Source organism: Mesocricetus auratus, unplaced genomic scaffold, assembly GCF_017639785.1.
Source record: "Mesocricetus auratus isolate SY011 unplaced genomic scaffold, BCM_Maur_2.0 Super-Scaffold_100029, whole genome shotgun sequence".
NCBI lineage: Eukaryota > Metazoa > Chordata > Mammalia > Rodentia > Cricetidae > Mesocricetus > Mesocricetus auratus.
The window spans coordinates 8,976,900-9,265,257 of record NW_024429210.1 but is presented as its reverse complement, the minus strand read 5'-3'; the positions used below and the strand labels follow the sequence as shown (position 1 = coordinate 9,265,257).

Below are 288,358 nucleotides of genomic sequence, written 5' to 3'. Positions count from 1 at the left end.
TATGTGGTCGATTTTTGAGAAGGTTCCATGTGGCACTGAGAAGAAAGTATATACTATTTTATTTGGGTGGAATGTTCTATAGATATCTGTTAATCCCAATTGGGTCATAACTTCTATTAGTTCCTTTGCTTCTTTTTAAAGTTTCTGCCTGGTAGTCCTGTCTAGTGGTGAAAGTGGGGTGTTGTAGTCTTCCACTATAAGTGTGTGGGGCTTTATATGTGATTTGAGTTTTAGTAATGTTTCTTTTATGAATGTGGGTGCCTTTGTATTTGGGGCATAGATGTTCAAAACTGAAGCTCCGTCTTGGTGGATTTCTCCTGTGATGAGCATGAAGTGCCCTCCTTCATCCCTTTTGATTGATTTTATTTTAAAATCTAATTTGTTAGATATTAGGATTGCTACCCCTGCTTGTTTCTTGGGTCCATTTGATTGGAAAATATTTTCCCAACCCTTAACTCTGAGGTAATGTCTGTCTTGAGGTGTGTTTCTTATATGCAGCAGAAGGGTGGGTTCTGTCTTTGAATCCATTCTGTTAGCCTGTGTCTCTTTATGGGTGAAATAAAACCATTAATATTGAGGGATATGAATGACCATTGATTGCTCATTCTTGTTTGTTTTGGAATAGTTGAAGGTGGTGGAATTATTTGGGGATTTCCACCTCTTTCCTTTTGGCTGTTGGTAAGGTGGGATTTTCTATTTCCTATGTTTTTCTGGTTATAGTTAACTCCCTTGGGTTAGGGTTTTCCTTCCAGAACTTTCCGTAGAGCTGGGTTAGTGGATATGTATTGTTTAAATCTGGTTTTGTCATATCTTATTTTCTCCATCTTCAGTGATTGAATGCTTTGCTGGGTATAGCAGTCTGGGCTGGCATCTGTGGTCTCTTAGTGTTGGTAGAATATCTATCCAGAACCTTCTGGCTTTCAGAGTTTCTATGGAGAAGTCAAATGTGATTCTGATAGGTTTGCCTTTATATGTTACTTGGCCTTTTTCCTTTGCTGCTCTTAATATTCTTTCTTTATTCTATATGTTCAGGGTTTTTACTATTATGTGGCGAGGGGATTTCCTTTCATGGTCCACTCTATTTGGTGTTTTGTAGGCTTCTTGTACTTTCATTGGCATGTCTTTCTTTAAGTTGGGAAAGTTTTTTTCTATGAGTTTGTTGAATATGTTTTCTGCCCCTTTGAGGTGGGTTTCTTCACCTTCTTCTATACCTATTATTCTTAGGTTTGGTCTTTTCACGGTGTCCCATATTTCCTGGATATTTTGTGTCAGGGATTTGTTGGACTTAAGATTTTCTTTGCTCGATGAATCTGTTTCCCCTAGTGTATCTTGAACACCTGAGATTCTGTCTTCTATCTCTTATATTCTGTTGGTTATGCTTGTATCTGTAGTTCCAGAATGTTTGCCCAGCTTTTCTATTTCCAGCCTTTCTTCAGATTGTGGTTTTTTTTATTGTCTCTATTTCAGCTTCCAAACCTTGACTGTTTAAATTGTTTCTCATAATTTTTGCTTTGTCTTTTCCTCTCTTTCTTGCATTTGTTGAATTTTTTGGGTTGTCTTCCATTTCTTGCATTTTTTGGATTTTTTCCTCCATTTCTTATATTTTTTTGGTGTGGTTTTTCTCCCGTGTCTTTAAGGGCTTTTCTCATATCCTCTTTGAGGGTCTCTATCATTTTCATGAAGTTGTTTTTAAGGTCTTTCTCATCTTCTTCCTCCTCAATGGGCTGTTCAGGTCTTGCAGGTGTAGACTCTCTAGTTTCTGGAGGTGTCATAATGATTTTTCTGTTTGTGGGTGTGTTTTTATATTGTCTCCTTCCCATCATTTCTTCCTGTGGGTGCAGAAGGAGTCTCTTCCTCCCCTGGTGGGTTTGTGATCACAGTTCCTTTCCAGTGGGTGGGAGCTGGTCCAAAACCCTGGTGACTTTCCTCTTTCGTGGATGCAGGCTGTCCCAGTATTGGGACCTTGGCAAACTCTGGATAGGCTGAACCCTCCCCTTGCCTGTCCCATGGGTGGAGAAGGGAAGCTGGCAGTCTCTGGGCGGGTTGGGATCTGGATATGCTGTGTCTCAGTTCATTTCATATGTAAAATCAAGCCTTGCTTTTTCTAGAGCTACTAGGTCTCCAGCTGAGAGAGTTTACATTGCTGACAGTCTTCCCTCTGAAAGAGATAAATTCACAAAGCAGGTTTAAAATGTTTCCCAGGCTATTGTTACACTAAGACTTCAAAAGTTCTTGTTTCCTGAACAAGATTTTTATCCTTTAAATATAAATATCAAACCTTACTACCAAAATGAATTATCAGTAAGCATTTATGTGCAGGTAGGATGCGATGTGAGTATCTTTGCATGTAGCATTAAATTTTCCAGCAGTGGAAGGTGGTTGAAATGCGCTCAACTCACTGCCTACAGGATGTAATATGAGTAGTGTTGATTAACACTTAGATTCAGAGATTTTGGGTGGGACACACTCCTGGTTTGGATGTTTGGAAAGTATAAGTGGTAAAGAAACTATGGTGGAAAAGGAAGCTTCCAGGATTTCTGGAGAACAGGAAAAAAGCAGAGGGTGGGAATCTAGGGAGGCCAATGAGTAAGTACAAAGAAAATGATTTATATGTAAGAAAATTCCAGAATTAAATCCATCTATTTGTATGTTAGATTCAAACGTTAATGGTGGCTGATCAAGAACAATAAATAAGTTTTTAATTCCCCTAAAAAAAAGACTTCAAAAGTTCACAGTTTTAACATTAATCAATGGTAAAGCATTGGGTATTATGATCAGTCACAAAGCTCAATATTTTAAATTTCCTTTGGTTGTCTTCTAACTATAGAAAGAACTTCTTAATCATGCCAAAAGCATCTCTATCCAATCTGTATATCCAGCCCTCTGGAAAGAGTTATAATGCTTCTAACCCAGAATCAGTTTTGGGTTCCTAAGCTTTTGCTATGACTCAAAAGCATGAGTCTACTGCTTTCTCTACAAGGTTGTTTTCACTACAGATTACAAACACTGGCCATGCCTAAAATTCTAATGTCTTTTTATAAAGACTTTTAAAGAAAAGTCTTGTAAGCTTCTGGGAGTCATGAGACTTGGATGCACCTGCCACAGGCCAAAAGGACTCCAGGTAAGTACTCCAGTCAACCAGCAGCCTGTTTTTCCACCTGTCTATTTCTGAGGGTGGGATCTCTCCTCCTTTTCCCTGGTCTTGGGACTCCCCTCCCCCAACTGCCAGGCCCATGGACCTGGGCATTTCAAGTGTACACCCAATATACAAATTTTCTCCTGAGCTCCTTAACTTTACCTTCTCTTCCTAGTCCATCTGCCCCTACAGGTTTTCCATCAGCTGTAGACTGCTCCAAAAATGCCTGCAAAGTACCAGCACCAGCTGCTCCTTGGAACTTACACCCCAGCCAGCTTCAAAGTGGCTTGCACTTTGTCTGGGCAGCAAGCAAAACAGATGTCCCCAGCCCACACTCCTCTCTCCTCCTGTCCGTTGACTATCATTCCAGCCTTTCTTGGTCCCCCTGATGATGACAATGCCTGGATTTCAGCAAGTAGCAGTTATTTGGCCCCTTATCATCAACAAAAAAGGCTGGATTGTCAAGTCTCAAACCCAGGACAATTCTCACTGAGCACTTCTCACCCCACACCCTATCCTAAACCTCTCCCTCCCAAGTTACTTCACTCATCCCAGCCTGATCCCTATGTAACAGCCATTTTGGCTGTGCTGATCGCTTGGCCTTAGTCAGTGCTGTCTTTCTTGGTCTATGGCTCCTCTCTCTTTTCAAGGCCTGGTTTAGTCTTCCGGCTGTGTACAACCTGGGCTCTTCCCACTGCCTGCTTTCTCCTTTACAGCTACAATAAAAGTCTTCTTTATACTTAGGAGTAGTCATGTCCTCCTTTTATTTCATGTTTTTCATTCAAATAATAGACGGATGCAGCTTATGCCTGAAGAATCCTCCCAAGGAATTTGTTACTAATCAATACATGTTGGGGGAAATCTTCCAGGGTCCTAAACTGGGAGATTGGTTGAACAAATAATGACAAATCAATATTTATCTCTGAGAATTTATAAAAAAAAGTGCTATGATAGCATGGTACACTATTTATTACATGTGACGTTATTATAAAAATGATTACAAAATGGCCTGTAGTGCGTGTTCTACATTTACAACTAAATCTTTGAATTTATACACTGAACACTGATTAAAAGAACAGATAAACAGATACCCAAAACATTGGTTTTGATTTTCTTTTTCCTGACAGGAAGGAATATTGACAAGACTACTTGCTTTCTTTAAGAGGCTAGGGCCTGCTAGATTTTCAACAGTGTGTGTGTTTTAGTTTAAGAGAGAATTTTTGAAGTTCAGAACGTGTCGTGTTGTTATACTTCCTTTTTGTGAAAGGTCTGAATGGATCCACAAGCAGAGGAAAATAGCGTGAAAACCATCATTTTCCCATGAACTATGCATAACAACTGCTTTCCTCTTTTGCCAACTTGTTCTTTTCCTGAAAGTTTTTATTAGCAAACTCTTTTTGCTGTGTGTGACTGTGCACACCTTGCGTCCTGAAGGCTCTGTTGCTTTCCTTTTTCACTTGCTTACCTTTTCCCTCTGAAGACAGCTCTCGAATGCTGAATGGGAAACTTGCAGGCAGCCAGTGAGCCCCAGACATCCTCTCAGTGCTTGGGGTACAGGAATGCACGGGCCCTGCCTGGGATCTAACAGTCCGGTCCACATGCTTACACAGCAAGCACTGTCGATCATAGTGGCATCTCTCCAGCCCTCTTACAGAACTTGGAAATAAATTTTTATCTAGAAACTTCATGTATATAGATACTCATCCAAGCTCTAAAAATAAATCATTCTCTCATTTGAACATAGCGAGTGATGTTCTTATTTTAACAATTATTTGTAGAGATGGTTGGACTCATCTTTGGTAAATACAATTTACCTGTACAAATAAATCCTACAATTCTATATTATGGCTAACACATGAAGACCAGGCTTGTGTGAAGACTGTATGTATTCATCTGCAAAATGGGGCTCTCCTCATTTGTAAATTAAAGAAATTGAGGTCAGGCAGGTGGTCCATGCCTTTAATCACAGTACTAGGGAGTCAGAGGCTGGTGGATCTCTGTGAGTTTGAGGTCAGCTTGGACAGCCTGGCTACACAGAGAACCCTGTCTCCAAAAAACAAAATATAAAAAGTAAATAAAATAGTGAAATTACACTTAATATTTTTAAAAATCAAGTTTTTGTTGGAGACAAGAAAGGAACAAGTTGATTCCCAAAATTAAAGAAATTTTAGAATGGAAGCTGTATGAGTTACTGAATTAAAGAAAAACTGAAATTGGATAATTTAAGATGGAGATATTAAATGTTTTTTTAATTTTTCCCATAAATAAACTGCATATGACTTCTTGTTTGACTAAGGTAAATCAAACCAGTTTTGTTCGTTTGATTTAAAGCAAATCCTGTCCATTTCCCAGAGACAAATTTCTGTATTAACTGTCTCCAAGGACCCTTGACTATTACATTCTTGAGACCAGACACTCTAGGTAGACCTTGGCAAGAACCCATTCAGGGACCCCTCCGATGACACAAAGAGGCCTCCACCTCCTCATCTCCATAATAAAGACCAACATTCCACATGCTTTTTTTTCCACTGAGAGGCTCCTTGGGAAAAGTGGATTCAGACCCAGCATGGGAAGCAGCTCAGAGCTCCTGGCTCAGTGTACTGACTCCAAACTGCGCCTGCCTCAGAGGAGCCTCGCTCATTGTTCAGGTTCTATTCTTGTTGGATTCATTGTTTAGACAGGGAAGTCCCCGCCCCTGCGTGGGTCCCAATAGTGACAGACTCACTAAAGACATTCTCCCCCTCCGCTCACCCACCTGGACTCCCAACACCTCTGCTCCCAGGCTCCCTGTAGAGAAGGACCCCAGATCTTCACTGTTTGCTCTGATTAGACTTCGGGCTGTGAGCAAGCTCCTTAAGGAGCCTGGAACTCCAGTGAGTTTGTAAAATGGACTAGCAGGACCTGGCTGTCCTGGAAATGCCACTGAGACAGTTCATCTAAGACTTGTTTTCCTTTTCTTGGGAAGATGATATTCCCTGGGGATTACATGTGTTTCCAAATACAATCGGTCAAAAGTAAAGGCAAAGCAAGCAAAACTCACTTGTCCCAAGACCTCGTCCCCAAATCTGTGATTTGACTTCTAAGAACTAGTCTAGTCCTGTTACAGTGGCCTTGGAGACCACTGAGGATGGATATGAGGACTCTGTTGAGGATGGGATCTACCTCTGCCCTGGATGGACTGCTGCAGCCAGACCTTATAGCAGCTGTGGTTGTCTGAACATGGCCTGTGCAAGATCAAGCTAGTCAACATCCTAACATGGGGGGGGGTCACCTCTAACTGAGGACCAGTGGATGGTAAATGAATTCTGGAGGAGTCAGTTCTCTCTCTCTCTCTCTCTCTCTCTCTCTCTCTCTCTCTCTCTCTCTCTCTCTCTCTCTCTCTCTCTTATTTAATTATTTATTCTTGTTTTTTTTGAGACAGAGTTTTCCTGTGTAGTTTTGGAGCCTGTTCTGGAACTCACTGTGTAGACAAGGCTAGCCAGGAACTCACAAAGATCTGCCTGCCTCTGCCTCCCAAGTGCTGGGATTAAAGGCACCCTGGCTGTAGTCATTTATCTTTAAGGGTATGGTTACTGGTAGATCAACCACACTCCAATGAATGACCCCCATACTCAAGAGTATAGGGGTAGCACAAACTGGACTTGGTAGGTTACAAAATACAGGCACACAAACACACACACACAATTGGGGGGTAGGGAATATAGGGATGGATTTGGGAGGTGTTAGGAGGAGACGATGAGGTGAATATGATCAAAATACATGGTATGGAATTCTCAAAGAATTATTTTTTTAATTGTTTTTTAATTAAAAAAGATTCTTGTTGTCAAGCCTGATGGCCTGAGTTTAATCCCCAGAACCCACAAGTTGCCCTCTGACCTGCAAACATGAACTGTGGCATCTGCACGCACAAACACATAAATTTCAATATTTTTTTGAAAGAATGAGGTAGGTTTGTATGTACCTGAGCCATCTAAAAGACTTTATGTCACAAACCTAAGAACATCTGCTACAAAACAAGTTAAACAACAATGAGGATTTCTTGGGTCACTAGGTAGAAACCCTTTAAGGCCTTGGTTTCTCATTGCTTTTCTTTGTTGTGAAGATAATAGCTTCATCCCTAGCCTGAATGGCTCATAGTCCTCGGAAACTCACAGGATCCTGTGTTTCTGGCCCCATTCTGAAGGAGAAGGAGTTCATCTGCTCCATCATTCTAAGCACAGCATCCAGGTTCTCCAGGACTCCGTGGGTTTACGTCACAGGCTGAAAGGAGAGCACAACTGAGTTCTAGCTTGTCAGCCCAGGGTTATGTGTATCTTAGATGCTGTGTAGGGAGGCAAAGAGTTGCAAACGAAAACCTGAGTATTTTGCAAAGAAGGACAGACTGGTTCTAGGTCCCAGCCACTCGATGTCTATGGCATAGAAGTGTGCAATTGCTTCCAAAAGTCTGTGTTGAAGTGAGAAGGCACATTTAGATACATAAGTCACAGGATGCTATTATTTACATGAAAAGTGTGCTTCATTATGCATCGGGTACTTCTAACAATAATTTTGATCTCATACATGTTCATTCATATGTGTATGCTTGAAAGTACCCATGAGAGGGAGAAAAAAAAGCAAACAAATTTCTAAGCCAGCAAGACATTGAGTGTTTTCAAGGGAGCATTGGGAACGAAGGTGCCTAAGCAGCATTAGCGTGAAGGAACTTCACTGATGGTCCTTTCTTCCCACTCGGAATGAGACTGTTCTTCAGGCTCTGGGGAAATGAAGAATATTCAGCAGAAGAAAAAATCACTCATCGTGCAAATGGCAGGATAATAAATTATATATGTGTGCATGTGTGTGTTTGTACAAATCATCCTCAAGCATCACTTATCCTGAAAGAGTTTTCAACAATGCCCAAGAGCTAATCTTTGGAAATGCTACAGGTGATATAAATCCAAGGATATTTCTTTTCAGACCGAGACTCAGAAATACCTAGGGGGGCTACTCAGTCACTTGCTCAGAACTGCAAGGAATTTTGACAGTTTTTGATGGTTTCCTGCATGCCTGCTACTTGCTAGGTATTATATATTCATGAAGTTCCGTCATTGGTGTAAAACGAGTCTTAGAGAGTGGAAGAGCATCTGCGTTATAGGGATGCCCACCCCGAAGGATGAGAGAAATTTACATTGCTATAGAGTTACTGAGCAAGAAGCCAGCCAGGACTAAAACAAATGCAAACTGCCAGTACTATGCTTGCAGAAATAAAATTAAAATATGTGAGTGTATCTGGTATGAGAGCCTGAATGCAAAAACTGGTTTTTGCAATAGATTAAAGGGTCTCAAACATTTTAATAAGTAGAAAGTTTACCAATAAGGAGTACTGAGTTTAGAAATATAAAGCAGTCAGGACACAGGATCGATCCCTTGTGACATAAAGGGAAAAAAGGCTTCTCAAGGCACTAACTCACCCTCAAGCTCCCCAAAATGTGATGCCTGTCTCTGTGCACAGCAGTGATGACGGGAGAACAGATTTGAAAAATCACACTTGGAACGTGGGAAATTATGAAATATGAGACGCGGGAGAGAGGAAAGCTACCTGTTTTTGGTATTGGGGGGGCGCGGGGAGGACAACGACTCCACTTCCATGTTTGTTCCTTGGGAAATAAATGCAAATGAAGTGAGATAGTCCACTGACCCCAGCCCCAGATCCAGAGGCTGTGATGCAGTGTGCTCAGCATTACTCACCAGGGCACTGGCTGGTAGGAACATTGCTTTTCTTCCTTGCTCTATGGAGGAAAACACAAGTCGTATTCTTCACGTTGCATCTGTGCTTTCTGTAGGTTAAACATTATTGTTACTAATACTAGAGTTATTTGGGCTTCCTCTTTCTCTGCTTCATTTTATTATGTACACTATAACAGACTCACCAATATGTGTTAGGGGGGAGAAAGTAGAAGAAAGATTGCAGGTGAATTACCTATTTACATTAACACTGTGTTTAAACGTCTGGCAAGCCAGCAATTTTATCTCTTCAATATTGTCCTAGCCTGTTAATGGTGACTCCGTGGCATTTTAACGAGCTGTTTATTTGGCAAAACAGTCACTTATAATTTAGCTACTCATTTGGTTTGTTCCTGCTTTAATTCTGCTTCTCCATGTTGGATGACTTTAATCTGGGTCTCCGATCTTCACGTACAAACCTAATACCTTTTTTAATGGCATTTGTTTTAAAGCAGAGCGAATTTCTTTTGTGTGTGTGTGTGTGGCCTTTTTTGATAGAGGCAAAAGAAAATGGGACACAAGGAAGCATTTTGAAAGCAACTAATCATAATTATCTGTAATAAAGTTTTGTTTTCTGGGAGGATGAAAGTAAATATTTTATTTAGTTAAACTTGTAAAAAGAAATCCAGTCATATCTCTCAAAACCACCCTATAATGAGATGTGATTCCTTTGGAAAGCTAAAGGCTGTGAGGTCATTTGAACAGGCTCTGGTCACTTTTAAAGCACTGATCTGCAAGAAAGATGTTTGAAAATCCAGGATCTGTCATCAGTCCAAGCAATGGAAGGGCCAAGGAGAAGAGAGCCAGGAACCAACCTTTTGACACAGAAAGTAAAGTAACTCCTGACTTATTCTAGCCAGCCTGCAAATGAGGAGGCTGAAACCCATGGAAATGCTTTCAGTTAAAAGGACAACTTTTCTTTGTCAGCTTAAGAAAACACATTAATAAATAAATAAATAAATGATGTGAAACCCTGATCCAGCACTCACACATGGCAGAGTGTGACTTTGGATACCTGGAACTTGTACCTTTGAGGGGGAAGTTCTATCTAAAGAGGAGGGGCCAGGATTGAGTGGGAAGAAGGGTCAAACACAAATACATATTGGCATTGTGTCTCAATACTGTTCATTGTTGAGTTCTGTTTGCCTCTTGGCTTCTGCGTGTTTGGTGGAGGGTGGGGGAGATCATCTGGATCCATTTAGGGCTGAATTTCCTAAGTGCCAGTGAGATAAACAGACCCAATAACACAGTTGTCACCTGAACAAACCAATGTTTGATCAATGGTCCATTTGCCTGGTGAAGTGTGAACCTTGTCTGAGAACAGAAATGACAAATATTAGTAAATTATGATCACCAACTATCATCGGGCTGTTGGTTCATTGCCCTGTGTGCAGTGAATGACAAATCGGGAATCTATACTTGGCTATAAACGGTACCACAGCATGACCAGATCATTGGCTTATCGATTCAGCTATTCCATGCCTTATGGACAGACTGAATCTCTCTTCTGGAGCCCTTGAAGCCCTAGTGTCACTTTCCCTCCAGAAGCTCTTAACACTCCAGCCAGTTTCAAGTGGATATGCACCATCAGTGGATATGTGTTTGCAAAGTAGGAATTACACGTTATAAAACAAAGTAAATGTAACTATAAAAAGGTGTTGCAAGCAACTTAAATTTTATCTGTTATACATGCAAAACAATAAATCCTTCCACCCCCACTGAAAATAATATGTAGAGTTTGTTACCACGTTATTAACATTCAAACTCTTGGTTTAATTTTGAAATAAGTCTGTCAAGTGTAAAGAAGTTATTCGGCCAAGATGCACATGTATGACCAGGAGAGATAATTCCCACAGCATCGGATCTGCGCTCCTTCTGGTCATGCTCTGCCGTCCTCACAGAGGTTTGACTGACATTCTGCAAGTGTCTGCCCCCGCCCCCAACAAATGAACCGGAAGCTGTGGGTATTCCTATTCTTTTTTTCCCCTTTTATTGAAAATAATTTTTATACAATGGATTCTGATTCCCCCCCCAGTTCCTCTCCACCTCCCCTCGCATCTGAATCCACACCCTTTCTGTTTCTCATTAGAAAACAAACAGGCTTCGAAGGAATAATAATAAAATAAATGGAAAACAACAAATTGGAATGGAACAAAACAACCCAACAAGAAAGAAAAAAAAAAGGCCAAAACAAATGCATATAGATGCAGAGACACACAATTTTTTTGTTTTGTTTTCACGAGACAGGGTTTCTCTGTATTGTTTTCGAGGCTGTCGGTCCAGCCCCACCTCGAACTCACAGAGATCCGCCTGCCTCTGCCTCTCCAGTGCTGGGATTAAAGGCGTGCACCACCACTGCCCGGCTTCAGAGACACACAATTTAACATGCATGTTATCACATAAAAAAAAAAAAACCCGAACCGGAAGCCATCCTGTGTGTGAAAAGAACTTGTAAGGTCGAAAGAAGTGCCCTGACTTAGCGCTGTGAGACAGAGAGCCTCCACAGGGGCCACCAAGTTTGCTTTGCATTGTCTACCGCTGGGCATGCGGCTTGCATAGAAGAGTGGTTCATTTCCCTACTGAGACTCCATTGGAGGAAACTGATTTTTCGTTTGCAAGTGGCTATCCACTGGGGACAGCTTCTAGGTTAGGGATGGGGGCATTTGTCTGTTTCTCTTTTCAGCTACAGGGCTTCATTTGGTGCGGACCCATGCAGGACCTGTGCGTGCTGCCTCGGGCTCTGTGAGTTCATCTGTGCGCCAGCCCTGTTGTGTTCAGAAGGTCTTGATTCCTTGGAGTACTCCACCCCTCTGGCTCTTATGCCTCCTCTTTCAGCCTCCTCTTCCACAGCTACCTGAGCCCTGAGGGGACTTAGCAGAGACATTCTTTTTAAGGCTGAGTGTTACAAGGTCTCTCCCTCTCTGTAACTTGTCTGACTGTGCGTATCTGTTTATTCCTATCTGCTGCCCAACGAAGCCTCTCTGATGATGGCTCAAGGAGGCAGTGGTCTATGTGTTTAGCAGAGTGACATTGGGCGTCGTTTTATTGCTACATTCCTTTAGCAGGACAGTAATTTTGGATTTTCCCCTAGTCCATGGGCTCTCTAGTCTCAAGTTCGTGGTCACCCAAGCTGGAGGGGGAAAGGGCCAGCCAAAGAAACACACCCTGACCAGGGCCAAAGAAACACACTTGGGCCTATAACCAGAGCCAAAGAAATGCACCCTGACCCTGAAACCAGTGTCAAAGAAACACACTTTGTCCCTAGAATCAGAACCAGTAATAGAGATATGCCCTAACCCTGAAATTAAGGCCAAAAGTCTAAAATGGATCAATAAAATAGACACTTTGGCCCTGAAACCAGAGCTAAATCTGCTCCTGACCAACTAAGCAGAAAACCAGCCAATCCCTGAGCACAATATCTAGCCAATCTAAGCACACGGGACTGAAATCTGACCAATCCCCATCCTGAAAAATCTTCTCCCTGGAAAAACTTTGCCCCCAAGAAGCCCTGCATAAGCACCGTGCCTGTTTGGTTTCCACCCTGGCAGAGACAGCCACTCTCCTGGATTCTTTCCTCCCTCCTAATAAATTTCTTGAATGAGATTTGGGCGAGACTTTCTTTTGCTGGAGCAGAGACCCAGACTGGGCAGAACTGAGGGGAGCAGGGTTGTAACACTTTAGCAGAGTGTAACTCCAGGGGAACAGAGCCCAGCTGTAACAACTGAGCTGGGGAAGCTGTCCCCTGCTGGAACAGAGCTGTTACAATGGGGATGCCTTTCCCTGCCTGGAGCAGGGCTGTAAGCTGCTACTCCTACTGTGACCTGTGGTAGTCCTTGGCTCCCGATTGCCAGAATACTTTTCCACTGAGCTGTAACATTTGCACAAGCAGCACTGGATATAGGTCCCATCTCATGGAGTGGGCCTTAACTCAAATCAAACAGGAAGGTCAGTCTTGTAGACGGAAGTGTCAGTCCGTAGCTGAGTTGGTGCTTTCTCGTTTGGTAGCACGCAGAGTGCTTTCCAGTACCATGAACACTACTAGTCCATAGGGGTGAAGACTTTGGGTATGCACCAGCTTGACTTCTCCGTGTTCAATGAGTTGTATGGTTGCTGTCTTCAGCAATAGGGCTTTGCCTTCAGTTTGCAGAGAGTCACCAATATCCTTGGCAACAGCCTGGGTTGTATGGGGGAGTGGTCTCATAGGACCCCTTTGGCCAACAATTCAATTAGATGTAACTCATTCCCAACACTGGAAGTTTCATTAGGTGATAAGAGATGTTCATTTGGGGCTCTGTCTCTCCCCTGTTATTTTGGGGATTGCATTCAGATTGCCTTCATATATGTATATATTATAGGAAGCTTCTACTATATTAGGTTTCCACATAACCCCTCAAATGACCCTTAGTTTTGGCTGTTGCTCCCTCATCCCCTTTCCCTTCCCCTCTTTGTTTTATCCTCTTATTCCTGTCCCCCTACCTCATCCATCCATAACTGTCTATTTTATTTCCTCCCCTTAGTCCCTTTCTGTCTACCTATGGTTACACAGTCCGTAGCTTACTTATCAATGACATAATAGTTAACATTCACTTGTAAGTGAATATGTACTCTATCTTTCTGGGCCTGAGTTACCTCATTCAGGATAATATTTTCCTAGTTCCATCCATTTACCTGAGGATTTCATGATTTTATCTTTTTAATGGAGTAGTTCTCCATTGTATAAATGTGTCACATTTTCTTTATCTGTTCCCCATCGACAGACAACTAGGTTGCTTCCAGTTTCTGACTATTATGAATAGAGCATCAGTAAACATGGTTGAGCAAATGTCTCTGTTAAAGGATGAAGAGTCCTTTGGGTGCACACCCAAGAGTGGTATAGCTGGTTCTTGATGTAGATCCATGCCCATCTTTCTGAGGAACCACCACACCGATTTCCACGGTGGCTGTAGTGGATGAGTGTCCCCTTCTTCAACGCCCTTCACAGCATGAGCTGCTGTTTGTTTTCCTAAGGCATCATCAGTTCAAAACCCACACAAGCTTTCCATCTGGAAGTCTTTAAATACATCAGAAACTTTTACTTTGCAAGTTGGGTATACATAGGTAACTGTAGGGTAGAAGTAGGTAAATCAGAAAAAAAAGAAAACCATAAGAATAGTAAATAAAATTCACATGACATACGCATCCAAGCAGCTTTTCACAATGTTCCCGCCAGGTTGCCACACTTATTAGCAAGGCAGAGTGAAGGTTCGGTGTGGAGAAAACACGAGTTTTGAGTTGTCTTGCTGGTGACTTTGATTCTAGGTTTATCTAGACCTAAGCTGCTGTTGCTCTCACCTTGCAATGAAACGCTGAGAATCTGAGGGCAAGTTTCCGGGTATCTTTGATCCATAGTTGTCTGGGTGGAATCCTTTCAAGCCATTGCTCACTTAGTGAGAGTTAGTATCCGTCATCATCAACAGCTGTGCTCCCCACGGAGAGAAACCTGCAATCTGCATGAGCAAATGAAAATGCCGTGGATGAGCCAGAGCTTCTGAGGGTTTCTCTCAGGACACTTGCCCAATCAGGGAAATCGTGGTGAGCATAAATGCACTTACCCGTGTTGTGTCATCTACAGACGCTGTATTGGTTGCATTCCCACTGCTGTGAGTGATAAGACACCCTGACCAAGGCACTTTAGAGAGAAAAGTTTACTTGGGATGTAGGGTGTCAGAGGATGAGTCTGTGGTGGTGGGGTAAAAACGGAGGCAGCTGGGGCAGCAGCTGAGGGCTCACAGCCTGAGGAGGCCAACAGAGCTAACTCAACATGGCCTGAGTCTTCTGAAACCTCAAAGCCCATCCCTAGTGACACACCTCCTCCAAAAACTCCATGCCTCCTACTCCCCCTCAAACAGCTATCAACTGGGGACTATTCCTGCCTATATGGACGCTCCTTTTCATTCAGACCACTACAAACACAGAAGGTGAATGTCTGCCTGTCTCTGTCTTTCTTTTTTATTTATTGTTTTTGGTTGGTTGATTATTTTTTTCTTTCTGAGACAGGGTTTCTCTGTGTAACAGATCTAACTGGCTTGGAATTCGCTCTGTAGACCAGACTGGCATCAAACTCACAGAGACCCGCCTGCCTCTGCCTCCTGAGTGCTGAGATTAAAGTCACTACCACTGACTTGGATTGTTTATTTGGTTTTAAGACAGGTCTTGCTGTATTTTTCTGACTGGCCTGAAACTTGCTACGCATACCAGGCAATCTCACAGAGATCTACCTGCCTCTGTGTAGAGAGCTGTGAAGTGCCGCACCCTTAAGATGGCGCTGGCTTCTGCCTTCTGCTAGCCCGACAGCAGGTGCTCTCTGTGATAAACACCACCTGTATTTGGTTAAGGCTGGATATCAGGCTTGCTTCCGAGTACGTGGACCTATCTGCATATTCCACGTGGCATACCGGGGTTGGTGCTCCCCGGGAGAAGAAGATTGTTCAAGGTTCCTGAATAAACTGCTTAAAGAAGAGTCTGGGCATTGCGTCTTCCTTGCTGGTCGAGGCGGGTGTGACACCTCTGTCTTTCCTAAGTGCTGGATTTCACTTCGTACCCAGTCTAATTCTTACTTTTATTAAAACTATTATTATGGTTTTATTATCACATCTGCCTCCTTGGATCAGTTTACAAAAACCACTTTGGAAACTGATATCCTACCCACTTCCTGTGACTTTAGAGCTGTTCTCTACCTAGACTACACACACACACACACACACACCAGTGATTTTATATTTGCCAAACTGTTGTTACTTTGGTTTCATCTTCGGTGTTGCTTCTTACAGAGCCTCAGATTGCCCCACCCTCTATTAAGCCAGGTATCTTTGACATAAGCCCTCAGAACCTTCATGTAGTTTTTACTCTTTACCTCTTTACTCTCTTGGGGGCTCAACACTTAGCTACCAAATAAATATACACAGAGACTTATCATTTCTTATAAGGGCCCAGTCTTAGCTTGGTTTGCTTCTTGCCAGTTTTTCTTAACTTTAAATTATCCCATCTATCTTTTTGCCTCTGGGCTTTGCCTTTCTGTATTTCTGTATATATTTTCTTTCCTTCTTATTCCATGTCTGGCTGTATGACTGGGTGGCTGGCCCCTGGAATCCTGCTCTCCTCCTTTTCTCTTTCCTTGATCTCCTACTTCCAGATTTTCCCTTCTTTTTAACTCTCTCTTCCTGAAAGCCCTACTTACCCTTTTTCCTGCCTCACTATTGGCCATTTCAGTGCTTTATTAGACCAGTAAGTGTTTTAGACAGGCAAAATAACACAGTTTCACAGAGTTAAACAAATGCAATGTAGAAGAACGTACAGATCTTTGCGTCATTAGAACAAATGCTCCATAGCATAAACAAATGTAACATATCTTAATATTCTACAACACCTTCTGGCTTATCTCCAGAGCCCTACACAGAGCACATATACAGACATGCCTGCATTATTGTGAATGGCCTGCTGCTCTCTAGAAACTGTATGCTTTTTGAAGGTTCGTGGGACATGTGTATGACAGATGAATGAGCCGTGGTTAGCTCCAAATCTGTGACTTATCTATGACTCCCTATGTCTACCTTGCCATGTTATTGAAGTTGAGAATAGAATAAGAACAAAACTTAGAGGTTTTAGTGATATGGAAAACAACACCCTCATTCAGATAATCAGATTCCCTGAAACAAAAAGCCATCTTAGAAGGGGCAGGGGAGTCAAAATGTACGAAAACCAATGTTTAAATAGCACAGTGAAGAACATGGGGAGAAAATTTTTAATGTTTATTTATCTTATGCATGTAAGGGTTTTGTCTGTGCATATATATGTATGCCACGTGTGTGTCTGGGGCCACTGAAGTCAGAAGAGAGTGTCTGACAGATGATTGTGAGCCACCATGTAAGTGCTGGGAACCAAACTGAGGTCCTCAGTCTGTGAGTCCTGCACAGGGGCACAGGAATAACCACAGCACAGGAATAAGCACCGCCACAGGCTGGAAGCAAGAGCTCCTATTTCTAATAACACCCACTCAGAACTGACCCATCTGTGTAGCTGCTGTGGACTTTGAGCAGCTTGCCTTGTTCTGTTCAAAACGCTGTCTCAGGAAGATTCCTCATTTCTTGGTCTTTCTCTGAAACCCCAGTTCACTGAAATCCCAGCAATCCCCTCATGAAAACCTACTTGGTGGAGCTCCCACTGCCAGAGAAGAGCAGAGTTACAAGTCCACTGCCCTGGAAGTCTTGTCAACGATATCCGCCGTGCATCATGCTCTCAATGCTAGTGCCTGCTGAGGAGCAGAGCACGGACCAACAATCACCAGAAACAAACAACTCAGCCACAGCTGTCCACCTATGGCTTGTGCTCTAATTCAATAGCCCTGCTTTACAAGGTGGCAGAGCAACTGGAGTTCCAGGGGGTCCACACAGGGACGCTGGGAGGAACAGTAAGTACTTCTAACAGCCAAGCCATTGCTCTAGCCGGTTGTGAGCGCATCTTATCCCAGGAACAGGAAAAGAAACACAGGCCCTCGGAAAGCTGCTTTTTGAAACAGGAGGGGCTAATGCTCACAACTGGTCATACGTGCTGAGACTAAGTGATTCTTATGTGCTCATCCCTAAATGATCAATCTATATCACCACCCAAATGCTCGGGGCACCTACTGGAAGACTGTAAGAATTGCAGGATGACCGGGCATCATTGGTGGCTCATGTCTTTAATTCCAGCACTTGGGAGGCAGAGGCAGACAGATCTCTGGGTTTGAGGCCAGCCTGGTCTACAGAACGAGTTCCAGAACAACCTCCAAAGCAATACAGAGAAACCCTGCCTTGAAAAACCAAAATAAAATAAAATAGAATAAAAAAGAGCTGCAGGATGGGGAGGAGTGCTGGGAACTTCATCTTCTGAGCGTACCATGGTCATTGCACTTGTGATCTCAAACACCTGTAAGTCACCTACAGACGATGCACACAGATGCAACCTGTCAACATTTGGTCATGGATGGAGGAGGGAACAAATGTGGCCCCACCCCTAGCCAGGAAAATATTGATAGTTAATGGCTGCTAGGAGTTGGGAGCTGTTTTCTTCAGGATGTAGCCACTGGCAAGTTGTTCATGATCTAGTAGATAACCCCACACTAATTCACGTTCAAGCATCTCCAATTAATCTTGGTGACTGCAAAAGAAAAGAAGGCATACAAGCAGAAGTACAAAGTCAGGAAGACAGGTTCTAGAAGGAATGGGAAGGGATAGGAGAAAGGCATGAGGGAGGGTACGATCAAAATGCATTGTATACCCGTACAAAATCGTCAGAGAAGACGGTAACAGCCTTTTAAGCACACACAACCGCAGCTGTGAAGAGGGGTATGAGGCAAGCCTGTCCTTCCACACAACTGGCCAGCCTCCCTCCACTCAGCTGTGACATCTGTCATGGCCCATATTGATTGCCAACTTGACAGTACCTAGAATGACCTAGAAAACAAGCCTGAGGGGCTTACATGGGTTAGGTTAGCCAACAGGCACGTCTGTGACAGCTTTCCATAGGGTTAGTTGAAGTAGGACAGTAACTGCCAAGTGTGGGAGGCACCCTTTTCACGGGCTGGGCCTCGCGCTGAAAGAGAGGGAGGAGAGCTGAGCACCAGCATCCATCTCTCCGCCTCCTCATTTCCAATGTCCTGTGACCAGTGGCCTCAAGCTGCTGCCATCGTGACTGCGGAACTACAAGCTAATGAAAGAAGGAAAGGAAGAAAGAAAGAAAGAGAGAGAGAGGGAGAGAGAGGGAGGGAGGGAGGGAAGGAGGGAGGGAAGGAAGGAAGGAAGGAAGGAAGGAAGGAAGGAAGGAAGGAAGGAAGGAAGGAAGGAAGGAAGGAAGGAAGGAAGAAAGGAAGAAGCGACTTGGCACACTTTGCAATCATACTTAGATTGGGTCTTCCATGAGGAACTTGTTTCTTCCCAAAATAGCCAACGACGGAGATTGTGCAAACATTCCAATGTAAGCTGGGTCCCCCTGAGGTTACCAGGGCTTCCATCCCCTGGGTCCGGGGAGAAGCATGTGAGCGCCTGGACCAAGTATACCTGACTCTCACACACACCCTGCTGAGCCTCCCGCTTTCCACCCGCTTCGCGGAACAGGTCCAAGGCTCTATGATCACGGAAAGCTCTTGCCAATATTTAGATGTCCTTAGTGTAGCAGATGGCTGCAGTAAGATGAGACCCTTCTGTGCCTTACAGCTTCAGCCCTCTTCCCCTCCTCGTCCAGCGGACCCAGCGCACACTTTGGTGTCCCTATACAGTTCCACTGGCTTTCAAACGTCCCTGAGGGCCTCAGCCTAGAACAGCCTCATCTCCTCCCAGCCTCTTGTCCTCCTTCACTTACACAAACAGGAAACCACCTAGCAACAGCCCATTTCGTCTTTCTGCTGTCTAACACTATTTACTGTTTAATGTTAGGTTTGTCTACTATCCAGATTGTGTGGAGACCCTGTGTAGACTGGCTGATCTGCAATCTTACATGCGTCTAAAATAAGGCTGGAAATTCTGAAAAGCTACAAATGAGAAAGTTTAAAAAGCTGTAGGTTCCATATTTTATTTGCATGATTTATGTGTGCTTCTCTCATTCCTTCCAGGGCTCAATGTTTACTGCTCATGAAAAGAAATTCAGCATTCAAAATTAGTAATGAAATTCATAAATATTTAATGTTAATTTACAAGCCCAAGAAGAATGAAAAATTCAAGGTAGCCAACAAGTACAGGCTAACAAAAGAAGAAGAAAAAAAGCTGGTTTCTACCATACAGTGATACATCACATCTAATAAAACATCTTGAACAAATGAGGTGCAAACTCAGACAGATAATTAGACTGTCAAATAGGAATAGGTGGGGTGTGTGCGTGTTTTAAATTAAAAAATGAAATTCGAGGCTCCTTTGCTTAATGAAGCCCAATTCTTTCATCTTTTAAAATGATTTAAACTAAAAACTGGAGTTTGAGGGGAAAGGAGATTTAAAACCTCCCTTCAGACATTAATAAACACTATCCCACATTCTAAAACTATTAGACATAATTTGGCATAATTGCCGATCTTTCCTGAGCGAAGGCAGGCACCTCAGTTGTGTTAATGTCTGCATTCTTTGCACAAAGGGAAAGGCCGCCCCATTGGTGACTTGAGGTTCATGCTTTTAGAGAGGCATCATGACACAATGTATGCTTGGCACCATGTGTTGAGACAGAATTTTTATTTTTCTTAACTCACCATAAGAGTGGAAACATCTTTCTTGAGACTGAAAGACATTTTCTACAATTCCTTATTGAAGAAATTGATGTAAGGACAATGAAGACATTTGTTTTTATTTCCTCTCAGTCAAATTCCATTCTGTTTTTCAAACTCTAAAATTGAGTAGACCTCAAAAGTATTTCTCTCTGCAGACATACGCTCTCTTGCAGTGACTTCCTGGCCAACTTGTCTCATCTGTCTAATTCAGATCCTAACCCTGAAGGCAGATACCATGCACTTTACAGTGTTTTCTTTAGCACAAACACTGAGCTGACAAGTTCAGTAAATCTTAAGCAGCAATGGATTTTTCCATTGCCATTATCTGCTGACTCCTGTTTGTCTGTGCTGGCTCCTAATTTCAATGCTTGTAGATTTCTGTCCTTCTGTGCCATTATTGGAGTGGGTAGGAATTTTCTAAGTCAAACTTTGTGTGTGTGTGTGTGTGTGTGTGTGTGTGTGTGTGTGTGTGTGTGTGTGAACATTTCCCATCACACAGCCAAAGGAAAGAAAGAAGACATAGAGCAGAGAGGAAAGTAAGGCTTGCTCAGAACACCGTTGACCATATTTGTGATGACAGTTTGTCAAGATTCACCGATATTTGCAAACAACTTGTGTAGCATATGCTATCTCTAACACCCATGGAAACTATTCCTATCCTATCCAACTTGTCAAAATAGCAATAATCAACTTAAAGTACTTCAGTGCTAAATGACTCATTGAATTCACTCATGGAAACATTTGATAGTTTTCTGAAGCTCCTTCGCCTTTATGTGTGTGAAGAAACATCAAAATTAATAAGAAAATCAGCAGCCGTGGTTTTCCCCTGTTGGTAGGAAGCTGTCCCTGGTCGCACGAACTTGTTAGCAGAGATTTCTCCAGGACAGCCTGAGACTACCACAGAAGACAAAGCCCTATCAGAGGAGGGCACTGAAATTATACTTGAGCTGGACCTCAGCAAACAGCACGCTGGGGTAAGTAGCTAAATCAGAGTACTTTAATTACTGTGGGAACTTTTATTTCCAATTATATACCCGTGTAAACTTCCAGCTAAAAATCGCATTATGTAGAATCCTTTTTGAGAAAACAAAGACTTCATAACTTAGAAAGGGGGATCACACCATGCTTGAAGTTTGCCACATAAAAGGCTTCACCATAGAATTTATTTTGTGTCCATTAAACCAGGTGCCGGGAAGCCATGCCTAGCATTTCCACTGCTTTTCCCCCAGAGGTTTGTTTGCTGTCTCACAAGAGACGTGACATGCCCCCTCCGGTAACTGATTTGATTATATCTGTTTGTTAACTAAGGTGATGATGTATGTCATGTGGGACATTCGGTGCTCTACTGGTGAAATCAGGTGCTGAGACCTCTGTCCTTGTAGCCTCAAAAGATCTTTAGAAACTTACCACAAGGCTCAAGATGGCTGAGACTCCAATTCTTGCTGCCTGGGACTAAGACTCTGAGTATTTTGCAAGTTCATATTTCAAAAAAATTTTTTATTATAATCACCTGCCATGTAACTTGAGTATAAGTTGTCTCAATTGCTGTTTTACAACTATAGGAAAGAAAATCTAAGAAAGAAAATTAAACACATTTATTTGTTCCAGACATGAAAACAAACTATAGGAAAAAAAATTTTTTCTGGGGCTTTCTCAAAAGTAGAGCTAGGTACAGTTTAAACAAGTGATTCTTTCACTTTCTTAGGCTTTCACAACATCCCCAGGAAGGTTACCACCTGTGATTAGAAAAGAAAAAGAATCTTCTAATCAGACCATGACAGCACACGATCTGCTAGATGATTTGCATAAATCCTGGTTTATAAAACAGGGCATCACAACATGTAAAGCAGAGGCAATCCATAACACACCCAACAGAATAACACTTCTCTGATAATAGGATATCCCAGAAGCTAAAACACAGCTTTCAAAAATTAGAATCTTACAACTTTTATTATAGACAGGCATGTGCCCTGCTTCTGATGACAGAGCTTAAAATAAACAGTTTTTTTCTTTTCTTCTTCTTTTTTTTAAATGCCTTTGCCTTGCACTCTCTGAGATATATTTTTAAATTAAGTGACCAGAAGGCATTACTACTGGCAAAGCATTAGCAGGGAAGAGACCACCATAACATCACCAATGAGACACTGAATCATTTCTCCTGTTAGTGAAAGTCAGAGGCAAAAGTTCTAAAATTATACAATTGCAAAAATAAATCAAGTTAGCATGCCATTTCTGCTTTTCTACATTAATAAATTAACCATGTAACATTGTTCAAAAGTATGTCAGTTACGCATATAATAATCTTTTAAATTAATGAAGTGATGACGCTGTTTGAAGACACCCATGATTTACAGGGCTGCTTTTAGCTAATGTTAAAAGCCTCTCATTTAACAAATTACCCCCTTGAGAAATTACCAAAAATGAATATTTTCAATGCTAAATGTTTCAGGGTTTACACTTTTTCAATATATTAACAAATGGCAAGGGAGACATATTTTTCAAAATAGATCTTCTTTTACATATATTTAATTGAAATTAATTAGTGTATTGCTTTAGGAGAAAATGATCCTACAAGATCATTTGTGGGAATTTTTGTGAAGTAATAAAGCTGAATTTAAACAATGAAATCCATCATATCTTCACAAAATCTGTATGATGGATTAGGAGTCATTTCAAGCTTTGTGATTAAATAGGAACAATTCTGCAGAATCCACATTCCTAAGATACAGCAAGAGCTACTCACTTAAATTAATTGATGCCTTAATTCTTTGTTTGCGTTATTAATCATGCTTAAAACGATATTGCTAATAAGCTCCATCATTTTTGTAATGATCTGCATATTGTTCAACTTTATCTTAGCATTTCTCTGTGGTTTTTCAGATGTTATTTTAACTCCATCATGAATAATAACAATCATTTCCATTGTCTCCTGCCTTTACGTAGCCTTGGAGACAGGTCTGAATATGAGAGAACTAATGTCTTATGGAGAGATGTTATGCAAGTTCATTAGGAAGACGAGAATGAATTTCAGTCGAGTCAGGATGTGTGAGACCAGGAAGAGAAGTAGTTACATACAAGTAACCAATGTGTTCCCTGTACTTAGGGTTTGTTTTCCTAATGTTGAGCCCGATTTTTATCCCACCTCTGAGTTAGTAATGCGCCTGGGACACTTGGCCATTTCTGTTTCAAAGCATTTGCTGGTGCAGCCCTGAAATCAAGGTTAATTAATTTGTGCTCCTTGAACCAATGAATATAATTTTCAGCAGCCAGATGTCAAGGAAACAATTTTTAAAATTCTTATAACCAATTGCAATGCAGTGGTGGATAGAGTGCTGGTATTTGAAATGATTTTAAGGAATTTTCAAGTTTCACCGTGCACAGCGAGACAGGATTTTAGGCATATTATTTTTCTTTTTAAAATGGCTTGAAGAAAGCACTAAAAAGCCTGGGAAATGTAAGAGTTTTAGGGATTTGTTTATATAATATGTAGCTATAATAGCCTACAATTATTTGAGTAATAATTTTCAAGAGTCAATTTTGAAGAGTTAATAATGAAATATTAATTTTCAAGAGTTAATAATGAAAACGAAAGTGTTAAATCCGAGTGTTGAAATACCCATGTCTAACTGTGGAATGTTTGCAGAAGGGTCTCCATTTGCCATGATAGCTACACTTTGATTTCTCATTCTCATATCTCCAGATGGGACTGCCCAATCCACAGGAATGCCCCTACATTTTTAAAGAATTAGCACACATGCTCTACTCTGGCAAATTGCACAGAGATGCATAGCTAGAAGTTTGAAATATCAGATAGTGTTAGCATTGAGATTTATTTCCTGGAAGCAATTCCAATGAGTAAGAAATTATATGGGCATTGAAGTTGATAAAAATCCTGCACTGGTTGAACTGAAATCTCAAGAGAGGAGGGAGTGACCAGAAGAGCCCCCAGAGAATCTGTGAATGTTCATAGAGGAGCGGAAGACACTACTCAGGGAGGGATAATTTCAAACTGCAATTGTCACTCCAGACAGATCAAACCTTGTGCCTCAATCCATACTAACTCTGGTTTTACATCTCTGAATCTCAGTTTTACATGTGTTTAAAATGGAATCGAGTATGACACAGTTTGCAAGCCAGTAAGTCTTTGACTTTTTACAGCACAAAGAACAGCACTCTGCCACTGCTTTTCAAAATAGAGTGCAGCGTGCCTCACAGACACGGAGCCAATAAAATGCTCTATTTATTGGCGAAGCATTAACAGCGTCTCTTATTTTACTCCTGTGACCCTCTTTGGCAGTTAGTCACACATTCCAATTGAGCAGACACCACAAAAATATCCCTCATGTATAAGGAAGGAGAAAAGGTCTAATTGGCCATCGACCTCTCTCTCCCAACTCCCCTGGAATCACAACCCAGTGACTTCCAATTCATCACCTGGGGGTAGGGTGGGCCTGGGCTCAGGAAGAAATCTGGCTAGGCTGAATCTTAGATGCCCAGCTGCACCCGGAACTGCCACTTCAGTGAGCATTTGAAAGCTAACAGTGACTACCTCAGCACCTGAATCAATGCTTGTCAAAATGTGCTACACTCAGCAGCAGGTATTATCAATGCAACATCTATTACTTTGGATTTCTTTAATTTGCTTTTACTACTTTCTATATAGAACAGTAGTACTGAAATCCCCATTTATAGTGACACAAGATCCCCTTTAAAAATAAATGTATGTTTTAAAGTTTTGTTGTTGGCGGCAGTAGTGTTTTCTGGTTTTGGTTTTGTTTTGTTTTGTTTTTAATTTAGTCATGCAACCAACAGCACTAAGAGGCAAAGATAATGAAGATATATGAAAATGATTTTTTTTTACTAAGGATGAGAAAACATTAAGTCAGAGAATTCTAAAGCTATTGTTGGGAAAGAGTAATCATGTTCCCTTGTCATCAATACTTTTTTTTAAAAGTAAGACTTAGAGTCAATTGCTATATTTTGACTCAACCTCTTCCTGGAGTATGGAAATAGGTAAAATGTATTGTCACCTGTTCTATAGATGGAAACACTGAGAACCAGAAGGTTCAAGCATTTCACTAAAAGCCACACAATTCCCAATGATGAAAGAGAGATATGAAGCCTAAAACCTAAGGCTCTTTTTTCCAGGTTAGCAGGCTAACTATTCAATGGAAGAGGTCACATGGGGGTTGAACATGCTTTTGTATGAAATTTGAGTATTGAGTTTAAAAATGGCATGTTAGTGTATTTTCCAACTCTATAACAGTCACAACAGAAAAATTCCATTTTAGTGGCATGGCCATGAACTCAACTGAACTAATTAGTTCATAATGCTAGCAGGAGGTTAACTAGCTAATGGTGATAAAACATTTTATTGATGAAAAATGCCATATTAATTGCAAAAATTACCATTATTGTATCATCGTTCAGTATTTATATTCAATGAAATTATAGGTTAAAAATATGAATATCATGCCATTACTGTTCTTCTGATGAGTACCTGGACTTGAAGAGCTGGGGTTTAATCTGACTCCTGCTTGAGGTGATACCGGCTTCCTCAGAGGGGTCTGCCAGTTTGGAGTATAGAGATATTCAGAGACAAGCACACTCCAAATGTACTGCCAAGAATGAAATGAATAAAAACAATCCCTGGCTCATCATGAACTTGCTTAAAAAAGACAGACAAACAGACAAAAGGGAAGGAAGGAAGGAAGGAAGGAAGGAAGGAAGGGAAAAAGAAAGAAAAAGAAAGGGACGAGGGAGGGAAGGAAGGAAGGAAGGAAGCAAGGAAGAAAGGAAGGAAATAGAGAAATTATAATTGCAACTAGCAGAATTTATAGCCTCCATGTTATATTCAATCATTAGTCTGTGCAGTGAAACTAGAAATTGTTCACATCCTGAAATGAGAAGGATTCCTCAGAAACATACATACCGTCAGCTCTGGGCACTAGGGATCAAAAGTACTGGGAAAAAGAACTGTGTCTCTATTGAACACAGGCATTTTTCTTTCTGTCTAGCCTTTCCTAAGCAGTGTAGTATTAAGAAAAAAATGATGGTATTGCATCATATTTAGTATTATAAACAAGTTAGGGGTTGTTTGTGTAGATAAAAGTATGGGCAATATGCATATACTATACCATTTGATATAAGGGGCTTGAACACCTGGGAATTTGGTGTTCACCAGTATCCTGAATCCATCCTTACTGAAGTGAAGGGAAGACCGTATTTTCACATGGAATGGTCAAGGTCCACCCCAAGTATAAGTCCCCAAAGTGTACAGAATGTCAAGAGGCCTCCAATGTCACCAGCAGTCAGCATATGGGGATCTCAGACCACATTTAATTAGCAAAAAAAGCACCTAGACAAAAAAAAGCTCTGCGTCCCCACAACTTCCCAGTCAAATAACCGGTTTGAAGGTTCTCTAATAGGAAGTGTAATTTTTTTAAATAAGAATACTGTTTTTCAAAAGAATAAAAGCCCTATAATAAATGTCTTTTACGTTTTTTCTTTCGATACACAGACAGTGACAACTTTGATCTGCGGTGGGCATGGGATCTGAAATACAGCTCTCTGAACTGTAGAGACACAGAACCTAAACTCAGAGCCCATTTATGCAGGCATAATTAGCTGAACCCCCGACCTTTCATTCTGAAATTAGCGAGCATTTTCATTTTCCATATGCAATCACTTACTGTCCTTTTTCTGCTATTAATGTTTCAAGAAGCAAGGACATTTAAATGAGAAAAGAATTCTTTTAAAGCCCTCTTTTAATTTGACGCTGAGCATCTGAGCCCATGAAGCGAGTGCAGGAAAGCCCTTGAAACTGCCACTTTCCAACAGGAATCTTCTCAGAGCTGAGGCAGACCAGGAAGAAAGAGGTTGGTCCCCATGTCTCTGTCCCAGCAGGAATCTTCCCAGAGTAAAGGGAAACCAGAGAGGGAGTTAGTCCTTGGTACACTACTCTGCTGGTACACTCCCTGTCTTTTGTTTGATTGTTTGGTTTTTTTTTCTTCATATCTTTTGAACAGGGTCCTCTCAGAAGATAGCTATGAAAACAAAAAAGATGGTTTATAAATGTCCCTCTAATAGAAGGTCTTCCACTCACTTCAGTGCTACCGTGGGATCTCAGGCCTCAGAGAACTTGGGAAACCGTAGACTATGACTTGCTAAATGATGTGCGGCTTAAAACCTACTCACGTTGAGAAACATGGCGAGCACTTGCTTGTGTCTATAGCCTTGTTTTAAATAATCTAGGAGAGATGTAAAGGATTAGAAACTGGCTGCACTGATCCGGCAAGGTGGCTCGGTGGCAAATGTATTACACAAAGTCGCCATCTGACCTCGTGTGTGCATGTCACACACACACAGGCATGCAAATAACAACTTTAAAATGCCTTTAATTGCCTATGCTTTATTTACTTAAGGTTTGCCTTGCTAAAGTGCAGAAACCCGCCCCATTCATCAGATCATGTTCTCATTCCCAAATAGCCATAGCCTGTCTTTCCCTTTCTCAGAGCGGCTAGCAAACACCTCCCAATGATTAATGCTCCCAAAATAAAGGTAAGTAGTTGTTAGCTGTTGAGCTGTCAAACCTATCCATACACAGCAAAGATAATCTCAGTGAGGCAACACATAGTCACCTCACCTAGGTGCCCGCAAGGCAGAGGCAAAGGGGACTCTCACCAAAAGACAGGACGGAATCAGATGGGCTCTGCCAAATTTCGTGTCTTGACATTCCGAGAGAGTCTGGTTGCCTTGGCCTGGGCTGGGGCTGGGTGGACCTGCACACGTGTGTGATTTAGGCTGAAAACTCTTTCCAGACTATGTTAGGCATATGTCAGCTGTTCCCAGGACCTTCCCTCTTTCCCTGCTGTTGGGTAGACCACACCAGCCCCTCTTCCTGCTCCGCTCTACGTCCTCTAAGTCTTTTTTAGAAGGTGGTAGCTAAAACTTGGGCAAACCTTTCCATTTCAGAGTATAAGAAATTCTAGGGTTTTGTGCCATTGACTCCTCTTTGTCTAGCATAGTAGTTCCCAACCTGTGGGTAGAGCAACGCTTTTACGGGGGTCACCTAAGAACATTTGTGTATCAACATTTACATTATTATTCACAGAAGTGGCAAAATTACAGTTATAAAGTAGCAATGAAAATAATTTTATGGCTAGGATCACCACAATGTGAGGAACCATATTAAAGGGCCACAGCCTTAGGAAGGTCCAGAACCACTGCTCTAGCAGCTCGTAAATGCAGGCCCCTGGAATTAAAAAGCAGACAGCAACATTAACAAGAGTGAGGAAAGAAACAGTTTGAAGGTCCTTCGGCTCTGCCAGAGTAAGCTGAAGAGGAAGTGGAATTGGGGCGCCAATCTCAGAAGTAGGTTTGTGTGAATTCAGTCCCAAAGGGAGAGAAAGGTGTCTCCCCAACTTCAGACTGTTCTAACTTTCCTTTCTCACAGAAGGGTAGAAACAACCCTCTCACACACTTGCGAAGGTCACAATCAAAAGGCAGGCACACCTAAGGTTACAGAGTGCTGTTTCTCTCCCAAACATATTCACAAACACCACAGCTGTGAGAAGGGCTCAAAGACACACTTTTAAGGGACGGTTATTGGAGGCATTCAAGGACAATAATGGAGAAGAAAACAGAAGGAACTCCAGAACACAAGGCCTCTAGCACCTGTGTCGCCAGGGAATTATTAGATACAGTCCCCCTCCAAGCCAAACAAACACTGCCCTCACATTTGAAATGGTGACTGATAGTTTGGTCACTATCCACTGTGCCTGTAATGAGCTCATTTTTTGGTTGCATGCATTCATGCTTTGTACTTTGGCATTTTGTTCTTTGTTCTCCCCCTCTTTGTAGCTTCTCTGGTTAGCTGGATGTTTCATGTAATTCTGTTTCGTCACCTTTCCTAGGATATCACGTATGATCTAACCTAAAATGTTTCCATAGTTCCCCTTGAAATATGCACTTTCAAGTGACACAAGTTGAAAGAAAGATCTAGTCAGACCAATTGTGGACAAAGACAACTTTAGAGAATGAAGAGAGTCAGCATCAGGCTAAAGGGTCCGTTTTCTAAGAAGCTGTAATAACTTACCGTGTTTAACTGAGAGCAGAGTATGAGAGCATAAATTTGATAGAACTGCAAGGAGGATTAATTAGGGATGCCAGCGCCCCTCTTTTGCTAACTGAGACTGGGGCAGGCAGAAAACCTGTACAAATACAATTGACCTGAACAGTCAATTTACATAATTGATGACTAAGGAATACTCCTTAACACAGCGGCAGGGTACACTTGCTCCTTAAGCTGCCATTACCAAGCAGACTACGTTTGGGGTCTGAAGACATACTTTAACAGTTTCAAAGTTTAGAAATCATAAAAAAGTATGTCCTCACACCAGAAATCCTTAAAGGTATGTGTTTGGGAAATCCATACAGGGAGATGAATCGACTTTTTTTTTTCTGAGTAACACAATTGTTAGAGAAATATGTCTCAAGAGAAATGCTAAGCTGCTTTGAAATTAAGTCTGTATATGCAATTTTCCCAAATACCAAAAGCAATCCTGACCAAAAAAGAGCCATGCTGAAGGCCTCTTCACACCTGACTGCAAGCTGTTCTACAGAGCCATAGGAACAGAAACAGCCTGATACTGGCAAAGAAAGAGACAGGTAAATGAGGGCACAGACTAGGGGACTCAGAAACAAATACACAACAGTCACCCAAGGAGTCAAAAACATCTATTGATGAAAAGTCAGCTTCTTCAAGAAATAGTCCTGGGAACGCCGGATATTAGATGTAGAATAAACTAAGCCCCTACTTGTCAGTCACTCCGGACAAAATCGATTCAAAATGCATGAAAGACCTTAATTGACTTGAAAGTCTTGAATTGCTAGTAGACAACATAGGGAAGATGTTTCAGGACCCAGGCATAGTGAGTATCTATCATGGGATTTGTTTCAACCATAAAGAACCAAGTTATATCCTTCACAGGAACATGGCTACAACTGGATAATCATATTAGGTGAATGAAGTCCATCTCAGAAAGACATCCATATTTATATGAAAATCTCCTCATGTAATCCAGTACCACTTATAGTGAAAAATGAGGGCAGAATAATATAGAAGAAAAATGAATAATAAGCATACTGGATCACTAAGATAATGTACACGCATGCACATGCAACACCTTTGTCAAAAAGACTAATCACTCGGGAAATCACATCAAGAACTCACAACTGGGATCCAATAAAATAAGTGAAGATACATCTGACAAAGTTGGAGGAAACCTTTGCTAACTCCATATCTGGCAGAGGTTTAATATCCAGAATATATGAAAAACTCAAAAAGCTAAGTGCCACAAAGCCAAACAACCAAGTCAGTAAGTGGAGTAATGCAATAAAGAGTTCTCAAAAGACGAAACTCACGCCGGGCGTTGGTGGCACACACCTTTAATCCCAGCTAAAACAAATCATCTAAGATTCTACCCTAGGAAACTAGAAAGAAAATAAGTGTGATTTTTAGCCTAAAGATAACAAGGGAAAAGAAATAATCAAAAGGGAAAAAATCAATGACCTTGAAGAACAATAGAACAAAAAATGTTAAATGCAACTGATAAACATCTAGTCAAGCTAATAAAAACAAAGGAAGGTGGCCTCAATCATCTGGTGTCAGAGTATAAGCTGTCATTACCGCCAACCTAGGACCGTTAAAGTAAGGGATAGTAAGGGAATACCACACTCAAACCTTTGCACCACATTGGGTAAGCTCAACAATAGGAAGGCAAACTGCAAATTCCTCTCTACATGATTTCCAAAAATGCCCAACATCATAAGTCACAGCACAGAAAGTGCAATCTGTGCATTCCCTTGTTTGTTAAAAAGTGCAATTTACAACTGATAACCTACCCAAAAAAAAAAACATCAATTCTAGCTAGATGATTTCATCAGTGGTTTCTACTAACCTTTAAGGAGGAAATAGATATAATTCTCCAGCCTCATCTAGAACTAAAATCTGGAGGAAAATTTCAGCATTCAGCCTGTAAGCCCATAATTACACTGATATCAAATCATAAGAAATGGAAAAAGGTACACAGACATTTGTTTGGAGCCTAAAATCCTTAACAAAATACTAGCAACTTAAAGACAGTATGTATAGTAATAATTGTAAACATGACCTTGTGAGATATGCATCCAGGATGCAAATCTGGTTTGACTCAAAGGTCAAGAATAAATAATGCAATCCACTGTGTTAACAGATTAAAGAACTCAAGAAACTAGACACCAAAATGCTAAATAATCCAATTAAAAATGGGGTACAGATCTAAACAGAGACTTCTCAACAGAAGAAATTCAAATGGCTGAAAACATTTAAGGAATTGCTCAACATCCTCAGCCATTGGGGAAATGCAAATCAAAACAACTCTGAGATATCACCTTATACCTATCAGAATGGCTAAGACCAAAAACACTGATGGCAGCTTACAATGGCGAGAATGTGAAGTAAGGGGAACACTCCTTCAGTGCGGGTGGGAGTGTAATGCAAGATGTAATTTCTTGTACTTTCCAAAAAGAAATGAAATAAAAGTCTAAACCATCTTTTAAATTTAAATTTATTTTTTCTTTTTTTGTGCTTCAAAGGATCCTACCAAGAAAATAAAAAGACAACCACAGAACTCTTCATATTTGTACATCGAACTTTTAGGTTTTATATAGAGATTATAACACTCAGCCTTCTGTTACTATGACCAACAGATACGTTGAGATCTTCTTACTTGGGTTCCTGCCTCTGAGGAACCTCATCACTAAGCTCTGTTGCTTTGGGCCTGAAAAGCATGGTGACCTGCTCATGACCAGGAAGCAGAAGAGAGGAAGAGGAATGGGCTGGGCAGAGCATAATATATTCTGAATTATGTAATTTTTAAGTAAATTCTGGGATTTTTGTTAAGAGCTTCATAACAGAAATTACATTCCTACATTTCCAATTAATAGCAATAATGACAGTAAAAATGAAAGTTTAGTGTAGTTTAAATTGCCTTTAAATTCTGATTTTTCTGATTTTATTATTTCAAATTTTCCTTAGACATTTCCTATGGATGTGTAGAGCTCACATTATCAAGGAGACAAAGATGATTTCAAAAGAGAAAATCAGCTCACATGCTTTTTTTCACCCCAGTAGAAAATGATTTTATTTCATTTCTTTTTAGAAAAGAAATCATATTTTGCATTACACTTTTCTATTAAAATGTTATATCAAAAACTGTGTTATATAAACTTTGAATATCTGTTGATGCTCACAAAGGGAAACTTAGTTTTCCCCAAATGGAGTCTCAGTGAGTAATATTAACCACACTTGAGGGCAGGCCCCATGCCCAGCAATAAACAGCAAATACAAAATGAACTCAATGGTATTTTTGGAGACTTTTTTCTCATATTGCTTTGTTGGGGCATTTTTGCCTTGATGATCCTTTGCTTGTATACTGTGGTTTCCAATTTTATGGGTTTAGTGTGTGTGTGTGTGTGTGTGTGTGATCTCTTTTTCCTATTCTGGTTTGCTTGTTTGTTTAATTTGCTTGCTGTTTTCTAAAATGAGAGAGAAGGCAGGCCTGGAGTTGGAAGGGTGGAGAGAATAACTGGAAGGAGAAGAAGCAAAAGAAACCAGAATCAAAATACATTGTATAAAAAACAAATACTTTCAATTAAAATATTTGTTGAACAAATTGATGAAGTATATGGAAATTTCAAGATAATCTTTGAACCAGAATGAATAGACAATTATTTAATCCTAGATTTGTTTTTTAATTTGAGGAGTGTGGCTCCCTATGTTTTCTATATAAAATGGAGAATGATGCCTTTGGAAAACGATCCTTGAAGCAATAAGAAATATGTACCAAAGCAGAAAATACCAAAGGAGAAACAAATTTAGATGAACTAAATGCACAATGCAAATTGTAGTAGAAAAATAAAATCAAAACGAATACTACGCTAACCAAAAATTACATAGAAAACTATCAGCATTATTTACAGTCTTAAAGTATGGTACTCTGTAGGTATTAATGGCAGTCCGTTTGGAATATTTTCTTATGATGAGAAAGTTGGTTCATCTTTTTCAAAGGCGGAATTAAAAAATTCAGAGCTATGAAGAACTTTCTAGATGTTTCTGGGAATGCTCATATGCAATTTGGTTTCTGTGAAATGACACGATGCTTGTGCAACTTGGCATTTTCATTGAGAATACGGAATGGATCTCTTTTGCCACATACAGATTTGCTTGATGTGTTTCATGGTTGGCAACATACTATTTGATGGCTGTACCATTATCTAGTGAAAAATGTCTAGTATAACAGTTAGCCTTTCTTTCCTTTCTAGGATGATCCCTTCATAGATGTATCTCAATCTTTTTGAAATGCTAAATTCAAAGCTGTGAGCACTAAAAGCTTTGTGAGATCTGTTTCCTGCCAACAATGGATCTTAGTTTTTCTCCCATACATGAGATGACTCCCTTTTTTTTTTTTGTTTCTCGAATTTTGTGTGAACAGAGTCATTTCTGTTGCAATATTTTATTATTTATTTATTTATCTGTGTATCTATTTATTTTACTTAAAGCTCTTCTCCTCTGCTGCATCCCCTCCATTAGACTGTAGTTCTATTTCTGTTTGATTTGCAAGCTGGGTTGTAGTTTGGAAAAATTGTTCTTTGTAAGAGTACTGCCATAAATAAACCATGTTCGCTGTCTTCACATGGGCTAAGGTATTTTGTACAGTAATGAATACTGGATTCCTGTTCAAATACCATCCACCCATTCACTTAACCTGTATGTATTATGCTTTGCCTCTGTATTTAAGAAACAATGGTGACTAAAACAAGACCCGAACCTTGTATAAACTTTAGGATGAAATGGACACAAAAGAGTATGTTATTTCAAATGAAGGTGATCAACATTACTTACTTGCTATATGTCACTTGTACCATAATTATGCTTGGGGACCTTCATGGCTTCTTGCTCACACATATAATCAAATGTGACAAGTATTTTGAGAAAGAGAATGACATGAGAATTTTGTTCTTTTTAATAACAAGTGAATGGCATTTACTACTGGACCTCATTCTCCCTCGTGACAAGGCATAATATATCCTAATTATTGTTTAGTTTTATTTTATTCTGGCCACTCTGGTGTTTGAGCCATAGTGCTGTACATACTGTGTTGTAATTTCGGTTGCTGGCAAGGTGAATTCCATTTTCATTTTCTCTTGGATTTCATTCTGGGTTCTAATGCTTATTCATTTATATGTAGCTTGTTAATGGCCTTATGGATATTTCATTGTTTATCAAGTAACTGGTGATGATGAAATATTTTCAGACTTCCAAAGTGTGAAACAAATGTATCTTCCTGTTTTCTGTCTCCTTTTTCCTTCTTCTTTAACTTTGTTTTGGGTGTTTCTCTTCTATTATATAAGCTAGCTAGTTTTTCTTTTCATTTTGTGTTTAAGTGTATGAAGCTAAACACTGCAGGCAACATAAGTGTATTATTAGAAAAAGCAGGGAATCCAAAGAGAACCTTCCTTCCATGGGAGTGGCAACAGGAAGCTGGCTCTCAGGTAAGAAGTAAGTCTATTTTACCACCTAGCTTTGGAAATCATAATGTCTGAGCTTTCTTGAATAGACCATGTTCAGTAAGAAAGAAAACATGACAGATACATTTGAATTCCACATTCCTCTCCTACCAGAAAACTAAGTATTTGTGTCCTTAAGGTGGTACTGATACTCCCATGTATTAAAGTTTTTCCTCTTAGTATATTATGTTCATAACATAATAAAATTGTTTTCACATGACTTTACTATTTATATAAATGTTATCCTGTTATGTATCCTTGCCAAGTCATGGATTTTTTTAACCCAGCATTACTTTCTAAGATACATCTTTCTTGATAAGCATCACTCTAGTTAACTGATAGTTGGAACGCTAGATTCTTCTGCCTGTAGACAGTTCCAAGTGTTTGTTATGACAGCTTTCTGCAATAGCATCATTTTTGTGCGTATTGCTGAATGCATGACATAGCTATTTTTTAAGAAATGCATTAGTGCCATTGTTAGTCCCATGAAGAAGACATCACAGGTTGTGCTAAGCCACTCACCAAGGCTGTCCACTCACTTCCGATTATCCAAGTCCTTGAGTTCCCTTTGGTCCACATCCTCTCTACCACCTGCTATTGCCACTTCCCCCACATCTCTTTATTTAGTTATTATTGAAAATAGATTCGTCTCTCATACAATATATCCTGACCGCTCCCTCCAGCCCTCCCAGCTTCCTTCTCACTCCCTCGGATCTGTTTCCCCTCTGTCTCCTTTCAGAAAAGAGCAGGCCTCCAAGCGACAACTATCAAACCCAACAAAAACAAAATGAAGTAAGATGAGACAAAAGCCCTCACACCAAGGCTAGACAAGACAACTCATCAGGAAGAAATGAGTCCCAAGAGCAGACAAAAGAGCCAAAAACACACCCACTCCTACTGCTAGGACTCACACAAAAACACGAGGTTAGCAGTCACGACACACAAGCAGATGACCTGGTGTAGACCAATGCAGTCCCCATGCTTGCCAATTCAGTCTCAGTGAACCCTAGTGTGCTCTGCTTAGTTGGTTGAGTGAGCCATGTTCTTCTTGTGTCTCACGTCCCTCCTGACCCCTACAATCTTTCCTCTCCTCCTGCAAGATTATGAGACATGGACCCGAGGGAGACCTCTAATTTAAACTTTCTCTCTGCACAATGTCTGGCTGTGGGTCTCTGCATCTGCTCTCATCTACTTCCGGAAGAAGTATCTCTGATGACAGTTGGACGAGGCTCCAATCCTTAAGTGTAGCACAGTATCATTAGGAATGATGTCATTCCAAAGTAGCTGCACATTCGCACTCTCAGAAACAATGGAGGAGTGTTCCCTTGTTCCACATCCTCACCAGCATGAGCTGTCACTTGTGGTTTGTTTGTTTGTTTGTTTGTTTGTTTTTAATATTAGCCATCCTGGCAGGTGTAAAATGGAATCTCAAAGTAATTGTGTTTTGCATTTCTCTGGTGGCTAAGGATTTTGAGCATATCTTTAAGTGTCTCTCAGCCATTCGAGATTCCTCTATTGGATATTCTTTGTTTAGATCTGTATCCCATTTTTTCAAGTTGATTAATTGGTTTGTTGATATCTAGTTTCTTCAGTTCCTTATATATTTTGGACATAGTCCTCTATCAGATATGGAGTTGGTAAAAAAAATAGTTTCCTGTTCTATAGGCTGCCTTTTTGACCTATTGACAGCGTACTTTGCCAGATAGAAGCTTTTCAGTTTCATGCGGTCCCATTTATTAATTGTAGGTCTGCGCCTATGTTTTGAGCGTTCCATTCAGAAAGTCGCCTCCTGTACCATTGTGTTCAAGGCTATGCCCTACTTTCTCTTCTATCAGGCTCAGTGTATCTGGTTTTATGTTGAGGTCTTTGATCCACTTGGACTTGAGTTTTGTGCAGGACGATAAGTATGGGTCTATTTACATTCCTCTACATGCATATATCCAGTTTGACCAGCACCATTTGTTGAAAGATTCTTTTATTCTGGTGTGTATTGATGGCTTCTTTATCAAAATGAGGTGTCCAAAGCGTAAAAATCTGGGTCTTAAATTCAATTCCATTAATCAATGTGTCTATTTTTATTACAGTGCCATGCATTTTTGTTATTCCAGCACTGTAGTAGGGATGGCAATACCTCCAGAAGTTCTTTTAGTGTTCATGATTTTTGTTGCTATCCTAGGTTTTTTGGTTTTTCCACATGAAACTTAAAATTGTCCTCTCAAAGTCTGTAAAGAATTATTGGAATTATGGTAGTTATTGCAATGAATCTGTAGATGGCTTTTGGTAGGAAGACCATTTTTGCTATGTTAACCCTACTTATCCATGAGCGTGGGAGATCTTTCCATCTTCTGACAGACTCTTCAATTACTTTCCTGAAAGACTTGTACTTTTTGTCATACAAGTCTTTAATTTGCTTGGTTAGAGTTACCTCAAAATATTTTATGTTATTTGAGGTCATTGTGAAAAGTATTGATTTACTGATTCTCTTTCTTTTGCCATTTTTATATATAAGGGCTACTGATTTTTTTTAGTTAATCATGTATCCAGTCACTTCAATGAAAGTACTTATCAGTTGTAGGAGTTCTCTAGTGAAATTTTTAGGGTCACTTATATATACTATCATATCATCTGCAAATAAAGAAATTTTGACTTCTTCCTTTCTGATTTGTATCCCCTTGATCTCCTTCAGTTGTTTTATTGTTCTAGCTAAGACTTCAAGTACTATATTGAATAGATATGGAGAGAGTGGGCCGCCTTGTCTTGTTCCTGATTTTAGAGGAATTGCCTTGAGTTTCTCTCCATTTAATTTGATGTTGGCTACAGGCTTGCTGTAAATTTCTTTATTACATTGAGGTATATCCTTCGTATCCCTAATCTTTCTAGAATTTTTATCCTGAGGAGTGCTGTATTTTGTCAAAGGTCTTTTCTGCATCTAAGGAGATGGTCGTGTGGGATTTTTTTTAATCTTTTGGTGTATTATGATGAATTACATTGATTGATTTTTGTTATACCATCCCTGCATCTCTGGGATGAAGCCTATTTGATCATGCTGGATGATAGTTTTGATGTGTTCTTGAATTCGGTTTGCAAGTATTTTATTGAGTATTTTTGCACCTAAAACCTTCTAGCCCTGGCATTTTTGTTTGTTTGGTTTGTTGTTGCTTTGGGGGGACTTTTAGTGACTGCTTGTACTTTACTAGGGGGTTACAGATCTATTTAAATTGTTTATCTGATCTTGATTTAATTTTAGTAGGTGGTATCTATTGAGAAAATTATCCATTTCTTTTAGATTTTCCAATTTGGGGGACTATACATTTTTTGGTTGGTTGGTTGAGAGGTTTTGTTGTTTTGCTTCGTCTGTTTTCAGGGTTTCTCTGTAGCTTTGGAGCCTGTCCTGGAACATGCTCCATAGACTACACTGGCCTTGAACTCACAGATATCTGCCTGCCTGTGCCTCCTGAGTGCTGGGATTAAAGGCATGTACCACCACTGCCTGGCCCAACTGTAGGTTTTAAAAGAATTTCTTTATGATTTTCTGGATGCTGCATGTGTTACTATGTCCCCATTTCATTTCTGATTTTCTAAATTTGAATATTCTCACTCTGACTTTTGGTTAGTTTGTATAAGGGTTTGTCCATCTTGCTGATTTTCTCAAAAACCAACTCTTGGTTTCATCGATTATTTATGTTGTTTTCTGTTACTATTTTATGGATGTCAGACCTTAGTTTGATTATTTCTTGCCATCTACTCCTCTTGGGTATTCTTGCTTCTCATTGTTCTTGAGCTTTCAGGTGTGCTGTTTCGTAGCTAGTATGAGATCTTGCTATTTGCTATTTTTTTTTAATGTTCACATTTAGTGCTACGAATTTTTCTCCTATCACTACTGGCATTGTGTCCCATAACCTTGGGTATGCTGGTTTGTAGAATTCTAGAAAGTCTTTAATTTCTTTCTTTATTTCTCTCTTGACCCATTTTTCATTCAGTATAGAGTTGTTTGGGATTCCATGAGTTTGTAAGCTTTCTTTAGTTTCTGCTGTTGTTGACTTTCAGTTTTAATCTGTGGTGGTCTAATAGGATGCAATGAATTATTTCTATTTTCTTGTGTCTATGTGGTCAATTTTGGAGAAAGTTCCATGGGGTTCTGAAAAGAAACTTTTGTGTGTGTGTGTGTGTGTGTGTGTGTGTGTCTGTGTGTGTGTGTGTGTGTTTGAGTGAAATGCTCTGTAAATATCGATTAGGTTCATTTAGTTTATAACACTTAGCTCCAGTATTTCTCTGTTTAGTTTTTGTCTGGATGATCTGTCCATTGCTGAAAGTGAGATACTGAAGTATCCCACCCAGTGTGTAAGGGTTAATATGTGATTCAAGCTATAATAGTCTTGCTGCCGGGCGGTGGTGGCGCACGCCTTTAATTCCAGCACTCGGGAGGCAGAGGCAGGCAGATCTCTGTGAGTTCAAGGCCAGGCTGGACCGACAGCCTCCAAAACAATACAGAAAAACGCTGTCTCGTAAATACAAAAAAAAAAAAAAGCTATAATAGTCTTGCTATTACAAAAGTGGTGCCCTTGTATTTGGGGCATAGATGTTAATAACTGAAATGTCTTCAGGGTGGACTTTTCCTTTGATGAGTATGTAGTGTCCTTCCCTATCTCTTTTGATTAGCTTTGGTTTGAAGTTTATTTTTTAGACATTATAATGGCTATTCCAGCTTTCTTCTCAGGTCTATTTGTTTGGAATATGCTTTTCCTGCCTTTTACTCTGAGGTAAAGTTAATGTTGCAGTTGTCTTACTTGGATACAGCAGAAAGATGGATTCTATTTTCACATTCATTCTGTTAGTCTGTGTCTTTTGTGAAGGAATTGAGACCAATGATACTGAGAGACATCAATGACCAATGATTGTTGATTACTGTTCTTTTGTTGTTATTGTTGGTGGTTGTGATGTGTGTGTGTAGGCATGTGTGTGTGTGTGTGTGTATGCGCATGTATACACACTTTCCTTCATTTGGTTTTGCTAGAGTGAGATTATTTTATTTCCTGTGTTTTCATGGGTAAATTTAACCTCCTTAGGTTGGAGTTTTCCTTCTAGTTCCATCTGTAAGGCTGGATTTGTAGACAGATATTGTTTAAATTTGTCCTTACCATGCAATATCTTATTTTCTCCGTCTGTGGTAATTGAAAGTTTTGCTGGATATAGTAGTCTGGCCTGATATCTGTGGTCTATTAGAGTCCTCAGAACATCTGTCTAGGCCTTGCTGGCCTCTAGAGTCTCCATTAAGAAGTCAGGTCTGCCTTTATATGTTACTTGGCCTTTTCCTTTGCAGCTTTTAATATTCTTTCTTTGTTCTGTATGTTTAGTGCTTTGATTATTATGTGGTGAGGAGACTTCGTTTTCTGATCCAATCTATTTGGTGTTCTGTATGCTTCTTGTACTTTTATAGGTATCTCCTTTAAATTAGGAAAAATTTCTTTTATGATTTTATTGGAAATATTTTCTGGGTTTTCGAGCTGGGTTTTTTCTCCTTCCTCTATTTCTATTAGTCTTAGGTTTGGTCTTTTCACAGTGTCACAGATTTCCTAGATATTTTGTGCCAGGAACTTTTTAGATTTAACATTGTCTTTGACTGACGCATCCATTTCTTCTATTGTATCTTCAATGCCTGAGAGTCTCTCTTCCATATCTCTTATTGATGAAGCTTGCCTCTATAGTTCCTGTTTGGACTCCTACATTTTTCATTACAGAATTCCCTCAGTTTGGTGTTTTCTTTATGGCTTCTATTTCCATTTTTCTGGTCTAGAACAGTTTTCCTTTCCTTCAACTGTTAGTTTGCTTTTTCTTGGCTTTCTTTAAGGGGTTGGTTCAGTTCCTCCAACTGTTGTTTATGTTTTCCTGGATTTCTTTAGAGGATTAATTTCCTTTTTAGGGACCTCTATCATCTTCACAGAGTTGGTTTAAAAAGACTTTTTGTTGTGCTTCAGCTATGTTGGAATATTTAGGGCCTCATTATTATTAATTATGACAGCTAGGCCTTATCGTGGGCTTGTTCCTAGCTAGTTCTTATAATTTAAATCAACCCATATTTTAAAATTCATGTTATTTTACATAGCTCGGTTACCTTCACTATGTGCTGTCCTTCCTGCTGCCTCCCTGTCTGGATGGTGACTCCGCCTTTCTTCTTTCTGGAGACCTGTCTGTCCCTAGAAGTCCTGCCTAACCTCTTCCTGCCCAACTATTGGCCACTAGGCTCTTTATTAAACCAGTCACAATGACACATCTTCTTCCCACAGTGTGAAGGAGTATTCTGTAACAATATGGGTTTGGTATGATTACAGGACTAGCTGCTGACTTCCGGGTTTCTCTTTGTTGGGTGGGTGTTTTTGTCCCTTAATTTCTCTTTCCTCTCTGGAGTTTCAGGGAGTGTGACGGCTGCATGTTGCCTGCTTTGTTGGTCTGCTTGGCTGGTGTGTTCACAGGGAAGCCGGCTAGGGTTGGGGACTAGGCCAAAGCTGCCAGTGGGAGGAGAGAGAGACCAGAGGGGATGATCTGTGGGATCCACAGGAAGCATGCAGGGGGGTGGGGAGAGGTTGTAGCCTGTGTTCTATTGCAGGTCTGGGGAAGAACCTGAAGGACCTGGTCTGCTGTGGAAACAGGCCTGAGAAGGTCTGTGGTCAGTCTCCCTGGTCTTCTGCTATTCCCATTTTTTAAACTCTTTGCTAATTCACGAGAAAGAACTAAAATGCCCATTGTATCTTACTTGTATTTAACTGATTCCTAACAGGTTGAGCTGTGGTGATATTTTGTTATGTTATAACAAATAAAGCTGGTCTGAAGGTCAGCATGCAGAGCTAATCACACTAGTTAGCAACAGAGGCCAGGCAGTGGTGGCACACACCTTTGATCCCAGACAGAGACAGAGACAGATGGATCACTGTTAGTTCAAGGCCACCCTGGGTTACATGAAATTAATCCAGTCTAAAAGAGAAAAAGAGTTCGCACAAAGGTGATCCTAGTACTTGGGAATCACGTGCCTTTAATCCCAGCACTGGGGAGGAAGGGGCAGATGAATCCCTCAGAGTTAGAGGCCAGCCTGGTCTATGGTGCCAGTTCCAGGACAGCCAGAGCTACAAAGAGAAACCCTGTCTCCAAAATCAAACAAACAAAAAAGTTTTTTTAAGTTGTTTATGTTAACTTGTCACATGCGCCTTAATATACAACATGCATGATCTGCCTGGTATCTACCTACCTATGATCCTGGTAACATAGCACTAAGTATAATAGATTAATAATGAGTCATAACATAAAAGTTCAAGTCCCCTACCTTCTTCTTTCTCTTGAAAGTTGTCTTCCCTATTGTCCTCTGATAGAGACTGTCACCTTTTTGTCTGAACCAAGTCTTTTAGTTGGTGAGTATTTTCTAAATTCTATTCTTAAATTTATTTTTAGATTTAAAATTGTTTTTTCTGTCATGGTTATACTTGTATTTTGAATATTTATACCTAATTATATTATATTTTGTTGACACTGCACAGCATATTTTTAATGTTCTCATTATATGGAACATAACTGTTTTTTAAGTATTGACTATTTCAACCAACCTTGTTGAATTCTTTTTTTGTTTGTTTGGGTTCTTTTGGTTTTTGAGGCAGGGTTTCTCTGTGTAGTTTTGATGAATGTTCTGGAACTTTCTTTGTAGACCAGGATGGCCAGGAACTCACAGAGATCTGCCTGCCTCTGCCTCCCAAGTACTGGGATTAAAGGTGTGAGTCACCAAAGCAGGTCTCCTTGTTGAATTCTTATCATGCTCCTTAGTCGTCTTAAACTGTCAGATAAAGTAGACTGTGAGAGATTTAAATAACAGATTAGTATCTCAGAGGTCTTAGTGCTCAAAGTCCTAGATCTGGTCTATCAGGGTTGACTTCAGAGGACGGATAATCTCCTCACTTTCATATGATGTCCCCTCTGCACCCAGCTGAGGGGGAGAAAATGGCAGTGATGTGTCCTCATCTTAATCCTATCAGCTCAGGGCCACACTCTCAAAACCTCGCTGTAACTACCTCCCCAGAACCAGATGTGCTGGCCATGCAGTCACTCTGTGAGACAGGGAGGGTAATTTAGGTGTGGGATAAGATAACAGCTCATAGCAAGTCCTGAGATTTTATTTATATGATCTCTGTATTTCTGTGTAAATACTTATATAATCTTCCTTTTGCAGTATTAAGACCACAACACTAAGTAAGTCAACTGAAACTCTGAGGAAGGCTGTTTCTCCACTAGGCATAACATTTATATAGGTATGTTCTTTACTTGTTTATTTGTTTGTTTTTTAACTAGATAAGCCACACCAGTCTAGTTTTCTTCCTCTGTTGGTAATATTTTCTTTCTTAAATGTAAGTGGCAATTTACTTACATCTAACACATTCTCTATTCGAGACTTTTTTAAGTTTTATACGTTGTTTCCTAGCGAGCAGACATGTAAGTAAGATTTTGAAGCCAGCCTTAAATTCCTTGGAACACAGAATCCCAATAGAGAAGACAGGAAACAAAATGGCTTTGACAATGTGCTGTTATTTTACGTGGCAGCTGAAAGGCTGGATAAAATGGAACAGAGTAAAAGGTAGAGGATGGTAGGAGGTGAAGCCGCTGAGACAAAATGTGAAGGGGACCAGAGGAGGGTTTTAAGCATGTGTGTCTTTATTTGCATTTTCAAAACACGTTCAGCTGTCACATGGAGAAGTCATTGCAGACAGACACGCGAAAGTGAAACCACCATCATAGGCTGTCCCAGGTGTCCAAACAAAGCAGCTGAGCATGGCTAAGGATGGAATGGCTTCAAGAGGGAGGAAGTGGAAGACATCTTGGGGGAAGAGCCCATGGGGGATGCTGGGCGGGGTGTACACAATTTAGAGAACAATGAGGATTCTCGCTGTGGCTCTGATCCCATTTCCAAATACGCTTTTTCATGGGTAGCTTCTAGCTACTTTTCTAGATGCTTTGCAATTTTAGTTTTATTTAATGATAATCTGAAGAGTAGCACAAAAGGTTTTAACTTTTCAGTTGTTTTTGTATTAAGGTGAAACGTGTTTTGACATTAACGTTGCTATTTTATTTTTCTTGCCTTTCTGTACCTGCTCTTTCCACTTCCAGTTTTCATGAACGTCTAGATGCGGTTGTTGCTCACTGTCCAACACACAGATGCTCTTGTCTCCACTGCAGTTTCCAAGTGTTGTCTTAAGAAGTTGCAAGTGCTGATCACATAAATAGGCTTTATCATAACTATAATTAACTGAGGCTTGATGAAGGCAGATCTAAACACACTTTTCTTTTGGTCTGGACTTGGAGTGTTTGGGTCTTTCAAGTTCCCACAGCCTTGCCACTCAGGCCCAGTATGTGGATGGATCCCTTTGACTGGAAGTCCATGTGTCTTCCAGGGTTGCTCTCCATTTCTGTCCTCTCAGGGACACCATGAGCTGCTGCTGGGCTCTTTGGTCTTATAACGCAGTTTTAAATGTCTCCCTGTGAACTTGTTTTCTTAAACATTTACCCTGTTCTCAGGAAGCAAAGATAAGAACTATGATTTTTTTTCCTCACCCAGTTCAGGAAACAGGGGATACCTGTTTTGTCATCTTTTGTCACCTTGTCTCAAGATAGTTTTTAGAAAGTAAGACAGGCTACATACAGGTCCAGAGCTCAACTGTGGAAGACTTAGGCAGCACACGCCAGCTCCCACAGCACAACACACATTCTCGTGGAGAAAACTAAACTAAAGAGGACCAAATACCTACACCCCCGAGAAATAATAAATTGATGTTTCCTCTGACACTCTTTTGATCTTTTCTTGTCTACTCTGGACACTTCAAGGTATTGCGAACTGTGATTCCCTTGCATCATTTTTGGAAATCGATCTTAACGGAGACTAAATCTCTGCTTGCCAAGAGGTTATTCTTATTCCTCTGATATTTCCGTGGTCTGAGTACAGCCCTGCCAGGTAAGGTGTGGTACGAACGCCCGTGGATGAGATCAACAGCCAGACTCCCACCGCTATTCTAGCCAGAGAGAAATTCAAAATCGTTTGTCCTTATTATTTCTTCTGCCAACAATAGATTTCTAGACTAGATGATGAATTATGGAAATTCTAAGATTCCATGTATGCAAAAGGAGATGTTTTAAAAATAGGGACAGGCCTCTTAAAAATGTGTGCCTATGCATGTGTTCGTGGATCCCTCTTACCATTGATGCACTCTTAATGTGTGTACTCTGGCAGAACAGCCTACGCCACGCACCAAATCTCAGCATGGAGAGTAACGGGAGCAACCGAAAGGGTTGGTGAGCTCCACCCAGCCCCTTTGCCTCCTTAGAGCAGGGGACCACTGTCCTCTTTCCCGAGTATCTTTTCTATAATGTTAAGTTTCACGAAGAGTCCCCAGAACATACCTTTCCACTGCCCCCACCTCCAAATGTGTCTTCCTGCAAGTTTTAACAGAACTCTAGACTTTGAAAAGGTACAAGTAAAAATGTTGAGAAAGAAGGCCACCTGTAACTGCTTTTTGCAATTAAAAGAAAAAGAAAAAGAAAATGGAGAGGGGGGAGAAAGTACACTTTGATTTTAGAGATCTTGAAAATGCACAAAAGCAGAGAAAGTAAACACTTTTCACCGTCTTATAATCACAGTTACTATGTATACTCACTTCCACTTTTCCCACATGTATTCAAATATATGTTTGAGTATAATAACTGTTTTCAGCTTTTCTTCTTATTTCATGATCACTTTAAACTCTGTTATTACTTCTTCAAAAGCAACATAAAACTTCAAAGCTACCAGTATTCCTAATAAAGAAATTCACAAAGAAATGGGGACAACTCAAAAAAAAAAAAAAGGATGAGAAATAACTGCCAATTAGCTATATGCTATAGCTGGAATGTAATAAAACACAATTTTAAATTTAAAGATTTGTTTTCCCCTGTAAACTCTGGGAAAGATATTCAGACCTCTGGGTTCAGTGCTGACAGGTAACTCACCATAATAATATCCATTAAAATTTTAATGTCTTACTGAGACTTTTAACATGTCAGGGTGTGGTGCCCTGGGTGGAAGTCAGAGGCCAACTTGAGAGAGTCTGTTCTCTGCTTCCTCTGCGTAATCCCGGGGGTTGAATTCAGATCGCCAAACTTCGAAGCAAGAGCCTTTACCTCCTGAGGCATTTTGGTGGCTTGGAGTTGCATTCTGTTTGCATGTTTGTTCTATTTTTCAGTGCAGCCACGGAACTCTCTAGCAAAATGATACTTTCGGAACACACACTTCAACCAGGCAGAAAGCACACATTCCCACTGAAACCTTCTTCCTCATCTCACAAATGGGCAACTAATAAATAATTTTTGATAAGTGCTTTAATAAATTGAATGTCTAAAATACACATTAATTGAAACTAAAGTCTATAGTAGTACTTTTAGATCCTAGCAAGTACTTTCTAGGATAATTGAGTATCAATTCCATGCTTTGGCTTTTGTTTTGAAAGGCTTGCTGCTTATACATGCTACTTATACATGCTTATACATGCTACTTATACTGAGCAATTACAAGAGTCCATTCTCTAGAACCTAGGGTAAATCTCACAGACCAACTTGACCTAAAAACTTAAAGTCTACAATGATCTCATCCAAACTAATGGCACACCGTATCCAGTTTTTAATTATACTGCTGCTGTTAGAATGGCTGATGGCTCTGCCCAGGGTGCATTGCAGGAGAGTTAGACCCTTCCGTCCTGCCCTGAGCCATCTCACTAGAGCACGCTGCCCTTTTCTGTAATGCCCCATCAATGTCAATGCTGGGAGCATTCTGATCCTTCTGATGGGCCTTCAGCTTCTGGTGAGGGAACCAGAGGAAAGCTAAGCACCGTACAAAGTCATTTGCAAAGTAATAACAATGTTTCCTGCTCAAGCCATACCTCAGAAGAGATTTAATTGGACCAAATTACCCCATCCCAAGAATAATACTTTATACTTTATGTCACAGTGATCTCTGAAGGGTCTTGAAGAGATTTATGAATATTGATTAAACATCAGCACATCACTTTGAAGGAGATGATATTAATGCTGTTACACTGAACCCAAAGAAGGATGGTTGCCTATCCCAGAGCAAAGCAGTCAGGAAACAATCCCAATCTGCCTGACTCGATGTCAGGACTATTGTCCCATAAGACTACGAAGCTTTGGGAGATCTTACTTCCATGGCATAACTAAAATGGTCAAAGAGGGGGAAAATTTATTTTCCAGCATATCGTATAATTGCCACAAAAGAATGTATGTTTGATTTCTAGAGTCAGAAAATATTCGAATTCTTTCTCTTGATCCCCCGAGATTTCAGCTGGACAAGTTCTGTTTATAATTAGTCTGCCCTCCATTTTCCAGTTATAAACATTTGGCATCAGCCGAATCACACATGAAATTCGAAAATCACTGGATCTGGGAGGAATATCAAAAAAAAAAAAGCGGAGTAAAGTCTTTCTGATTTCCAGATGAGAAACCTTGGGCCCAGGAGGGAATGAAAGATGAAAGGGGTCTCATTCCAAACAATGGCGAGGCTCCACCGTTGTTGAAATGTCTCTGGTTATACAGCAAGCCCCCACACGGGACTCTAAGGGCTTCATTCCTTAATGTGGGAGGCAGTGGACTCAAAGAATACTTTAAAGAATAGCTGAGGTGGTGTGAGTAATTCTGTGAAAAGTGAAAGTGATGGCAAACAGACTAAGTTTTCAGCCTTTTCAGCCAGACCAACACACACACACACACACACACACACACACACACACACACACACCCCTCTAAAGGACAACTCTAGGGACAACTCTAAAGCTCTAATATGGTTGCTGTAACTGCCCTCAACAGACTCAGATGCTACCAAAATGAACAGTGTATGGGGAACCATCCACTCTAGCGTCAGCCCCCCACGAATGCTAGTCTTTTCCTCTAATCAGCCTTCCCCAGCCCTCTGTCCATCTCAGAAACAGGGGTCTGAAATTACATGTCCTTTCCGTGTACCTCCGTGTGCCTTAACAACTACAAAAGCAGATTCTGATTGTATTTGCCGAGGCTTCACACACTCTTATCAGATAACTTCTTTTAGCAGTTAGTAAACTATTCTTTGGCCTTAAAACAATTACTAATGTGAATATGTGTACTTTGAAGATTATAATCAATTAACTATGTGTGAAATCAGTGGAAGCCTTATACGCATGCATTAGTCAGATTAACAGCTGCCAGGTGAGCCTGTGTTTGGGAAGAGCCTGGAAGAACTCCCTGGGATGTAGATCCTGGATGATCTGAGTGCTCGCTGGTCGGCATCCCTGCTTTGGGAAGGTAAGCAAGACTTGCCCTCTTAATCAAAACACAAGATCTGTTTGTTGTTTGTTGCTGTGGCTTTTCTTGTTATTAAACGGACTGCCATGATCCAGGAGATAAAACCATTTCAGGAACACTTCTGCTGCTCAATGACCATCCTAACACTGCCTTCACAGTATCTCCCCATCACTTGCAGCTTCAGAAATTAAGTAAAGAAACAAAAGGAAGGTGATAAACAAGTGTAGGCAGAGTGTCTTCACGCACCCAACTGCATTTTTAAAATAGAAGCTATGACAAGACAGATTAATTTTGCTATTCTCTTTGGAACACACCAAATGTCTAATATTTAAATATTGGTGACACCACTCTCCATATCAAGCCATTCTCAACATGGTGAACTCTTTCCTCAACCCACAATCAGAGATTTCATTGCATTGTAAAAGAAAAATATTTTTGGAAATGAAAGTGTATCTTTAACATTTCCAAACAAATGAGTTCATATTCCATAGACGCCATAGTCATAAGTATGTCACATGCAAAAATGATACCATATAATTAGAAGTGGATTTAGACAGAAAGACAGAAAGATGAGCTGTAAAAGCAGATAATTAGTACACTGTTGTAATTGGCAAATACTTGTCAATCTCATGGTAACTGTGTTCAGAAAAGGACTTCTGCCAGTTGACTAATTTTTCCTGAAGGCAGTTTCATCCCTCTCTTTAAGTGGAAAGTTTGAATAGCTGTCTTCTCAAAAATTGCATTATTATATTTCATAAACCGATTTATGTTGCAAAGTATTGCTGCGTTTTAAAGTTTGAAAAGATGTATCAACTCTAAGAACCGAATAAATATTATGCTTATGAAATGAAAGCACTATATTACATCTAATAATCAAATTTAAATGTAAATTTAAGTGTGTTCTTTCAAAAATAAACATTATTTTCTGAATGAAAAGTGACTTTAAAACAAAGGGAAGTAAACAGTTTTCAGTGAATGTGGATAATCAGTTCAAAATGCCTGCACGCTGCAGAGGGAAACTTTTGGCGATGTATTCCAGAAGTCTGAATATTTCTAATTGTGAAGTAGACGACAAGGAAGGAGGAGAAAAGAATTTAAAATTTTAAGCAAAAAGAAATGTTTTCTCATGTTCCCTCCCCAAATATTTAGCAGAATGCAATCATACATAGGGATTTTTTCCCCCAGATTAATACCAGAACTCAGCACACTGAGTTCCCAGACACAGCCTTGCCTAGACTGTGCATGTCCTTAAACCTCCCTCTTCTGTAATATAGGGGGGATGTGTTATGCCAGGAGTTGGAGATATAAAGGAAGAAGGTAGATCTGGGTTGTGCTTTGCACATAATAGAATTTATTAAATTAACAATAGAAACAACATTTTCAGCTTAATTACTGACTAGCATTTTTGGGGACTGACAAGTCACTTCGACCAACGATAATCATGTTCTGAATCCAAAAGCCATAGAAGATACCCACTATAAGGAACAAGACCCAACAGTTAGTAAAATAGAGTCAAACTGAAATTGAATGGGGCTAATGTAATAAGGACAGCCTGACGGTGGTACAGGTAAGAAATCTACAACAGTCTTGTCTTTTTTTTTTTTTTTGTCACTATCAAAAACCGTCAGCAGCAGTGAGAAAAACAAGCATCCTCTGAGACAGTTCTTTGGGGGCACTTGTCTTCTTAAGCAATTTCCTCTGTTCCGAGAAAACAGGGGTGGAAGGCTGGGAAGGTGTGTGGCTCAGCTGGAGTGTTTAAAGTGTATAAATGGCCCTGAGCACTTCCCTGTGCCAATCTCTGACAACCGTGAAGAGTCTCTGATGGACAAGACAGCGATTGTGCAACTGATGGGTCTTCAAGGCCCAGGGAGGACACACCTGACTCACAGGCTTCCAGTGACCCCTCACGTCTGTTTCTGGGTCATGGATAGCTTGAGAGAACTCATCAAGAGTCTGCACTTGCTCTAACATGGTAGGTATGCTAGAGACTGTGTTCTTCCATGGTAGGTACATTACAGACAGCATAGTGGGAATAAGCCATGTTAAAAACAAACAAACAAAAAACAGCAACAACTGGACAAACTGCTGTAACAATGCCCCCTTTGGAATCACTGTAGTGGAAAGGTTTTGATGCAAACCCAAAGGAAAAAAAGTAATGGGGGGGGGGAATGCTAATCCCAGCAATAGGAATAGACATTTTTCGAAAGTGTTTTTAATCAACTCCCAGTATGGGGTTAACCAACTATGTCAACAGAACTGAGTTACAGATTCATAGGAAATAAGAAATCAAAAAGAGGAAAATTTTGAAACACATTCAAAATCTTGTCTTTCGGAATAAAAAGCTGACTTGGCGAGGAGGAACATTGTTCGGCACCTTCAAGAAACATGCCCAAGAAAGCAGCCAATGAGATCACTCAAAATACAGAACTTCCAAGCCTAAAAGCCAGAAGTTTGAGACAGCCCACCTGTCATTATAAAGCCACAAAAATGAAAAAAATATTAATACTCAAGGGGAAAACATAAAGATAAATACCTGTGAACTAGGGAATATCACCATCATGACAATTTGGTTCATACCAGGTTTGGCTGTCAGGAATTTGGTTGGTACCAGGTTTGGCTGGTGGGGAGGGGGGTAGCATGTCCCGAGTAACCAGTAACAATTGCTTCAACACATGAATTTTAAAGCATCAAAATTTGACTTTTGAAGCAGCTGTTATCAGAGCATGTAAGCCATTGTGCTTGGGTGACAACTGAGATCCACCATACAGTCACAGGTATCAAAAGTGCCACAGCTTTCCCTGTTCTGCTCTGAAGTTCCTGGTCCTTAAGCACTCAGGTTGTCCCAAAGAATGCTTTTGAGTTTCATCTTCCTTAGTTTTTGTTTGTTTGTTTGTTTGTTTTAACATGGTCAAGTGTTTACACTGCTTTAACCAAATGTTAGTTAAACTCAGCTCTATGTTTGAAAATAAATCAACTGGAATAAAACCTTCAAGCAACTGGCCTTTAGTTTGTTAAGAATCACGACCATTATTAGCCATAAATAAATGCAATACAGGGCTAGTGACATGGCTTAGCAGCTAAAGGTGCTTGCTACCAAGGCTGACTACCCAAGTCCATCGTGGGGACCCACATGGTGGAGAAAGTCTGTCCTCTGACTTACACACACACAGAAATATTTTATCACCACAGAGAGAGAGAGAGAAGAATGAACACACTCGCACTCACAGACACAAAAATATCTAAATGAAATTCATTTTTTAAAAAAGTTAAGAAATGGAATCCATATATAAACTCCTCCTTATTTCGCAAACTCGGTTTGCAATGCCAGTGTGAAGTCGGGTGACAGAAGAGCCTCCAGCCCTTGTCTGGCTAGTGGAGGAAGGACTGGGTGTCTTAATGTCTCAAATTCTAAGAGGTGTCCAGACAAATCAAAGGGTAGCTGAAGGAGCCTGTGCTTTTGACAGCTTTCAAGTTACCTTTCAGCAAGGGCTCAACTGTCATTTTCAAATGTGCAAACCAATGTATAGAGGTTACTGTGCCTGGAGGTATTGAGAAAGACTTCTGATGCTTGATTTTCCTGCCAGGAAATTTTCAAATAAAAAGGAAGGTAACTGAGAAAGTGAATTAATTAACAAACAAAACCAAAGTAGAAACATTTAAGCCTTTTTTTTGAGAGGGTGGGGGAATAAAACATGTGGATTCCAGATTGTAATATTTTCAAGTATTTTTTAATGAGAAATTACTCTCATTCCTGCAGAACTAGGTATATTTTCTTAAAATCATTCATTATTATCATAATCCTGGATCTTACAAATGTCTCCAATTGTAGTGGTTAGACTTCAAAACAAGGCCTTGTAAGATAGAAACTTCATAGAATTCACTGATATGCATTGTTTTGCAGTTAGTTTTATAAGATTCAGTTTCAGTTTTCCAAAGTTTAAGTGCAAAACACTGGCTTAATTTCTTCCTAATATTGGAGTTCGTTTTTCCTCCCATCACCACTGCTCATTTTTTTCTCTCTATGGAATGTTCTTTCCATGGTCGCTATGTGATATTTGCTGAGCGATACTTGGCCATGCTGATGTAGAAGCAGAACCTGCTTAGAATCTGGAGCCCTGCACAGACTAAGACCTGGTGATATGATCACTTCCCAGAGTAAGAACAAACAGATATGGGTGTGTGTCTCAGAACAAATGGCTTAAAGTGTGTTAGTACATTCATTACTCTGTATGAGGAAGAGCATAGGAAAAACATGCTTCTACTATATGATATGATATGAAGTTTCACTTTCGAATACATTTGTACAGTTTGTTCTAGGTGAGATGGTTTTAGGAAGAGTAAATAGTGGACCCAGCTACGATGGTGCAGATCTTTAATCCCAGCACTCAGGAGGCAGAGGCAGGAGGACCTTTGTGAATTAGAGACCAGCCTGGTCTACAGAGCGAGTTCCAGGACAGCCAAGGCTACATAGAGAGACTCTGTCTCAAAAACAAAACAAAATATTAAAAAAAAAGACCGACAGACAGAATAAATAGTAAGTCAGACTTTGGATGTCTTTCAGGCAGGGCAAAAACAGTAAAACTGGATGTCAATAAACAGCCAAAGTCAAATCAGAGAAACAGTCCTTTAGAATAAAATTTTCCAATGGAATTCCGAAGCATCATGCACTCAAGTATATCTCATTATTATTTCTAGTAATAAGTATTTTCTGCATTTTGAAATGACATTATCTGTGTAATTTTATAACATATAATCCTTGAATGGAAAAAACCACACTTAGAAATCAAAATAAGCCAGGTATAAGTCATGCACACCTTTAATCCTAGCGCTGGAGAGGCAGAGGCAGGTAGATCTTTCTGAGTTTGGGTCTATCCTGGTTTACACAGTGAAACTCTGTCTCAATAAAAATAATAATAAATCAAAACAATGTGATCAATGCATATTATATGTGGCTAACTTCTTTCAGTTCACGATTAGCAGGCTAGTCACTCACCACGGTCATGGAGCCAAAGAGCCTCTCTCTGCCACTCTTGGTGACTCTTGCCTGGGAATATTTTTGCAATTATTCTTCAGTGTCAGTCTACAAAAACCCCTAGATGCTTACAAGTAAAAGAACTCACAGTACAGTGTGTGCATCACAAGGTTCTGGGTCCCTCAAGGGACTTTGAAGAAATGTGAATCCACTAGTATCTAAGAAAGCAACAAACTGTCCTCAGGGCTGTTCAAGGACACAGAGGGGCGCTGAAGTTTATTTCCCTGGGGTGTCAGACTACTTTTTGTTACTATTCCACAAGCAGAGAAAACACACACACACACACACACACACACACCACAAAAAAGTAAACTGCATAGGGTCTTTAAGAAATGACAAAATGTATGCATGACCATGATACGAATACCTGCAAGTTTTCTCTACCCAATGTCCAAGACAAACTCCAAGGCAATCAGAAACTTAGACTAAAAGGCTAAAGATAAGCAAGACATGGAGAGAAAATGGAAACTATTATTTGTTTTTAAGAACAAATCTTGAGGTCAAAATAAAGATTTTTAGCAGTAGCAATGCTTAACTCCCTAAGCATACTGGCCTCTCTTTCGTGGGCCTAGGGAAACCTGGATGGCCGGTGGGGTTCAGAGAGGTAGAACGCAATGCTGTTTTGTGACTTTACACCTTAACGTTGCAAAAGGTATTTCATCTGTTTGAAATCTACAGTGTTCATGTTTGAGTTCTTAAAGGCAAACTGCTAATGGGGGAAGGCCTAGAAGGCCTGAGGTACCGGAGTAAATAACGCCTTGAATGTCCCTGCTCTGGGACCCCAGCCAGCTGACCTTGGAGTCAGTCTTCGTGGGGAATCCACCCAAAATTTCTAGACTCTTCTTTGCCCATCCCAAAGGAACTGGTTAAGTGCGAGCCCAGGAAGTCAACGGAGAAGCCTGATGGCGGTTATGTTTCCTCTCCGTTGTTGTTGCTGCAGTGGTGGTTGCTGTTTGAGGGGGGATAGGGTGCCCTAGGAAGGGTCAAGCCCTGGGAGAGTCCCATGTTGCCACCAAATGCAAACTCTCCTTCATCTCTTCCTGTCTTGACCTCTCTGCCTCAGGGTCCTCGGCAACTTAGGAGGATGATGGCTCACAGAATCTAGCTCAATGATGGACTCCTCAAGCTGGTATATCACTCTCCAACACCATAAACACCCCGTCCTCTGCTAGTCCACAAGCATACACCCACCTCCAGCCTTCTTAGGAAAAGACAGTAAAGATTTCTGGTGTAGTTGTGCTTTTTATTTTCCCCGAAAAATGTTGGGGGGGGGCGTTAAAAAGAATATTGAACACATAGAAAAGAAATTGGATGTCACTTAACCTCTCTGGGTATCAATCAGCTTGTGCATCTCTGAAATGGGCAGATAAGTGCCCTGACACCTGAGCCCTCAAGGGCTCAGCATGGGGGGGAGCAGGCTGGTAAAGGAGGGTCTCGGGCAAGTCTCTTCACCCAACTCACTAGGGCCTTGGCTTTTCATTGCCTTGACGATGGCAATGCTTGCCTCCCAGACGTGTCTGCCCTGGCCCAGCGCCATTAGTCGCCCCCTGGCCCTTTCTACAGGCTTTTTCTTTTGCTTCCTCGCCCCAAGAGAATTTCTGTCTGTAAATGTGAACGTGGAAACGCAGGCAGCTTTGCCTAGCTATTTCTGAAGGTGGACAGTGCAAGTCTGACCCGGTCCTTGCGCTGAAGAGCACAATCTCATTTCCCGCCTTTGGCAGCGTCCAGACTCCAGCTTTTGCGTGGTTCCAGTCTGAGCAACTCTGGGTCTCCGGTCCCGGGTCCCACCGCGTCTGTCCCCGCCCTTGTTCTCCGGGCTCCGCTGCTCCCTGCCTGCGGTCCTTCCTCCCGCGGCACTCGGGGACTCCCGAGTCCCAGTGGCGTCTCCGCCTCCGTTCGCGGCAGCAGGAAGCCGGGACAAGGACGCGCGTGGGTCTCTACGCGGCTCATCTGAGCACATGGAACCCCAACTTCGGCTCGTGCAGTCTCTCCCTCCCAGGGGGCCGCAGCACAAGGCACCGGGCCTCCACATCTCCCGCGTCTCTGATCTCCGAGCACATGACCTATAGGACCGACTGCCTGCCCGAATGATGCTTCGAAGGAAGGATTGTCCAGGATCAGAGGCGACAAGCTTCCCGGGCCGAGCGCTCAGGAGTCCTCCGGTCCCGCTAGCAAGAAAGGAGCTCAGCCTCGCGTAGCGGAAGACAGAGGCCTGAGTCGCGCACCCTGTCCCCGGGTCCCCAACCGCCTGGCACGGGGCGGGCCACTCGCAGCCTCCAGGAGCGATCCTCTCTCTCCGGCAGAGGCCGGAGCTCACCCCTACAGGAGAGGAGGCAGCTACCTGCTACGGGACTTTTCCTCCTCTGAGGCCACCCGACCTCTCCCCCCAAAGGACGCTTTATCTCAGAACGCCCTTGCGCCCAGCCCAGTGTGAGCAGACTCCCAGCTCCTGTGGTTGCAAGCCCACGGCCTGCTGCATCTCCACCCGACCCAGGGTGCGCGCATCCCCGGGGTGCAGGCAGGGTCTGGCCACACGCACCCGCGCAGGCGGAGGGATACGCGGTGACCGCCCCCACCCCACATTCCCGGAAGTGGCCGAGGAAGTGCCCGTGAGTGAAACTCTCCTTTGGGACCTGGAAGAAGGGGAGCCTGCAAGGTTGTAGGCTCTTCCTCCTGTTTTCAAACTGACCCTACGTGGCAGAGGGTTCTCGGAAAAGTGTGATTTTTCAGCAACCATAACCGTAGTCTGAAGCTATTTTTTAAGAGAAGGAAAGATGGTATTTGTTTTTCTTTCTTTCTTTTTTTAATAAAGGCACAGAAAAGTACGTTTCCAGATAGTCACAAATTAGTAACTGCTCAGCAGGCACCCTTCAGTGTCTTGTGCTTTTCTCCTGGTGTTTCTCCGCACTGTTAGAATTCGCTGTGATCTGCAGGAAGCCTTCAATGTTTTTCTTATTCATTAGACAACTCAATGAAATGTTAAAATATTTATTTTTGAATAATCAGGATTTTTTTTTTTGCCCGAAGGTTCTCACAAAATGTGTCCTTTTATTCTGTGTAACACGGATGGTAAGCATGAGCGGTCAGCCTCATCCAGTTGCTTCAAAGGTAAATGTTTGCAATTGCTGCCTGCTTAGCGGGCCTGCCAGACATCTCCCAGCACTCAGTAATTCCATTATTAGTGCAGAATATATCGGGCTTGAGCTCATTTGTGATTACTTCTTGGAAAAAAATTCTAGGTTTCCCAGCTATTACAAGTAGGATTTTGTTTATTTTTAAAATACAAGTTAAATGGTTGATAAAATAATAACCATTTGCGGTTGGAGGTTTTAACCCCCCCCCCACCATTACCAACACAGAACTAAAACCACCTCAGCCTTCTGACGGCCATGCAAGCAGTCACTGCTTTAATGCGGTCAGTGTCAGTCCCAGTTCTCCGATAACCTTGATACTTAATGTCACTCTGACACAGTACCACATCAAAGCATACGTCTGAATGCACCCTTGAAATACATTTATGCATCCATAAAATGTCTTGCACTTCTTTTTCACAATTATGTTTTCTATGCACGGTTTCACAGCTGGGCGATGGTGGTGCACACCTTTAATCCCAGCACTCAGGAGGCAGAGGCAGGCAGATCTCTGTGAGTTCCAGGTCAGCCTGGTCTACAGAGCCAGTTCCAGGACAGCCAGAGCTACAAAGAGAAACCCTGTGTCCAAAAACAAACAAACAAACAAACAAAAAAGTTTAAGTTGTCTCTGGTCACTTGTCACATGCTTCTGGCTTGATTTCACAAAGGCAGGTGAACAATTTGAAGAGCCTTCATGCCAAAGTTTTATGGAGCTTTGCTCAAAACCCATTGACTTCTCAAAATTATCTCTGTATGATCATTGTGATTCCTTCAGAAACTAAGTCACTGTCGGAGGTCAAAATATGCTCCCCCATCCCAAGGCTTACACAGTGCTAGGGCTTCCTGCACAGTTTTAAGTCTAACAGAGCATGTTTGATGCGTTTAATGCTTACAAGAACAGAAACAGCCTCTGCTGTGTGGAGGCATCTGACTTTATCCACTGACCTTTCTCCCTACACTTGCTTCAGACATCAAAGGGATGTGTGCAAGCATTTTCTCGTTACTGGTTTCGTCCTTGCTCTATCCAAAAGTGACTTTTTTTGACTCCTGAGTAATATTATACTCTGGGGGCCCAGCATTAACATGTCCATCCTGCAACATCCAGTTAGGAGGTAGCTTTTAACTCAACTGTCAAGGAAATCAATCCCAAGCAAACCACCCACAGTTTCTTTTCTGAGAAGTTGAGCATGCCTCATCTTCTATGGCTTTCCCCGCATTGACTGAGAAAGGGAGATGGGTAGGGAATAAGACTTCAATGTTGGAATTAGTCAAATAGTTTGTATGCACCCAGACTTGATACTCTTTGGTTTGAAAAAAGCAACTATAATACCTTTCAGTGAGTCCCAAGTCCTGTGATCCTCTCTTGTCAGTTACCAATATCACATCTTACCCTACCCGCCCCCAACACACACATCCCTCTCCCCTCCCCCACCTTGGCCAAATACTGGACAGTGAAAAGTTTCAAGTAAACAGGGCTGCAATTTTTCTATTGTCCAGCAGACGGCACAAAAGATCAAGCCTTTGCAGAACAATCCAAGGTGGTTTGGTTATATTTGGAGTGGATGCCAGTGGCCTGTTCTTTTAAAGAGCCAGTCAGCCAGCGGGACTGGATCTGTACAGCAGAGATCTCAAAACTAAAATTAACTTTGCAAAACTCTGAAGCAGAGTGACATGAAAACATTTTTGTGTATCTGTACAACAAATGCATTTTCTTCAGAAAATACACTAATGGTTAAAATAAAGAGATTTGTTACTGCAGATTTTATTGACTATAAGCTACCCTTAAGGAAATTAAATTGACAGGTCAAAATTTTTTTAAAAAGAGACACCTCAATTTTGCTTAGCTTCTAACGGGTAATAATTTGCCCTGGGCCTTCAAATTTTTGTTACTAGAATATATCTGTTATGTTCTTTATTATATTCAAAGCAAAACTCAACTCCAAACATTGAACATTAAATTTTAAATGAGTTTGTATACACATGTATATATAATATGTTGTAAATAAGAAGAGAGATTCTCTTGAAGCTTTGTGTATAGCTTTTGGGAGGTGGGGCTTTGGAGGCTAAGTCCTTTAGAAATAATAGTTAAGGCCCCCTTCTCTATTGCAATGTACAGCTTTGGTTAATATTTATATTTTAAAAGACCTTTATTTCTTTCCATTCTGCAGAGCTAGTTGAAGTTTGGGGGAAGGCAAAGTGTAGGCTAATAACTCATTTCCCAGTTAATTTTATTAAGAATTTATAGCACTGTTTAGAAAGTTTTAAGACAACCATAAATTTTATTAGGAATATTTTATTAAGCCCTCTATTTAATTAATAAAAGACCTCTATAAGTTCTGAAAATGTCAGAGCTGGTAATTATGTTAACCAGTGTAGTTTTCCCCTCTCTAGAGACCAAAGCTTTTTAATGCTTTGAAATAGAGAGTAAGGCAAGCAACCAGACTCCCAACATTTCTTTTTCCTGGACTTTTGTTAGGCAGTCAGAAGACGGTGAGTCAGGCATTTTCCCTGTGATGGTCAGAGTGCTGAAGCTGACCTCTCATTGACTTCTGAACTGGACCCAGACAGTCTTTGTTTTCTGAAGCAAAATGTAGTAAACAATTCTTCCAGCCCTTGTGGCCTGGATTGCTTTGGGACACTTGATTAACGTCCTTCCTGATCCTCCCCTTGAAGCCCTCTCTCCTATCACCTAACCTGGTTTCTCCCTTTAATAGCCATCTAAATAGTTTATTTCAGTTTTCTCACAGTCATCCATTAGCTTTAAATTCTTGGAACTGTTCTCCTATCACATCCAGGCTCTTATCTCCAGCATTCCTTTATTATCTTCACTAGATTTCAAATCCATTTTCTTTAAACTACCCCCCATTTCTTCTTTTTTATGCAAATGCTAATGAAGGGGTACTATTTGGAGAGCAGAGGACTGATAGTGTTTTTCTTGAAGCACAAATCCCAAGCTCCCACACTCCAGGAGAACCTCAAGAACAACCACAGCATTTTAACAGGCATCTTCAAGTGAGGTGCCAGATGATAAGGCCTTATCATTTTGTGAACACAGCTGCCAAACTGCATTGATTAACAGACTTTATTTGTGTTGGGCTGGCAAATACACACACATTTTACCTTCAGAGGTGTCTCTTCAATTTTGAAGAGTTTGGGGTCTGACTCATCGGTGTGAACTTTTGAAACACAAGCCCAGTTCAGGATATGAACTTTGCAGAGTTCCTCACAGGAGAACAGAAAGTTGCAGGGAATTCTCTGAGACTCCTAGCAGCCAAGATGAATACTGCTTGCCTTAGAGGCCTCCCAACAGGGTAGGTGATAAACAATGGAGACTGGGGCTCAGCTGGCCTCTTTCTTAGTCCCTGCACTCTAACTTTGGGAAGAAACTGGGAGCCATAAAGGGAAAATAGAGGGTCTGCTGCTTCAAAAGCAAGGCCAGCAGCTAGGGCTGAGCACCAGCCGTTTGCCAAAATCAGAATGCTATTGTCTTTAAAAGCTAAACATTTGAAAATAAGCTTAGGGTATGTGCATTCCAGAACAGCACACATCTAACAGTAATTTGTGTCGCAGTGACTTTCTGAGATGTCTGGAACTGCCTCTTCACCTTTCCTTTTAATAGATGATTAATTGTTGCCTCCATAGAACAGTTTTTTTTTATGGTTACTATATTGCAACTCCATACGTATGCAATTTCTCCCAGCAAGACCCAACTGTAATAACTGTTTGCTAATTGTAAAATCCTTATCCAGAATGAGGTTTGGGCAAACAATTCATACTACTGTAATTACATTGTAAAAGTGTTTTAGTCACTCAATTGTTCCGAAGTAATCTATGAAGGGCCTGGAAGTAGCACTGGGTTCAGGTTCACATTAATAAATGGAAAGTTTTCAAAACTAGCAGGGCTTTATTTTAAGCTCACAAGTCCAAACTATCCCAGTCTTTAAGGGGAAACCTGTGGGAAGGCTATTAAAGTGTATTTTAAAGGTAACTTGACCCATCACGGTTAAAATCCCACAGCCTTGCCCTTACTTTGAAGATTGTGCTTGTTTGAAAAGTTTCTTACCTGTACGTTCCTTTGCCTCTTGGTCTGGTAGCAAAAGAATTTACTGAGAACCAAGAATCCCAAATAAATCCTATTCTCAAAAATATGTAGTTTATTACAACTGACCGTGTCCAAACTTGAAAACTTTCACGCAGAGTTAAGGAAGCTCTAAGCCCATTACTTAAGTCGGCCAGAGACTCCCTTGGATTCTTAGAGACTAGGTTATCTACATGTATTTTACAGTAAATTTCCTCCCAGCTAAATTATACTTAGAGGATTGCCTTCGCGATTCATTTAAGGATTGTGACTTAGACGTGCTCAAGGTTGTGGTGTCTGGTTTGAAAGTCCTCCCCAATCCCCACCCCCACCCCTTGGGAGAAGTGCCCCGCAGGCCTCCTGGAGTGATGACACTCACACCTGGTTGGACCCAGCAACCGTGGACCAACACTCAGGTGCTGGTCGCATTGGTCTGGAGTTGGGGAAGGGCTCTCGGGCTGTTTGTCCACATCAATCGGTTCTATAACTCGCAGAGAAGTGTACTGCCTGGCCCAGCCAGCTCAGCTCCCCCAAACTTGGGAAAATCTATTTCCCGAAACCCGGGGGCAATTCACCTAGCTTTTCCATGCCGGATTTTGACGCACAAGCCTGCATTAACCTTCCAAATGACACAACAGGGAGTTTGTGCAAGAAAAAAGGGCAGAAGACTATCGTGAGAAAAGCAGATCTTCAAACTTGAGTGTCGAAGCAAAAAAATAAGAGAAAGAAAGGAGACACAGAGGCACACGATAAGGGGCCTCTTATTGTTTTGAACAGTCGGATCTGTTTCAAGGCAAAGCCCATTGAAGATTTGGGGGGAACATATGTCAGCCCTTCAGGTGTTCGTTGTTGGGGGCGGGGTGCTGTGCTGGAAGCCCGCAAGCCAGGTCTGCTAAGCTTAACCGACACGCACGGCTGCTGGAGTGAACCAGCCCGGCCGGCGCTGACTTGTGCAGAGTGCTAAAAGAACTATGCACGTTGCCTAGCAGGCCCCTGCTCTCGATGGAACCAGATTCCACCCCGAGGTTCTTGTGATTCCCCGGTGTCTCCTGCTCCATAGAAGCCCATTCAGTAGAAACTTGAGTCCTGCCTGGAGAATGGAAAGAAGTCTTTGACTTGGAGCCTAGGAGTTGGCTTCAGTACGTTTCAGAGATGCTAACCTTTTCCAAACAATCTTCCCGTGAAGGGAGCCTCCAAATCTTTTTCAGAACTCTCTGCGTAACCTTCCCCCGCCCCTGGAGTGAGGGTTCGGTCCGCAGCTGGCGATGGGATGGGGGTGGGGGCGGTGGGAGCGCGGGCCGGCTGCTTTGAGGGAGTGAGCCTTTTGGCCACCTTCAGGGCGGGAATCCGGAATGGCAGTTTGCATTCCCAGCAGATCGAAGCTCCCTGCTGATCGATTATTTGATAATTGATTTTCCCCGCAGCCAATGCGCGGCCGCCTGGGCGGGGACGCCTTCCGATTGGCGGAGCCCTCTCCACGGCTGCCTACCGAGATTTGGGTGAGCTCATTTTCCAGTCGACCACAGGGGGAGTTTTCTGCGAGGGTTCAGCTTGGGGGGGGGGGGGGATCCTCTCCGAGCCCAGCGAGCTGAGAGCCTCGCCTGGGATATGAGGTTTCCAGCTACTATCTAAGCGATGAGAGCCAGGCGCAGAACCATAAAGAGTAAAATAGCCCCACTAAATAGAATAACTGAGGGCAAGAGCTGAGTGAGAATAAAAGCCTCACAAAACAAACCCCCCAATGTTAAGTCCGGGGTGTGGTATTTCAAGGGAGAAAGTTAAAAACCAGTGGCTGTTTTGAAGACTTCAAGTTGTGGGCAGGGTCAGCTTTTGTCTGAAATCTCAGCTTCCGAAGTGGATTTCTTTTTCTCTGGAACTGGGAGTTTTGGCGGGGTCGGGTCGGAGATAGAAAAGCAGAGGGATGGAGGTCTGGGAGGCCGGCCCCGGGCGTCGCCACTGAAGGAGCTGGGATGCGCAGCCTCCCCAGGCCAAGGCAAGGCCGAGGCTGGAGCCCCGTCGCGTCGCCCAGACAAAGGCAGCCCCGGCCGTAGCTCAGCAGAGCTCTGCAGCCGCGCCGCGCCCCGGGCGCACAGCTGCCTCGCCGACCGACCGCGCGACCGAGAAAGAACCTCGGGTCCCGCGGCTCCCAGGCCCCGGCCATCCGCGAGGTCTGGCTGCTCGGTGCTGGGGTTGAGTTTCGCTCTCCGGCGGTCATAAATAGCTCGGTGTTTGTAAACAAGCGCTGGGGGCACATTCCCGGCGCTCAGCTCATTGTTCCCTCCCTTCCTCCCTCACTTCGCGCTGGGGCTGAGGGCTGCCAGGCAGAAGAGGTGGTGGGGGCGTCCGGACTCAGAGTGACAAAAATGCAAGCGTTTCCTTTCCTCCGGCCGTGCATCCACTTCTGACAGCGGGAGGGAAAAAAAATCTCAAAACAACAATAACAACAACAACAACAAAAAAACTCTAAGCTGGGTCTGCAGAACGCCCAGGCGACCGCCACCCCACGTTCTCGGGACTCCTAAGCTGAACCTTTCCCAAGACAGCTCCAGCTCCTCTTCTTGTTCTGGCTTTGACTTTTCTCCTTGGGGAGTCTAGCAGAGAGTCCAGTACTTTTGGCATCACCCCCACCCCGAAAAAAATACTGGCAGACCCCAATAATTTCGAGGAAAGTCTTGAAGTCTTTCATGAACGGAGCTCTGACAGCAATAACTCCGGCATCTGCCTGCCCTGCGTTTATTCCTAATTTATTTCAAGAGTCCGCTTTGAGAAGAGAGGCTGGAAGGCGAAGGAGTGCCAAGAGCACGGGACGGGAAGCCGGCGGTCCGGAGCTGCAGCCTGCATCTGTGTGTATGTGCCCTGGGCGTGTGGTGTTAGTGCCTGGGCGTGCGAATTCATGGAGCGCCTTTCTGCCTCTCCAGTGCGGCCAGAGCTCGCTTCGCGCACCCACCCCTGCCGAGGAGCCTACTTGCTGCAGCCCAATGCATTGTGTAAGACGCGACCTGTTATGGCCACCACTACTTCCGGGTTCTAGCATTCTGGTCGGAATCCACCTCTCCGCCTGTGCAACACACACTTTACACACGCACGGCGACTGCAAGCGGGCAGCATCGATCGTGGCTCCTTTAAGACAAACTCAGACAGACATTTTTTTAACCCTCCTCTCTAATCTCCCTTCAGTGCTGCAGTTGCAAAGAGGGAGAGAGAAAGAGAAAGAGAGCGAGAGAAGAGAGAAACTGATTAGGAATTAGGACTGATTCAAGGAAAGCAGGCGCTAGCTAGGGCTTCGTGCATTTGAATATTAACATTTGAGGTGTTCTGACCAGAAGAAGACAGAGCGGATGATCATTCATTCACCACGTTGACAACCTCGCCTGTGATTGACAGCTGGAGTGGCAGAAAGCCATGAGATTTGGTAGTTGGGTCTAAGGGGCGCTCTTTTTTTTTTTAACTGATTTTTTTGGGGGGGAGAAGATCTGCTTTTTTTTTTTTTTTCCTCCCGCTGCTGTCTTGGAACCGGAGCGCTTTTATGCTCAGCGACGCGGGCGCCTTGCTTCAGGTCCGGTAGACCGAAGATCTGGGACTAGTAACTCACATTGCTGGAGACGCAAAAGGATTTTTTCCCGTGCTTCATTTTTTTTCCGAGGGAGTTTGCATATTTGTTTCTTTTCACACTGGCCTTAAAGAGGATATATTAGAAGTTGAAGTAGGAAGGGAGCCAGAGAGGCCGATGGCGCAAAGGGTACGTATTAAAAACAATTGTGGAACTCAAATGTGAGATTAAATTGAAACGTGGCTGAAAGACACTACTGCTAAGTTTCCTTTTTTTCTTTCTCTCTTTTTGAATGAGACTCCTGAAGCCGCGGCCTAAATCGACAGGTTTACTCAATGCATTTGTAGCTTTATGCCTGTTACTTGTGGTTGCTAATTCAAGTGATCAAGTTGTCTATAGATTCCTAACCAATAGCTATATAAAAATACAAGCTCAAGGAATCACCTGTTTTAAAAGAAAAAAAGAAAGAGGAAGGGGAATAAAGGTTACATATCCAGTGCTATAATTTGAGCATTTAGGAACTAAAAGTTTAAAGCTATGTTTAATTGAAATAAACAGCTGGGAACTTCTGCTGTATTATCGATTATGCCCATCTTTAATATCAGTAGAAGTAGGTAGCATTTTTAGGTAAGTAACTGTTGTAGTACAGTGAATTTTTGGTTGGAAAATTATTCATCTTTTAAAAGTAATTTTAATTTGCATGGGTTTTTATGCAAGATAACAAACCTGCAGGTTTTTCTTAGATAAGTCCTGTGCTAATTGGATACTAAACACACAGCTACTCACTTTTAAGATGCAATACTAATTTCCCCAATATTCCTATTTGAATGGAAATGCCTTGAAAGTAAACTCAGACAATGACGACCCAGCGGAGGTGGCTTCTTAAAAGAAAGGGGTCTGCAAAAAGGCTTCCTTGCATAATTTGTGTCCTGGCCCTCAAAGCCCTTTTTGGAAAAGAAAGTTACTAGCTGACACATTTTTTTCTTTATTCGCTTGTTTCAGGCAAATGTCAGCATTCTTCCAAACTCTCTTCACACCTCTGCCTTGAAGAGGATGAAAGTGGCAATTCATCCTCCTTCTCTCTCACCTTTTCCAAATCTTAGAAAAAGAACTTGCCCGGAATAAAACAATTAGAAAAATTCAAATAGCTGGATTTATCGCAGACAGTAATGACAATCAAATTGAAAGCAGCCCCCCCCAGGTATTTACTTTTGAATTTGCTTAAAAAGTGATGCTTAACAATTGCCTCGCTTGACTTCTACTCTAGGGGAGAGTTTGTGGGGGTGAAAAATAAGATAGAGGGTAAGCTGCCTCCTTTGTAGCTTTTCTTTAAACTTGGAGGGAGCCTTGCCCAGCTGCAGGTCCAGCTGTAAAGTGCAGCACACGCTGTCTGTGTACACTCCAGTGTCACACATATAAGGGGCCAGTTCGTTTTGTATAATTTAGCAGAGTTTGTTTTGGAAAGCAAAGCAAACGTAGTGTCTTGCAGGACTGCCCAATCCCATGCTGGCAGGGAAATAAAATGAGAAGCCTTTCTGAATTCACGTGCTTGGCACAACTATTCCCATCATAACTTAAAAAAAAAATCCCCCGGATGAGAAGGGGCTGTGGAGCTAGGCGGGTCTGCTACACTGTCCCGGCACGTTTTATTGTTGTGATTTTCGGTTTCCTCCTCCAGAAACATGCGTGTTGTACCTTCCGCCTCCGGCAGAATGCCTCTCTGCCGTTCCTTCTTCCTTCCTCCCTTCCTTGCCAAAAGATTTTGGATTTTTGAGTTAGTCTATATGGACACAAGTTAGGACAGGAACCTTCATCTCATATGACTCTAACTGAGAAGTTTAGGTTTTTTTTTTACTGTTAAAATTAATTTTTACGGTAGAAAGCTCAACTTTAGAGATGTAAGGCCACGGGATTCGGGTGGAAGGATCCAGCTGGACTGACCTTTTATAAGCTCGGTGTCCTAAGGTTCCCGTTTACCCGCATGGCCTCTGACCCTTTTCTTCTCTCCTGTTTGTCATGCAGTACGACGACCTACCCCACTATGGGGGCATGGATGGAGTAGGCATCCCCTCCACGATGTATGGGGACCCGCATGCAGCCAGGTCCATGCAGCCGGTCCACCACCTGAACCATGGGCCTCCTCTGCACTCGCATCAGTACCCGCACACAGCTCATACCAACGCCATGGCCCCCAGCATGGGCTCCTCAGTCAATGACGCTTTAAAGAGAGATAAAGATGCCATTTATGGGTAGGTATAATGGGCCGGAGTTAAGGACTTGAGACGCGACGCTGCCTCCATTTCCTCGAGCCCTTGCAAGCGGAAAGTCAGAGCTCTCTAGATTAAAAGTACATACTGTTGGCTTTTCATTCACGTTGCAAGGGAATTGCAGGCAAGCCTCCACCCGGCTTCCATCTGCACTCGGGGCAGGCTTAGCGCCCGGCTTGGCCGCCACGTTGGCCGCAAAGGAGTCCCAGTGCCGGAGTGACTGCCTGAAGGGTCCGCATCCCCTCTCAGCAGATACGAGACCTTCCTCGCTAGAGTTAGCTCCTGAGCGTTGGGGGTTTCAAAGTGTAGGCGCCTTTGTGTTGGAAAGAAACTTTTAGTTTAAAGGAAAATCTTTTAAGCCATTGATTGTTCTGACTTGTGGAGTTTACTCAGCCACCGTATGCTGGTTCTGCTGGTGCACAATAAAGTCAGGACAGCTGCAGGTCAGACAAGGGGACATGTCTTGCTTAAGGAGTTTGTTCAACTGAAGTCAAGGAGAGGGGCCGCTCTGAATTGACACAGACATTTAGAAACTTCTAGACGCTTTGGCACTTTGTGTTCAAAGGCGAAACACCTTCAGGATTTAGCTAGAAGTGCTTATGGGATGCTCTTCTTCGGGAGACTTTGTGGCCAGTGTTTGCTGTCTTCCCTTCCGTCGGCCATTCGATTAGACCCTGCGCTAGAAACCCCTTGAAAGTTACTTGTCTTTACTGTGTGCTGATGTTTGGGGACACTCGCCCCACTTTTATTTTTAAGCTTTATTATAACTTATTTCACTTTTCTCTCTTTTTAAAAATATTACTATTGACCCTCGACTGGGGGGGTCTTTCTGCATTAGTTTCTGGTCCCTTGTGCAGTGGGCTTGCTTAAATTCCAGCCTCCTGTCTGCAAATGGTTTAGAGTCCAAGACAGAACATTTGAGGTAGCTGTGAAAGGGACCCCAAACTGTTAAATTCCCAGCTGGGCTGTGAGAGCTAATAAAAGGCTCCTTGAGCATTAAAAGTCTCTCTCTCTCTCTCTCTCTCTCTCTCTCTCTCTCTCTCTCTCTCTCTCTCTCTCTCTCTCTCTCTCTCTCTCTCTCTCTCTCTCTCTTCTTTTTTAATGGGCTGAACCGAGCGACATCTAGGCCTTTTAGATGCTTAGATGCTAGTCACTTTACCCCACTCTAGACGAAATGTAAAAGCATTTGAAGGAACTTTCTTTGTGGGACTATGGGGAGCGTCTGCGAAGGGAGGGCAATGTTGGGGGGAGCCGTGGAGGACCCCCTGCTTCTCGAGGGCTGTGAGGCAAGGGTCGGTAGGTGCTGCCCTGTGACAGTCGGTCCTGTAACCACAGAGGCCCTTTCCTCAAGTTTGCTACCGAGATCCCCTGAGCCTGGAGATCTGTGCGGTGCCTCTGAGGAAGGCAGAGTCTGGCCCTCTCCCACCCCACGGCCCGCGCGCCTTCCCCCGGCACCCGGTCCTGCTAGTGCGGCAGAGGGACGAGGGTTTGTCGCGGTGCTAAACTTAATTCAAAATGGCTGCTGGAACCGCTTGGGTTTTATTCGTAGCAAATGTTGCCAATTTCTCCGGCCAGATATGCTGAACTGATCCACAGACACGGTCCAGGGCTCAGGGCCTCCGACTTCAGAGCCCTAGGAGCAAGGGGGAGGTGAGCCGTCACCTGGGCGGGGGGGTGAGCAAAAGGGCAAAAGCCGATGATCAGATCACCCCAAGGGTCTCTCTGCCTCGAGCTACTCGGGTTGTTTCTCTTGGGCGCCTTTTTTCGGTGACTCCGGACTAATCATTGTGTTGTCTGTGACTGTTGTATTTTCTTGCAGACACCCCCTCTTCCCTCTCTTAGCACTGATTTTTGAGAAATGTGAATTAGCTACTTGCACCCCCCGCGAACCGGGGGTGGCGGGCGGGGACGTCTGCTCGTCAGAGTCATTCAATGAAGATATAGCCGTGTTCGCCAAACAGGTCAGCAAAATAAATGTTAAAAAAAAAAGTAAAAAGAAACAAGAAAAGAATGCTGTCGCCCCCCCCCGTCCCCCGCTCGCGCACACATGCACACACACATACAAACACACACAGAGAGATAGAGAGATAGATATATAGAGACATGTCTCAAAAGTGGCCAAAAAAATAGTCTCCCTTCAGCCACGCGTGGCGGTGTTACAGCCTCCCTGAGATTTTTCGTCCAGTGAGTGTGTTTGCAGATCATCACCCATCTTCACACCCACTCACCATACACAAGCTCACTAGGAAATGCAATCACGAACTCCATGCTGTGTGACTGCTTTGGAGTGGCGGGCGAGCAGCTTTCCGCATAAGCGGAGCTCTAGCTGAAGTCAGGGAGCGCTCTGGGCTGGTCTCAGGCCTACTGGGTTCACACTGAAGTGCTTCCCTGAGGGACGAACTTGGAGGTGGCATCCTACCCCTAACTGTGTAAATGAGGCTAGAAAGTAGGGAGGGCAGCTGACTTTATTTCATTTTTTTTTTCTTTCCCCTCTCCTTCTCAATTGTATTTAGATTCGCGCAGAAAAACCTCTATTCTCTTCGAATCCAGAACTGGATAACTTGGTAAGAGCTGACCCTTCACTGCTTCCCCTATCTGTCCACCCAGCCCCCAGCCCTGAGCTTTCTGAACTGGTCTGCCCATAGCTGCCCGTCGACTGCAAACGTGTTTCTATCCATGGACAAGTGTTTGGGGACTGGATCCCGGGGTATAAACTCATCTCAGAGGGCCCAGGAGCAGCGGCTGGGAAATGCTGGCTTTTGTTTTTTACGATGGCCAGGCGGCAGAGCTCTAATCAGCCTGGGGATTTATCTCCCCGCCTGTCAGCATGTGTGCTTAAACCTTGCGGACTTCTAGCCTTGAGTCTCTCCTTCATTAGGGCCACGATGAGGGCAGAGTCCCGACTCCACCCCACCCCCCAAAAAACAACATCAACCAATTGGTATCAAAGGTGCACGGACAGAAGGCAGGAATAACTTTGCAAAGTGCAAAGCCACTCTTTGGGGACAATTGGGGAAAACTTCCCCATAACTTCTTCATAGGAAAAGTGCAGCTTCGACAGGGGCCCTTTGGGTTGCCTTGGGGGCAATAAGACTCGGGAGGGGGGAAGCCATGGGGGAGGAGAGTGTTTATGATCCCCACTTAGATGTTTTGTTGTTGGTTTAGCTATTTTTTCTCCTTAAGAAATATAAACCTCTAGATGGTACCCAGTCGCTGCTATTAAGTTTTAGTGTTATTGCCATAAATCAAAATAACTCTATTTATGGGGGGAAGGGGTGAGTTGGAGGTGCTAGAGCTGTGACAGCCAATTTTCTGCAAACTGGGAGTAGAATATTCATTCTTTCTCTATCTTTGCAGATGATTCAAGCCATACAAGTATTAAGGTTTCATCTGTTGGAATTAGAGAAGGTAAATTCTTTATTCCCCCTTTCCTTCACTTCCATTTCATCCCAATCACACGGAAGGGAGGGTTCAGAAAGACTCAAGTTCAGGCTTCCAAGATATTTGCATAAATGTCTATTTTTTCCTGGTAATTAGTGTCAAGGCCAATCTTAGCGTCCATTTCTCTTTGCAGTTTAATTACAATTTCAGCCACTGACACTGGGATCACAGACACTCTGGCCTCCTGTACCTTGCTGGCTTTGTGCATCAGCTGCACCGCTCGGCTCGGTACTGGCACCCCAATGCATGCTCAGAATGCCGGAGTGAATTTGTTTTACAAGTTAATGCCTCTGTGTGTGGGTTTTTTCCCTCTTACTCTTCTACTCCTCTTCTTTGCTACCTGGGCCTCGGTGGGGGGATTGTTTTAGTGAGTTTCTTGAAGATTTGATATCAGTGGTAGGTCAAACTCAGAAGGGATTGGGGAAAGGACAAGCGGGCAAAGGGTCCTGGGGAGGAGGGCATGGTAGACATTGCTCAGAGACAAAGCAGGGTTGATAGTCCTGTCAAGTTCTTAAATCTGTGATCCAGCACACACCTCACCTTCACACTCAAGAGAGAGTGTGGGGTAACTTGATTTTGCTGGCTGTTCTATAAATCTCAGCAATAAAAACTTAATGTATTGTAATTCAAACTAACATTAAATTGCAAGCACGCCGGGTTTCTTGTGAGCTTTTGAGTGTAAGGGATGCCTGGATTTTGCAAGAGTAGACTTTACTTAGACTTAAATATTTTCAGTTGTTCTTTTATTTCTTTTTTAAAAATCAATTTAGTAAGTTTTGTGGCTGTATTTTTTCACATATTGGGCAAAGGCAAGTTGATTTTGGTTGTCAGGCATGCATCTTATGTCATCACAATACAGGTGTGTGTGTGTGTGTATATGTGTATGTGTATGTGTGGTGTATATCACATGTTTTCCTTAGGAACTTTGGGGAAAGCTTTGTGGTAAACTAACCAGATGAAATTAAATAGTTTACCTTAAGTGTCACCCATGCAGGTCACCTCTGTAATGGCTACAGCCCCAGGAGCAGATGAATTTAACATGGGTGTTGACTATGTTGTAGCCTGTGAATCATCTTGTCACTGTCAATTTTCTGGGATATCTCTATTTTGCAAGAAAAGAAAGTTATTCCTAATTCTGTATGCGTCTGGGGGTCTCTAGAGGACAATTGCCCTGTGTTTCCCCTATTTGGAAGTTTGGATCTCACAAGGGGGGTGGACTACACTTGTCAATGTCGTTTATGCACTCCTGATTATATTTCCATTTTTTTATTTCTGTCATAATGTAGGTACACGAATTATGTGACAATTTCTGCCACCGGTATATTAGCTGTTTGAAAGGGAAAATGCCTATCGATTTGGTGATAGATGATAGAGAAGGAGGATCAAAATCAGACAGTGAAGATGTAACGAGATCAGCAAATCTAACTGACCAGGTATGAGACTTTCAATTTCAACATCCCTAAGAAAAAATCTGTATGCATATTGCTTGCTGGATCACTACCACCTCCTTTATGATTTGCATATGATTAAGTCCCTTTTAGATACATTTCCATCAAAATGAAAATTTTTGAATAATGTGGCTATTATTGCTTCATTAAGGCTGGCTCTGGGATTCGACCTGGAGAGATGAGCTTGTAAAAGCTTCGCCTGCAAACTTGACCTGTTTCTTGTCGCTTTTAATTTTTGTCTTTATTTTATTTACCCTCCATAATAATGGGAGTGTTAACTGCCAGTGGCCACCTCTGCGTGTAGGGCTTTGTTCATGAGCATTTCCCCCCTTCATCTTGAAGAAAAGAAAAGTGTAGGGTCTGCTTATTTCTTATTTTATTAGGAATAAGTCCAAGATAGGTGGTCTAAGGGAGACAGTGAAGGTCTGAAATCTAGCAAGCACTGGCTATTTTCTCCCTGTCTACACGCTTCATTAGCCTGTCTTGTCAGTTTTCCCCGGCCGACCGCTTCTAGACCTCACTGAACATTGCTTTGTGTGGTATTCCCTGCAAGCTCGCCCATTTTATTGTACTTAATAGAAAAAAATAAAAGCAGGCCGAGGTTAGAAAAACAGATAAATATGGACTTTTCTCCTCCTCCCTTCCACTCGTCCTCCAGCTGGTATGTGCTCTGAGCTTCCTGCCTTGGCAGCTTTTGGCAGGGTTAGCGTCAAGGACGCCCTGGCGACTCCCTGGGTGTGGAGGGCAGGGGCCCATGCATTTGCTCTCCACCGCGGCTCTTTCCAGCCTTCCCTCCAGGCCCCCTTTCCTCTGCGGTGCTAAGTGGGGATGATTTTTATGTGGAGTTGGGGGTGGAGAATTTCTCTCTGTCACTGAGACGCCACCATTTGCTCCCAGTCAGTTTCTCTTTCCTATTGCTGTGTCTCTGGATTGGTCCAAATGAGTTGGGGGGGGGGGAGTGAAAATCTGAGGAGTGAGTGAGATGAAACACGGTCCTGGACAGCTCTGGAGAGGATGGGTGCTATGAGTCTAGAGATTTAAGTAGTGGACTCCTCTGTCTCTAGCACCATCGACAAAACCCTAGAGCTCTTTCTTATTGGGGCTTAACATGTGTGTGGCTACTTGGGGGTTGGGGGGATGTGGCTAACCTGCCTTTGTTAAGTCAAACCCCGCTGTTTTTTCCTCTGGAAGTTTTATGATGGTCACTGCTGGCCAAGGACGTGTTGTTCCAACTTCATTCTTAGCGTCACCTTAAGGTATTCTCTCAAAATCCGTGACTAATCCTGAGCGATTCCACAATTTGTGCTGAATTTCTTCCTTGCCCACGAGTGGTATGGCAAAGTAGAACTCTAAAAGGCCAACAGGAGAGGTCCTCACTACTGTTGGAGAGTTGGAACCGGGTCGGTGTAGACCGGGGTCCAGAACCCGCAGTGAGTGCAGATCAAGGTGGGAAAGCCGCAGGCGGCCCAGACGCAGTGCCTCAGGGTTCCCAACCTCTTTAGGGGCTCAGTCGTCAGCCCTGCTTGTTAAATGCAGATTCCACTAGTAGCTGCTGTTGAGTAAAAATTGTAATCCAACAAGCCGAACTAGAAAATGGGATTCTAAAAGCTCCGGAGTGCTGGGTACATAAAGCTATTTGAGCAAATTACAAGAACCGCTTAGGGGCATGAATGAAATCAACACTTTAATTGCCTCCAAAATGAAGATTTATACCCCATTTTCTCAACGAATCATTATTTTATTAAAGTCAAAGATAAAGGGCCAAAGTTATGGGGTTTGGGAAGCATAGAGGATATAGAATTAATGAAACGTCATTGAGTTTTCCCTACTCCTTCACAAACTTCCCTTACTCTGTTTCATTAGTCTGAGATTTTCATCGGCTAAACACGTGCCTTTTATTCTCCCTTCCTACCTACAAAAGAATCGTGCAGGCGGTCCATGCTGATATGGTGTGTTCCTTAGGTTTGTCCGGGTTCTTGGCGCTGTTGGCTCGTGGTGTGTGAGCTTACCGGTGTGACCCTTTGGGCACACCCAGCTCTGTCATTTGAGGACAGCAGTGGATGTGTGTTCTTCTTTTTATCCACTTCCAAAAAGCCAGGAGCCAGTGTGGCTGGAAAGGGTCTGGGGAGGTGAGTTCAGTGTGTTTTGTTTGGAGGCCAGGTAGGCTGGCTTCCCTCTCCGGCTAGGTGAGGAGTGAAGGTCGAGGGGCCAGAGCCACCCCATGGTCTCCAAGTGTGTGTTCCGAAGACTAGGGCAGGCTCCCGGGGGATGCTGAACTCCCAATGTGGAGCCTCAGGGGCCAGGCCTTTAAGGGGCTTAGCTTTACTCCCTGTTCTGGAAGGCGACCCAGCCTGCTTAGGACCCGCACTGGGTGTCCTCGGGGACTTGATGCTTCAGGAAGGCCTAGTTAACTCATTAACCGCTCTGCCTCTGGGGTCTGCTGGCAGTACAGTTTATTTTATTTTATTTCCCCCATCCCCTCGGAGGGCGCGAAGGCTGTCATCTTCACTAGGCGCTGGGATCAACGATTTTGATGCCAACTGATTTCCTGGAGGACTATTTAAGTCTGTGGGTATTCACTTGGTCGTGTAATGTCGTAGGTCCTACAACAATGTAAGGCCTTTTTTTTCCTTTTTCTTTCTTTTTTATCAGATTAAGACACCAGTAGAAGTTATAATCCTATTCTCCCCCACTTCCTGGTGGTTCCCAGTCTTCTCCACTCTTGGAGGCCATCTGTAGGTCCCTTGGCCTTGCCTAGTGGTCGCCAGCCTCCTGTGCGCCCTCTCCCGACCATCATGCTCTCTCTGGGCACAGACTCTCGTGGTCCCCAGGGGTTGAGGGTAGCTGAACCAGAAGTTGCCCGCCTCAGAGGAGGAGATAAAGGGATGGGTTGAAATCAGAGAGCGGACAGAAAGGGAGGCGTGCAGGCAAGGGTTTGACTGGGAGGCCACCAGCCAGGAAGGACGCGGGGCCGAGGCTAGGTGGAACTGGGGATTAGGGGTCCTGGGTAGAACCGGGGGCGCCAGGCGGGGCCACCCAGATGCTGGATTTAAGGAGGTACTCCGGGAAGGAGCCGTCGCCTTCCTTCCCGGAGATATCTGTTCCTCTTTATTCCCGTATCTAAGCATTTTTTTTTTTTTAACTCTGAGGACTGAGGAAAGGAGCGGGGAGCTTCTGGGGTGGCCACGTCTGGAGAGAGAGCAGAGATTAGGCATCAGCAAAGGCCCAGCTTCTCCCCACCCGGAAAGCTGGACGCTGAGAAACGGTGCCTTTGGATTACAGTTTTATTCAACAGCAGCCCTCCGGGGGTCCTTCTCTCAATCTGCATTTAACAGCTCCTGGGCCAGAGCTGGCGGCCGGAGCAGGGCGCCCTGTTGCGTGTTAATCCTAACTGGCCCGTGACATCCAGGGAGAAGTTCTGTGGCTTGCTGAGATGAGGCACGAAAGCCCCGATGGCCCGGCAGGTTAAAAGCCAAGTGCTAGCAGGCTTCCTGGAGTGGGGGTAGCCTGGAAGCGAGGGCAGCCACCGCAGCCCCAGGCCTGGCCAGCCCAGGCTTCAGGGCGCCAGTCGATTAGGCCTAGAAGATCTGGGGCTGATCTGAGCTAGTGCGGAGATTCCCAGTGGGCCTGGGAACTTTGGTGGCGATTGTTTTTTATCTATTTCCGAAGTTCAGAATGCCCTTTCTGGGGCGTAGTTTGAGTTGAGGTTTTAAAACTGAAGTCAGACTTGACTGAAAGCCCTTCCTCACTCCAAAGTGGCATGGGGAGTCACCCTCAGGAGATTTCAGTTTTCTGATGGTAGAGGTTCCTGTAAGGGGACAATGTCCTTCATGGCTTGAATCGGCTGCTTAGACAAAAAAAAAAAAAAAAAAAGAGAAAGAGAGAGAGAGACAGAGAGAGAGAGAGAGGAGGCATGAGGCACAGATGTTTACTAATACAAAAAACGTCTGCAGTGCATTTTCATTCACTAAAAGAAAAAAAAACTGGACACAAACGGGCCCTTATCAGATAGCCTGTTTCACAGTGTTTACATTTAATACACCTTTTAAGAAATTGTAAATGCTTCATAAGAACTTACTCCTGAATCTCTCGATGCACAATCCTTGCAAGATATAGGGTCTAGGCATTGTCTAAATGCCACTGTGGATTGTTGTTGTGGATTAGGCGGTGTACCCTTAATTCATTTTTTGAAGTATGTCAAAGGGAAATTACGGCAAGATTCTCTTTAATGATTAAGTAATAAGGTGTTGACTGCTTGTCACTACATGGGCTAATTGGGATTCTCATTCTGGATCCTTTGTTGCTTTGAATTGAAAGTTACTTGTTTAGCAGGTTTGTTTTTATTGTTATTTTCTGCTTGGCTTTTATATTTATGTATGGTTTCTGAGTAGACATAGATTGATTTTTAATAGGGGTGTTTAAAACATTTAAGAAAACAGTAAGAGGAAAAAGTATAGGGTCTAGTCTATGCAAATAGCTGAGATCAATTATATTGTTAAATGTCAGCCAGGTTTAAATGCTAATAGTACGTACAACCACTTTTTCATTTTCGTAGACCTCCAATCCCTCTCTGCCCCCTCCATTTCCTCCTTAACCCCTCCCTCTTGCCCTCCTCTCCTCCCAGTAGAAGTCCCAGGTGCAAGTTCCACAGTTAATAGAAAGCAATGATACTAATGCTACTTTGTACAAAGCAAAGCCATAACTGTAACTACTTCTCCTGGTTTAACTAGCTCTAAGGCAATAGGTCACTCCAACAGCAATACTGCTCCCACTGGAATGACTCCATTGCTCACCATTCAGAAGTACATAGCATAGTTGTGTCTACTGTAACTATTGGGCTGTTACAGACTCATGTTAGGAAATGAAGAAACTTGAATAGTAAAGAGAAAAAGAAGCAAGAAATAAAGGATGGAAATGTGGGTTTGCTTTCCAAAAAGCCACCGATGTGCTAAAATTGTCCGGCTCTGACAATAAATTTTGAATCACTTTGTTTTCAGACACTCGTATATTCATATCTTAAAATGTTTGTCATAGCCCAAAAGATGTAAAATACAGCTGTTGCTGAGCAATGGAAGGAAAAATACTCATGGAAACTTCAGACTCAAAAAATAGGCTGTGAGTCTGTAGTTGAAAACTGGTTATGAAGGCCAGGCAAATGGGCTGAAGTGACTTACTATTGTTATATAGGCAACATAGCATCCCTTCAAGTGCATTTGAAGAAACTACAAAGAATGACAACAAGTTTTATTGAGATTCTCACCATAAATGAAAATATTTTCAACATGTATTCAGATTAAACATTTTCATATTGGCAACTTATGGTTTCCATTGCCAAAGCAGTATTTTCTTATGAAAAGTAAACATGTCAAAAATGTGAAATTGTCAAGTGTATGTGTGTGCTTTGTGTTTGTGTTACTAGGGGTTGTGTGTGCGTGTGTGTGTGTGTGTGTGTGTGTGTTACTGGGAGTTGAACCCTACCAACATAAGTGCTCTGCCCCTGAACGACTCCCCAACCCTAAAGGTTTTAATAAATAATCATTTAATCATCAAACACAACCCAAGGATGTATACAGAAACTTCTAAAGGAAAGTGGGCATGCAGCCAAATTCCTATAGGGCCTACCAGGGAAAATCAAAAAATGAACATGAAATAAGACTTCCTGTAAGGAGGTCTATAATTCAACATTATTTGACTCCACTGTCAAGGAAATAGTTGAAGGACAGTAAACTGATATGGTTCTCAGTCATTTTTTGTTACACAGTCTTAAATGTTTGCAACTGTCACATTTTACATGGCCTTTTTTTGGATTATGACATCTGTCATATTTGTATTGAAGTAATACTCAAATTTATGCTATAATTGAAACAAAATCTTTTGCTATTTCTCCTAAGGATAAAAAAACCTGATATTTTGAATTAAATACAATTATGGAAAATGCTCCTTTACAAGTAAAGAGATGAAAGCAGATGTATAGGACACAGTTTATCTGTCAGCTGTACAGATGTTTAAGGTTTTCAAATATCCTGAATAAAAGAGAACTGTAAATCACAGGAGCTTGCTGTTCTTGCTTGGCAGGACATATCCAGCTGTGATACTTGTTTAAAGTCACATCTATGGCACTGGAGAGATGGCTCAGTGGTTAAAGCAATTGTTATTCTTCTAGAGGACACAGCTTCCATTCACAAAATCCACATGGTGGCTCACAACCATCTGTGCCTGAAGATCTATGGGATCCAATACCCTCTTCTGACCTTTGCAGATACCAGACACAGTATACATACAGTGTACATACGGGCACATACAGAGTACATACAGTATACACAAAATCTGCATGGCGGCTCACAACCATCGGTGCCTCCAGATCTAGGGGATCCAATGCCCTCTTCTGACCTTTGCAGATATCAGGCACAGTATACATACAGTGTACATACTTACACACAGTGTACATACATGTAGCCAAAACACTCAAACATATAAAATTAAATGAGTCTTAAAAATAACAGAAAGTTGGGGTCTAGGAGATGGTATGTGGTTCAACAGTACAGCGCTCATCTAAGCATGTGTGAGGCCTTGGGTTCAATTCCCAGAACTCCAAAAAAAATGTTATGTAAAATAAAAGTTAAAAAAGCTCAAAACATGCTGGGCAGAGGTGGCTCACACTTTTAATCCTAGCACTCTGGAGGCAGAGGCAGGCTGATCTCTGGGAGCTCAAGGCCAACTTAGTCTACAGAGCTCGTTCTAGGACAACCAAGTCTACACAAAGAAACAGTCTCAAAAAAACCTAGTAAATGGCATGAAGTACACTTCATACAGTAACTGAGAATGCATTCATTTAAATATTTGTCACTGGAATCCAATTTCAATCAGTTTAATACACTCAAGTGCACAGAACTGAAGCAGTTGGTAGTACTTTACTGAGCTGCCTAGAATACTTTCCCAGACAGCCTCCCTTAGTCTAGAAAGTATGCTCTCATTAAAGGAGAATATAAATGTGTAGATATTGTGGAATTATATTTTTCACTTGTTTCAGAATTCCTAAAATCCACTAAAGGACAATATAAAGTATTTATCCTCTAGTGAAAAAGGCTTATCTCTAGAATTATTCAATTATATACCTGTCATTTATTGTTCGTATAAGTAGGTATAGTTAAATACAAATTATGGCCAGAATCAAGTCATGAACTTTTCTGAAGATATGAAAGGGTGCCATTGTGATTTTTCCATGACATATGAACCAATGTATGTGAATAAACTAATGGAGAATGAATAACTTATAAAATGAATTTTATATCACTTATCATTCTCAGAAATACCTTTCTACAATTGGTTCTTTGGCACTCCAGGACTCACAGTTCATAGAATTATGTTCACAAGCAAAGGACTTGCCTATGCAGTGTGGCGCCTCTTTGAAAATCTTAAATGAAAGTATGTTCTTCTGCATACGTCAAGCACTATTACAATTTGCATGTGTACAAAGTGTGCCTTTAGAAACATCCACAACCTTTGATTAGTTTAATAAGATTAATCAAGTTTCATAACTCTGCTGCTTTCTTTTTCGTTTTACTTAGCATACACTCTTAAACTGTACAGTGGGTTTAAGCGGACGGCATTCTGAGTCATTTAGAATTTATGACATTTGCTTTACTGTTAGGTGGAAAAGTGGAAAGTTTCAGTCATGTTTATGCTCTGGGATTGCCAACACTGGTGTACAGATAGATTGCCACATCTCTGTGCTCTTCCTCTTGTGGTACGAATGGCTGATTTTGGTGACTGTATTCCTAACTAATGTCCATATTTGTTCCCGTATTCATGATCTGCTTTTTATTCTGAATTTATATTCCCATCATGTCCCATAGAAACACTTTAAAGTGAAGTGTGTTTTAGGACTATTATGAAACTCTGGAAAATGAAATTTATAAAGAAATTGACACAGCCGTCAAAGGACAAAGAACGGAGCAGTTTGACGAAAACTTAGAGTTTTCTTATACCACTCAATTTATGAAATGCGTTTCTTCTCTTAAGACATTTAGAAATGAAAAAATAAGAATTTCTTTCACAATAGAACACTTCTTAAAACTCTGTAGCTGTTGGGATGTGTTTCCCAACATTCATTTAATGATATAGATAAGCTATAATTACCTGCGACCTATAGTATTTTCTGTTATTCCAAAGTTATTCCTGAGTGATTTGAAAAGTTAATTTCAAACTGAATGGTGTACAGTGTCTGATATTTCAAGGCATACTTGCACTGTTTACATGAAATGGTGTGTTTGTCTGCAGGGCCTCCAAGGAGAGATCCATCTGGGAGGTGGGCTAATGATTTCTATAATGTAAAGTCAAAGCAAACTAACTGGAGCTCACGAGCTCCTCGGATCGGTTTTAAACGGAGCCCTCTTTTCTGTTTATTGGAGTGTTGAAGCTACTCTCCCTGAAGTTAAGACCAAAACAAAATCTGTGTCCTCCATGGATAAAACTCATACATCGTAGCTTAAATCTTTATTAATCACAAATACCAGCAATATATATATATATACATACAAAACTAAAAATAGCATTAGGTGGGGGAGATGTTATCAGCTGTCACTGTAATCAGAATAGAGGGTTCTATAGTAAATGAAGCTGCCCATCTGGGGTTTAGGTAGAACATGGCTATCATATGTGGAGTTGTCTTTAGTCCCCCCATTGAAGAGAATTTATAGAATAGATTTGTGATAACTAGCCACCGAGTATTTCTTTATTTGAAATTGTCATTTGTGAGTCTTCTGAGTCACCATCTTGCCTTTCGCTCTTGAACATGTCAATAGATGTATCATTTATTTATATTTCATCACTTGCATAGTTTATGGAATTACCCTACAATTCTACCAAATGTATGAAGCTTTTCTTTGTAATACAGGAATGGCCTTTTTGTTCCAAGTGACATCTCCCTAAGTGGATAGTAAGATGACCCCCGGGAAAGCATACTGCCCTCTTTCACATAGCCATTCCTATCCATGCTTCATAGTTACAGATGCAAATACATGGGGCCAGTATCATCTTTTTGTTATTGTTGTTTGGTTGGTTTTGAGATAGGATCTCCCTATGTAGTCCTGGCCGGTCTGTAACTTACAATGTAGACCAGTGGTTCTCAACCTTCCTGATGCTGTAACCCTTTAATACAGTTCCTCATGTTGTGGTGACCTCCAACCATAAAATTATTTTGTAGCTACTTCATTACTGTAATTTTACTACCATTATGAACCGTAATATACTTATCTGATATACAGGGTGTCTGATATGTGACCCCAGATGTAGACCCACTTGGCCTCAACCTCACAGAGATCCATCCACCTGCCTCTGCTTCCTGGGTGCTGGGATTAAAAGTGTGCACCTCCACACGTGGTGGCTATCTACGTTTTGGCTATTGCGATTTTCTTGGCCATAGTTTCTAATAAAGAAAATCAGGAACTTAACATTTTCAACTCAACTTACTGATAATTTTTTTAAGAAAGTGATTGAATAATAGATGCATCTAGCTCCCTTTCTTTCCGTGTTTTCTCTGTCCCTATCATGTGCTGAAAATTTCTGGGGAATTGCTCATCAAGTTTTCACACTTGGCCTATGTATTTACTACATTTAAGGGTTTTACAAGCTGTGTTCAATAACGAAGTGATCAAAAAGCTGGTAGACTCACCGTGTCCTGTGGCGATAGCACAAAATGATAGTGGCCTGCTAACTGCTCATGTTCCGTGCTCATCAAGTGGTTTTGTTGATGATCAAACATTTTTATTCTAATAATTATTCAAATCCAGCCACAATCGGCGTCTGAGTGAGTTTACTATAAACAGTTCTATTCTGCAGTTGGGAATTTGTAGCAACTCAATTTTGTTTTCCAAATTACCCTGCCCTTCCAATTAAGCACATTGTTCTTCACTCCACTGTTGGGACATTCTGGAAGGTTTGCTTGGCACCCTAACAGTGAGGTGTGTGAGTGTTTAATATTTATTAAGGCCATGTAAAGAACATGCCAATAGAAAAAAAGAGGGTAATAAAACATTGATAAGCCAGTTATGAAGCTTTGCCTCATGTCTAGGACACCTGACACTTATATACTCAAAACAGTGAGAATTAGCCCAGGATGCTGTTAACCTGGGATGTGCCCTGGGAAGAGCCAGCCCCCTTCTGAGCTTCTCGGAATTTTCAGCAAGGGGGCCTCAAGGTTTGGCACCCTGGCCTGGAACCCACATATTTTTTGCTGATCTTCAACTGAAGAAGGGCTTGAATATAGAGAAGTTGGGCATCCTGGGAGCAGAAACTCAAATTCAATTTCAGAAAGCTTTGAAAAGATCCTTTCCGTAGGCCATATCTGACATGAATCATGGAAAAGGGGAATAGTCTCTCCACCTCCAAATTTAATACCGCTAGGGAGTTCAAAGATTCAGAAATCCTTGGAAATAACAGATTCAAACTTGGTTGAAATTGTAAACATCTAGAAATGCTTCTGCATTTCTGTAAGCAAATTAGACTAGATTTTATCATAACGTCACAAGCATAAGTGCTAAGTGAAAGTTTCCATGATGGGAGGAGTAAACAAGAGTGTCTTGTAGCTACTTCCTTTCTCTTCCTCAGATACAAACTGGGAGCATTTCTGGCGGGAGACTAGAGAAATAGAAAAGGTGAAATTTTGGAAACCCTTGGGAAAAAGCAAATGAGTTTGCTGACTTCCACTTACAGGCAGCTGGCACCCCAGAAAAGTACAGTCTAGGGACAGAACACTCAAATTTGAATGTGGGCTTTGCTTGAGAGGGTAACTTAGTGCACCTTGGGGAGCCTCGATTGTGTAGTTTGTGAAACTGGGAATAGTTCATCTCCACTCACCCAGTCACCATGAGAACTAAGGAGAACCATGCAAACTGTGTCAAATAGTGCCTCCAAGCACTGTATTAAACAACATGCTTTCTTTTTAATTACACTCCGCTCATCCTTCAAAAACAGCAATTGACTTGACAAAAGGAGGCTGGGTACTGTTTGACGGAGGTGTTGTTTTATAGAACATTTTATAATTATAGAGCTTCCAGAAAAATGTAATTGTTACTTTGAGTAGGTCACTATTATTCTGATATCAATTGTGAACTAAAAGGAGACTGATCTGGGCACACTCTTGTAATCCCAGAACTCAGGAGACCGTAAGGTAAGAGGATGCAGAGCGTGAGGCCCTGGCTGCAGAGGAAGATGCTGTCTACAAACAAACAAACAAACAAACAAACAATCCTCCAAAACCACCCTCCACCAAACCAACCAACCAATCAACCAAACAACCAACCAACCAACCAACCACCAACCAACCAACCAACCAACCAACCAAAACCCAAAATCAAAGCAGCAAGGTGTGGTGATATAGACCTATAATCCCAGCAATGGGGAGGCAGAGGCAGGCAGAGCTCTGTGAGTTTGAGGCCAGCCTGGTCTACATAATGAGAAGAGGGAGAGGGAGAGGGAGACGGGGGGGGGAGATGGAGAGAGAGAGGGAGAGGGAAAAGGAGGAGAGGGAGAGGGAGAGAGGGAGAGGGAGAGAGAGAGGGAGAGGGAGAGGGTAGGAAGGACCTCAGAAAACTTTCTGAGATAGTGTAGCAAATCACTGAAAACTCCGTCATATGATACAACCCAGATGGCAGTACTGGATGAATCTTGTGCTAAGTACTCTCTCCCAATTCCTAGAAGTGAATGGGCTGTGTTCATGCACAGCTGTTTGTAAGGTCTTGTCTGCTTGGGCTAAGGAGGCAATGTTTTAAGCATTGGGGGATGTTCTTACTGGTAGACTGCTTGCTTAGGAAGTTGTGGTTTGTAGCTGTTTCATGTAAGACACATTTGGGTTTATCTTAATTTCTTTGAAGGGCAAGTATCATGTTTCAAGGAGATAATAAAACACTGGCACACAAACAATCTTATAAAAGGAACTATAACGCTGGGTATACTAGCATTTAGTTTTAGAATCTTCCCTCACTGCTAAATAGAAATGCTAGAAAGGCAGTACAAATTTCATTAGAAAGCTATTTGATAAATAGAGACCATGGCTTGAAATATTTAGAAATAAATATTTGCAAATACAGTGGTACTAGTTGGATTAGAGCTTTATTTGTTTGTTTCAGTCAAAGGTTAAATTCTGTGTATTACTGTTCCAAGGCATGATTACCAAACCAACAGAGAAAAGGAAAGATTTTTTTTATTTATTTACTTTTGAGATAGAGTATCACTATGTTATCCACACTGGCCTTGAACTCCTGTGTTCAGCTTCTCCTGTGGTTGGGACACATTTCATTGTCTCTGGCGCAGATACTTTCTTTATGAGACTCTCTGTATTCAGGCTTTCCTTTTTTCTTCTGTTCATGGCATGTGACTCCCCTCCAGCTTCCTACTTAGTAGAATTTGAACATTTAGTGCACTTGGATCTTCTCTAAATTACTCACCTATCCTTTGTGCCAGTTTTGAGATTTGGGTGAAGCTGGTTGTCAATACTTGTCCATTGCCCTTTAGCCATGATTATTCTTTTGCCTTGTAACTTGTTGGACGTATTCCTGTAAAAACCTGTTGTCTTCTGAGACCACAGCAAGGGCTTCGTGGGGTGATGTTAACAATGATTCTCCAAATAGAAGCAAGGCAGAGACTCCATCCGTGACTCGTGGATTCATCGGAAACGCCTTTCGAAACGTTCTGAGTGGTTTTTTTTATGTTTGTAGATCTTTGATTTGCTTTGTTCGTTTTTAAATTCATCTATGAATTAACTCAGCTATGCACATTAATAGTTCTGAGAATTTCCAAGTAGAGAAGGGAAATATGCCAGCTGTTGGAAAGCAGGTTTTTAAGAAGCACTGGGAAAGATATTAGATCTGGGCTTCTGCTTACTGCTCCTCCTACCTGTCAGGGCAACCAGGCCCAAGGTATTGGGATGAGAATACTGCATGGGCATTTAGACCAGGTGATGTAGATAAGAGCTAGCAGAACTAAAATATCTGACGGCCAAGCTGCTGTAAATTCCATTGAGATGTAATGTAAGACATTTAAAAATCACTCCCCATGTTGTTCTGCCTTACGCTTCTACACATTGTGGACACCTATTGCTGTGTTTGCACTAGTGTGTGCACATGTATGTCTTTGTGCACTTAGGTTTCAATGACTCCTGGAACTCACACAATCTCACCTGATAGAAAATTTTCATTTGGAGATGAAATACTCATTGGAGAGTTTTTATCAAAGACAAAAAAAAAGCACAGAAATTCTTTCTCCTCTGCATGCCTCATTACACAGAGATAGGGGATTCAGTGTTGGGAAAAATTATCATTTGTAGGACTAACTTGTGGTGTATGTGAGCTGGAAAATATAGAACAGATGCTGTCCTTGTTTCCTACCCACCACTGCTATATATCATATATATGATATCTGTATCATATACACAATATAATGCGTGTGTGTGTGTGTGTGTGTGTGTGTGTGTGTGTGTGTACAATTCACCAAAGTTGCCTAGTCATCAGGGTTTCACACTTGTACTCTTTGTGAAGTTACCAGTTAGCATCGAGGTAGTGATTGCTATGCCTTAGGAATGTCTAGATAGCCAACCAGATGTCTCTCTACATTAAGAGTTCACAGTGGCAAACACAGTAGGGCTTAGGCTCTGAGTAGAGGAAGTGTGAGTTTGATGATAGCCGCAGACCCTGGGAGAGGATGCTGAACTTCCATTGTCTTACCACAGATTTACCATCTGCTCTAGTCACCAAAATTAACCCTTAAGCCTCTGAGTAATGAAGTAAAAAAGACTATTTTATTGCCATGTTAAATAGGGGAATGATAAGATCCTAGACATGTGAGGTGGAAAATACCTATGATCTCAGGTATTCAGAAGATTGAGGCAGGTGGATCTCTATGAGTTCAAGACTAGCCTGATCTACATAGTAAGTTTTAGGACAGTGAAGGACTCAAAAACAAAGAACTTTGCAGGCCTACAGATTGGGGGGAGGTGGTGAGGTGTGAGGTGAAGGAAGAGGAGAAAGAGAGAAGAGCAAGGGGAGTCGGTGAAGACAGTAGGGTCAGGGGCACCCAGGAGACATCTTTTTTAAAAAGGCAGCAGGTAGTGTGTAAGAGTATCTGCTGCCTTTACAGGTGACCTGGGTTTGGGTCCCAGCACCCATGGCTTACAACTCCCACTAACTCCAACTGCAGGGGATCCAACACCCTCTTTTGACATCTGGAGGCATTGTGGTTGTGTCTTGTATATATAGACAAGCAGGTATATGCATGCATGTGAGTGTGTGAGCACATGCACACACGTCCCTGTGCACACACACAAATAAAATAAAATGGGATATAGCAAGACAAAGTAAAGCTAGCATTCTTTGGAAGAAGAGTGTGGGCCACCATTTGGGATTGTCTTCTTCTGTCACCAGCAGGTGCTTCCCACTCTTTGCCATCCTTCAGCAGGAGGTATGGACCTAGAGATGCTTAGTCTCAAATGTCCTGTTTAATGCTTGAGGCATTTCTGAAAACAGTTGAAATGTTTTAACCTTTATTATTAATTTTCATGTGCATGGGTATTTTGCATGTATGTTTGTTTGTGCACATATGCATACAGGCCTGCTGTGGTTGGAAGAGGATGTTGGATTCCCTGGAACTGGAGCTACACATGGTTGTGATCTCCATAACTGGAACTCTATATAGGTGCTGGGAATCAAACCCAGGTCCTCTGGAAGAGCAGTCAGTGCTCTTTGCTGCAGAACCATCTCTCCATTCCCTCCTCAAACATTTTACTATGATCCTTCACTTCACAGCATCTCTGTGTATCAAAGCATTAATTTTTGAATGCTTCTGACATTTATAAACAACTACAAGCTTAAAAGGGGACAACATAGATTTACTCCATTAAAACAAACAAACACAAAACAAAACAAAGCCTGGACTTCCTTTGGTTAAACAATTTTGTTTAGTGAGTTTCAAGAATCTTTTCAAATGCCTACAAAGAAGTTCACACTTTTTCTGAACTGCCTACTCAGAGGAACTGTAGACTCAGAGGAACATGTTTTGAGAACAAACAAGGTTCTCTCAAATTCCCATAAAATGTAGGTGTCTAATAAACAGTGACTGCATGGTGAGTTCTGGCTACGAGGCAGATGCAAATGGGTCTATAAGGATACCTGTAGCAGTTGCCAGTTTATCAAACTCTGAATCCTCATACCCGTGAATGTCTCAGCATCCCTAATTCCCCACTTTCAAGTCTGCGCTGGTAAATAGGACCCTGTTCTCACTGAAGTGGTGGTTCACTTGACATCTCCTTCCTACTTGCCCTTATGTAATTGCATCTTTCTGGCCCCTTTCCTTGAATGATATCTCTGGTTAAGGGGATTGTCAAGAATCACACTGGCTGATACCAAGTGCTTCTAAGAACCCAAGGAGGACATCTTAGAGGTGGGAAGTGGAAAGAAAGGTGACTAACTCTGGCTCTCCTAGTGTGGTGGGATGGTGCCATCCAGCAGCTCCATTCTCCAGGATAATGAGGATAATGAGTCAGTGTGAAGTTGTGTGTGGTGTGTGTGTGTGTGTGTGCATAGCATATGTTGACATGGGGATTTTTTGAGTGGGTTTGTACATGACCATCAAACACACGAGCATGTGTCACGTGGATTGGTGAGTCTCCTGATCTGGAAGGTTCTAGCTCTTCTGGGTCACTAGGTAGTCTTTGCTAGAGAGCCCTGGTGGTTTGAGAGCACATGTCTGTGTGTAGACAGCCTTCAGATTTTTAACTCTGCTTATTTCACTGGCTTCTTCATAGCACCCAGAGGACCTTTTCTCTGTCAAGATCACCACACTCAGTTGTCCACTACTTTTGAGGGAGACCAGGAGGGGAGAGTAGTTTCTGTTGTTGTTTTTTTAACAATAAAAGAGATTTAATTCTAGTTCAGAAAAGAGGATTTTGATATGAGTGATGACTTGGGAAGAAAGATCAGGCTATTTTGAATGCTATTAAGTGATTTATAGCATTAGATACCAAATTAAACTTGATGGGGTGGGAAGAAGCAGACCACTATGAAATCATGTTATTCCAAGGTGAAAATAAGATCAGTTTGCACTCTTTGAGAACATACCAGCTTGGAGAAAGCCTATCCTAGTTTGCTTCTCTGTTGCTGTGATAAAGATCATGACCAAAAGCAACTTGGAGGAGAAAAGGGTTTATAGAGCTTACAGTTCCATAGCACAGGGCATCGTCAAGGGAAACCGAGTCAGGAACTCATGGCAGGAGCCTAAAAATAGGAGTCTGGAGACAGGAGCTATAGCAGAGGCCATGGCAGAGCCCTGCTTGCTGGCTGACTGACATTACGGCTTTCTCAGCTTGGTTTCGTATGTAATCCAGGACCACTTGCTTGGGTGTGGCACCATCCACAATGGCTGGGCCCTTTCAAATCAATCATCAATGAAGAAAACGCCCCAGAGGCTTGTCTAAAGACCACTCAGATGGAAGCAACTTCTCAATTGAGGGTCCCTTTTCCCGGATACTCTAATTTGTGCCAGGTTGACAAAAACTGGCCAGCATGAAGCCCAACACAAGTGTTAATCATTCTATCAGCATTCTATCCTATGACCTGGGTTATGCCCGTACGTAGGTGTTTCAGGGTTGACTGGGTCAATGTGAATTCCCCCTATTAGACCTATAGTAGTTGTCACTTAGTTGAGTGCTGCTGTAATGCTTGCAATATATGTATTCTATATCTGGGGCACAGTTTTATAGTGTTTTTATGTGATTTTTTAGTTAGTATAAAAGCAGTGGACTACATCATGACATTTTCATACATGTACGCCATCCACGCCCCATCACCATTTGTTGTCCCTCCTTGCCCCTTCTACCTTCCCTCCCTTCAATTGCTCCAGGGGGACAGCCTTTATTTTTCAATGCTCCTTTTACAGATAAGGCCATTAAGGTTAGAGATGTTATGACTTGTTTAATGTCATGTAAGTGGTACAGCAATGTTTTAGGATCTGCCTAATTCTGTATCTTTTATCCTTTCCTTCCTTCCTTCCTTCCTTTCATCCTTCCATCCATCCATCCTTCCTTCCTCCCTCCCTTCCTTCCTTCCTTCCTTCCTCCCTCCCTTCCTTCCTTCCTCCCTCCCTTCCGTGCTTCCTTCCTTCTTTCCCTTCATGTGCTATGCTGCAACCAGATATTAGCGTATTTTACAAGTACTTGTGGTTGTTTTGTAATGTTTAATATATGCAACCATGATATTATGTACAATTTATCAGAGAAATCCTCTGTCTATTGATTAATCGATTAATTTTCTCAAAAATGTATTTGTGAGGCTGGAGAGAGGGCTCAGATGTGAAGATCATGTAGTATTTGCAGAGGACTGGAGTTTGGTTCTCAGAACCCCATGTTGTATAGCTCACAATTGCCTGTAACTCCAGCTCCAAGGGATCTAACACCTGTAAGGGACCTGCACTCAGGCGCACGTACCCACACAGAGCATGCATGCATACATGCACACACATGCTAAAAATATGTAAAAATGCATTTGTGTGTGTGTTGTTTCCTAGGATGGGAGGGAGATGCAGAGACGAATGAGACATTCTGAAGGGCTCATTGCAAAGAATTACAGATAGGTACAACAGGTCACCACAGAGCAATGACGTCACGAAATGAAGACGTGGGGATGAGGTGGTTTGAGAGCTCCAGGGAAAAGAGCCTCATCCAGGGACAGCGTGTAAGTGTCAGAGTAGGCTGCGTCTTCAGGGCAGAGCAGGTCATGGCAAGCAGAGGAGGATGGTGGGCTGAGGCTTGGAGTGACAAACGGCAGAGTATTTTACGGAGATCACATGTGGCAGTGCTTGCTGGGATCCGAGGAACAAGGAGAAGAGCGGCCCCCAGAGAGGAGCTGCAGGCTTTGGGAGTCAGGCTAATGAATTTAGATGGTACTCTGTGGACAGTAGAGAACAGGTCATTCACACCATTCCCTGAGCTCAGGCACGGGCAGGGCTACGCTTGATACTCAGGATCCCACTCACATGAGAACAGCAAGGCCATCCCTGCCTCCATGGAGCCCGAGCTTTAGTGAAACTCAGCTCTTTGGAAGCTGGGGAGATTTATGTGACAGTTATTTCGTGGTAAAAGTGGATAAAGCACGTTGACTCACTCTCATAATGGGGGAGGAGGCACAGACGGTTATTGGCTTTTTGTTTTGGTTTTGGGGGTTTATTGTTTTGCTGTAGCTTTGTTGTTGTTTTTGTTTTTTGAGGCAGGGTTTCTCTGTGTAGCAACTCTAACTGACCTGGAACTCATTTTGTAGACCCGATTGGCCTCGAACTCACGGAGATCCGCCTGTCTCTGCCTCCTGAGTGCTGGGATTAAAGGCGTGCGTCTCCACACTTGACAGCTATTGGCTTTTACCTCGGCAGGGCGGTATGATAAGAATTAGCATGGAGAATAAAACAGAGCAAGTTAACCAAGCTGTTGCACACCTGCAATACTAGCACTCAGGAAGTGGAGGCAAGAGAATTGCCCTAAGTTTGTGACCACCCTGGGCTATACAATAAGCTCTAGGCCATCCACTGAAATCCTGTCTTTAAACAAACAAGCAAAGCAATGACTAGGAGGCTTTGGGGGAAGAGTCTAGCCTGGGACATATCGATTGAAGTAGACGTCTTTGCATAGAGGTTGTTTATCACATATTTGGTTATATAAACCAAGAAGAATGAAGAAGAAACCCAATAGGTCAGTGGTTCTCAACCTGTGGGTCTTGACCCCTTCAACAAACCACTACTCCAAAAGCATTTACATTACTATTTGTAACAGTAATAAAACTGCAGTTATGAAGTAGCAATGGAAATAATTTTATGGTTTGGGGATCACTACAACAGGAGGAACTGTATCAAAGGGTTGCAGCATTAGATACAAGGTTAGTTCATGTATGTGCTAATTTACACTACACTAGTGAAGGAAATTTGCTCAAGAGAAATGTAAATGGTAAGGAGAGGCCCAGTCCCACCAGAGCACCTCAAATTCTAGGGTGTACGAGTCAGAGTATATTTTAAAAGTGAGGTTGCTGACATAGGGCTGGGAAAATAAGAAACAATTCTAGCTAGCTCCCTTAGCATTTGTTTCAGCCAAACTTCAGGCATGGGTTTTTCCGAGCTCTTAGAAGAGCAGTTTGAGCAGAATGAGCTCCTGTCCTTGTCCTGAGAGGTCAGGAGAGGTCATGGCTGCCTGCTACCAGATGACAGCAAGGTCCCCTCTCAACAGAAAGGACCTGCACTGAAGCACTGGAAAGAGAACAAGCCAAATGAGGATTTTGCTTTATTCTTAAGAAGAGAAGCAAACAAACAAACAAACAAAAAACCAAAACAAATAATGCAAGTGTTTGAGCTGCCGAAGCAAGAAAAGATGGGAAAAACTGTGACTTACTTCAAATGTTTTAAATTGCTGTCTTCTGAAACCCCAGAATTAGGAAAAAAAAACACACGAATGGAGTGAAGTCATTTTAGATGTAACCCATAATATTTACACATCAGCCAAAAGGAGCTTTCTGATGGAGTACTGCTTTCAGCTTCTCCATTCCACTTGGGACGTCCTGTTTGGAGTGTACCGTCGCACTGCCCAGCGTTGTAGACTCAGTGGGTTCAGAAGTCGTCTCCTCTCTGGCTTTTTGTCTAGGCTGTAACTACCTCTCAGGTTAGTGAGTCTTACACTTTTAGAGTCACATATTCCCTTGAGAATTTGGTAGAGAGTTATAGACATTACCACCCAGGAAAATTGTGCAAGTGTGTACTTAAACATAAGAATTTGTAAAAGAGACCCCCATCCCCAAAATATCTCATAGGTGGTAGGTAATAGGACTTCAGGTTAGGGCCTTTGTTGTAGTGGTTTTTCTCATAGATGAGAGCATGGCCACCACTTACTCTGAAATTACAGACACTGAAGCCAGCAAGAAGCTGAGACTTAATCTGGGCCCATGCTTTAAGTCCAACTCAATGCACTGTTGATTCTGTTCTGACAACCTTACTTTTCAAGTGGCCCCAAGCAACTCACAACTTCACAGATTTCTGCACTTAATCATATGCACATATTTTAATTTTCAAATAATGATGCTGTTTGGTGAGGCCACATATAGTAAGAGACATGTGTGATTCTAACTGAAACTCCCTGGTAGATGACTTTGGGGGCAATTCTTTCTGATTAGGGCTGTCTTACATGTTTATGCTGAAGGAGTTCATGAGCTGTTTCTGATACTTGCACTTTAATCTTGCTTAATGAACTGATGGAAGCACAGTTCTTGTTCTGTTTTGGTAACCCTGTAGATTTCTTCCGATGCTCAGTTTCATGTGACTACGCCATTCTTGAAATGCTAATATACAATGCTAATTCAAGAAAGGACCACAAAAGTTAGATTTCATTTCAGGGAGCTGTATTCAGTATTCACAGGCCTTCTGCAAGAGTATGGCTGTGAGAAGAATGCTGTTAGATGGAAAATACGGGTGCCTACTTTTGGCGAACACACAAATTTAAACATATAGGTTGCACAAATTTTGGATAAACTGAGGTGGAATCCAACACTTCTTGCATGAATGCCTGTATAATGTGGCCATAGCTGTGAGAAAAGAGGAGCCCTGCATCTAAGACCCAACACAATGAAAATGCAATGAATCGGAATGCCTCACAGATCATAGCGGAATCAGAATTTCCAGCAAGGAAAATCTTTTCATGGTGAATTAAGTGGTGGATGAAGAAAAATGGTGATGAAAAAGGTAGGCACAGATCACAAACACTGAGCTCAGGGCTCACCGCTGAAGATTTAAGAACCTTAGCTAAAGCTATGCAGAATAGAATGTGGAAAATTGAATTTACTAAACAATTAAGCATTGAATTAATCTACATCCTGCACAGTAGAAAAGTGGGGGAGGGAGCAGAGCAGAGCTGAATAAATCAGTAGAGCTCATTAAAAGATAGTGAATATATCAGGTCTGTTCTGGCAGAAAGGAGGACAGCTTCCTGTCTGACACGGAAAGATTCTCTGGGTCTACTACGTCACCTTTCTGGAGTCCTGCTCTTAATCAGATTAACAAACGTGTTGCTGATGAGGTTAGTCTGCCGCCCTGTATTTTAGCTTGTTATTGCTATCTTTTCTATTAATTACAAGTCAGATCACCAGTCAACAATAGTAGTGAGGGACAACATAAAGAAAATGAGAGGACCCAGGAGACATCACTCTCAGGATCTCATGCATCCTGAGACTCCCACGGGCTCCTGCAGCCTCCCACATGCCTTGCTGGTCTTTTGTTCAATTACAGTTAATGCAATAGTTTGCCATTTTCTCCTTCTAATTATATTTTCAAGTGGGATTTGTAGCACACAGAAAAACATCCTTTTACATGTCGAGGCACCGGGGTTTTGTGCCTGGCATTGTCTGTCCCCTGGGTGCTGTACCATTCTCTCTGCAGAGCTCTGAATAAACAAGTCCCCCTTTTAGAGCTGCAGTTGTACAAACTGAAAATTTATGCATTAACTGTTTGCATTCTGAGCATGTGTTGCAGATTACATCTTAGAGTGTTCTTCTGGTAAGCTTCAAAATAAGTGTCTGCGGAACACACTCCTCTCACAGTTCCCATAGCTCTCAATCACGGAATCCACACGTCAATTAGTGCTGGTGTTGAGAATATGCATAATGGGTGACTTAAACACACAAGTGATATGTTCCGTGGCTTGATTCCATTTTGGGGGTGGCACCAGTCTTCAGGCCAAGGGTGGGTTGAAGTGTCCATTAGAGGAGCATTGGGTCTCCCTTGGGGTTCCAGTGCAAGAGGTCTTGTGGACAGGGTCTTCGTTTTCTTGGCCCTGGATATCTGAATTGTTTGCTCTTGTCAGCGCTTTTTATTGTCTCTGGGATGGGTAAATGCTTTTCAAGAAATAAACAAAGAACAGTGACTCTGCTAGGCATATTCCACTTGTGGGAGGGCCAATAAACTTCACTACAACAGAGTCACGAACCATGACCGCCTATGACTGAAATGATGTATACATATTTTACATGTAAGATCATCTTGCCTCCCCACTAATAATCTTGAAGACAAACATTACTTCCCAGCCAAGACCCAGCCTTGTATTCTGCATCAGGCCTAACTGCAGGAGATGACCAGTGACTCATGAGGCTGGTTTTGAAAGCAAGCACTAGAAGCTCATTCAAGTCTTGTCTGGTGATGAAGAGAGATTTGGGAGAAGTATCTCCATGATTGTTTTCCCTAAGAATTGAATTTGCAGTCAATCTGAATGTTACTTTCAAATGCACCAGTGATAAGAAGCAACATCTGTTTTCTGTTCAATAGTACAAGAAGGCTCGGCATGGGGTGGAATGTACACAGTCCATGTAAATCTATTGCTAGTATCTCTTTGTGCCTCTGTGCCTGGTCCACTTGCTGTGTTCCTCCAGGCAAACAGCTGACACACACTGGCTGCTACAGTCCTAGGTGGCATTGTGAGATCTTTAAAGTCCCACCAGGTTTGTCTCCTAGAATGAAGCAGAGGCCTCTGGGAACACAATGTTAGAGATCATTCCTCCCATTTTGCATTTCTAGAGTGGCAGAGTACTCCACCAGAGGGTTAAAAGTTATAGTTAGACTCAAGCCTCAAGCAGCAGCAAAGTGCCCCCGTGTCTAAAATGTCTTTGTTTCCTTGTTAATAAAACATGCAATTACTTACAGACTAACTATTACAACCTGGATGCGGAGAGCGGCAGATTTTGAGTATACCTACGCAGCCCTGAGCTAGGACCAGTTTTGTAGACGAGTGGGAACGATGGCAATGTTGTCCCCTGTAGCCCCTCCCCAGTTTGTCATTGTCTGATGGGATCACACCCTGTTAACAGATGGCTTTTACTCAGATTTCTGATTTGTGCCCCCACAGCCCTCTTGGAATAGAGATCATGATGACACGGCATCCACTCGTTCAGGAGGAACCCCGGGCCCTTCCAGCGGTGGCCACACTTCACACAGTGGGGATAACAGCAGTGAGCAAGGTAGGAGAGGGGTTCTCATTCTCCCTTGCTTCTTGCTTCGGTTGTTAAGGGTTGGAAAATGTCAGGAAGTCAGTTCCTATCCCTAGAGCTTCTCCCAGAACATAAGTCCCACATAATGTGAGAATCTGTTCACCATGTTCAGTCTCTGGCCTGATTCTTCAGTGCCATCCCAACTGCCTGTCACCTGGTCACCTTCACAAATCAGCAGAGGCAAGATTAGAGATATCGATGAGAAGTTCAAATGTGTACAAATAGCATGGCACTAATAACCTAGTGTGATGTCCTCGGGGTTTTTCAAGGGATCATAAAGAAATCTCCACGGAGAGTCCCAAACAATATTTAAAGGTTCTTAGGAAGAGTTGATGACCCCGCTCAGTGTAGAGGCTCTGCCTGGAATGCACCTGGCCCTCAGTTTGACCCCAGCACTACCAAAAGTAGTGCATACATGTTGAAGTGTAATTCTTAGAAGGCAATTTGGCAACCTATGGTTGGTTTCCCTCTGCGTTGGGTCTGAGGCTGGGGTTTTATTTGTTTTCTCTGAGGTTTAGCTTCATTGCAAAGCCAGATTAGACACAGGAGGAAATCCACTTAGTTATGTGCTGCACTTCAGATGTATACTTTTGTCTACACGGGGATGTTCATGGACATACATGTTTTACAACAGCTAGTAAGAAATAAAGCTTAAGCATCACAGATGTCTTCAGCAACAAGGAAACTCAGTGTCCAAATGTTTTGGAGGAGGACCTTACTCCTGTGGATTTCGTGTGTAATTAAGGATTTAAAAAAAATTAAAGTTTGCATCTGGCTATGAAAGACTGCTTTACTGAAGTTGCCTCCCAGTCCACAGGAGGTACAGTTTTAGAATTTGATTTTGTGATCATTTTTAATGGAGTATTATTCATCAAGAAAGGAATTTGGTTGTCTAACTTCACTGGGACACATCAATTAGAACTACAAAGTCTATAATGGATTTAGCATGATTGATTGGAAAACAGGAGCAGGAGAGCATTTTTTTAGGCATATGTGTGGTATTTTCCCCAGAAATATCTTCTGCAGATGTAATTTTAAGCATTGGAGACATTTAGACATTTTATTGTTCAAAAAAAAGTTGCTGACTTCATCAGAAGTAGAAGCCTAGTAAAAATGGAGCCTGCAATAGTAAACCAGTCCAGAGCTGAGGCAGAGGCAGGTAACCTCTGACCTCTGACTTTTACTGGAAAATGATATGCAGCAGAAATCCAAGAGGCATTTTTTTCTTTCAAGTGTGTGTGTGTGTATGTGTTATGGGTTCAGTGTTCCGAGTGTGAGGGTGGCGTCAGCACTTTCCATGGGAGGCCTGGCTTGAAGAATTCTACTTACACTATGAGTTTTCCAGGTGTAAATGCAATCTAAATTCTTTTTCCTATAGCTACATGGGGTCACAGCCTAGAGTTTTGTTTGTTTCATTTTTGCTTTCGTTCCTTGCTTTGAAGAACATATTCAATCCAAGAATCAGAGGGTCATTTAGCTGAGGAAGTATAGAGCTTAGAGATGCAATGCCCAAGCTTCTAAACATGATCAGAAGAGAGGATTTTTGGAGAGCAAAGATCCAGTGCTAGGTCCTCCCCCTATAGCTGTGACCAGAAATTAGGAGTCTGTGTGTTTCTTTCAGTGGATCAGTGATCTCTGGGAGCTTAGTTGAGGATGACCTGGTTATTTCTAGGAGCCACGTGCCCTGCGTGGGACCAGCTTTTCACTCCTGCTGTTTATCTTTATACCTCTTACACTTACAGGCCACCACCTGTGGGCTTGAAAGGGCATTTTCGTATAAATGATCTCATGTGCATGATCTTGGTTGAATCATTTGTAAACAATCCCAGGTTTGGAGAGACGGCTCCAGTGGTTAAGGACACTGATGCTCTGGCAGAGGACCTGGGTTCCATTCCTAGCACCTGTGTTAGACAGCTCCATGACCTCTGTATCTCCAGTTCCAGGAACCTGACACCCTCTTCCGGCCTCCTTGAGTACTGTACACATGAGGTGCACATACAGATGGGCACGTACACAAATGTATATGTAACAATATATTTAAAAATTTCAAAAAATGAATAGGAACAACCCTGGTAGCAGACAGAGCAGAGGAAATCAATATATGCTAGGTAAGGTTTGGGATATGCTGATGTCCCCAGGCAATGCAGACCCACCTGCTACAAGTTTCCAGCATCTTCCTCACCTGCCCACCAAAGAACCTAGTCAATTACCAAGTCCCTTCCACTCTAACTTGTAAACAGCAAGAAAAGGATGGATAGCTCTAGTCTTCTTTGCTTTCCTGGTGGATTTTCTTTGGCACACAATGTTATTTCTGCCAAACGCAGGATGAGGTCTGAAAGTGTTGCTCAAACAACTTGTGGGCATTTCCATGCTAACCTGGACCCTTCTAAACCTGTTTCCTCATCCCAAGACCCGTGGAGCTGGGCCTTTGTACAGCCTCCAGATTAACTGTGTGCTACAGCCTCCAGATTAACTGTGTGCAGTGGCGTTGTATGCTTTCCCTGTCTGCCTCTTCTGGCAGGCATGGGAGTAAAAGCTGTGCCAGCATTTGGTGCATAGTACGTATCCTAAATAGTTATTTACATACTTTGAGTCCATTTTAGTCAACTGGATAAATAACGGCCCTCTTCAAAAGATTTATAAAGCCATAAATATGTCTTCATACGTACCCAATAGACACAAATAACTCAGTCTGTCAAGACCATACCCAAAGAGGTGTTTTCCCCACAGACAGCAGCAAATTTCACATTTCAAAACTTTCTCCATTACATTGTCTGAAATGAATTTATTTTTAGTTTTCACCACTTTACTAGGGTACCTGTGGAACAAAATAAGTAACAGACAGACAGACAGACAAAAGTTCCTTTGGCTTTAGCCCTCTATTAAACAGCCTGTCTTCTGCATAGTGTAAGTCACTAAGCAGCAATGCACATTTCAAATGAGTCCTGTGTTTTGGAAACTTCAAAGAAAGTAAGTCAGGAAAATCTTAACTTCCTGAGAGGTTTGGAAGATGCAATGGCCCTTCCCTAAAGCTCCCGCAATTTTGGTGATTTTTTTGAATGCCTGACCTTTTTTCATACTAATAACTGCTTTATAATCAACAAAATATTTTCAGGGCAAATTTCGCATAAGGATAAATGAACAAACAAATATATAAATCCACGTGTAGGCATTCAAAAGAGAATATAGATAAGGTAGATAATTGTGAAGATCCTGAGAATAATATGGTTCAGGAACTTAGTGTTAATTCATGGTTTGCATAAAATGTCAGAGTTGGATTTTCTTTTGTTGCTGTGATGAAATATCCTGAACCATCTTAACGAAGGATTTATTTTTATTTTGTCTCACTTTTTCAAGGGTTGAAATCTTGAAAAAGTCAGGCTCGCTTGCCCTCCATTGCTTCTGAGGTTGTGTGTGATGAACATGGCATGCAGCTCGGTGGGGAACAGTGTATCACTTCGTGGTAGACAGGAGGCAGAAAGACAACAAAGGATACAATAAGATAAACCTTCAGGGACATGACCCTATGACTACTTCTTCCAAGCAAGCCCTGCCTCCAAATCATCCATCCAACTATGAATTTGTCAATGGACTAATCCATTGATGAGGTTTCAAGCCCTCATGACTATTCACCTTTCGAACAGCTATCACCTAGTGACCAAACCTTTAACACTTGAACCTCTTGAGGGGACATTTCATATTTAAATCATAACAATATCTCTTCCTCAACTGAAATTACTTATCTTGACAACTCTTCCTGTGTCAACCACTTTCATTTTACATTAACACTTGTGACCCTCTCCGGAAATTAATTCTTTAGCAGTGAAACCCCTTAAACTGGCACTGAGAAGGGAGGGCTTCACGTCTATGGTTTGGTAGAGGATTCTGTTGCTGTCGCTATGACATCGATATTGTCTGTTCTCTAACTCCCTTCAAAGAATTTCCAAAGACATTAGAAAGATTTTTTTTATCCCCTTGGCTCTTTGATAGCTTCCCATTTTGCTGGAGAAAAAGGAAGTAGAGGAGAAATACTAGACAGCTCCTGTCAAATTCAACCCTGAGATCTCAGACTCCGGGCTGCTGGGCAGTGCATTAGAACAGGGTGTGCTGTTAGAACAGCGCTCGTGCGCAGTGCATTGGAACAGAGCGTGCTGTTAGAACAGCGCTCGTGCGCAGTGTGGCATTGGGCAGTACACGTTGGCAGGTGTACATTTTCTTGCATCTCTTTTATCCTTCTGTGCATGGCTGTCTTGCTGAACAGAGCAGGGCTCTATTGTAGGAAGTCGTTTGGAGCAGAGTGCTAGTGCCTCTTCCCACTAGATCCAAGCTCCTTACTGCAACCGTTCCGCCCCACAAACAGCTTTAGCAGTGATTGGCAGAATTATGAGTTTGGGCGTGGCTTCTATTCTTTTCCAAAGTAATGAGAGCTGACTATCTGATAATGAAAATAATGGCACGGGATTCGGGTGTTGTTGGCTGGGTAGGTATTTCCATTCCCTCATCATGTGGACCAGGTCATGGGGGAACAGAGAAGCTATGAGATTGGTTGGCGTTTGAATTGAGGTTCTACACTGTTGGTCTAACCTTAGAACCCAAGTTCCTGACTACCACATACTATGGCACACGGTATTCTCATGTGCCTTATGAACAAGAAAATAGGTTAATTGCCAGACTTTTTCTGTTGTCAATACAGTCACTCTTCCCCTATGTCTGTACTGGCCCAGTGCTGGGCTCTGTCATGGTGACAGGCATGCGATGGGCGGAGTCAGTGAGATGCAGGGGTATTGCTTTGCTGGGGAGTGAGGACCTAGCTTTGTATTCTAAGAGGAACGATGACTGTGCCAGTTACAAAGGGAGCACAATGATTGATATGATTAATTTGTATTCTGTATTAAGAGCCTTACTATATTTCGCACCTTCAAAGACTTATTGAATTGAGAATAAGAGCTTAGAAAACAAGGCAGAATATTTCTCTTGCAGAACATTTCCCACTTAAAGCTCATCTGATTTTCCTCTTTTGTGAGGCTAGAGAAAAAGTATTATTTTGACATGGAAATTTGATGAGAAACATTTCAACCTGAAAGGACTTTAATGACTGACTACTGGAAGCTCTAAAAACCCCTTGTGAACTCCTTCTGGGGGCAGGACTCCAATCAACAGGACCACTGAAATACAAAAAAAAAAAAAAAAAAAAAAAACAAGTAAAGTAGTGTGTTTCTTTAAAGAGGATGCAATTGAAAAGCTCTGCCGTTCCTATATCTTACAGTATCAATAGCTGTGATGCCTCCCACCGCCCTCACCCCCTCCACACCGGCTTTTGTATGAGTTCAGGCAACAGAGAGGCAGAAGGCAGTTCCCTGTGTTATTGAAGGGAATTTCAAGGCTTGGGAGGCCAGCAGGCAGAGCTGCTGGAGAGGGGGTGGCAGACTGAGGGAGGTGGGGAGGGGCCACATTGTGTTCCAGATGACTGAGCAAGGATTTATATACCAGCTCGCCTTTTTTTACATGAAGAAGAAAAGTAATAACAGCCCAAACCCGAGCATTTGAAACAGTCAGCTGTCCAGTGAATAATGGGATAGGTGAGAAGGAGCTCCCTGATTGGATGCCTTAATGAGCACACTTCGCACAGAGTTGGGGCTGCAGTTCCCCTTGACCTTTGCCCTTTATTGACCAAACTGACACTTCATTTTTCACATACTTCCAATTATGGCTTGGCTTAAGTGTAACCCTCCCTCCTTTATTTCTTTCCTATGGACAACTTGAGAGTGGTTGAGGCCACAGAAGATATTTTAATTTGAAAAAGTACCCTTAGCTACTCAGGTTTAGGTTGTAACCTGAAACTGCTCTCTGTTTGCAATTTTTCAGATGAAAACGTCAAGTTAGTACTGCCTGTTTAGAAACAGTTATCTTAAAAAAAATCCAACTGGTTTTAAAGACAAAATATTTGTAACTTTAAAAATGAAAAGTTTTAAAAAAGCTTCCTTTCTTCCTTTCTCCTTTCTCCTCCCTCCCTCCCTCTTTCCCTCCCTCCCTCCCTCCCTCCTTCCCTCCCTCCCTCCCTCCCTCCATCCCTCTTTCCCTCCCTCCTTCCTTCTGTCTGGTGGGGGAGGGACTCACTGGTCGTATTTGCTTGTGTTTGCTCCTAAGCATTTCTTCTCTCCTGGGACTACTTGTATTTCAATGACTCTCTGATGTAGTTTGATTGAAACACTTTGGAGAAAAGGAGAGACTACAGCAGGACTGCTACCACAGACACCAGCCCTCAGCTTGGGAGCAATCTGCTGCTTTGGCTCTGTATGCTTGCTACTCCACGGCAGACTAAGGCAAGGCCTTTCCATGTAGTGACAGGCAGAATGGGAGAGTAGTTTCCTGGTGGGAAAAGTCAGGCATAAGAAGGAAAGAGGAAGTTATTATATTCCCCTTATCAGAGGACCCATGTTATTACCTTATCACACATGCTTAATTTAGACATGTAAAGAGGTGTTTCCCAAGAATCCCTCCTGGTACACTTACCTTTCCTTTTGCTGACCCATCTATGTGAGCGGTCCTTCTCATTTCTCTGTTTGCTTGATGACTAACATCACAAAAGCAAGTCATCTTAAAGAAACATTGCTTCTCCATCTCAAGTAGTAATGTGTATTCTAGGGTCTGAATTTGGCTGTAAACATTTTCACTGGAAGTTCATCTCCTGCCTATTAGGAAATATCACTGGTAAACTGGAGGTTGTTGCTTTTCATCTTAAATAACCAAATAATGCACATGAGATTATGGACAGCCAAATAGAGTTCCCTTAATAGAACTCTGTCTCAAAAGTGAATGGAATGTTACCTACTTTATTATTTAGCCCTCTGGCATATCCATGGCACATTTTTGCTATAATATGGTAATAAAAGAATATATAAAAGACAGACAAAGGTTCTGTCTTTCTCTGTAAGGTGACCTCTGTTACCAAGTAACTGCTTTACTTATGAGCTTATTAAAAACTCAAAAAAAATGAGCTTTTCATACTTCACAGGCATTGATGTGAAAATGAGCTGTCCTGTGAGTAGTTTTCTTGATCATTTTTAGAACAATTGATTAGCCAAAGAGCTCCTGTCATTAGTTGACATTGACTGATAGCAATTTGTCCCAAGCTCTGAAGGTCAGTTAGATAGCTGAAGTTTCAGCTTGCCTTTGATTGACCTCTGCTGATTCCATTCTCCTATGATTGGGCTTGAATAGGTCTGACCCTCGACGGGCACAGATAGGACATTAGTCAACAGGGTCATTTCTTAGCTTCTTGTTGATGGTTCATTTTTATTTATGTGTGGACTCTGTATTTTTGACCAGCTTTTATATTTTATTTTTTTTGCCATTTGAAAACTACAGTATTTATTAAGTGTGTCTTTAAATCCACAGTTCTATTTTACTTTTGGTTTGGATTAACTAGGATGCTTAGTTTGCTGCTGGCACTGGCCTGTGTCATCTGAGTAGATAGTTACTGCTGTAAGTCGTGTGTTGGTGTTGTGTTGTTGTTGCTGTTGCTTTTAAGGGGTGCAGGTTGTAGCATGACTTATAAACCCTGCAAAACCATGCACAAACTCTGTGGAGTCTCTGGCATTGATTACTTTGTCTTCCAAGAATCATGCACTATTTTTAATAAGGGAAAATGGACTGTAAAAAGTTACAAATATGCTGTTATATCAATGCATCCTCTAGTTTCGCAGCCAGAAATTGATGCCTTTGAAAAGAGGATATTTATTTCTTAGTTTTGCCCCATTGGTGGTCCAGCCAATGTGGAGTATATTTTCTAGTGTAATGGATCTGCTATGGATGTATATAATATTCTGGTCTTTCCAAAATTATAAAGTATTTTCCAAAAATACCTTGCATAGAGAGAATAATTTTGGCACTTGTATTAATGAGATGAGTTTTATTGTTTTATGCCAACAATAAAAATGTTCCTCCTAGTTTTAAACTTCTAGGTCTGAAGTTCTAATTATTTAGTACAGTCCCTGGGTAAGGCCTGTCTTTTCTGTTGTTACTTCTCATTGTTTCTTCCCTGTCCCTTCTGCACCGGGTCTTAAATTGGAAAAAACAATGACTTGCTCTTCAGGTTGGCTCTCCTAGACATTCCAAGGCCACCACACAGCCTGGCACAGTTTAAATCTGTGTTTTAGTTTCTAACTCAAGAAATAAATGAGGAGAGAGTCCATTGTCCCAGGTGTGGATTCTTCACACTGCGTCATTCTTGGCAAGGCACTCATGAGGAAGTTAATTTTAGGGAAGCATTCATTTACCATAGCCCAAGGAGAAAAAGAGAGTTTAGAATTACAATCTGTCCTGTGGACATGCCAAAACATTATCAGGAGGTGCAGGGGGGGTGTGTAAATTTATATGTTCTAGTCAAGTCATCAGAGATTAAGTGTGTGCTGGATGTCAGCAGTGAGCTACAAGGATGAGCAGGTTATTTATTGTGTTTGTCCTTAGGAAGCTTGTGTGTGCTACCAACAAAACCAAGCACCTGGAAGTGAGATGGTTATTAAATACTATGTATTCTTGGGAGCTGTGACTGCACTTAGTGCTCAGTATGATCATGGCCAGCCCTGACCAACCAGCCTGACACCAGGGCTCATCGTTGCTTTGCTGCCATTAGTTACCTGGCTGCCAGTTTATACTGATCTTCTTCAGGGGATTTTGACATCTTGAGTGAGCCCCTTTGGCAGTCTGAAGAAGCCAGTAGATACTTTGCCAAAGTAATATTTTTTACTAATATACTAAACTATGTAGAATTATATTGGACACCACGTATACTGAAATCCCATTATTTAATAATCTTCTAATGTAGCCACTAATATTCATTCACTAATAAGGCCTTCTTTTGTCTAATGCATTTTTGAAGTAGTAATGAATGTAAAGCATGTGTTATGTGTCATGATGTTTGTAACAGTCACATATATAAGTATGACTTCCACTGAGAACAGGTCACGGGTATTGCTAAAAGTTCCAGAGTCTATTACTTGGTTATACACACTGATGAAGGAAATGCAAATTCTAATTAGAGATCATGAGGATCGAGTAAAATGTGAGGATAAAAGTAAGAACCTTCCTAGTTCCAGTTAGTTAGAACCCTTTAGTTCTAGCTATAGTTGTTCCTGGGCAGAGAGAGGGACACTCAGCTAAGGTCAGGATTTCTAGACTTAGTCGCAGCCTGATCTCCAGGAGGTTTCCCATCCCCCCACCCCCTATCCCCGGTTTGGAGCATAAGAGCCTCTTCTGCTCTGCCCCAGGATCCTGTGTCCTGGTCCTTTACCGTATGCTGAGGCGAGCATCCTGGGAAGGGCTGTGTGTTCTTCATCTTTAACTGTCCTATGCCCAGCACAGTTGCAGAGGGACAGCTGTGAATGAACACTTTCACACAGGAATCTGTCAGAGTGTGAGTAGATGCCAAGGTGCCACTTGTCTCTGAGATGCCGTTTGGGACCCCAATCAGGGAACGAGTTTCCAGGAAGCTGTTTCAGAAGTGTAGACCACTTTTCTCTGTGTTCTGCTTATTTCCACCCCTGGACACTGTCCTATGCCACCTAATGGGCATCTAACAAAAAGATGGATGGAGGCAGTCACATTGTGGTAGGGTGCACTCTGAGGGCAAAAGAAGGGTGACCATTACCCTAGGAGGATGCTCCTATGCCCTCTGTCCTCCCTAGTAGCAGATATGGTTTCCTCTGTCCCCAAGTTTACCTCTCTCTCCCCTATGAATGCTAGCATTAATTAAGAATGGTAGTAGAGATTTTGGCAGTTGGACTGGCCAAAAAAAAAAAACACCAACAATAAATTTATGCCAAGCAATTTCCTTAAAAAGATGTGGGTGTTGTCTGCCTCTTGTATTGATTGGTCCCTGAAGTGTAGTTGGTAAAGTTGAGTTTTGTTCAAGTGTCTGGCATTGTGGATTAGTTTGGTCTTGCAGATAATTTTCCGTAATTAGTTAACCTGAAAACATTCTATCTGATTAGCACAGTTAGCTTTGGCTTTCTCCCATTTGCCAAATATTAACCCATACCCATTCCCTTCTAGACATCGCTCACAACAAACAATGGTATGCAACTCCTTTTTTACTTATTTCTATATCAGAAAGAGAACAACAGGATGCTTCACAGCCAATCTTCAAGTTAAATCACTATCTTGTAATTAATATTGCTTTGATAACATGCAACTTGGAGAGGAAAGGGGTTTTGTCTGGCTCGTAATTCCTGGGTCATACTCTACCCTTGACAGACAGATGCCAGGGCGGGAACTCAAACAGGGCAGGAACCTGGAGGCAGGAACTGAAGCAGAAGCCATGGAGGGAGCTGCTTACTGACTTTCTCCCCATGACTCGGTTAGATGGCTTTCCTACAGCACCTAGGACCACCAGCCCAGGGGTGGCATTGCCTGCAGTGAGCCGGACCCTCCTGCTTCGGTCATTAATAAAGAAAATGCCTTGCAGACTTGCCTACAGGCCAATCTTAGGTAGGCATTTTCTCAACCGAGAGTCGCTCTTCCCAAATGACTCTAGCTTATGTCAAGCTGACATAAAAATAACCAGGAGAGTCAGCATAATATATCTTCAAGGAAAGGGAATTGAAAAGTAAATGCAGAAAACATCTGATTTCTCTATAGATTTGTTACTGGACAGACAGCTTTGATCAATGCAGTCCCTGTGGAACTTCATCTGTTTTCAGCTGATTCCTCAGCACCCCTTTCAGATGCATTTATGATACCTAGACATCCCTTTTCTAGTTTGGTACCTTGGGATAAAAGATTACACAGATGTTCCTTGATGTACAATGGGATATGACCTGATTAACTCACTTTAAACAGAAAGTATCAAAAGTAGGCAATGTGTCTGGTACGCCTACCCTTCTGAGCTTCATAACCGCACAGCGTAACACATCCTGGTGTGTTGCCTGCTCACTTTCACATTCTTGTGGCTGACTGGCGACATGACTCACTGCTGCTGACCCAGCATTGTGCGACAGTGTACTGCTGCATACCACCAGCCCCTGAAAAGATCCAGATATGAAAACCAGTGTCTGCTGAGCATGCATCACTTCCCATCACTAAAAAGATGAAAAGTCAATTGTTGATTCCTAAGTTAGTGTCACCTGTATTGAACTTCAAGATACCTATCTATTTTCTATGTTATTATATGGAAAAATGGGAACATTAACAAAAGTATGTAAGTATAAAATAGAATACAATTAAGTAGATTAAGAAATTAGAATGAAAGCCCGGTGGTGGTGGAGGTGGTGGTGGTGGCGGCAATGGTGGTTGCGGCACATGTCTTTAATCCCAGCACTCAGGAGGCAGAGGCAGAGGCAGGTGGATCTTTGTGAGTTCGAGACCAGCCTGGTCTACAGGACCAGGACAGCCTCCAAAGCCATAGAGTAATCCTGTCTCAGAAACCCCCACTCCAAAAAACAAACAAAATAATTAGAATGAAACCAGGTATGGTAGCAAATGCTTTTAATCCAGCACTTGGAAGGCAGAGGTAGGCTTGGTCTACAAAGTGAGTTCCAGGACAGCTAGGGCTCTGGAAGGAAGGAAGGAAGGAAGGAAGGGAGAAAGGAAGAAAGGAAGAAAGAAAGCAAAAGTCTTGGTACTGGGAATATAGCTCAGTTGTAGATTCCTGACCTATCGTGAAGCCCTGGCTTCCACGTCCAGCCCCACATGAAACTGGATATTGTGTTGTGTGGGTGTTCATAACCCAATAATGGGCAATGCAGACAGACAGAAAGGAAAGTCAAACTCATCCTCAGCTACATAGTGAGGTTGGGTGCAGCCTGGCTGGGTCCCATTCAAGTGAGGGGCAGAGGAGTAGTAGAAGCTGTTAGTCCTGGAGTAGGACAGAAGAATGTGTGATATACAGTCATGTGTCACAGCTAGAAGGTGACAGCTAACACCTCAACACAGGCATGCAATACAATAGGCTAAAATATTTATAGTAATATGGAAGTTGTTCAGGATGACAGGACCTGTGATCAAAAAGAAAGTGTCCTCCTGTCCTCACACAGGGAGCCCTGTGTGATGGCCACTGACACCCTCAACATCTGTAAGCCTCTTCCTCATCCCCTCGACTCCCAGCTCAGTGCTACAAATGTAAAAACATCCCATAAATATTTGATTACTTGATCTGACTAGGTGTGCAGCTCACACTCAGTCAATTACCGTAAGTGGAAGTTTTCTGCCCTGAACACCCAGTCCCAAATAACCGACTCAGAGGCTTAACATTACTTATAAATGCTCCGTCCAAGCTCAGGCTTGTTACTGGGTAACTCTTGACACTTAAATTAACCCATTTTTCTATTTATGCCTTGCCATGTGGCTCATGGCTTGTTATCTCATTTTCTAGACGTCCTGCTTGCCTGGCAGCTGGCTGGCATCTCCTCCAACTGCCCTGACTCTGCCCTTCTCTCCCAACATCCTCCCTGCACCAGACTGTCTCACCAAGTCTTTCTGCCCTGCTATCTATTGGCCAATCAGCAATGAGCATGATCCGTAGCAAATTCCTATTCTTCACACCTTTGTGTTTGTTAAGGTGTTTGTTATCTTGTGACTACCAGGAGGGCTTTCCTCTCTTTTCTATTTCCTTCTGACCGTTTCATGGGGGAGCCAGGTCCACTCTCTAGAATTTCCTCCCTCTCCCTGGGGCCAGGCCAGAGGATAAGAGCATTGTTGTCACTCTGTTCCCTACAGACAGGTTAATGGAGCCAGAGTTATTGAGATACTGAGGGAGGTCTCAGGTACCACAGTCTTTAAAAGGGAAATTTCTTTGTGAATACTTTACCCAATAAAATCAGGACTGTGAGCATTTGCATTACAACATGTTACCACCAAGAACATCCCCTTTCACAAAAGAAAAGGTTTTAGCAAAATAGGAATTGTTATGTATCGAAAACTATGTTACCAAATACAAGAGAGGTGAAAACAGCCAGGCATTGATGGCGCATGCCTTTAATCCAGCACTCGGGAGGCAGAGGCAGTCCAATCTCTGTGATTTCGAGGCCAGCCTGGTCTACAGAGCGAGTTCCAGGATGGCCTCGAACTCACAGAGATCCGCCTACCTCTGCCTCCTGATGCTGGAATCAAAGGCGTGCGCCACCACCACCACCTGGCTGGTTCACTAATTTAATGAGCTTCAAGTGAACACGGATTGCACTGCTGCGTAGTAAGATGTGAATGTTCTAAGTTTCAGTGGAAGAGCTGAGAGTTCTCCTAGAGCAGGGGGATGCGTATGAATGAATGCGCTCTGCTCAGTGCAGGGAAATAACAAAGATGCCTCCCCACTGGAGCGGGTACAGCCTGGCTGCTGTTTTTCTGTGGCAGACATTCTTGTCAAGCCTGAGTGGAACTCACAAGTGCCATCACTGGTGCCATCGTCTTTTTTGGCAACTAATGTGTTTCGCAGAATTGACTCTAGGGGCAAAAACATGTTTTAAATGACTGATTTCCCACCTCGCTCCTCTAAGAGAGCGGGTCTCTGATGCAAAGAAGGGGCAGCAGGAGGAGGAGAGGATGAAAGTGTTTGTGTAAAGGCAGCTGCATAGCCTAACCCTGGAGCTGTCAGCCTGAGCTGAGGTCAGGATAGAAGGAGGGATGCATTCGACACGAGGCCCAAGTCAAAAGGCCCCGTATGGGCTCCTAACACATCTAGTACTTGTTCAAGAAGAAAGAGTGTCCCTAAATGCAATCTAGTTGTGGTGTGATTCAGGACTGAGTACAGGAGAGATCCAGGTGGAGTAAGACGGGCAGTAGGTTGCCCATTCAAATGTGGAAACTGAATAAAGCAGAGGAATTCTGGAGTGGGCCGGAACTGGGCTGGATGGATGACCATGCAGCCGTGGCTACGGAGATGTCTGGAATGGCATCGAGATCTCAGAATGGGGGATGCTTGGATTTCAAGGGCCAGATAGCAGTCACTGAGTGCCTCCTCCTCCTCTTTTTCCTCCCCCTCCTCTTCTTCCTCTAGCCTTGGTGTGTGTGTGTGTGTGTGTGTGTGTGTGTGTGTGTGTGTGTGTGTGTGTGTAGGTCAAAGAGCAGCTTGTGTGACTCCTCTCTTTCCACCACATGGATTTTTTGAGATTGAATCCAAGCTGCCAGGCTTTGTGGCAAGTGCCTTTACCTGCTGAACCATCTCTCCAGCCCCTCTGTCACCAAAACCTTCCTCTTCCTTCTCCTGGTTTTGTTTGCTTGTTTTGAGACAGAGTCTTCACCACCTAACTCTGGCTATCTGGGAATTCACTCTTCAGGCTGGCCTTGAACTCACACACACTGGCCTGCCTCTGCCTGTTGTGTGTGCTGGGATCAAAGGTGTGCACCACCACACCCAGCCCCACTGTCTTCTTAAGTGCAGCCTCTGGCATCTTGAAAAGGTGCTCAGATACCAGCTGTCTTTCTCTGTAACCCAATGGCAGGGCTGACACGTACAGCCCTTCCTGAGGTGGCTCTCCAGCTCCCCGCTGCTCCTCTGCACTTCAGTCTCATGGAGAAGTGGTTAGCTTTGCTGTGGGTCCAGGGCCTGGGCAGAAAGGAAGAGGCCGGCTAAGTTATCATGGGAATTCATGACTCATTTCATCAATTTACTGCTCTGGAAACCAGGTGACTTCCTCCTGCTTGACAACTGGCTGATGAGTGTTTCCTGCACATCCTGGAGTGAGTGCTCTGTTCTCCATGGTCTCCCAACAGATGCCCAGCCCAGTGCTGCTCAGCCTCACCCACTTTGTACCTGCGATGTTGGCTTTTATGCCCCATCTTCAAATTACCACCTAAGACTAGTAGAATCCAGAGATAGATGGCCTAGGCCTTTGCTCGCTGATTAAACCGATTACCTTTTGGGGGCAAGAATGTTAAAAAAAATGGAGCACATCTTTAAAATACTGAAACAGTGTTTGACTCAAACCTTACCTTAACCTGGGATTTAGTATGTCTACATGGAAAATTCTGTTTAAACATAGGCTATGTTGCATGTTTAGAATCTTTGTGTGGCTTTTAGTTCTGTTGTATTCTGAGGTAAAGGGTTCATAGGCCTTTAGAAAGATTACCCTATATTTTGTTCACGCTGTTAGGAGTGAGCGAGCTTGGGAAAATATGAATGGCTTGACTAAATGATGAAATGTTAAAAGTTATACACCGAGAGAGGCAGTATTACTTTTCTACACTCCTTAGCTGTTTTTCTTGGTTTGGATTTTCACAATTGAAGTGTAGGTAATAGCTTTCGTGCTGTGGATCAGAGCCACTGTCTTAGATACCATCATAGCCCTTAGGTTCAGTTTCCATTCTTCAGATGGAAGCAGTAGGGTTAGTGCATCTTCCTCTGTAGCTAGTGCAGGCTCTACTTTTAATCTTTAAGTCAAATATGGCGTGGAGTCGTGTGTTGCCCTGATCTAAATGCACGACTCCTGTTGTTGCCAGTGAGCTTCGTGATGGATTTGAAAGAACTAGGTATCTTCTGTTCTAAATATCAGATGTTCTAGAACTGAAGATGCTGAGCAAATTCTAGCACCTCCTAAGTTAAAATGAATCATTTTTTAATATGTGGTGGCCTTGCTTTCATAAAGAAAGAATGCCACACAGTTCTAAGTAGACACACACAGAACTATAGAGTTGCTTTTCCAGCCAGGGGAACCATCTAGGCTCTGGAAACTGGCTGGCACAGTAAAAGCCATGCTGAGATGACTTACATAAAATAGCACTTAAATAGAAAAGAAAGGAGAAAGTTGAAAGTTCTTTTCATTATATGATTCTGTGCTCTTCAGGGCACATGTCATTTCTGGTGAGAAATTCCAGCAAGTGCCCTCTCATACTTCCTCATTCTTATTGCCCTCATGGTGGGAGTGGTGTGGTAATATTCATTCAGAATTCGCTGATGTTTGCACCTATAAATAAATGCACTCAAATCATAATTGTTATAACAGGACTGTTTGATTACCTGGCAATGGCCTTGTGCTGTGATAGCTTTTGGATCACCTGATCCTTGGGAACATTTGACAGACTTTGAGTTTATTGCCCAATTGAATGTCAGTAGCAATCTCAACTAAAGATAAACAAAATGGAGGACTTGTTGACCTTGAATCCTTTCCAGAAGGGATCCGACTTGAGGGCCCTGTTGCTGTTGGGCAGATAAGGGTTATAAACAGTAGTTTAAGGACAATGCCAAGTTACAGGATGTAAATACCCCATTTGCTATGATAAGTGATCATAAACATATATTCCTTTTGTTATATTTTCTTTATTTGCCTCTATTTGGGCAGTGGGGAAAGAACTTGGGTAAAAAACTTCTTATGGCTTTTTAATGTATGTTTGCACCAGTTGTTATAATTTGTGAACGCTATAGGCAGTGGGAAGCCAGTGCTGCTTCTGTGTTTTGTGATACTCAATAATATGCAGTCTTTTGGAACTCTTGTGTTATTATAATATTGTATTTCACTGATTAAGATCTTGTGAAAAATGCAACAGAATTTTGGTGTTCTTTCTGGTTCTAATTAAAACATAAAAGTGTGATTGCATAGTGTAGTCTCACTAGAAGCAAAGAGATAAAAAGAAAAAAAAGAGGCAACCCAGCAGTGTATGGTGTGTGTGTGTGTGAGTGTGTGTGTGTGTGAGTGAGTGTGTGTGTGTGAGTGAGTGTGTGTGTGAGTGAGTGTGTGTGTGTGAGTGTGTGTGTGTGTGTGTGTGTGTGTGTGTGTGTGTGTGTGTTGATTGGTACTTTTCTTTAGGCATAGCGTCTTAGTTCCAGGTTTGAATCCAGAAATGTGGAGGCATTAGGGATTTCCACTGGGTGGGGCATCAAGCACCCATGACCTGCCCCATTTGCTCTTTAAACCCTCTCTGCACTTTCAGTTAGTGGAGGAGTACTTTGGCTCAATGCCAGCAGCTTCAACTTTTGCTCTTAGAATGTTGTTTTGATGCAGAGTGTAGTGATGGCTGAATTGATTTCTGTGCATAAACAGTGGCCTAGATTCTTGCCCTGTGGAAATCCACGGAATTAAGAACTCTAGGTTCCTAGAGTGATAAGAGGTAAGCAAATGATTAGATATGCGTGCATGGGAAAATTAAGATGCTCACAGAATGAAAATAAGGTTTATGTAAAATTTGCAAGTTTAATGTAAGTGGAAGTCACTAATACAACTAACAATTTAATGCTAATATGTGAGGGTAAGTAAATGTAATTCTAATAGTATCCTATTTGGTATGTTTTCAAAGAGTTCTGAGCAAATTGGGTTGAAATATTTCCCTTGAAAATATGGACTGCTAACAATTGTGACCCCTTAGAAGTCTGTATGGAATGCTGGTGACTTGAATTTCTCTTTACATAAAAGGTTAGGGCAGCATGAAATAGCAGAATCTCAATCAGAGCTTGGAACCTGAAGCTTTCTGGAATATATGTGTTAGGCTATAACAAGCTGAAAACTACACCAATGCATTATTTTTCATAGTCTACTAACTCGTATTATTTAAGAAATCAGAATATACTTTTTGAGAAAGTATTTGACCTTGTAGTCTGTCTTGAAATACATTTTTAACTGGTTGTCTTAGGCACATACTGAGTAGATAATAGTAAGAACAGGTGATTTGAGCAAAAATTTAAAATATCAGGAAAGAAAGTCACATCATCTGTAATCAGAGGGGCTGCCTTCCTTTCTTTCTGTCTTAAAAAAATCCAAAGAGTCCCGTACCCTTTGTTCAATTTCTTCATTTATAAACTTTTTCAGAAAAATAGCTGCTTCCTGCCTTCTGCCTTTCTGTAGAATGCTCATGAAGAGCAATGAAAATATCTGCAATGGCAGATGCCATCACAGGTTGTCCTGATGTCCACTGCTTGTCAGGTGATAGTACCACAGGTTTGTTTGTGACTATGGTAGATACCCTTCCCTGCCACAGAAAGAGTGCAACCTGGAACACTAGAAATGACATCCCAAGGACTGCCGGTGACTCTTAGTTGACACGTTAGGTTAGAAAAGAGCAGAGTGAGCCTGCTGCTTCAGGCATCCTAGTGCCACAGCAGAAGGGTACCCGGACCTCTCAGTTGTGTGGTAGGGAGAGGCTGTCCACTTTCCTACTTCTAGCTGCTAAAGGGTGAGCCGGGCATGTGAATTGTTTGTGGTTGCCTCCCTATCCTGACTACAGAAGACTTCTGCATTTTTCTGAGTGCCCATCATTATGTAGTTAACTCCCAGTCCACTTTGTGGGAAACTTTCTTTATGGTGAGTGACTAGCATTTCTTGTCACTTCCTCAAATTCCTTCCTGCTGCCTGTCACCACTGCCTTGGACTTATCAGGGCTGAGCTTTAGCCAGCTAGAACTACTCCAGGTTCCTATTTCAGAGGAACAAAATGATAGCAATGACAAGGCCATTTCTCAGCTTGCCTTCTAGGAGCCTGTGAGGAGAGCAGGCAGAGACAGGAACGAGAGTCGGGGGCCATTGGCTTCATGTCCAAGCCTGGTACGCTCAGGCCCTCTTCCTTTCTATCTGCTCTGATTCTCCATTGATTGACAGCCCTCTTTACTTTGATGTGCATCAGATATAACCACTATAGTCTTAACCTGAAGAGGGTGACATTTACCTGAGATTCATGCCCTTTCTCCCACTGAGTTTGACTGCAATAATTTTGAGCCTTTTAGAAAAAGTCTTAAGAACTGGGATTTAGAGGCTCAGAGATATAACACCCTTTCATTCTGACCCTGATGCTTAGGAAGCTTTTATCCACCACCTACTATGTGCCAGATACAATGCTACATGATGGGAAAATTTTCTTAAGTAGTTTTTTGAGTTACACCACCATGCTGTATCAGGACAGATGTTCATGTCCATTTTGTGAGTGAGAATTGCTTATGTGTAAGTGGGAGAACAGCTGGACTGGAATTGCCCTGGCTGGTTGACCCCTCTCTTCATTCTTGTACTAGGTTAAGGACTAACCCAGTAATGAACACACATTGATCCTTGAAACGTGTCCAGTGACTCTCTGGTTAGTTCTTGCATTTGAAAGAAAGAGGAGGCTAAATGCAGGACGCTCGCTCTTCAGAGGGAAGGCAGCAGTCATGCTGGGTGTGTTGTGTTTGATTCTTCTGTCTGTTCTCTCACTTGCTCAAGCACAGAGCCCTTCCTACATAGCAGCGACTGTGCTAATCCTGGGGTAGTAAAAAGTAAACAAAACCAATCCCCACCCTCAAGGAATTTGTAACCGAGTGTTTGTTTCTCCCCTCATCCGTAAATTATGAAATTTCCTGAGCTAATATATATTCTGATGCTTTTGTTTCCCAAGTCACCTCCTGTCTTTCAACAGTGAGTTCTCTCCAAAAACAGTAAGAAGATTTTAGCATCTAGTCAGAACTGAAGCAATCTTCCATTGATTTCTTCTCCTGATAAACAGGCTTTTAACAAATGAAACTCTAACACAAGGAAGTTTAACTTATTTGGTCAGACAGCAGCCTAAACTTACCCATAAAATGAAGGTACTCTTTGTACCTACTTACAAGAGTGCCAAGATTTATATCTAAATGGCAGTATCTGGCAGAACACAGGACTGTAGGCGTGATCACCAGTAGCCAATAACTTATTTTTCTCTGTGGTGAGAGAGATGCTCTCATTAGCATCACTGTTCATCTGAGTATGGGTGAAGGCATAAGAAGAAATTGAGAATCTGTTGCTATTTTAGTGTGTCATCCTTTTATGAGGGATTTCTTGAAGAGCTTTTGTGTCACGATAGAGGTCACTCTAGCCTTGGGTCACTGAGATGTCCACTCATTTGCTCTCCAGGGACATTCTAGGCTGTTGCTTTGATCTGAGGAGGCAATGGGAATGTGGCTAGTAGAGAAGAGATCTGGATGCATGGATCCTTTAAAAAAGAAACTGCTCATGTCTTCTACACTGTATATTAAAGAGTCTGTAAGAAGAAAGTGACTTCCCCAGTGTCAGACAGAGAGGTACATCCAACGGTGTGTCCCCTTTGATCGTCAGATTGGGTTAGGGCTGGGCGACCTCTGTGTCCTACGGGGTGGAGGAAGACAATTTCTTCAGAGGAGTCAACTTAAGATGAGAAATGGATTTGCTCAACAACAAAGTTCTTTTTACAGTTTTGGTCGCATCTTGTCACAGTGATCTTTTGTCCTTGCAGAGGCTATTGGGAAATATCAACACTTTGAATTTCAGAATACTAATGGTTACTTGGTAAATGTTTAAGAAACAGCAAGCCAATGCTTAGTATAACAAATACACTTTAACAAATACTATTCACACACACACACACATATACACGTATATTTATGTATCTTGAAAACTAGGTTTTATAGCAATTATAGTTAGTAGATAAAATCCCTAATATCTCTGGTCTATTGAGAGTAAAAGCTTGATTCTGGGAGGATATGGGGAGAGAAAACTAGATCTGTAGGAAGGTTTTATTTGCTTACAGTCGACCAGCCTCGCCACTCTATCCACTTCCGAGTGATTGGTGGTGAGAGCCGCCCCCTCTTCGTCCCCATGCCTTGCCCTTTCTGTCGCCCCTCATCCTTCCATACACGTGTAGCGTTGCAGTCTAGTTATGATGCAGACATAGTTCATTTCTTATTTTGATGACTTAACTTGCCTCTCCTAACCGTTTTGTCATGATACAGTTGTGCTTGGAACTTGAATCCTAGCTGCACATCATTCCATTTCAAAGGAGTAGAGATGTGTCTTAACTGTTCTGTCCATTTTTAAGGGAATTCCTTACACTGATGTGTGAGCTCCAGCCCACTGAGGCACCACACACTAAGAGTGTCTGTTAGACACTCTGAGTCCTACAGCTGAGGCTATCAGACTGGAAATAGGAGATAGAGGATGAGATTCGTAGACAGTGGTGCTGAGACTTTCACACCTGCTATTGGCTAGCAGTTTCCTGATTTCTCAGTATAAATATTTTCATGCATGGAGAACAATAGGATGCATAGTACCCTAAAACACCATAATGTACCATAAGCCCTTCATTTTGCCATGTTTGCTTTCTCCATATACTCAAATATATACATATCTGTATATACTATTATACTTTCCTTTTAAATAAGAAATTATAAAATAATCCAATTTTTGAGAAGAAAGACATTTCGGCTAGACATAGCCCCACTCATTAAAGCCAAATCACTATTTTAACATTAATCTTTCAGCCAAATACTAAAAAAGTTAAATAGAAATGTAAAAAGAATACAGTTGTTATTAACTCATCCTTAGATCAGACCTTTATGGTCAATTTCTGTATTTGCTCATCCCTAAGTTAACAATAAATTGATTAAGGTTTTTGTGCCACATTATCCTTTTTTCTTTAAATTTCTTTTCTTTTATTAAAGATAGATTTTTTTTCTATCATGTAATGTATCTTGATTTAGGTTTATCCTCTCTCGTCTCCTAATTCCTCCTCGCAACTCCTCCCATCTGGTTCTACCCCATTTCTGTCTCTCTTTAGAAAATAAACAGGCTTCTAAAGGATATTGATAAAACAAAATAAGGTAAAACAAAACTAAACACATCAGACTAGAAGAAAAGAAACAAACAGAAAGAAAAGCGCCCCCCCTAAAGGCACAAGAAGTAAATATAGACACAGAGACGTCTGCTGCAGGAGGGAGCGTCCCTGATGGTGGCCGAGCAAGGCACTGATCTATGAGTGCAGCGGAGTGATGTCAGGAGTCATTTGCTGCTCCGTTCTTTTAGTAGATCGGTAGTGTTTGGACCCCCCCACCCCCATCCCCAGATCCCTACACTATCTAATTTCAAATTCTCAGTCACCCACTCAGCATTGTGTATTTGTTACACCCCCACGGGGCGGGCCTTAAGTCAAATCAGATGTTGGTTGGTTACCCCAGTGAGCTTTCTGCCACCATTACCCTAGCCTATCGTGCAGGCAGGACACCATTGTCAATCAGAGGTTTTGTGAGTTGCTTGATGTTTCCATGAAACATTATCTTTCTTACATGTCCCAGACTGGCCTCAAATGCTTGCCTCAGCCATCAGAGTCCGGGTATTATAGGAATGTACCTGGCTCTTCAATTCTATTTTAGACAGCTGTTTATGTAACTTTCTTGTTGGGAACTTTTGAGTGTGTTTCTGGAGGTCTCATGGTAGATTCTGAAGTTTAGTGTCCTGGGACTTCAAGTTCCACAGGCTTTAGGTCAGACAAGTCGTGTAAGTTTACTGCGATGTAATTTATTCTGTAAATAGAGGATGGCGATCAGGTAATTCAGGGCTGAAATACCGAAACCCCTTCAGTAAAGTGGAGACCCTTAAATACATGTTTTATATAGAGACTGAAGCTTGTGAGAAGGTCAATACATTCTACAGAATTTCATGATCAAGGAGGAGAAGGTCTGAATCAAAGTCTGAGCTTTGAGGAGAAGGTCTGAATCGAAGTTTGAACATTGATGGCAGCATTCAGACAAGTACTGAGTATTTCCAAGACTTTTCTGAATACCTGGGATCGAGGTAGTGTTGGAGATTTCATTCCCTTGTGTACAAATAGGGATGATAAGGCCCTAGTGCATCTCAGCCTGTTGATTAACTAGAAAATATGGAAAATATGTGATTGTTACTGAAATTTCCAGGGATTTGCCCATTTGGGTTTCTGTTTTCTGTGCCCCTCACCACCATACAATATGCTTTCTATAGGAGGGGGGTGTGGGTCTGGAATGACTGGGACAGATGAATACATTACATCATGCTCAAGATGGTCTTAGTTAGATCACATAGTGGCTTGCTCTGCAGTCTGTGGAGTCTATATGTTTTTCTTCTTTTGCAAAATATACAACCTGAGAACCATATGAGTGTCAGTACGAGATGAACTTTGGAGAAATCAGCTTTTCCTGTTGAACCTTTCAATGGGCTAGGAATGGTGGTGCACAGCTTTAATCATAGAGCTAGGGAGGCAGAGGCAGGTGGATTTCTATGAGTTCAAGTTTAGCCTAGTCTATATAGTGAGTTCCTGGCCGTTGAGGGATACACATTGAGACCTTGTCTTAAAAATTAAAAACAAACAGTAACAACAACAACAACAAAAGAAAAATGGACTAGGACTATACTCAGTATAATACTTGTCTAACAAACATAGCATTCATTAAGGCTCTGAGTTCATTCCCCAGCACGGGGGGCGGAGGGGGGGGAAGACAAATTTTTACATCTGAAATAAAATTGATAAATAATTTGCCTATTGATAAAAATCATTTGGCAATGCCAGAATTGTTTGTAGTTTGTATTTAATCTATGGTAACAACTCAATAAATCTCAGCACACAGGAGTGAGAGAAAGTTCAGTCTGGTTTAGGTTAGTAAATACTGCTACAAAATCATGTTGGTGTAACATCTGCCTTAATAAATAAAAGAGTGAGACAGAAGATAAAAGACACACAGAGTTCCTAATGTAAATAGACCCCTGTGGCTTACCTGCCAACTCTGTGTTTTCAAATTTAATTCTTCCTGATTTTTTAAAACTATTTGATGAGAAAATTACACTGCTACAGACTGACTAAATGGGATGTATTATTCGAACTCCTTTCATTGTTTTTGAAAATCTTTGTTTGTGATGTAATCCTTTCAAAGAGCTATCCAGCAGCTACTTTCCTGTGTAGAGAGGAGACCGTACTATGGGCAGATCCCTTTCACTTAATCCTCTAAAAACGCATACTTAATTCCTACAACAGAGGGCTTTTTAACAAGCTGACTCTGGTGCACCCATAGCACCCAAAGCAAGCCCTGGTTACATAAGAAGGCAGCAGTGTCCTGCTTTTTGAAGCTCATAAATAGCCCACTTGGTACAGTAACCTGTGTAAAGATTTGGACAGCTTCGTGGCGGAAACACTAGGCAGTGTAGTGTAGCACGCACGCGAAGGAAGAATTTTCCCACTGATTGCTCCCGTTGGCATTTCTTGGGGTTACACCGCACTAAGACGCCTCTGCAACCGTTAATCTAAACTCTCAGCCAATAATTTGGTTAACTTTTGGAAGCCGGCAGGATGTGGAGCAGGCAGAGGCACTGTAAGAGAGTTTCACTGTGGTCCCAGTCAGGTGGAGAATACTGTTAGGCATTGTGCTAATTTTAGCCTACAAAGAGGATGAAGATAAACGGTAGTGTGCTGTCCTGGTGATAATATTCAAGTGTAAAATACTCCATAGAGAGTCCTATTGTCTCAGTCAGGGAAGCTTGGGTGAGACTTAAGCAAATTTCTGCTCAGTAGCTTTATAAGAAATAATGAAGTAAAACAATTCTCAAATGTAGGTAGATGAAATCTGCTAAATTTATTTTGGCTTTATTGACTTTCATGGGAGTTGACAGAATTAGCTTTGGTTTATATTTGATCCAATTTTATCTATTTTTCACATGTAAATCTTACAAATCAATCTGAATAAATATTGATCTCTTTCAGAGAGGCAAAAATGTAGTTTGGACTGCACAAAACTACTTAACAGACAGCATCTCTCAGAGCCCAATAAAGGAATAAAGTGATCTGTTCAACTGGTTTAAAATAACACTTTAAAAAGCCCCTTTAAAAATGAAAAAGTCAAAATCTATTACCTTTGCGTATTTGGTACATCCCAGATCTACGGTCTCACTGAAGAGCGTCTGACCTATTTATTTGTCACTTCATAGTAAAGGGATTGCTAGCTTCCTAAAAACTGAAAAAAAAAAAACCCAATGTGCAGAGCACATTTGAGATCAGGCTGTGTAGACGACTTTTGAGGGCGAGTTGGCTGGCAGCTTTGTGTTAACAACTGCTGAGAAGTTTGACCTCCAAGTGACCTAGGTCAAACAACCTCCCCAACTCAAGAGCTCTTCTTTGACATGGAAGAGGACTAAAAGAGCGCTGGGGGCTTGGATGGTGGTAAGGACATGCAAGCTGACTTTCTGAAAGTTTTAGTCCACATGTCTGCGGGGAGACCTGGTGGCCAAGGAGCCCTGCCCCCTGCTTCTGTCTCTGCCTCTGTTTCCTTCAATGGCGGTGGCCATGCACAGGGTGCCCCCCAGCACCCGATACTACCATGTGGGGTATGATTCAGAGTTGAATGAATAGGCTGGTCGCCACTGATGGAAACTTTTGATAGCGTGTCCAATAAAAGCCCTGGCCAGGAGGAGCTGGGAAGGCTTCCATTGTTTGTCCCCACACTGTTTTTATAGAGGTTCTCACAGGAACAAATAAATGGGAGTAAATAAAAGCAAAATAGCACCATTCCTCATATCGTGGCCTCACACATGCTCGCAAGTCAACTTCGGCAGGAAGCTAGCAGAGGCCTGTTCCCTACCGCTTGCACTGCATCTTTATCTCTCGGGTCATTGTTCACCGCTGAGTGCTTAGACCTCAACTTCCCAAGTAAAAAAGCTTCCTGTTGCTTTTAAATATAGTTTCGTTAGGACAAGAGAAAAAAATTGCATCAAGGAAGCCAACCTATTGTGGGGCAGTGAGAAAGTAGGAAGGGGTTCTAGTCCGATGTGGCTATGAAACGCTGCTCAGTAGCAAGGGGCTGGCTACCCTGGGCTCCCTAGCAGCCTTCTGTGGCTACACAGCTGTGGGAACCGTCTCCTGCCTTCTCTGGAGGTCAAAGGTGGAGCGGGACAATGACAAGTCTAGTGTGCCCTGCCTCACACCTCCCCGGCGCTGTGTCCATTTCATTTGTTCTGGGGCCTTGTCTGTGCTTGGACTTCCCTGTCCCTTTCCCATCCCAAGTCGGAGGAGAGCCTCCCTTCACTACTTTGGCTCGCCGTGAGACCCTTTCAGGTCGCTGTGTTCTCGGAAAATAGTCGTGTGCAGCCCGTGGAAGGTACATCTTTAGTCCACCTCAACAGGCGGGGCCTGCTCCGAGATTGCCTGCAGTTTGGGAGGGAAGTGGGGGGTGGTTTTTCCTTCGGGCCTGGCTCTATAGACAACATTGTTTACGCAGTTTCCACTCTCCTGGCCCTCTGTTTGTGCAGGCCCCCAAACACAAGTGTTTTGAATTTTAAAAATTAGTGTGTGCTTCCAGAACCAATCTGTCAAGTTAGTTCAAGAAATGCCGTAAGAATGCATGGTTGAGAGTTTTACCAAGTTCTGGCTTTCAAAACTTGCTTCACAACCATTAAACTGTTGGGTCAACAATCATAGGATGTTTGGGGCTTAGCATGTCTCTCTAATCCCACGACGGAAGCAGTTCATTTGGATCCCCTTCTCTTGTGCGCTGCCTGCTACACACACACACACACACACACACACACACACACACACACACACACACACAAAACCAAAAAAAGCAAAAAACAAAAACACTCAAAAGATTATTAACATCACCGGAGTCACCCTTTTTGAAGGAATTTCCACACTGCTAGGATACGGATAGCCTTATGAAAGTAGAATTTACTGTAGGTGTCTGGTAACAAACTTGTCATAAACTGCTAGTTGTACAGTGAAATACATTTGAAAGGAACAAGGTCGCTAAAATGCAAAAGAAGCGAGAATGTGTGTGTGTGAATGTGTGAGTGTGTATGAGTGTGTGAGTGTGTATGAGTGTGTGAGTGTGTATGAGTGAGTGTGAGTGTGCGTGAGTGTGTGGATGTGTATGAGTGTGAGTGAGTGTGTGTGAGTGTGTGTGAATGTATGAGTGTGAGTGAGTGTGTATGTGTGCGAGTGTGTGTGTGTGTGGAGTGTTGATGTGTGAGTGGGAGGGAGGAAGGTCAAGAGGAGAGCGGCTTTAGGGGCACTCTAGTGTGCACGCGTGAGAGAGAAGTCTTTGAATAGTCTTCGTCCCACAAGAGCAGAGGGGACAGCCAGCTGGTCATGTATCCCTGAGCCTTAGAATCTTTGTGATCTGGCTCTGCCTACGCAGACACAATCCCGCAAGCTCTGCAGGCATCCCAGAATGGCACATGCCCACAGGTTGTTTGGGCCCCTGAAGACAGGGCGAAGACCTCTCCGGGAGGCTTCTGAAGTGGAACTGTGACTGGATTCTGCGATCTCAGTCCCCACTGCAGCTTGGTTTCCCGAGTTCGAGGATGCACATGTGTGGCCAGTGCAGACTTCACTTGGTTTCTTGTCCCTCCCCTGCCCCTGAAAAGCTGCCTCTCAGACAGTAAAGCTAGGAAGGCTGCTCTCGCTCTGAGTGCAAGTCCTCAGGCGGGTCAGCCCAAGCACCCCAAACTCCTCTCAGCTTGCAGCTAGAGCCGCCCGGAACAGGGCCACCAGGAGCGTCCTGGAAGACTGCAGATCTTGCCATCCTGTTTGGATGTGAAGATGTTTTTTTCTAGGTGCTAGTGACATGTTACTGGAAGTCTCCCTGGTTGCTTGAATTACAATTGCACCTGAGTTGTACTACTGAATACACTGGGAGTCTGATGCTGCAGTTTTACTTTATCCATACACATACACATAGGGGTGTGTGTGTGTGTATGTGTGTCCTGTCTTCATAAAGAAGAGCCAGAGGAAGCCAATACCACAGCAAGTAAACTTCAGGATTGTTTGAGGACCATGCTGGCAAAGGCTCATGTAGCAAATGTATCAGTCTATGATCCATGACACCCAGACTCAGTTCTATAACCTCAGTGTTCCTGAGAGATCACCTGCAACTCTTTAACACTCCATGGTAGCTGTGACCAGTGGGAACACTGGTTTTTACTTTTCCATCGTCTAATTGAAAGCCTAACATCTTTAATTTCTGCCCCTCTTCTGTAGAACTCCTCCAGCGATGAGTTAACATTTGGACAGGAGCGTGTAGTGCAGTTCCATTCCAGCTCATCACCTTCTGACTTATCATGGGCCTGTTACCTTCCGAGTGGGATGTTTGCTTCTTGTTTTTCAGTTATGGGTTAGACCCCACGTCACCTTGACTGGGCAGTTTCCATCTTGTTATTTTTCTTGTAGTGGTTTCCTTAGAAACAATTCCTCCTTCAACTCTATCTTCAAAAACTGACATTGATTTTCTCTCACCATCATCTCAATATCAATAATAAAATACGACAAGAGGTTATAGTTACTTTTCATGTATCCTCTGTGGAGTCATTTAAAGGAATACCCTCTGGTCATGTTAATTTCTTCCCATTGCAAGCAAACAGGAACAGAAATTTTCCAATGACTCTACCTATGCTGCACACAACAGTACTAACTCTAAGCTATACTGTCTGCTGTTGTCATTCTCTCTAATACAGTTCCTGATACAGAGATCAGCTGAAAATGCCAGTGTTCTTCATTGAATGTAAAATGATGATTTTGACTTCTTTTTTTTGAGTGGCCTATACAGACCCATTTAAGAAAAGAGAGAGTAAGTGGCGGGTGGGGGGGGGGGATTAAGCTTTATCACTTTATCTGTGTTCGTTTGATGACAATATGAGCAGAAGTTTAGAAGTTCCTGGAAAGCTTGTTATGTATATGTAGGTGGTGATGTGACAGGCTGTGTGGAAATACAGGTTTAACCAGGTGAGCGATGCTAACTAACACTTCAGTTGTTCATTTGCAGTGAAAGGAAATGGCAGAGGGTTAGAGGTGCTCTCAGCATTTCTTCTGCTCTAAGACAGCTGAGTCAACCCATTCATCCATTGTCCCTCATGCAGAAATGAGGATTGAGCAAACTCCTGCAACATATATGACCCAATTCTTCCTAACTTTTCCTATAATGACTTCTGTGTGTTCCAGATTTGTGTGTGTGTGTGTGTGTGTGCGTGTGTGTGTGTGTGTGTGTGTGTGTGTGTGTGTGTAGTGGAACAAACTGGGGACAAGAAATTTTAACACTTTTCTGTAGAGATAAAAGTCTTTAAAGGCTGTCACTCTTTTCTATGGCCCCTATCCTCTGTAAACTTCCTTAAAAACTCTTAAGAAGATATAAGTAGATTTGGTCTTGGTTTATTGTTCTTTCAACCAATGCTGCTTACTGGTGTCGGTTCTTGAGGAATCCACTGAGCAGAGTTGCAGACGAGCCCACCATGGGTGGAATGTGCCACTACTTCCTGGGGAAATGCACCTACCCTTGTCCTGGGTGAGTACAAGAGGTTGACAGAAAGAAAGGGACATCTTCACAGCTTGTCATATATTGCCCAGTGTTTGCATCTTTAGTGTCACCAATTGTCACACCACTATTCTGAATCACCTAGTCCCTTCTCACCAACAACTTTTCTATGACCCAGGGAAGAGTGTCTCAGTGGAACTGAAGCACTTCAAAAGGATGATACAGAAAGTAGTGACTGGCGTGTGACTTCAGTTCCAGTCGTGACCTGGAGTTTAGACAAAAATTCATGTATTTGGGGGTGGCGGTGGTGGTGAGGGTATTTGTAAAGATGGGGTCCAATGTTGTGAAGTCACTGTTTGACCATTGGGAATTTGTCCTTGATTCGTGGCCAACTTCTAGAAGGTCTTGCCTGGAACCATCATCCCACATCCTAACAGCCTGCTGCTACAGAACACCCACAGTCTTTTTCTAAAAATTATACATTATTATTTTTAATAAGAATGACAAGCAAGTATCAAAGAGAGGCTATGAGCATGACCTCTTAAAACAGCTCCTTAATTTCATCTAAAACAGTCTCATTTGGGGCTGGCGAGAGGGGTCAGTGGGTAAAGGTACTTGCTGCACAGGCTTAGTGACCTGGATTGGGTCCCCAGAACTCACATAAATGTGGACAGAAGGACCTGCCTCCACAAAGTTGTCTTCTGACTTCCACCTGCAAGCTGTGGCATGCATAACTGCCCACTCCTGTCACCCAGTACACCCATGGTAATTGAAATAAAAAAAAAGAGAACAATCATATTCTCCATCTTGAAAGTGTCTCAGCTTTCCTGGCTTTCCATTATATTTCTACAGCATGATTCTCAAAAATTGGATATATTTTTTTAAACTAGATCATACTTGGGTCTTTCTCCTTTAAAAGAGACATACCCAGCTCTGGGCCAGCAAAGACCTGCTGTCCGCAGTTCCTGTTAAGTGGCTCAGACCAGACAGCTCTTCCTGCATTGCCTGCATCACACAGGAGGAGACTTGAAACCAGATGGTTTTAGAGAAGCTGAGCTTACAGAGTGTGTTTCTACTCCGTGCTTCTGAAAGACAGGAGAAGAGTGAGGCACAGGCAGGAAGGCTGTATTTCCCACACCCGCTTTTGGTATCCAACATGGAAATAATTCTCTCACAGATTACCTGGGTCTGAACCGATTTGGCACAAGTAACCGATTTTGGATTCCAGGTGAGAAGGCAGCAGGAGATGGTGAAGATTCGCAGGGACTTAGTAGATAGAACGCCACAGAGCCATGGGGCCCAGAGAGAAGGATGGGACAAAACTGAAACACCCCCATATTAGGAGGAATGCAGCTTTGGAGTGCTTAACCTGGGTATAGAAGTTGGCCTCTGTACAGACAGCTGGGTGGTCCAAGACAGAGTGTCCAAAGGGTTTAGCAAGTTCAGGCCTGGCATTTTGGCATACCCAATCTGTTAGGTGGGGCCAGCAGCAAGGAATTCTAGGCCACAGGCCAACTCAGAAGTCAGACAGGCCTGGGATTGGCATTCTGTTTGTGAGGACATGGCCATTGCTCTGGTAAAGAGGGGTTGGGGGAGAGGAACGCTATAGACTTTTTTTTTCCCCAGTTGAGGTAGAGCCAGGGTCACAGTTGGGTCTCCAGCAAGGTTGAAGTTTCTATACCTTCTTGCTCCAGGTAGATTTCAGGTTGCTGTGACATCAAGGCTGAAACCCCTCTGTCAACTTCACATCTTTCAGGCTGTGCAGAACATAGTTCCCATGGTGACCACCGCTGTCCCTTGGTATGGGGGCCCACATGAATTTCTGCCCTAGCTGGTGTTTCAAGACGTAGCTAGCTTGTTTGTATTCCTGTACTCCTCTCCCTGGGGGAGGGGAGAACATTCCTCTTGTGGCTCAAAAATGTTGGGGAAATCTAGAATAAAACAAACCCCAAATTTCTTTTTTAGCTTGCAGTCTGCCCTCATTTCCCTCTTCGAGTGCTGGACAACCTCAGCCTGCCATGTGTGCCCAGTGTGAACTTCCAGTGTCACAGGGCCAGAGGGAAGATGGCTGCTGGCTTTCTGGTGCGGAGAGATCCTTGAAGATGCTAGAACGAAGCTGGGAAGTCCGCAGACATGTTTTGGCTTTCTCATTAGTGGCTTCGCCCAGACCCTGGAGTAGGAAGGGTGTGCGCTCCGGCCGGGTAGCTTCCCTTCTTTGCTTCTACCTTATAAGTGGAGTTCGGTTTTTGTTTTGTTGTTTTGTGTAGTGGTTCAATAGGATTTTTGTCCTTGCTTCTTGGAGGCAGGTTTAGGCAAATTCTTGCGAGGGTTTTTCAATGCAACTGTTCTTGTGAACTGTCTAGATCTGTGGCCATTTAGCGTTTGTCTTCTTTGTCCTTTTCAAGGCTTTTCACACTGAGATGGCTTTCTCCCTCTGACTCAGGTGCACTTACACACCACCCTGTGTCTTCCCTCCCTGACTAGAAAATCAGATAAGATTCCAGGGAAGTTTGCAAAGCTGTGCTGGCCTCTAGGGATGAATGGGGGGAAGGGCTGCTGACACCCTTGAAGAGCTTCTAGAGGTCAGGGAAAGGCCGCTTTGACCTTATCTCGTCCAAGGAGGTCTTAACAGGGAAGGGTGTTTCTGGAGTGATTAGGGTGTTAAGGGCTGGTTTCAGACCCGAGTTCAAATCTACAGAGATCTGCATTCCCTTATCTGCAGCAGCCTGTTTGTTCACAGCCTGCCTCCACCGGAAAGAGAGGAAACAGCTCAGAAAAGAACACCTTAAGGTGGTCTCTGAGCAGTCAGGGGTCTGCAGTAAATGGGCTGCTTCTTGAAAAAGCCATAATAAAACAAATCTGGTTTTGTGTCTGTCTTTCCGTGTTGGTATGGGGAGACAGGGTTTTCCCGTGTCTCTCATGCTGACGTCAAAAAAGGCTTCTCTTGCCTCAGCCCAAGCTTGGGATCTACATACCACATGCTAGCTTAAGGATTGTTTTTTAAACATATGCAAAAAAAAAAAAAAAAAGAGTGCTTTCTTTGCATCTTACCATGAACAGATACATTTTAACTTATAAAGTTTTCCCAGTAATTTTATCTAAGATCCTTGCCTAGGTCACAGAACACTGACCATTTGCTTTCAGCTTGTCTGTCATTCTGTCTAGACCACATCTTCTTCTACTTTCTTCACAGCACACACCTTTCTGCTGGAGAAACTTTTACGTGACCCAGGTGTATAAAGTAGATGTACTAACCAAACATTTACCTGTAATAAATCACATAAGAAACTTGCTCGTAAGCAGTTCTTTGGTATGCGTATAATTTTGCCACTTTGTTAAAGATGAAAGTGAATTTGCATAGTCATAAGATGGATAAATTGGGGAGTGGACGGGTGATTGATTACCCAGAATGCTTTGGCTCTAGCCTCAGTCTTCAGTACCACAAATGCACACACATGACCTGGATGTGCATGGTTACTTTTCCATAAAGAATGAAATTGTGGTTGAGTGTCTCATACCACAGGAAGCAGAATCTTCAACAATTTTCAGAGGGGATTGATGTTTTTTTTTTTTTACTCTATAATCACTAGTGATGAGAAAGGCTGTTTTACCTGACTTCCAGAGGTGGTACTCCAGGCATCAGGCTTGGCATCAAATGTACTGACCCACTGAGCCATCTGGCAGATGCTCATTTTTTTTTTTTGATGAAAATCAAGTTATCAACCCAAACAGCAATTTGAAAAAGGAAACATAATACAACCCTGAGGTATACTAATCTGATGCGTGCTGATGAGTGATGGCAGGGAAAAGGCTGCATTTTGTTTCCTGTGATGAAACTGCTGTGTTTCTATAAGAGCAGAACATCTTTGTGCATATACTGAAAACACTGCAGTCGTTAACCATGGTCTTGAGTCTGAGTGGGGTGTTTTAGGCTTCATTCTTTGTGAGCTTTCTCTTTACAAAGTGTGCTTGTCTGGTGTCCAAGCCAAGAGTGCAGTGAAGTTGCACAGTACAACACGGCTAGGTACTCCCAGAAACATCTGAGGTTCCTTTTGCATTGAGTCTGATTAAACTTTTGATGATTTCGTGTTCCAAAATCTTTTACTCTTAACAATTTTTTCATTGTTTTTTACAATCTCTATATTCAGTCACATGATCTCATAGGGCCATGGCTCACAATTTAAAGAGCTATGATCCAGATGAAGATGAAAACTATTTCTCTAGAGTGTATCCTAATTTTCTGTCTCAAAGATAGAACTTTGTCAGTAAAAAAAAAAAAACAAAAAACCCTCTGCCATTAACAACAGGATAGTTTATGGATTAACTATGGTCTGCGAGGGAACTAAGAGCCTATGCCATCCATGGTCCTTTTCATATACGGTTTCACTTGCAATAGTTTCAGTTAAGCCGGGCGTTGGTGGCGCACGCCTTTAATCCCAGCACTCGGGAGGCAGAGGCAGGTGGATCTTTGTGAGTTCGAGACCAGCCTGGACTACCAAGCGAGTTCCAGGACAACCTCCAAAGCCACAGAGAAACCCTGTCTCGAAAAACCAAAAAAAAAAAAAATAGTTTCAGTTATCCATACTCCAAAAAGAAAAAAGAAACCATTAAGTGAAAAGTTCCAGAAATAAACAGTTCATAATTCTTGAGTGAATTTGATTGCAATCTACTGTTTATAGTTGTTTAATCTCATGATTAGTCATTGTTATTCTCTTCTGGTGCCTGCTTTACAAGTTGAGCGTTATTATAAGGATGCATGTATAGGAGAAAACAACAGCATGGAGAGGGCTTAGTAGTTCCTGGGCTCCTGGCGACTCCTGGGATGCTAGGGGAGCTTGTGTGCATTAGGGAATACCGACCTAGTAAAAATTTCTCATCGTCACCGACCCCAACAGCTGCCTGGTTTCCTGATGGGCTATCTAGGAGGCATGGCTACTTGCTTTTCTCTGAAGCACCCTTGCTTACAAAACTCACAAAAGGGGTGGGGAGGGTCAGGAAAAGAAAAACAGAAAGGAAAGGAAGCGTGCAATAAGAGAGTGCAGAAGATATTTAGGAGAGATTTCGGCCTTTAGGAATGTAAATGAATGGAAAGAGATGACAAAAGTTGCAGAGATTGCTTCAGAGTTCTAGAAGAAGGGTATAGATTGGTGTCCTCTGCTCAGAGAAAAGTCCCCAATAGGGAAATGCAGACACACACTCTCATTGAGCTCTGCCACCACTGCTGGGTGAAGTGGCAAACAATTTTCCAAAACTTTTCTTCCCATGTGCCCAGCAATGTCTAAGATGTAAATACATAAAATGCCAGGATCACTGTTTGCATAGGGATGGAAGAGAGGTTTGGGGTTTGAAGAGGTCGAATAATACAGAGTAGATGCTAAGTGGGGATGCTGGGGTCTATCTGGACCCTCATCATCTGACTTCGATACCTGTGATGTAGGAGCGAGATAAGGTACAAGGAGTTGAGCAGACTCTAAGGTCCCTAACAGACAGATTGGTTCTCCTTTACTTGTAACAAGCCTGTCAGTCAGCCTTGCTGATGAACTGATTCAGAATGAGGGCCAGCAGGTGCGGGGATGTTGTTCGTTACAGGAAGTGGCCAGAGCCAGTTCCCGTGTTTCTCTTGAGGGAGGTGTGCGTGTCACCCGGCTCATTGCTGGCTGTATTTGTCCAGAGGGAAAGATCCTTTGTAATCTCATCAGGAGGCTCACACCCTACGGACAGGCAGTACAGCAGCTACAAGGCCCTGGGGCAACATAAGGAATACACTGGATCTGAGTCGATGGCTAACAAGATTGCTAGGCACCTCGTGCACTAGAAAGTGGGAGTGGTCGATTTTATCTAGAAGAACCATTTGATAAGTAAGGATACTTACTGTGTCCACCGAAGCTAAGTTGCCAGTGTGCACAGTATGCTTATTCTGAAAGGCAAGCACTTGTCCCTAATTAACTGAGTCACTAGTATGAGTGGCACTACAAGTCCACAAAAGGACTCGAGCCTCCTTAATCAAAGGGAACAAGCTTAGGTACAATTGTAAATGCATGCTGGGAATTCTCTGCTTTGGAAAACTCTTGAATCTTTTAGGTGGTGGCTTCACAAATAGAGTCCTGAGTTTTTATCTTTTCACTTGTCCTCCTTCTCAGCCATTTCTTCTTCCTCAATTGTGTTTAACACACTACACATCTCCTAATTCTTCTTCAAACACCTGCTGTTTCCTATTTCAGAGCTTTGCCCCAGTTAACTTTGTAAAATGAATGGAACTGGACAGCGTGGATTCTCTTCTCTCCCTATCCATCCTGGGCCTTTCTTCTTCCCTAGCATCTTGCCTTGGCAACATTTTCCTTGTGGATCCCTGAGCTCTCATCTTCTGGGCTCCATCTTCAGAAGGCTGCGGGGCCGTGCCACACCCTGTGCTAACACCTTCCCTCAGACTTCCTTGACTGCTAAGAACAGAATGAAAAGGCATCAGGGAGGAAGAGGAAAGCACCTGGGAGTGCTTGAGGGCTGATGTCCAGGAAGCTAGAGAGTTGGAGGGTGCTACACATGAGGGAAGAGAGAGCACCCACGTGAAAAGCTTCTACAACAGCCATGTCGTCCTGGCTTCTCTGTGTCACTCAAGAATGTTGTGGTCTGCATGAACAGAAATCTTCTTTTTAAAATGTTAACAACTTCTAGGGATTACTTGGTGAAAATATTTTAAGACTGTAACACATCCTGTCACATGCGACTATAACAAATATTTTAATATGATTTGAAGTCAGTAGACACATGAGTTATGGTTCTGCGGTGTGTGATTCTTTTTATGAAGTCCCTGAAGCATGTAGAGGACTATTTTTCACTACGCTGGCATTCCCCGGTGTAACTGCTTCGTGAGTTCTTGTTTGTTTGTTTATGTACGTATGTATGTATTTATTTATTTATTTATTTATTTATTTATTTATTTAATCTCTTTATCGTTCTGTAGTTTTACAAAGCTTTCAGCCTGCAATCTGTGGGGCAGGAAAGCAGAGGAGGAAGCTTTTAGGAACCCCTCTGGACAGTGAGCATAGCTCCTCTGGTCATGAGCTTTGCCACAATGTATGGTTCTAATGCAGTTCTTCTGAGACTTTTTTTTCCCTTTTCGAAACAGGGTTTCTCTGTATTGTTTTGGAGGTTGTCCTCGAACTCGCTCGGTACACCAGGCTGGCCTCGAGCTCACAGAGATCTGCCTGCCTCTGCCTCCCGAGTGATGGAATTAAAGGCATGTGCCACCAATGCCCGGCCTTCTGAGACTTAATTAGGTAAAAATCACCAGTGCTGAGCTCTTGTTGGACCATACAATGTTGCTTTAGTTGGTTTCAAGTGCTGTGTAAGGATCAGGACTTATAAAAAACACTATCTTATCATTCTGTAAGTAGCCAAGGTTGTGGAAAAGCTTTTCTTTAACCTAGACTTTGGAAACTGGCTTTTATCCTACTTTTCAAGTGCATTCTATATGCCTCAGACAAAGAAGTTCTATCTTTGAAATGTACACACACACACACATAAATGCATACATTCCTGATAACCACTAAACATGTGTGTGTGTGTGTGTGCATGCACATGTGCCCATTGCTTGCCTGTGTATAAGATTCCATGTTTAATAATATTTTCCCCTTTAAAAATATATTGTTGCCAGGCAGTGGTGGTGCACACCTTTAATCCCAGCACTCAGCAGGCAGAAGCAAGCAGGTCTCTGGAGTTGAAGACGAGCGTGGTCTACACGGCAAGTTCCAGGACAGGCTCCAAAGCTACATAGAGAAACCCTGTCTCAAAAAACAAACAAAACAAATATATATATATATATATATATATATATATATATATATTCATGGCTGCATAGATCCTTCTAGACATTGAAACACACGATTCACTTCTTGGGGAATCAGTTTCAAGACACAGTGGTGTGCATATTAACTATCTTTACACAACTGCCAAGGCCTTGGTTCTCAGTGCACTCTCTGAGTGGCTGATTCAGAACATGTTTTGAATGGCTTTTCTTTCACACATGCAAATGTGTTCAATTGGGGGTCTTTCCATTTTGTCCTGGGGTTAGAGTCAATATCTAAATTTAAGTAATGTCTTGTAATGTGCTCACATCTGCAACTGTCCAAAATTCTATTAAGAAGTTCTACAGTTTTTGTGAGGATTTTCCATGGTGTTTAGTTGTTAAAAGCAATGCTGAAAAGATTTTTAAAAATGAGTAAAATCTTTTTTTCTTTGTATTCCTCATGCTATTTGTCCTGAGTATAGGAAACTAATTTGCTGCTGTTCCCCTAAGGGAGAGTAAAGTCAAACAGATGTATTAGATTTCTAAAAAAAAAAAAAAAAAAAAAAAAAAACCATAGTATTCTTGTCTCAAAAGACCCAATTACAATGATTCCAGTGGGTGAGGGGAGCTTCGAAAGTGTGCGCGCTTTCTGAGTGCTGTGCTGCGTCTGTCCACAGCACTTTATCTCGGTGAACAAATACATTACATTGTCACTCGGTCTTGAGGACATGATACGTGCAGGTTTTAGCAACTTCAGTGGACAGTTCTTATATCCTGTGACTGCAGGGACTCTACAGTCTTCGTTTAATCCCGCCAGATGCTCTTTGAGATTTTGGAATGTTTTTGTGTCTATGCGTTTCACAAAAATTCATAAACATTTCGATTCGGGATCTTAGCTATTTGCTTGGTTTCTTTCCACATTTCTCACCCCATTGCATTTTATACATTACTTGTGTTGACAGTGGAGACTCATGAAGTGATAGATGCTTAATTGAATGTGCTATTTATGCCAAAGAAGTGATTCCAAGTTTATTTCAACATGCTGGCAATCCCCAATATGCAAACACCCAAATTATGACTGACCTACATATATACACGGCTGTTCTCTGACTCATATTTTCACTATATTATATCCACAGGATCATTCACAGTGATGACAACGTCTATAAAAAAAAACAACAAAAAAATCCTGACACATTCAGGAACACAGCTCCCTAAATCTGGTCGGGAATTAAGGGGAGAAGGTAGCACACTGGGAGTATGTGTGTGGTGAGAGATGGTGATCAGTTTTGAAATGCACTGTGCTATTTCGTGAGCACTACATAGACTGACTCTAAAAAGCCATCCTTTCCACCAACACCAGCTATGGCTTTTAAAACCCTTCCTCACGTGAACTGAAATTCTGTCACTTAAGGAGTCAGGTTGACTTGCACTGACACATCTTACTTTATTTACTTTTGGCTTTTGAGAGGAGATGCAACCCTAGACCTCAAGATGTCGTTGAGGATGCCCTTGAACTTCCACGGCCTCCACCTTTCAAGGGCTGGGTTTACTGGCCTGTCCCGCCATCCCCAGCAACAAATCTTACCTTACAATCCATAGTTTTTTTTGGGAACTTGATTCCTTTCACATCTGATGTGAACATCCTCAGGCTTCCTACTAACACTCTGGCTTGGCCCCACAAGGATGCAAGGGTGAGCATTGGGCTGACGGGAGAAGATGAAGGTAAATTCAGAGCAGAACAGGGGTAAGAAGGAGCAGAGCCTCCCTCAGTGTTGGAGCCCTTAGGAGTTCTAAGGATGGGGTGCTGGGCAGTAAGAGAGAGACACAGAAAAGGAGAGGGTTAAAGACAATTGTAATGTTCAGCTTTTGCCCGTTAGAGAAATGTAAGAGGAAATGGACTTCCTCCTGAGGCTGGCACTTGTCTTCCTGCGCCCAGGACTCCCAGGTAACGGGGCGTTTACTTGACCTAATGTGTTGCTTGGCTTTTGATGAGCTGACCTTGAATCCTAACCACAGTCTTCACTTCCATCTCTGTGGAAGTGTCTTCAAATATCCAAGAGGCCTAGTTATCAAGTCCTGTTAGCATGCCAGGTGTCTAAGTTAGATTCTGTCTGAATGGGCTTATTGCTTCCCCCGTCCCTTACTCCTTTCTTTTTCATTTTTAAGGCCTTGTTACTTCATTTCCTTAGTGTTTGTGTACATGCATTCACACATGCCACAACATGAGTGTGGAGGTCAGAGGGCAACCTGTAGGAGTCACGCTGTTGACAGTGGGATTGTTAGGCTCGGCAGCTGGTGCGTTTACTCGTTGAACCATCTCTCCAACCCCACCCTGCATTCTCCAGTCTGGAAGGGGAGAATGCGTGAGATAACTAGAAAGGGACACAATGGAGTGAAGCTTTATTTGATGACATTTGCGTGATTCTGTGGGACACAATGGAGGGGGCTCTGACAAGTCCACGGACATCCCCAGGCAGGTCAGGATTCCCAGAACCCTCGGGGCTCACAAGGTGTAACTCTTCCTCCCTGAGCTGTGCAGTGTCATCGTTCCACTGTCCCAGTGAGTTCTGTGGCTGGGTTGTGCTGTGCGAGGGTTCTGGTCTGCCCTTCCTGTCCTATCGCCTGGAAGGCTGTCTTCTGTTCTCCTCCCTTGCTTTCCACTACTATTCAGGGTTTTGTTCAGGCTCACTCTGGGTCAGTTCTCTTCATGCGCCCTTGGATTTGAACTTTTAAAGCCGTCGGACTGAGTACACGAGTTTGCAACTATATGTTTATCACGGCGATTATGCCGCTTAGCTTCTGTGCCCTCGGACTGGAATGCTCGATGGCAACCCAAGCTCTTCCTGATTCAGTTCCCAGTTTGTGTCCCCTCGAGTCCTAACCGTGCCTGTCTGTGCTTCGCCTCCCAGAGAGATGAGCTCAGAGCGCTGTGACATGTGCAGATGTGCTGTTGGTCATGTGCTCAGCCCAGACATGGTCCTAGGGCCAAGGCGGGGGTGCCGTGTCCTTTGTGTACGCAGTGACAGTAACAAGGGCTGCAGCGGATGATGAGTTTGTGTGTGTGGGGATCACTTTGAAAGGAGAAAGTGAGAGCAGCACCTCGTAGAAGCAGGTGTTTTCCGCAAGCGTTGAGTCATTACCTTCTCTTTCTGTGGTCTGCTAAAGGGTAGAATAGAATTGAACTCTGTCCAGAGTCACTAGCCCATCCTTGTCATCATTTAACAAAGTTAAATTCGCCTGGAAAGTTAAAATTTCATAACCAAATTCAGTAGAGCCAAGTTTTGGTAACATTTATAGATATTTCCCAGTGTCAGTAATATGTGTATTTCAAGGTGATTTCATCTTTGTTTCTTTATTGTGGTGGCTTTGAGATAGATAGGGCCTCACCATGCCAGTCCAGCTGGTCTTTTTCAATGAATTGTCCTCCAACCCTTTTCAGGTGCAGTAAATCCAGAGTGTGCCAGTGGACCTGTCTGTAGATCTGGCCCTCATGCTTAGCTCCTTCTTTTCCATCAGTGCCGTTGGTGTTTCTGTACCATCCACCATTTGTAAGAACATGCTTTCACTAGAATCATCTCAAACTTTTCAGGGAAGTTGTGCATTAGCAGAACCTGCTTTCCTTTTTTTTTTTTTTCATTGTTTTCCCTTGGCCAAGTGGGAATTACTTTGAACTAAGAACAAGGAGTTTGAGCAGAATCATAGAAGGGAAGAGATGAAGTTAACAGAACCCTAATTAATATTAAGCACACAGTTATCATTGATTTTGATCGCTGTCTGTTTGTAATATTGGACTCTGATTAGAAGAGACCTGAAGTATACTTGGTTTCTATTTAAAACATAAGCTGGGCATGATAACATGGAATTTTAATCCCAGCACTAGGAAGGCAGAGGCAGGAAGATCTCAGTAAGTTTGAGGCAAGAATGGTCTAAATAGCAAGTTCCAGGACAGCCAGAATTACACAGAAAGACTTTATTTTCAAACCAAACAAACACAACAAAAGTACTAAGACTTAGGCCTTGGGATTCGCCTTTATATGTCTGCCGAAAATTCTTCCCAGCGTCACCTAAAATCGAACCCTTGACATACCACAGCCCATTGGTGACATATTGCTGAGGCAGGTGTCTGGAATGCTGGGGGAACGATGGGGGCAATTTCTTGGAAAAGCAGAGAAAATCCAAAGTCCCAAAGATTTTAGATTTATAGCAGGTTTTACAATGTGAGTCCTGAGTTCAAGACCAGGACCAAATTGTCTGCTAAAAACAGCTGAATTTCTTTGCTACAGAAAAACTGGGAAATGAATAAAGTAGAGACTGTACACATTTCATCAGAAAAATAAAGAGGAAGCAAATAGTGTTTGCTTTACCTTTTAATGTTGAACTGAGGAAAACTGTACTAATCACAAAATCCTTTAGTTAGGTAAGACATTTTAAATGACAATTGCAGGAAGCACTGGCCTATTTCTTTTTCTTTTTTCTTTTTTTGTTTTTTTGAGACAGGGTTTGTCTGTAGTGTTTTGGAGGCTGCCCCAGAACTCGCTCTGTAGACCAGGCTGGCCTCGAAGTCACAGAGATCCTCCTGCCTCTGCCTCCTGAGTGCTGGGATTAAAGGCGTGTGTCACCACCGCCCGGCTTCATTGGCCTGTTTCTGAAGGGCCAAGGCAAGCATTCTCAAGCACTCTGACACTGTGACTGCAGGTGTTCTTTGCCCCTGATGAGCTCTAGAGCCTGAGAACACTTTGTAACCCTGTAGAATGCATATCTTAGGCTTTCTACTTTATCAAGTTTCATGTGTGTGCATTTCCCAAGACTTTCACTCATATATGTCTTGAAAAGAAATGTAATGGGTGAAAATCAATGCCATGCTTTCTCTGCACAGTGGAAAAAATATTCACCATTCGCTAATGCACATTGTTCCCTTTACACTGTGATGACACTGGCTTAGAAACAGACATGAGTATGACTTGGCCCCTGCTGTGTTGAAAACATGTCTAAAAGTTGGTGGTCTTAGGAGACTATGATGTTTTGGGTGGTTCGGGGAGGTGAATGTTTGACAAAAAAATAAAAACATCCAGTGTTGGGTGGAAGGGACAATGGGTCATTAAGTCAGCCAGAGTCCAGGAAATGCTTCATGTAGGAGATAGCAGTAGAATGTGGCCTTAAAGGTCACCAAGAAGCTTGTCACCGCGCTTGAGGAAGGAAGGGAAGCCTACTTCAGTGAAAGAAGCAGCTCCAGGGACCATAAAGAGCTGAGAGCTGCAGAGTACAGAGAGCTTTCCACAGGCACGGGACCACCGGGCTGTGGGTGGCTGAGAACACTGAGCCTTGGCAAAGTCTCTGCTGAAAACACACCCGGGAGAGAGGCTGTGAAAGTCTCTCCACGCCAGACTAAAAGTTATGACCTCCATCGTAAAGGTGGAGGGGCGCCATGGACGGCCGTGAGTGCCAGGGCACTGTGATCAGATATGTATTTTAGAAAAAATGATGCTGCCGGCTCCTGTGCCTCTGAAATGAAGACAACACAACTCCTGAGGAAATCTGAGTTATCCTAGCTGATTTCCGAGGAAGAAGTGTTTGTAAATCTTGCCATTTATCCTCTTGACATAACACAGAGGTGTTATTCTACCTGACTTTTGGGGAACTGGATACTCCAGGGTCCAGAGAAGTGGGCTTGGGGTGAGTTTTTACATTTTCTAACATTCCTGGGCATCAGGCACCCTTGACCCCTGAAAAGAAACCTAACCTTTCCATATTGATGAGACATTTGCCCCAGTGACGACTACGGAGGCTGGACCCACCCTGCTGGGGTGGCGGGAGAGGAGGGTATTTTTCCCTTTCTAAATTTACTGTAGAAGATCCAAAGAAAAAGGAAGCCCTTTTCTTTCTGTCCACAGTGACAGCATATGACAAAGAGCCCCTCTGCAGGAAGATTTAGCCGTCTTCAGTTGGTTTTGAAATGACCATTGAGACCATTTTCAGGACAAAATGAACTTTGCCCAAGTTTGAGAGCTATAATTACAATGACATTGATTATTGAATCTAGGTACATCTGAGGACAAGACACTGTTTTTCCTAAAGGCTGCAAGAGAAGAAAAGTAAAGGAATAGGGTATAACCCCAAACTATGGGGTCTCCATACAACATTGCAAATGAAAATGTTCTCGCATCTATGATTGTCTGGTAACTTCCATCAAAAGCAGGGGGTCCCAACCTTATGCCTCCTTGTGCCCTGGAAGTTGAAAGTTCACTTCCTTAATTAGGAGTTTGGCCTCTATCCCACATAACCGACAACACGCAACCCGCCTTATTTTTACCTGATGGCTCACTGTCAGGCAGAGTTCTCATCAGTTAGGCTTTGTTTTTGCCTCCCTCCAGGTAGATTTTGGGAAATGACAGTCCTGGGAGAAAAGGCGGAGATCGCTTTAAAAAAATAGGAGCGGAGCTTGGACCTGTCTGTAGAGGAATTCCCTGCTGACCTGGTCATTCTGACCTATTGAATGGTCCAAATTCAATAAATGCCGCTTTATCCTGTCTTGAAAGGGAGGAGATAGCAGAGTCTAAATGCCTAGACATGCTTAAATAGTCAACTTGGGATGTTTGAGTTGAGCGTGTTTGAAATCTGAGCTCTCTGGCAGCCTGGGAATTGCCACAGGTCACCTGCCTTGCTCCACAGGGATAGGCCCAGGCTCACCAGAGACTGTCCATAGCAGAATTGTAGTACGAATTCCTTTCTTTGTTGGTTGGCCTCTTTCACTAGACCATGGCCTATAAAATTTTGTAAAAACAATCCTTAAATATTATTTGAAAGGGCAAATGGCCCACGCTGAAAGGTTTGACAGTTTGACATATAGTGCGTGGTTTTGATAGCTTAGAAACTGCCAAGTGTGGCCAGGAGTCTCCCCCTGCTTGTTAGAAGTCTGGTGTTGGTGGACTAGTATCTTTTTGCTGTGCACACTTCTTTTGCTTCTTGCAATCTGACAGGCAATGAGTCTGCTTCAGTGATCTTCAATCCTTTTAGACTAATTTGTGAGAGATCAGAAAAGCTAGCCACCTTAGAATGCAGCGTCTGAAAGCACCAAGCCAGGTACCGCCAATTAATCACAGCAAGGTGGAATCCTCTGGAGTCCTCTGATAGCATCAGATCCTATGCCCAGAGAGTCACGTAGGTGAGGGAAAGAAAGGAATGTGAGCGGCCTGGTCTGCTCTCATCAGAACCTGGCAAGTTGCAGGGAGTGGATTTCTGCATTAGAATATTGCATATGTGCAGCAGTGTGCAGGAAGGCAGCCATGGCTGCCTGTGCATAGCCAAAGGCCATTTTCAGGAGCCTCTGGCCCCTCAGTCACTGGCCTACTAGTTAATTGCCACACGGACTTCATGACACATGGGCAGATAATATGACATTTTCGGTTTCTGTCACTACCAAACGCCACAACGTTGCTTGCACTAGTTGCTAAGAAGCTGTCAGAAGCCATTAGCAGTTGGCTAAAGTCGCCCTGTGGCATTTCCTCATAGCATCAGCAAAACGAGCATAAATCACCCACTGGAGCCCACTGCTACCCTAATGAGGCCGTAAGCTTGTTTATGGAGGAGCATCATTTTTATGATTATTTCCACCTTTTCAGTTTGCCTTCATTTGGCGGCAGGAGAAGTCAGCACCAGGAATGAAGTCACCGCTGACATTTTACAAATGGGCTTCGGAGCCCCTGCCTGCTGCCGTGTGGTCGGCCGTGGTTCTCCAAGTTTGTGTAGTGATCTTAAAAATAAAAAAAGGAAATAAATCCTCCCGGGACCACATTGAGGTGACTGTATCAAATTGCGGAGTGAATTGAAATGCTAAAGGTACAATTGACCATTTAGACTCTCCTCTGAGGTCGAGACGCTGCGAGATCAATTTTCAATTTTAGAAAGTGGAAGAGGTTAAACAATTTATTAAAATCTATGAAAGTGTTTGCTTTTAGAATACCCTGTTTTATTATGCTCTTCTCAGCCCCCATCTTCTCCATTTCCCTAACCGTGTTGGGAAGGAGCAAGGTTTATTGTTTTAGGCGTTCTGAACATGCAGCAGTATTTACACTGGATTGAAAGCATTTGCTTCCAATGAAAATCTTGTCTTAGATTACAACCCAGCAGTGTAATTTCCCTCCCAGATGGGAGTAAAGTAGCTGTATTTGCCTAAAAACAGTAGGAAGAACAAACTGCATTAAGCCAGGGCTGTTTTTGGCTTGAGCTAATGATGTAACAGAAGCCTTTTATTCAGGAGAGGTCACTGCCAGGGACTGAAGGGGTGATCCGGCTCCTGCCTGAAAGGGTTCTCCATTGTATCTACATAAGTCTTCACTTAAAAAATCCTGGCCCTAATGCTTTTGCTTTCGTACAGCAGAAATAAACAGGAAAGGTCCTGGAGAGTGTTACACGTGGAATACAGAAAGCCTCCCTCTGCTAATGGAGTATATAATTCAGGTGCCCTCAAGGCACACTTTCAGGAATTCTTTTGCCCGAGGTAATGGGAAGCTAAGGCTGCTCTAAGGCCTTGATTATCTATTAATGCACAAAGCTGGAAAAAAGTCATCTCCACTGGATTACGGCAGATATTTCCATAAATTATCAATGAATTCTCTCCTAGGCAGGCACTAGACATTGCTTGCTAAATTAATCTGAAGGGGTTTGAGATGGATAAAAAGGCTATTTTTGTGAAGGTGGAAACCTATCATGGAGAGGTGGGGAAAACAGTATTGTTAGGGTAGCTTTTCGTTTTTAATCACTGATCGGGTCATATGTTTCTTTTCCTTGGCCACCCCTTCTGCAATATCGAAAGTGGATCAGCTATTGCAAATGTGAATGCTGTGGAGTTGTTTTCTTTTCTCATGTTTCTTTAATGAATTGTTATTTTATGTGGTGAATTGCTTCTCTGTAGGAGCAGCTTCTTTAAATACTGGACTTTGAAAGAATGAAGTAGGCAAGCCCTTAGGGATTTCCCATGAAATACTTGGGTATGCAAATAAAGACCAGGCAGCATTGACTTAGGTGTGTGGGTGTTTGGCTCACCAGGGACCCCCAACATCAGCACACCCAGCCATGTGACCTTGAAGCACAGGACTTTCTTCATTAGTTGGATGGGCTGTGATGGTTTTGGAGTTGGGAGGTCTTTCATGATCTTTTTTTTTTTTTTTTTTTTTTTTTGGTTTTTCGAGACAGGGTTTCTCTGTGGCTTTGGAGGCTGTCCTGGAACTAGCTCTTGTAGACCAGGCTGGCCTCGAACTCACAGAGATCCGCCTGCCTCTGCCTCCCAAGTGCTGGGATTAAAGGCGTGCGCCACCAACGCCCGGCCTTTCATGATCTTTTCTAGGGGGAAAAAAACCCCACCCATTCTATGAGCTTGGGCAACTCTCACAACTTTCTATAACGTGAAGTGCACTAAAATTATAAATTTTTGTAGAAGTTTACAGTACTAAGCTCTGCCAGAACTCATGGTGTGGTGAAGCTCTACTAAAAGTCAAAATGGCGGACTCTTGTCTGCACCTCACTGATGGGATTTATCTCAGGACACATCAAGGCAATGGAGAAACACCTGGGGGGGTCACTTTTCATGTTACAAGGGTGGGTTCCCTGAGAGAACAGTTAAATTGAAGCTTCATTTGCAATACAGCTACTATAGATGACAGAATAAGTGAAATCAAACTAGAGGTTTCTTGTCGCACTGAGGACCTGGAGTAGAACCAAGAAATGGAGGAGGGTGAAACTGTGTAAAAAAAAAATCTGAGTGTGAGTTCCAATAGGTAGTCATCAGCCAAATTGTGTTACCAAAGTGTCAAGTTCTTTGGACCATAGGTTCCCAGTGACGTATTTAATGGGGTGAGTGTGCCCTGGGGTGTAGTCCTTACTGCATTTCTAAGCCTTGCCACTGTAGTTCTTCATTCTGGGCCCAGATCAATCCATCCATTCCCAAAGCCCATTAGTAACATTCACAGACAGGACAGAGGTTTCAGGTAGCTCCCTGGCGGGATGACCTGTCAGAACACTGCGGCTGACCAGTGTGGTGGTTTAGTCTGCTGCTGTTTGTCCTTTGACTTGGTGCAAAGATCAAACGTAGGCATTTCTCTTTTAGATCTTGTGACTTATTTTGGTTCCTGTGATTACAAGGGTAACACTTTTTTTCTCATGTTGTCAAATATGGCATTATTAAAGGAAGGCTGTATTATCATTTCATTGAGTCATGGAGCTGAAATATTTCCGAAAATAAACAACTCCAAGTGTTTATAACAAAACCAGTAGGAAAATTAGGATCCACTAGGAATATGTTACCAGGTGACATATCAGTGTGCAATACTTTAAGAAGAAATTTTAGAAACTACCCAGATTTCTAGTGCAGTACAATTCTAATATTTCTTTATTTTATTTCAATAGTAATTATTTTTAATTAAAAGATGCATCAGGGGTTTTTCCCCTCACTAAACTTGACGCTGTTGCTACACTTGGAAAAATCACATCTTCTTCGAAGCATTCCATGGCAAATTGTTTATGTGATGGATTGCCTGCGTTTCCCCATCCTGCTCCAACCAGTCTTAAGATAGATCACCTATGGAAGCAGTTGCTGTATTAAATGCATCTTCTCACCAGTTGACGTCAGTGACTTTGCATGGAGTTCAAATACCCAGGCAGAGATCTCCAGTAACAGTGCCACCACACTGAACTCCTCAGTAGAGGTGTTACACATAATGGAATAATTACCATGGCAACAAGCCACTCCAGAGGTGGATATTTAGCTCCATTCCTTTTGCATTTAGCACTGATCTTTGGAAGACGTTTTTTTCTCTTTTTAAGACATGGTGATTTTTGAGCTGAGGCCTTGTTCTTTCTCTTTGTCTTGGAATAAAATGAAAGTACCGAAGAAGCTACTAATTGTTTAACTGCTCTCTTGGTTTTGCTTGTATCCAAAGGCATTCTATTTGAATAAAGTATATTAAGGTAGCATCAGTCAAAATTTGATTCACTATGTTTGCAGGTGATGGCTTGGACAACAGTGTAGCTTCCCCCAGCACAGGTGACGATGATGACCCTGATAAGGACAAAAAGCGTCACAAAAAGCGTGGCATCTTTCCCAAAGTAGCCACCAATATCATGAGGGCGTGGCTGTTCCAGCATCTCACAGTAAGTGGATTCTCAATGACATATGTAAGCTAAATATGGACAATGAACCCGTTTTGTTAGAGAAAAATGATCCCCCTGGACTTCATACATCACTGTTTTCCCAGTTTTGAACAAAGGGCTGGCACTTATTTCCTAGACCCATACCCTAAATGAGGAGCTTCATTTGAAGTAATTTGTTAATTGTAATTTTGTTAATTTTCATAAGTTACAAGGCTTGGGAATCCATGTATACTTGTGATTTTAAGTGTGTATATTAATGACGTTGCTTTTCAAAGTGAGTCCGAAGAACTTAGAGCTAGTAACTAAGCTTTCTAAGAAGAGAGTCAAACTCACCCCACAGATGGTATCTGTAGTGAGTGTTTTCATTGGACCTTTGTAGTGAATGGTCTGAAAAATTGGCAACTCCCTTTTGATGGCAAGGTGATAATGTCATTTGCCGTAGAGTGGCTTGAATGGATCCTTCCATTATGACAGTGCTGTGAGTCAGAGCCCCCAGTGAAAGTTGTCCCTGCATTTAGAACTGTAAAGGAAAACAGCAATATACAGCCCACTCTTCCTGTGCAATCCCTGGGGACTTTTGAAGTAGAGCAGCAGTCTATATTGTCTGTGTGAGTACTGCTATTTTCACTGCAGGAATTCTGCAGATGTGAGAAACAGGAGACTCAGGGCTTCATGCCAGCAGGGGATTTGTTTGGTTTGGTTATTGTTCTGAATGAATTTCATGCTCAAAATATTTATAATCACAATATTTGGGTGGATATTTTGTAAGTGTATGTGGATTTAATGGTGTCTAAGAAAGAAGCCAAAATGAAAATTTATGGATAAAAGAATATTCTGAAAATAAGTAAACTTGTTGATCAGGGCATTTTCAATATTATGGATGAATATGGACAGGTTAAAATATATGAAAGAAGGTTAAAAATTTGTGACTTTGGCTTCAGTGGCGTCACTATTTTTAAACTTCAGTTACTTTTCTTAACAGCCATTGCCCCTAAACATGAAAGCCCAGGGCCTGGTGAACCTCACTCCCTTGTCCACTTTTCAAGCATGTTCCTCATGAGGTGTTCTGGTCTAAAGGGACGTGCTCAGTGATACCTGAAGTCAGCATTAGTTCTGCTGCTCCACATAGGGGCTGTGCCTCCAATAATACTCAACGATACAAATGAATCCATGCTCTTCAGCCCTGGTGAATGGAGTGAAAGCTGAGAGCAGCAGCAGCAACTAAAAACAGTAGCTTTCCCTTCTGTCTTCTGACTCTTCCATGGTTCAAACCATGGTCTAGACAGTATTGAGTATTCTGTGTAAAGTCAATGAGATGGTTAGTACTGGAGGTTCCTGGTTTTAGACACCGTGGTTTTGACAACACACTGGGTTTCCTTTAAATGTGACCCTGCTTTCATTACTCATCTAAGATTCACTGCATGTAGGTAAACACTTTGTGATCTGCGTGACTTACCACCTGATGATTATCAACCACTGTTCTAGTTGGAGAAGAGAGGACTGTGGTGTCCAGGACCTGTGATGAAAGCATCCATTCAGAGAAGAGGTGGCCATGGGTCAAGGTGCTTATGCAGTGTTGCTGTAAATTTATCCCGAGAGCCAAGCAGCTGACCTGTTCTGCAGTAAGAGTGCAATCAGGCTGGCCCTGAACTTACAGCCAAACTACTGCTAGTTCCTACCTTAACAGGAACAAGAAATCGATATATGAGGTCCCGTCAGCCTGAGAAGGAGCTTTGGGGAGACTTGACGCTGAGATGCTTCTGAGTGAAATAGAGTCAAATGTTGGTTCTCATAGAATCAGGAGAGACAAGAACAAGCTATGTCATCACCTGTCAGTTTTCCCAGGTTGTACCCTTGTGAAGAACCTTGCTATACTGTCTAAAGGAAATAAAAGTCAGACAGACCCCAAATCCTCCCTAATGGCGTGATTTTACCTAAACCACAATGCTTACGTGAGCTGTGTTACAGGGTTAATTGTAATGGAAATTATGAACTGTATGGTTTCTGGAGGCCTGGCTAGTTGCCCTCAGTCACTGGCCTGAGTCCCTGCCCTGGAAGGGAAGTTCTCCTTCCAGGCTTCTTGGGCTTTCTATGAATGTCTGTGGAAGTTGCATTGCAGTTTCTACTGGGGACTTCCACACCCTGACCCCCTCCAGTATCATCTGCTCATATAGAAACACTGATGATGATAATAATACTACTAACGATTTCTCAAAAGTCAGTTGCTCTGGTGACAACAGTCTGAAAGCAAAGCTAGGAGACATTGGATTTCTCACCCCCTTTGCTTCCCCATTGAACACACTCATCCCCACGCTTGTAATGGAAAGACAAGTGGATTCCCACTGTCGAGGAATGTCCCTCCCTCTGTTACGTCTGGGAAATGCTAGTCAAGTCACAGTCAGGAGCAAATTCCAGTACATTCTATGAAAACAAAAAACAGAAAAACAACAACAACAAAACCTGTTGATTTGAATGAGTATTGCTGCATGTGAATACTGAGCCTATGGTAACTTCTAGAGGAGTAGCTCTTTAGGGACACTGCCTTTGGAAGACTGTCACAAATTGTAAACTATCACATTATTTTTATGTGATTAATGTAATTTATCTGAAAACTCCCTTCGGAAATCTACTGTACATAAAAGAGCGATCAAAACTCTGGCTAACTAACAATTGGCAATGACCATTTATTAGCAAATTGTAAGTGAACTTTTCTTATATACTGAAAATTGTATTCTAAAACCTGGAACACCTTGTAGAAAGTCAGTTGCTAGGTTTTTTTTTAATCCCCATTCTTTTGAGTTTCTTCAGTTAAAAAATTGAAAATGCTTCCAAGCATTTGTATCACAGGCATAGAAACGGTTTTATACCCAGCTTCAGGAGAAGGAAACCGCCTTGGTATTTCTTTCCGCAGATAGATTTTAATCAGCAGGCCAGGTTACTAGTCTGGAGAGTTAATGGCTGATTCTTGGACTTAGGGACTCTAGCTGTCCAACCTGCACATTCTTGTGTGTAGTAAAAACAACAGCAAAGAAGACAAGTCTAACACGCAGGTAATTATGAAGTGAGTAGACATTTCAATGCAATCAATCCCCCCAGCTTAGGCTTCCTGAACATTTGTCAGTGTCGCTAAGTAGGGAAAGTCTCTTAAAAGAAATGATTCCCTGTGAGAGAAAAGGATGATTGACATGACTTAGATAGTTAATAAGAGAGAAGAGGAAAGGAAATAGAAGCATTTATACATGGAAATGGTTGCATTTGCCCGAAGACAAACTATTACACAAAATGTCAAACTACGTAATATCTTCATGCGTTAGAATAAGTTTGGGGCTTATGCCAGGTCAAGATATTTCCCCTTCTCCTGGGCATCATCCCCACAGTAAACTGTGTCTCAGAACTTCCCCTGATGTGTTTTGCATTCCACATTTTTTTTACTACATTGTGGTAGAGAGATATATTCAGGGAACTCCTCGAATAAAGAAAAGTATGAAATACTCACGTCAGGTTAAAACCAAGAGTCTTTTTTTTCTTTTGTTTCTCTACCCGATCATATTGCATTTTAAAAACATCTAGACAGAAAAGTGGTTCATGGGGGTCTTATTTAGAATGTGAAGGGACTTGCTTTTCCTGCTTGGAGCCTCTATGTGTCCCAGGAATCCTGAAAGTTGGGGGAAGTGGAGATATTTGAGGTACAGACTCAGATGGAGAAAGCTCTTGAAGGTCAATACTTGGCTTTAACTGACTCCCAGTCCTTCCACTGATAGCAGGATCCCCCTCAGGTGAAGTCTTGTAAATGCTGTTTCGGGGTAAAAAACATATTTTCTATGGGTGTCTGTTTCCTTCATTGTGTTTGTTTGTATGTGTGTGTGTGTGAGAGAGAGAGAGAGGGAGGGAGGGAGAGAGAGAGAGAGAGAATGAGAGAGAGAGAGAGAGAGAGAGAGAGAGAGAGAGAGAGAGAGAGAGAGAGAGAGAGAGAGAGAGAGAGAGAGAGAGAGAGAGAGAACATCTAGCCTGGAAAATATTTTTAAAATTCATGCCTCAACTTCCTCTCATGTAAATACAGCCAATGTGAGGGCTCATAGAATCTTCTGGGTTGAGAATGGTGTTTCCATAGAAACACTATTAGATGAAAAGTGCCCTGCGGGTCTGCCACTCTAGGCAGGGAGCAAATGGATTTGGACTGGGAATTGATTGCTCTAGAAGAGACAGATGTTGTCCACTGGTTCTGATCTCAGTAACAAGATTCTTTGGAGGATCTAGGTGTCAGTCTTGCTAACAGTTCTGGAAAAATCGCTCTCTAAACCCTGCATTTAATTACTGCAGTGGGAGAGTTCTAATTGGCATCCCTATGGCTCATTCTGGTGACCAAGGTAAGAGAGGGGTCGGCAGGCAAGTTGGTATCCACACAGGGAGCTATGGTGCCATTTTCTTTCCTCTTCACGTTTTTATTTCCTAGTGGTGACTATTCTTAGCCAGCCTTACCAGCTCTGAAGGAAGTAGGACAGTTTTTAGAAGGCAGAGAGGCAGGTCATCTGTATTTGAGATGTCAGTCAGGGTCATACATAGTACTGCAGCAAGGAGGTCTAAACCAACCTCAGACCACATTCATTCTTGCATGCCTGGCCAGAGGAAGTGGTTCATAGTTATAGCAGATGTGTACTCTCTGGTGCATGTGTGCTTGCGTGTGTGTATGTGTGTGTGTGTGTGTGTGTCTTTCTGTCTGTCTGTCTGTCTGTCTGTGGTGCTGGGAGTGAAACCCAAGGCCCTACCTTATGCTAAGCCAGCCCCCTACTACTGAGTCATATCTGTAACCCAGAATTTTGATTTTCTTTTTACGACTTGCAGCAATCCTCCTGCTTCAGCCTCCCAAGTGCTAGGATTACAGATATGAACCATCATGTATTACCTATAGATATTAACTATACTTATTAAACACTTAAACACTAGCGGGGTGAGTGACGGCTTTTCCTTTCAGATGTCCATGAACCACATCTAAGACAAAGTCTTTTCAACACAGAAGAGCATCTCCATGGTCATTCCTTGCCCCCTTAGACTGGCCCTTCTTCTCACCAGATCTGGGTTCTGCTGGCACTAACTCAGGCTCAGCCAGAGAGGCTCTTTCTGAATCTCAAGATCTAGCTGTTGCTCTACAAAGGCATCATATTCCACCTCCGATTCCATAAGAACCTTGACAGCTTCTCATCCAACTGGGAATCATGTGTCTCAGGGGGGAAATGGATGGATTATTTAATTACTGGAGGAATGGGAATGCCCTAATTATTCTGCCGTATGCATCATATAAACTCTGTTCAGTCATGAAGATAGAATGGGGGGGTGGCTAACAGATTCTGGGGCAACTGCCTTCTATTTCTTGGGTAGTTATTGAAATCCTAATGGTTGGGCGATGAATTTTCTTAGGTCAGGTAAACTGAAAAGGCTACAGCTGGAGTTCTTCACCCAGAAGAATTGGAGTTAATACTAATGATCATTGTGAATTAGGAGATCAAAGGGGAAGCACAGTCCCGTCTTCAAGTTCTTGCCCCAGAGGCCATTAGTGACCTGGCAGAGCCCTCCTCCCAGCCTCCCCTCACCTCTTCCCATTGCCTGCTCTTTCTTGCCCACTCCTAACTGGGCCCCCTTTGACCTGGGGTAATTATGGTCGGTTGATGAGAAGACAGAAAAGGGAAAACAATCAAAACTGAAAACAAAAGTGCAGAGTTCACAACAGGTACCCAGGACTCAGATAGGACTGTGTCCTGTGCCGCCTTCCAGCTGGGACAGGCACAGTGCTGTCAGATGGCTCACTGATTCCACCTGTGCTTGGCCCCTTCCCCGTGGGACTGTTTGTCGAGTCCAGCTAGCAACATTTCTAAACTTTCCTTGTATTTCCAAAGCTAAGAAAGGAATACACAACATTTGGTTTCCTGGAATCAGACCCAGGGCCTGCACATGCCAGGAAAGTGCTCTGCCTCCGAGCCACACCCCCAGCCCCTCTGATGCACTGTTAATTGGGGCTAATTAGATAAAGATTTAGCTTAAATCAAGTGCCCACGTGGGCTCACGTTGTTAGGCTGCTTGTGGCTATGCACATGATTGAACTCTAGCCATCTTCAGACTTCAAAGCCCTTGTCAAAGCATGACTGCCTTTTTTCCAGTTAATGACGATATGTTTTCTAAAATAAAATATCAGACTTGGTCAGTGAACGTGCATGCAACTACACCTCCTCAATTTCTCTTTTAGAGAAATTAAATTAAAATTGGGATACCATGTGTTCATGTGTGAATCTATCTTTTTTTTTTAACCCTAAACTGACTCAATCTTGTCTGTAGGAATTCTGTTGTATATAACACCAACTCACTACTATCTCAGAGTTTGAAAGTTCTAGAAGCCAGCAGTGGTTGCAGAGCCCATAATCCAAGGACTTCAGTGTTCCACAGGAGGGTCCAGGAACAAAAAAGTTTGAGGGGAGCCTGGATTACTAGAGAGTGTGGGCCATCCTGGGCTACATAGGGAAACCCTGTGTCAAAAAAATCTGACCAATCAACAAACAAAAAAAGATAAGGCTCCTGGAAGGTACTTTGCCCTAAAGAATGGAGGTCCAGTGGGGTGGTGGTGGCACACTCCTTTAATCCCAGCACTCCGGAGGCAGAGGCAGGTGGATTTCTATGAGTTCAAGGCCAGCCTGGTCTACAGAGTGAGTCCCAGGACAGTCAATGCTACACCCAGAAACCCTACTAGAAAAAAACCAAAATAAAAGAAAGAAAGAAAGAAAGAAAGAAAGAAAGAAAGAAAGGAGGTTCAATGTTCAATGGCTCAACTAAGGGAAATGTTGGTTGATTTTGTTTTAGAAGGGCAAATTTTGATATGCTTTGCTTTAGATTGGTTTGGGTTGTTTGGGGAGAAACTATATATTATCAAATTAGAATGCCGCATTTGAGATAAGTGGACTTCATACCTCAGTCTTTCCAGCTAACGTGTAACTATGTATATACGTGTTTAGTTTTATAATTAGTTGTATGTGTATCTTTCTGCAGGACAAAGATCTCAAACCCTTGCCATTCTACCAGTCATGAGGAAAAGTGACCCATTTTGCTTCTTTGAGTCTCCTAAGTAATCAAGTTCAGTTATCTAATTTTTCCATTTCTGTATATGTCAACCTGTCCACATCTGTTGCTGTGAATAAATACCACACCCAAAAGCCACTTGTGGAGGGAAAGGTTTATTCTTAGAATAGTTCTTCACAGAGCAATTTTAGGGCAGGAACTCAAGGCAGGGCTTGAAGCAGAGGCCACGGGGGGGGGGGGGGGTGCAGAATAGTGACTTGTTTCAAGGTTTACGCTTAGTTACCTTTCTAATCTAGTTCAGGCTTACCTATATGAGGATGGTACCACCTACAGGGGGGATGGACCAGCCTACATTAATTAGCAGTGAGGAAATGTCTGCAGATGTGTCCACAGGCCAATCTGATGGAGGCCATTCTTCAGTTGAAATTCCCTCCTCCCAGTGTATGAAGTTGGCATCCAATATTAGCTATCAGACAGCCCATGCCAACTGCCCACCAAATTGTGGAAATCATATTGCAAAGGCTCATTTCTTGGGTCACAGCCCTATTGATCACAACCCAATGACTTGAGGTTGCAAAGTTTATTTGATGTTCCAATTTGGTAATAGAATGATTAGCTTCCTACCAAAATGATTGCTTCTGACGTGGGTATCTCTGAGTGCAGTCTCAGTCCTGGTCTCATTGTCAAGCACACAGTAGAGCCAGAGATGGTGGCTCATGCCTGCAATCTCAGTCGCCAGAGGCTGAGGCAGGAGAATAGAGATTTCAAGGCTAGCCTGAATGAGCTGACCAGTCAGACCAGCTCTCAAAAATATAAAAATTAATATCTCCTGCTGAGGAAGGAGTTCAGCAATAAGGAATTTGCTGAGCTCAGATAAGGACTGAGGTTTAATCCTCAGCTTTTCAAAAAACACAAAGCTAAAAATCAAAACAATAGCAACAACCTTCTCCTGTTCCCTAACCCCTACCACCTCAGTGCAACACCCAGCAGAACAGGGAAGAATTCTGAAGAAGTCAGATGGGGTACTGGAGACCCCTCTTTCTGGTGGGCCAGTGGAGAACCTCTGGGGGCTGAGGGGTTATGCACAAACCCTCTGACATTTCAAAACCCCTTCAGCCCTCGATTTCTGGAGACACAATTAAATGCCCCCACTCAGCAATTTACTGCCCAGTGGCCATGGCTTCCAATATAAAATGTCTTATTTAAACACAGGCCTTATATAACTTGCTGCGCACAAATGTTAACACCCTAAGTTAGTTGACAGCTAAGTGAGATACAAATGACCTTCTTTTACTGAATTGAAATACTGTTAATAGAGATTTTTTTTTTTTTGCTAATTACATGGATGTGAATGCCTTGGCATTATCTCTTCAGAAAAAAAGGAGTAAGGCAACACACCCAGCTTTAACCCTTGTTGGAATCTGCTGTTTGGTTCAAGTATCTTAGTGGTCAGCTGTTATTTTATTGTTCCTGGAGTTCCTGAACCACCCAAGAGCTTTCATTGTCCTAGGACAATAATGACCCTGAGAATTTGGTGTCTTAGGGAATTCTGGAGAAGCCCAGAGGCCAGGGAGTTCATCTGTTCATGTAAACACTCATTCTAAGAAAAGTCACAGGAACCATCAGGCCAGTTGGAAAAAGCTTAGAAATAATGCTTACATTCCAAATGTTATGGGGAGGGAGGGAGGGAGGGAGGGAGGGAGGGAGGGAGGGAGGGAGGGAGGGAGGGAAGAGAAAGGTTGCTGTTTCCCTTCATAGTGTTGCTTCATTAATTATTTTGGCATTGGATCACTTTGTCTTTTAAGCAGCTGAAGAAAATAGCTGATCAATGGTCTGAGTAAATTCTAATATGTGTCCCTGTGAGAATTGGTAATGGCTGGTTTTCCCGTGTGAGCTGGCCGCTGGGACAGTGCTGTGAGGTGGCACAGTGACTTGTCTCAGGTCACAAGCTGACAGCTCACTAAGCTTGGGCCAGGATCTCCTGACTTGAATTTCTGATTTTTCACCCAGTTCCTCTCAAACACAAATCATATCAACTGCTCTGTTGCATTGTGAGAGTTCAAAGGCATAAGTATAGCCTCATGTCATACCTCGATGAGTAGTATATGTTTCTGTAAAACTCTGAATCGGGGAATTTGCCACGAGACTTCACAAATGTAGTGTAATGGTTCCTGGTAACTATGGGTTGTGGATGGTCTTTCTTTCCTGGATTGTCTCCCACACATATTTACCTCTGCGAAGAGACAAGGCTACAGTTACTGATAGTTTTTGACAATCTTCATAATTTATGGATTGTTAGAATTTCAGATTTTAAACAGTTTAACTGCTCATCTTTCCTTCTCCTCATGTCTGAGGGTGGTTTTTGGGCAAAGAATCTATCTTCCCTCATGCAAATCTTAATTTACCCTCTAACAGAGAATCCAGCTCCTTGAAGACTTTTTTATTGTTGTTGTTTTTGTTTGTTTATTTGTTTTGCATGACACATGGTCAGGACACCAAAGAGCTATGCCTTTAATTCGCTTTTATGGAGATGGAAGGAACTGCTTATGCAGTCCCGATTTCTCTTGAACCTACAATCCAACTGTCGTTTCTCAGCAGAGAAGGCTGCTAAACCCTGGAGAATTAAGCTACTGCTCAGGGGTATGACACCGAGGGCTGATCATTTTAAAGCTAGTAATAACCAGAATCCGAAAATTCTTATGAATAAAATGTAATTTTAGTAATGTTTCCATAAACAGTGGTAATGGTGGCATTTTAGTCGGCAGTGACATTAGTCACATTGAAATTGCACCGCATTGGCTTTTAAATTACTCCACCTGTCTGTATGAATAGAACGTTCAGTGTAAAAGCAGAGAGACAGCTGCTGTTAATGTCTCCTTCTCCCTGTGCAGATAATGCTGGCAAATCTACATGCATAAAGGACTGGGTTGTGATGGAAAACGGTACCTGACCCCGCTGGCTCCCGAGTCACAAAGCAATACCTTTAATTACCAGTGGCTGTGTTTAGTTGTTGATATAAAAATGTCAGCTTCCAGGAGCGTAACCTCAGGTTCACTCCCTCTAGTAATGTCACTGGCTGCACACTCTCTCTTCCCACCCACGTCTGTCCCTTGATGGAGGAGCATTTATCTTGATGTGTTTCAGAAACATGTGCAGCATTAGCGCTTTAAAAGAGAAACACCTAATACTGCACGGCAAACTTGATTGATGAACTTTGTTTTTGAGGATTTCAGAAGATTAGTGGAATTTGGGTCTGTCTTTCTAGCCAGAATAGAAATGTGGTGTGCTGTTTCTACCTTCAAAGGGCTTAGAGTCACTCATCTGCTCCAAATGCACTTTCTCCTGACCGTCAGGGGCAGGCATTGCACGGAGCAGAAAGGATAATGAATAGAGGGGGTGGAGAATATCACGCTTTTCCTGGGTACCCACGTTTCTGCTGGTGGGTGATGGGGCTTCTTTTCTGGACAAGCCCACTTGTCCTCAGCGTTTTGGTGAATAGGGGCAGCTACCCTGTGATACTGGCATAGGCAAGTGGCTCCTCTCATCTGACATGCCTGTTGCCAGCCAGGGATTTGGTGAAATGGTAAATTGGAGCTATATGTGTCTGGCTCATTTGCGAGCATTCTTTCGACTTCTTTCATACAACTGGTGTTTCCGTGTTTAATTTAACAAGGAATGAGTCCTAAATGGGAGCTGCTGCCTGAGATCCCACTGTGAGCGTGTTTTGCACTTGGCTCCCTAGTGACAAGGCAATTTGTGAAATTATGTGATGGAGTAATTAGATGAAGCCAGGGCTCCTGATTGTTGCCATGCGTGTGCGGAGAGGGTTTGTTAAGGCGAGGGAGGGGGGAGCAAAAAATAGATTATTACCCTGGCAAGTTGGCTCAAAGCTTCTTCATTTATTTGTAAACAGAATATTTAGTGACCGCATAGGAAGTAGCTGTAATCACCAGCTCATAAAGAAACCACAGCAGAGCCCTTGCAGCTTCGCAGAGTGCTCATGTAAAATTTAAGCTGGGAGGCAGAATCCCTGTTAATGTAATTAGGATCTAATTTACCACCCTTTGCACACAGATGTAATAATGTCTAGATATTTATTCTATCTTTAAGCACGTTACATATACCTCAGTGCAGCCGTTACTGAACAGAAACAGGTGTGTGCACTTTCCTAATTCATTTTTACACTGTAAACACATAGCAGTTGAAGGGAAATATTTACCAAAAATGAGGGGAAGGAATGTCTGCAAATGAGGCAGTAATGGACAGTTGCCCTTTATGTACTGATGGATTTCTCAATGGTTAAGTAAATTAAAGCAAATGCTAGAAAAATCAATAGGCCAGCATAGTCTTGGTTTTGCCTCATAGACTTCAGGACAGAATGACAGATGTGGTATCTATGACCCATTTAAGTATTAATGCTTGAAAAATTGCTTCTGCATGCAAGGCTGTAAGCTTAGAAACATTCTGTTATATTAAATTACAGAAAATAATATTTTTAAGTGTATGTGGAATTTATGTTTCAGTTAGGTTGTTCTGTGTGATAGCTATAGGGAAGATTGGTTGCTCAGTTGTTGCTGTAGCGCCATAAATCATGCATGAATACTCCTGCATGGAAACATCTTCGTGGGGCTAGAGTTGAAAGGTGTAAGCCATGTATTTTGAGCTGATGTGTACAGTGAAGTGAATATGCTAACTCTCTACATGAAGACCAAACTCAATCTAATTAAGGTGTAGATACTCAGAGCCTTTGTAAAAAGACTGAAAAATGACGTTCAAATATGTCATAATCCAGTTAATTTCCTGGACTACAAATGCTATCTCTTATAATTGAGCTATCACAGGTATCGTGTGACATAGGTTGGCTGACTCAGGGTGTGGTGGCATGAGAGTTCATCTCCAGATCGAAAGAAGCTGCTGGGAATGTACAGACAGTTGGCTACAACATGGAACTGTTCACGTGATTAACCATTGCTCATGTTTAGAAAAATTAGTAATGTCGGGTGCAGTGGCATACACCTTTAATCCCAGCACTCAGGAGGCTGAGGCAGACAGATCTCTGTTATCTCGGGGCCAGCCTGGTCTACATAGCAAGTTTCAGGACAGCCAGAGCTATGTAGTTACAGACCCTGTCTCAGAAAAAAAAATCACCACCTTCAAGACAAATAATTTATAGAGTGTCATAATATTAGTTTGCTGACTGCTGGGGATAGAAAGACAAGGTTAGAGGCAGACTCATGTAGGCTTGATCGTCAGAGGAGAAAGCTGATGCTTGTAACCAAAATCAGATGCAGTGCTGACATCATCTAGGTGGCTTACAGTGTCCCGCTTACCTTCTCATACTGTCCCCATTTGGCAGTTGATGCCTCTCTTTCTTCTTTACTTAGGACAGGCAGACATGATTCAGTCTGTCTCTGGGTGTGGAGCATCATATGGAAAGGTGATCCTGTGTTACATAAAATCACTAAGGTATGGGATAGAAAAAAAGCCAGTGACTGTCTGGATTTCTAATAGAAGACACTGTCTTGATTTTTGTTTCCATGCAACATGGCATTTATAATCATAGCATCTCCTTGTCTTTGTATCATGAGGCTTACATTGCACACATTCAGAAACTCATGAAAGTGTAAAGAATACTCATCAAAAATTAAAGGCTGCCTTCTAAAACATCAGAAAATAGAAATTATGGACAATTTGAAGATACTTTGGTTTGTTTTATAGACATGTTGTTTAAAATTTTAATAAGCATTCAAATTCTCTGGGGATTTTTTTAAATGTAGATTCTGATCCAAGGACAGGGACCTATGATTTTGGATTTCTAGCAAGCTTCCTGTGTTGTCCATTCTGTTTGTCCATTGAGCATACTCTCCCTAGCTAGGGTCTGAGGGACACATGCAAAAAAGACAGATTTTAGATAGGAAGGTTATTTTTTTTTATTTTTATAGCTTCCCTAACTCCAAAATAATCACATTCCATTATTTTCATTGTATTAGTCAGACAAAGTATTTTGTGTTCCCTTTGCAATTCTCAATTGTTTTTCAACTTGTAACACCTTCCCTTTGAGTATCAGATAGTTTTCAATGAGTATGTCAAATCCACCAAAAGTTTCCACCTGGCCAAGGTCATAGGAAAAAACAAACGAGAATCCTCTCTTCTGGCTTTTTAAGAGTGTACATGGGCATTCTGGGAAGGTGGAAAGGTTGCGATGAAGGTCTAGTTACAGATGAGAGTGTGTGTCCCTCCCTCTCTCCTCAGAGTTCTGACAATGGTCTTCAGAGCTTGGGGTTAACTGTGGTGTGAAGAGAAAGTGTGCACTGGTTGTGGGCATCCCCAGAGTCCTGCTCTGGCCCTGGAGACTGGTGGCTTTTGTCAGTTAGTAATCACAGCATCAGTAAGTACTGAAACAGTGACATGTTTTGGGGAGAATTGACTTTGCATTTTTTGCTTGCTCCAGGGTGGACTTCATCTGACTTACCTACTGTCACTCTCAAATTTGCATTCTGCAAAGTAGGTTGTTTTCAACAGTGAATATCTGAAAAGTAAATGCACCCTGTTTTGGCTAAGATCTAATGAACTGCGATAAATAGCAAGTGCCTATTAATCCCTGTGGAGCAGGTAAATTTTCACTCATTAGGGTTCACATACTGGATGTAGTTTCTTGGAATTAGGTCATTTATTTCGGTCCAAGGCACTAGAGGATCAAAGGTCACATGGAATCCAAAAGCCATTAGTCAGGGTTCTTTTCTGGACCCCTTAGATGTCATTGTATGAGTCACCCTTGGCAGCCTGGGTCTGGCCTGCTGTCATGGACCTGGCAGGGTGCCTACTTTATTTCCAGTTTGCATAGATGAAAAGCAAAGCAGATACTCATGGAATCACTATAAAAATAAGCTTATATAAATTCTCCATTTGAAATACAGTATGCCTGTGCCCCTACATGCTTTCTCTTAGGGCAGTGTGGGCTGTAGACTCTGACATCAGGAAGAGATATGTGCATTTGATAGCACTGTGGATTATCCTTTGTTTTGGTGTGAGCATTTCTAATTCATCCAGGACTTAGTGAAGGCCCAACCCTCACACAGAACTGTGATGATAGGACACACATTTTAATTTATTGAAATAAAGTAAAAATCAATGCATCAACTTAACCGTTGTGTGTCTGTGTGTGTGTGTGTGTGTGTGTGTGTGTGTGTGTGTAGCTATTCCCTCTTGATAAGACTGCGACCACTTGGCAGTAATGAGTTATGAGTATCACAAGTACTGAGCAGGAGATTTTGTCCAGTCAGTTCATTTACTTTCCCCCATTGAGCCGTCTGAGTATCAGGCCCACACCCTGAAGTGAAAACACCATTAATTACCATGATGACAGGCACCCAGTACTTACTCCCTGGAAGTTATGTGTATATGAGTAGAACTATAAGCACTCAGCAACATTCATCACTTGAGTGTTCAAAAGAGACTGGGTAAATGTTGGGTTGCATTTCTAAGGAAAATGAAGGTCAACCACATATTGGCACGAAATGACATGTACTTGAAGTTTTTTTTTAAATCAGGCTTTGAGCAAATACCTCACTTGATCTTAAAACAGGTTGTTATTAAAAAGTTAAGTTGCATATGATCCTACCATGGATAATTGTATCCCCATTTTACAGATGAACAAGAAAGGGAAGAAAACGTTAGAGATTTAATAGAGATCTCTGTATGCAATGACACAAGGGCCGTAGCTCCCAACCTCCTGAAGTTCTCTACCTCTATGTCCTGACATTTAAAATTATGATTTGTTTTCTTGAAATTGCCTTGCATACACACTTGATGGATAGAAATGGAGACAGGCATCCCTATGACCTCACTGGGGCCCTGGCTTTGCCACAGTCACTCAAGTGGACACACCGTGACTTGATGTTCAAGCAGACCTGTGGCCCTCTATGTAGGACTTGTAATTGCCCTAGATGTTTCTAGTTTTGATACAAGAATGTTAGATTAAAGTGTGTGTGTGTGTGTGTGTGTGTGTGTGTGTGTGTGTGTGTGGTGGATTTTGGTTGGTGGTGGGATGAATTCTGGGCTCTTCTCTAGTAATGCTCTTGTTTGATTTGATGACAAACCATCAAGCTAAAACCCTTGAAAGCACCGTACCATAAACTATGGTAAAACTTAACCATGGACTTATAATGTAAATATGGCCTTTAAAGTTTCTCTATGTAAGTTCAAATGCTTGTGGAGAGCCTATGGGAAGCCCTGTACATCGGGGGCTTCCTAAGGTCTTAGACGGGAACAGATCTAATTGTGCAGTTTGTAGAAAGAAGCAGAGTGTGGAGAGTTTGGCCGTGCTTCTGAGAGTTGAGAGAAGCCGGTGGAAGGCAATGGGTCAGTGGTAAAGCTGGCAAGCTTTTGTTCTCTTGCCTCCCATTAGAGCTGGGCATGTGTGTGGAGCAGGGGATCCAGAGCAGACAGACAGAGAAGACAGGAACTGGGGGGGGGGGGGGGCGGGGCTGCCTGCTTAAGCTCCAGGAAGTGGAAAATTTACAGAAAGAGGCAAAGGAGCTGTAATGGGGTGGAGCTTTCAAAAGGGGAGATGTGAGTGAGATGATTTCCGGGGTCTTTTCCAAGAAAAGAAGGAAGACACAAAGGCAAGAGTCAAAGGCTCCATCCCTCCCATGAGTCTGCTCTGGTTCCATCCTGGCTCTCCAGCCCCTTCCCAGCTGATGGAGGCCCCGTGGGGTGCAGAGGTTATCCTGGCATCCCACATTCGCCCTCCCTCACGTGGCTGCTGATTCTTCCTCGTAGACGCTATTCGCTATTCCCTTCTCCAGTTGCCATTAGGCCTATGGCGAGCTTCTGAGCTGTCCCTGTCTCTTCAGAGAAGACAAAGAAAGAGGCAGATTTCCGTGCCTCTAATATTGACTCCTCACTTTACAATTAAAAAGATTTATGGGAAGCAAAACTTGGCCACATCTTCTTCCATTTAAAATCTTTACTATTTCCCTGTTGCGCTGGGCCGGGCATTGGTGGTGCACGCCTTTAATCCCAGCACGGGGGAGGCAGAGGCAGGCGGATCTCTGTGAGTTTGAGACCAGCCCTGCCTACAGAGTGAGTGCCAGGACAGGCTCCAAAACTACACAGAGAAACCCTGTCTCGAACAACCAAATAATAATAATAATGATAATAATAATAATAATAATAATGTTAATATTGATTGATTGATTGATTGATTGGTTGATTGATTCCCGGTTGCCCCTCAGATGCGAGCTACCGTCTCTGGACGAGGGGCTTGAAAGCCCACACACGCCCCTTGCCGTTCCCGTGCATGCAGCCCAGAGCCTGGCCTGAGGCTTGCACTTCGCCACAGGTTCCACGTGGCCCTGTACTCTGTGCACTTGCATGGCTGCTCCCTTGCCTGGCATGTGTCACCTCCATGATCCCTTCTCCTTCTTGACACTTTCCTCCACACCCTCTTCATCTTATCTCGGCTGTCACTGACTGGGGAAGTCCTAGGTCTCCACAGAGGAGAGGAAATGACTCCAGCCACAAGACCCCCAGGGCCTCGCTGAGACCCCACAGACCCTTGTCTATGTGAGGGGCCTCTCCCCACCCAGAAGTTAAGATCTAATCGTCCATCCTTGTGTTTTCAGAGCTGAAGCGTGGGTGCTCAGTGGTTTTTTTTTTTTCTACCAAATAAATAAATGAAGTTTCAAGATGGTAGTGACCAAACTCCAAGACTTCTAGAAAGCTGAAGGGTTGGAAATGACCCTAATAAAATGTTTAAGGTCATCAGTGACCATTGAAGGCAGGAGCTGATTTAGACATCTGGAGGATGATACTGTGTTGCCATGTGTCAGAGGGTTGCTGCCTTGAGTAACTAGAAGCAGTTGAATTTTGAATGCAGTTTGTGAAGGAACTTCAAAGCAAAGGTAACAAACCAGGCGATTTGATGTTTCTGGCTTTTGTTTATTTTGAGACATGGTCTAGCTATACAGCCCAGAAGGCTAGCCTTGCCCAGACTACCTCACGATTGTCCTGCCTTGGCCTACTAAGTGCTAGGGTTTATAAGCATGTGCCACCATATCCTGCTCTGGTTTTCCATTTTTACTATTCAAGAAAAAGGGAAACTTGAACACAGTGATTCATAGAAAATAATCCGGCTGTTGTCATGAAATTGTTACTGTTTGCATGTAGCTTGTTGCTCTGTAGTCAAATCCATATAGTCAGGATGGACAGGCTAACAGGGCGAAAACCGCTGGAGAACTGGAGTGAGGGACACCAAGCCATCAGCAGGATGGTGTTTCTGAAGGAGCCTCTAGCAGTAAGGAACCAAGGTGGGGGAGGGGCTGCTGGGAAATGGAGAGGGGCTGTATCCCCCTCCTAGGTCTTTTACTGGATCACAGGAAGCCAGCAAATGAGCGCCTGGGAAACTGGACCAGAGCTGTAGGAGAAGGAAAGTCACAGGAGAAGGCTGTGGGAATGTTATAGGCAGAACAAGGAAGGGAAATAGAGTAAAAGGTAACAGGGCTTTCCCAGTGCAGGTGAAAGCAGCAGAGAATTAGAGTGAGATGCCACTCAGGACCCAGAACTCCTAACAAGCACCACCCACAGTCAGCCTTTCTTCACATGTTAAAATCAAGGGGAAATGGTAAATTCTCACTGAATACTTTTCCACAGGAAATAATTGCAGTTTTTCCCCCTGCTCCCTAAAAATTACTACCATGAAGACAATCCACTGAGCCCCAGTCTGAGCAATTTAAGCTTGTACAATCATATGTAGGCTCATGAACTTGAGGCTGCATTAAAGGTGTTATCTCACTTTTGTAGGAAGTTAGCATGTAATTGCTGTATATTATCTCGCAGTGTTGCTCCTATGAGAAGTTTGCGAACTTGTTATTGATAACCTTTGCACGTAAGTTGAATGAAAAGCCACACAGATACAGCTGTCTGTTCAGATAATATTTTTCCTCTGTTAAGATAATTTTTCCCTCACCATACTATCTGGGAGAAAGGGCCTTTTCGTTTTAATGAGCACAAACACACACGTTTGGAATACATCTAAGCTACTGCTCACAGTAATATGTATGTAATCACAGGTATGTTTGTGAAATCCTGCCTCTACTAGAAGCTCAGTTTCAGCAGTGAGAAAGGAAGGTGACAGCTTTGGGCAGACCCTGTTAGCTTTACAAGTTGACACTGAATTGATCCTGATGTTGCTTCAGAGGAGTCTACCGTTGTCATTTGGGTCTGATAGTTGATGACATTCACCTGGCTTGATGAAATAAATGGACACCTTACACGTAATGACCTGTTCGTTGTCATATATAAAGGATAGTTGGCTCCATGTGGTTGTGGCGTCATGGGAAGATGCATTTGAACTCTCTAAATAGATAAGACTACTGTCATGCAAGTGCACTAAAGCAAAATGAATGAATGAGTGCATGAATAAATGAATGACTTGGTTGTCCTTCAGACATCCATCAGAAAAGGAATTAAACATTGGTTTGCTATTCAGTACTCCACAGCAATGCCATGGCAGAGCCTGGAAGCAGAGTGCTGATAATTCATTTACTGGGTATTTCTGCCCTTGTGTTTGAGCTTTCCACAATGCCATGGCCAGAGTCACACACAGCATAAAAATGACGGTCATTTCTAGGGCACGTAATTGAACATTAATACTCAGTGACACTGTCGAAAGAATGATATGTCAACCTGACAGGGCCTGTGTGCTTACATCTGCTGGCTGGCGGAGGACACAGGCCCTTGTGCCAGGATCAGACCCCAGGCCCAGCTGCAGAAGGGCCAGGATGACACAGCCATTGATCAGGAACAGCCATCTTCAGTAAAGATGGTGTCTGCAAAATTCACTGTGCTTGGCGGCACAAGGTGGTTTTGGTAAAAAAAAACCACGAGTAGCATCTCAGTCTTTTGCTCTTTTCTCATCAGGATTTTCAGTGGGTAACCTGTCCTTCCCATATGCTTCTTTTTTTCTTCTGCTAGCTCTATGTTCTGAATAAATGGGGGCGTCATGGGTGAAAGGGAGGTTCTGAGGTGGTGAGTCTTTTGTTCCTATGGAAATTCGTTTTGATGAGTTTCTGGTTTCCTGATTCACCATAGAGAGGTGGCGTAGTGAAGAAATCGAGCAAGAATTAAATGAAGTTACTAACTGTGATTTATATTTTCAATTCTCAACAAAAAATATTAAATGTTGTAGGCAGAGTTCTGAACAAAGGGAAAGGCTCTCTATGTAGTCATTTCCTTATCCTTGAGATCTTGTCTTCAGTGAGCTAAGTCTGCTGCTCCAGCATTTCCACGGTTAACGCATCACCGCCCATCCGCGGTGAGACACAGCACCTGCAGCCATTGCTGGGGTCTCTGGATACTCACCCCTAGTTGGGTCTTCTTAAAACAGGGTGAATTTTCTGGTGGAAGTTACTCAGTGTGGGCTTATGCTGTGTAAAATGTCTAAAATAGGACCCCTGAGAGTATCCATTACCACGTACTGGCTAACATCACAGATTTTTAAAAAATCCCAGTTGTACTGGAGCCGTAAGAAAAAAAAAAAGCTTTCATCTGTAAAATCTAGTTTCTCTTTGTTATTAAAATAAATGAAGCCATTAAACAAAACATATTCATGTGGTGGTTGAGCTCTCCATTGGCACCAGCCATCAAAATGGTAGATTTCCCGTATTTTAGAATGAGGACCATCTGAGGAGATTGGATGGTGAGATGCAGAACCAAAATGTGCTGGAGTTTTGTGAAACTTTGACACAATATGTGCTTTTCTCTTTAGTTTTAGGCATATATATATATTTTAAAATTACAGCTACTATCTGTGTGTGTGTGTGTGTGTGTGTGTGTGTGTGTGTGTGAGGGTGTGTGAATATGTATAACATTTTGGTGTCAGTTTTCTCCTTTCACCATGTGTATAAGGGGTGGAATTCAGGCCACCAGCAGGCACCTTTACCCACTGAGGCATCTCACCGGTTCATCTTTGTTTTTTTTTTTTTATAGATTTATCTGAATCCCTTAAAAAATATTATCATCATCAAAAAGATCGTGCTTAAAAGGGCTAAAATAAAAAGAAAACAAATAATAGTATTTGCTTACCAACCAGGCATCCAAATGTGTTAATTATAGCTATCAATGAGCTCATGTTGTAAATGTACTGGGATTCAAATGATTCCAAACCCTCATTTCCAAAGGTGTGCTTTTAATTGTGATGGAGTTTGCTTGGCATTCAAAGATGAGTTCTCATTGGAGCCCAGGCCAAAGGATTTTCTGCTCCTCTTTCTTGAGAGTATATTTTTCTGCCAAATGTGGCATTTATCCATTGCCAAGGAAGGTAGGTGAATGGCCACTTCTGACTTCCAGCCACTGAAAGACAAAGGCCTCAATCCCCAACTCTAGGGAACTAGAAAAGGCTTCCTGCCTTGAATGGTCCTGAGTAATGACTTGTATTTCCCCAGAGACTTGATGGTTTGGAGGATTTTCTTGCTGCCTCCATCAGTCCCACAGGACTGTGCGTGTGACTCCTGAAGGCCACTGAGCACCCTGACTCATCTTTCTGAAGTCCGACCACATCTATTTTACTGTCTCACCCCTGGCACACCTTGCCTTTTCAGGGTTTCCTCTTTTACACTCTTTTTTTTTTTAAAGAATCCATTAATTATTTATTTACCTCTGTGAAGTTCAAATGAATTCAAGAGGGATCAGAGTTGTGTCTAAGGCATTGAACCAGTGGTCATTTGTGAAGAATTTAAATGCTTTATATATTTTTTCTGGGGACAGGGTCTCACTATGTTGTTATGTATGTCCTCTGCTTTCCCCTCTGGCATGTGACACTATACCCAGAGCTGAGGTTCTTTTTTTGTTTTGTTTTGTTTTTTGAGACAGGGTTTTTCTATGTAGCCTTGGTTGTGCTGGAACTCTGTAGATCAGGCTGGCTTCAAACGCAGAGTTCTGCCTTCCTCTGCCTCCCCAGAATAGGTATTAAAGGTGTGTGCCTGGTCCTGCCGAGATTCTCGTACAAGTCATTGCATGATGGTAATGGCAAGTCCTGAAGGCAGCCTGGTCTTCTATGCACGGGCCTGCATTAGCACACTAACAGCTTGACCTCAGAGTCTACCCTAGCTAGAGTCTGGAAATGAGTTTGTCCAGGTAGAGAGATTAGTGGCATGAGTTGCTAATTACATAAACAGAAGAGCTAATTTCCCCCTTTCCTCAGTCACCTTTTGAGAGGATTCAGGCCTGGGTGTTTATTTCTTCAAGTAAATAGTGATAGTTCCTCACCAAGAAAATATAAAATACTGAAATACTTTCATTAAGACCACATAGCCAGGGACTGGAAAGATGACTCATCAGTTAAGAGCTCTTGTTCATCTGCAGAGGACTGGGGTTCAAGTCCCAGCACTCACATAGTTCACAACTATCTGTGACTTCAGTTCCTGGGGATCTGATGCCCTCTGCTGAACTCTGTAGGCACACATACACGCAGGCAAACAACCCTCACACATAAAATAAACATGAACAAATCCTTTCAAAGTTTTTGAAAAAGACCATGTAACCAGCAGGAGCCAGCTGTCCAGTGTCATACCCCTAAGTGAAGCTCTTGAAATGACATTTCTGAGGTGTTATCCTTTTGACTTACCATTTGTAAGTGTGTAACCACATCAATGGAACATCATGGTCTTAATGACCATTCTCCTGTCTCTACACCCAGGCCTGAATCCTCTCAAAAAGTGACTGAGGAAAAGGGGAAATTAGCCCTTTTGGATATGTAATTAGCAACTCGAGTCACTAATGAGATAGCAGAGAAAGATGCACTAAGAAAACCGAGGCTGTGTCTAGTTGCTTCAAAGAGGAGTAGGCTAAGCAGTCATCCTATAAAGGTAGTGGTTTCCCTGGTCCTGTTTTAGAAAGGGCAAATGCTGCCTTGTCCAACCTCATGTCGTTGATGAATTTCGCAGTTGTTCAGGACGATGACAACCCTTTTAAATGTTGTTCTGCTTTCTCTGAGTCCAGTTTACTCATTCTCACATAGAGCAAAGCATGTTTACAGGTTAAAACAGAGGCTGGGCCCCCTGCCTCACAGTTGCCTCTAACGGATTGGGCTACAGCATTTTTTTTACTTTATCATTAACAAGGTAAACTTTGAGCTTCAGTGGAGTGTAAAGAGAGCTAGACTGAGCCAGAAGAGGCCTGGGGCCTAGGAGACACACTCCAGCCACAGAGCCTGTGCTCTCTGTGGGTTTGTTTTTGCTCTTGAACAGTGAGTGTAACCCGATGTGACTTTCTGTATTCACTAGGTAACTGTGAGATTCAGACTGATAAAATATAAGAAAATTCACAAGTGCAAATTATTATGTAAGTACAGGGATCGCATAAACTCAAAGCCAAAGCAGTATACTTTTTTTGAAAGCTTAACTTCTTTATCGATTCTTTAGGAATTTCACATCTTACACCCAGTTCTGCTCACCTGCCAGTCCCCCCAAATCCTCTCCTCACCCTTGCAGTGCCCCCATAAAAATTTTAAAAAATCAAAACAAAACGGCAAAGCAAATAAGCAAACAAACAAAAACAAGAACGAAACAAAGCACTCCCACCCCAAAACAAAAACAAACAAACAAACAAACAAAAAAACCAAATGAAATCCTCTTTGTGTCTCCTCTTTGCCACTTTTCCAATACCTCTTCGTTTGTTCCAGTGCATTGGAGTCTCGGTGTGGCAAATAGTTCAGCCTTTTGTCCAGTCAACAGAGCGCTGAAGTTTTACAAGGAGACCAGATGTGGCTTTATATTAGCTTTACCTATCATCGCTTTTGCCCTCTTCTTTTATCTTGATGACCAGTCCAACACTTTGTTCCATCCATCTAGGACATTCCACAGGCAGTCTGCGATAACTTTGCAGAAATAAGCTACCTCTGCTCCAGCCCTTTCCAGTCCAGTTAGACTAAGTAACTTTTAAAAACGCAGAATCTGAGAAATAATACTAGAATAATACTCTTCTGTTACCTGTGGAGACAGATGGTGAATAGCCATCACCAAGGCCCTTTGAAGGAAAGTTCAGAAGGGGGAAGGTGATTTTGGTGCCAAAACAAAGTTTTTAGACAGTCTTTTGGCTTGCTTGCTTTCCTTAAGGGAAAAATATCTTTAGTTTGATTGCAAGGTGAGGGTTTTGCTGTTAAATGGAGTATGGTGGGAAATAGCTTCTGAAATGAAAAGCTGACCTGTGTGTTCTAGAGAATGAAGATAATTAAATAGCCCAGGCCCTATTGGGTAAGGGGGGAGATTTCAATGAGACTTGGTTCAGCTAAGGTAAGCTGTGTTTAAATCTGGACTTCAGGTCTGCATGCTGTACCGCCTGGCATATGTTGAATTGATAATGCCGTGTGTTAAAGAATTCTGATTGTTTCTTTTGCCTCTCTCACAGCTTATAAAAATTCAGGCAGCCCCATCTAATGAATATTAATGGAAGCAATGTCTAGATAACTATGAAGCCCCCTGGATCTGTGGAGTTGAGATGTAGCAGTCAGGGAGGAATTTCTGTAGCTTTACTTAATACAAATTTACAGACTTTCAAAGAATAAACATCATTTAATATTTTAGTATCTGTATTCCAAAGTAGAGATTTCGGCGAAATAAAAAGCTTAATTTTCCCCCCTTGAACATTTTACTCACCAAGGTCTTTATTTTAAGAGACAGGAAACTGTTAGCTAAAAAAGAAATTAACTTAATCCCCCCTCATTAAGTCCCAGTCCTTTTTTGTTACTTAGAGACAAGTTATAATTATACCACAGCAGTGCAAAGCATGTTGTACACTTTGTTACACAAAAGAACTCCAGTTGTTAAGGGGACAGGGAAAGAAAATGAGAACATTGGTAAATACTGATTTTTTTTCCTGTAAATCTTTCCTGGCCCTTGGAAATATCTTTCATTTGGGCATTTTAATTCATTAACAGCAAAAATGCTGCACATGTGATTTTAGGAAAAGACAGTTCACTGGCTAAGCAACAATTTCCCACTGCAGGTGATAAACACGGCTAAGTAGGTAAACAATGTCTGCACCTCCATGCATCCAAGTTCTACGGGGGGGGGAAGTGGAGGGAGGCACTGCCCCTTCAAGTAGTATCTTTGAGATGTAACTCTTAGTGACCACATAGAAAACTTCAGCCATGTTCTCTCTGTCTCTCTCTCTGTCTCTGTCTCTCTCTCTCTCTCTCTCTCTCTCTCTCACACACACACACACACACACACGCACGAAGACTTTCATTAGGAAAAGGTTTTTTTTTTAAATTTTAGCTTTACAAAGAGGGACGATCATTAAAATGTAGTTTGTACCACTCTCTCTCATTATTTGTCATCTTTATGGATGTTCTCTAGTTTTGATTGCACCTTTAATGGCGAGCTTGGTCAGGAGAGGTGAGAGGTAATGTGCGCACACTTGGCTCTGAGGCCTGCCTCGCGGTGTCTGCTAGCCGGGCTTCAATCCACGTCCCTGTAGATTTTAATGTCCCCATAGACTGCTGGCAGCCTGCTTCCAGCTGAGGCAGGCATGATGCAGTGAATTGCTTTTGAATGTTCTTTACTCAAATAGGCAGTAATTACAAGCTTAAAGAGGTTTAGTGGTCCAGTAAACTACATAATCACCCCTGAATTAGCCTGGGCTCATCAGTTGCAGTCCAGCAAGCTCAAGTCTGCTGTTTGTATGCAGCCTTGATCACATAGCAACCTGATCAGCAGGTGTGGAACAGCCAGAGTCCCCCATAAACACAACTGTCTACTGGGGACAATGATCTCTAATGAGATGAGGCTACACCATCACTGTAATTTAAGTGGGAAAATTAGCACTAGAGAATGAGCGCCAGTTCCAGGGGTCTTGAGTCATATTGGGAACAGCACGAATTCTCCATTGCTTTCTCCGTCTCTGCCTTTCTCCAGAAACCTCCTTGCCAAATGTACTGTTTTGCCCCTACACTTTATTCTTTACACAAGGAGGTGTTCTTTTTTTTTCCTGAATATTTAATGCTGGATAGGAGCATTGATACATACAATAATGGGAACTCATTCCAGAACCATCTGGTAGTATTTCATCCTCCTTGACTTTTCTCTTACAGTTTCAGAACCCTTTCTTTCACTTTGATTTCTAAAGTGGAAAGTGTTCTTCAAGCTGGTGATGGGTCCCTTTTAGTGGGCACGCCCCCGGAAACAGCAGAGATCAGCAAAGATAGTGTGAAAAGGGTTCTTAGTTTATTACAGTATATCATATAAATCAGTCATGATCTTTCTTTGGGAAAAATGGCTCAGTGCAATATGCTGTTGTTTTGAGTTTGTTAAAGTGCATCTCTTGGAAGAGGCTTAGTGGAGAGTGCATCTTCTGTCTTTGCTTCTGTTCTTAAGGCTGTGAGCATTGCTTAGGCTTGAGAACTTGAATTTCACCACTTTGAAGGGAGGGCATACTTCCCATGTTTGCAATAAACAAACCCACCAACAACCTAAAGCAGATCTGAGAGACTAAGGGGGAAAGGATCTAACCATGTAGCTGACTCCTGTGGCCAAATCCAAACTCCACTTAAAAAAATAGATTCTATGCCTATAAGTATTACCCGTGTGTAGGGATTCTGGAAATAGTAAGTTAAAGTGGCCAAAACTTACAGTTTTGGGAGAGATATAGTTGAGCAAGGAAGACAAATACTTGTTGAAGTGGGACATCTGGTTTCTTGACATTTATCTGTAGGAATCTACTAATAAAATCTAGGTATGTACCCGGCATAGTAGTGCATGTCTTTAATCCCAGAACTCAGGAGGCAGAGGCAGGTGGATCTCTGTGAGTTCAAGGCCATCCTGGTTACATAGTGAGTTTCAGGAGAGCCTGAGCTACATAATAAAACCTGTCCAAAAATCAAACCAAACCAACCCCCCCCCACAAAACAAACAAACAAATCCACAACAAAAATCTGTTTTTAACTTCAATAACTCTCATTTGTTCATATACCAAATACTTATTGGGCACAGAACTTGGCTAGTTGCATTATTAATGGGAATAACATTGATGTGTTTTTATCAGTGCTTTATTTATTTGAAGGGAATTTGAATGTAATTCAACTTACATTTGATTAAGAGTCATGTAAGAAACGGAAGTAATTGGAAACACACACACACATCAATTTATTTCAAAGTCGAGTATTTAAGACGTGTCTGAATGTGGTTGGATAGATTAGCAAGTATTTGATTATAGAATCTTAAGCATGTTCTCTCATACAACCTAGCTTCATTCCTGCATGTATAAACAATGCTACAAGCACCAATAAAATGGCATATGTAGTGATTTCCAGTGAGTTTTTTTTTAAATCTTATACTAAGATTAACTTTTGGTCCTATTAAGAGATCTGGGTTGTAGAAATGAAAGATACATATGCATATTAGAATAATAGTTTCTTTAGATGTGAGTATCCACCAGCATGTACACCTGTGCTTAATTCATTAGGGATGAGCAGGACTGTCCCATGCATCATATAAAAGAGAAGTGGGGTGGAGGCAAATCTTTCCGACTTCATGTTACCGAGTGTCAAGTCCAAGCATTACTACTTACCAGCTGTGCCAATTTGAGAGTGCTTTATCCTTCTGCACTCATTTTCTTATCTAAAAACGAGTATAATTATTGTACCTCCTGTAAAAAATACATATGTGAAGTATTTTCAACAATGCCTGGGACATCCTCACCTTCCAATACGTGTTATGCTCCCTACTTATTAATTAGTTAATAAAGTCGCTATGGCTGGATGCTCAAGGTGGAGTGTTGGCAAAGTCCTGGTGAGCTAAGTCTCACCCTTCAGCCTTGTCCAAACGCTTGCTTCCAGAGAGGCCTGGTGAGCTAAGCCTCACCCTTCCGCCTTGTCCAAACGCTTGCTTCCAGAGAGGCCTGGTGAGCTAAGTCTCACCCTTCTGCCTTGTCCAAACGCTTGCTTCCAGAGAGGCCTGGGACAGAGAAGGGGTGGCTATTGGAGAGGGAGTGCTATGGGAAGGCATGGCGCTGTCTTCTCACTGCACATCACGATGAATAACTTTCCTTGTAATATATTTATTGTTTATAGAGGGGGATGGGGGAAACAAAAACAAAAAATGCCACTGGGAACGTAATTAAGTGGGAGAAACTCAGGACAGACCTGTGTACCAGCCCTAGATGGTGGGAGCCCTTGGGTGGATGAGGTCTGTGTCCTGGCCAAGCTTCAACATTCCGACCTGAAGAGTAGCTGATCACAGCTCCTGCTCGTGGGGGCCATGGAGACTGCACACAAGAATGAGGTGCTAGTAGGAATGATTTGGCCAAAAGTGAAACATGCATTCTCTTCCTAGTCCACCCTACCCCCAAGCTCCTCCTATGATCTGTTTGCTTTCTTTCTGTTTCCATGGTTGCCTACTGAGATAATCAACATTCAGGAGGTTATAATTAATCATAGCCATTCAAAATAATGTTAGCACTTTTCATTAATGTTAAGACTTCTAGGAAGGGATATAAGTCACTGCTAATTTAGAGTCCTACATTTTATCTTTTCACATGCACTCAGAGTGCTGCTGAGGAATGGGTTGAAAACACCATTATGCTAGACTGTCATGACGGTAAGAAAAAAATAACAGGACAAGGGCTAATGTTATCCCAATTCAATAACACGTGTCTTCTTTCAGCATTTTATTTTACATTTAATTTATATTTTGAAGAAATTAAAAGATCAGTTAAGCAAAGCAGGCAAGGCATTTAATATTGACCTCATAATTGGCAATGAAGCTGTTTTCCTGGGCATTAAAAATATGCTTTCATTAAAGCAAGAAATAAGGATTGTGGGGAAATATTCTCCAGCGTTGTACCTTTCCCCCTGTGTCTGTCATTCTATAGTGATAAGATCAAGGCCACAGATTCTCTTGGGTGACTTTCCCACTGACACACACACTGGCCACTTACTGTAGCCCTGCTTGATGGACAAGATGTCCAGAGAGGTTTTCTGCAGGGTGACGCAACCAACTTTCAGAAAAAGTCAGTACCTGACAATAAGTGGTACATTTACTGGGGACAAGTGGGCAGGACAAACTGGAGAGGTTGACATTAAGAAAACAGGTCAAAATTTGCAGCGTCACTGATGATGCTCCAGATACTTTTTTGGCTTCTTAGCCAGCACTAACACTGCTTCCTTCTCTTTTGAGTGCGGCCTGTGTGAGGATGCAGGATGCAACTGCTATGCATTCAGCCTGGGCTCCTCGACTGCACAGGGCACTGCTTTTGTAATGTAAATGCAAGGCACAAAGTGTCTCTTTGATAATGTGCAGTCAGAAGACAAAAAAAGCATTCACTGAAACAGTAAAACTAATTCATAAAGCTGAAAGACAATAGGGAAGCATTATGGATTTTTTTTAAAGGAAAAAAGTATGGTAGATCAATGTAATTGTCACAGTATAAGCTATTCATAGTCAATGCATAAGGGGAAAGTGACTGCAATTTTATTTACAGTGAGAGAAATTTTTATAGGCAAAAAAATTAGGTTATCCAGATATAGTTCTAGTTGGTTACCAAGTTTCTGCTTACCTTCTTAGAGCTCAAACATATATCTGGGTATTTTAATTTGAATCTCCTAGTTCCTTGGTGGCAAAAAGGAAAAAATTATAAGTTTGAAAAGGATACAGAGATCTAATGGTTAAAAGCCATATGGTAGTTCCCGCCTGTTCTTACAAGGGAGTATCTCTCTATCACATACCGGAGTTTAGCTCAAGGTCAACTTATATTAATGCATTAAACTTGGCTGTGGAGGAGGCACAAGGCTGCAGGAAAAAGGATAAAAGAAGTTCTGAAATTGTTCTTCCAACATATTCAGCCAAGCCACAGAACATTGCCTTGATAAGGCTGATATTGGACAGTTGCCATAATTCCTCGTGTTAGATCGGCCCCTCTAGTACCCATCCCCATGCCTTTTAAAGTATAGCGTGTAACATTTTGCTTGAAAATTGCTTCTACCTCTATTGCTTTGTTATAGCTGTTTTGCAGTTTCCATATAGAGGCACTTGTGTGTCACAAGAAATTACTAATCTGAGGCTTGAGAAGGGGCAGTGTAGCCTTCCATTATCTCACCGGAGAGCCCGGCAGAGGATTATTTTCAGATTTTCTGCTGCCATTACAATGTGCTGTTTGAGTGGGCAAGGAGGTGAGGGAGGGGATGTTATTGAAACTTGGTTACCAGGGCAGATAAGATAAAGTTCATCACTGTCTTGGCATCCACATTTGCAGCCAGGGGTGGACATTTTGATGAAAGAAGCCCATTTGGTCCAGGATGTTGTTACGATATAAGGCTGGACATTTTCCATCTGTGTGTACTGTGGAGTTTCTGTCTCTTCCCATTGATGCTCATCTGAAAAGGGTACTTGATTGTTTAAATAAATAAATTCTCTCCCAAAGCATTGTAAACTCGTAAATACCAGATAACTGCCATCACTGTGGGAGGCTCTCCTATGCCAACCTCAATAAATAAAAGTGGAATTGTGCCAGGATGAATTTTCTTTAGAGAGTTGCCATTTTCTTTCTGTCATCTTCTATTCCTTTTGGCTAGTAAAAGTGACAGTTCAGACTAAACTTTAATACTAGCTATTTTTAGGGGTTTTTTTTGGTCAAATATTCTTTATTACAGTTATACAGGACACTATGCTGGGGATCATTTTGTGCCTTGATAAAGCTGTAAGGCAATTGCTCTGTACTACATCACTATAAGAAGTCATTCTGTGTGTCTTGAAATACATGAAGAGTGGCAAATGGTTTGGAAGTCTGGCTGCTGATTATGGAAATGATGATGGTCATTATGTGGCCTTTTCCCCCATTGCTAGGTTCCATTCTTCACAAGTGGCTGGTTTCTCCTTTGGGTCCAGCATCTCTGCTCTTCCCAGTGAAACTAGACTGATGCATGTGTGCAGGTTGGATGCAGGAAGGGAGGGTCAGATTTGCCCATACATAACCACTGTTTTATGGCTTTCACTCAGTCCTGAGGTGTTAATGCAGATCAAATGGGGAAGCACTCCAGACAGAGCCCTAGCAGCTACCGCACTGCCTAGCTCTCCCTTTGCAATCGTTAATTCTTATTGTAGGATCTAGAGGTAATTTCGTTTGCTCTCTTAATGCTTTGCAGGTCTCCCAGTGGCCCTTGCATATCCTTTCTCAAATTCCCATCTTGATCAATTGTTTGCAAATAATTAAGCTTTTAAAAGATAATGGCACAAGGCTAATGTACACAGCAACAGCAAGGTCTCCCTCACTGTCTGTTGGATGGTGGTCAAATTTACTTTGGTATCCCAAAGTGATTAAGTTGATTGGTGTATCAGGCCAGTGCAATAAGTCCTTCCTTCACAAGAACCCACTGATCTTTCCTCAACAGTGCCCTTGTCACTTAAATGCAGTAAAGGATAGGTACTCAGAGAAATGCCAAAAAGAAATGGAAGCCTTTAGTTGCAGTGGGTTTGGGATGAATTTACCCCTTTCTCCCTAAAATGGCACCTTTCAGGAATCCATGACCTCTTGCAGAATGGCTTCTGCCTTTGCCTATTGAGTGTTGTCATTCACCCTGTGGGCAAACACAGCAGGACTGTGAGTGATTTTATAGAAGGCTTGTCTGTTTGTTGTTTGTTGTTGTTTTGGTTAAGCCATTTTTCTACCTCTGCAAAGACATGACTCTTACTGTCCACAAGCAGCCTAGATAATCAAGAGTCATACAATTTGAGATATTTAAACTACTGGGGCTTATATTTAGAAGCCTATTTTTCTGTGAATTTTTGGCTGAGTAGGTATCAGCTACTTGGAGTCATAGTTTCCTTGTGGTTTTTGGCAATTATAGATCTTAAAAAATGAGTTGAGCGTTTGTGGAACACCAAGGCCGAGAACCAGGAAAAGAAAGAAAAAGATATGGTTCCTCTACCAAGGGAAGGAAGTTGCTGGTATCCCAGTGTGTACAAAGTCCTGGGTGCCATACCCCAGAATATTCAATTTAATTTCTGTCTGTCTGTCTGTCTGTCTATCTATATCTATCTATCTCTCTATCTATCTATCATCTGTCTACACACTCAACTTTAGTACACACACACATATAATGCCTACTGGTTGGCATACATATCTCTTATTAATAATGTCCAAGCTATTGTGACATTTAATTTTATCCAGGCTCATTCATATCTACATAAGAAATATATCCCAAAGAGCTGAAAATTGCTTAATGGAGACAGAGTGCTGGGCCTCTATAGCTTGGGGCTGCCTAGCAATTATGCTGCATGAAATTAGACACAGTTTGTTCCAATTACTTAAAATCAGATCACATGAAAAGTGACAGAGGAGGAGAAAAAAAACCTAGACCTTTCTCATTTTGTGATATTTAAATTGTGAAATCAGAAACTACACGATGTGGAGAAACAACTGGTGCTTGCTGTGGAATTTGGGGGCCTGCACTGCAGCTCTGTGGAGCTGTAATGATTCAGGTAATTTTAATGACCCAAGGAGAATTTTTCTGACACCATTTGCATAAATAAAATGTGAATTCCATTTGTCTTCTAAGTGTGTACGTAAAGCTTGCTCACAAACAAGCATGCAAAAATACTCTTGAAAAACACAGGACAGGGAAATTGCTGTGACAATTCTCAATTTTCAAAGTGGTTAAAGATGAATGGCACAAATACTAATTTTTCCATCTAGTTTGGGTCCTAGCATTAAGGCAGCCAACAAGACATGGCAAAAGATGCTGTAGCTCAGTTCTGCTGAACAGTGAGGATAGACATATTTATTAATTCTACTGAAAAATAATTGAAAAAAACTTTCCTAGAACCAGGAAAGCTGTAAGTAAATAGTATTATGGAAAATATTATAGACCAGAATGCCCATGTCTACGTGTTTATAACTTTTATGCAAATAGCATCAACAGCTAGGTATTAAAAAATGAGTATCTGGGGCTGATTAGATGGTAAAGGCTCCTGGTATCATGAGTTCAATGTCTGGATCCCACTTGGTACAAAAAGAGTACCAATTCTGCAAGTTGTCCTCTGACCTCTGCATATATATAGTGGCATGCATTTACACTCCCCACCCCCACACACAGGTGCATGAACACACAAAAATGAAGGCAAAACTTTTTTTAAAAAGAAAACTACACATTTCAGAATCTAGTTTGTAATTCTTATTGGACACTACTGTTTAGAGCTGCTAGTGAGAGAAGCCTTGAACTGCAATGGATTCTAGGACTCACATAGCAAAATTGAGGGTTATAAAAGTTGTTCGTGTTCAAAGTCTTATAATTAGTAAGTGCAGCATAATTTATATGCTCTAATAGAGTCATTTGTAGAATATACAATTTTTCAACTAGTATAGACACAGAACTAATATATATGTACATATATATGTATATATATATAAAATTCTAATTCAGTGTTCTGTTTGTAAGAAAAGAGATTCGTTTGATGAGAATTGTGTGGCATGCTATTATACAATAGGAATTAAGTTTTAAATGTAGGGTATTGGGTGATGTTTAGTTTTGTAGTGGTCCTGAGACCTGGTTTTATGTTGTGTGTGGCCCTAGCTCATTATGGCTTGAATACATGAGTCAGCCCCACTTTTAGGATTGAAGCAAAGAAAACATTGGTATGGGTGCCTACACTTTCTCTGGGCTATGAAAGACAATTTATTATCTGTTTGAGTGTTGAATCTGAATAGATAGTATCTGTGTAAGTTATACTTATTCTTTTTGTTCAAACTGTAGTTGCTAATTTCCCATTACATACTTATATGGACTTTAAGGATGATGAATAATAAAGCAATGCATTTCAAACTGGTAGTTGGGTTAGAAGACACCCCAACAAGGAAGCAGACTCAGAAAAAGGGCTTCAGAGAATGACACCTGCTTTCAAGAGTGAGGGGAAGGCTGATGTGAGATGAGTTGTGTATGCATGTGGTGTGGTGTAGTATGGGGTGTGTGTGTGCACGTGTGCGTGTGTGTGTGAGTGTGCATGCACATGTGTGTGCGTGTGTTTGTCTATGTGTGTGCATGTGTCTGTGTGTGCATGTCTGTGTGCATGCGCGTGTGTGCGTGCGTGCGTGCGTGCGTGTGTGTGTGTGTGTGTGTGTGTGTGTGTGTGTGTGTGTGTGTGTGTGTACCTGGCCTTGAACTGGACTCTGACATCGACATTGGGAAGTGTAGTGGGGAGAACCTTGGAAGAGTAGATATGAGAACAGTGTGGCTAAGAGGAAGCACCAGGTGAGATGTTAATCACTCTGAAGGGGTGGAGCTAATGGCTGGCTCTGTAGATTATGTAAGCAGTGTGGAGGGTTTTGGAGACTTAGATTCTGGGAGAGAAGAAGGAACTGTCACTATTGGCTGTCCTTTCCCTTGACTGACTTTCTCACCTGCAAAACAAGAGGATTCTGGTTCCATTCATGTTATTCAGAAGGATCTAATAGGGTTAATTACCATCCTGTCTGAAATATACCTGAAGCTCTTTAGAGAAAGGCACTATATTCCACAAAAGCAAAGCCTCATCCTAATTGTGTATTTATTGATTAAGTGGCAATCAAAGACAATGCTTATGGGAAAAATGACTATATCCCCACTCTCCACAAGCATACCCCATGTGTATAGATCTAGGACGTATTTAAAGTTACATGTAAAAGCACTGGTGTAGTCATTAACGATTTCTTAAATGTCTGACTAGACATTATTAATGAGATTAAAAGCTATGTTAATTGTCACCCAATAGACCAGAATTTAGTTTCCATGGTGCACATAGTTAAATTGAATATTGAGGGTACCTTCTCTCATTCATAATGGAAGTAAGAATAGAGGACTGACTGTCAGGGCAACTTAATCTGGGGAGAATTTATAGGAAAGCTGACTTTCACACTAGTCAGTGTCTCTGCAGGTGGAAACCACACCCCCAGATGCTCTCCTATACTTTAGAAATGTATGTTTCAGCTTAGATATGCTTGACAACTGAACAGAAAATGTTTCCACAAACGAATTTCAGTAGAATTCCCAATTCATTTCATTATTTAATTATGTAATTAATACTTTTTGTATTCTCTTCCTCATGGAGAACAGAGCTGGGTTTGTTCTTAGTATGTGACCTATGGCCTTTGACTTTTTGTTGGCCTTTACATGGGATCCTAGTATATGTTGACTTTCAGATGTGGAAGCAAACTGTACTAATTTCTTTTCTTACCACTATGAGCAAAATAATAATAATAAATAAAAGAAACAAAGGAACAACAACAATAACAAAGCATGGCAAAAACAACTCCTGGGGAAAGGATTTGTTTTGGCTCACACTTTGAGGGACTACAGTCCATCGTGGAGAGAAAGGTGCTAAAGGAAGCCACAGCCATGGGAGCCTGGGGCTGGGACTCCACACTCCCTCATATCTCCAGAGTATTGTATATATAATAATGTATGTACATACTATAATATATAGAGAGAGAGACAGAGACAGAGAGACACAGAGAGAGACACACAGAGACAACAATCTGATAAAACATAGTGAAGACCACACTAAACTTTCTAGCCTTGCAACAAATAAACTTGTTAAAGGATAAACTCAGTATCAAGGTTCTGCAAGTATCCTAAATAGACATTTATACACTTCACTAATCTTTGTAATTGGCTTGTCTTTTACTGCCATTAATTAGATGATGTAGTATTCCATTAATAAGAGTGACACACCTCAGCATTTTTACCTTTAATTATAGACTTCACTAGGCACTTAGGTTATTGACAAAATGGTATAAACATCACCTGCTGTACACACACCTTTTTTGATCTCTTTCAGCACCCTTACCCTTCTGAAGAACAGAAAAAGCAGTTGGCACAAGACACAGGCCTCACCATCCTTCAAGTGAACAATTGGTGAGTAATTTGGCTGGAGCTCACACACTGTCTGTTTCCCCCTCTGGCAACCTGTAGTTAATGTAGTGCATGAAGAAGCCACACCCAGTTGCTGCTGCTTTCCCTGGTGGCCTGCTGATCCCAAGGTGGAAACGAACTGGACTGATGTGGAGGAGTGCTTTCTAATGTGGAAAATCGAATGTGCTCCCTTCCACCTTCTTTATGAATCAATAGGTTTCACGCACAGGATGAGTGTGTTTGGTGGATACTCACCCTGGCTCTGAAATCTCGTCTCTTTCTTTGGCTTTTTCTCTTCAGGATAATTGATAGAGTTGGTACCATACTATTTTCTGTAAAAGAAGAAAAACTATCTACCATGGCTACACAGCTGTCTTAAATTCACTGAGAAACTAACTCAATTAGGTTTTGTTGGGGTTATCCATTCGAAGGGTACCTGGTGTTCTCTTCACACTCAAATATTGAGGAGGGGACAGTTGTTTTCTTCTCAGAAGGTCCCTACAGCCTGATGTAACTGAGGGCTGTGCAATGCTATTTCTAAGTAAAGTGTGCATTCCTAATCTGGCGTGAAGCTGAGGTTATGCACTGAGTACTGACCAATAATATTCTGACTAAATGTCCAGCAACGTAGCACCGAGGCTCTGAGAAAGGGTGATTTATTGCTCTTTGTGACTGTGCTAAGAGCCATGTTAAGATAATCAGTCAGACCTACTGTCATATTTGAAGGTTATTGAAATCCAATCTCCTCTAAAACTAATGATATCTAATTAATCGTCCTAATATTTTCAGATCAGTGTTAATAGTGAAGAAATCTTATCTTCTTTGAAGTAAAATCCAGAAAACCCTCAAAACCTGGTTGGAGAAAAGAGAAAACTGAGAATGACAGTTTGTAGGCATAAGAATTTTCTTCTGTTCAATAGGTGTCAGAGATTAATATTACAGAATCTCTGATTACATAGCCTAATCCATTTTGGTGAATAAATTTGTTCTTGATGTCCATTGTACTTACATTAACAGACCCTTCACTGTTAGAGAGCCTCGAGCCTTTGGGAGATATTTCAGATATATTAAACCCCATTACAGAAAATGTAATTTCTGTCAATATAATCCCATGTATTCTTCAACTCAGTGTTTTAGCGATAACAAGCTACTTATGCTCTATTTGCCTTTGGAGGATTAATTTACAAAGTGCACTATCTGCAAGACACAGACAGACTCACATGAGCTTTGCTTGTAAGGGTTATCAATTTCTATGACCTGACCACAGCCTTCAGAGATCAATTTTTTTGCAGCCCTCTTAGTGGATAGAGAACCCACAGAACTCATACTGTATCTAAATATGTTAAGTTCTGTTGCCTCAGAGGCTTTGCTGTTTGCCTATTTTTGTCTGCTGTTGTCTTGAAATCTTCAAGACTGTCAACTTGAAGTTGGTCTTTCAGAGGTTCCTAATAATTCCATAAGGGAAACAATGAGTTTTATGTGTGCACCCACAATCGTGCTTCGGGGCTTAACGTGATTGTGAAGCGGCCATAATGCCAGGGAAGGAAGCGGTTGAAATGGGGCATCTCCTTGGGAAAGCTCTTTGGTAGGTGTAAAGGAGTGGCAGGCTGAGTTCAAATTAAGAAGCACTAAAAAATCTGGCTGTCTGTCATACATGCCATCTCTCTTCATCCTCAATGTTGCTAGCAAGCTCCATTCATAAACATAGTTACTAGAATAAACCCAACACATTCTGCCGGGTAAAACCTGCCTGATGGGACATTTCCCCTGGACGCAGGGCCAAGGGGGCCTTCTGTGATTCCAGGCAGTGTATAGAAACCATCATTTCCCTATATTCTCCGCACAAGGTACACCAGGGAGCTGCAGGTCTTCATCAGCCAGTGACGGCAGTTTTGCGTCTTCTCTTTTGTAGTTAGAGGGAAGAGAAGGAAGACTAGGAATTAGAAAGCTATGAAACAGATTGAAAGTGTGTGCAGACTTAAGGCTGAAGCCCATCTTTGCAGCTGGGTAACCTCAACATCACGTTTTCATATGGGACAGGTGCGTGGCTCCCTCCTTTGGTCTTGTCCTCTCTGAGTGTGGAGATGGTTCTTCCTGCACCTCAGTTGTGTTTGTGTTGCACTTGTCCATTCCTCTGACCTCATTGATAACTCTCCTAGAGAGAATGTCTCTAAAGTAACCAAATATCCGAGATGGGTTGTTTTCTTGAAGTGTGGGGAGTAATGGCATTTACGTATTAATTGAAGTTTCAAAACATTTTCCAAACCTACTCTTTTTAATAAGCTGGGAATAGTGCAGTGCTCACTCCTTTAATCCCAGCTCTCAGGAGACAGAAGGCCGATCTTTGAGTTTAAGGCCAACCTGGCCTACACAGTGAGTTCCAGGACAGCCAGGGCTACACCAAGAAAGCTTGTCTCAAAAACCCAAACCAAACCAAGCCAAACAAAAAAAATCCAAAAACAAACATACAAAAATCTGAGAATAGATATATTTCTTTAGACTTTAGGTGGAAAATAGCATGCAAATAATGATGCCATCTTTTAAAAACTAAAGGTTTCATAGAATCATAAACCATGACCTATTTGAAGACCAAAAGGCAGAGAAAGTAGAATGTGTTTTCCTTTTACTTCACTGCAATAAAAACACATGAAAAATTTTGAGAGTCTGCAAATAAATACTTTCATTCCTTAGAACAGTAGTCCATGAGGTTAATTCCTTCTAGAAATCTTAATTCAAAACATGATCATTAATGTCTTAAGATCTCCTCTTCACTTCATTTGGTTACAACTTTAAAAAAATTCTGTCCTTCTTGGATTTCTTCAAACTTGTTAACACACATGTAAATTTTTGTATATGCCATGAGTCACTGCTGAAGATGTCTCATAAAATGCTGAAGGGCAGGTTGGGTGTAGATCAGTCATAATTATTGGCAGCAACATAGTGTATTGAAATGCACAATATGTTAAGTAAAAGCTATAAACTCGTGTCTAGGTGCTGGCTTGTCATCGGAACCTCGGTGGTGCAGCTTTAATGAGGCATCAGCTAGAAAATGCAACAGGAACTTTGGGGCACTGCTCCTTCACGACACCACTAGACCCATTTTGTGTCTTTTTGTTGACATAAAGGATATGCTACACGTTAGGTGACTGAGAATGAAGTAGATGGGGAAGTGGAGGAACCGCACTGCAAAACAGGAAGACAGACTTGATGAAGAGAAAACATACATAAAGATGTAATTGCAAATACTCCTTAACATGGCTGGCGTTAGAGCCCTGGGGATGGAATGGGATATTTATCACATGAGAGGTTGTAGACTAAGTCTATGCCAGCGTATTTTGTCCAGATCTGAGGCAGTTATTCAAATAGTTCAGAATGTCAAAATACTAAAAACATTTTAAATACATTGTTTGACTTAAGGAGATATAGCATGGCTTTTCCAAGTCAAAGATGCTATGACTAATTGCCTGCCCAGGTATCTCAATGCTGTTAGAAATTTAGATTCAAAGTGTGGTCAACTGTGAGATACAGCCTGCTCCATATGCTTGTGTCACTGTCCTCTTTGCTCCTTCATTATATAATCCCATGGAGAACTGGTAGAATTAGCGTTTGGGAACTTTCTGTCTCTGTTTTTTTCAGTGTTGTGTGAGAACAATGTCAGTGAGCTGAATCTTTATTTTTTCATTTGAGGTAGAAATATTTTAATTTTGGCAGTAGATGGCTCTTCAGGTCTTTACATATTTAAATATATAGGAAAGCTTTAAAATGCCATTTCAGAGTCAGGTGGTGGTGGTGGCACATCTTTAATCCCAGCACTTGGGAGGCAGAGGCAGGAGGATCTCTGTGAGTTCGTGGTCAGCCTGGTCTACCACAAGTTCCAGGACAACCAGGGCTGTTATATAGACACACAAAAAGTATAGTTTCATTATTCAAGTCTTTTATCAAATGTATTTTTACTTATTGTTTGAGAATTTCCTAAGTGTCCACCATTTGTTTTTACCTGACTCTCTACTCTCTAGTCAGATGTTTAAAGAAAACATACACAAACATAAGTGTAGGGGAGACCTGTGGTCAGTGCTGCAGGTACATGAGATCTCCCCTACACAAAAATATGTGCATATATGCAAACTCAAAGCCAATATTTCGTTCTTTTATCTTAGTAGATCAACTTCTATACATTGAATGTGTGAGTGGAAAGTGGTCAAATAAAACCTCATTTATATATTTTTAGTTCATGCTGCAGACCAGGGAATTCCCTGTGACAAGCGCTGATGTACAGTACTGGCTGGAAACCTCAGACACTTCCTGTCTCAGCAGCGTTTTAGCCCAAAGTGCATCGAGTAAATGATCTAGTTTCTTGACTTACTACTTTTCATGCACATACTCTCCTAGAAAGGCCTGGTGTTAAATGATTATCTCTTTGTGTTATATTTTGTGCAAAATATATAGCATATGTGAAATCTAGCCTGTGGACAGAGAGAAACCCCCTTGCTATCAATTGGGTATATAAAATTCTAGGCAGGACCCTGACATCTGATGAGATATCAGAACTAGTGTTCTCGATAGATTTTAGATTTGGAATTCATACTGGGTCTTCCCAGAGTCTTCATCTATTGCCCTTAAAACTGCCAAGTGACCAGGCATCACCTCCCATTTGTTACTAGGAGCAGCCGGGGGAGCTAGATTCTTCCGCTACAAGCAGGTAAAAATGGAACTTATTTTTAGAAAATCTGATCTTTACTATAATAGATTCAACAGTTAAAGGTCAAGTTTATTTCTGAATTACAGTAGTAATGTAGCAAATACTTTTATAAGTAATCAGAGATTCTATAAATATAGAGGCATGTTTAGATGTAAATGTTAAAACATTCACAAATTATCCTTCCAGCATCTGGGATCTAAAAATCAATAGGGGTCAGTGGGTCCCACAGAATTGTTCTGCTTTTCTTCTGATGTAATTTAATAATACATTTTACAGATGTTGTTTAAACATTAGGCACAGATTGTTTTGTCAATAAAGCTAAGCAGAAGCATGACACACAAAAGACAAGGAAAAAAACCAGATGTAAAAAGAAAAGAAAAAGGAAAACAAAACAAAAACCCACAGCAGTGTTTAGTGGGAGAGGCTCTGGGGTCATTTGTTTGCTACTCAAGTGCAAAATGAAAGAGCAACTGTACATGATTTTCCCTGGCTGGAAGTCACCTAGGGATGAAGCAGCTTCACACACACAGTCATCTTCACACACACACACACACACACACACACACACACACACACACAGTCATCTTCTTCACACACACACACAGTCATCTTCTTCACACACACACACAGTCATCTTCTTCACACACACAGTCATCTTCACACACACACACACACACACAGTCATCTTCTTCACACACACAGTCATCTTCACACACACAGTCATCTTCTTACGCGGCTGCTCCCGCTTTCCCCTTTGAGACTTGCATAGTAACCTACATTTAAAGCAGACTTCCTAATTGATCAATGGAGTAACAGGTATAGTGTTTAAAAAAAAAAAGGAGAAATAGAAACAGACTAACTCCCAAGAACACTTCACAGTGTGTTGGTCTTCAAGCCTCAGTTAATTGCTATACTTTTCACCTTGAGTGTCAATTCTAATAATATTACCTTTACAGGCACTTGCTCTCAGCTTAGATTAGAGCAATAGTAATACTCACTAGATAAAATACTGTCTAGTTGGCCATAAGAAAATATTGAAATCAGTCAAAAAATGTTTAGCTTGCATATGGACAGAGACGGGCTGGCGAGATGCCAGAGTCGGGGAATTACTAGGAAGGAAAGCTGAGCAAAATAGCTCTGAGGGCAAGGACCTGTGAGTTTAGAAACTTCCAGGTACTGTCATGTCAGAGAGTTTTAGGAGTTCAGCAGAGACACTGCTTTTGTCTGCAGATTTAAAAAAAAAAGCTTCCTGCAAACAGGAAATTATTTTGGTACAGTTTGCAGAAGTTGCACATCGCTGGCTTTCTTGGAGCTTTCCCCTGCTATGTAAGTCATATCTATAACACTGTTGAAGGCTGACACTCCTTAAGAAGGGGTACACATTGCTTCTTTACCCTGTGGATGGAACTTAGACTGCTTTTGTCATGGAAAGCTGAACGAACCCGTGTCTTGTAACTGCTGCTCCTCCCCCCAGGCAGCAGGTAGCATCAGGATTATTAGGACAAGACCATACAACACACCAGAAGCTCGGGCTCCAACTGAGGAAGAGTTTGGAGACCTATCAGGTCATCAAGTGAGGCTCAGGGTTGAGCAACCTATTCACTGTGAGCACGACATGTCTGGATGTCTGTGATTCCTTTCAACGAAGGAAAGGAATGGCTTGGGGATGGACTTTGCACATTGTGCTTGGGTCAGCTGTACTTGATGCAAGACCCCGTTAGGCCAGGCTTCTTGTTTTCATTCTGTGCTTGTGAGGTTTTCCTTCTGGATAGGGTTGTGACGTACAAGCCTCTAGTCAAAAGGACAAATGGGTGGTGAGGGCCCCCAGAGTGAGTGCTGTGCACTGACTCCAGTATGTTGGAACAGAGCATTAGAAACCAGGCAGCAAGAGCTCATCATGGGAAGTGGGTTCTATGAAGCATGGTAGGTAAGGTAAAAGAGCTTGTCTCCGCAGGTGGCAGATGAACCGTATGAGAATACAACGCCTACACGGGAAAGTCCTGGAGTGAGAGGAGGGAGTATCAAGTGTTTAATCGTGCTCCTCATTTCTGACCAGTGAGATGTGTGTCCTTAACTTAGGTCGTTTCATTTCCACAGATATCAGCCTTAAGGTGACACATAGGGCTGGTCAGTGAGAACTCCAGCCCCTGACAGCTCTGTTTTCTAGACTGTGTAGAGTGCATTAAGCAACCAGGTGAGCATTGTGAAGTTGATCTAATCATGGGTCTACTGCAGGGATGGAGGGGGAGAGCACTGTGATCAAGAGACACACGAGGAAATTAATTAAAAAGTTGCTACTTTTTCTCATCTCAAATAAGCAAATCAAACACTGTAAAATAAAGACGAGATGAAATTAAACATTATTGCAAGACATGACAAACATGTGTGCTGTCACTTGAGGATTCATAATAAAGATAAATCAGTTGTTTTTAGCTATGAGACTGTGAAGGGCACGACAGATAATAGCCTTGAAATTTCTGAAGTTATTGTACAGCAAAATTTGTTTTCTTTTTCCTCAGGCATTCAATCTTTTCTCTGGCAATTTTGCACATGACAAACTTTTTCGTGGGTGCATTAGCAATCTATAAGTAATGGGTTGTCAGGTGTCAGTTAGAGATTAAAAGATTGTTTAAGCGCTACCCATTTGCTTTTTCTAATGAGTTTTGTAGGTCAGGAGAAATAACTTTTTGAATTGTGGTGTGTATGCACCCTGTTTTCCCCCCTCCCTCCTTCGTTTTGGCTCCACCCCAGGTGGATGTGGAAGAGTCGCATTACATTACATAAATCCTGCATGTAGCAGCAGATGTGAAACTCACACTGTATGAATCGAGGGGACGAATCTTGGCTGTCCTCTGCAAATGAACTCAAGTTTTGAAATGTTACTCTTTATTATCTCGAAGGGACTTTGCAAAGGGAAACAGATTTAGCTATGAGGGGTAGTGGAGCTTTGCACGTGAGTAGTTCCCCCAGCAAATCAGGCTTAGGCCTATTCTTGTCAAATCTGTCTTGAGTGTGTTTACATATAGTTTGCCTTCCTGGTATTTTCTGCTTGCACGGGCCTGATCTCCACCTATTTTGTGTCAACAGTTGCTGAGCCTGGTGTTGGATGATTAAGCGTTAAGCACCAAGCCCTGAGCTGGCTGATACCCTCTCTCCCTCACTGTCTTGCTTCAGGGCTCTACCTACAGAAAAGAAATAGCTTATTTGAGTGGTTAAAAAGTCAGCCTGAAATGTTGAAAAACGGGGGCAAACGCTGCCTCTTTGTTAAATCAAAGTTTTCTCAAGAGTGGAAGGGGAGCAGGGGCTCTGTGGAAGGGCTATTTTTAAGGACAGATATCTGTGCTTACACCCATGTGTGGACATCACAGCTCTTTGTGTAGATATTTAGAGCTGTCTTCATTTATGCTGGAAAAATGTTTTTAGAAGGAAAGCACAACATGCGAAAATAAGAACACAAACGTGTAGAAGGAGTGTCTGTATGTAATTTGTGGTGAATATGGGGTTCTCCTTTCAATGCCACCAGGATCACTGAAAACTTTTTTTTCCACTTTATTTACATTTTTACAAGGTTTTCAGGCTAGCCTACTGGTTTGGGAAGTAATTAACTCTTTAATGCTAGTCATGCCTCAACCCTGGCAATAATAACGAAAACACTTGACGTGTTTGATAGTCTTAAAGGCACTCCTTGTTTCTTACCCTCAAGTAGCAGGGCCTCTCAGAATTAGACCCTATCATGAGGAAGGGAAAGCCATTTCCTTCCTCCAACGCTCTCCAAGTCTTGCAGGCTCATGGTGATTATCCATCTTGGGTCCCAAATGTAACAAACAAGCAAACAAAAATCCCTGTCATTGGTGTGATCTGGCTTAACACTGATGAAGTCATTTTTAAAAAAAGAACAACATATTGCCCATGGATGGAAGCTAAATGTATCCTGATTAAATAACATATATTGAAGTTTTTAGTGCTTTTACTCTAGGGTCCTGATTTTTTTTTTTTAAGAAAGCAATATTTTTGCGGGCTGCTGTCTGACTGAAGGGTTGTGTTGGTCTGTATTACAAGAACATTCGCTGTGGTTGACTGTTTGATCCCTCATTTTGGTCAGAGTTCATATATAGTTGGAAAGGGCTGCGGGTATGGGGTTGAAAAAGCTAATGGAAAGAACTTTGTGTATATAAACCATGGGATCTCAGTACCTGGGCCGGTCACCTGGCAGATTGTTCATGGAAAGGGAGGTGGACTGGGTGTGACTAGAATTCCCAGCCTTAGGGCTTGGAGGACTGGGGCACCAAAAGGGACATGTGTGAGTCATTCTGAGTGAATGTGGTATTTCGTGGGGAGGGGGTGGCATATTGAGAATTAAGTCTTGCTTTCGGTCGTATTTCTTTTGAAATTACAAACATGACTTTTGAAGTGTTGCACAAGGGACCAGGGATTAGAACTTTAGAAACTAGTGTTGCTGAGACACAGGGTGCAGCTTCCGGGTGGGAATTCCTGTATCATTTGACAAATGGGGCTCTGCACTGATGTGCTGCTAGCTGCCAGGTAGGAGGCAGGGACAGGAAGTGTCCTCATCCAGTGCTTCTTCCCGCCTCCCTCTGTGGACTTGGTCTTAGCAGCCTCATTGGGTGTGCAGCACAGATCATACAGAATTTGCTCGTTTGGCCTGCATGACTCAGCTGCATTCGCAGAGCTCTGCAACCCTTCCCATCATCAGCTGTAAAATATTTTTGTCTCTTGAAAAGAAATGGGGTGCCGTTCAGTTACTACCTCTCCTCTTGTTTCCTGCTCCCAGGTCTCACGCTACTTGCTGTGTCTACATTTGCCTGTTCTGGGCGTTCCACACACACGTGTGCGTACAAGCTGTGGTCTAACAGTCCATGGTCTTGTGTGATTGTTTCTTTCACTTAATGTTCTCAGGGTTCATCCACATTGTAGCATGTATTATTAGCGCCTCATTCCCGGCTGAGCAGTGATGCCTTGTGTGAACAGAAACACATTCGCTTTATTCCTGTGTCAGTTGGTGAGCATTTGGGTCATTTCTGGCTTATGCTGCTATGAGCTTTGCACTATTATGTATTTTTGAGACTTATAACAGCAATAACTAACCTAACCAACCAGTTTTAGAACTAGCAAAGCATGTGTCTTCACAGTGAGCCGCTAGATCGCTGAGTATGCTCCTGAGTGCTGCTCTCATCTCAGAGACAGCCAGGGGCACATTCCCGCTGAGCGCCCAGGCTCTCCCTACTGGCACGGTGTAGATCCAGACACTTGACTGAGATACCGGGTAATAATTTGTTTTTAAAGGATAGGGGTTGTGGATGTGTCTAGGTTGGTAGAGTGTTTACCTTGCATGCAGGGAGTCCTGGGTTTAATTCTGAGTACTGCATAATCGTCTGGTAGGGAACACCTATCGTCCTAAATGGCACTTAGAAGGTGAAAGTGAGAGATATAAGGTAAACCTTGGCTATGTAGTCAGTTTTAAGCCTGCCAGCCTAGGATTCCTGGGACTCTGAGGAAAAGGGAAAGTGGGGTCTGGGGCGCTTGAAGGAGGGAGGGAAGAAGGGAAATAGGAAGTGGAGTAGGGGGAGGGAGGGAAGATGTGATACTTGAGCTTAATTCCAGCCCTTACTAGGCAGAGGCAGGCGGATCTCTGCAAGTTCAAGCCTGGTCTACATAGACTTGTACCAGGTAGGGTTGCACAGTGAGACCCTGTCTCAAAAATAAACAAACCAACACAAAAGAAAACTGACCCAACGGCAAACACCCATCCTCCAAAGCTTCACCAACAAGGCTTTGCAAGCCTTTGTTAAATTCTACACAGAGGCCTTTTGTCTCGTTTCGTCTGCTCACCTGTCTCATGGAGGGGAGGGTTGTCTTTCAGCGTCCATGGCTCCATGTCCGTCTCTGGGGTTTACGCAGTGCATCCTGTGACAAGACACTGGGTTTAGACCTTGTTTTACTGGTTGAAACAGAATGCTCCAGCAACCACTGAAATGAATAAACACAAACTCCATTCACAGGTCACGGTGACTGTGCTAGTCTGCACTAAATTCTGTGACCAGAAAGACGGAGTGGAAAGGGACATTTTGAGAAGCCTTCCCTTGGCACACCTGAAGGTGTGGGTAGCTTGGTCAACTGAAGGAAGGCCTAGGGAGGGCGAACTATCCAGAGGCTCTCCAGGAGGAGACGAAAGTGTTAGCGGTGTCTTTTGTTGATGGAGGAAGGGTTTCAGCATGATAGTTTAAGGCAGCACTCTTTGGAAGAATAACGCACATCTCGTCAGTAAAATGGTCACCTCTCTGGCTTGCCTGGGTAGCTCCGTGGTTATGCCTATTGCTTACTGTCTCCTCACTCTCAAAAGTGTCCTACTTTATGTGATAAACTCTTTGCTTCTCGTTATAATGGGGGCTGTCAAAGCAACAGAATTTGCTTTAAATATGTATATTTATTTAGTAACGTGTTAAGGGTGCTCAGTTACATGCAATCTTATTGAGTTTTTGTGAATGAGAAAATTAGTATTTAAAAGAAAAAATGTTCATCTACTAAATAAAAAGTGACATCCATTTTGGTAATACTTTTATATTTTCTGAAGCTTATTCCTTACCAGAGAAAGTTTAATTACCTTTACTGATTGCTCATACATTGTGCTGATAACTATTTTAAATGAATGTAGCTTAAGTATATACTACTATTTTTCCTTGTATTTATGATTATGAAAACTCAAATCTTCACATTTAGGTTGATATTTCATGTGTCAATTTGTTACCTATATTCAAAATTAATGGATACTTAAATTGCTTGGGTGTATGTGTGTGCTTGTGTGGAAGCAGGTATATTTCTCAGTTGTTTTCTACTTTATGTTTTTCAAACATGGTTTCTCACAGAACCTGGAGCTGTCTGAATCATCTTAGACTGATTGGTCAGTGAGCCCCAGAGATCCTCAGGTCTCCTCCTTCCCAGTCATAGGATTACAGATGCAAACTACTGGACCCTGCTTTTTTTTTTAAGTGCATTTTTGGGCTCAAATCCAGGTTCTCATGCTTGTGTTGATTGAGCCAATTTCCCACCCCTTTAAGTTATTTGCAAACCTTCAATCTTCCTTCACGAAGCCCATTGAAATGCACTAACCATTTATCCCACCAAATTCTGCCCTCAGGATTCAGTGATCTAGAAAGCAGCAAGTAGAAACCAAGGATCCAAAGAGTTCAAGCTAGAATAAGGGATTCTTAGACAGTCCATGGCTTTTAGAACCCAAATGTTATTATGGCATTTGTTTACAAGGGACATTTTCTGTCGTGTGTACCCATGCAGTGATTAGTTATCTTAAAGTGCCTTTAGTTCTAGGTGCAAAATAGCACATAGGTTTTATTATTACTCTGCACTGTCATTGTGTATTAAATGATGACCCCCCTCCACTGGCTGCTTTGAAGAAAAGCTATGTATAATTAACTTCCCTGCTCAAGCTAGACAATATCGGTGCTTCCTGAATTCCCTGCGTCTGGCTTCTCATCCTCTGATGGAATTCCTCTGATTTGAGCAATCTGATATTATGATTGTGGAGTAGTTATGGAGGAGAGCTTGCCTCCCCCTCTCCTTGTCTCCCCAACTCTCCTCCACCTTTACCCTCAGACAAGAGTGATGGATTGTAGCCTGGGAGCTGCTGGATCTGGAGGAGGTTAAGAAACCAGAAAAGGTGCCAAAATATGACTTCATAAGGTTTGACTTGAGATTAAGTCAACTTTCTTGAGCATCTTAACATGTTTTATACAATTTTATCTCTCAAAGAAATGATTTGTAGAAAGGTTGAACCCTGGAGACTCTCAGTTTCGGATCATTAAGTCCAATAAGTAAATGTAAATCTGCAATAAGGATTCTCAGCAGAAGATTTTTTTTTCAGCTAAATTTTTTGCTTGAAAGAGCAAAGAGTTCTTGGGAGATGGTTGCAACTCTTTCCTGTAGACTGTCTATATAGCACACCTTAAAATTATAAGGAGATGCTGACTATTTCAAAAGTATATGTGATTTTATTTGATTATCTCTCATAGAGTTGGAAGATGCGTTAAGAAAGCTCATGTTGCGGGCCAGGGGAGGGTTAAGGATCTGGGATTGACATGTGAAGCAAGCTTGTTTCCAATAAAATAAAAGATACTAAGTGATTAAAAAAAGGAAAGCTTGTGTTATAGAAAAATAATAAAATTCTGGAATTCTACAATTATTTTCCAATGCCAGGTTTTTTTAATTTAAAGTTTTCATCAGGTTTCTTGAAATTAAAATAAGAAAAATCTTTAGAAAATTCCCCAAATAAATTCCATGTGAATTAAATAATATATGTACTTATTGTTTATTTTTAATAGGATAAAGAACACTATATACAAATTTTGCCAGTAGTTAGATTGTATTAAGGAATACGTGATGTTTATTTTTATTTAAATGTATATGGAACTATTTATAAGTAGAACTAATACTAATCAATGCTTTTTTACTAATATGCCTTTCTGGTTGGTATGATCATTTCTAGTTCTGTGTGTGTGTGCATGTGCACATGTGTATGCAGGCTCACATTTTTGAGTGTGCAAAAGCATGGAGAGGTCAGAGGTCAACCTCAAGTCACCCACCATTAGGCTTTGTTGGCTGTCCTAAGCACTTAACTGGCCAAACCATCTGCCCCCATGAAATAATTTGCTAACTATGGATTATTTTATCTTCTTGGGCATTTGAGGGTGTTGGAAAATTACATTTCTCCATATTTAGAAGGGTGCACGGTACAATAAACACAGGTATACTCCCATTCTATTTACTTATTCCTAGTTGGTAAACAAGACTGTAGGACTGAGAGAGGAGAGAAGAAGGCCATTGTTTGGAAACAAGACCACTTTGATTTTGTGTGGATTACTAGCTTGGCTGTAAGATGCCCAGATAACTAAATGTGGTCTCTCTTCAGTTATGCTAGTTGTAAGCTAACACTAAACACTGTGGAATAGAACTGGTAAAGGGATGATAGCAAGGTGCATGGGTGAGTTTTTTTCCTTTAGTTTTTATCGTTATTCCAGTGACTTACAGAAGGGAGATCAAACTATAGACAGAGTTGCTCCTACCAGGTGCCCACTGAGCTCTCCTCATCCTCCTGATTTGTGAGAATTCAGTTTAGCAACAAAGTTTGGGGCCAGGGCAAAAAGCAGACGATAAACAAAGGATAAAGGTCCATTTCAGAAAGCAGTACCACCCGCTCTTGCTTAGAAAATCATCCTGGAACCAAAATGGAGAATGAAAGAGATAAGCACAGTGGCAGAATGGGAAACACACACACACACACACACACACACACACACACACACACACACTGAAACACTCAACATGTAGAAACTGGGGAGTGAAATGAAGAAAGGAAACCAGAACTTCCCTGTTTAAAAAAAATCATATGCAGCTTACAATCCTTGTCTGGTTCTTATAAAATGGAAGACGTAAAATTCAATTTATGGATGATTTCAAGCAGGGAGATTTTCTTTCCTGTTTTAGCTCTTACTCCTTCTCATAAGGACTCGGGGTCCTAAACAAACATCCAGGTCATAAAGAAATACATCTCTGTTTATTTGGACATGGAGGAAAACTAGAAGGTCAACTCGCTATCTTGCTCTCCTTTGTAAAACTTGGCCCGAGGAAAAAGAGGACTGGATCTCAAGCAGAAATCCTGCTCTATGGTGCATACAGAAGGAGATGTGGTCTTCTTTCCTTGATTTGGTTGTTTACCACCTACAGAAAGGGAGTCTAGTTCTTAAAAGCACTTTATAATGAAGGTCTGTGTGCGCATGGGTGTGTGTGCGCGTGCATGTGTGTTTGTGAGAGTGCGTGTGTGTGTGTGGCTGTGTGTGTGTTTGTGTGTGTGTGTGTTTGTGTGTGTGAGTGTGTACGGTGATATACAAGGGCAAATAAAACATCTCTAGCCTTTAAAGCTTACTAACCTCGACGGTTCACTTTAAAAATTAAATTGTAGCATATTCGATTATATTGTTATATTCTATTAAGAAAAGGTGAGCAACTGTCCATCTCAGCGAGTGAGCCAAGCCGTCATATTCCTGACATCTACATCTCAGTCATATTTGAATAGCATTTGTTTAAAATAAGACTGTTCTGTAGCGCTTAGAAAATGTCTTTATATTATACATTCTAATTTGGGCTGTATCCTTCTGTTCTCTTCAGAAACACTATTTTCTTTAGCTACATAATATACTTTCAGTGTGTGTGTGTGTGTGTGTGTACTAATATTAATTATTAATTACATATTAATTATTTTACTGATTTCTCCTAAAATAACAGTGTTTTAAGAAGGCAAATAAGTCCATTTATGTTCACATTCAATCTAAAGGCATTTGTTGGTTTCCCAGTTTGGATGTTTCTTGATAATTTTCCTTCTTTCACAATGAAAAGTTAAGCATTCTGTCACCAAAGCCGGGAGGATGAGACACGGGTCAAAGGGCACTTGAGAAACAAACAGCCAGGCCAGTTTATTTAAACAGATAGTGGGACAAGGGAGCTGACCTCTGTTTGACTTATAGTGGGAGGAGCAAGAATGCCATTTTATTGCTTTGCCCAGAAGGAAAATGTTTTTGTATCTGGATTCACCCCCAAGCCTTCTAAATTCAGCTCTGTGATGTGCAGCTAATTCCAAAGAGAGAGGTTTGGGGGAAAAGAGGTCCTCTCTGATGGGGATAAAATATGCCAAGGAGAATCAAGTTGTGAAATGATGCCACATACAAATGAAGAGGTCTTTTGGAAAATGAAATACTTTGCTGGCTAACTTGTTACTTTCAGGTGAAGATGTTCACCATGACCTCAAGCCCTGATACAAGTTGTTCATAGTATAGAGACTTCAGTAATGTTCCAAGAATTTACTGTGTACTAAATACATTGATAATATTTTACTATATTGAAGTGTTTTTAAATGATGGCTTTCAGAAAGATCAAGTAGGACTGAAGGTTAGCTGGCAGAGTGCACGCCCATCACACACCAGGCACTGGGTGCAGTCCATCAGTACCTCATAAACCAGGCATATTTAAGAAGCCTGTGACCTCAGCATTCAGGGGTTCAGGGTCATCCTCCTGAGTTATAAACAAGTTGGAGGTCAGCATGAGCTCCATGCAACCCTGTCTCAGAACAAGAAAGTTCTATGTAGACCTTGTAACCTCTCTGAACAATTCAAAGTGGTTGAGTTTTCTTTGATTTCAAGTGTTTCCATTTGTTTTTAATGGCAGGACTCTCATCCTGGTGTCTCTATAACTATGAATCTCTTACATCTGCATACCAATAAGCACACACACACACACACACACACACACACACACACAGGTATCTCCCCAACAAAAAGAGGTAAATAATACCTACTGCCTGTGTGTGGTGAGCTAGGAGGATGTGGTAATGAGTTTGTCCATCAGAAGGGGACCAGGACATGCCTGGAATAAATGTGACCAGTGTGTCTCTGCAAACCTCCACAGAGGAATTCCGTAATTTCAGGAAACTGCATAGAGTGGCCTGAGGGATAGGAGGCTCAAAATATGAGAGGTATTTACATCTAGGTGGGGAAAAAAACAAAAACAACTTTTAAGAACCATGAATGTTTAACCCAGGGAAAAGAGAAAGAAGCCTAGAGGACATGAGGGCTATGTTCAAGTGCTGACTGAGATGATTTCAGTCGCCACAGAGCTCTGTACCGTGGCAGGATTTTAGATGGAGGACAGGACCTTCCAACGCTCACTTTATTCACAGTCTCAGGGGAAAACAGTTTGTACTGTGTTGTCTTCAATCCAGTAGAGCCTGGGCATTGGCTTGGTGGGATTTCATAGAGGAAATCCATGCCAATTGGCAAACTAGGTGACAAAGCACTTCCTAAACTTGCCTTACAGTTTTTCTATGGTGCCCTGGAGATGAATGGCTGTGGACTGGTAACCTGAGCTGGTTACTATGCACTGGTCTCTGGGTTTGAGTGTAGAGGAGGCAAAGGTCGGAATATGGAAAACCTGAGTCATGGAATCCTTTCTGAGTAGCTTCATCTTTCTCTGTTCTATATACTCAAGCTGGGCAGCCACAGGGACTCCTAGAGCCACAGAGATGTTCATTGTTGTGCTTACTCCTCGTCTTAGCGCAAGTGTTGCTGCCAGTGGTGACTGCCTCAGGAGCAGCTGCTTTTCAGATGTCTGAGTAGGATGGAATATTCTAGAGGGTGGTGTGTCAATGGCTGTGCAGTTGTTATAGCATTAGAATTTGTTGGTTACACTGCTTTGTGTCGTCAGTAAATTCTTAACATCTCTTTGGTAGCATGTGACCTGAAATAAATCATTCAATTTCTCTGAGCCTTGTTAAAAATTGTCCTCATCTGTTAAAAATTCTTTTCCTAGCCATGTCATGTGTGGTGGTGTACGCCTTTAATCCCAGCACTCGGGAGGCAGAGGCAGGAGGATTTCTCTGAGTTTGAGGCCAGCCTGGCCTACAGAGCGAGTTCCAGGACAATCAGAGTTACCTGTCTCAAAAAAAACAAAACAAGACAAAAACAAACAAACAAAACAACAACAAAAATTTGTTCATCCTACACATACAATTGAAAAGATTTTAAACAAAAAGTTTACCACTAAGTTTCTTCTCTGTCAGTGGAGATAATGAACAGTAGCATAAAGAGCTATGCCTTGCTCTCTTACCTGTATTAGTTTCTATGAAAATTACTTTTGGTATATGCAGAATATTAATATTAAATAATTTTCTAATTGGTCATGCAGTACAGGCAGCTAATGAAAAGGCAGATTTTTTTCATTTTAATTGGTTATTTCACATGGTGTTTGTGCTACACCTGTGTTTATAATGAGACTGGAGAATTAATCTAACCTTCTGCTCACATGATTCCAATTTTCATGGCTTATATAAGATAATGATAACCTGATTTGCAACACAATTTGTTGTAGATCTGTGTTTTAAATATTTGTATTAGAGTTCAGAGACTTCATATGTGAAAACCAATACAATACATGGCCTCTGATAGTCAAAACCAACAGTGTACCTTTTAGTCAGCATCAAATCACCATTTACCTTACTTACTCCTCAGAAAGAACACACAGATCCTGGATCTGAGAATCCAAAATGCTATGAAGCATGGATCTTTATTTTAAAGACACATCCTTGACTATTTAATGGTTTGGATTTTCAGAACTGCTTTATTTGCTCAAATATAGAGATGTACAAACTATTTAAGATCAAGGGTCCTTCAATTACTAATAGGGCATTATTGAACTTTTATCATAGTTTTGATGTTCCGCTCAGAATTGAGTTGGGAGCTAATGGTAACTTCCTGTTTCAAAACTTAGTGCATACTCTTTTATTTTCTGGATACAATTCTTATAACCCAGGACAAATAGGTCTTAAGAGTTACAATCTTGTGAAGATGACTTTGGAGTGAGCTTCATTTTTTTTTATTTCAGTGACTTGACATTTGGAGGAGCTATGAAAAGACCTGTACCAAGCAATTTCTTAAATAAACTTAAAGCAACTTAAATATCTTAATAAGATGTTTATAAATTTCAGTAGTAGCTGAAGAAAGCAAAATTATAAATTCAGTGCCTGTGTAGATGTGACCTTGTCTTGACTTCAGATTTTGCATAAAGAGGAAAAAAAAAAGTCATGCCAAGAAATCTCTCCAAGGAATGCTTTTCTCTAAAGTCCCCAGAAGTGTGAGTTAATAGTGATAAACTCCAGACGTTCCTTCAACTGATGGTGCACTGCCAACTCGGTCTGTTATCTTAGCAGTGGACATAAAGATGAAACCAGGTTTGCAAAAGGTAGGGGAGGTTTGTATCAAACAAACTGTGAAAAAGAAGCCAGAGAATGTAAGATTGAAATGTCAGTAATTGGGAGGTCGCAGATGTCCTCCTAGCTTCTCCATCTCCACCAACCCCCGCCCTGCCTACTGAAAAGAGTGGTGGCTAGCATTGTTTCCTGAAAACTCTGCTAATTCCCCCATGAAAAGATGAAATGGAAGTGTCCAACTGTGGTAAAACAGGCAAACATAAATCAACTCAGAAACCTAAGCCTGGTACTCCGAGGTCATGGGGTCACAGGTTTTGCAGCATTCAAAGCTGTCCAGGAGAGAGAAAGGAGGCAGGCTCAGCCTGCCACAGCTCTCCTTGCTTTGCTCATCTCTTCCTCTACCTTTTGTTTATGTTTTTATGCAATAATGATATGCTTTGCTTTCTTGGTTACAGGTTTATTAATGCCCGGAGAAGAATAGTGCAGCCCATGATAGACCAGTCCAACCGAGCAGGCAAGTCCCCTCTAGTGACTGTGTTCAGGTCAGGCAAGCGAAAGCCATCCTCAAGTCATTCACCAGGAGAGCTTCCACCTGGTAAATAAACTGGGAGGAGTACTAGGAGTGCCTGGCAGTGGAAATTAAACCAGTTTTGTTTTGTAACAGCACTAATCAATTTAACATCGTTATAAAACGTTTGAAGAAAGCAGGAAATAAAAAAAAAACCAATGAGAAAAGTAACTCTTAAACCACGTGCTCAGTTATAATCTTCTTTGTAAACATTGCATATATTAATGTTATTTTGTTTCCCCTGAGTTTGCCTACCCAGCTTTCTGCTACTATGACCACTCCCTGGTGCATGGCTTGGTGTGGAATTGCTGTAAACTTTATTACCTGTCAAAAGGTCAAGGGGGTCAGGATCACTTGCGGGACTCAGTAAAGTTCAAAGACATTCAGTGAGGTAGAGCTTTTGTGTACTCTAATAACCCAAGGCAGCTTACTTCTGAAACAGCTTTTCATGTACAGTTAAAACATGGGGCTCTGTTAGTGGCATAAATACACAGCTCTTAGTCTCACGGCCTCGCTCACTAGTATTTGTCTTCTGGAGTTCCCAGTCTTAAAAAAATAATGGCTTTTCTGTTTTTCAGTCATGAACCCTAGGATTTGTTTTGTATTATAATATGGTAGCAAAGGCAGCAAGCAAATTTACCAGGGGCGCTGCAGGTTTGGACTGACTCTCTGAACTAGCTCTCAGTTCTATTGAAAGCTCTGCTAGTATCGTACTGAGTCAGTTCCCAGTCAGTCACATTCCAGTAACTCTCGTTTTCTTTCAATGCCCATTATGGAGCTACCAGACAAAATCCCGAGCATAAGTTTTGTTTGTTTGTTTGTTTTGTCTACCCTATTCCTTGAACATAGCACTTGAAACTCAAGTCACTGAAGTACATAGAACTGGTCTGAGAGAAGTAATTAACTTTGGTTTAAAAATGATATCTGTTAGTATGTTCTCTGTGTCCCTCTGGTCTCCTCCCCTTACCTCCCCTCCCCCTGCCCTGCCCTCTACTTCCCTCCCCTCCCCCCTCCTGTTATTAAGAAGCTGTGCTGTGTACTTTTGTAGTCAGCCAAGGAACACCTTATAACCCTGACGGACAGCCAATGGGAGGCTTTGTAATGGATGGCCAGCAGCACATGGGCATCAGGGCCCCAGGTGAGACATGATTTTGTGTGGTTTTCATGTTTAACTCCAGAAGTGTCGTCCTCACCCAGCCCAGTCCCAGTCAGCAGAGGTAAACCCAGCCCACCCTCCGCTTTCTCAAGCTGCCTGCCTCCTGGCCTCGCCTTGCTTTGACATCTGTGCATCTGAGATGCTGCGAAGGGGAAACCAGCACCTTCATGTGCTCAGGATCTCACTGCCTCTTGGCTGGCGTCCAGAACCTGTTTTGTTAAAGGGTCTTTTGGCACTATCTGTTGACTTTGCTCATTTTCTGGCCTCTTCTTGGATTTTTATCTCCCTTCTAGGACCTATGAGTGGAATGGGCATGAATATGGGCATGGAGGGGCAGTGGCACTACATGTAACCTTCATCTAGTTAACCAATCGAAAGCAAGGGGGAAGTAAGTACAAATGGGGTCTTTGTTTTCACTTTGTCCTAGGAGTATTTTTTTTCCTCTTGCATTTTCTCATGTTCTCCTTGCCCATAGCTTCATGCTTGTTCATTATTTCCATTAAATTCGTATTTCTTGCTTCTTTCGCTTTCTTGTTGGTTTTGATCAAGGTTTTAAGCTTATAAATTCTGTGTATGATATACATTTATCCTGTGTGTTGCTATTGTACAGTACTGACCACATGACAAAACAAGAAACAGTCAGGAGGTGGGGGAGTGGGTTGTCATAGCAACAGACTGATTTGCAAAATGTAAGCAGTCTGCAGCAGTGCAAGGAGAGGAAAGAGCATGTCCCCAAAGTGCCATAAATCTGTCTAACCGCAGTTGATGCATGAGTTACATTTCCACACTAACCTGCAAGACACCCAAAAGCCAAACAGAGAACTTCTTTTACGTAAAATAAACACAGCTTTACTTAGGGTAAGTAAAGGCAAATTTGGAGCTTCAGTCAACTAAACTTTGATTTTTTCTTAGTTTATTCCTTTGTCTGTCCATCATAATGGGATTACGTGTGGCAATGGAAAAAGGGAGAATACAAAATAGAGGTGTGCACAGCAGGCTTCAGGGCTTAGCCCAGGCTAATTGACTATATCCAAATTAAGTATGCCATCACTTGCAGTGTGACAAATGGATTTGACTTATTCAGTATACAAAAATAGAGATCATTAATGCAATCTTCAGTGGCAGGCCTAGTGAAGTGAGCCTAGGAAAACTGTCCCAGATTTTTACTCTGACATTTTCTCCCCTAAAAAGACACCCCAGAAATTTGAGTTCAAACAACTAAAACTGTTTTGAACTCCAAAGCCCTAGTTCATCTCCTAAATCACCCCTAACAGCATTGCTCCAGCTTTCTTTTTTGAAATTAAAAGCCACGATTTCAGAGTCTTGGATGTCCCCCTGATTATATTAACACACTATTTAAAATTCTTGCTGAGGCCAAGGGTAATGGGCGCTGGTCGTCTTCTCTGGGTGGGAGTCCAATATGAGTTTAACAATTCACTCTGAAAGCATTCCATTGAGCTTGGGAATCAACAGTCTTATTACCTCATCATGGAATTCTCCAGCTTAGTTAATTTAAATATTGTTTCTTAGTTTCTGGGTCAATTAAATTTAAATGATGTATTTTATGCTTCGTGACCAATTAAATTAATAGGTTATTACAAAAAATATTATCATCTTTTTTGATTAAAGAGCTGTGGGTACAGTATATTTTATAAGCAATTTTCATTAGTTCAAAAATGTTCCTTTAGGCTAGATTAAGCAGCCATTCATTGCCAGAGCCTGGAGACCTTATTCGAAGGTGTTCATCGTATTCACAGTGCGCTATTACTTAGAACTAAAGCCAATTGAACATACTTAGCAATGGCGTTATGCCTTTCACCCTTGATGATGATGGAGCTTATGGTTCTCAGAAACAATACACCCGTCAGTTTCCATCAACCAGAGCAATCCATGCAGAAGGCAAGGGGCCCCCTCAAAGCAAGAGGAGTATTGTTTTAGGTCCAATTTTTCTTATTGTTCTCAAAATCATTGTAAGGTAGACAGGGTTCTGTTAAGCTTTTCTTTTCCTCCAGCTCTAAGAGGCCATGTGGAAGGAATTTATTGATAACTGTTTTGATTTCCCCCCCCCCGAAAGGTACAGGATTTTAAGTGGCACCATTAGTGAGCTTGCCTAGTTTTGCTTCCTGTGAAACACTGAGTGACCACATCAGTGTACACGCTTTTGATAGGGCATATTTCAGGGGACAAAAAAAAAAATGCTTCTTTAGATCAGAACCCAGTGAGGTGATTTTTTTGTTTTCGTTAGCTAGTTTTTAAACTAGACTTGGTAGGAGGACTAATGATGATGGCAATGCAGGGGAAATGGTGGTGAGTTCAGATATCCAGCTTTGACACCTCACACTTTAGTTTCTTCTGTATGATTCAAAAGAATGTTTCCCAAGGCCCTTGATCACAATGGACCCTGGTTTTCATAGAATTGCCAAAAGTCAGAGCCATACTGCTGCTTTTCCATAATATTTTCTTTTTGTTTCTTTCCTTTGAATTTCTACAGGGCTGCAAAGTATGCCAGGGGAGTATGTAGCCCGGGGTGGTCCAATGGGTGTGAGTATGGGACAACCATGTTATACCCAACCCCAGATGCCCCCCCATCCTGCTCAGCTTCGTCATGGGCCCCCCATGCACACGTACATTCCTGGACACCCTCACCACCCAACAGTGATGATGCATGGAGGACCGCCCCACCCTGGAATGCCAATGTCAGCATCAAGCCCCTCGGTTCTTAATACAGGAGACCCGACAATGAGTGGACAAGTCATGGACATTCATGCTCAGTAGCTTAAGGGACTATGCATTGTCTGCAATGGTGACTGATTTCAAATCACATTTTTTGTTGTTTTGTTTTTTTTTCTGCAATGACTATGGAGTTCCATTCTTGACATCTACTTTGGACCAAGGAGCATCCCTAATTCTTCATAGGGACTCTTAAAATGCAGGAAAACCAACTGAAATCAATTTGGGGGACATGCAAAATAACTATATAAGACATTGAAAGAACAAAGAGTGAAATATTGTAAATGCTATTATACTGTTATCCATATTACGTTGTTTCTTATAGATTTTTTAAAAAAAATGTGAAATTTTTCCACACTATGTGTGTTGTTTCCATAGCTCTTCACTTCCTCCAGAAGCCTCCTTACATTAAAAAGCCTTACAGTTACCCTGCAAGGGACAGGAAGGTCTGGTTTGCAGGGTTTTTAGAGCATTAAAATAACTATCAGGCAGAAGAGCCTTTCTTCTTGCCTAGGATTTCAGCCATGTGCGCTCTCTCTTTCTCTCTCTTTTCCTCTCTCTCCCTCTCTCTAGCCTGGGGCTTGAATTTGCATGTCTAATTCATTTACTCACCATATTTGAATTGGCCTGAACAGATGTAAATCGGGAAGGATGGGAAAAACTGCAGTCATCAACAATGATTAATCAGCTGTTGCAGGCAGTGTCTTAAGGAGACTGGTAGGAGGAGGCATGGAAACCAAAAGGCCGCGCGTGTTTAGAAGCCTAATTGTCACATCAAGCATCATTGTCCCCATGCGACAACAACCATCACCTTATACATCACTTCCTGTTCTGTGCGGCTCAAAAACATAGACTGAAGATTTATTTTTAATATGTTGACTTTATTTCTCAGCAGAGCATTGGTCATGTGTGTATTTTTCCATAGTCCCACCTTGGAGCATTTATGTAGACATTGTAAATAAATTTTGTGCAAAAAGGACTGGAGAAATGAACTGTATTATTGCAATTTTTTTTTGTAAAGTAGCATTTTGGTGTGAGTTGGCATGCATACAAGGTTTACTAAGTGGGATAAGCTAATTATACTTTTTGTTGTGGATAAACAAATGCTTGTCAATAGCCTTTTTCTATCAAGAACAACAAGGAGCTAATTATTAATAACAATCATGGCACAATGAGTCTTATAGCATTTTAATGGAATTTGGATTGTATGGGAACTCCAAGTTAAGTTGTAGTCATTGAGCACAGTAATGAAATCAGAATCCATAATAAAAGCAAGCCTATTTTTGTCATTCTGACTTTACTACTTAAAAAAAATGCTCCCCCAATTTTAATGATTAGCATAGTAAATATAACAGTTAGCTGCCTGAGCCATATATATAGTTGAATATATAGTAACCACTGAGCAAATTATTTAACAATAACCACCGGTTTAAGATGACTTAATGAACCGGTAATATCAGCAAAATTAAGAGTAAAAGTCACCAAACTAGCTGTAGACTCAGATTATGTTTGACATTCACCTACACCACCAGTGAAATTATGCTTGCATACAGTGGCAAAGCTAAAGCCCACAGTCAGTCTTTCACCAAGGATATAATCTAGGACAAGCAGTACATGTTTATTAAGAAATTAACTACATAAAATTGAAGAGGCCAGACTTCAAAATCTAATTTTTATAAATATGCTCTATGTTCTCATTGGATAAAACTGGTTATTAACCAATTTTCCAGAACAGCTGTACAGAATTTCTGCATGGCAGCCAGCTAAATGGTTCAAAATAACATGTTTAAGCTGCAATAGCTTATAATTTCACTTAAATAAAATCGCTGCTCTAAAAAGTGCTTCGCAAAGCTAAGAGAAATACACAAATATTTTAATTAAGGCAAATTCATTTCTTAAAAATAAGCCTTTTGGTTGCTTTGGGAACAAAGGATGGGTCAGAGGCCTTAAACCCCAGTCTGACATTCAGGCCCTTGTCACCTTATAAACCCGCCCCCAGTAATCCTGTTTTCTGTTTGGAAAGAGAACCAGCTGTGGGCTGTCTTTACTAGGTGCCGGTGAGTCACTGCCTGTCTCACCTGCTGGGGCAGCAGTGTGCACTCTCACCTTTTGTTTATGGGGCCTTGTTTCGGAACACGTGGATGTGCAAGAGGGAGGCCTAGCCTACTGCACGCAGCCTGGTCCCAGCGCGGCCACCCGCCTCACCCCCACCCCCAGTGACCGGGCCTTCTAACTTTCCAATTTTGTCCCCGAGACAGTTCTACGACTGCATTAAGTAGTCCCGTATTAGTGAAATCATTTTCTGTGATGGTTGGTTAGTAGCAGTTAACAACCATTTATTTACTTTTAAAATTAATAATAAACTTTATAAACTAACCATCCTTTTACTCCTGCCTCTCCAATACATGCCTGGTGAGTCAGCCTTGATTTTCTGGAGGCTCTTACCTAATGGGGGGGCGGGAGGAGCTGGGGGGGAAGGAGCGGAAAGGGGAGGCTTTAAAGGGGGGAAAGAGTGAGTGTAAGCAATTGGGGGGGATACAGAGATTGAAAAGAATCATTATCATTAACGTCCAGGAATTGGAAAAAAAATAAAACAACCTTTTTGTGTCGTGGATTCCCCCCTCGGTGTTCGGATTGTGTGAACCTCACTCCTTAGGTCTCGCTCTTTCTGCCCCCGACACCCTCCTGCTTAATGCTGTTTCAGCTTTTCCTCTTGTAAATTTCAGAGCCAGCTTTGAGGTTATTGAGGACACTTATCGGAAGGAGGGAAATAATAGAGGTGTGGAGAGTGTTTTTGATGTTTCTTAAAGGACAAAAACAAAACGCCCTCCCCTAAACAGGGCACACAATTGTACAGGGTTTTTTTTGGGGTGGGGTGGGGTGGGGGGAGGTCCGCTGGCTGAATGAGACTGTAGGACTTAAGTATTTTTTCCCAAAAATTTAAAAAATATGTTACCCAATCATATTTAATCAAATGTAATTATAACACATTCAAAATGAATAATATGCCTTGGCAGTGTTTTTACTGTTATTGTTCATTGCACGATGTTCGACTGCTTTAGAAGCACAGGAAAGAAGCAAACGCGCTACAAATGGGGAATTACCCTCGTTTAGCATTAAAATTCATTTAGATAAAATTGCCACAAACATTTAAATGGGAAGATTAGTTCCCCCTCACGCCTTATTGCACTCGCTCAATGGTTCCGTTAAGAACATTTTACACGTTGGAAATTCCGTCTTCTCAGACGGCTTGCTGTTTCCTAGTTACACACATTCAAAGCAAAGGCTGCAGCACCGGCAGCCGCAGCAGCGGCAGCAGGGAGGAAAAAAAAAGTTTGGCAACTGCTCTGCAATTCATCCGCTGCGCCCCCTCCTCCCTCCTCACTCACCCCCCTCCATTATGCAGTTCGCAGAGCCTCGAAGAACCAAGTTTGGTTGTACAGTATAGACAACATTAAGCTACAAAGAGAGAGAGAGAGAGAGAGAGAGAGAGAGAGAGAGAGAGAGAGAGAGAGAGAGAGAGAGAGAGAGAGAGAGAGAGAGAGAGAGAGAGAGAGAGAGAGAGAGAGAGAGAGAGAGAGAGAGAGAGAGAGAGAGAGAAGAAAAGGAAGAAGTCGGTGGGTCCCTCACTGCTTCTCCCTCTTCTGTGCAAGGCCGCCCGCACCCCGACCCCAGGGCTCCAGGCACGCTGCTTTGGATCGAGATGTTTCCAGGAAATTCGCCTCTGCTCTTGCTAGTGCGGTGGTGGCAACGTGTTAAAGGCTCAGCTTGCGAAGCCCAGGCACGGTCCAGTCCCTCCCGGCCCTCTTCTCGCCCCACCCCTCCCCCGCCGTCCCCCACCCCGGTTCTTTCTTTAGAGCGGCAGGAAAAGAGGAAAGTCGGCTTCGACTGCCACCTTTTGGGGATTTGGAAAAACGACGCGGTAGGAGGCCGGAGGGAGGCGGAGCTCGGGGATCAAGAGGTGGGTGGTGGGTGGGGAGAAACCCCCTTATGATCCTGCGTCGGAACTGGCGCCCTTAATCTGATGCTTAAATATTTGATGTGGAAAAATTATCCATAAAATTAGTTACTAACAATTTCAAATTGAAATCACTTATCGAATTATAAGCGCATTAAAGCTGCATGGATGGTATTAGGAGTTCCTTGGGAGACTGTCTCCTCGCAGGGAAAAGGGGCCTGCGAGGTTTGCCACGGAGAGAGGTGTCGTCCGTGGAGCCCTGGGGCGGATACGGGACGCGGGAGGCGGCCGGGGTGCGAGGACCCTGGCCGGGCTGAGAGAGGAAGGAGCTGGGTGCCGGATCTCACTCCGGGCAGAAGCGCTTGCTTACTGGACTACTCCCGGGACAAAGTCCAAACGTTGGGAAAGGGGAAAGCTGCTCCTTTTCGCTGGATTCCGAGCCTCCAGTGACGATGCCTTCAGCTCCACCTTTGCAGGAGGGGTGGGTGGGGAGGGGGTTGGAGGAGTGTTCGGCCAGGGTCAGGCTCCCCGTCCCTGATGAAACCGCCGCGCCGTGGCCCGCTTACCCAGCTCCAGCCGCGACTCAGCCGCCCTTGAGTTTCCCCACGCGCGACGTCTGGCCTGGGTCGGGTGTGCGGGCGAGTGAGCCTCGCCATCCCACGCTACTCCGGGCCGCTCTGGGTCTGCACCAGAGTCCTAAGCCTTTCCACTCCCCACCTGAAAGTCAAAGTCAGGAGGTGATTGACTGTCCCCGGAGACTGGTGTCTGAGCAAAATCGTGTGCAGAGAATGCCTACTGAGACACTCGGGGTCCCTTCCCTGGGAACCTCTCAGAGTGGTCTGCTTTTGCTGGCCGCTTTCTTTCTTAGGACTTTGAGAGAGGGAAGCTCCGACTTCCGAATCCCACGACGCTACGGGGAGCGAGAGCCTGGGGGGCGGGGGGTGCCTGGGACAGACAGGTTGGGCAGGAGGGTGGAGTTCCGGAGAGTAGTATTAGCACCCAGGTGTGTTAGGCGGGAGCTCCTTGGGATTACTTTTAAAAAGCCTTGCGAACTCCCCCCCCCCCAATTTGGATCCCGCAGGCCCTTGGCCCTTAGGAAGGCAGTTAAAACAGGAGTTGATGATGCAAGCTCCCAGTGGGCGTTTGGACAGTGTGGAGAGACTTGGGCTTGGGTGTGGGGTGCCCAGTCCGGTTCCGCTTCTTTCCTGCTCTTCTCGGTGCTACTCGGCGCCCACTGGCCCTTTGGCTACCCGTAGCACCGAGGGTGCACACAAAGGAGAGGCTAGGACTCCTCGGTTGTGGAGGGGGGAGCAGGGGGTTGGAAGGGAGAGCTAGGGGTCGGGCTAGGCCCAAGCCCTCACTAATAGGAAGAGGAGGGCTCTCTTTTGCATCGAGCCAGCCTTCAAATACATTTGAAACATCCTCTTCCAAGGCGGAGCTGAAAGGAAAACACAAACAATATATTGGGCAATCCGTTAGAGGTTTACGCTGTAAAGAGTCTTTGCCCTAAAAATGGCACACTAGGGATTTCTATAGGGATGGGAGGCACTTTTAAGGCCTTGGTTTTAACTGTCAGTGACTCCTGCTCTGCCCGTGCTCTCAGTCCATCTCAAGGAAATCCGACAGAGACGCCCTGGATTTAATTTTGAGCTAGTCTTCCTTCCATCGGATGTATAATTCCTGCCCCTGACCACCCACAAGCACACTCACCTCTACCCTAAAGCAGCGTGTTCATGACGACCGGTGATTTTAATTTCCAGACAGAAAACTAGTCTTAGGACATCGCCCATGAGGAGCGCAGAGGATTAAGTCACCTGCTTCATACACCACGGGGGTCTCGATCCTCTCTCGGGCGTCTTTTTTGTGGCTTGGCACTCTGGTTCCAGAAAGAAGTCAGGAACACAGTGCCTCTCTCTCCGGGTTCGAGACCTGGGGTGGCTGGCTGGCTGGCTCTTGGTTCTTGCCTAGGCCTCCCTCGCACCTCCCGCACGTTTCTCCTCCTCCACCCTAAAACTGGCAGGTTCTCCTGATTCACCTGTAGACCGGAGTCTCTAACCCCTCCCAGTCCGTGCAGGAGCGCGCGGGCGTGTGGGGGGGGGCAATCGCTGCAACCAGCTCCAGTTCAAGCCTGCCGACCTCACCCACTTTTCTTGACTTGAGTGGGTGTTGATTGCACAGAGAGATTTCCCCCTTGAAAATTCTCTGGGCATATCCTGGGATTTCAAAGAACCCGATTCCTCCATTTAGGGAGATCGACACCCACTGATAACTCCATCTCTAAGAAACCTAGAATGGCAGCAAACTCCCCAAACAGCCGCCTGCTCCCACCACCGCCGCCCCCGCTGGCACAGAGCAGCGTCTGGCAAGGCGGCGAGGAGATGGAGCCCAGCCACTAGCACAGTCCCTTTCCTGGCCCACCCGCGAGGCGCCACTTTGCCCTGGAGACTTAGTTTCCCCTTGGACAAAAATGGGGCGTGGGGGTGGTAAACAACGTGATGTCTGTGCAAACCTAGACTCCTTAGCCCCTCAGCCCACCCAAAAAACGACTTTGAGACGTGCACTTTCAGGTGTTCTAAAGTGTGAACAGCGAGGTTTGTGTGTCTAGTGAGGGTGGATGAAGGGGAGGAGTCTCCCACTGCTCGCTGCTGCAGTCTTTAATGTCTGCAATAACGAAATGTCTGTGTGGCAGCTGCTGCTGGAGCCAAAACTAACTCTTCGGAAGACGGAAAAGAGTGAAAGGCAAAGAAAGACTGTTCATTTTATTTTTTTTTCCTTTGGTGCCGTTTGGGATGTCATCTGTTTCCTTGGCGACTGTGTTCAGCCCCCGGAGCCCCTGGGCTCCGGATTGTTAGGGGGGGAAGCATGCTATTTCTGCACCGTCATTTATCACTGTCACCGCATAATGATTCCCCTTGCAGCCCCTTATTGATGTTTGTAATTGCATTATCTCATAAAGGAAGATGATCAATGAAACCAAGCCGTGCATTCTGGGGTCAGAGGAAGCCAAAGTACTGTTTGTCCCCTTTAATACAACAAGTACTCATTATCTTTAGGTCTGCATTCGAAAAATGATCTGGTCTGTGGCTGACCCTGTCGGACACCCAACACTTTCTAAAACGCGGTTTGTGTAACCTTTTGCTTAAATGCTAAATCAAGTACCTGTCTTGCATCTCAACGAAACAAATGCTGAATGAGAATGCGAAGAGCGTCTTTTGCTTTTCTTCTTCTCCCGTGTTTTGTGTTGTTTTTTCCAGGGGAGGGAGGGGCGTGATCTTCCGAAGACACCTGAGATTTTTCCACTGTAACTAGTAAGATGTGTAACGTAGGAAAGGCAACCCCATCACAGGGACCTAATGAATGAAAAGGACTGGGAGGGAAGGGAAGCAACACAGTCCGGAGGAGCTTCTAACAAGGTCGGTGTTAAGAGTGCAGAATAAAACCACATCCGGTTTAATTAATAAGAGCAATAAACTGAAATAATTCCCCATAATTCTGACCTTCCTTCTGCCTCTTACAGAGACACATCTCTTCCCTTTAGATGAATGACTGTTGTGCCTGTTCGATTCTCAACAATAAACAAATCAGTTTCATATTCTATTTCTAAAACCACCTACAAAGTCAAGCAAAGAAAAAGTTCATTTGCCCATTATGGCAGTATTTAGCAGAGTAGAAACGCCCCGCTAATACTCAATGGAGTTCATGTAATCCCATGAAAATCAAGTCATCTCATTGCAGAGGAGTAAATGAAAAATGCAAAGGAGAAAGGGTCTAAGTGTAATTTCAAACTAAATGCATTATTGGGCTGTCAGAGTGAAACCAGGATTGCTTGTGGGAAGGGTGGACATCCACTCAGTTCACATTTAACTTCAAGGTTTTAGGAAGGAAATGTGTGCCCTGGATTTGGTTATCTTTGTAATTTGTGGGACGAGGAGGCACTGAGACAGCTCTAACTCATTTAAGTACGGAACTGAACAAAAAGCTTATTTTAAGTATTTCAAGGCTATATAACCAAAAGGAAAAGTTTCTATGTTGAAAAGGAGTGCCCTCTATTATGTTAATAAGATCAAAAAGGGGGAAGGGGAAGGAAGAGGAAAAGAACAGAAAGACTAAATCCCGGTGTTTTCTTTATTAAATGGTAAAATTCTAAATTAAGGAGGTAATGTTGTAAGTGAAAAAAACAAAATGGAAAACTTTGAGCATAGTTAACACACAGACTACTTAGATAAAAGTTGGCTTGAATAATATGGCACCTTGACATTCAAGCTTAAATTGAATGATCATAAAACAAAGAGATAAGATATCCCCACATGGAAAAATAATGTTAATGACAAAGCTAGAAAAAAAGTTTTAACCATGTTGTCCATCAATTATTTCTTGACTTAGAAGGCAGAACCTTTCATAAAATATTATTACTCAGAAAAATATCAAGGCACTCTGAAATGGTGTTTTGTGTTATTTAAATGTTCTGACACTTTCCTCCCTTGAAAATGCTCAAGCCAAAATGGACACGGGGCCACACATATCTTTAGAATAAATTGTGCATTGTTAGCATAAAATATTAAGGGGATATAAACTTTCGGCTTTGCCAGTTGAGAGAGGTTTTCTAGCATAGTACTTTGATTTTCAAAACACACAAGTGAAATCTCCTGGTCTTAAAATAATTGTTCAAAAATCTTCCTCTTACTGTGTTAGGGATGTGGCATTATGTACATTTTCTATTTTTAATATATAGCCCACGGTTAAAATAATGAAAAATTAGTCTCGTTTCAGAAATTATTTATTTATGGACTGAACATGATTAAAACATAAACACACAAACTGCAGCTGCAACAGAAAAAAAACTTGATTTACGGTTATTAAATCTTTGGTGGCCGCGTTAATGTTTCTTTTTCTACCTTCCATTTGCATTTTAATCTATCGAATCTTTACAGTTTTGCTGCTTCCTATTTCAGTGATTGATTACAGATAGAAGGGAGAAGAACAAAAACAAGCCTAGCTTTTCTTTTCCTTTCTGCACTTTCTTTTTCTCCACCCCCCCTCCTCCACTTCCCCTGGGTGGATTTCGGAAACTTTCTCTCGATGCTAATGTAGACAGAACAAATTAATTCTGCTCTTTTAAATGTCAAGGATATAAATAAAAAATGTTTTCTGTCCCAAACGTGAATATTTTCCCAGACGATTTTTGAGTCCTAAAGGATCACTCCAGCAAAACGCAATTAACAAGCTCACACCACACACACACACACACACACACACACACACACACACACACACACACACACACCGGCGGGGTGGATAGATAGAACCTAAATTAAAGAAAGGTGAGAAGTTCACCATCCTTCCATCCTTAGTCTCTCTCTCTCTCTCTCTCTCTCTCTCTCTCTCTCTCTCTCTCTCTCTCTCTCTCTCTCTCTCTCTCTCTCTCTCTCTCTCTCTCTCCTCCCCCCCCCCCCCCGCCCTGGTTTGGTTTATTTGTGATCTGAGTCACACAAACAGAAACCTTGCTTGGTGGGGGGCTGGCTGTGTGAACCTGCTGTCGAGGGACCTGCACTGTGGAGACAATAGGGAAAGCCGCGCAGGTCCACCGGCTTTCTTCCCTCTCCGGGCAGTAAACGCCCGGTTGCCCCTAATCGCCCGCACTCTCCTCACAGGCCACCCCAGCTCCTAGGGGCTCTCGCAGTCCACTCCGCGGGGTGCGCGTCACTTTTGGCGCTGCAGCGCGGCCAGGGGTGGCGGTGCTTTGGGAAGGGGCCGGCGGGTCTTTGGCTGAGCTCCTCGTCCCCCGCAGGGCGGAGGGCCCCTGGGCTTCTCCGGGGCTCCGGCGGGGACTGGACAGCGCCTGGCGTCGGGCTTGCGGGTGGCAGCTGGGGCTCGAGCCTGGGAGCCCGCCGGGGTGCCGGGTGAGCTCAGGTGTGAATGCTCCTCCTCCTTCCCCGAGTTCCCTCCCGGCCTAAGCCGGGGTGCTGGGCTTGGGGTGCCCGGCTGCCAGGGAAGCTCGGCGAGGCAAGGTCCGACTGCCCAGGACTGTCCCGGCTGCTGGCGCTCGCGTCCATGCGTGGCGCACTGTACCCGCGTGGAGCGCCAGCCCTGGAAAGTGGGGATGCTGGGATCCCCAAGAATGGCCACACAGCCACACGAGAGAGAACTACTCTGGGCAGTCCTCCCTCTGCCTGGTCCTGGATGCCCGCCCGAGGATGCGGGCGAGTGTGGACTCAGACCTTCTCCCTGGGACCCGCCGCTTCACTCCGAACTTGAGTGCCGTCCTTCCTCCCAGAGCCCCCACCGGTGGGTGGGGGCGCCTTATTAATGGGACGCACAACGCAGTAAAAATAAGAGAGGGGAGAGAAGAAAAAGATATTTGATCTGGGCCGGCCGACCCTTTGTCTTGAAGCAGATTAGGCAGTCAGAAATAGGAAAAATAGTAAATGTAGGACAGGAAAAATTATTGTGTTCACGAAATATAAAAATGATCCGAGAGAGCTTGTACCTCAAGGGGTGAAGATAGATCCTTGTAAAAGGGTGAAAAGACAAGACCGAAAGATTTAAAGGGAAAGAAGCGGCAGATTATTAAGAAAGTAATAGTAAGGTGTCCCACACACTACAGTTTTATTGTTGGGTAGTAACTACCCGACTTATTTATTGCTGGGGCCATATAATAGAGGTAATGACCGCAAACTCAAGATAAATTCTTAGGCGCCCCGCCGGTCAATTCTTTTTTATTTAGGGGAGAAAGCCTGAAAGGTGAGCGTCGTCGCCTCCCTCCTAGAAGATCCGTCTTGCTTTCTACCGCATTATAAGCATGACATGCAAATAAATAAACGCCGCCGGCTTTGCGTGGGGAGGCCTGCAGGATTTATTCTAGACGAAGGAGGAACATACGAGGAATATGAATTTCCGCAGGAGCTTCGGAGTGATTCCTTCTCGCTTGCTTTCCGCCGCCCTCTGCTCTTGGGTTCCCTCCCTTCCCGTGGGAGCATAGAGTCCCCAGATAAAAACATTAATATGTCATGTCTCAACTCCTTATTCCTTGACATATATGTCTGGGGAGGAATAGGGGCATTGCAGAATGCAAAATGGGTCCCCAAAGCAGGATGCTTAGACGGATTGAGTTTGACAAAGGGAAGGTGGCTAGCAATTACTGTGTACAGCGGAGGGAGGCAATATCAGAAGTATACGGATATCATTTTGAAATATTTGAAATGGTCCGGAAGTTTGCAGTCCCAAATCTGGTGTAGGCCCTCATGAGCTGGACAGCTGTGAGGGAGCCTCCGGACTCCTTGGGGCTTGCCCATTCTCCTTGGGTTCTTTTCCCTGAAACTGGTGGTCAAACACACCCCTCCAGGGAGGTTAGGGAATCAAAGACCACCAGGGTCAGACAGCAGCCGCTGGTCTCAGATACAGCCTGACTGAAGAGGCTTCCGGAAGATGTGTCTTTCCAGATGGGTTCTGCACCACCTGAGCCTGCCAGGAGGGTCACCATCCTGCCTAGGTGAATTTAGAATCCTCCGCTCACACTTTTTCCTTCCTCATTTTTTGGGGGGGATAATATTCAGACATATAGTGTTTCATCCTCACAATAGCCACTTATGTTTAGGACTCTCTTTGATCTATGTTCGGGCGGGGGGGGGGGAAATACACCTGACAATGAACTGGGAGATTAAAAAAAAAAAAGACCCACCGAGAAAACGGGTGGGGAGGACCCAGGACGCCCCAAGGAAGGTGCCACTGCTGCAGGCTCAACTCGCCCGCAGCCGCAAGCCTCAGCTAGAGGAGGTAGGGAGAGGGGAAGTTGAGACCAGCTGCGGGAGAGAGGCAGGCTGCTCTTGTAACTTTGGAGGGCTTATGAGGACTGAATTAAGAGGCGGAAAGCTCGGACAACTACTGCTTACAATATTGTTGTCATTCAGACACAGCTTTATCTTTGAGTTCCCATGATTTCCAAAATCTCATAAATCATTATCTTCAGAGCCTTCAATATTTCTTTGAGTATTTTACAAGTGGATTGCAGAGGCCATTTATGAAGCAAAATGACACATCTTTTAATCTTTTGAACATTAAAGTATATCCCACCAAGTTGCCGCCTCAAAATAGTGAAAAATAACAAAAAAGAAATTAAGCTCATTACATGAAAAAGTAACAAGTGTTTTGCTCTCAGCCTGGCCAGTTGCCTGTGCACTTCAAAGGATGATAAAGTAATGGTTTCCAGAGTTTATAAGTAATTAAGCTATTATTCAGGGAATTGATGTAACAGCTCTATTCACAGGACTTTCTACTGAGACTAGCCTGAGAAAAATCTTCAGAGACCCAGATTTTAATAATTAAAAAATGAAAACTATTTTCATTTTAAAAGCACTGGAAAAAAGTAAGCCGATGGAGTTCCTCTCTGTGATGCATGGAAGTCATTGGGAGAGATGAGAGGAAAATGGAAATGCCATTGTCTCTGAGACTAAAGCATGAGAAAGAGAGCTAACCTTTTCAAAAGCTGATTTTTAAAGATTCAGTCAACTTAATTCATCTAAACATCAGAGTCATGAGATGTGTATCTGTACTTACAGAATTCCAGAAAGGAAAATTAAAACTCTAAAGAATTTAATCGTTTATTTGCTAAATTTTGGTATCTGGTAACAAGGCAATGAATGGCAAAAAATGTTGAGTTTGAGTTTTGCAATCTAAAATGGATTTTTTGATCATAGATTAAGATAAAGAGGATGTTTAAAAAACTTTTTGAAACATGTTATTGTAGTTATATGTATGTACCTCACCAAGTGCTTATTATTTTAGAAGTAATTAGATTTTCACTAAGTAGGAATGAAACAATATCCATTTAAAAAATAGGACTTTAAAAAGAAGCGGTGAATTATTTTGTAAAGTTGAGCAAAATATATGACACTTTAGCAGACATTTGTAATGCATGTAATAATTATTTACTATTATACTTTTAGCTTTGTATTTTTGTCTTGCTGTATGGCCCTGGCTGGTCTGGAACCTTCTGTGTAGACCAGACTGGCTTGCAATTTGAGGTGATCCTCCTGCTTCTGCCTCCTGAATGCAGGGATTATAGGCATGCATTACCACACCTGGCAATATTTAGCATTTTAATGTAACTTTCCTTATTATTGCACTAGCTCTGCTCTTTGACATAGAAAAATACTGTTTTCATTTTCACATGAATAATTTAAAAATAATAGAATTTTCATATTGGGAGGAAATGACTTCAAACAACAACAAGATGTGACACCAAAAACCTAAGTAAGCACCCATAAGATTTTATTTGCAGTAAAAGAAAAAATCTGGACAAATTACAATGTGTGTTGTCTAGTATTCACACTGCTGGCCACAAAAATCATGAGTAGGTTCTAACAAAAGATTTCCACTCCTCTTAACATAGTAACAAAGAAACAAAAATAACTCTAGCAACAACAACAAAAAACTAAATAGCAAATAAAACAAAACATAGTTTTTCAGATAAATTTCCTCTTAAATTACAATTTGGAATTTGGTGGAGAATATGAGCAAGGGTCTCTATTGCTTTGTGGTCTTTACATAAATTCTGACAATTTAGATCTCTCATATGTCAGAATGTCTGATCCAATGCTTGCTGTAATAATTTCCGTGTATTCTAATAAACTAACAGTGCATTATTGCAAAGAAATGCAAAAGCATGTCAGTTAGTAGTAATGCATTCCCAATTGTCTGCCACCTTCCAGTAATTGACCTTCTCGACACCAGACACCCTGGGATTCGCTTGTGGACACTTAGCTATTTCTACTGGCTTCATTAAAGAAAGACGATTGTGACTTTGTTACAATTGGCACCTGCAGTATTTCACAGGACACAAGGGCCATACCTTGCCAAGTCAGCGGCTATAGTGATTCACACCAGCCCAGGAAGTCAACTCTAGGCAAATTTGTAATGTTAATATGCTGCTATGATTAAGAAAAATGAATTATTCTTGCACATCCTGCCATAATCTTCCGAGGACAATTAGTATTCTGTTTTCTGATTTCCTTGTGGTCAAAATATTGCTGTATTAAAGGGTGCAATGATTGTTTGATGTTGCAACTTAATGGTTAAGAGTTTCATAACATGTAATTTAAAATGTTCACACTAACACAATACACTTAGAAAAGTGCTTGTTGTGCCATACCTGCAAATTAGTTTAAAAGGGACCACTTTCAGATGTCTATCTTAGTGTCTAGATTTCCAGGCTCTCTGGCCAGTAATTCTGACTCAATAGAATAATAGGTGAAACCTATCACTTGTGGATCGGTTTCCCAATCTTTAAATTACATTGAGAAATTTTCATTTTGAGAATTATTTTTTCACAGAAAATTAAGAACTGCTTTAAAGAATACTGAGTTATAATGCTCCAGTACACAGAGTGGTTTAGAATTTTTTCCAGAGGAACCTGGACTCAGAGGGGACTGCTTCAATGCTCCCCAAGTTCTAAAGTCTCCATAGAACTTGAAAACACTTTCTTTTGATTTTTACCTGCACAGTAACCAGAGGCAAATGCTCAGAGGACTTACTACGCTTGTCACTTGTCATGCTGTAGTGAACTAGACAGTGACTTTACTGATGGCTGGGTGGTGATCCAACAGATTGAAGAAACAACACGCCATGCCATAAAGAGAAAAGAGCACCCAATTCCTTATTGCCACCTCTTGTCCCTCAGGAACTTGAAAGGAAATGATAATGCTTAACTTTCCTTTCAATTTTGTGAGTGTGTGTCTTAAATCCCTTACACATTTTTAGCATAGTACATGAAATTTTTTTAAAAGGCTGAAAATTCTGTTTTAAAAGCATGAGAATCCAGTGTGCACACTAAGCAATGGTATGACATTGGAGAGGCAATGGTACGACATTGGAGAGGCTGAGGTTACCAAGCTGTTGTTCCTGTCCTGAGAGTTCTTCATGGGATAGAGCTGGTAAGGAACCACAACACCAAATCACAGCAGTATATGCCATGGGCAACCAGAGGTTAACTCAGCAACCAGGAGGAAGGGAGTCACCAGTGTTTTTGTGTGTGTGTGTGGGCTTAAGTGATAGTTTTAGATTTCAACTGTTGAGCAGGAATCCTTCTGCGTTTATTCAAGGTCAGGAATTTAACGCACGGAACCGGATACACAGAGGCCAAGCAGATACCAGTATGTCAGCTTGGAGGTGAACAATAGCAGGATACCTAGACTGGACAGAAAGTGCAGGGTGAGCGGATCCCAGCAGGTGGATTCAATGGAAGGATGGGAGAAAAAGAGAAATGAGGCATGCTCTGGAGTGTTTGCAATGTGGGGCACAACACAGAGGAGCAAGAATATTCCAGAAACAGCGTGGCTTCTTGGTGGACATCCTGTGTTTCTAAATGCAAGGTTTTCCTGTTAACTTCCGAACGTGGGCATTTGTGAGTGTTGAAGAAGGCGTGTGTAGAGGAAATGACAGCGAGTCAAGAGAGAAATTACCTTACAATTACAAGTTTCCAAAAGTCACAATCAAGCCACAGGACACTGAAGGATATAAATTGAAAACTGTTAGGGCTAAGGGTATAAAATAGCTTAGTGGCTTTTGCAAAATCGCCACCATTTAGCACTATTAACTCTCACAGCACAGATTTTAGGGGTTGCACTATGCGATGCTGCCCACAAACAAATGGCATTTCTACAGGAAATGTGCACTCAGCTTGCTGGAGGGCCTTCAGTTAATTTATCCTGGAATTGTATTCAGCCACAAAACAAGTCTGGACAGCCATCTAGTCATTTTCGTGAACAAACTAGAATATCTCAGCAACCCTAAGGAGACTTTTTGAGATAGTTTGGTGTTCAGAAACCCAGATCAACTCTTTTGTTTGTTCCTAAGTAATGGAGATTGCTCAGTACTTATAAAAGGGATAGGTTTGTCCATGACCTCACAGGACCCGGGTTTGTGAGTGAGACCATGAAGGAAGTGGGAGTAAAAGTGGAGGGCTCAGGGAACAGGGAATGTAAAGCGCTGCTGTGATAACAGTGGAGACAGGTGATGGGAATGATGAACAGGAAGATATGTGAAAGGTAGGTACAAGTGTAGACACACAGCATAAAGATCAGAGTCATAATCCCCTTGCTTACTTGGAACAGTGGGGGAAATTGTGATCCTATTTTCTGGGACAGTAACTTCAGAAGAAGGGACAGGACAGACAGAAAGAGGATAAACTAGTTTTGGGCTATCATCTGAATTTTGGATTATCAAATTAGAGATGGTTGTTGGAATGATCAAAAACTGGCTCTGTGTTTAGTGGGAAGGTTTTGGCTAGGGATAGAAATTTAGAAGTGATTATGCTAATAGCTAAGATAATTTGTGATGTTTTTCAAGACTGAAGGAAAAGTAAGCAACTGGCTTTCCATAGAGGCCACCCAGGATATATGAATAGAGTTATGGACATGGTTATGCCATGATGTTGGGTGACATTTCCTAGGAAATGTGGACAGGTGACTATTCACCCAGGGTCAGGGAATGAGTGACAAATCAAAGAAACTATCCAAGACTAACTTGGTGACCCAATGAGTTTATTGGGGTCACTGACAGGAATGTGGATAAGGGATTACTTACAAGAACATCGGTGAGTCAAAGGCAGCTCATCAACAAGAAGCCTATCTCAACAAGTGCTTTGGGGGAAGCTGAGTCAACGGGAGATCACCCCAATCCTTGCAGGCAGCTTCTGTCCCCCCAGAGCCTCTTTTACCCTGAAGTTGTTCACTGCTTATATGAATTTGGGGACAGAGCTCATGAGTCTTGCGTGTTTTGTATCTCTCTCAGTTTCCCATGTCCTATAAGTTTCATGAATTACCTGAGCCTTTTAATTATTCCTAGCTTCCTAAACATGAAACTTTCATTTTCCTTTTAGGTGGCAATGGTTCTATTCAAAGGGAATACATTTACGACATACCATCGTTTCCTACATCTCTTACACCCCCTTCTCCTCTATTTCTGTGATATTTTCAGAGCCTTGGAGATGTCTGATTATTTTATTCCACTTATGCCAGAGCATTAGTACACTGTGCCGCAGCAACAATTTACTTATTCTCAGCAGCTTGACTGGTCATGAGTCTCCACATTAACCACTGCCCACTGTGAAAAAAAGCTTCCCTTCATGACTGGTGATAACAGTAGCAATCTGTGTGTGCACATACAGATGTTCAGAGGGAAGTTTGATAGGCAAATCATCAGTTTGACAAAAAAAAAAAGAGGAAGAAGAACAGTTGCTTCCTTACTGAGGTCTGTGACCTTCCCACGCTTGGGCTCCTGTCCTTGCTTCAGTTCCAAACATAAGTTCTCTTCTGTGAAGCAGGTCTTAAATGCTTAGAAAGGAATTGGTTGCATCCATATTAGTTATGCCACCGAAGCACTCACAGGTCGGCCTGACATGCTGGTAATATGCCATGCAGGGTGCTTATCCATGCAGGATTTTTTTTCCTCTCCTAACAGTCTCCCCCAGCAGCCTGTAGAACATCATCTGGAATCACAAATGCAAGCAGCATAAAAGGAGCTTGCACCTTATTTCTGGATGATTTCTTCATGTCATGCGGCCAATGTGTTCAGCTATCGCGTTTTACTAATGTAGTTCTGTTATGCAATCCGTAGCAGTGGCAGTAGCCTGTACTGTGAATGTCTGCCTTTAGCTAACTCCCCTGCTCTGCTCTTCTCTCCTTTTGACTGGTTCAGCAGCACTTGATAAGCTTGACTGACACTTCAAAGCTATTCATATCTGTCTTTCTCACAGCCTTCCCTTCTCCCATGTGGGTCAGGTCCACGGGTGTCTCGTGTCACCTTTATCTTGCTCTTTTCCTCACCCATGCCTAGTTCTTCCCACGGCTCCACATTTTCAGGTTCTAGTAAGAGATCGTAAACACAGGCCTGTTCTGAACTCTCTCTCCCTTATGTCCTGCCATCTGTAGGAAATAGCCACCTGACTTTATTTCCATCTCATCACCCTCTTTTTCCATTTCTGCTGAACACATAAGGATAGATTCCACATGTTTTGTTTGTCCGTTTTCCACCACTGTAATTACTCCATACTGGAGCAGGTTTTTCTTAGAGTAGACATCCGAGCCTGAGTTTGTATATCACCACCCACAGCAAACTCCACACAGCCTGATTAGGAGCCCATCCCAGATGTCACTTTCAGGGATTGCAATATATAAGTCCGTCAGCCAAGTGGGGGCTCTCTCCTATGCTCATGTGGCAGATCTTAATCATCAAAGGGACATGCCACTGTGTGGTATATAGAGGAAGATGGCCATCCAGGAATTCCCCTGAAGGATCCTCCATGTTAATAGGCCTTTGTTCCATACCTTATCACCTTCACAGAAAACATGCAATGGTTACTATTACCCCATACCACATGGAGAAAGACAGCGATATATGGAGTATCTCACAAATGTTCCACCTAAGTGCATGTAACCCCGGTGTCATGTCTTATCCATTTCAGGAGCCATGCAACTGCTCCTTCTGAACTCTGGTTCAGTAAGTTTCTGTTTGGGCACAAACTGTAGAGTTTAGCTATTCCTAGGGAGAGGTGAGCAAATGTATATTCATCCTAGTTAATATACCGACAATAGACCAAAATATGATTCTTTCTAAATCTAGTTTCGTGATTGAATAACTTTATTGTGTCACTTACATTACATGGGATAATTAAGACGGTGTCACCAGAGAGCCCACTCCAGCATGGACAATGACTGGCTAGATGTCTCACTGCTTAAAGCGCTCTCTGCAAGTCTGGCCATGTGACGAAAAGACAAATATGTTCCAATTTGAGGAAAGACAGATCCTGTAGTGAAAAGATCCATTAAGGTGGGTGAAGGATCTATAAGTCAACAGTGAGAGAACTTAGCATCCAGAAGTGAAGGTAAATTGATGCCCAGAGGGGTGGTAGCTATGGACTATAAGGGCAGTTCATCATGCAGTTGTCTTATTTCTTTTTAGTTGGGAATTTTATGCAATGCATTTGTGTAACAGTATGAATGTAGGGTCATATTCACCCTTCTCCCAATTCCTTTCAGATCCAGACTCTCTTCTCTATCCACTCAACTCTTTATCCTCTGTTTGCTTGTGTTTTCTAAACTCATAAAGGTCAGTTTATGCTGCCTTCCATTGGAGCATGGTCAAATACAAAGTGTCCTAAGGAAGACTGACTTTCCTGCCCTCAGCAGCATTAACTGTCAGTAAAGGAAAACAATGAACTAGGAAGGGTTAAATGATGGAGGGAACAAAATGGCAGGGTAGAGGAAGGAATACAGAGAGGCACAATAAACACAGAGTTTAAATGGAGCTATCCTACATACCGTAGGTTAATAAATAAAAAAAACCCAGTGCCAGGAATTGGGTACCTCTTTTGAGTTGTTGGTTAGGGAGGTCCCAGAGACCCCCACACACACATTCATTTTTTGGTTATTGACAGTGATTTGTTACCTTCAAGAACTTGATAGTAAGAGACTATTTCTAAAGACACCACATAGAACATTGAAAAATCAAGCTGGTACTGAGATGAAAGCTGTACCTTTACTGGCTAGCTTTCCTTGTGCTAGAAGATGCTATACACACTACCAGAGGAGAAAATCAATCATGGATCGTAGCCATCTGTGAACCTTCCTAGTTATGGTATCTACCAGCCTAACAAGACGTGTCCATTTATGGAATAGTGCTGTGAATGTCATGGGAGCAGCCAACTACTTTTTGATTGGATTTAAGGCCCTCTCCAAGAGATGAAACTCATACCTGGTATTGTTACTGGGGCCAAGAACTCTGGCAAGGCAAGTCATAGGCCCTATAGGAAGCCTACCTTTGTAATTCTACTAAGTGGCCATAATAATAAAGCTAATGATTTATCCTTGCATCCATAAATGAGCACATCTCCAGACTCTCATCAGAAAAGCTTCTTTTTGCAATGGGTGGTAATTAACACCAAGACCCACAACTGGCCAAGGTGTAGAGACTGAGAAAAGGTGGATTTCTCATGCCTACAATGCACATCACTGTCACATCCTCTCCCCTTAAATGATCTCAGGGATCATTGAGGATGGGGGAGGGGAGAAAGATTGCAATACACGTTGGATGACTACAAGGAAACAGTGTGGTCCCAACCCAACAGGAGTGCTACACAAATGAACTCACAGTTGTGAAAATATGCAAAGTCCTACACATGCTCAAGTCCGATTAAATCCTGATACGAAGTCCCAACCCTATCTGAGGAGCCGTTGGCATCTTTTTTTCAACACAGAGTAGGAATGTCATGTGAAGAATGAGTGAGAGAGCCGAGGGGGGCGCATTTTATCACTTGGTCCCCCCTAGAGGTAGAGAAAAGGTCTTGAGGTAACTGCTAAAGGTTCCCCATCACCATGAGAAGTGGGGGAGGGTGGTGACTGAAATGCAAAACTTGTTATCTGACATTGAGACTCAGATGCAACTGTAGAGTGACCCACAGATTTTGTGCATGCTGCATGAATTTGGTCAACAGTGCTTGTTGAGGTTTTCCTCCCAAGATAATGCGTGACTCACAGATGCGAGTTTGGAGTATGTTTCACAGCCCCAAGTGTGCAGTCTCAGAGCTCTTGTTATCAGGATAGAGAATGATGGCAAATGCAGAGTCAAGGATGCAGGACAAAGATCTTGCCTCCGCTGGTGCACACCAACACTATTTCTTGGTGTTTGCACAGCTTTGCTAACAAATGGCGGAGTTACAACACTGCACTGTGTCTGGAGGCACCTTGAAACTCAGACAAATCCATACTATTTTTTCTTTCTGATGGAGTAGCTAGGAGAACAGCAGCATCTTCAGACATGATGTGGGGAGATCCTGAGCATCCTCTGAACCCACAAGTTCATCCCCATAGGAGTGATTTGCTTATGCCCTTAGCTAAGTGATAAACTTCCCTGCCTGGTAGCAGTTTCACTTGTTGGTTGTATAGACAAATAAAAAAGTAAACGCATGGTTCTCTAGCTAATTAGAGGGCAAATGGGCAGTGAGCTCTAAAAAGTTTGCTTAAATAAGTGCTGGAGTTGTGTCTTTTCTTTTCTCCTCCTCTTTCTTTCCTTCTCAGGGAATGCTGCCACATATGCCAATTTCTTCTCTCCTGTTTCTTCCTCTGTAATTAGGGCAGCAAAGTGTCACATCTAAGTTTATAACATGGAAAAGAAAACAGCACAAAAAGAGCTCAAACCAAGGAGTTTGCTGGGAAGTCTTATACTTGCTTGCATTGACGAAGACAATGAAATGTGCCATTGATGACCCTGGCTCAAAGCTTGCTAGTGCATTGGCCAAGATAATGAGAGTATTAAGGACGGAGTTGCGTCCCCTCAGAGTTAAAGTCCTACCCCAACACTTCAGAATGTGACTGTATATTTTCTTTACAAGGGAGTTAGGGGTAAATGGGTGTGGGTGGGCCATGATAGCGACTTATCTTTATAAGAAGAGGGATTTTGTGTGAGGGCACTGAAAAGACGGGCGCCAAATAGCCAAAGGCAGCGTCCCAGAAAGACAACCACAACCAACAGTAACAAAAGCCTGAAAACACTTTGATTTCAGGAGTCCAGCATCCAGAATTGTGAGAACAAATGTCTGCTGTTTAAGCCACCCAGTTACAGCGCTCCTGGTAACTGAGCACGGGCAGGTTTAGAGGCTGGGTTCCTCGCCAAGCTGAGAAATAGTGAAGGCTTCCGTTTTCTAAACTTTAGAAAGATGAGCACAGGGGCTCATTCTAAGAAGACCTTACATTGTTCTGTCTTTCTGTGCTAACCAAACACCTCTGTGCTACGTACCATGGCCTTCCCCTTCTTTTCTGACTCTGCTTAGCCCCATCGTGCATCTGCTTTCTGCAAGAGCTCTGCTGGACCATCATCCCACGTATCATGCTGAAAATGATAAGCTGTGTTTAGTATGAAGTTTGACTCTGAAGTCTAGAGGCAGGGTTCCTGCTGTTTCTAATGAGAATTGGACACTGAACAGAAAGTATAATTGCATTCATGGCTTTACCTCTCTATTTTTGTTCAGCCATCTGTATGGCTAATTTTGGTCCAGCCATCCTACATGGCTAATTCTTTTCAGCATTTTAGGAATATCAGGTTAATTCTAACATTTGACACCTTTTTTTAAGAGTCTTTTTTTTACTTAAATTTTTTTCATTTTTACATACTGGTCCCAGTTTCCCCTCTCCCCTTCTCCCTCTTCCCCACCTTTCCCCACTTCTTCCTTTTTTTAGTCTTTTTTATTTAAAAAATCATGCATTTGGTGGTTTTAATTAAAAGTAATATTCCTAGGTACATGATAGTGTCAACAGAAGAAGGCCAGTGATGCTCAGCTGTGCAATTCTGTGAGTACTGTTTGAGGGCGAGTCTGTTGAAGATGTTGCCTATGACCCAAACCAGCTCTGACATTTGGAAGCCAGTCTGTAGCTGCCGGCTTCTAATCACCCATGTCCATTGTAAAGTCTGCTTCAGAGACAGTAGTGGGTGGAGTGTGCAATCTACCTCGGGTAAAGGGAGCTTCACGAACTGTGTTTGCCTCCCAAGAATTTTTTGGCCATTATTCTTGGGAAATACTGAAGCATGGGGAGTAAGACAGAGCAAGAATTTGAGAATGGACATTGATTTAGGGAAGACAACTTTAAAAAACTTCTCTACTACAGAAAGTTTAAAGATAGTTGCAAACATTGAGAGACTGCCCAATAAAATGAAAAGCACCCTGGAAAGTTTGTCTCCATACACCCCTTTTCTTTGTTTGTCTCCCATATCCTCTCTCCTTTATGCTTCCCTTCTCTCTCTCCCTCCCTCCCTCCCCCTCCCTCCCTCCCTCCCTCCCTCCCTCCCTCCCTCCCTCCCTCCCTCCCTCCCTCCCTCCCTCCTTTCTTTCTTTCTTTCTTTCTTTCTTTCTTTCTTTCTTTCTTTCTTTCTTTCTTTCTTTCTTTCTTTCTTTCTGAGACAGGGCTTCCCTGTGCAACCCTGGCCGTCCTGCAACTAACTCTGTAGACCAAGTTGGCCTTGAACTTATCTGCCTGCCTCTGCCTCCTGAATATCGGGATTAAAGGTGTGTACCTTCATGTCCATTCTCTCTGACATCTTTACCCTCTCTCCTCTCATTTTTTTTCTCCACTGTCCACTCTTTCCTGGGTATTTTAAATCACATACCAGATACAACTTCTGGTTCTACACATTCTTATTTGTGTCAGGATGTTGAGTAATAATGATTTTGTTCTGAGGTAGTTTTAATGTTACAATCTTTAATAACTTCAGCAACAATTTAAACAACTTTATGATGTAAGTTTAAAATCTTACAGAAGTAGCAGCAACAGTGAAAGCATTCCTTTTAGACTTTACCTAGATGTCATTCGCTGTATGTAATTCAACTTTTAAAACATCTTTTCTTCATATAATACATATAATAAATCTTTTAGTGAATTCTTTGTGAATATGTTTGTTGGTGATGTTATACTCTCCTACCAAATACTTCACTGTTTGTGTTACCAAAAAAGGACAGTTTTAAAAGCACAATTGTGGAATGATCATCCAACCTAGGAAGTTTAACAAGGATGCGGTGTGATTACCTAGTGCGTAGTCCATATTCAAGTGTCACAATGTCCCTCCTGTCACCTTTTCCCGATCTATATAGCTTTGATCTAAGGCCCTGTGTGACACCTCATTTGTCCTATCTTTCTAGTGTTCTTAACTCTGAGACATGTTCTTATCCTTCATCTGCTTTCATGATGTCCAGTTGTCGTGTGAGTGTCCTGTAGCTGGCCTCTTCAGCCTCACGAAGAACTTAGGTTACATATTGTTGACAGCTGTGCCCAGAAGTGGTTCTGTAGCCTTAGCATGTGTATCAGTATCATGCATGTGTGTCCTCACATGGGTGACACTGACAGATCACTGTGACAATCAAGTGTTGTTGCAGAATGGAATGCATTTGGGGAGCATTTCTCTAAGTATTCAGTTCCTCAGCAACCTTCACCCTCTGTTATTAGTATCTGCACGGATCTTGCAGCATCCATCAACATTTGTACCTAATATTCTATGGTATTTACAGCTAACACTTTGTAATTCTAATATAATTTATAACTTAATATTTCATACTAAGGAAGTGTCTTGCCTTTTCCTGACCATATTTCTTTACTTTTTTCTATTAAAATGGACAAATGGATTCATTGTTTAGGGATTATGATTTATGATACAATTATTCATTTTGATGTTCAAATTTCTTACATTTTCTTTGTTGAAACACCTCCAGATCTGTCTTCTGTGTTTTTGGATGTGTCGTAAAGGATGCTTAACTTTGTATACTCCATGCCGAAATAGGCCAAGGTTTGCTTATCTGTTCACATGTAGAAGAGTAAGGACAGAAATAATAGAGTTTCCATCTGAAACCTTCAAGCATTTAGACCATCCCCAGATCAAGGCAGTGTGGTTAGTTGGCCAGCGTGAGAAGAATTAGCTGCCCTGTTAGGGACAGTGCCATCAAGAGCTTCTCACTCAGGTCCTCTGATGGTGGCTATTACAAAAAGAGTTTCCCATCGAAAAGTCAGGCAATGGACTCCTTAATTTCTGGCTTCTGTCTGAAACAGGTTTCTTGAGCCAGTTAATTGAACATAAATTACAATTGACCTTGGAGGGATTAACTTGCATTTTGAGGTCATTTTAACTGCAGAGCTATTTGGGCACTTTCAGGCTGCCTTAGCTTTTATATACTTTTCAGCTAAGTTAGACATGAAAATGCGCCACTTGGAGACATTACAGGAATTTTGACCTTCTCCGGTCACTTTGAGGTCAAGCAATTAATGCAGAGAATTACCAGAAGATCCATAAATACACATGTTTCTTACATGAAAGCCATCATTAAAAATGATGCTCACTTTACTTAACTCTTTCAGAACTGTGTATAATATCAGAATGACAGTCGTTCAAGGGAAACGTTAATTTGGTGACCCACAATATGAAGAACGCTGAGATTTAATAAAGCTACACTGGCAGCAGGTTTTCTCAAATTCCATTGTAATTGAGATGTTTTGACGTTAAAATGCGTTGAATTATAAACGTGTTAGTAAAAGAAGAATTGCTATTCACTTCAAAGGCAGAAAGCATTCTTTCGAGGTCAGTGCGGTTCTGAAAATCATCAGAGCCTATGTCTTAAACTTTACTTGGCCTCTCTGGTGTATCAAAAGGTTGGATGAGAGGCTGGCATGCCAGCTTCTTGCTGGGGACTGAATGGGATGAGTGTGGCGAATGCCTGGTCCCGGTTAGCTGAAGAAGAGGATTCCTGTGTACTCGTGAGGCAGAGTGGATGGATAGAACACTACCCAGCTATTTACTCTATTCCTTTTTGTTAAGGCAGCTAATTTCATTCATGAGTGCCCTCTCCTCATAACTTAATCCCCCTCTAAAGTTCCCACTTCATGGTAAATTGCATTGAAGATTTAAGTTTGAGCTTGAATTGTAGGGAGGCTTGTGGGATTAGTGCAAGGAATAAAAGCTATATAAATCTCTTCTATAAATTATAGCTCTGGTGTAGAGCACAGAGGAGGCTCTCCACGTAGTTTTCTTTTCTTCTCCCCAACAATGTAGCAATCATTACCACTCATAAAGCTGCTTACAGTATGGCTGACTTCCTCTTGCAATGCTTAACCAGAAAAATTCTCCACCTTCCCTACTTGTATCACAGCTAAGTAGTTATGTGACTGAGCTCTGACCAAAGAGACAGCAACAGAAGTGTTCCCTGTGCTTCCGGGAAGGCTGAACAGGAGACGGTTAAGTTAGGTGGAAACCCTTCTTGTCTGTCTGTCTGTCTGTCTGTCTGTTATTTCTACTTTATTAGACTGGGATGTGACCACCAGGGCAGAAGGGGCAGCCAGGCACCATGGATGACTTCGATGACCGCACCACAGGGCAGGATATTAGAGTGAAAGCCAGAAGCTTGGATCTCCTGAAGTCATTTTACCAATGCTGACCTGTCTACCTGTACTGTTTTATTTACTTTTTCATTTATTTATTTTCATGCTGATTGTAGTTTCCCCTCTCTCCTTTTCTTCCCAGTCCCTTTCCCACTTCCCCTCTGCCCCTCAATCCCCTCCTCCTCCATTTCTGTTCAGAAAGGGGCAGGCCTCCCAAGGATATCAACAAAACATGGCCACATCAAGTTGCAGTAAGACTAAGCACCTCTCTTGTATTAAGGCTGAGCCAGGCAACTAAGTCTGAGGAAGAGGTTCTCAAAAGCCAGACTGTGTATTAGGGAAAGCCTTGTTTCCAAAGTTAGGTGCCCTGAAAGTAGACCAAGCTGCACAACTGTCAACATACAGGTAGAGGGCCTACATCAGTCCCATGCAGGTTCCCTGGTTGTTGGTTCAGTCTCTGTGGGTCCCTGTTAGGCCAAGTTAGCCGATTCTGTGGGTGTACCTTTATTCTTACACAAAGAGAGAAACTTCCTGTTTCTTTTCCCCCCTTTCCTTTAATTTTTTCCCTTTCCTCTTCCTCTTCTTTCCTCTTCCTTCTCCTTTTATTCCTTTCCCTTTGCTCCCTCTCCCACTATAAGCAACTAACAAATTCAAATTAATACTCCAAAAATCTTCTTACCTCCCTATTGATATATTTGCTATTATGTAAAGTTTTGCACTTGCTGGCTGTGGATTTAGTTCAACATGGTGAACTTACAAACTGTAGTGTATAGAAATACAGACTGTTGAATCTCCTCAGCTTTTATGCCTTTTGGTATTTGGGGACTGTAGTTTGCTTAGTGGTTAAGACACATCAGTAGTATGGTCCTCATGTTTATTGCCTTGTTATTAACTCAATGCATACTTCAGCAAAGCGCCCTCTAAAGCTATTTGTACCAGGTCAACCAGAGATTATACAACTTTTGTGATCATAGTGCAAGCATACTTGAAACAGGCATGCTATTTCTATGATGAAAATAATGTTGACAAACAAAACTTGAAATTTGTTCTAAATAGCATTTCTTTCTCTAACTCTCACTTTAGCATCTAGCATCAGGCACAAGGTGAAAGTTCTGATCACCCGACGTATCCAGAGTTGGACACAAATGAAAGGCTCATGAGTAAAGCATGGTTTTGCACTTGAATGCAGAAGGAGGCAGGTGGAATAGAGTTTTGTCTCAAAACAACAGATTAAGTTCCAGATGTCATTGTACTCTGCTTAATGTATTTATAATTATTTTTGTTTTAGTAAAAGACACTATTAGGGTGAAAATATTTTTTGTATACCATTTCCCACCCCTTCCTTCCTTGCTTCCTTTCTTTTCTCTCTTTCATTCTTTCATCTTTTCTTTTCTCCAAGAGGGGGACTGAACATAGGTTCTCAAGCATGCCAGGCAAGCGAACATCTGTCACTGAGCTCTGTCCCTAGCTCCCTTTTCATTTTCTCTTTTGAGACAAGTTCTCTCTAAATTGCCCATATTGGCCTTGAACTCACTCAATAATCTGAGAAGGCTTTTTTTTTAAAAATCTGTCTACCTCTGCCTCCTGTGTTGCTGTGATTTTAGCCTGAACCAGTAAGCCTGATGATGTCATTTCAGTCATTTTCTCCGAGCTAAGTAGGTTCCAGTCTGATGTTATGGTTGGTAGGGTTTACAGCTGGGTAAGATTACTGACTGGCAAGACACCCCTGGTGGGACAACGGTGGTACGTTCATCTCGGGAGTAAACAAGATACCCCTGGTGGGACAACGGTGGTACGTTCATCTCGGGAGTAAACAAGATACCCCTGGTGGGACAACGGTGGTACGTTCATCTCGGGAGTAAACAAGACACCCCTGGTGGGACAACGGTGGTACGTTCATCTCGGGAGTAAACAAGACACCCCTGGTGGGACAACGGTGGTACGTTCATCTCGGGAGTAAACAAGACACCCCTGGTGGGACAACGGTGGTACGTTCATCTCGGGAGTAAACAAGATACCCCTGGTGGGACAACGGTGGTACGTTCATCTCGGGAGTAAACAAGACACCCCTGGTGGGACAACGGTGGTACGTTCATCTCGGGAGTAAACAAGACACCCCTGGTGGGACAACGGTGGTACGTTCATCTCGGGAGTAAACAAGATACCCCTGGTGGGACAACGGTGGTACGTTCATCTCGGGAGTAAACAAGACACCCCTGGTGGGACAACGGTGGTACGTTCATCTCGGGAGTAAACAAGACACCCCTGGTGGGACAACGGTGGTACGTTCATCTCGGGAGTAAACAAGACACCCCTGGTGGGACAACGGTGGTACGTTCATCTCGGGAGTAAACAAGACACCCCTGGTGGGACAACGGTGGTACGTTCATCTCGGGAGTAAACAAGACACCCCTGGTGGGACAACGGTGGTACGTTCATCTCGGGAGTAAACAAGACACCCCTGGTGGGACAACGGTGGTACGTTCATCTCGGGAGTAAACAAGACACCCCTGGTGGGACAACGGTGGTACGTTCATCTCGGGAGTAAACAAGACACCCCTGGTGGGACAACGGTGGTACGTTCATCTCGGGAGTAAACAAGACACCCCTGGTGGGACAACGGTGGTACGTTCATCTCGGGAGTAAACAAGATACCCCTGGTGGGACAACGGTGGTACGTTCATCTCGGGAGTAAACAAGATACCCCTGGTGGGACAACGGTGGTACGTTCATCTCGGGAGTAAACAAGATACCCCTGGTGGGACAACGGTGGTACGTTCATCTCGGGAGTAAACAAGATACCCCTGGTGGGACAACGGTGGTACGTTCATCTCGGGAGTAAACAAGATACCCCTGGTGGGACAACGGTGGTACGTTCATCTCGGGAGTAAACAAGATACCCCTGGTGGGACAACGGTGGTACGTTCATCTCGGGAGTAAACAACCACTGTCTAATTGAACTCACTCAATAGGAGGGGATTATGCAAACCTAACTCTAGCTGGAGAGGTCACAGACCTGAAGGGAGAGTCTTTCAGAGAGAACATAACTTATAACTGTATTCCAAATACTTATATTTATCTTTATACTCACAAATACATGCAGCTCTTATCCCTTATCAAAGAAGTGTGATTTTGTAACAAATGAAGACTTTTATAGCAATCTACAAATTTGATCAAAGTTCAGAGAATGAGGGGCTGTGGGATGTCCAACCCCAGCTAATGTATCTTCAGTGCAGCCCCTAAACCTAAGGCTTAAGGGAAATGCAGAAGAGAGGGAAGAAAAATTGAAAGAGTCAGAGGACGGAAACGCCTGTTGCTACAGAGTGTCCACTAAGCACTCATGAGATCTCAACAGCATGGTTGCCTGAACAAAACCAGCAGAATGACAACAGCAGTTAACATGCCAGTATGGGCAGGGGCAATTCTATGTAGTCCTACCCCTAGATGGAGAGTTATAGGTGACTGCTGAGAAAGGAAGGATTATCTTCACTTCTGCATAGGATGTCCTGTGCCAAGTGGTCAGTCTTGAACACATATGCATATAAGCAATACTGAATGGATTCAGTCAGTTGTACATATGGGGGGAGGGGTGGGAGTGATGTGGGTACAATACTTTTGTAAGAAGTTCCCAAGAGCAGGGCTGGAGAGGTGGCTCAGTGATTAAGAATGCTAGCTGGTCTTCTAGAGGTTAAGAGTTCAATTCCCAGCATCCACATGAATGCTCACAACCATCTGTAATGAGATCTGATGCCCTCTTCTGGCCTGCAGGGGTACATGCAGACAGAACTCTATATACATAATAAATAAATCCTTAAAAAAGTTGTCAAAATAATTTTTGAAGACAAGATTCCCTTTGTATTATTCTGGTTTTATATGACTGTGACTAAAACCTGGGCAAACCAATGGAGAGGAGGAAAGGACTACAGTGGCAGAGGGATTCCAGTTGTGGCCGTCTGGGTCCATTGTTTCTGATCTGTGAAGAGGCAGGAGTGTGTGGTGGAGTAAATTGCTCACGCATGCATGCAGAGAGAGTGGAGCCAAGGGCGTGAATGCTTTACCCTCTAACGGTCCCCCCACCTCTAGGACCCACTTCTTCATTCAGGTCCCAGCTGTTACCACCTCCCATAGTCTGCTCTATTTTATAACCTGCAATGTATTAAATGATCCTCATGGACTCTACTGACACCCCCAGAAATGTGTCTCATAACCTCATTGGTGTCTCTCAACCCAACCAAGCTGATAATCAGAATTAACTACTGCCTCTCCTCAAGATGAAACCCCAAACTCCACACCAAAGTCTTATAAACATCACTGTAGAGAATGTATTTAGAGATACAGCAAAAGAAAGAGGAAATCTATCAACTGTCAGAATAATTAAACCCTAAATGGACGAGGAGTTCTCTATACCTGAGGTATATCCTGAGCTTTTATTCTGAATTTTTTTCTTGTTTCTTTAATTTTATCATTTCCTTATTTTGGAAAATTTTAGGCATCACTGTGGTGGTTTGAAAGTAAATGGCCATGAAAGTAGTGGCATTATTAGGAGGTGTGGCCTTGTTGGAGTAGGCATGGTTTTATTGGAGGAAGTACCTCACTGTGGAGGTAGGCTTTGAGGTCTCATATTTGCCAAAGCCATGCCCACTGTCCAGACCACTTACTGTTGCCTGTGCAAGATGTAGAGCTCTCTGTTACCTCTCCAGCACCATGTCTGTCTGCATGCCACCCTGTTCCATCATGATGACGATTGACTCTGAAACTGTAAGTGAGCCGTCCCAATGAAATGTTTACCTTTACAAGAGTTGCTGTGATCGTGATGTGTCTTCAAAACAATAGAAACCCTAAGACAAAAGCATATAAAATTTAATATGATCATATGTACCACCTACTTCTATAATAGGCTTTTTTGAACTGCCAGTCCCAAATTATGACACAGTTACTTATTATTAATTATGAAAGCTTAGCCTTAGCTTAGGCCTGTTTCTAACTAGCTCCTATAACTTAAATTAGCCAGTTTCTATTAATATATGTGCTGCTACATGCTTAGTGGCATTTTCCTTTCCTTCTGCAAGTCCTGTTCCTGTGTCAGACTGGTAACTCTGCTTTTCCTCTTCCCCAAGACCTCTCTATCCCCAGAAGTCCTGCCTAACCTCTTCTTGTCAAGCTCTTCGTTAAACCGATCACAATGACACATTTTCACACACTATAAAGGAATATTCCACAATGTATTTCCCTCCTCCAACTCCTCCATACCCATCTCTTCATTATGCCCCTTTCAACGTCAACCAATTAGGTCTAGTTGATACTGCACACATGTGGATGGGTCTGGCAATGTCCACTGGAGTGTGGGAAATCTACTATTTGTGTAAGCTTGATTGTACTCATCGTGTATTGACCTGAATTTTCCAGTTTTATGTTCCTCTTACTGTTGTGGGAAGTTGTCTGTAGCTACCTAGTAATCAACACAGATATTGAGCAAATACACCATTTGTGAGGCATTGTATCAGCTCTGAAGTTACAAATATGATCTTTTGTGAGTTACTTGAGGACTGTTAATGGACTCAGAGGATCCCATGTTCTAAGCATGAGCAAGAAGATTTTTTTTCTCCCCAAGTTCCACTTAAAAGACAGGGAAACTGAGACCCAGAGATTTCTAAAACACTCGTAGCTTGTACACATTCTCTACTTTTAAAGGGCTATCATTTTATACTTTCTATTGTATTTACTAAAATGCTCTTATGGATGAAAGAGAAACTGATCAGTTACTTTGAATTTGGCTTTAATTGTGTTTTTTTCATAAAGATTTTTTTCTGTCAAGATTTACTAACTAAGATTGTAATATCATGACTGATAAGATGGCTATGTAAGTTGGGTGTTGGTGGCGCACGCTTTTAATCCCAGCACTCGGGAGGCAAAGGCAGGCAGATCTCTGTGAGTTTGAGGCCAGCCTGGTCTACCAAGCAAATTCTAGGACAGCCTCCAAAACAATCCAGAGAAATCCTGTCTCGAAAAACCAAAAAAAAAAAAAAAAAAAAAAAGATGGCACTTCCAACTAAGTCTGAGTGCTGCATGTGTGTCACAGAATACATGTACACACACACACACACATACATACATGTAAAACATTTTTAACAGGATTGCAACATGAAAACCTTCTAGCAAGTCTTCCTGACCTTGTTGAAAATTACTGATGTTGTATGCCTACAAGTCATGAGCTATGTGAAAGACTTCCATGATTTTGAGTGACAGCACAGTAAGTTTTGTAGAAAAATGGAAATAAGAAACTACACAGCGGTACCACAGAAAATTAACTTAAGTATCTTGTAAGGGCAGATAAGTCACACAAGTCAAGCCAAATGTGAGCTGTTTTCAGTTGAAGTTGGAGATCTCTGTAGGATTTGCTGCAGTGTGGGTACGAGTCACTGAAGCTGGCTTCCAGAGGCATTTATTCAGAAGCCCCACAGCTTTATCAGCAGTAAACTGGGTACCTTAGGTTTACCTTTTTTTTTTTTTTTTTGGTTACTGATTAACTTAACCACTCTGCCTGTAAGCCCTTTGTAATAAGAGTAGTTTTCCATCAAGCTCACTTTGTTTAACGATGCTACCCAAGTAATTCTGCAGTGAGCACGGGGCGGTTAACCAGTTTCAACCAGTGTCTAAAATGTAGGAAAATTTTCAATTTTATTGAAAATCACTTCATGACGCACTACATTTGTAGTTGTGTCATGGTGTGTGAAACAATAGGTTAGGGTAAGCTTTTACATGAGTCTTAACATAGCCCAGCTATTGTTGCTATCAAGGTTAATGATTCCTTTTCAAGATCAAGTTGCTTGCCACCCTGATCCAAACCAAGAGGATAATATAAGTGAGAAACTGTATTTTCTGACTGTCCACAAGGCCGGTAAAAATGGTGACGATGACTGTGAGCATACAAGGAAAAGAGATTTGGATTTGCTTTTTTCTTTAGTTTGACCAAATTTTCGTGGAAAGCCCTGTGTAGGTCAATGGCTCTTTGTTTGTTGCATTAGTTGTCAAAAAAGTGCCTTTGACACAATGAATGATTCCAAGATATTTTTCTATAAAACTAAAACAGTACTTTTAAGGAACTTAAATTTTACACATCTGTCTAGACAGACTTCAGGATACAGAGTGTCACACCGTTGTGTGTAAGAACCCGACACATGGGTACCTATAACTCCTCAGTTAAATGTTGCCAAGGAGGTTTTATGATCTTCTAAAATGAAAGCTTGCACAAGACAATGAGCCCATCTTATACAACACACAGAACTTTGAATAAACAATCAGATAACTGAGCAAAGAGTGAACTTCCTATATTCACTTTATGTCTTCCTCAGGCTCCTGGGATTGTTTCAGAAAGGGATTCAGCAACACAGGGCGGATAATGAACCATATTTTAATTTTGATTATTTCTGCCGAAAAGGATTTTTGGTGGAAATCTTTTATATAAGCAGAGGGAAAATTACATCATACCATTTCTGATGCTTAGTCATTGTGGACTATGAATAAATTCCAGCAAATAATATTTTTCAATAAATGAAAGATATAGCAGCATCCGTATCCTGGATGCAGTAGCAATTTAGCAATGGGGTCTTGGTAAAGGACACATTGAGTCTCAGACACCAAATTTCTGAGTTTCCATTTCTTTGTTCCCCTCTACCCCTAAGTTCTTTAGATTAGATAAGGTCAGTTTATTTGATGAATATTTTCGCATCTGGTTTGTAACTGCCTAGGAGAGAAAGTTTTAATGTAACCAAGCAAAGGCTGTCTTTTTTTTTTCTCCCTAGAATATAGTGGCCCACTTGGTGTTAAACATGCATAAAAAGCATCCACAGTTTTCTTATGTTGCCAGAGGAACTCTTCAACAGAACACTGTATTTCTCTGTCCACAAGGCTAGCGGATGGCAGACATCTCACTGCTTATTTAATGAGATGCGAATGGAGGGTGAAGGTGGAAAGAGATTCTGGGTGGAGGCTGGTGCCTTCAGCACAGGAAAAAGCCCCTGAAGATGCCTGAAACAAATAGACTCCCCCCCCCACACACACACACTTCTCCCATCTTCTGCTTGGGGAAAAAATCCTAAAATATAGCAATTTTCTCTTGAGACCATAATATCTATGTTGATGAATTTAACTTGTTCGGGGTTGGCAAACATCCACTTGCATTTAATTTTCTCTGAAGCAAAATGCCTACTAATACCACTGTTGTCCTATAGAGTTAATCAACTACCAACCCCGTCATTGCTGTTGTAACAATTGAAGTACATCAATGAAGCCAGTGATAAACCAAAATGAAATCTCAGAGACATAGGTGTGCCATTTCCCACTCCTTATTCTGTACCTTCAGTACTCATTCAAATATCAGTCTTGTCTAGGCGATGATTATCAACCGCAGGGTGCATGCAGGCACAGGTGATGATGTCTCTGCTTTCCGATTACTCAGTCCTTGGTAATGTAGACTGTGGTGATACATTGTTTATGATTTATTAAAGCCACTGGAGATCAAAATAGCAAAGCAGTCATACTAGTTAGGATTGCCGCTTCAGCCGGGTAGAGATAAGAGGTAGTGGCTTGGCTGCTTGGCTTCTCTGATCTTCAGCTTGAAGCTAGAACTCCAATATCTTTCTCTGGGTCTTTTACTTAGCATGCTACAGTAGACTGATGATAAGGGTGCTCCCTTGAGTCTCCTCCCATCACTCTCACAAATGATTTAGCTAGTATTTCAAAACAGGACTTTGGCTGGAGGGATGTCCCAGCAGTTAAGAACATTAGTTACTCTCCAGGAGGACCAGAGTTCCATTCCCAGCATCCACATGGCAGTTCATAACCATCTGTAACTCCTGTCCCCATCTATCTGGCCTTCATGGGCACTAGGCATGCAGCCACACATGCAGACAAAATGCCCATGCACATAAAATAGAAATGAAGGTGAAAGGAGAACTACCTCCCTCCCTCCCTGCCTCCCTCCCTCCCTCCTTTTCTCCCTGCCTCCCTTCTGGATTTTCTAAGCTACACAGTCTAGATTAATCATAAAACTGCCCAAGCCCTTTCTTTCTCTATTCTTCCATGTAGTGCTCACAAGAACAAAATATGCTAATTGGATGCTGAAGCTGCTTTGAATTAGGCAGAGCAAACTCCTGTTCCAGCCTTGTACAAGTTCCATAATTCTCACTGAGTGAAGGGGAAGGAGGGGGGGAAGCCTGCAGGTGGTACTTCTTCACAGTCTCGTTTTCAGGCAGGTAAGACAGAGTCGAAAGGGCCAGGTTCTCAGCAGATTTGCAGAGCACAGTAATAGCCTTTATGTTTGAAAATTTATGGGCCATGGACAGTTTATAAGAAACGATGGAGTTCATCAGAGAGCTAGACTGATGGGGCATGAGGGAGCATTCTGCACAGGAAGTTGGGTTTTGGAATAATACTTACTTTGATAGAGTTGTTTTGTTAGCTAAGTAAAACAGTGGGGAAGCCAACGGCCACTTAGGCATCAAACATAAATATATATTTATACGTCACCCAGCTGCCTAATTGAGAGCCATAGTGTTTTAACTGAGCACATCTTCACAGAGAGCAGTAAAACGACACCATCAACAAAACCCCAGCGTCAACATGGAATCATTTAATCAGTCTTTGATAGTTCTGAGATAATTAAATGCTATCTCAATGCCTCTCTCTCAGTCGGATGGTGAGCGGACAGTTACAGAGGTACAGAAAGGTTTTCAGTGCCGGTGGGAGGTTGGCTCTTTCCTGGAATATCTAAGGTACTAAGTTGTAAAGTTGAGCTTTATGGAACACACAGGGCTGAAAACCGCTGTTATCAGAGACACAAAATCCCTCTGCCCTGGGTTCCTGATGGGGAGACTGGAGAAGTTAGAGAATTCTAGGGTAGCCAGATGACAGCTTGCTGCTTTTAGCTTTCACAGGAAGAGGTTAAACAGAAGGTGGCTTGTTAAATTTGAGCAGAGAACTGGAAAATAAGATTTCACACTCCTGAGATGGAAAGGGGGAAAGGCTGGGGGGTTGGAGTTTTGTCTGGGAGATTCTGAGAAAGGTTGGATGTGCTATAGACATCCTCAAATGGTAGCTTAGTGTTTTTGAAAAAAGCAAAAGGTCTGGATACAGGTGTGGTCAAGTAAGCATCCTATGTAAATAGGCCCTTTAAGCATCATTCTTGGCATGTGGGTATCAAAAGGACAATTTCTTATGTGTACCTGGACTTCTGAAATTCAGACCTCAGTGGCGATGGCTTGTAGCTGAGTCCTCTACTCAAGACCTTTGTCTCTTCCCAAGCTACATTTTCTTTATGGCTTCAGCTTCCTTTTTGTCATTTTTCTGGGAGACCCTGAGCTGGAAGTGGGCTGTCAGTGGCCACTTGGAATCTTATACTCTGGTGAGGGGTTGGGAGGTTTGGGAGGGTCTACTCTCAGGCCTCTTTGTGGGACCTTAAGGCTGGGGACTCTCTTCTAGGTCTTGTCTTCGTAGTGAGGCAATGTGGCATCAGGCCATTGAGACCTCCCCTAGTTCTAAACTTTTGTTGTCTTAAATTTGGTCTTCTTACTTTTTCCACCTCTCTACAGGGCTTACCAGTGAATATCTTTTCTTTTCTTTTTTAAAAAAATTCCCATATTTTTTTATTTAACTTTTTATGCATGTCACTTTCAGTTCCCTCTCCCTCCCCTCCTCCCCCACCACCCAATCCTCCCAACCCCTCACCTCCACTCCCCAGTGAGGGCAAGGGCCTCCTTGAGGGATTTCCAGAGTCTGTCACATCATCCCGGGAATGGCCCAGGTTCTTCCCCATGTTTCCAGGCTGAGAGAGCATCCCTCCACATGGCATGGGCTCCCAGAGTCCCTCTGTATGCCAGGAATAAATAACCAGTGAATTTCTATAAAGATTATTACCACTGTTTCTATTTGACCTGATTTTACATCTAATATACTTACTTGCATTCTTTTTGCTCATTGGTTCCCTCTTTTGAGATTCATTTTATCTTTTTAGTATCTAAAATGTGATTTTGTGTTTCTTTTAGTATTTATTTTCCCAGTTCCTCTTCATGTATGATCTTTTATAACCTAAAACACTCTAAACACACTGCAGACTCTATGTAAAGGTTTATTAATTGATTGAATTAATAATAAGAGTTATTCTGTTGCTGATCTTCCATGTTCTCAATTTGGCTTTGAACTCTGGACTATTCCCTAAAATTGTTGGTATTGGAATTATAGACATTCTTCATCTATCATAGCCTTAGCACTGGGCCAGGTGTTCACACAGCTGCATAATCCATGGTCCTACATCATCTAGTCCCAAGAGGTTCACTATCAGTGTGGCTTAGCCTTATCTGCTGTAAGACTATTAGACACACACAAAAGAGCTATATTGAATGAATAGCTGTCAAATTTCTAATAGTTTGATTGTGCTAAGGCAATTATAATGTCAGAAACCCCCAAACATATTTTTTGGTTCTAACTTGCAGGAACATAAAATGAGAGAGTTCTCTAATAATAGTCACAGATGTGTAGAAATAACAACCCACTGGAGACATACAGATAAGAATTCTTAAAAGTATAATCTCAAATTAGGTCCATATTTCCCTCTCTTAAAGAACATTACAAGAATTTAATAGCTTGAGTAAATGTTACTTATTGCCCATTATGTTTCTACTGATCTGTGTATTTCTATGAAAATGTGGTAAAGATTTGTATTTGATCAAGAACATTTTAACATAAATTTGAATAGATTATTTTTTAAATACAGAAAGGCAAATGATTAGTTTCCATTAATTAATAATGACTACTATGCGGAAATCATAATACAGTCAAATTGGAAAAGAATTCTCTTTACTGGTGTTTTTTAGCCAACTTTGCTAAGAATCTCTGAAAGGATTTATGCATCTTACAGTCCTTGCATACTGTGGTTTTAGTTCTTCCATTTGGAATTGCTTTTAAGGAGGAATTAGACTTGATTTGAAAAGCCAACCTGTTGGCTGTCCCTAGAGGCTCATGTTAAGTACTTTTGCTTTGAAAGACATACTAAGCAGGACACAGACCTTTCTCATAAAGTAGTGGCTTACAATTTACTAAAGACTTTAGCAGTGGCAGTTCTCTGAGTTGTATACTATGGGTATGCTATGTCATGTGCATCATTAAAAAAAAGTGTTTGAGATTCACTACTGGATGGCTAAATTCTTCTTAAAAGAACTAGAATTGTTATAAACATAAAAACTTAGAGATGTTATAACATCTGTGAATGATGGAAATTAACCAATAGAATTGCCTCTAAAAGTCCAACTGCAAGTTTAGTTCTTTTAGATATATAAAATGAAACAAAAAGAATGGGCCAGAGACATCCTTGGATGATGTAGCCGATGCCAACACTATATATAAGGTAAAAGATAAGACTTATCTTGCCAATTCTGTGATCTGTTGTCTAGGTTCAAATAACCTGATGCTACTGACATTGCATCTGCTCATGAAAACTAATCAGTCAGAAGAGTGACTGGCCAGCAATGTGAAATCCTTGCCCAGCCAAAAGACAGAACGATAGGCACCTTTTCTCTAAGTGAAGGGAGATGACATCACTCCGCATCCCATTGTTTGAGGAAGATCTACCATATGGCACTTTTCCCGCTCATCAAATTTGAAAGTAAAATGACATTATGGCTTTATTATAAGGAAATATAATTCCCTGTCTTAGTATTCTTTCACCTGTAGTGTGTGCAAACACTCACTGTGCCGCTGTGTTTTAAATTTAACTTTACAATCTATGTTAATTTTGTGCTTAAAAAATAACTAGTACCAGAAGTCTTCATAAAAGCCTCGTCTACCACCGGGGCATCTAATCCTTTTCTAAAAAGGTCCAGAGAAGTGGGAAGGATGTTGGCATATGCTTGGGACACGTGTGAAGGTAGGAAAACTTTGCCTAGTAGAACTCAAAACAGCACAGCTAGGAAAGGACTCTGGAGGGGGTTTGTTGCCACGGTGCAGAAAATTCAAAGAAACAGTTACCCTAAAAAAGTGAAAACTCTTAGTTAATGGTATTCTCCTATTCCTAGGCTCTCACAGAAAGGAATTTCCATAGAGGATGATACCACAATATGAAGAGAGGACTCCCGCAAGCAGGAATCAGCAGATAGACCAAACAGACCAACAGCTCTCAAAATGGACACTGCAGATAACTGAAGTGAGACAGAGTATTAGCATGGCAAAAGAAACCTCTGAGGACCACAGAAAAGAAGAGTCATATTTGAAAAAGAGTCAAGTAGATGTTTCACAAATGAAAATTAAGTGACTTTTTGTAAATCCATGGTAATTTAAATGTTAAACAGAATAGTAGGATGGGTTAGAGAATCCCAGAAGCATATATAAGCCTGTGTGGAGATTTATTACTGAAGAGAGGGCATTGTGGCTTAGTATGGAGGGAAAGCTTTGCAAACGCTACTGTGTCAAATGTTAGTCAAATGGATGAAAGAGAAAAAAATGACACCAACACAAAATCCAAGACATCAAAACTCTAAAAGTGAAAAACAAAATTTCAACCCTTTTATGGGAAATGGTAGCAAAATGTTATGCCAGGATGCAGAGGAACTTCTTCAGGAATCACAGGACCGCTAAGGAAAGGACAGCTATGTCGTTTCCTGCAGAATAATGGAGCTGTGCATGTGCCTTACAACAAGTAAAAACTGAGTACAACAAGGCTCATGTATGAGCTGGAAGTGCTTTAATTTTAGGTAAGTTTTAGGCTAGCATACAGAACCATGGGTTTGATCATGATGTCTTCATACATGGGTCATCGCATTGCTGTTATCCCCCCCACAATGTAACTTCCAGAAGAAAAAATAGTATAAATATATTGTCTTGAATTAAGCAATGCTTCTTTAAATACAGCATCCAAAATGTATACTGTAAAGCTCTGTCTTTGCTAAAGCACATTCTGACTGGCTTAATAAAGAGGTGAGCTGAATAGTCAATACGTAGGCAGGAGAGAATAGGCAGGACTTCCGGGAAAGAGAGAGAGGAACTCAGGATGAATCTAGGTGTGCAAGATAGACATCAGAGAGACATGGAAGGATTTGGATATATGGAATGGAAGAGAGATAAAAAGCCAAGTGGCAACATTTAGATGAATAGAAAATAGGTTAATGAAGTTATAAGAGCTGGTTGGGAACAAGCCTAAGCTAAAGGCTAAGCTTTCATGATTAACAGTAAGTCTCTGTGTCATTATTTTGAGGCTGGCGGGACAAGAAAGTCCGACTACACAAAAGTGCAAGCATGAAGGAAAAACAAAAAGATAAATTAGACTCAGTGAAAAACAGTTCACTAAAGCACAGTAACATAAAAAGACAAAGAAAACTTGGAAATATGTCTAATAATGCACTAGTATCCATTATGAATACTTGAACAATTACAAAGATAACTGAAAGTAATCAAAGGATTGCAATAAATATTTGTCCTCAGAAGATATACAAATGTCCACCAAGCTAGTGAAGATACGGTTATCACTGCCAGAGAAATAAAAATCAGAGTCACTTCAACACACCGTATTATTTCACATCCGCAAGAATGGCTTCAATTAGAAAAGAGGGCAGTTGGAATGTTGGAGAGTACACGGCAAAATTAGAACCTTCATTCGCGGCTGGCGAGAGAATGCCAAATGGTTCAGCTGCTGTTCTGATGTGCTGTCCTCCAGCCTGACGTGATGGTTCCCTTCTCGAACACTCAGCAGCTGCGAATACCTAATTGAGATCTTCACAAGATTGGGCTCAATAACATTCTACCATTGGGGGGGCGGCTCTCATACAGCCCCATGCCTTCATGATGATATATCAGTAATACAGTGGCTGGCTGGCAGACAGAGACTTCTCTTGGGTTGTGTAGATGCTTTTAACTTTTCCATGTCTCTGTAGGTGCCCCCTCACCCAAGCTAATGTAAGCAATCCCAATTAAACCCATTAATTCAAGAAGACTTGGGTGGAATCATTTCTTTGCTCTATTGTTGGAGTCCTAACTGGGGTGAGTAAGCGTTTGCTCTCATCTTCCCAGGAAAAGTTAATGCAACAGCTGTTTGGAAATAGTCTGGCACTCCCTCAAAACATTAAACATAGAGTTTCCATATGACCTAGCAATTCCACTTTTAGGCACAGAGCCAAGAGAATTGAAAACACATGTTCATCTCCAAACAAGTATATGCACGCCTAGAGCAGTATTACTCAGAGTAGCCCAAATGTGGAAGAGACCACAATTCCTCTGAATAGATAAACAAGAGATAGCACACCCACATGAGGAAATACTACGTAATCATTAAAAGGAACACAGTACTGCCCCATGCTACAACACGCATGAATCTCTGGAACCATTATGTTCAGTGACAAAGAAGTAAATTAGTGGTTGTCACTTTGTGGGGGTGGCTAAAATGAGTAGTCATAAATGGGGATGGGATTTCTTTGGGGGGGGTAGCAAAAGGATTCTGAAATTAGATAGTGATGATGACTGCACAGCTTTGAAGGTGTTAGACACTGAGTTATGCCCCTTAAAACAATAGGTTTTATGTGAAATAGAATCTCAGTTAAATGAAGGGAAAGTTTGAATAATTTTGTTATTGAATGTAAAACAACTTCATAAAAAGTATATACAAGTAGTTAAATATTCTTATTCTTTGAGTTTACCAATGCAAGAAAAGCAAAGCAAAGACAATGTTTCTACCAAATAATATGCACCAGACAGAAACAGGAAATTGTAAACAACAACCAACCCAAATAAGGAATAAGGATGAACACAAAACAATGATTCATAAGTTAAAGCAACAAGAGAGGTTGTCAAGAATATTTAAAGACATATTAATAGGAAAAAATGCCATTCTAATCACGAAAAAGTGTTGAGATATTATCATGAATCAATTAATTACCTATGTATACACATGGATAAATATCAAAATTATGTTATCTAGCCAAATGGCAATTTGTAGAAGGACAGAACTCATACCCATGAAAGCTACAATACACTTAAATGCTACTTGTCATGCAGTGTACTGTTTTGTGCACATACTTATATAATAAAAGTATGAAAGTTTAGATAGGTGACTGACATTGTCTCTGGAGTATTGAGAAAATCTTTGTGGGGCAGAACATGAACAAGGGAGATGACAGAAGTTTCACTTTCTGGTGCATTTAAACATTTTAAAAGTAAGACAATACAGCATAGTGGTACTAATACCTCCATTTAGTCATTGTGAAGGAAGCTATGTGGATTATCATCCTCTATGGTTAAGCAAGCATGCTGTCTTGTGCACTATTTTATTTGGATTTACCAATAGATGTCCTTTTTACCCCCGGTATGCTGCCTGTTGAACCCTTTGCCTTCATTTCTGTTAGCATGTGTCAGCGCACGGATTGGGAGTTCTGCTCAGCTGTGATTAACACCTGGAAACAGTGGCTTAAACAAGTGAGAATGTTCCCCTACAGAGTAAAAAGTCGAGTTGGTTCCTCCGTGCCAGCGGAAAGCAGTTCAGATTTTTCCATCCAGGGCCATTTGGCGGGGACTTGCCACCTATGAAGTCAAGGGATGCTCTTTGCTTTCAGAAGGCCGTGTTCCATGTAGGGAAAAAGTAGTAGGTCCAAGAGCAAATGTCTGTCGATTTTTATCTCCTCTTTCCCTTCCTAGAAACTCTAGAGTTTTAAGGAGCTTGCCTGGATGGGAGTCCCAAACAAAAACATGTCCATTTTTTGTTTTTTGTTTTCTTTTCTCCTCAGTGGCCAATGAAAAACCTGTTGAGGAATCTAGCAGCTTTTTTTTCTTTTTAAACTTATTTCCCCAACTAAGCTTTTGTAGACAGAAATAAATTGAGGAACTAGTGGAATGGGCCTTCACAGCTGACAGGTGACAAGTAAGGCCGTTGTGATGCCTCTGGTTACTGAGCCTGTGTGCAGTGTCAAATTTGTGGACACTGCTGTTTAATCTGTCCTGCATACTAGGATTTACGTCACCAAGCAGAAGCAATGGAGAGACTCCTTTGGTAGAGCAGGATGTTGAGGGGCTCAAAGTGGTGTTGTGAGAACTAGGATCCGGGTCTGCCTGACTCCGAGGGTTGATTTTTCAGAATAAGAGTTTCACATCTTAGGACACACATCAGCCCTTGAGCAGGGGTTGCCTGCAGAAGCTGAAGCAGACATAGGGCAGGAACTTCATTAAAATTCATCAAGTGGATAGTTCGATATATGCGATTTCTCATTTTTCATAACTGTTAAAAATCTTGCGAAGCAGTAAGAATACAGGTCTTCACATTGTGTGACACGTTTTTCTTTACTCTTCCTTTTGCCTTTTCTTGGGGGGGGGGAGGAGCTTTTTGACACACTGATGTTTTAGAGTTTTCTCTATCAAATCGATCTGCTTCCCTTTATGGCGTCTTCCTTTGCTTTTATGTTTAAAAATTGCTCCCCACACTATCAACTGAAAGTTATGTGTATATTCTCCTGGCGCTTTTATAGTTTACTTTGTAATTCAAAGTAAAGTGGGGCAAAGCAGGGAAGGTCAAGGCTTTTGCACACATGTCCCATTTCCCAGGTTTGGGCGAGCATTTCAAAACTGAATGCTTCTATGTTTGAAATGTTTATCTCAGGGACTGATTTAAAACCCATAAGTTAGGGGAATTAAAACTTTCCACTCAATGTGCAGTGCACATGTAACCGATCTGCAGTCGGCAATCATGTCAAAACGTGTCAGCTCATTTCATATTCTTTCAGGCTGTCCTTTGATTAAGGGAATGCTGTATTAGGGCAAGGAAGCCTGCAGTCAAATCTACCTTCGAATTATTAGCACCTGGTGAGAAATGTCCTTCCCATTCTAAACATCAGTTCATCATGTCTCATTTGTAATGCACTTGATGATTTTGCTAGAACATTATATCAAAGTGTGACTAAGTCTTCACGCCGAAGCTTTGTTCTTCTAAAGTGGCAGAGAATATTCGTTGCGTAGCATGTCCTCAATACAGATGTGTGATGCTAAACTGAGATGATAGGTCACCACTTGCACGTGTCTTTCTTTATGGTGGGAAACATGATGTCATTAATATTCATTTTGCACCAGCGAGTCTGCCTTAGTTTTCTAACCTATAGAATGGGAAATATCTGTGAACTTTGTTATCGATCATTAGGAGATAGACACCGTGGTCTAGGTGTTGCCAAACTTTTCGTTGAAGACTAGATGGTAGATACTTGGAGGTTTTTCAGCTATCGGATCTTTCCTACAGCCACTCAACCCTGTGTTTGCAGCGGCAATAAACAAAACATAAGCAAGTGTGCATGGTTAAGTTCCAATCAGACTTGATTTGGATTTCGGACTGTAGTTTGGCTAGCTTCTGAGTGTATAGTCTCAAAGCATTCGTTCCTTCACAATTATTTATCTGAAAGAAGGGAGTCAGTCACATACTGGGAAATATTAAACAAATGCTCTTGTCACTGGTACCCAAAGACTTTGTCTTGAGCATCTTAAGGGCATTGTTAGAAACAGTTTGTGCCAACTGGTCTCTGAACGTTTCTATTACATTACGGCATGATGTTTCTTCTCCGAGAAGTCTTTCTATTTTCTGTCTGAGACCTGCGTAGAGATTTTGGTTCCAGCATGTGCTGGGCACACAGGCCGGCCAGAAAGCATATGGACACCATACATTTTTCAGCACTCTAAACTGTAAATGCGGATGGTCTGCTTTATTGCAGGTTTACATCATGAAGGGGGCAAATGCAAGGCTTGTCTTCTAGTGCATTACTTCACAAGGTACTAAATCAGAATGTGTGACAGAAACGCTGGCTCCCTTTTGTGGATCGATCCTCTCATGATGCAGATCAGCCTGTGTGTCAGTCTCTGATGAGAGGACATCAGTTAAAAAGCTCAGCTCAGTCTTAGCGAGTACACATCTAGATTTCAAACTGTTTGCATTTGGATGGATAAGTAATATGCATCTGTGTGTGTGTGTGTGTGTGTGTGTGTGTGTGCGTGCGCGCATTCATGTGCAATGCTGACTTTTAAAACCAGTCTCTTGCAGAAACCAAATATCCCACAGATTCATTCCTGCAAAGTCTTGGAGCTGAGAGGAGGTTACATTTCATACTCCGAAGTACTTCAGAGTCTGTGATAGGTTTTTATTGTTGGTCTTATATTTTGCTTGGTTTTACAGTTGTGGGAGTTTTTACAGTCATGCTTTGGTATTCTTTGGCAATGGGCTTACTTTTCGAAGCATGTCCAAAGCAATTGTTGATAATACACAATGAATTAGGATTCTGTCTTTACTCAGTAGTGATACAGAATGTTGAAGCAATAGACTGACTTTTTTGCTATCTAATATTGCAAAGATTTTTCAGTATTTTAAGCAAAGGAATCATTGAAATATGCATTGCCCATCAGGTCAATTTTGGCACCAAGTAAGATCTGTGTTTGCAAGACTCATTACTACATAATTATACCTTGTTAAAGTATACCTCATACTATCTGGAAAGAAATGTGGGACTAGAGATGTGGTTCAGCAGTTAAAAGCGCAAATGGCTCTTTCAGTGGATCTGAATTTACTTCCAAGTACCCATGCCTGGCAGCTGAAACCCCAATACAGCCACCATACCTCCAGTTCAGGGACCTAGCACTCCTCTTCTGGCCTCCATGAGCACCGGAACCATGTAAACACACACACACACACACACACACACACACACACACACACACACACACATACCCCACACCACACCACACCTTAAAAAAGATGATGTGGACAAGGACAAAATATCAGAATAGTCCCAATTAATCGCATTTCCGCACTGACACGCCCGTGACTGGACTAAGGAGCTGGAAATGAGTGGAAGGAAAGAAAACAGAAGGAAACGAACAGCACTGCTTTCAGCGGGGTTTAACAGGCTCTTTGAAGAGTTCTGTGGATGTGTTGGTGCGGCTGGCTCCCCCAGGATCACCCTATATGATCCAATAATTTCAGGATCAACCAATATGATCCAATAATGTGAGCTTCTCCCACCTGAGCATCTGGAACTTCCATGAGGCCCTGTGGGTGCTGTGCTGTGTTATTCTGGACACTCTATGTAATGCATCCTTGATTCTCTGAATACAGACAAGTGCTAGACAGGCAAGCGGGGCTCCAGTAGCTCCAGACGCGTAGTGAGGAAGGAGACGGGTGGCATTCAAAGAACAACAAAGGGAGCTTAAGTCAAGGGAGGTAGCATCTTATATCACCACAGAAGCAGGTGCAAACACAAATATATTTGAAGATTACAAGGCATGCCTACTTCGTACATGCGTCTCTCTTAAGACAACAAAAGTACATGTACCTCTTTTATTCAAAAATATTATTAATTTTCTGATTGCAAAACAAATGTGGACTTCATGAAAAATACTGTGAAAACGAAGGAGCACCACAACTACAATTGCTTCATACCTAGAAATTATCTGTGTGTTCTCCCTTTTTTTATTGCCTTTTTCTTGATTCACCTATTTCCACCTAATTTATTTAGACTTTCGTTTTTCCAAAAAGAGAGTTTATATCAAACATGATATTTTGTAAATTGTCATTTCATGTAATGGCTGATGTAATTATCTCTGAATATATCTTTTTGTAAGCGTGAATAAGAAAACCACCCAAGAGCTGGGGAGACAGCTCGGTAAAGCTGGGCATGTAAGCATGAAGACCTGAGTTGGATCCCCAGTTACCACACAGAGGTGGGCACAGAGAACAGACTCCATAAAGCTGCCCTCTGACTCACACACACATCACACATGCATTCCAGTGCCCCTGCCCACTGCAGAATGCATCCTCCCAATACGATACCACACACACACACACACACACACACACACACACACACACACACACACACACACACACTTTTCTAAAAAGTCTCTGACCTTTTTAACAGGCACTTGAATTAAAGCCTGCTAGCACAAAATTGGGAAGTGTTGATTCAAAAGCACTTGGTGTTTTCACAGAGGCTTTGTTGTTTTTGTTTTTTAAAACAAGGCTTCTGGCTGTCCTGGAACTCGCTCTGTAGACCAGGCTGGCCTCAAATTCACAGAGATCTGCCAGCCTCGACCTCCCAAGTGCTGAGATGAAAGGCGTGTGCCACCACCACCGCCTGGCTCACAGAGGATTTAATATGTTGACAGGCCCTATAGTGTTCCCAGAAGCACATAAATGTATACAGTTGTTTAGTATGTTTAGTACTGCCTCTCCTTCTGAAGGCTAGATGGTGATTTGCAGAAGCTGGCTCTTTCTATCAGGTCATCAGGCCTAGTTAGATGCAGGTTCCTTGACCCATGGTGCATCTCATCAGCCCAGTACACGATTTGTAGGAGAAAAAAACAAACAACCCCAGATCCTTAGCTGTGGACATTTAGGTTATTTGCATTATTGCATTTTAAAGATGTGTAGATAAGTGTATTCTTATCTGTGTGGTTATGTAGACATCCACAGAGGTCAGAGGAAGCAGGGGATACCCTGGAACTGGAGCAGGTTGTAAGATGTCCAACATGGGCGCTGGGAACTGAACTTGGGTCCTCTGCACGACCAGCAAGTGAGCTTAACCATCAAGCCATCTCTCTGGCCTTTGTTTGACTTTTCTTGCTTTGCGCATTTAAATTCTGCATGATCGATACTTTTGTATACTTCTCTCTAATTAGTCCCTTAGGATAATGTCTTTTTGAAGTGACAGGATAAGTCTTTTATCAGTATTCAGGAGAGGACTGTTTTCTAAGGGCTGCAACCGTTTTTCCAAAAATGCAGTCAGGAAGAGGATTTTGTTCCTGAGTCTATTCCTGGGGACCAGGACAGCGATGTGGTTTTCCAAGCAAATGCAAACACTGACAATGTGTACATTAAGGAACAGTTTCCAAGGTGGCTTTCTTTATGGAAGCTCACGTGTGGTGGGCCCATATAATGAAGACCTGCCCTGTCTCTGGTGAGAGGCGATTGGCTTCTTTGAGCCAGGAGCCCTGACCTATCCAAGGACTTCATTGATGGATTCATATTTAATGGCATTATTGAGGAATGGTAAAAACTTTCAAAGGGTTTTTTCCTAGTGAAAGGCCGTGAGTCACTGGGGCCTCTCCGGTGCTGTATCTTGCTCTAGGCCCCAATCTGTGTGTCTTCCTTTACTAACCATCATGAAATGAACAGCTCTGCCAACAACACCCTGTGGCTATGTTGTCCTGTCTCATGCAGCCTAGAAGCAACCAGACAGCTGTGAACGGAAACCTCTGACTCCATGAACATAATAAATCGTCATTCTTTTAAACCATTTATCTCAAGGGTTTTGCTAGTGATGCAAGTCTAAGGGAGATTTCCCTCACTAAAAAATAAGTTAAAAAAATGATCCAACAATACTATCCTTTCCCTTCCTCTTACAGAGGAGAAACGCACTGGAGAGGAGCAGTAACTTCCGAGCTTCAAGTGAAAATGCAGAAGTAGGCCCTATCTGTTCTCAGACGTGATTTATGTTCCCCTCTGACTGAAGTCTGAGACACTGTGTTCATTGTTTGACTAAGTTATTTCAATGGTGTTTGCATGGCTGGTACCTTTATCTGCATAGAAATGAAGCTAGCCAGGCTGGTTGCTCTGAGCATTGGTTTGCATTGGACCCTGTGAGTGATTGAGTATGGGATCACACAGAAGCCTGCTTGTTGATGTGTGGACCGAGAGGGTGATTTTAATGTTATCCCCAATCATACCTTTTAATATATATCAAAATTGTATACACAGGGTCACCAGGGCTAAATGGGATGTCAATGACCTACGAAGATCTGAAAGTAAACTAAAGATCTTAAAATAAGCATGTAGCTCAAACACCTTGAGTGCTGTGGCACCCCGATAGGCAATTGTTTACATCAAGAAAGGGGAAATTGCTTTAGTGCTAAATCCGCTCATGGCAGACACCTTCCATGCAATCTGTCAGCAGAATGGCATTGGACAAGGATTTTGCTTTGTCCATATGAAAGGTTGTGGGGCTGACTTTCACACTCACAGGTACTCAGATGTCCGCCCATACCCCTTCATTGAGTCAGTCGCCTCTGGTTAAATTCTTTCTTTAAGATCAATATTACCAAGGTACAGAGATAGGAAGGCAAGCAGAATTAGACTAAGTAGGTAAGACATCACTGGCAGAAAGAGATAGGTGTATTCACCAAGGAACAGACTCAAGAAGTTCTTGGAAAGCTCAAATTTACATATGCAAAGGGATTCTAGGCAGTTAAAGAATAAATGGGAACTTTTTGGGGTTGAGTAACCCATGTTTTGGCCTCAAGGGAGTAAGGATGAATGAGTGTCAGAAAATACCATGTGAAAAAGATGTCAATGAATTTAAGGAAAAGAAAGATAATTTGTGACAAGATAAAGTGCCTGCCTTGCAAGCATGGAGACTCAACTTTGGATCCCCAATATCTATGTAAAAGCCAGGCAAGCATAGAGACCACTTGTAAGTTCAGCACCAGAGTGTTAGACATTGATTCCTGGGCCAAGCTGGGTAGCTGAACTAGGAAGAACCAGTAAGCTTTGGGCTCAATGAGAAATCCTACCCCAATAACAGTGGAGATTGATCCACACACATGCACAGATGTGCACCCACACACGTGCATACATGCCACGTACATACAGAAAGCAAACAAAGTCCATTTTAATGATGAGTTATTCGATATAAATAATAATGCATCTTAAACCAAAGCAAATTAAGAGTTCATTGAAGTAAGTAGCTTTCCCATGAGAAACAAGACAGAGATAGTGACCCTCCTCTCTGGTAAAGGTGTTATTCAATGGATGATGTCACCTGGCCGTCACATCCATGGCTCTGTGGTCAGACAGCCTACAATTGAGTCCAGACTTTTCTAGTTGGACTGTGTGCTTCAGGAGGAAGTAACTGAACATTTCCAGGCTTGACGTTCTCGTCATTAAAATGGGAGTGATAATAGGATCCATGTAAGGGTTAGTTGTAGAGATTAAAGCCTACCACCACACAGAATGGTAAGGGGCTGTCAGCCTGTTTGATTCCTTAAAGAAAACACTGGAACTCTCTGGGCCTGAGGGGGGGAAACCTATTTTGCTGTGGGAACTATTCTTTCCATTTGGTAGCGTAAGTGACTTGATACATAGTGATTTTTTTTTGCATCCTTCAGCTCAGGCAGCAGAAGAGGTGGTTTATTGCACACATGTTATAAACACCAGTCACGTATCAGCTACCACTCGGAACGCGACAGCCAGTCCAGAATGCCACAGGTTCAGGGCACAGGATCCCTAGGGATTGTGTTGCTAAGAGCAAAGTGTGTCTCTCAGGCGGTCTTGGTGATCAGAAGATAAAGGAAGTTCTAGACCCGTTGCTGACAGAAACATGCAGACCGATGGCTCTCATCTGACAGTTGCATGGCCTGTTTCTGCTCCTTGGACTTCCGTCGCTGCCCACTTTAGCAGTTTATCTGGGCCTTGCAGCTGTGTTTCTGACTCCCATTCCAGTGTTCTTTGGATGCACACAAGTCTCAAGTTTGCTGAGCAGTCTTAATGACGTCAAGTATCAAGTTTAGAAATTAGCATACAAAAGAATAGCTTTTCTTTGTGTGTGTGGCATTTCCACACAGGCTTTGCTTTTTTTTTTCATTCATGCCACCTTTTTTATTATTTATTTTTAAGTTTAAATTTAGATTAGAAACAAGGTTGCTTCACAAGTCAGTTCCAGGTCCCTCTCTGTTTCCCTCCCCTCTTCCCGTGCCCTCCCCCCAGCCCCCTAATATCCCCTCATTTCCCCAGGGAGGGTGAGACCCTCCATGGGGGTGTCCACAGTCTGTCATTTCATCCAGGGCAGGGCTCAGACCCTCCCCCAAGAGTTCAGGGTGAGAGTGCATCTCTCATTATTGGATGGGAGTCCAAAGTCCATGTCTATACTTGGGATGAATACTGATCTGCTGCCCAAGGCTCAATAGATTATCTAGGCCTCCTCACTGACACCCCCATTCAGGGGGTCTTGATCAGTCCCAGGCTTTGGTTTTAATTGAGTTTCTTTTCCCACTCCCTTCCCTCTTCCCACTGGTCTCCTTCTCTACTGTCCCCTCTTTAGATGTCATGTCACATATAGTTTATCATCCTCTTTTCTCCTCCTCTCCAACCATAACATCACTTTCATCTCTCACGGTCCCTTTTCTATCTCATGACCTATATCTCACAAATGTGTATTTCTATGCATATTTGTGTTATGAAAGTTTTTCTTTGAGTCTGGTTCACCTTACTTGATATATTTTCTAGTCCCATCCATTTTCCTGTAAGAATCATAATTTTATGTTTTCCTTATGGCTAAATACAGCTCCTTTGTGCAACATTTTCATAATCCATTCATCAATTAATAGACATCTAGACTGGTTCCATTTCCTTGCTTTTGTGAATGGGTAGGCAGTAAGCATGAAGGCGTATGGATCTCTGGGTAGGATATGGAGCCCTTTGGGTGTATGCTGAAGAGTAGCCTAGCCGAGCTCTGTGGTAGTTCTGTTTCTGGAGAAACCTCAGCATTGGTTTTCGTAGTGGCCACGCCGTTCACACTCCCACCAATAGTGAATGGGGCTCCTCTTCCATCCTTGCCCGCCTCAGTAGTCACTTCTTTCCCAGATTCTAGTCACTCTGACTGGGTGAGGTAGAATCTCAGAGGAGCTTCTTTTTGCATGTCCCCAATGGTTAAGTGTACCGAATGCTTTCAAAAACATTCGTTGGTTGTGAGGAGAGGAGGAAGCCCGGAGTGAATGTGTGAGGAGTGAATGAAGTCTGAGTGAACGTGTATGTGCTGATATGGGCATGGCCACGCCAAGGACCCCAATGACTCAGACCCACATATCTTGAAGTGTTCGTACCTTTTCTCTAGCAGGTTCAGGGTTTCAGGACTTACAGTAAGGTCTTTGTTATATTTCAAGTTGATGGTTCTGCAAACCAAGACAGAAAGATCTAGTTGCAGTCTTCATGTCTACTTCTAGAGTTTTCCAGTTTGTGATAGAAGCTATCTTCTCTCTGCTGAGTACTTTTGACATTTTTGTAAAAAGCCAGCTGCATGAGTTTATGTCTGGGGTCTTTCTGTTCCAGTGACGTATGTGTCTGATTTTGTGCTAGTACTATGGTGTTTTGTTAGGACGGCTTTGTAGTATAGATTGAAATTAGGTATGATGGTAGTTCTAACCTTATCTTTTTTCAGACTTCCTCTGTCTGTCTGAGCTCTTTTGTGCTTCCTAATGATTTTTAGGATCATTTTTCTATTCCTGTGAAGAATGGTATTGGGATTTTTAAAAATGGGAATTGCATCCAATTGTAGCTTGTTTTGGTAAAATATGTTTCATCTTAATCCTTTCAATCCATGATTAGTATGGGATGTATTTTCATCTTCCAGTGTCCTTTTCAGTTCATTTTATGAGTGTTTTAAATTTTTCCTGGAGATTTTACACTTCCTTGTGTTCTGGTTTTTGTTGCTGTGATAAATGCTATGACTACAGGAATTTAGAAGAGTTAGAGGGTTTGTTTTTTGCTTGTTTTCAGTTTTCACTTCAGGTCATAGTCTACCACTGAGGGACACAAAGGTGGGGAACTCGAGGAGAGACCTAGAGCAGAAGCCATGAAAGGATGCTGTTTACTGACTAGTTCTCAGCCCCACACCCAGCTGGCTTTCTTTCTTATGTAGCTTAGAATCACTTGCCCCCAAGGAGCTACACCCACAGTGGACTTGGCCCTCCCTCACCAGGCCTCAATCAAGGTGATCTCTTACAGACATAGCCACAGGGAAATCTAGTAGTGGAAATCACTTGCTTGAGGTTCCCCATTCCCAGCTGACTCTAGATTGTATCAAGCTGACCATAAAAACTAACCAGCACACTTGACTAGGTTTAACCCAGTTTTTTTTTCCTTTGCTTTGTTGTGTTAACTTTTAGACTACCGTGAATGGGAGTATTTTCCTCACTTCTTCCTTAGCATGTTCTTTATTCCTGGGTTTTATATGTTAGTTTCTTTCCTGCCACTTTGTGGAAAGTGTTTATCAGTTCCGAGAATTTTCTGGTTTAGCCTTTAGAATCTATTACATGTAGAATTATATTATCTGCCAATAAGTGCACTCTTATTTATCCCTTTCTTGTTGATATTCTCTTCATTTGCTTCTCTTATTGCTCTATCTAGGACTTAAAGCATTGTACTGAATAAGAACAGAGAAAATGAACACCCTGGTCTTGTTCCTGATTTGAGTCCAATTTGCTCCGGGCTTTTCCCCATTTGGTCCCATTTGGCTGCAAGTTCATTATACGTACCCTTTATTATGTAGAGATATACTCCTTATATTTCCAGTCCTTTTATCATGAAGGAATGTTGGAGTTATTGGAAGCCTTTTCTGAATCTATTAAAATGATTATGTAATTTGTGTCCTTCAGCCCATTTGTATGAAATATCAGATTTCTTGTTTTGCATATGTTGAGTCATCTCTGTACCTCCAGACCACTGTGATTATAGTGAAAAACTTTTTAAAAGACTTATTTTTAGTTCTATGTCTATGTCTGCACATGGCTGTGTGCACGTGAGTGCCGAGCCCAAAGAGGTAAGAAGACAATGTTGGGGCCACTGGAACTGGAGCTACAGGTCCCTGTAAGCTGTTGAACATAAGTTTTAGGAGCTGAATTCAGGTCCTCTGCAAGAGTAAAATACAGTCTTAATTACCGGGTCATTTCTGTAGCTCCCGAATTATCTTTTTGATGTGTTCTTAAATTTGCTTCCATAGTGTTTTATGTTCATAATTTTTGCATCTATGTTCTTCAGGGACATTGGTTTACAAGATATTTATTCATGTCTCTTTATCTGATTGTTATATTACTAAATATTGACATTGTAAACACAGTTTAGCAGTGTTCCTTCTTTTCCTGATCTTTCTGGGGGCTTTTTGTTTGTTTTTTCTTTTGGTTTTGGATTTCAAGATAAGGTTTCCCTGTGCAGCCCTGGCTGTCCTAGAACTCACTTTGTAGACCTGGCTGGACTTTAACTCAGAAATATTCCCTCCTCAGCTGGAATGCTGGAATTAAAGGTGTGCGCCACCACTGCCAGGCTCTTTTTCTGACCTAAGAGGTTGAGAAACTTTCTTTGAAAGTCTTGAAGAATTTCACCAGTGTACCTATCTGGCCCTAGTCTTTTTGGAGTCAGGAGAGTTTTAAAATTATTGTTTCAATCTCACGGCTCACTATGTTTATCAAATTATTTATGTAGTCTTGGTTTATTTTTATAACTAATTCACAATTAGAAGCTCCTCTGTATTGTTTTAGCTATTTTAGTTCGGTGGAATACATGTTCTTTTATATTATTTTTTAATTTATGTATGTTTTTATTTAAATTAGAAACACGCATGCTTCAAATGTCGATCCCGGCTTCCCCCTTCTCCCTCCACTAGTCCTCCCACTCCCCCAGCCAAATCCCCACATCATTCCCCAGGGAGGGTAAGACCCTCCTTAGGGGGGATCTCCAGAGTCTGTCATTTCATCCAGGGCAGGACCTAGACCCTTTCCCATGTGTCCAGGCTGAAAGAGCATCCCTCCATGTGGAATGGGCTCCCAAAGTTCATTTGTATGCCATGGTGAACACTAGTCTACTACCCAGAGCCCCAGAGATTTCTGAGGCCTCCTCACTGACACTACATTCATGGAGTCTGGATCAGTCCCCTGTTGGCCTCTTCATCATCAGTCTGGGGTTCAAGAGCTCCCCCTTGTCCAGGCGGCTATCTTTATGGGTTTCACCAGCATGGTCTTGACCGCCTTGCTCATCACTCCCCCATCTCTGTTACTGGGTTCCAGGGGGTCAGTTCAGTGTTTAGTTGTAAGTATCTGTATCTGCTTCCATCAGTCACAGGATGAAGGTTCTAGGATATCACATAAGGTAGTCACCAACCTTATCATAAGGTAGGGGCTATTAATGCAGTCTCTCTGCTATTACTTAGTTTTCCAGTTGGTGTTATCATTGTACATCTCTGAATCCCACTAGTGTAAGCTCTCTCCTCAAAGCTATAATGACTCCAACTATTATGGTATCTCTCATCCTGGTCTCCTCTATTCTTACCCTGACTCAGGCTTCCTGCTCCCCCATATCTTCTTCTACCCTCCTCTTATCCTCCTTTCTTTTTCCTGGTTCCCTCTCTTCTCCCCCCATGTTCCCAATCTGCTCAGGAGATCTTGCCTCTTTCCAGTTCTCTGGGGTATAATGCATATCTCTCTTAGGAACCTCCCTGTTTTTCAGTCACTGGCCCTGAGATTGTAGGCTGACACTTCCCTGATCCATGCCTAAAATCCATATATGAGTGAGTACATACCATGTTTGTCTTTTTGTGACTGGGTTACCTCACTCAGGATGGTTTCTTGTAGAGTGGTCCATTTGCCTGCAAATTTCAAGATTCCATTGTTTTTTCCCGCTGAGTAGTACTCCATTGTGTAAATGGATGCATGTTTCTAATTTGCTTTATCCACTCCTCAGTTGTGGGGCATCTAGGTTGCTTCTAGGATATAGCTATTACAAATAATGCTGCTATGAACATAGTGGAACAGACATCCTCGTTGTATGAATGGGTATCTTTTGGGTATAGGAATTGCTGGGTTGTGTGGTAGACTGATTCCAATTTTCCTGAGGAATCTCCATACTGATTTCCAAAGGGGCTGTACAAGTTTGCACTCCCACCAGCAATGGACGAGTGTTCCCTGTTCTCCACATCCTCTCCAGCATAAGCTTCCTTGGTGTTTTTTGATTTTAGACATTTTAACAGGAGTAAGATGATATCTCAGGGTTGTTTTGATTTGCATTTCCCTAATGGCTAAGAATTTTGAGTACTTTCTCAAGTGTCTCTCAGCCATTTTAGTCTCCTCTGTTGAGAGATCTCTATTTAGTTTAGTCCCCCACTTTTTAATTGGGTCCTTTGGTGTTTTGGAGAATAGTTTCTTGAGTTCTTTGTAAATTTTGGAGATCAGCCCTCTGTCAGATGTGAGGTTAGTGAATATCTTTTCCCAATCTGTGGGTTGCCTCTTTGTCTTGCTGACCGTGTCCTTTACCTTACAGAAACTTCTCAGCTTCAGGAGGTTCCATTTATTAATTGTCGATCTCAGTGTTTGTGCTACTGGTGTTATGTTCAGGAAGCGGTCTCCTGTACCAATTCCTTCAAGGGTACCTCCCACTTTCTCTTCTAACAGGTTCAGTGTGGCTGAATTTATGTTGAGATCTTTGATCCATTTGGACTTAAGTTCTGTGCATGGTGATAGATATGGATCTATCTTCTACGTCTTCTACGTGCCAATATCTAGTTATGCCAGCACCATTTGTTGAAGATGTTATCTTTTTTACATTGTGTAATTTTAGCTTCTTTGTCCAAAATCAGCTGTTCATAGGTTTGTGGATTAATCTCAGAGTGTTCTATTTTTGTGCCCCTCTATAGTAGAGATTGAAGTCAAGGATGCTGATGCCTCCAGATGTTGCTTTGTTGAGCAGGGTTGTCTTGGCTATCCATTTCTTTAAGGGATTTTCTCACATCCTCTTTGAGGGCCTCTATCATTTTCGTGAAGGTGTTTTTAAGGTCCTTCCCTTCTGCTTTGTCTGCATTGGGGTGTTCAGGTTTTACTGGTATAGAATCTCTAGACACTCTGGTGGTGTCATATTTGTTATTCTGTTGCTGAGTGTGTTCTTATATTGCCTTTCCCCATCATTTCTTCCAGTGGGTGTAGAAAGAGTCTCTTCCTCTCCTGGTGGTTAGGCGACCAGGGTTCCCTTTCGGTGGGTGCAAGCAAATCCAATACTCTCTGGCCTCTGCTCTCTGCTCTCTGCCCTCTGCCTTGGGTTGGCCTATTAAAGCTTTTTTTTTTTTAATCAGGTCTTGATTTAACTTTGGTAAGTGTTATCTATCGTGGAATTTGTACATTTCTTTTAGATTTTTCTAATTTTGTGGAGTAGATGTTATTGAATTATGACCTAATGATTCTCTGTATTTCCTCAGAGTCTGTTGTTATGTCCCCTTTTCTGATTTTGTTGATTTGGATATTCTCTCTCTGTTTCTTAGTTAGTTTGGATAAGGGTTTATCTGTCTTGTTGTTTTCCTCAAAGAACCAACTCTTTGTTCCTTTGTATTGTTCTCTTTGCTCCTATTTTGTTTTTTCAGCTCTCAGTTTGATTATTTCCTGCAGTCTACTCTTAGGTGTGTCTGCTTTTTTATGTTCTAGAACTTTCAGGTATGCTGTTAAGATGCTAATATGAGATTTCTCCAAATTCATAGCACATACAGTTACTTAGTGCTATGAACATTCTTCTTAGCACTGCTTTCATTGTGTCCCATAAGTTTGGGTATGTTGTGCATTCAGTTTTTATTCAGTTTTAGGAAGTCTTTAACTTCTCTCTTTATTTCTTCCTTGAACCAGTGGTAACTCAGTAGTGAGTTGTTCAGTTCCTGAAATCCAGCTTTAGTCCATAGTGGTCTGATAAGATACAGGGGTTTATTTAAATTGTTTTGTGTCTCTTGAGGCTTGCTTTATGGTCATGTATGTGTTCAATTTTGGAGAAGGTTCCATGTTGTGCTATAGTGTTTGTGTGAAATGTTCTGTAGATATATGTAGGTCTATTTGAGTTATAACATCTGTTACTTCTGTTATTTCTCTGTTTAGTTTCTGTCTGGCATACCTGTCCATTGGTGAGAATCAGGTGTTGAAGTCTCCCACTATTATTGTGTGGGGTTCTATGTGTGATTTAAGCTTTAGTTGTATTTATTTTACAGATGTGGGTGCACTTACAGTTGGGGAATAGATGTTGAGAATTGAGACATCATCTTGGTGGATTTTTCCTTTGATAAATATGAAATGCACCTTTCCATCTCTTTTGATTAATTTCAGTTGGATGTCTGTTTTGGTAGATGTTAGGATAGCTATACCAGCTTGCTTCTTAGGTCCATTTGATTGGAAAATCTTTTTCCAACCCTTCACTCTGAGATAATGTCTATCTTTGATGTTGAGGTGTGTTTCTTGTATGCAGCAGAATGTTGGATCACATTTTCCTATCCATTCTGCTAGCCTGTGTCTTTTTATTGGCAAATTGAGTTCATTGACATTGAGGGTTATTAATGACCAATGATTTTTTTAGGATTTATTTATTTATTTTATGTGTGAGTGCTCTGTGGTAATATATTATTTTTGATTTATTAAAGCTTGCTTGAGGACACAGAAATCAAACCCATCCTCAAGCTACAGATGTCAGGCAGGACTCAAGAGAAAGGCAGATGGATCTTTGAGTCCAAGACCACCCTGAAGAGTGAATCAGAACAGACACCTTTAATCCAAGGATTTGAGAGGTATAAGAGGTAGAGATATTCAGTTTGAGAGTTAGTCTCTAGCTACATTGTGGAAAGCATAGTAGTCTGAATAAATCTGAGGAGTAGTGAAGTTGGGAGCAGTGTAAGGATTGCCCCTTTGGTCTGAGCTGAGGTAGAGGTAAGAGCTAGTGGCTGGCTGCTACAGTTTCTGATCTTCAGCTTGAAGCTTTAACTCCAATATCTGTCTCTGAGTTTTTTTTTTTAATTTTTTTGTACTACAATGCTCTAGCTGCATGTACAACTCTGTGTCAGAAGAGGGCATCAGATTCCACTATAGTAGGTTGTGAGCCACCATGTGGTGGCTGGGAATAGAACTCAGGACCTCTAGAAGAGCAGCAAGTGCTCTTGACTGCTGAACCATCTCTCCAGACTCAACCAATGATTGTCAATTCCTGTTATTTTGTTGTTGTTGTTGTTGTTGTTGTTGTGTGTTTCGTTTCTTTGGATTTGGCTTGTGTGAGATTATCTATTGCCTGGGTTTTTATAGGTTTAGTTATCTTTCTGTAGTTGGAATTTTCCTTGTAGAACTTTCTGTAGGACTGGTTTTCTGGATTAATATTGCTTAAAGTTGAATTTGTTATAGAATATCTTGTTTTCTCCATCTAAGGTGATGGAAAGTTTTTCTGGGTATATTAGTCTGAACTGGTATCTGTGGTTTCTTAGAGTCTGTAGGACATCTGTCCAGGCCTTTCTGGCTTTTAGAGTCTCTATTGAGAAGTTGGGTGTAATTCTAATAGGTCTGACTTTATTTATATGCTACTTGTCTTTTCCCCTTGCAGGTTTTAAAATTCCTTCTTTGTTCTGTGTGTTCAATACTTTGACTATTATGTGGCAAGGGAATTTTTCTTTTCTGATATAATCTATTTGATATTCTGTAAGCTTCTTGTACCTTTATAGGTATGTTCTTATTTGTGTTGGGAAATTTTTCGTCTATGATTTTGTAAAATATATTCTTTGGGTTTTTGACCTGGGTTTCTTCTCCTTTTTCTATTCCTATTATTCTTATGTTTGGTCTTTTCATAGTGTCCCAGATTTTCTGGATGTTTTGTGTTTGGAATTTTTTTTCTTTGAACAATGAATCTATTTCTTCCACTGTGTCTTCAACACCTGAGATTCTCTCTTCCATGTCTTGTATTTGGCTGGTGATGCTTGCATTTGTAGTTTTCTGTTCACTTACCCAGATTTCCCATTTCCAGGATTCTTTCTGTTTGTGTTTCCTTTACTGCTCCTATTTCCATTTCCAGGTCTTGAACAGATTCCTTTATCTGTTTATTTTTCTTGGGTTTCTTTTTGAGATTCATCAGTTTCTTCCAATTTTTTGTTTGTCTGTTCCTGAATTTCCTTAATGGAGTTGTTCATGTCCTCTTTATGGACCTCTTCTTGTGCCTCAGTTATATTGGATTTTCAGGTCTTCCCACTGTAGGACAGCTGGATTCCAGTGGTGCCATATCGCTCTTTCTGCTACTGATTATGTTCTTACACCGGTGTTTAGGCATCTGCATTTAGAATGACTATAGGTCTAGGTGTTGATTTCTACATTTATTGTTGTCAGATGGGTGTTTTGTTTCTTGGTTTCTCTTTCTTCTCTGGTCTTCTGGACTAAATGGCCGAGGGTTCTGGTGACTAGCGTGTCTTCCGGTTCAATAGTTTATCCCCCTCTGGGATTTGGGGGTCTAGGGATCCCTAGATCTTGCCTGGCCTCTGGTAAAGCTGAAATCGTCTTCCGAAGTTGTAACCAGGATACGGAGCCCAGGGGAAAGGATGCAGACTGGGGTCCCCAGATTTGATCTGGCCCCTGGGTTTCCTAGGACCAGGGAGTGGGTGCAGTCTGGGGTTATTGGTGGGTTTTAAGGAGTGTTAGTTGGCAGTAGGTGGTCCCTAGATCTTGCCTAGCCTCTGGTAAAGCTGAAATCTTCTTTCAAAGTAGTAGGCTGGTATATGGGTTCCGGGGCCGGGTGCAGTCTGGGGTTGCTGGACAGGCTTAAAGTGGTTGAGAATGCAGTGGATGGTGTCTTTCCTAGAACCACTCTGTCCTCTGGTACAGCTGGTGGGGTTGTGGGCTCTAGTATGGAGCCCAGGGGAAGGGAGTGCATGCCAAGACTTTTTAATGTCAGTTCTAGATCAAACTCAGATCTTTATTTGTGTAGGGCAAGCACTTAAGCAGCTTTCTCTTCAGTCCCTCTTGCTTCAAGCATGTTTTATCTTTATTGTGGCATCATGGGCACGTTGATTCCATTAAGTAATTTTTTTCAGAGCTTGCTTAGTGGTCATCGATACATCTAGCTTGGTTTTATTATTGAATGTTTTCTCTTTTTTTCCCTTCAGTTTGCTTTGGCTGGGTATACTTGTCTGCAGTGGAAGTTGTCTTTCAGAGCCTGTAATGCAGCATCCCAATTCGTCTTGGTTTTTAAAGTTTCTATTGAGAAATCTGTGTCATTACGATGGACCAACCTTTATCTGTGACTTGGATTTCTCTTACTGTTCTCTATATACTTTCTTCATTCTGGTTTACAGAACGATGGGGGTGAGGTTCTGGGCTGGTCTTGCCTGTTTGATGGTCTGAATGTCTCTTAAAATGGGTATATCTTCTCCTAGAGTTTGGTAACTTTCTTGCTTTCTATTCCTTTGGAATGACCCCCACCCCCATCCATGAGACTTAGATTTGGTCTTTCCATAGTGTCCTAAGAGTTCAGAAAGTACCACTCATAAGTTCTCATTAATTTGTCTTTGCTCTTGTGGGAATATCCCAGTTCTATCGCTTTTTTTGTTTCAAGCATGTATGCAAATTTCATCAGAATTTTTCTTTATCAAAATTTTCTTTTACATCTTGCCTCAACTTCTGTATTTCATCCAGCTGCTTATATGTGTTCTTCTGAGATTCACTAATAAATCAATTTTCTTCTTTTATTTCTTTGCACATGCTTATAGTCATTATTTTAAGTTGTTTGGGGTTTCAGTCTCATTTAATACAATCACACTGGAGGCCATTACTGTTGGATTTTTACTTTTGGAGGCATTACACTGCAGTGATTTGTAAGGTTCTTATATTACTGCATTGGAATTCATGCACCTTGATTATTTCATTGCTTGGATTTTTATCGGTTGTATTCTTTCAGTTAAATTATGTGCAACATTCATTGGGGCTAGGGATGATAGAGTTTAGGTACATATTTATGAAGTTATTCTTAGTCCAGTAGCTCAAGTTTCTTTATCCATCCTGCATATTCCTCTCTAAATAAAATATTAATTGTGGGAGCAGATACAGCTACTGTATATGCACCATGTAAATGTTATGACAGTCAATTAACAATAGTTATTCCTTTAACTTCAAAAACTGTCAGAGGATAGATGAACAAAGGTATTGTTATGTGTACTAAGATTTCAGTTGAGCCGGGCGTTGGTAGCACACGCCTTTAATCCCAGCACTCGGGAGGCAGAGGCAGGCGGATCACTGTGAGTTCGAGACCAGCCTGGTCTACCAAGGGAGTTCCAGGACAGCCTCCAAAGCCACAGGGAAACCCTGTCTCAAAAAACCAAAAAAAAAAAAAAAAAAGATTTCAGTTGATAATATTGGGAGTGAGAATAAAGTAGTAGGGTGAGACTATTTCCCTGTAGATGTATAATGGTATTAGGTCTCCTTATACACTCAGATGAGAAAATATGCTGGGATTTATGCAGGAGAGGATATGGAGAGAGGGAAACACTCCTCCTCTGCTGGTGGGAGTGGAGACTCATACAGCCACTTTGGATATCAGTATGGAGATTCCTCCGGAAAATGGGAATCAGTCTACCACAAGACCCAGCAATTCCACTCTTAGGCATATACCCAAAAGATGCACATTCATACAACAAGGACATCAGCATTATTTGTAATAGCCACAACCTGGAAGCAACCTAGACACTTCTCAACTGAAGAGTGGATAGAGAAAATGTGGAATAGTTACACAATGGAGTACTATTCATTGGAAAACAAAAAAAGCTTGTTTCTAATTTAAATTTAAAAAATGAGAATTTCACCACTTAACATAGTTATACTAGAATTTACTTCAAAATAGCTGGTCCAAACTTCACTGGCATTACATATTCCAAATCTAGTCCTATAGGTTTGAACAGGAGCTGAAAATTGCACCTTTCTAATCAGTGTCATCTGCTACATGAAACATCATAAAGATGAAAAGAATTCAAACTATCTCCCAACTAGGAAGAACTGCCTATTATATTTTTACTTTAATGTATTATTATGTTTGTATATGTTAATTTTTGTCACATTTTGGTAATTTTGTTTTGTTTTCTCTGTGTAGTCATCCTAGCTGTACTGGAACTTGCTTTGTAGACCAGGCTGGCCTCGAACGTACAGAGATCTGTCTGCCCCTGACTCCCAAGGGTTGGTATTAAAGCCCATATGCCACATAAAAGAAGTCTCACTTTCATTTGCATGTTGCCATTTCAGATTTTAGGGTTATTCAATGTTGCTTCTTTACCCAATTTACTAGTTGGCCATGTCTGCTAATGTTCTGATCCACAACTCATATATTTACTTATCTCTCTTATCCTTTTCACTGTTCCTTATCCTCTCTTCTACATTCTCACTGAGTATGACTTTCAATAGCTTTAGCAATCATTAAAGTCTATGGACCCTAATAGAATCCCAGCTTTCACCTCCCAGCAAATTGTCATTGGTGTTTTTGATTTTAGCCATTCTGACAGGAGTAAGATGGTATCTCAGAATAGTTTTGATTTGCATTTCCCTGATGGCTAAGGATGTTGAGTACTTTCTCAAGTGTCTCTCAGCCATTTTAAACTCCTCAATTGAGAATTCTCCATTTAGTTCTGTACCCCACTTTTTAAATGGGTCCTTTGGTGTTTTGGAGAAAAACTTCTTGAGTACTTTGCAAATTTTGGAGATCAGCCCTCTGTCAGATGTAGGGTTAGTGAATATCTTGGTGATTTTGGGGTTCAGAATTTGAGCACAACATTTGGGGGCTCATCTGGGATCCCTGAAATCCACCACAACACCCCCTTTCGCTGAGTCACGTGGAGCCAAGTCAGGTACTTTTCTGTTTTTGCCTAGGCCAGTCTTTCAAGTTCTGCTTTCTGTCTCTGGCTGTTAAAACTTTTGTCTTTGTTTTTGGTTGTTTAAGCTCTGGTTTCTGTGAAGCCTGCACTCTGTTGTTTGGCAGTTTGGCGGAACCATTGGATTACAATTGGGTTCCCCAAGCAACCAGCCAAGCAGGCTTGTTATCATGGTCAGGCTTGTTATCATGGTCAGGCTTCTTATCATGAGCAGGCTTGTTATTTGACTTGCTGTGATCCTCAGCCTGCAGGCTTGGCAGGTCCTGAGTATCTATGTTTTGTGTCAGTTTTTGTGTGATTTTGTGTTTCTGTTGGGTACACTAGCAAGATCTGTAAAAATAGAGGATTAAGGGGGACACCCCAATGCCTTGTTCTGGGAGCAGATCTGGTGGCAGCCAGGCTCCGCAGTCTGTAAAAAGGGGACTCAATCATGGGATTGGGTTGCCCAGTCTGTATGAAGGGGACTTGGTCAGGGGACAAAATTACCCCATTTGGCCGGTCATCTGTCTGAAGGTTCTTGAAAGATTCTGTAGATTCTGAAGAGGTCCCTAATCTGTCTAGTCTTTGTAATGTGCTATGTGGTTGTTAAGTCTTTGTTTGTCCTAAGAGATCCATGAAATAACTTACATGTTGTCATTGGTGATGTTTTAGGTTCAAAATCTTACAGTAGTTTTTGTTTGCTTGTTTTTGAGACAGGGTTTCTTTGTGTAACAGTCCTATCTGTCCTGGATCTTGCTCTGTAGACCAGGGTCTGGCCTCAAACTCGAAGAGATCCACTTCCCTCTGCCTCACAAATGCTGGGATTAAAGGTGGGCACCACCACCGACGTTAGTTTGTCATATTATCTTTCAAGAATTTGTATCGTGGTCCCAGCTTCAAATCTTGAATTGTGTAGGCTTAACTTGGAATACCCGTGGAGGCCAGGAAATTCAAAAGGGGTCACTGGGAAATTCTGTAAGGAAAGGGGATAGTATAACATGGGTAAAATGTAAGTAGGGAGCAGGGATGCTGAGGGTGGTTTACACAGGGAAGGGGTGTACATGGAAGATTTGGGGTGTTATTAGGTAAGTTGACATGACATCAAACTGTCTAAATAACTGTGTTTATACCCAAAGACAAATGCTACTTTCAGCATCAGTGAGAGAAGGCTCTCTTTGAAGTGTGTAGTGGTGAATACAAAGATGGATGGCTGCTCAAGGCTCTGAGAATAAGTTATGGTTGCATGCTCTGCCCTTAGCAAGACAAGGATACCGCCCCTCTAAGGCTCATGGGACATCACAGAAGAGATGATAGGAAGAAAGGCTGATCATTTCCATCCTCTGGGAATGACAAAAAGATTTCAGTCCTGAATCCACAGCAGCTGTAGTTGTCTGCACAAGACTGGCCCTGCCAATAGACAGTTGTGGAGAAGGAAGAGTATCAGAGGTCCTACACATTCCCGCTGAGGAAAGATTCTGGGATTGGGTAGTTAGAGTTTTCAGGTGTATATTCACTGGTTCATTCACTAAGCTTCGATGAGTAGTTCCAAACCCAGGGTCACAGAGTTAGTAGTGGTTAAACTCAGTAGGTAAAAAGCAAACAAAACTAAAACTACGTGAATGTGGGAAAGGGATTTGTTGGAGTTGGTGGAAAGGGATCTAACAAGGGAAGGAATCAGAGGAGTTAGAGTGCCTTTACACATACATGAAAACGTCAAAGGTGAAATTCAATTAATACAAAGGAATGAAAATGTTTGGGATGTTTTACATATAAGGGCAAGTTGTATCTGTCAAAATTAGAATAGCTGAAATAAATCAAAGATATGGGTAATTGGAGATACTCCATGTTCAGTCTGAAAGACACTGTGTTACAATAACACACTCAAGATAAACCACAGGTTCAACATAGTCCCCATCAAACCTTCAACTGTCTTCTGTTTCAGGAACAAATAAGCTCCTCCCTCTTGTTTTGGTTAGTTTCCTTAGGGTCTGTCAGTCTTTCAGTCTTGTTTATTCTTTTGAATAATTAACTTTTTTGATGGATTCTTTGAACTGTTCTCTTAATTTCCATTGCACTAACTTAACTTGTGGTCTTTATTGTTTCTTGTTACCTACTGTTGTGGGGTTTGCCTTGTTCTCGTTTTTTCTAAGACCTTGAGCAGCTTGAGTTACTTCATTGGGCTATTTGAACTCTCTCTCTCTCTCTCTCTGTCTCTGTCTCTCTCTCTCTCTGCTGTTTCTTTTATACCCCCACCCAACACAAACAACCACAGCAACCAATTTTCTTCTGAGAATTGTCTTAGCTATATTCCAAAGATTTGTGTTTTTTCATCTGACTTTCAGAATTTAAAAATCTCCCAGGTGTCCTCAATGATTCCACTGAACGTTTAAAAACACATTGTTCTCTCCTAAGTGTTTGTGCAGTTTCTATCCTTTCTGTTGCCATTGTTTTCCAGTTTTACTTCACTGTGATGTGAAAAATATAGGAAAAATACAAGGAATTAATTCTTTTTTTAGATAAACAGCTGATATAGTTTATCTGTACTAAAAATTACAGATTTAGTGACAAAATATAAATTTCTATTACAATAAATTGATACTCTGAATTAAGAATAACAAAATTTTATTTAGTCACAAACTTGAAACTGTGTGCTTTGTTTACAGGTGATCAATTTTGATGCATAATTTAGGTTTACAGAGATGACTGTCAGTCAAGTGTACAGTCAGTTAGGTCTAAGTTCTGTGTGTTAAATTATGTTCTTTGGCACATGCCTGTAATCTCAGCTCTCAGGACTCTGAGGCAGGATTACTGGTTTGAAGCCAACCTGGGCTACATAGAAGCATAGAATCTGTTTCAAACGTGCATGAGCACATGTGCAGACAGACAGACAGACAGACAGACAGACAGACACACACACACACACACACGAGTCTAGAGAGTACAACTAATCAACCTGTACTCCTTGACAGACAGACAGAATACAGGCAATGTAACTCCACCAAGGTCAGAGGGGTATCAATAATACAGGCTTGCTTCCACAGGCTCTGACCTGTAAAGGCCTACTATGGAAAGTAACAGCGAGGTGATAATTAACATCATATCAACTCTTATTAAAAAATGAACAACTTTCGGGGTGTTGGTGGCACACGCCTTTAATCCCAGCACTCGGGAGGCAGAGGCAGGGGATCTCTGTGAGTTCAACGCCAGCCTGGTCTACAAAGAGAGTTCCAGGACAGCCTCCAAAACAATACAAAGAAACCCTGTCTCGGAAAAACCAAAAAAAAAAAAATTGACAACTTTAGGTACTTTAGTTTTCGGTTTTCCAGAACTTCTTCATAGTCTGCACTCATTCCCTGTGTCCAGCGACCAACTGTGACCATTTAATCTGAATTCTGATTTTCAGGGCAATCTTTTCTAAAATGTTCCACAGAACCACAGAGTGCACAGCAGCCACCATCATCATCAACTCCTTTTGGATTTTTCAGGGCAGAACCTGGACAGGTGCCCTACTTCTCCACAGACAAAACATTTTGCAAAAGGAAATTCACTGAAAGTGTGGGTGGTCTACGCCAGCTCTGCATGCACTTCATGATCTCGTGCTCTGTGGACTCACAGCAGTACCAAATGCCAGTGCCCATGTCGTGACTTTCCAGTGCAGCCGGGCAATCGGCGTCTCCATGCCCAGGTCTTCTACAATGGAAACATACCATTGCATTTTCTTTGCCACTTGTCTTTTTAACCGTCTTTCTTCCTGTCCGTTGTCCTACTTCAAGAACACTGCAATCTCTTCCCGTACTTCCTGGATGTCTGTTGCTATCAATTCTCCATTGTGAAGCCTCTGAGAGTTCTGTTTTAGGTATTCCATGAATCCATTCACATCTTCACTTAAGTACTCCTTTTTTCTTTTCGTTCTTTTTATGTTTTGCTTGAGGGGTATCATTTTTAAGGGGCACTGCTGGATTGATGTTGTCTATGCTTTGGAAGGTTTTGGTCTGCGCTCTCTGCAGCTCCCTTCTTCACGTCCTCCCATGATGTGGTAGACAAGGGTTTCTTTATTATTCGAGGTGGTCACTCTAGTCCATCTGGTCATGGTTTCAGCAGAGGCACTTTAAAGACTGGTGTGAATCCTCCAGGGCAGCCAAGAGATTAATTCTCTTGTATTTGATAAAACTTGTTTCATGTTATCTTGAGAAAGTCCTGTTGTATCCTGGAGAAGAGAATACACACTGCGCATACGTTCAGATGGAATGTCTAAGGCTGTCTGTCAAGTCCATTTGGTCAATGCGCATTGCAGTTTCACCGTGAAGACTCTTTGTTGCACCCTGATGTAGCTGGCCTGATGAGAGGTGGGGACGAGGTGCTGACGTTCCCCACTGTCACTGTTATCAGACTCCGTGGGACCATTAGTGTTAGCTTTATGAAACTGCTGCTGTGCTCAAACTGTCAACATATTTAAATTGTCATTCACATTTTGACGAATTGTTTCTGTAAGTAACGGGCAAATAGCCTTCTTTATTCTTTCTAGTTAGTTCGATTTGATTTTTATCACACGATGGCACAGTGATATTAGTCTGCTTTTTGGCTTCTGTTTTCTTGACAGACTGACTGCTATCCTTTGACTCCCAATTCTTGGATGTCTTTTCCAGTGAGGTGTGTTTCTTGGACATAGTGAATAGTTTCTTTTTTTTTATTCTAGTGAACTATTCACCATCTCTTTATCTTACAGTTGAAGCTGCTCATATTTAGCTCTTTATTGAAAGGCACTAGCTAGGGCCTGAAATTTTCTGGTTAGTTAGATGTTGAATTGTTCTTCTCTTTCTCGCTAACTCAGATTAAGGACTTGCTGGTCTACTGCACTGCACTTGATGGACCTCTTCCTAGCTCATTCTTTTAAACATTCGTTCCTTTCAGGAATTTGGTCTTTGCTGTGCTACTATGGTAGAAACACCTGCTCTGAACCCCTGTTCTGTGATTTAATTTCCCTTGTGCTGGTCTTGAGAGAGAGAGAGAGAGAGAGAGAGAGAGAGAGAGAGAGAGAGAGAGAGAGAGAAGATAGCTGGATAGTGGAGGCTCACACCTTTAATCCCAGTACTCAGGAGGCAGAGCAGGTGGATCTCTAAGTTCAAGGCCAGCCTGGTCTACAAAGCCAGTAGTTTGTCTACAAACAAAACAAAACAAAAAAAGAGTTTTGGTGGACATTTGAATTTTGGGTACTAGTTATTTAATTTATCATCCGGTTACTTCCTGGCTTCTGAAGCTTGTGGTGAGACATCCCATACTGTCCTTTTGTGTTTGCACTCATAGTTAAATTAGTGTTTCCCCATTACAGCGTTTAATGCTTTTTAAAAATTTTACTTTTGGTATCTTGATGATAATATGCCATAGAGTGGCTCTTCTTTAGTCAATACCTACTCATAGTTTCGCATGCCTCCGTTGTCTGGATGTCTGTGTGTCTAGAGTCACAGAAAATTTCCCTACAAATAAATTGAAATGATTACCTCCTTTCGTCTTCTTGGTTGAGTCTACTGGTGATCTGTCAATTTTGGGGTTGTGTGTGTGTGTGTGTGTGTGTGTGTGTGTGTGTGTGTGATTCTTTGAATTTTTCACTTACAGCATTTCTATTTTTTCCCAAAATGTTAATTTCCTAGCTTACCTTTTCTTGAATGCTGCTGACTTTCATTTTAAAGTCCTGGAAAAACTGTCTGTCATTTGTATCCTCTCTGATGTCAGTGATATTTTACTACTGAGCTTGTGAAATCTTAATCTGGTATTTTACTCAGTTCTGTATCTACTGATTAGGAGTTGAGGAGTTACAATCTTTTGCAGGCTTCTCGTTGGCTTGACAGTCTATTCTGGTTTTATGAGGGGATCATCCTATGAGGATACTACTCTCCAGGGCTCACTCTCCTGTACTGTTCAGAGAGTAGAAAGCAAGCTTCTGGAAGAACAGCAGCAGAACACACAGAGCACAGAGCACACAGAACACAGAAGTGCCTTCAGCTGACAAATGCCCACCAAGACAACACCAATGGCCGTACAATAGAAAATGTTCTGTGAGGCTAAAAATCCCTTAGGGGAAGGAAATGTGTGGAAACCATAAATGAATTGAGTAAGAAAGGAGATGGGGAAGAAGAAGAGGGGAAGGCAGGTTAAAGAAATGAAAGGAACGAGGGCAAGATGAATGGAGAATATGATTGAGCAGAAAGGAAAAGTAAACAAAAAAGAAGTTAGAAAAGAAAAAAGGAAAATAAAAGATTCCCCGAATATAGGGAGTTGCTAAAACAAAATTAGATAAATATAAGAAAGATAAGCAATAAAATATGAAGTATTTTTCCTTTTTTTAAAACAAACCTCCCCATGAATATAGTAGAAAAAAAAAGACAGGGAACATCAGGGTTCAAAATAGAAAAAAAAAAAGAATGGAAAAAAAGATGCAATTTTTGTTTTTAAAGGCCAAGATGTATTGGAGTTTAAAGGTTTTTGTTGACAAACCTGATGACCTGATGAACTATGACCTCCAACACATGAGTTGTGGGTTACTTACATGCATGTGTAAGCACACACACACACACACACACACACACACACAATGTAATTAATTAAAAAATTATGGAAAAGAAAAACACCCAATAATAAAATAAGCAAGAATGAATGTATGAAGGGGTATGAAAAATAAAAAGATTAGTTTTTAAAAAACAGTGCTATAAAGAATAACAGGCAGGTAGGGGGTGAGGGAAAAGTAGTTTCTCGTGGGTCCTTGAGAATTGAAGAGCCTTAATTATATGCATGCGGTGGGTGGTGTCAGCTGAAACCCCTGTCTCTCCTATGTCTTTTGCTGGTTTTGAGCCTGTACTGGAGAAGGGTCGGATGTCCTCCAGAGCTGTCTTCTTGGCTTCCCTGGCTTCATTTGTCTGCGCACCAGGGGCCTCTGCTGGCCGCACTTAGCTCTGCAGTGCGTGGGTTGGTATGGGCTCTTCCGGGCTTACATTGTCTTCTCCCCACCCATCGCTGGGCGGTTAACACCATAGCCAACAGTATTCTTTCAAGTGTATTGGGTAGGGAAAAGCAAGACAGCTTTGTGATTGCAGCGTAGGGGACCCTCTTTGTACTTTCTGAAGTCACCAAGTATTATGTCACTCCTCTGCTGGAGCAATGAAACTGTAAAAACCAATCCCTTCTTGAGTGTCAGGGCTTTATTCCCTACAGCTGTGAAGACAGACTGGCGGCTCCAAGGCTGAACCACTGGACCTCATGCTCAGGGCCATCAAACTCCAGAGTTGTTCTCAGTTGATAAGGTCTACCACCCCAGGGAAGTTCCTCTCTCTCTGTCTCTGTCTCTCTCTCTGTCTCTCTCTCTGTCTGTCTGTCTCTCTCTCTCTCTCTGTCTATCTGTCTGTCTGTCTGTCTGTCTCTCTCTCTCTCCACACGTACAAAGTAGTAGGTATCATAATGTGTTTTAGATGGTTCTTTTCGCCTCACATCGTCCCCACCCCCACTCATTTCCCTTCCCATCATGCATCCTCCTCCGATTCTCACTCCTGTGTTTAATCTTTGTTTACAGGACCCAAAGGCAGTTCAGTTTTAAGCAATAGATTCTGGCTCAAGACAGTGCGGGCCACTCACTGCCCTGGATTATACAGAGTAACAAAACGGGATTCGTACTCATTGCTTCTCTCTCTTCTGGAGGGGTGACTGTCCACCAAAGCCTACAGTAGGATTTATGAGAGGTGTGGCTCGCCACGAGGCTAGGACTCAGTGTCTTCTCGCCAGAGCTGCCACGTACCTTTCCGATGATGCTTCTGTCCCTCCTGCCCCACTGAGCAGCTCCGCAGCTGGTAGTTGTGTTCAGCCCAGCCAGATTCTCACTGCAATACCTGTTCTTTCCTGGCTCTTTTCAGCTGTCTATTAGGACCCACACACATTTCCAAGCTCTTCTTTGTCTCCCTGGAATAGAATGTATTCTTACTACCAGTCTGAATTCTCTTTAGTCAAGTTCCAGAGAGTCAGCTTCTACCCAAAACATGGCTTATTCAGTTTCATGTATAATTGTTAAAAAGTATTTGCAATCTACCTGCAGTAAAACCTACAGGTCTTACTGATCACTCAGTTACGTCTTACTGATCACTCGGTCACCTACAACCACTCACAGCTGTCTGTGCGATCACATCACAATACAGAGACCATTTCTATCAGTTTAGTGTTTCATGATTCCTCTCCCTCTAGTCAGCCATCATGCCTTTACCATTGACTTAATACTAATCTCTTGCATCCGTAAGCAAAGACCATTTTGTCTATCTTCATGCTTCCTACAACTGGAAACACACTGTGTGTATATACGTAGTATCATTACACATAGTTTCTGTTTTTTAATCAGGGTGATAATTTTGTAGTTTTTGTTTATTTCTGCAGCAGTGATGTTCACTGCTGAGAAGCATTTGATTGTCTACATATGCCTGCTCATCAGCTGCGGCCCAAATACAAAGGTGAGCTCTCTTTTCAAGGGTGACTCTTGCTTCTGAATGGGAAGCTCAGCACTGAAGACTAAAGTGCCGTGGGCTGAGACCACACCGCCTACAACCTTTCAGGGTTCCTCCTGCTTCAGCGACACAGCTTTTACTAGTTGCAGTGTTTTTGTTTTTGTTTTTTTTTTTCTGTCTCTGTGCTTCAACAGGAAGCCCTGATCTTGACAGCATCTAGGATGCCAATGCTGCCCTCTAGCCATTAGCTGCCAATGCCAGGTCCCCACACTCCCATACCTGGGGCCACACCCACACTGCTGGTCCTATCACTATTAATTCAGCTTCACAGATATCTCATCAGCCAGCCAGGTTTTCATTTCTTTCTTTTTTAATTTTTATTTTATTTTACCTATTTTTGCCTCATTTCTGTCAAACGCACAATGATGGCGCCACAGGCTATCAACCATTGGCTCCTTGTGTGAGGGCTGCAGGAACTGGCTTTTTGCTTAGCCATCTAACAGAGACTGAACTACAGCTGGTGAGGGCCCAGACTCTGCTTACTCTATTGGTCTTGTTCCAAGGCTTGCTAGTTAAACAGGTTATGGAGGAGAAAGAAAAATGTTTCCTTTGGGGTGTGAGAGGCACATGACTTTTTGAGATTGGTTTCTGAACAGAATAATCCTGGCTAACTCAAGGTAGTTATGATGACAAAACAAGATATAAACAATATGTATCCACTAACCCAGTCCTCCAGAAAGTTCTGGAAGGAAAAATCCAACCCAAGGAAGTTAACTACAACCAGAAAAACATAGGCAATAGATAATCCCACTTTACAAACAGCCAAAAGAAAAAAGGGATGAAAATCCACACACAATTCCACTACCAACAACAACTCCAAAACAAAAATGAGTAATCAATGGTCATTAATATCCCTCAATATTAATGGTCTTAATTTACCCATAAAAAGACACAGGCTAACAGAATGGATTCAAAGACAGAATCCATTATTCTGCTGCATGCAAGAAACACACCTCAACTTCAAAGACAGACATTACCTCAGAGTTAAGGGATGGGAAAATATTTTCCAATCAAACAGACCCAAGAAACAAGCAGGGATAGCAACCCTAATATGTAACAAATAAGACTTTAAACTAAAATCAATCAAAAGAGATGAAGGAGGTCATTTCATACTCATCACAGGAGAAATACACCAAGATGAAGTCTCAATTCTGAACATCTATGCCTCAAATACAAAGCCATTCACGTTTGTAAAAGAAACATTACTAAAATTCAAATCATACATAAAACCTCACATACTTAAATTCGTAGACTTCAACACTCCACTCTCACCACTAGACAAGACCACCAGACAGAAACTTAACAAAGAAGCAAAGGAAGTAATAGAAGTTATGACCCAGTTGGGTTTAACAAACATCTACAGGACATTCCATCCAAACACAAAAGAATATACCTTCTTCTCAGTACCATATGGAACCTTCTCAAAAGTCTGCCACATACTTGGCAACATATCAAACCTCAACAGGTACAAAAAACTGAAATAACTCCATGCACCTTATCAGACCACCATGTGTTAACTTTAGAATTCAACAACAACACAAATTGCAGAAACCCTACACATTCATGGAAATTGAATAATGCACAATCGCAGCATTTCTGGGCCAAAGAAGAAATAAAAAAGAATTAAAGGCTTCCTACAATTCAAGGAGAATGAAGACAGAACATAACCAAATTTATGAGACACTTTGAAAGCAGTGCTAAGAGGAAAGTTCATAGCACTAAGTGACAGCAAGAAGAAACTGGAGAATAGTCACAATAGAGAATTAACAGCACAACTGAAAGACCTAGAACACAAAGAAGCAAACTCAGCCCAGAGAAGTAGACGCCAGGAAATAATCAAATTGAGGGCTAAAATCAATAAAGTAGAAACTAGGAAAACAATACAAAGAATCAATGTAACGAAGAGTTGGTTCTTTGAGAAAATCAACAAGCTAGACAAATCTTTATCCAAACTCACCAAACGGCAGAATGTGAACATGCAAATTAACGAAATCAGAAATGAAAAGGGGGACATAACAACAGATACTGAGGAAATCCACAGAATCATCAGGTCATACTTTGAAAACCTGTACTTCACAAAATTTGAAAATCTAAAGGAAATGGACAATTTTCTAGATAGATATCACTTGCCAAAATTAAATCAAGAACAGATAAGCAATTTAAATGGACCTATAACACCTAAGGAAATAGAAGAGGTCATCAAAAGTTTCCCAACCAAAGAAGGCCCAGGGCCAGATGGCTTCAGTGCAGAATTTTACCAGAAATTCAAAGAATAGCTTATACCAATGCTCCTCAAAGTTTTCCATGCAATAGAAGCAGAAGGGTCTTTGCCAAACTCTTTCTACTAGGCTTCAATAACATTGATACCCAAGTCACACAAAGACACAACTAAGAAAGAGAACTTCAGACCAATATCCTTCATGAACATTGATGAAAAAATACTCAATAAAATATTGGCAAGTAGGATCCAAGAACACATCAGAAAACTCATCCACCATGATCAAGTAGGTTTCATTCCAGGGATGCAGGGACAGTTTAACATGTGAAAAGCCATCAACGTAATCCACCATATAAACAAGCTGAAAAACAAAAATCACATCATCATCTCACTAGATGCTGAAAAAGCCTTTGACAAAATCCAACACCCTTTCATGATAAAGGTCTTGGAGAGAGCTGGAATAACTTACCTAAACATAATAAAAGCTATATACAGCAAACCAACAGCCAACATCAATGTGATTGCTCTAAAATATGGAACAAGATAAGTCTGTCCACTCTCTCCATACCTTTTCAATATTGTCCTTGAAGTTCTAGCTAGAGTAATATGATAATAAAAGGAGATCAATGGGATACAAATTGGAAAGGAAGAGGTCAAACTTGCACTACTTGCAGTTATATGATAGTTTACATAAGTGACCCCCAAAACTCTACCAGAGAACTCCTACATCTTATAAGTAACTTCAGCAAAGTGGCAGGATACAAGATAAACTCAAGAAAATCATTAGCCGTGCTATATACAGACAACAAACATCTGAGAAAGAAATCAGAGAAATATCGCCCCTTACAATAGCCACAAACAACATAAAATACCTTGAGGTAACTTTAACCAAACAAGTGAAAGACCTGTATTGCAACAACTTTGAGACTTTAAAGAAAGAAATTAAAGAAGACACCAGAAAATGGAAAGTTCTCCCATGCTCTTGGATAGGTAGGATCAACATAGTAAAAATGGCAATCTTACCAAAAGCAATATACAGATTTAACACACTCCCCATTAAAATCCCAGCACAGTTCTTTACAGACCTTGAAAGAACAATTCTCAACTTTATGTGGCAAAACAAAAGACCCAGGATAGCCAAAGCAATCTTGTTAAGAAGGCAACATCTGGAGGCATCACCATCCCTGACTTCAAGCTCTATTACAGAGCTATAGTCCTTAAAACAGCTTGGTAGGGGCACAAAAATAGATAGGTAGACAATGGAATTGAATTGAAAACCCTTATATTAACCCATACACATATAGACACCTGATCTTTGACAAAGTAGCTAAATTTATATATAATGGAAAAAAGCAAGCATCTTCAACAAATGGTGCTGGCATAGCTTGAGGCTGACATGTAGAAGACTGCAAATAGATCCATGTCTATCACCATGCACAAAACTTAAATCCAAATGTATCAAAGACCTCAACATAAATCCAGCCACACTGAACGTGTTAGAAGAGAAAGTGGGAGGTTCCCTTGAACGAATTGGTATAGGAGATGGCTTCCTGAATACAACTACAGTAGCACAGACACTGAGATTGACAATAAATGTGACCTCCTGAAACTGAGAAGTTTCTGTAAGGCAAAGGACACAGTCAGCAAGACAAAATGGCAACCCACAGATTGGGAAAAGATATTCACCAACCTCTCATCTGACAAAGGGCTGATCTCCAAAATTTACAAAGAACTCAAGAAGCAAGTCTCTAAAACACCAAATGATCCAATTAAAAAGTGGGTTACAGAACTAAATAGAGAATTCTCAATAAAGGAGACGAAAATGGCTGAGAGACACTTAAGAAAGTGCTCAACATCTGGGAAATGAAAATCAAAACTACTCTGAGATACTATCTTACTCCTGTCAGAATGGCTAAATCAAAAACACCAATAACAATTTATGCTGGAGAGGATGTGGAGAAAGGGGAACAAACCTCCACTGCTCGTACACCGACTTTTACAGCCACTTTGGAAATCAGTATGGAGATTCCTCAGGAAAATGGGAATCAGTTTATCACAAGACCCAGCAATTCCACTCTTAGGCATATACCCAAAATATGCACATTCATACAAGGATGTCTGTTCCACTATATTCATAGCAGCATTATTTGTAATAGCCAGAACCTGGAAGCAACTTAGATGCCCCTCAACTGAAGAGTGGATAGAGAAAACATGGTACATTTACACAATGGAGTACTATTCATTGGAAAAAAAACAATGGAATCTTGAAATTTGCAAGCAAATGGACCACACTACAATAAACCATCCCGAGTGGGGTAACCCAGTCGCAAAAAGGCAAACATGGTATGTATTCACTCATATATGTATTTTAGACATGAATCAGGGTAGTGCCAGCATACAGTCCCACTACCAGAGAGTTTGGTAAGCAGAACCTTCATCCAGGGACTGATGGAAGCATTGGCAGACACCCACAGCCAAACACTGAACTGAACTCCTGCAACCCAGTGACAGAGGGTGAGAACTGATGAGCAAAGCCGCCAAGACTGGGCTGGTTTAACCCACAGAAACAGGTGACCTGAACAAGGGGGAGCTCTTGGAACCCAGACTGATGACTGGGAGGACAGCATGGGACTGATCCATTCCCCCTGAATGTGGGTATCAGTGAGGAGGCCTAGGCAATTATAGAGCCTTGGGTAGCATTTATCCCTGGCATACAAATGGACTTTGGCTGCCCATCCCACAATAAGAGATGCTCTCTCAGCCTGTGCTCTTGGGGGAGGGCCTAGGTCCTGCCCTGAATGAAATGACAGACTCTGGACATCCCCTATGGAGGGCCTCACCCTCTCTGGGGATCCAGTGGGGATTGGGGGTAGTGCTGGAGGGTCTGGTGGGAGGGCAGGGGGAGGAGGGGAGGGAAAGGGAGCTGGGAATAACCTATGAAGCAAACTTGTTTCTAATTTAAATTAAAAATAAAAAAGAGTGCTGTCATCAATGTGGGTATATTCTGACAAGTATGGAGTAAAAACCCTAATTAGTTGTTGCAATATGATTCAATTCATAGAAAACTTAGAACTATGGAAACTGAGCCAGATACTTTGCCCTAGGGAAATTTAAACATGTGCAAAAAGCTACAGGTATCTTTGCAGCATCAATATTTTAAACTTAGTAATTATCCTAAAAGAATTTTTGTATTCACATATTTTCACATTCAAAAAGATTGTGATAAATGTATTTAAATTATATTATTGGCATTTAGTTTCCAAATCATTTCTTTTTAAAAGGTTCAAAATACAATTTAATTTTGGGAATTGCCAAATTTTAGGTTTTGGCACTGAAATGAAATTGGCAGGTGTTTATGGTATTCTTGGATTTAAAATTTTCTAAATGTCCAAAGTTTGTGCTTAGGAGTCACTTTGGCCCAGGAAACCAACTTGTGGCGTGGGGTTCACCGGGTTAACGAAGCCAAGCGAAGCCGCTTTCCCCAACAATGACATCTTTCATACCTTCCTTTGCAACATTATTTTTCTTTTGATTTTGATTGGTGTTTTTCATCTGTTGCTCTGGAGTGGGTATCAGCCGAACAGGTACGGGTGGATAGATTTAACTTAAAAGGAGAGGAATGGGGGCGGGGGTGGGGGTGGAAGGGAGAACGAACATTCACAGTGAGTTCTTAACTGAGTACGAAGTATGGCAGACACAGACCCCAGCCCTGGTAATCACCGGGCCTGACTACATTACTGCAGCTCTCTCAGAGAAGTTAGAGGCTCATGCAGGCCTTGATGGCAGCTTTTGTAGCTGAGCTCAAACCTCTTAAAACCAGAGGGGCCTGTCTGCCTGTCCCTGTGCCCCTGGATCCCAAAGATCTTATGAGAAGAGCTCTTTGTTTGATGAAAATCTGTTAAAGCCATTCTGAACTGAGGACCGTGTTGGCTTGTTTCAGAGCTGTAGGCAATGCCGCCATGCAGCATGCTCGAGGACGCAAGAGGCACGCTACAAGACGCTGTCTTCCTGAAAGACAGGAAGAGAAATGATGCAATTTCTTTTCAGGCTAAGGACAAGGGTAGCAGAAATGAGCGGTGTTGACGAGGAAATTTGTTTCAGGGGATAAACAAACGAGTCTTGTGCCCGCCTCTTTAAGTCTCTTCAATGCCATACTCATTTCTCTTTTTTGATTACCAGGTAGTGCGGTCCTTAGTCTCTTGGGGAGTACTTTTTTTCCTGTGATCCGGCACAAACCACCCCTCAGGGTTTAAAGACAAGCGGGTGACAGATGATCTGGGCATATACCTTTTAATCAAGCAGTGGTATTTGCCGGTCCAAAGAGCTATTTAAAAAACACACCTAGCAGATCTCAACTGCCAGTACCATATCCTATTTGCTCCAACTTTCACTTTTGAAAAATTTGAAGAAATTCTCACATAAGCTGCCACCAAAGAGGGCACGATAAAACACTTCCTATGCAGGTGAAGGATGTCTCCTTGTTTTAAATCCAGTTGCTGATTTTATGAGCTGTGGTCCTGACCTTCCAGCCAACTTCAGAGTTGTTTGGGTGAACACAGCAAACATAAACTGGTCTGGTTCCTGCGCTTGTTGAGGACATTCGTTATTGGATTATGGCCATGTTTTTTCTTTTTTGACTTGAAAGCTAAAGAAAGGTATGTTGTAGGACATTTTCCCCCCACTTTAATTAGGGGACACCTACCATGTGTGGGTTGAGTTCTTGCCTAGTCTTCCCCACCCTAAGATTGCCAAGAAAGCAAAGACACATAAGATGCTCCCTCCACACATCTCCAGAGGAGATACCAGATATGCGGAAGCAACTCAATACAAAGGAACAACCACGTCAGACCTAATCTAGCAAACTCAACTTGGCTTCTTTGGTTGACATTTCCCCGGGAGTGAGACATCACGGCTATCAGGTAGAATTTCACAAGGAAGAGATTAGATTCACTGATTACAAGAAACAAAAGCTCTTACTGATTAAATTTCGAAGTACATTCACTTTGGATGGAGGCCACTGTTCTTTGTGGGATATCTCTACTATGTCCTGCCTTGTCTCTACCTCTGGAAGCTGCTGTTGAGTGGGTCTCTTCCCCATACTGGCATCTTGGGAAATACAAAGTAGCCATCCTTAGTTAAAGGCTGTCAGTTCTCCTTTAGAGAGAGGTCGTCCATATAATGCAGACTAGGCATAGTTACTAAGCCTGCCATTCTCTTTGGTTGGAAACTGGGGTTTTCTGAGCTGCTCACAGTGACGAGATGCCAAATATCTAGCCCACTAGTGCGGTGTGCAGCATCCTTCGTTGACTACTTTGTACTGGGTAATCTGTATACTAGATTGTTCGTTCAGTGCCAGTAGACATACACTGAGACCAAGACCAGGTGAACTGTTCAATTACATTTGGTTTTAAGAATTTATTTAGAATTTTATGCTGAGTAAACATAGAGGAATGGGAAGTTGGATCTGATAAAGTGCTAGTGATGTATTACACAAAAGTATTTCCAGTCGATAGCAATTATAAAGGATACAAGTCCTATTAGCAGTCATTTTTTAACTCTAAACCATTCAACCCAGTTTTCCTTTTATTTAAATTGGTAGAGAAGTGGAAAATACAATTACTTATTCACAGTCTTCGAAACCTCAGCACCATTGGACCATTGTGTGTTTTATTCAAAAATTTCAAAACAGCTGTTAGATTTAATCCCAGATCTGGAGGGTTTACCCAGTCCCACTCAAATAGGAAAAGAAAGAAGAATGAACCCTGAGGCTCAATGTCTGTCAGCAGTATTTTTTTAGATTGACTTATATTTCAAAATAATTGAGTTTCCTTTTAATTTCGACCTTTACTTATCCTCCCAAAGCAAAATACCATATAACTGGAAATGGGAAGAACAATGAGTTTCAAAGAACATTTACTGGGACAAATGTGAGGGTCTCATTATATCAGAGATGTTTGGAAATGAAGCTTGGGAGAATGTGGTTGACTTGCTGTCTCAGCTGTTTCTCATCTCTCATTGCAGGTGTCGGTGCTCTTTTCAAGAGGCCACATACTTGCTTTAAAGTTGCATTTAAGGGAAATGCCTGGAAACTGCATTTTTGTAATTACAGTTTGTGTGGATATTATATATTTGATTAAATATTCTGATATTTAAATTTTTTATTTGTTTTTGAGAGAGGGTCCTGGCTAGCCTAGATCTTGCTACATAGACCAGGTTGGCCTCAAATTTGTAAAGCCACATGCCTTTGACCCATGAGTAGTGATATTAAAGGCATGTATTACCATTCTTGGAATGACATGTGTATTGTACTTTAATTTAACAATCATGGTGTTGCAGTGAACTCAAAAATAAAAATATGACATAGCTAGATTGAGGAAGGTATTCAAACAAACCTTATCCAGCCCCAAACTATGTGTCTTAGTGAGCTTCTATACAGTTAGAATGACCATTCTGAAGCTGTGGAGTTCTGCACAGGATTTTACACTTTCAATAGCAATTACAATTTTACAAAGTTGACCAACACAAAAAAAAGAGAAAGAAAGAAAAAAGAAAGAACAAAAATGACAGATCTAAATCAGAAAACTGAGTAGCTATATCTTTCATGACATGTGAGTCCTTTATCTTGGTATTTTTATTAGCAGTACAAAAGTTACCATGACCTCTTATGCTCACTACAGAAGGCGGTAAAACAATTTTTTAAAGAAGCAAAATTATGTTATCCTCTTCCATATTAAATTATAAAAGGTTTAAAATCCTTATAGTATGTTTAAAACCAAAAATCATTTCAATGGAAGAAGATATGTCGTAAGGCACACTCTTTATACCTTAATATCTGAAATAAGGATACATCCTAAAAGAAATGGCATCAAAAAATAAAACTGGCAATATTGTTTTTCTTACTGGTTTATGAAATGATGATGACTCTTGGACTAGGGGTGCAGACTCACGGTAGAGTCCTGCCTGATACACACAGGGACCCGTGTTTGATCCCCAGCAATGCAAAAATAAATACCTAAGTGAAATTTAAGGTTAGAGTTTTTTAACTTAAAAAGTATTAGCCGGGCAGTGGTGGCGCATGCCTTTAATCCCAGCACTTGGGAGGCAGAGGCAGGCGGATCTCTGTGAGTTCGAGACCAGGCTGGACCGACAGCCTCCAAAACAATACAGAGAAACCCTGTCTCGAAAAACCAAAAAAAAAAAAAAAGTATTTAATTATTTGTGGTAGTGGTGTGTGTGCTACATCACTTATGTGGAGATCAGAGGAAAACTTGTGTTGGTTCTCTCCTTCATGAGGGACCCAGGGATAGAACTCAGTTCGTCAGGTTTCGCAGCAGTTGCTTTTATTCACTGAGCCGAGTTCTCTCTCTCTCTCTCTCTCTCTCTCTCTCTCTCTCTCTCTCTCTCTCTCTCTCTCTCTCTCTCTCTCTCTCTCTCCCCTTCCTTCCTTCCTCCCTTCCTTCCTCCCTCCCTCCCTCTCTCCATCTTTCCCCCTTCCCACACTCCCTCTCTCTCCTCCCCCCTCTTTTTCTCTCTCTCTTAATCTTAGATTTTCTCCAACATTGTGACATTTTGTACTTCTGAGGGGTAACTATGATCTTGACAAAACTATTTGGGATGAGTTATTTCTGATGGTACAAAGAGTAAAAGGTAGGGGCTGGAGAGCTTGTTCAGTGGTTGGGCACTTGTTGCCCTTAGATGACCTGGGTTCGGTTCCCAGCACCTACATGGTGGCTCACAACATTTGTAACTCCAGTTGAGTTAGAAACTTTAATAATTGATAGCTTTTTAGCTTCAAGGGAACATGTTAAATATTCAGTATTGTTCCATGATATAAAATGGCATCTATGAGTCATCTATAGCACACAGATATGTTTAGATGCTTCTAGAACCAAGTGTCCAGTTCATTTCTTAGCTGTGTAGTTCCAAACATGTTCTAACATGTGGCTGAGTCAACAAATATTACATTTTAGTTTCTCAAAAATATTAATAGTTGATTTCTCCAGGGGCTCTTTTTTGTTGTTTGTTTCTTTTTTTTGTTGTTTTTTTTTTTTTTGTTTTTTGAAACAGGGTTTCTCTTTGTAACAGTCATAGCTGTTCTGGAACTCAATTTGTAGACCAGGCTGGCCTCAAGGCCTCAAACTCACAAAGATCTGCCTGACTCTGCCTCCTGATTGCTGGGATTAAAGGTTTGAGCCACCACCACAAGGCTCTCTAGTGGCTTTTTAAGAAATATAGCTTGATAGTTCTAGTCAGCTTTCACGTTGCTATACCTGATACTGGCTCAGCATATTTAGAGAGGACCACTTAATCAGAGCTCCATCCAGAGTATTTAGAAATCATATTGTTAAGTTTCAGCCTGGAGTTTAGGGAACATTGCTCCAGTTTAACAACTGAGAGCAGTCTTTGTACTGAAAGAAATAATTCATGGATTATTCTTAAGATAGTAAATTTATCACCGTTTCTTTGTGATTAGGGACATTTAGATGCATTGTTTCCTAAAGAAAATAAGTGCTTCAAGGCTGTTACTGGTTCTGGGCATCTTGGATAACCTGATATTGGTCTATACAATGCCAGCCTATGCCACCTTCCACCTGCACACACATAGTTTCCATGTAGATGAGGGCTATTCTGGCCTCTCATAATACTGTTAAAAAATAGCTTCACAGAACACCGTGGAGTGTCACTAACAAACAGATGGGAAATGCATGCACTCAAGTTTCCTGGTTGAATTTGGCTGCAGACTTTGCAGATCAGGTTTTCATGTGCAGTGATTCTTCATTACTGCATGAAAAAGCAGCATGCACACACACCTTTCTGTAGCACATCCCAGGTTCCTTCAGAAGAAACGCTTACATGCTTACTCTCATCTCCTAGACACCAACCTCTATGCATTAGAAAATTAGGACCCTCTAAGATTTTAGTTCTGAGTATTTCTTCTAGATGTAGACCTACACAGGGAAAAGCGTACATCCAGGTGTGTCATGGCAGAGTTCTAGCCACAGCACTCAAGAGGCAGAGGCAGAAAAATTGCTACTTAAGGCCGGCTTGGACTGCACAGCAAGAACCCATTTTTTTTAAGTTCATAAATGATAAGTCTAGTGAATTTTCCCTAGGTGAATCTCTTCTCTGGGACCAGCATTTTGAGGAGCCACAGAACCCAACCCAACCAACAAGCTAACAAACCAAACAAACAAACAGGAAACCAGAACATGGTTAGCTCTTTGGTAATGTCCCTTCCAGTCTTCACCCAAGTGTCCCACCCGGAAATTCACCAGCACTTATTTTAATCTCAGCCAATGAACTTCATCCAGGTATTGCTCTGCCACATTAATTAACTCTTTATTTCCAGTAACTGGAAGACAAAGTCTGACCTGTTCATTCCTGTACGTCTCAAAGGTGTCTTCAAGGTGCTGGTAGATGTGCTGGTAGAGAGATCCCAGGGTTTCTTCTCCCGGAAAACCCTGGCAGATACAGGTTTCCCCCGTGATCTATTTCATGGTTGTTACTCCATTTCTGGTTTCAGAAAAAGAATATTTGGAAGAAATAAGTTAGGATATCTTGGAAACAGTTGTAAGAGAGGCAAAAGGGTTATAGCTAACAAAATTCAGTGGTATTGATTGATGGTGGTGTCTCAATTCCAGCCAATATAAAGGTGGGATTTTCTGAGTCAAATAAATGACCATTTAATGCATTAAATACTGGAACATTTGTAAGTAGAAAAAAAATCTAGGATACATAGCTGTTTGAGTGTCCAAAGGTAATGCGGGCCTCTTTCAGCAGTCACAAGTCATGTAGTCTACTTGTGATCAATGCAGTGACTGGAAGAGTCATGTCGGGAGATAGTTTGAGTTGCCTTTCTGCTATTAAAGGGAAGCCAAAGAGGAGGGGCACAGAAGGGGAAGTGGGGTCCCCGAGTCCCAGTCTCCGTGCTGAAGGGTGGCCATGGGAGGAAATAGACTGGAACCGCGATCCCTTTCCAAGGGTTTGTCAACTCAAACTCCAGAAAAAAATAATTTGAGAGATGTTACTATTTGGCTCCAAGGCTTTCAGCAGTGTACAACATAGAGAGGGGGCAGGGCAACGCCTGCCACTGAAACTCAGAGGAGACACACGTCTCCTGTGTTGAGAACTGTCTCCCTGCCTGTGTGATTTAGCCTGACAACCGGATTATATTTATACAATTAATTAATGTTTGCTTGGCCACTTTTATCCAATTTCTTTCCATAGCACATAAAACAGAACCTGACATAAATTTTTCTTTCAAAACAATTGACTTAGCAACTGCTGACCTTCTGGTCTGTCATTCTAAGGATTGATTGGATATTGTTGAATTGTTTCATTCTATAGTAATTAAACATAAAATTAATTATGCCAGTAACCCATTATTTCTCAGACTGAAGGACTAAGTCATTCATTTTCGCTTGGATACTCTGAAAAATCTGCTGCTAGATGCTTGGGGAAAAAATAACACTGTTGCAGACAGAAACTACATTTTAAGACACATTTTAGTGCTTCAAATACAATCTGAAAGCTTCTAATTTCCATATACACAGCATACTGAATTTGTTTAATGTAATTTAGGCTATAAATCTTTTAACTTATGATACGGTCATTTAAATATTTTCTCATGTGACTAATCATTTGGAAAACACACCAAAGAAGGAGATAAGTTAGGAAATGGGAAGAGAAAACAGGATACTTTGGTCAAGCCATCCTGAGTCTCTGATTCTTGATCTGAAGGGAAATTTATTTTCTTTGTTAGTTTTGTGTAGAAAATGCTTTAAATTACTCTGATTTTATGAGCACTGAGTCTGTTGGGGGTGGGGCGGGGAGCATGAGTGTGACAGGACTAAATTATCAGAATGCATGTGCTAGTAGAAACCAAAATAGGATTCTGTGGTTTTCATTAGTGCAGGTCATATTAATTTAATTAACATGATTGAAGATATCACTGGAGTAGCCACTGGATCCCCAGACTCGGCCTATTACTCACCCACAGGCAGTGAAATGATGCGCCTGACAAATGGGTGTGCTATCTTATATTTTTCTTATTTGGAATTTGCCTTTAACAGCATTTCCCTAGGGATGCAGAAAATGTTGCGCCTGCCATTAGATGAAATTCTTGATGCTTTCCTAAATTCACGGCCCTGATCAAATGTTGACCAGATCCTTGAATTTCAGTTACACTTCATGCCCCTTGGACTGTCATAGCTGTTCTCCCAATTATATCTCCTCCTTACACTGGGCATCTTTGTCCATTGGTTTCTAGTTGGGGATATGAATTACAATACCCCAAACATGCTGACTACAGAGGAGAGCATAGGGACCATATGAGCCAACCAATAGCTTTTTCCAATAATTTATCTAGTTGGAAAAAACCTCAACAATGTCCTCATAGCAGACAAATGACAGACAAATTGTCCATCTAATATTCACTCATTTTTCCTTTTGGGAGAAATATATATATTGTCAGTGTGTCCCATTGAAAAGAAACATCTGTTTGAAGTTTGATACCAACAAATATATTGCAGCTCTCCATGTATGGTCAATCAGATAGCAATGGAAATCTATGGTATGAGAATTCTGGAAAAATATCATTGTCCTGACAAAAAAAGATCACACTTAGTGAATTTGAGCTTTCACAGTTCACCTGTTCTGCCTGAAATTTGCATGCCAAGGGCTTCTCTTAAGCTGGCTAACAATTGTAGCAGGCTTTCTTGGACTCCCAGCTCCCAAATTATGACACAGAGATTTATTATTAACTATGCATGTTCAGCCTTAACTTAGGCTTGTTTCTAACCAGCTTTTTAAAATTGAAATTAATCCATTTCTATTAATCTATGTGCTGCCTGAGGCTCACTTGTCTCATCTACACACTGTCCATCTTGCTTTTCTGCTTCCTCCAAGTCGGCCTGACTGGTCCCTGGTGGGCTGGTGCCTGGCTGGCTAACTGGGACCCCCTTTCTCTCTTCCCACCAGCCACAAGTATCCCTCCTCTACCTAGCTTTTGGCCATTCAACTTCTTATTAGACCAATCAAGAGCCTTAGGCAGGCAAGGCAAAACAGCAACACATCTTTACATAGGTAAACAAATGCAGCATAAACAAAAACACATATTCTGCAACACAAACAAAGGTAACACACCTTTACATAGTTAAACAAATATTCAACTCTACATTAAAGAATGATGGAGTAGAAACTGGAAGGACCCTGGATTACTGAGGTTAACTCAAGTAGCTGTGCCAATCTTGTTTTATGACTTTCAGAATTATTGCTAAGTAAGAAAGACAAACCCTCCACTTTGTAGGTCATCATCATTTTCAGTATGGCACAGTTCTAATAGTTGCAGGCCTTCTCCAATGCTAGCCTGGCTTTATAAACATTGCAGAGCTGATAAATGAAGTCAGTGTACAAAAAGAGTCAGGAAACCAATAATATGTTTTGATCTCATGCCCAGAATTTCTCAAGCTGAGGGTTGCATTCCACAAGCCAGTGATACCTTGTTCAGTTGAGGCTTCCTAGAATTGACTTCCTTCACTTGCAGCTAGAATAATTCCTGGAAATGTTATAACTCAAACACATTCCACACACAGTAATTATCCCAAAGCTATTAAAACTTCTTTTAGTTTCCTGTATTTGGGAGTATTAGCGAGAGGAAGAGTCTTGATCTTATATTTGAAAGTGCTGATTTGGAGCTTTTGGATCACCTAGTGTTTTGACCCTTCATTTTTTATAAAAATTCAAATGCAAGCCAACTAGAAAAATCTCTGAAGTTCTTCCATTTCTTTTCACAGGGATGAGCTGGGAAGGAAGACGGATGACATATAAGTTTGTGTTGAAAGATACATACTAAAAATATCCCATATTCATCAATTACTAATTTAATAAGAAAGAGTGATGGAGTGTCAAAATTAGTCAGAAGAGATGAAGGTTATTTCATATTGGCTAAGGGGATAATCTGTTGCGAGCACATTAAAATGCTAAGTGTATATACACAAATAGTTGGCATATTGAATTTCATAAAACAAACACTACTTGGTATAAAGACATACAGACTTACCTCAGTACAGTAATAGTGGGTCACTTCAGTGCTCCATTCAAGCCAATAGGTCATTTAAACAGAAACACAATAATGTCAGAGTTAAATGACATTATAGGTCAAAATGGACTTAGTAGATTATAGAACATTCACACAAGCACTATAGAATACATATTGTTCTTGGCATACCATGAAAATTTCTGTAAAAAAGAACACATTTAAGGACACAAAGCGAGTCTTCATACAAGAGAACTGAAATAATTTAATATATATATATTACAGTGGAATATAGTTAGAAATCAGTATTACGAGAAACCTACAGAAAATTAAAAGTCATGGAGATGGAACAGCACACTATAGAATGATAAACGGATCATCAAAGAAAATCCAGGAGGATGCCAAAATTCTTATAATCTAATAAAAACTAAACTACAGGATATTAGGATTTGCATGATATAATGAAAGAGGTTCTAAAAGGGAAATTTATAGCTGTAAATATGTACATTAGGAACAAATCTAAAGAAGCTGGATGTAGTGGTGTACTCCTTTACTCTCAGCGTTTGGGAAGCAGGGACAGGTGGATCTCTGTGGGATCAATCAAGGACAGCTTGGTCTACACAGTGAGTTCCAGGACAACTAGAGTTACATAATGAGATTCTGCCTTGAAAACAAATAGGCAAACAACAAACAAAATAAAACAAATACGCTAAAGAAAATCTCAAATAAATAAATGTACCCATAGGAAGGACTGGCATGGAGTGTCTGCCTGAGAACCAAGGCAAAACCACAGAGGTGCCTTCCAAGCCAGCCTAGCACTCTGAGTTGAGTCCCCAAAGCCCACATGAAGGCAAAAGGAGAGAAGAGGCTCTGTTCTCTGCTCTCTACACATAAACCATGGCACATGAGTTCATACATGCTCATCAAACACATACACAGGCAACAATAATGCATATTAAATAAAAAACAAAGTCAGTTGCCAACTACCATACAAATCATTGAATTACATAAGATGTTCATAGGAGTTTCCTGGCTCCACATTGAAAACAAGCCAAATATTGATTAAAATAGGACATTTGGAGAATAAAAAAGAACTAATATCTTTAACAATATGGATCCAGCTTGGTAACACTATGTTGGTGAGTGAAGACAGACTGGAAAAGTGCGTACTCCTCCATATGCACATATACCTGAATTAGATGAATGCATGACTTCTATTAGAACTGCATGAGTGATTGATTGTCCATGGGTACAAGTGGGGTATGCTGATCTGAAGAGACAGGCTATGATTTCCTGTTTGGTTGTTGTTGTTGTTTGTTTGTTTTGTCTTCATGGTGACCACAAGAGCATCATATACGAGCTAAAAGTGATGCAGCAGCACACTGGATCCCTGTAGTCATACCACTCATCCAC

At 42.0% G+C, this 288,358-nt stretch overlaps 1 protein-coding gene, 2 long non-coding RNA genes and 1 pseudogene across 7 annotated transcripts; 2 read left to right on the top strand and 2 right to left on the bottom strand.

Moving 5' to 3' along the window:
- The first annotated feature begins 20,505 nt into the window (after positions 1-20,505).
- On the top strand, positions 20,506-44,562 carry LOC121134697. 2 transcript variants are annotated; one of them, XR_005871817.1, is made up of 4 exons: positions 20,506-21,139; positions 34,653-34,760; positions 42,985-43,063; positions 43,917-44,562. It is a non-coding gene; the product is annotated as an uncharacterized LOC121134697 (long non-coding RNA). The 2 variants fall into 2 exon arrangements; XR_005871816.1 differs by lacking the exon at positions 34,653-34,760.
- A 17,458-nt stretch (positions 44,563-62,020) lies between these two features.
- Meis1 (Meis homeobox 1) lies at positions 62,021-200,849 on the top strand. Of its 3 annotated transcripts, XM_005070400.4 has the most exons (13): positions 62,493-64,105; positions 65,939-66,165; positions 68,003-68,144; positions 68,697-68,747; positions 69,541-69,591; positions 70,911-71,057; positions 93,982-94,093; positions 141,847-141,992; positions 176,858-176,934; positions 195,872-195,930; positions 197,033-197,122; positions 197,434-197,528; positions 199,632-199,771. In XM_005070400.4, exons 1-12 carry the CDS (start codon positions 64,094-64,096, stop codon positions 197,490-197,492), a joined length of 1,173 nt encoding a protein of 390 aa, XP_005070457.1. In that variant the 5' UTR covers positions 62,493-64,093; the 3' UTR covers positions 197,493-197,528; positions 199,632-199,771. The 3 variants fall into 3 exon arrangements, with proteins under 3 accessions (XP_040589095.1, XP_005070456.1, XP_005070457.1); XM_005070399.4 differs by lacking the exon at positions 197,434-197,528 and having other exon boundaries at positions 62,491-64,105; positions 199,632-200,849; XM_040733161.1 differs by lacking the exons at positions 70,911-71,057; positions 197,434-197,528 and having other exon boundaries at positions 62,021-64,105; positions 199,632-200,849.
- Positions 200,850-202,876: 2,027 nt separating this feature from the next.
- On the bottom strand, positions 202,877-206,443 carry LOC121134639. Of its 2 annotated transcripts, XR_005871737.1 has the most exons (3): positions 205,539-206,364; positions 204,395-204,545; positions 202,877-204,296 (listed from the first exon to the last, which is right to left on the bottom strand). It is a non-coding gene; the product is annotated as an uncharacterized LOC121134639 (long non-coding RNA). The 2 variants fall into 2 exon arrangements; XR_005871736.1 differs by having other exon boundaries at positions 202,877-204,545; positions 205,539-206,443.
- A 3,085-nt stretch (positions 206,444-209,528) lies between these two features.
- Positions 209,529-267,244, bottom strand: LOC101826961 (annotated as a pseudogene).
- Positions 267,245-288,358: the final 21,114 nt, after the last annotated feature.

Bases quoted from the DNA above. Each gene is read 5' to 3' on its own strand.
- Meis1 (XM_005070399.4), top strand. The intron at 68,748-69,540 runs GTAAGAGCTGAC...CTATCTTTGCAG, and splicing joins ATCCAGAACTGGATAACTTG to ATGATTCAAGCCATACAAGT. The intron at 197,123-199,631 runs GTGAGACATGAT...GAATTTCTACAG, and splicing joins CATGGGCATCAGGGCCCCAG to GGCTGCAAAGTATGCCAGGG.